General features: G+C 40.7%; 7 protein-coding genes and 1 long non-coding RNA gene across 14 annotated transcripts; 4 read left to right on the forward strand and 4 right to left on the reverse strand.

Moving 5' to 3' along the window:
- Nucleotides 1–53,290: 53,290 nt before the first annotated feature.
- snx19b (sorting nexin 19b) lies at nt 53,291–82,974 on the reverse strand. 5 transcript variants are annotated; one of them, XM_041046298.1, is made up of 14 exons: nt 82,927–82,974; nt 81,830–82,126; nt 81,495–81,689; nt 80,033–81,259; nt 79,644–79,842; nt 79,276–79,376; nt 79,049–79,168; nt 78,688–78,809; nt 78,052–78,145; nt 77,786–77,945; nt 73,523–73,652; nt 57,822–58,006; nt 57,494–57,581; nt 53,291–56,255 (listed from the first exon to the last, which is right to left on the reverse strand). In XM_041046298.1, the coding sequence occupies exons 2-14, from the start codon at nt 82,031–82,033 to the stop codon at nt 56,132–56,134; spliced, it is 2,949 nt and encodes a 982-aa protein (XP_040902232.1). In that variant the 5' UTR covers nt 82,034–82,126; nt 82,927–82,974; the 3' UTR covers nt 53,291–56,131. The 5 variants fall into 5 exon arrangements, 4 of the variants coding, with proteins under 4 accessions (XP_040902232.1, XP_040902235.1, XP_040902231.1 ...); XM_041046301.1 differs by lacking the exon at nt 81,830–82,126; XM_041046297.1 differs by lacking the exon at nt 82,927–82,974 and having other exon boundaries at nt 81,830–82,148.
- Nucleotides 82,975–84,756: 1,782 nt separating this feature from the next.
- il4i1 (interleukin 4 induced 1) lies at nt 84,757–90,119 on the forward strand. Of its 2 annotated transcripts, none has more exons than XM_041045857.1 (8): nt 84,757–84,769; nt 85,534–85,639; nt 86,027–86,241; nt 86,992–87,104; nt 87,416–87,617; nt 87,739–87,807; nt 87,903–88,039; nt 88,123–90,119. In XM_041045857.1, the coding sequence occupies exons 2-8, from the start codon at nt 85,609–85,611 to the stop codon at nt 88,889–88,891; spliced, it is 1,536 nt and encodes a 511-aa protein (XP_040901791.1). In that variant the 5' UTR covers nt 84,757–84,769; nt 85,534–85,608; the 3' UTR covers nt 88,892–90,119. The 2 variants fall into 2 exon arrangements, with proteins under 2 accessions (XP_040901791.1, XP_040901792.1); XM_041045858.1 differs by lacking the exon at nt 84,757–84,769 and adding an exon at nt 85,253–85,270.
- Nucleotides 90,120–90,179: 60 nt separating this feature from the next.
- Nucleotides 90,180–93,051, reverse strand: timm8b (translocase of inner mitochondrial membrane 8 homolog B (yeast)). Its single transcript, XM_041045863.1, has 2 exons — nt 92,789–93,051; nt 90,180–90,587 (listed from the first exon to the last, which is right to left on the reverse strand). Exons 1-2 carry the CDS (start codon nt 92,888–92,890, stop codon nt 90,420–90,422), a joined length of 270 nt encoding a protein of 89 aa, XP_040901797.1. The 5' UTR covers nt 92,891–93,051; the 3' UTR covers nt 90,180–90,419.
- A 610-nt stretch (nt 93,052–93,661) lies between these two features.
- Nucleotides 93,662–98,976, forward strand: LOC121186934 (succinate dehydrogenase [ubiquinone] cytochrome b small subunit B, mitochondrial-like). Its single transcript, XM_041045862.1, has 4 exons — nt 93,662–93,749; nt 94,613–94,723; nt 95,844–95,994; nt 97,218–98,976. The coding sequence occupies exons 1-4, from the start codon at nt 93,692–93,694 to the stop codon at nt 97,381–97,383; spliced, it is 486 nt and encodes a 161-aa protein (XP_040901796.1). The 5' UTR covers nt 93,662–93,691; the 3' UTR covers nt 97,384–98,976.
- Nucleotides 98,967–104,497, reverse strand: LOC121186933 (interleukin-18-like). 2 transcript variants are annotated; one of them, XM_041045859.1, is made up of 7 exons: nt 104,402–104,494; nt 104,202–104,265; nt 101,782–101,857; nt 101,583–101,600; nt 101,294–101,434; nt 100,044–100,183; nt 98,967–99,426 (listed from the first exon to the last, which is right to left on the reverse strand). In XM_041045859.1, the coding sequence occupies exons 3-7, from the start codon at nt 101,846–101,848 to the stop codon at nt 99,208–99,210; spliced, it is 585 nt and encodes a 194-aa protein (XP_040901793.1). In that variant the 5' UTR covers nt 101,849–101,857; nt 104,202–104,265; nt 104,402–104,494; the 3' UTR covers nt 98,967–99,207. The 2 variants fall into 2 exon arrangements, with proteins under 2 accessions (XP_040901793.1, XP_040901795.1); XM_041045861.1 differs by lacking the exon at nt 101,294–101,434 and having other exon boundaries at nt 104,402–104,497.
- A 7,901-nt stretch (nt 104,498–112,398) lies between these two features.
- Nucleotides 112,399–116,820, forward strand: LOC121187381 (beta,beta-carotene 9',10'-oxygenase-like). Its single transcript, XM_041046596.1, is given in 11 exon segments — nt 112,399–112,509; nt 112,631–112,853; nt 113,036–113,149; nt 113,382–113,484; nt 113,590–113,718; nt 113,974–114,152; nt 114,260–114,412; nt 114,587–114,721; nt 115,491–115,673; nt 115,964–116,074; nt 116,444–116,820. Coding segments are annotated over 10 exon segments (1,425 nt in total). The 5' UTR covers nt 112,399–112,509; nt 112,631–112,652; the 3' UTR covers nt 116,561–116,820.
- Nucleotides 116,821–121,476: 4,656 nt separating this feature from the next.
- On the forward strand, nt 121,477–192,247 carry sorl1 (sortilin-related receptor, L(DLR class) A repeats containing). The gene is made up of 48 exons (XM_041047367.1): nt 121,477–121,797; nt 141,180–141,296; nt 143,113–143,247; nt 144,035–144,196; nt 144,891–144,958; nt 149,894–150,074; nt 164,910–165,011; nt 165,761–165,930; nt 167,366–167,558; nt 168,142–168,259; nt 171,277–171,350; nt 172,460–172,548; nt 173,181–173,359; nt 173,874–174,060; nt 175,031–175,159; nt 175,526–175,611; nt 176,109–176,281; nt 176,526–176,657; nt 176,894–176,985; nt 177,575–177,821; nt 177,948–178,086; nt 178,207–178,380; nt 178,488–178,601; nt 178,706–178,828; nt 179,062–179,181; nt 179,369–179,494; nt 180,476–180,586; nt 180,834–180,965; nt 181,597–181,728; nt 181,823–181,957; nt 182,046–182,198; nt 182,401–182,574; nt 183,062–183,190; nt 183,504–183,630; nt 183,889–184,058; nt 184,645–184,757; nt 185,241–185,345; nt 185,454–185,520; nt 186,248–186,330; nt 186,424–186,514; nt 186,638–186,828; nt 188,043–188,162; nt 188,398–188,562; nt 189,400–189,574; nt 189,937–190,043; nt 190,362–190,554; nt 190,668–190,880; nt 191,670–192,247. The coding sequence occupies exons 1-48, from the start codon at nt 121,477–121,479 to the stop codon at nt 191,735–191,737; spliced, it is 6,705 nt and encodes a 2,234-aa protein (XP_040903301.1). The 3' UTR covers nt 191,738–192,247.
- LOC121187872 lies at nt 157,198–162,147 on the reverse strand. The gene is made up of 3 exons (XR_005894634.1): nt 162,091–162,147; nt 161,113–161,164; nt 157,198–157,299 (listed from the first exon to the last, which is right to left on the reverse strand). It is a non-coding gene; the product is annotated as an uncharacterized LOC121187872 (long non-coding RNA).
- Nucleotides 192,248–260,669: the final 68,422 nt, after the last annotated feature.

A 260,669-nucleotide genomic window follows, 5' to 3' on the forward strand; every position in this document is an offset into this window, starting at 1 on the left:
TGACAGGCCCCACTTCAGCGTGATAGCAAGGTCCCATGTACAGCACCTTATAGACTTTCATGCTAAAAGCCTGTGGAAATAAATGGGGGACATGTTATCAGCTTGTTTGCTGAGGCTGGATGTTCATTTTTTTTTTCTTAACACAATCCTACATGTTTCAGATACGATTACTCAGTGAATGATGTAGCTCTAAATTATACTGATTACGTTATTCATATGAAGAGACATACGTTATTACGATGTGCAGTTGCAGCCAAGAGTGATTCGTATACTTGAGATGAGCAGCTGCTGCACATAACTAATGCAAACTTCTATTCAGTGTGTTCTGCAATGTTTCTTCTAATCTAAATTACATATAAGCATTGCACAATCTTGGCCAATACATGTGGTACTAGATGAGGCTTTTACAGTTGACTCATCATCAGTTTCACACTGAACCTGATTCTCTCCAGTGATTCCCCCAAAAACTTTGGAAGTTCAATATTATAAATTGTAAACATTAATGAAGAATATGACCTGAGCCACGCAACCTCCTCTCCACTATGAAGACCTGGGAAGAGGACAGAGTACACAAACATACAAGAGGTAAAACCAAGCACATCATTCACACCTTCTTGGAGAAAGAACCAAACACGCACAATGAGAAAGAGACAAGGAGGAGGCTGGGACTCCTGGAGGCCGAAGATCCAGATCCAAACATCTGGAATGAGGCACCGACAGCCAGGAGAGGGAGAGAGGTCCCAGGACGGCCTATGTTCCAGCACAGAAAGCCTGAGTGAAAAGAGACGGCAGGGAGGAGGAGAGGGGGAGGGGGACGGGGGAGAGAGAGGGAGAGAGCGAGGCACACAAAATTCAAGAGAGGTAATTTAGGATAAGAGTTAACCCATGTCCAAAGTTCACAGTCCATCTGACAGTCAAAGTCATTAACGTGTTTTGGAAATACATTTCTCCTTTGTAATGTTTGTGGTGCAATCCAAGAACATTATTCACTAATGAAGATGTAATTCAGGCCTGGCAGGGATTTCACGGCTCCTCTGGGGGTCTCATCACTGAGTTATGGGAGATAACGATCATCCTTGTACTGTAAGCTGTCCTGCACAAACATTACTGAAACACATTTAGAAATGCTCATTGTGGATATTACTTCATGCTTAAATTGAGGAGTATCCATAGAAATCTATCTCCTAACATCAGCCTAAAGCAACCCTGTCTCTAGAAATTCTATTTATATACTAATATGCAAATGCAAAAACATTTTGAAGGAAACATGATAAATACAAAGTACAGCTAAGGCTGATGGGAGTGTCATTAGTTCTGCAGGTATCTGGTCATAAACCAAATTAGTGAAGAAATTAAAATTTGGACATGATGAAGGTGCTAGATGAAAAGTTAAAGACTCACCAAAGTTCTAACAACTCATTCTGAGGGGGGCAGGGACATCTGTGCTAAGATTTTGGTCAGTCCATCTCTTAGATGTTGAGATATTTCAATGGAAAAGTGAAAACCTTGACCTGCTAGTGGGACTAGAGCAGGGGTGTCAAACCTGTTCCACAAAGGGCCGGTGTGGCTGCAGGTTTTTGTTCCAACCAATGAAGAGCACACAGTTTGACCAATCAACTGTCTGAAGACTGAGATCAGTTGATTAAATGAGTCAAGTCTGGTGTGCTGCTGTTGCTTGGTTGGAACAAAAACCTGCAGCCACACCGGCCCTTTGTGGAACAGGTTTGACACCCCTGGACTAGAGGAAAGGTCCAGGGATCACCAGAGACACTGAGGTACCTCATCTCAAAACAACAAATGTCTGCATAAAAAAATGTACCAATGCATGTTGTTCACCCACCTTGGAAAACGACCTCCTCCCTGTGATTTGCTTACAATACAGACAAGCTGCCAGTGAACATAATGCAGCAGTAATAACATTTCCCTTAAAACACATTTGGAACAAAGTAGTATATAAATGCAATTTTTAAGAGTACTGATCACAGCTGAACACACTGAATTTTAGAGGCACTTGCATGTAAATTCACAGACATGTAAAAATTAAAATCAGAGGGAGTGAATTCAGACACAAAAATTAAAATGCTTACTGAGGATTTATGACTGAATCAAAAATGTACAGACAGATAATATGAGAGAGGTGTGGAGGATAGTAACAGAAAGAACTGTTTCTGATACATTTGTAGGTGAGGGCAAGGCTGAGTTGCATCACACACACACACACACACACACACACACCTCACACTGTCGGTCCATACACAAACAGAATTACATCTATTCATATGCAAACATGTCACCTGGAAATTACATTAATATTAAAATAGACTGCTTTTCCCAATTACCCTTTGGTAGCAGCATTATAGTTGGGTGGATCACGTTCTGGGCCAGTGTGTTTTTTTGAATTAATAAAGCACTACATTGATAAACAACAGCAAGTCGTACACATCTATTAGACCAGAGACCAGTGTTTGCATCCACATCCCATCTGTAGTAATAGGTTTATTCATCAAAGGCACTTTGGTAACGGTTAGGGAAAGATAAATAAACTTATTGTGTCTGAAGTCACTAAGAACATTTTCTGCATTGAACTGAACCATGATTTTTTCCCCTGATCTTAACCAGGAGCTGTGAGAGACTAAACATAACATGATTATGTTAAAAGAAAACGTAATCCAGTCACAATCACAGTTCCTACAAAATGTATTTGTTGTTGCAAAATAGGTTGTAGATGAATGTAATTTGTGGGAGACAGCATTGCCTTATGTGGTATAAATTCACTCCACCTTCAGTCTGCAGTCTAAACGTAAAAGTATTATTAAATAACAAAGAGACTGGAGCTTGGTGAGTTCATAGTTCTGACCACATTGTTGAAATGAGCTGCAAACTCTGATACACGGAGCATTTTGCTTTTTTTGGTAAAGGTTATGCGCAGATTACCTTCGCCAAAGAAGTTAATGTGTTACAGGTGATGCTTGGCTTTCAAATTCACATCCAGCCTCCAGTCGTGTCCTGTCAGCCAGACGTTTCTGGGAAACATGTTCAACTACATATTGTGTATGAACATTAATGTGAAGATGTAACTTTTTGAAGGCTGTTTTGGATGGAGAAGCACTGAGGCTATGCCAGAAGACAGAACACTGAATATGGAAATAAAAAAATACTGTTGTGTCAACTAGAATTTGACTGATATGAGTTTTTGAAAACACATGCAAATAGTTTTAAACTGAAGCTTCCAATGGCAAACAGTTTGCTCTGATATGAACTATAGCCTATTGACATTTAACCAAGTCCAAATTATGAACCAATATTACATACAGAGGTGAGTTGTTAGCCTAAAGTAGCATAAATACTGAAAATGGGGAAACATCTAGATAGGTTCTGTCCAAAGAGAAAAGACACATCTAACAATAACTAACAAGCTTATTAATTCACATATTGTATCACATTAGTTTAATCTCTACACATACAGAAATGTAAAAATCAATTTGTCATATTAAGGAAAGTTAGATAATGTAACTACTCTTCTGCAAACAACAGCTGGGAACCGTGTGCTGCTTTCCACTGTCTTGTTTTCACAGTGAGGTTTTGCAGGTTTGGCATCATCATGGCTTCACAGAGACCTAGAATAAAATCAACCACACATGGAAATCCCAGCTATAGAAGGACACACTTCAGAGACGTACTGAGTACTAGATAACAATGAGACAGTTCAGCCCTTTAAAGTCTCGCAGAGGACTGAGTGTCTTTAATTTTTGTTGGTGTTGTGCACTGAAGAGACTGTATATGAGACAAACCTGATACCACACACTATGATCTTTGGGTATAAATGTGATGAAAACAAAATTTGCTTCTCATTTTTATTTACAACCTAACCTTCACTTTCCCTTTGTTCTTCTATTCCCCTGTTTATTTTTTTCTATTTGACACCACAGTTAGATTTGGTTTCTAACACTTTCATCATCTGCCTCTCAGCTATGAGACTGCTATCTCTAACGACGATCAAATTTCCCGTGGTTTTTCTATAGAAAAATGGAAGGACAGTGTCTGGAAACAGCAAGTTCACTGTTCATCCTTCTGACATAAGTGGAAAAAAAGTGTGCCATAAATGTCAGTGTTATGAAATACTGTGCTCACAAGCATAATACAAACATGTCTCAAATTTTTCCCCTTGCCAAAATTACAAAATTGAGAATGAGAATAGCACAAAGTGTTTCAAATGGCTGTCAACCAAAATACCTCACAGACCAATGACTGATTCTCTTCAAAACTAGATGATGCCTGCAAATTAAACAACCTTTGTCATGTGACAATAGGTGATCTGGACCTTAAACTATCCAGAATCAAAAACCTGGAGAGTATATTAGTTCAGTTGGGAGCAAGGATTTGGAGGTCAGTTGCACATTTATACCAGGTGAACAGTTGAGCTGGTTTAGCTGTGAAAATAATCCACTGCACCACACAGGACAAAAGCCAGACCTGATCCATTATTTGTTTTGTGTGAAGTAAAGCCACAGAAATGCCTGTGTAAATGCCATGCTAAACATCTGGTGCAGCCGGCTTTTATGATATCATCGAGCAGTCATCCACATAAGCGTACCTCAGTAAGGAAACACAACTCCATTCAAAGATGCAGACAGCTAAATGAAGCCTTGCTCAGCCGTGGTTCGGACCGATGGTCGATCTGCTCTGAAAATAAAACAAAATATTTGAGAAAAAGAAACTCTGACCTGATAATGGTGTTAGATCAAAGAGAGATGAAAGAGATCATAAATGTGATTTCGATTCATCCTGTGGGGAAGATGAATGTCTCTGCCAAATTTCACTCAAACACAAAATGTCAGCTTCATGGTAATCATTATTATACATCATCGTAATGCCATTGCAAACATCAGTGCTAATCCTTGTAATATATATGTATTTCATTACTTGATTTTGTCATTTTGCAGCTTTTGTAGTCACCATCCTAATTAACTTTGGGAGGATAATAATGCAACACTGGCATAAAAGGTGTTAATATTCGACACTTGAAATACTGCGTACATTTACAGGACCATACCTGGTATATACCAAGGGAAAATAATACTCTAACTTTCCGGCACGAACTGTCATCCATGCTAGCATGGCTTGAGTGTGCTTCTCATATGCACCATTGTCCCACAATGCAATGCACAAAGAAAAATAGGCTGATTAGTTCCACTCCAAAGGCTTATTTACCAAGATCAGCTGTGTTAAGAGCACCTATTTTTTCCCCCTAACAACAGGTCATTCCTAACCAGTCAATGGAAATCCATTACAGTTTATAGACCAGCAGTCCCATCAAAGACACAAAAAACACTGACACATATCACCAATCATTATTGACTCTAGATCTTTGCAGTGGAAAATGACCAATCCATTTAGATTTTCAGACTGGAACCTCACTTTAGCAACAGTAGGGGCTGAGTTGGACATCCATCAGATGGCCTTCATTGACAGCTTCCAGCCCCTAATCCATCAGCTACATTGACTGTAATGTGGAAATACCTCCATGAAGGCCACTTGGGAGTAGTTCATCAGACCTCTCTTTGGCTGTTGTGACATGAGCAATGATTCAAGCCCAGCTAGAGGAGGTCCTGGAAACACTGCTTTAACACAATTATACTAAAGGCTGTCTAAAAGCTTTGTGTGGTTACATAAAGACTTTTAATCTATTGTCTGAAATAGTCCCTTTTCTGGACAGTAAGTGGGGTTTCAGTGAAGAAAGGATGTTTGCTACGTCAAGCTGTGGCTAATTACAGTATATTTCAACCTGCTCATGCTAACTTTGCACTTGCAACTGTTGTTGCAGAGACTTATGTAAAACCAATGTACAGTACTGTGCAACAGTTTGCAGCAACAAGGTGTTTCCAAATGTGCTGACTAGCTCTTCTGCTGAAGCACAATGAAATGGGCAAAGGACTGGAAATGCAGCAGTCAGCCAAGGAAACTGCGTGCAGCCAACAAAACACACTTTAAGCCAACTTCCCATCAAAATTGGAAGATGTCCAACAGCACCATCAGCTCAGAACCGGCAGAAAAAACCTGTATGCCAATTTACAATCTGGAAATGTGGTCATAAATATGGTGAGACATGGTCTTTATGGAAGAATTTCAGCCAAACACCATTCCACCACAGTGGAGAGTCCAAGAGAGGAAAAAAAATGGCAGCAGTTCTGGATTTATGAGTCAAATTTTTAAATATTTGACTTGAACAGAAGTTAGCTTGTTTGCCAAAGTGCTGGGGAGTGCTACAAGGATGTGTGTCTGCAGGTAAAAGCGAACCACAGCGGATGTTCCCTGCAAGTTTGGGGTGGTATTTCTGCAAGTGGAGTTGGGGATTCCCTGTCAAGAAGAGCAAGGAATTTTGCAACAGATGGTCTGGCCCCCAACAAAGCCCTGATCGAATTTGTAATTTGTGACACTGGGCTGTATAAGTAAAACAGACCTGACTCTTAGCTTTCAAAATAAACATGATTTTTATATGAATGTTTTTAAACACCAGTCTCTGAGTCCGTTAGCACAGAAGGCAGCCGCCTGGAACGAACAGTACAACGACCTGCATGGGGACCATAATGTGTCTTTATTTGCGCATGTCTGCTCCGCCCACGACGCTCCTGCAGAGAGAGGCCTGCTCAGAGTGGGTTGTCACCCCAAACACTGGAACTGGACAAACAACATTAATTTTACATTTAAAACTGGCATTTTACACTGAAACAGAGTCATTCTATTTCTGTCCCTTTGGAGACAAAAGGTTGAAATACATGTAAAGTATCACAAACTACACCTCCCACCGACCCCTGACACAGAAACCCCACCTATACCACAGGTTCCTCTAGCTTGTTCAGCCTCAGAAATCCACAACCCTGGTACCAGAGGAAGCATCTGTAAGACTAGAGAGGAAAACGATCCAGATTCAAGTGGGTATAAGCAGAAGTAAAAGGCAGAGCAGAACAATGAGGGGCAGATCATGAGACAAGTGTGCCAAGGTTAAGACCAACTCCCTGATACCACAGCACTCCAAAAAACAGTGCATCAGGTTAGTGTCTGCGGCAAGGCCCAATCCCCGACCACAGGACATCAACAAAACAGGAAGACAACCTAACCCCACCACTACACCTGATACAAAACCACAGATTGAAAAGACTGAGTCCCTAATATGCATCAACACAACCAAAAGGAAGCCGCTGAAATGATCTCATTTATAATACCAAAACCTAACATGAGAAAATCCCTGTAACCAAACAGACATCTTAAACCACAACGCACACTGGAGAAACACATTTCAACAAAAACAAAGACAGAAGGACTAGAAATTTGACCCCTGTCCCACCCCCCAGATTACGTTAAAAAAAGTAGACTGAACAATTCTGAAAACATACTACAGCACTAAATGCCTACACACTAGTTAACAAATCCCAAATTGTCACACAATGTAGCAACAACACAAAATGAACTGGGCCAAACTACCACAAAGATTAAATATCACCTTACCAAACGGATTATTTTGGTCCCAGACAAGCCCCTAATTTGTCACAACACAGCTTCAAGGCTGGACAAAGGAGGGAACATATAAACAAAATACAATAAAAGCAAACACGGTAAAAGCCGAGGGAGAGACCAGGTGAGCTGAATCTCTGATGATCGGGCTCCGCCCATGAGGTTCCTGCAGAGAGAGGCTGGCTCAGAGAGGGTTGTCACACCAGGCTGAAATTAAACACAATTTTCTTTTAAGAACACAATAGAAAATGTCAGGAAAACAGAACAGTCTCCAATATAACACACAATCAGTTACAATCACAATCACAATATCTTTGAGTAATGCATACTCCCACTGAGCTGCTGAAAGCTATGGGTGGTAAAGGGCAAGTTTGGCCTTTGTCGAATTGTTGCCATGTACATCCAAATATTAGCACAACACAAAAACCAAAGTTTATTTAAGACAAAGAAAAAGTCAGCTTAATCTCTAACAGCTGCCCTCTAGTAGCAGTTGAAAGATAGAAACCAGGGTTGTGAGGATGCTGTGAGGAGCTGAGATTAAGAGGTGTGGGCGTGACAGGGGTGTTCGACTGCCTCACAGTTTCCAGCTCCATTTATCATTCTCAGATTCCATGTGTACAATGTGTTAGCGTCAGGGAGGAGAGGGAGAAGAGAGGAGGCCTGGCCCAGACAGCCTCTGATGGATTACTTGCATACTTCACAAGATTTCTAATTAAATCTACTCCAAAAGAAAAAAGTACAGGTGTCTCACTGTCTTCTACCTTCCTTACCCCTACATGTTGTAGTCTGGATCAGTGACAGGTCTGGAAAACGGTGGAGACTGCTCTGACAACAAATTCACTGCAGGTCGCAAAGCCAGAGAAATATGTTGCTATTATGAAACTATCTTCTGGCAAAGTTCAGCCTCTGGAAAAAAAACTTGCATTCCATCTTCCATGAACACAAGTATTTGAATTCACTGTATAATTTCACTCTCTTGGTCAGGGTCAGTTTCTTCACAACATGTTGCAGCCCCAGTTTTATTTTTGCATAGACCTTGTTTTGTGTTCTCTAACATTAAAAACATTAAATTAAAAACACTGATCTCCACACACAGTGGCCATTTTCTTGCTCGGTTTTTGGATGACGTTTCTAACTTTCTGTCCCGATCATATCCGAAGTGGCAGCAGGCAGTGACTTTTGCATGCAAGAATGTTTGACCAAACTATTTATCTGCACGTGTAATCATGTAATCTTTTTAATCTTTTAAGCAGTGTACAAAGAAATAGGGGCATGAGAAAAGCTCAACAATAAGGACTGATTGGTTGACTTTGGCCAGGGAATGAAGTTGTACTATTTCTTAACCAGTGATAAGCCTGTTTTATTCCCTGCTCTACGACTGGCCCTCTGTGTAATTAGATTTTTTCCGTGAAATCAAATCACATATCAGCATACATTTAATTATACAGCCCATCACTGGAAAACAATAAATTAATGCTGAAGTGCTTGTACGTTTTGCCGGCTAATTTTGAATAAGTCCAAATAATCTAAATCATATTTAAAGATACTCAAACTGCAAATGCACAGGATGTCTGAATCACTAACGGGCTTCAAATCTGCCACATCATTGAAAGGGCATGCTTGAAACGAACCACTTTGTTTAAAGTCTAAAGGTAAAAGTGTACCTGTTTTGAACACCCACAGGAGGAGCAGGAAGCCTGTCATCACAGGGGGACGAGATGCGTTTGTGTAAACGTGGATGATGGACAGTCTGTCCATGAAAGCATTCCTGGTGCTGAAGTCTTGTCGAAAAGTGACACAAGTTGCTGTGTGAAGAATGAAAAAAAGAACGAGAGAGAAGTTCAAACTCTGTATACTTTCTCACCTCGTTATTGTCAGTTTTAAGTTACAAAACTTGTCAGACGCCGTCCCCTGAGCCCGATGTCAGAAAGGTGTGGGGGAATTGTGTTTAAGAAGCTGCTGGATGATCTGACAAGCACGTTACTGAATTTTCCCACAGGGATTAATAAAGTAACTCTTAATCTTAATCTTAATGCCATTCGAAGAGCCACATCAAGGCCATCCTCCCCACCTTCATGGATAATGTCCAGTTTGCCTACAAACAGTTTTCTAGTTTGCATGTTTTTATTTTCTGAAAATGCACCTGTGCCTGGTCATGCCTGCCAGCTCGGTCCCTCGCAGTGGCCTTGGCAGCCTCACAGCAGATCTGTTTTCTGGCACGTTCACTGACCCCATGTCACTCTGTGTCACTGAGTAATGTCGCTGACCTTGCTCACATGACTGCCTGTTTGGTCTAAGTTACACTCAGGGTGGGAAATACAGGAAACAGCAAATCATATGGTATCATAATCATAAAGATGGTCAGACTGAAGGTTTGAGGACTTTTGACTAAAAACCTTTGCATTGGAATCGTTTTAACCAGGGACCACGTGATTAAGAAATGATCTGCTGCACTACTGATCTGAAGGGAACAACCATGATGCTAAATATTAGCCAATGTTACATCCATGTTGTGAATGTCATTTTTACCTGAAATGAAACTAATGTTTTATAATTCCTATCTAATAAATCTTTATCCTTGACCTTTTCAGGAGGTCAATTTTCTTGCAATTTGTGTTAGTCTGAAGCGGAAAATTCACAATTTAACTAAAAACTACAGTGCGCAGCTGTTTTAGGAAATTATTTAGCCTTTTTAAAAAAATCATAACTCATATGTCCACAAAACTGCTTTTTTTCCCAAATATTTGTGACTGCACACACACTTTGGTCTTTACTTGTGCCTTAGTAAATTCTCAAATTATTACAACAATATTGTTGAGTGTTACTACTTTGGCAAACACATTTTCATCAGTTTGTTTCGACAATATGTAAGACTTATTTGCTCTTATTGTCAGATGCAGCCCCCTCAACTCTAGTTTCAGAAAAGTGAGTTCTGTTAGAAGAGTGGAGAAGTCTTAAAGAAAAAAAGAAAGAAAGAAAAGTAAAATGAAAAAAATGTTTTCTACGTTCTAATCTTGTGTATAACAATATGTGACAAGAGAATCATTTTTGAGTATTTTTATACATCATATGTATTTGGGATAACCAGCTAGACCCACATGTGACAGTGTGAAAGATATTTCCTCAGGAGTTGGTGGAGTTTAAAAACAGAGAGTGAATATTTCACTTAGATTCATCAGGTGTCCAGAGACCTGAATTGATATTGCTCTGTGACTGATGGATGTATAAAAAGCAACTGTTTGCTAAAAGTTCACCATATCAACTCAAATCAGTTGATGAAATGTCAGTGTCTTGTTCACAATATGTTTTCTCTGCCCTCAACTGTCCAAAGGAATTATTGTTAAAAAAATATTGCCACTGAAGATAATCCAGAGCTGTCTGTAGTATAACTGAACTGTCTGATATCAATGTTCTGGCCTGACTGTAGCAGGTTAGATCCATGAAAAGCAATTTAAGCTGCATAATACCTTGTTCTTGTCAGAGGTTCCTTTCAGTCCTGAAGAAATGCCTGTTATTCTCCACAGATGTAATTTAACTAGACTCTGACTCCAGGGACGGAGCTGTCACCTGATCCACCTGGAGCTACCTTTTACAGAGTGAGTGAGAAATGACCATTCACGCTGCGTTAAATTAAGCAAGTCTTATTTATTATTATTGCTCCTTATAAATCTCTTACAAATAGTGTCTGAGGGTAACTTCCTTGAAATGCAGTCCAGACTAGAAGGAGCTCTTTGTGTCTGGACTTTATCCAAGCAGGCATAATGTGTGTGTGGAATGCCTCTACATACAATATTGATGCATGGTTGTCCTACAAGCTCGCGTGCCCATGTATGCATGAATGACAGCACCTGGTAGAAATTACCTGTCGCAGAGCTGAGCATTGAAGTACAATTAGAGCAGGGCTCACGCTTGGTCTGGCCTGCTGGGCTAGTAAACAGCAGGGGGGAGCTTCGCAGTTGCCTTTTACAACTAACACCTGCCCCTTATGGGCCTGAGGTAGGCTGCTCTACAACCACACCATAAACCTGAAGAATGAGAGCTCACTTGTGGCACTGCTGCTGTGACTTATTCCTGCATTCTTTATACATCTTGTCAGAGTGGTTCTGACAGTCTACCTTGGGAGATAGTGTAATATCATAGTCAGCCATTGTATGTGCTCCTATGTGCTGGGGTGTGTTTAATTTGGATCGTGCGTTGGGGGTAATGAGTTAACCAAATCTGTTCGTTTGTGTGTTTTACCTATATAATCTGTGGTGTTATATGTTTATGCCTCACTCCTGAGTCCACAATGGGACATTTTGATCACATAAAAAATGATTTTTGAAAGAACATTAACTATATTTGGGAGAAATTATTTTCATGTAAAGAAAATGTAATTTAAGTAAAGGGGGGAAGGTCATTTTGGATTTGCATGTTTGCAAGTGTCAGTGCAAGCTGATAACTTATTCAATCAGTTTCACTTATCTGCACGTCTCTGTGTCACTGCTGTGTGCTCATAAACTACCTGCTCACAGTGTTTGTAGAAAGTTTCTGACTGGCTGTTTTGTTTTCATTACGATTGCCAGTAAAATCATCAGTTTCTAGGGAACTAGGGAAACACTGGGAGAAAGCAGGAACAAGCAGCCACTCTTAAGTATTTAATAGTTTAGGTTACCCACCTAGTTTTATGAACTTCAGTCTGCACCATATGGGCTTGCACCTTGTAGGTACCATATAGGGTTGTTCCATCTGATAAGTAGTCGAAGAATGAAATGCACTTAAAGAGAATTTGATGCCTATGCATTATTTGCAAACATGCTCCTTATTTTTGATTGTTAATCGCACAGGGGGCAGGATTTTCTAGTGCAGCCAAATCCATTGAATTTTTTTTATGGGTCAACAGCGGCTCAAATGACTTTGTGTGGTGTGAAGGGACTTACTTGGAATTTCAGCCAGCTCTTCAGCAGGACCACTGTCATGAACTCCCATTTCTAACAGCTGCAAGCAGATGTTTTCACCTAAAAAGCTCTGATAAACATTACGGCGTAAGATTGGAAGAGACCAATCTAGAGCTAAAATAGAAACAAATGTGACTCCAAGTTCCAGTGAAACATTGCCCAATGTTAATGTTATTCTTTAAACATGGCGGTTTAACCCTAGTCACTCATGACACGTGTTGAACCCATTCAGTTGAGCACAGTTATGCTGTTAGGCCAAAGGACAGAGTAATGGTATTACAGGCAGCAATGAAAAGGAACTAGTATCATATAGTAGCCTTAAAAACTACTTTGGTGCTGATTTAAGAAAAACGTGTAACATACCTAGCTCTGTTTACATCATCCCTACAGAGCTTGTTTCTTTAAATGCATTGGCCAACCTGTTGAGAGTGAAGGGGATGACAGTCAGTTACAGCCACTTACAGAAGACAGATAATTCTTTGTCAAAGAGGAAAAGATAAATTGCAGGTACTTGGCAGCAACAAACGCAATGTACAAAAGGGCTTTGGAAAAAGCAAGTCTATTTATTACCTGTGTAGGAGGGTACCTTCAAAATCACAACACAATACTTCACTTTGTCACTTTGAAAACCTGCAACTATCCTCTCCTGAAATGATAGGTGAGGGTGAGGAATGATATCCTGGAGGTACATGTGGGAGATGTGCTGTGGGTATGGCAGGTGTACTCTTTCTGCACCCTCTTCTATTACGTATTTTGTGGTGGTGAAATTGATGTGAGGTCAGTGCACTGAAGAGCAAAACTGTGGAAAACACAGACGTCACCAGAGCTTGGCGATCAGGGCGTGTCGACACCCTCCTCAAAGCCAAGAGATGAGCTGGGCACTGTGAATCTTCACTGTCCTGATCTGAAAAAATCATTTAGCAGATTCCAAGTGATGTCTCACTGACCTTTCCCTTCGAGAGTCGCCAAAGTGCTCCGAAGCGTTTATCAAGATGTCCTCATCAGACTGGAATGCATTAGTTGTGAAACAGTACTACCAACTATACTAACTTCTGTGTGTGTGTGATTGTCGTTGTGTTACTATCCCTATAAAGATTCTCATGTGGTGACCAGACTTTGTTTAAGTGGGGTTCACACAGCGTGCAAGTTGCCAGTGTGCACATCTATTCTTTAACATTTCCTGCTCTGCAAGCAAGAGACACTTCCAGTCCAAACAATGTGATAGAAATTAAAGGAATAAAAACTACACATGCCTAAACTGGACGAAATCCATTGGCTTTCCATCTACAGAAAACATATGACTGAAAGCACATGAATGCACATCACATCCTGTACTGTACACAGTGTTCAAAGCATAATTCCCGTTAGGAAAATACATCTGCTTTTTGACTTATGTGATATTTCATCATTTGCAATTAATTATTTCACTGTAGTAAATCTTGTAGTTGGTGTCATGTGTGAGACGTTAAGGAGTTAAGAGCTTGTAGATGCTACCCTCATGCTTTCACTTCACAACAGCTGAGATAGTAACAGAAGTACAGTTATATTTACAGACATTTAACATTATAGAGCAGATAGGTGCTTTTGAATTTCACCCTTTTTTTCTTGATTAATTTTTCTATAAAATGTTTGTTGCACTTAGTGTGACACACTGTAGAGAGCGTGTGCCTGTGACGGCTGTTTGGAGACAGTCTGGCTGATGCTTTGCTTTGCTTGTGTCAGCTGACAGTAGTTCCAAACTAAGCAACTAAACTAACGTTAATTGGTGATTGTGCCAGTGGACCAAGTTATTAACTCTTTGGACTTAGACTTTGTGTGTCCATCAGGGTTTGTACTGTCATTAGAAAGAAAGTTTTTGAGTAAATAAAATCCAAAATGTTTTAGGACAGTCATAGAAAACATGGAATTATTGGAATTTAAAATCCATAAGTCCATATTTTAAATAACATCTACTGTATATACAATATATATCTTAAATTACAACTTGAGAAACATCTATTCTGTGCTAGTGTCACAGGCTGCACTTTGACAAATGTATGCCATGGTTGTTAGAGGACCAAAACCTGGGACACACTAAGTATGGGTTGCATTTCTATGGTGCTCTATGGAGTTTCAGAAGCAGAGTGTCTTCACTGAGCCTGTGCTTTGTTCACTTTCTTAGTGCATGTATGACACAGTTGCATCTATCTCACTCTGCTTCACTCACTTCTTTACAGTTATTTACAGTTTAAATAAATACACAAAGGGAGGTAACAACATGTACTTCATATAACTTTCATATATATCTGTCTGTGTGTGTGTGTGTAGTTGTGTTCCAACAAAAGAACATGTGGGTGAATTGTGGGCTGGGGCTGGTGGTTCTGTATAGCTGGGGTTATTTTCCATAAACCTCAGAGGACAGCCACGCCAGCTCTGCTGTTATGTCCCATCAAATACAATGACATCACTGTTTTGTCCGTTTTTTTTTTAATGCGTGTGTGCGTAGTCGAGAACGAGCTCCATGGTGCTGTGCGTTGCACAGTCAGCTGTTGGCCTACCACGACTCCATGACTGATGGGTAGCAGAGCCACTGGCACAGACTCCCACAGCTGCACTAGATGATTCTGCAAGCCAGGCACTCGACATTCCTCTGTAAGTGGGAGAAATTTAGTAAGATTGTTGTATACAACACTATAGCGTACACTGCATGTACACATACCCATTTGCATGCATGTATCTAGAATTCAAACATAAACATTAAAAAGGTTTACGTATGCACATTACCCATATGTAAACCTATACACTGTACCCACGTGTGATATCAGGTTACTCTAAATAACACGCCTGTTTCTAATTTACACAGGACATATCTGGCATCAGTTTAGCTTTATAGCTGTATTCTAAAAGATTCATTGAAGCACATAACAACCCATAAACATATATTAGAGAGTAAATATATGCCTCAGAGTAAACTGGGCTATTTACTCACTTATACTGTGAGCTAGTGGGATGATTCCCATTCCAAAAAAGTCCCTAATATAATCTCCTGCCAGCACAATGAGTCAGTGGAACCGCTATTGCATAACTGAGGCTTTGAAAGTCAACCACATACTGTATGATGTGGCATGTGTAAATCAGATTATGATTTCATATCCACCAAGTAGATCTTTGAAAGTGTGTTTTTCTTTTTTTTTTTTTGCTGGTTTGCAGTGGCATGCGGCCCAGACTTTTAGTTATTCACACAACTTGATGTAACTACATGTCAAAATAAATTAGTTTCTGTTAATTGATCTCGTGCCTGTGCTGGAAAACACTGGGCCTCACTGGTGCTGTTATTTTCTGCTTATTTATGATACTATAAATCCGGCATCTTTGTTATTACATTTACACATCGCCATATCAGACATATTACATATCAGCATCATACCACTATTAATAAGATCAAGATCCATGGTCAGTCAAGTCCATGAACATGTTCCTTTTCTTAATAGTGTGTGTTACGTGTGCTTTTGAACAGCACACATAAAGACCAAAGTGCTCAGCTAAATCACATATGTGATTAGGACATGTACATGAGTGTAGCAGTTTAAATCCAGAGCTTTAACCAACTGCTGAGTCTTTCCTTGATTGGAAGCTTTGTTTCAGAGGGTTTGAGTTCATTTTTATATAACCGGCTTTATTAACTGGCTCTCTCTTTGAGATATAGGGTTTCCTCAGTCTACAGCAGTTGCAGATTGCACTGAGCATGAAATATGGCCATAAGCAACAACAGTCAGGTTCCAACCACAAGCACTACAGTTTTTGTCATAATTGAAAAATAAATTTACAAACTGTAATGTGACAAGTTGAAAGTGCAAATGTACCTCGAGTTGACTTAAAAGCAAAGCAGTTTCCCTTCACACACACTGAAAACAGAGCCTCTGGTCTTTGATCAGCCTAAAAGGGGCACGTCACTTAGCAGTTCACTGACCTCCACTGGCTACCTGTGGAGGCCTGAATCAAATTCAAGTCACTACTGTAATGCCTACAGAGTGGCATCTGGGTCTGCACCCATCTACTTCAACTCAGTTATACAAACTTATGCTCCATCTTGGCCACTGTGTTTCTCCAAGAAACACTGGAGAAACACTGCCATGCCTGCACACAAGGCAATCACAGTCTACACTGTTCTCATTTGTGGTTCCCTGATCGTGGAACAGCCTACCAAATACTAATAATCAGAACAGGTGCATCCATCGCTATCTTCAACAATCTCTTGAACATTCATCTCTTCCGAGAGCACCTCCTCTCCTTACACCTAACAACACCCTAACATGCCTAACTTGCACTTACTGTGCAGTTTCAGTGCACTTCTGTACCTGATCTCCATGGATTTTGTCTCATTGAATAGATTTAGCACTTAGTTCTTACTTCAAGGTCTCCTACTATACACACGCTGTGGTGTTGTCCCTCACTTGTAAGTTGCTTTGGATAAAAGCATCTGCTAAATGATGTAAATGTTGTAGATGATGCACAATAGCTCTTGCAGTTTGCGTGCTTCAGTGGAGCAAAAAAAAAAAAACCACTGACAACCACAGAAACGTGTGGAGAGCAAAACCCCAAAGACTCTCAAAGTCTGTTAATCACAAACTACAAAATGCACTTTCACATGAGTTCAGTTTTCTTAAACTACCACGGAGAGAGAAATAATCTGCATCAGGACGCTGCAGCTGTTCCACACATCACTGTGCTGAAACCTCAGGAAATGTCAGCTTCTTCTCACCACACTGCTCCGTTTAAGCTGTTTACAGCACTACGAGTTGTGAAGAAGGATGTGTTGACATGTAGCAAATACTGAGCAACTGAAGTGGACAAATACAGAGGGAATGAAGTGCATGAATGTGAGTCTGAGAAGGTGTCCTGGCATGTACAGTATGTGTGTGACAGTGCTTAACTTAGTACTGAGAAAGTTGAACTGTTGACTCTGTTAGTGTATCCTACTTAGCGTGTGCCAAAATATCTCATTTTTTTAAAACTTCCTGACAGCCTTGAATCATTCTTCCTCATTGTGAGACCTTTCTGGTGCTCAGGCCTAATACATCAAGAACAAAGTAATGTCTTTGCATTGAAGAATCCACAGTCAGAGCCATATCTAACTGTGCCCCAGGATGACAGTAATTAATGACTGATGTTTTGGCACAAAGGCAAGCTCTTTGACTTATGAGCCTTTTTTTTTTTTTTCTCAGTAAGATTCCTGAAGTATGGGACACACCAAACGGAAGAACATTTTTTGAATATGACACATGGCTGTGTTTTTGTACTTTAAGAACATCAACAGACCTTGAGCAGACAATCCCATCCCAGCAACAACCGTGTCTCTGAAAAATTATGTTTATACGCTACTAATCTGGAACAGCAAATACATTTGAAAGAAACATGATTCAGCCCGGTTTGTGTTTTTGCATTTTAATTAACACATTGCAAAGCTGCCAAATAGTCTGAACTGAAAACAAATGTAATTAGTTCTCTTTACAATATCTGCTCATGGCAACAGCAATATTTACGTTTTGATGGTTATGTTTAGGCAGCTCATGAACTCTAGTCTAGTTTCATGTTCATGAGATGACGTTTTGTGTGGAATGTGCAAACAGTAGATGACAAAGTCTCTCTATGGACAGAAGATCTCAGTACCATGGTGAACCACCATGGGGGTACAGATGACTGCAGTCCTGGCAGAGAACAAGGCTCTGTCTGCTGACAGATCCTGTCTGGTGGCTGAGGGGATGGAAGGGTTTGGGGGTCGCGGGGGAATTCAATACGTGCAATACTTCAACCGTTCACACATGTGCATGCACTCACCTGCCCACTTACTCACAGCTTCCAAGGAAAAACAATCCGGAGTCTGATCATACTAAAGGAAAATATTTTTTCTGTGGTTTGAAGGTTTTTGCTCATCTTTTTTTCCCCCATTACCTCAGAGCAGCAGACTGCCACCTTGAGACAGTGAAATAGGCAATTTCATGTTACATTATCTCCCAATGTTCACAGCTTGAATCTACAATGTCCCCTCTTTCCATGTAAGCTTTCAAAGTCTGTCACAGTTCCTTTAAACCACAGAAGGAAAAACAACAGCAGAAATGATGCAGAGCCTGATGAAGTTTCCTCAGCTGACCTCAGCATCCACTATAGTTATACTATTCCTGAGAAGGAAACTGTGAGCTGCTCACCCAGCTTTGACCCCCCCTGTAACAAAGGCCTACTTTTGTCTTGAACATCTGAATGCTGTAGCATGGATGGATCTAAAGACAAAAATTGGAGGGATACACCAATGAACTCTCACAGCTTGAAAACAGAACTGTAGCAAAGTGCCGCTTTAATCCATGACTACATGAATGGAGTGACATCCACTCTCTAGGGAAACTCACTCACCACCAAGGGAACCTGACTGCACTTATTACCATGTATGGATTAATTCTTCCACTATGTATAAATTATGTAAAGTTATCTTTAACTAAAAAAAAACAAACAAAAAAACAAAACAAAGAAAAACTACATACCATGACACATAGTCTTGTTATTGTATGTTCCTCAGTGCTAATAATCAACCCTCCTCATGTTCCACTGGTCAGTAAAGTTGTGTTCATGATGCAAGGTAGTGTCAGAGTGCACAGTGATGCTCGTGTTAGTGATATAATCTATACAGGGTTACCTGAGTGCACGTAGCAAACTGAATATACTAAAAAGCTACATAACACACTGGGCCCCCTGTAGTTTGCCTCCAGGGCGAACCACCCTGTGGATGATGAGGCAACATGGGCCTCAACATGTTTAGTCTGCTGCCTGGTCTGCACTGAGAGATCATACTGTGTCATTCCTGTGTTTTAAAACTGTCTGACATATTTGATTATTTAAAACTATCTTGTGTACATGCTCGCATCCATTGAGGATAAAATGACAAACATTTACTACTGATAAACAAGACAACAACTTTCTGTAAAGACATATTAAAACAGGGCAAATTAAATAGTGTGTAAAACATGCCTGTCTGAATGGTTCACAAAAGTTTTAATGTTATATTAAACACATGTTCTGTGGCACCAGGAGCAGACCATAAGAGCTCAAGAAGGAAAGCAAAAGTAAAAACACAACCATCTTTTAAAATCCTAGCAGAATAGAGCACTGTAGCCCTAAACTCAAAGAATATAGGTTTGGGATGTACTGCAGCAAAATTAGCGTTTTAGTCTTCTGGTTCTTCCTTTTATTATGGAGTGATGTGCACATAGTGTTCAAAACCTGTGAAGCACAGATGCTCAGCAGTGATAGTGAAAGAAGAAAAGGTCAAAATCACAGAGACAAAATATAAAACTATGTTTTAATCTCATTGTGTAATATTTTTGTTATGTCTGAACAGATAAGTTTTACGCTGCTTCCAAGATGACGATGGGGTTTTATTAATGATGATAACAAAGGAAATTAGCTCTGGCTGACTCACCATGGCAAATGGCTTAGACGACAAAATCGCACATCCCTGGCGTAAGAACCAAACAAAGATGCTGGGGGAATCAGACCTGCTGGATTGAAGAGGAGACCATTGGCGGGGCTGTCAGATTAGTCATTCAAGCCAGAGGCAGCATAGTTGTGTATATGAGATGCCTTTATTTTACTAGGAGACCTGTTTTGTCCTCATATGTAAAAAGATATATACAAAGAAGTTTTTAAAAACATTTATGTTGGTTTCAGATAACATTCTGCATATTTGTGCAAAACCCAGGAACATTCTTGAATTATTACCAGAGTCCAACACTGAACAGAGACTGAGTGAAATCAGAGAAACACTCATAAACAGGAGAAATTAATCTACCATTACTGACACTGTGTATCTCTGGCATCAGCCACTGCAGAGAAAAACAATGTGAAATGTTTGCAGATAATCTGAGCATTATTCTGTTAGTTTACCTTGGTATTTTTCCCCAGTAACCTGCATGCAAAGGTTAAAAGAAGTTAAAAGGTATTTTACCTTACAGATTTAGTGGATGTGAGTGAACATTCAAAGATAACCACAGGTGTTGGGTACCTGTTGACATGCACTGATGTGTTGTCTAAATATGAGAACAGATAGCCAAACACAGAGCCACACATCAATACATCAAAACCTATTGTTTCTCAAAACATTTGCAATTACAGCTAAAGATGCCTCACAGCTCTGAAGCTGCCCAGCAATAACCCTAACTGATAACTGATGACTGCGCAACTGGTCACTGAATTAGCATACTCAATGTTATGTGAATTAATACTCACTTTTATTCTTTGCTCACCAGTTGGCCTCATCAGGTGTGTTGGTTTGTTCTGTCCCAGCAGATGTGGACAGATGGTCTCTCTGTCTGTCGACCAGCTTCAGCAGTGTGGTAGCTTCTTTCATCTTAGATGTGTGAGGCTGGTCACTTTGTACAGCAGAATCACTAATCTGAACAGTTTCTTTGGTCCGAGCAGAGGTTTCTTAGCACAGGCTTCTGTGCTAAAAAAGTTTTTTCTTATTTCTTCTTCTGACCACGGCTGTGGGTAGGAATTCTGGAAAGTTTCATGAGATTAATCTGTAGAGAACACAACAAATACAATTAGAAAACACACTACACTTCTTTTCAGACCCCCCCTTTTTTTTTTTTTTTACACAGAATTTATGTAGACAAGGTCTTAAGCTAAAAAAATGAACAAAGGTGAGGTTTCAGAGGTGTAGATGTAAACAGTGGTTCTGAGAGCTTTTTAGTTTTATTCTTTGTGTACACTCGACCCTATCAAGCCCATTTAAAGTTTGCAACATGTAAGCAGCTACTTGTGGTTTGGCTAAACTTTCTTTGTCCTCTTCTAACTCCTCATTGCTGTGGACACATGAAAATGGTCGAAAAATTAAACTGGGGAGGAGGTGAGACCAAAATGAAATTAAAGCTTCTATTCTTGGTTTGATGTGGATTATTTCTGGATGCAGTTTTAACATCTGGAGTGAATTAACACCGATTCTATTTTAAACAATTCCAGTGTCGCACTGAGACACTGTGAGGCAGTTACACAATGGAAGAACAGTATTTGGCTACACACTCACCCTCAAATAGTCTGTTTGTATTTGTAATAGGCGTAATGTTGAAAATATATTACAGTATGTGGACGGCAAACATGAAATGAGCTCATGTTCTCTCTTTGAAAAGTGGAAAACAAATCATAAGTTTTGGGTTTTTTTTTTTTTCTCAAGCTGACTTCACCCACCTGGTATGTTGTTGTTTTGTAATAAGATTCATAACTTTAGAGCCCACCTTGACTCAACAGGCGACTGAAATCCTCTCGTCACCTGATACCCTATGAAACATTGTGTAAATGTTTTTTCAGTGATGTTAATTTGAAGGATAACATGTCCCCAGAGGACACGATATAACACTAATACGGCTATATCATCTGAGACATATTAGTTAGATTGACAGAAAGGACAAAAACACTTTAGAACACAATGTACTGTACATTCTGCATGTAATGTAATGTTATACTGGCTATTACTCATTCAACCAACTGGTCATCAAAACTCAGTATTACCTAAATCCCTCATAGTCCTCAATATTGTATTACATTTACATCCATCATCTGTTTCATTATTCAGGAATGAGACAGACGCAGCTGAATCTAAATCTCGAAGTAGGGGGATACAGAATCCGCAGGTGGATTAAACAAAAATCATACAACTTTTAGTGCCTGTCGGAGGTAATAATTATCTTCTTTTGATAGAAATATCATCATTGTCCCCAGGTTATTTATTTATATCTGCTACTGCCATAATACAGTTGGTAAACTAAACCAAACTGCAGCGGTGAATCTCTCCACAAAATACATCACCCCAAGTATGCTGTGGGTGGTTGAATTAAGAGTTAGCTGATGCATGTTTGTGCAGCAGCTGCTGGAATATCAGTGGGGCTGATGAAGTTTGTGCAAACAATTAAGTTACAGGCAAATTAAAGTATGTGGTTTCATCTGTTTTGAAAATACTTTTGTCTTAAAGTGCAATAAAGATACATGAGGATATTTGCATAGCATCAGTTCCTATTTAGCCAATGAAAAGCACATGAAACAAACCTTATGCTGTTTAAATTGATTAAATCCTGTTGTCTCATAAAATGTAAATAATAAAATGTTTCCTCAGGCTGTGCCAGCTCTGTCACACGCCATGGAGCAGGTTCTGAACAGAGAGAAAAACAAGTGAACACAATTCCATAAAATGACTGAGGGTGTTTCTGCCTCCACATATACAAGTAGTGTATTTTTATTTATTTCACATTATCACTTATTACCTCTTCTCACTGTGAATCCTGACAGTATTCTGATCTGCTCCTATATTTAATTGCGGATCAGTTCAGTTCTTATGTTAAAAGGTGGAGTCAGGTGTAGGATTGATTTAGAGATAAGTGCAGGAAACAGATCTTAACAAGACTTAACATGTGTGAAGTTATTTTAGAAATATTCTTAGTGGCGTGATTTGTTTGCAGCATGTAGGGTGGATCATTTTTGTGGCCTTACTTATTGTATGGATATGATTCTGTGAGTATAAGCCACAGGTATTTATAAACATGACTGAAAGAAGCAAAACAGAAAACTCACTGTAGTAATCCTTTACATATGACAGAAGAAACATTTTGACTGGGGCAGAACAGTATTTACTGTTAGATCCTGACCAATCCTTTCACCGTGCCTGGAGATTTCAATAATTAATGAATTCATGCTGCTGCCATCCATGTTTAAAGAGCGGCCCCTCTCTCAAATCAAAGACTGTAAAATGAACATGTATTATTTCTGCTGTTGTGTGATGATTGTCGTGCAAGAGAAGAGCAATCAGGGAGCAATGCATCCCCTCACGTGATCTCACGTGATCTCATGAGGAAAAAGCAAATATCTGCAGGGAATGGGAGTTCAAGTTCAGGCTTGAGCTCAAAGATCCAGGGAACTCTGGCTTGGACTGGTTCTACAATACAGAGGTTGATTAGTCAAGTACATAGACAGGCCTTCGTTCAGAGCCATCTGGGCTTTAAGTTCCTCGTCCCTTTTCACTCCAGTAACTGATTACTAGGTTGGCCAAGTCAAAGCAGTCTGACTTCCTTCTACAGTCTCAGCTCCTCAGAGATGGATAGTCTATTACACAACCCCAATCCACTCACCCACACCTCTCCATTAAACACCAGTTAGCATAAGAACATGCCATGCCAGGCTGGCAATTCAATTAAAACGAGGCCTAACCTTCCTGCACACACATGCAGTGCTCCTGCCACTCATTAATCCAGACGGGCTCAGTGATGGTGCGCTGCTCCTCTCTGCTTCACGCTGGCTTCCTGCCGTGTCCATTACTGTGGGCAAAACCACCTGTCACACATCACTACGTTCGGTTCATTTATGAAATCTGTACACCTGGCAGCTGGACAGGAAGGGTGGTCTCCACTCCCACATTTCAGTAGAACACAACTGTTCCACTGACCAGGAAGGAAAAGGAGCATGCATTTGCTAAATGGAAGAAAGCAATTACAGAAGAACAAACCTCAAGCCCTGTGAGGTTCCTTCACTTGATCACTGACGCTAATATTAACACCACTTTTCCCAGACTTCCCAGTTTTGTCACCCCCCTGCTGTGTGTCACAGGTACTCAGGATTTTAAAAAATTATATTTTATTTCTCATTCTTCTTCTAAAATGCACAACTGTTACTCCATTGTTCCTCATAGTCTTTTTTTTCTTCCACCAGACCTACATTTGAGTACCATTTGGAACCAGTCAGTATTTTATTGGTACCTGAGTCATGCAACAAAACTGCAGTGTAAATCATGGGCTGTATTATAAAGTGATAAAGCTTAAACAAATGGAGCGTTGCATTAGTTCTCTGTTATCAGATAGTTGTTAAAATTTGGTTTTATAGCTAAAAGTTTGGTTTTCTTCACAGTGAGTGGCTGTAGACTCTTAATGTCTCACCCTTGATGCTGCCTCAGACTGCTGCAGCTCTTGTGGAGGCTGAATTTCCACCTGTCATTATGTTGGGATCCAAGCTAAGAATTTGCTTTCAGGACAACAGTTATAAATGCTCGTAAGCCATTTATAGATGGAAATAATCCATCATGTCTGCGGCTGTAAATGTTTGTTAATAAATGGATTTGGGTCCAGATGCTCTGTGACTCTTTTCCACTGGGTGAGCTGTCAAACTGTCAAATTGATGAATTAAAGAGCTAACTAAAGCAAGTTAGCCAAAGGAAAACATACACCAGCTGAGGGGATTTTTAAAACTTGGCAAACCAGAGGCTGCTTTAATTATTATCCAATTAATTATTACTGATTTATAAAGCAGACCATTAGAGCACCTGTCTGTCCTAACACCTTCTAATGTCTGCTATATTAAGGGGTTTAAAAGTTGCATTTAATAGCTTTATTAGTATGAAAGGATGAATGGAGCAAGTTCCTGTCAGTGTTTGCGGTAGCTGGACCGTTTAAACTACAAATGATGGAGTTATTACAATGATGATTCACAGAGCTCTGAACTGCGAACATGTCAAGCTCACTTGAAACAAACATGCACAGCAATGTGCAGAGCGCTTAATAATCAGTCACATGATGTCATGTAGAGAGAGAGAGAGGTGTCTAAATTAAGTCAGCTGTCTAAATACGAGTGAATGGCGTGGTCCACATCTCATCCACATGGCGTGGAGTAAGAAACATGAACCTTTTACACCACCCTCTATTAAAAACACATCACAAATCAGACACATGCATACGAGAGCACATAAACCGCGCACACAGTTTTCAGCGCGCATGTGCTTCAGCAGACCTTCTTCAAAAGCCTCCAGACACAAAGGGACTCCTGATGGCCAAAATATTCTGAACCACAGTGTGAAGTTTACATTACAATCAGCTCGGCTAAATTCAAACTCACACACCCTGATCAAATAAACAACAAACCTTTCACGGCCAATCACAACAAACTCAAACAACACATATGCTCGCTGGGAATTAAATGGTTTGTCAGAAGGATAATTTAAAAACATTCAGCTTGGACTGAACATACTTCTAATTTTTATATCAAAGAATAGATATTTACGGTATATTTAACCTTCAACAAGTTTCAAACGTCCATAGTTGCCAAAACCAAACACACAACAAAGCGCTGATTGTTCCAGGGAATGTAGCGTAACTAACAGTATAACAGTTGCTTCCCTTCACTCCAGCTCTTGTAAGAATTTCTTTTCACATGGCCCTGAGTCTCCAGGGACCACAGGAATCGAGCAGGTTGTTACTGGACATTGTCCACGCCTTTCTCCCCGTACAGCTGTAAAAACCTGCAGCCGCCTCACATCTGGCAGTGTCAGCTAGCTGCCGCTGCTGCGACGTCACCCAGTCTGAGGTCACTGCTGTCACCCCAAAAAGAGTCACCCACCACTCAACTGTCAATCCCAGCCCAGGTGCATGTGTGTGTGTGAGAAATAGAGAGTCTGTGTGCATGATGGTGGGTATGTGTGTACTCAGTTTGTATAGTGGTTATGTAATTATACATATAAATTTCTAAATCATGAACTCCAGCTGATGCTCATTAAAATGCAAAGATTAATATAAATCAACTGCTGCATCAGGATGTTTACTTAAACCTGCATTAATCAATATTTTGAATCTAATGCAGAAGTTTTTGCTTTGTAGAGCTGAAAAACCGCAGCTGAACTGCAGCTCTAATTTTTCTTTTACCACATTAAGGCATTTATATGAATGTCTCAAAGTTGTTTCTGTCATCAGCCCCATTCTAGAAATTACGTTCATACATTACTAAACTGTTTCCAATTATGTTGTGGTGGCAAGGTTATCACTGGGTTATGTTCAGATCAGAGGCAATGCATTTTTTTTTTTGTTGTTAATGAATGAAAGCTGCAAATGAGTTGGCAGGAGGTGTTTGGGGAAAGATGGTGGCCTTGCCTAACCTTAACCCAGTGCTGCGAGTGACTAAACATAACTATAAATAAGTTTAATAATGCCGTAGTTATTACAAGTGGATACATTTTACTGATACGTTCAGTGTCGACATATTTGTAACTTGCCAAATACGGAAATTAACAACACATCTTCATTCTGTTAATGGAAAACATAATCTGTTTGCAATTACTTGTCCTTCAAAACATACATGTATTTGCTGCTGCGGATTAGTTGCATGTAAATGGAATTTCTCGGAGACTGGATCGCTGTCATTGTGCATGAATGGAGCCGTATCTCTCACTTTTGGTTTTCTAATATGTGTTAATTTCGATAAAACCAGAAAAAAAAAACAGATTGAGATTTAGTCTAGTAACTTATTGTCAAATTAAGCCTTGTATCGAATGTAAATTAAATTAAAGCTGCTGTTACAAACCTGGCTCATGATTTGTAACAAGCAAGAGAGTCCACACGCTAACAAAAGGTGAAAAGAGATGTTTATTAAACTAAACATAACAACTCATAACTCAACAAGTATTAGAAGGTATTAGGTATGAGTTATGTAAAGCATGTGGATGTTAAAAGGAAAGAAAAAAAACCCAAACTGACCTAAAGTGAAGGCCATGTGGACGACATCCTGGCTGCTCAGCATTAAAGACAGACAGAGACTCCTTGGGCAGCAGCCCTTCTACAACCTCAGGTCACTCCCTCCTCAGGTGCAACCAAACGCTTGACAGACCTTTTAACACTGACTAACACAGACTAAGAAAAATAAAAAATGAATGAATCCTGAGTGATTAACTCTCAGGTAGAAAAAGTGAAAAAAATCACCCATGTACAGGACTATTCCTTTTTTATTGTTGCACTCACTAAAACACTGTACTTATATTTAGACTGTACATCTAATAGATTATTGGCTCTCCATAGCCATTACATCTTTAACCGGAACCCTTTATGAAGGAAAAAACACAGTGATGTATTGACATAACACCATGACGTATGACTTCCAGGCTTTGATTATCATATAGACAAATTATAAAAGAGCATAATATTTACTGTGTTTACATATGAGACTAATTACTTCAATCTGTGCGGCTAATTTACTTAAAAGAATGAACTGAAGTCACCTTCCACTTTTGCACGCCTGACTTTGCGCGTGTGCGTGCCACGTGCGTACCATGTGTATGACTGTGGTGGGTGATGTGTGTGTGTGTGTGTGTGTGTCGGACTGAGAGTGAAGCAAGTGAGGGACAGGGAGAACGAAGGAAATCTCCCCCCAAGGCCAGACCCACAACATTAGCTAGTAACCACACCGCATGCTGGCCAACACTAATAGCTGAAACGCCTCGGTGAGTTTAATGCTCAGTTACACACCATCATCCAGCCACCACACCCAAAGCCAAAGCCAAAGCAGCCCAAAATCCCCTTTCTCTACCCCTCTCTCTCTCTCTCTCTCTCTCTCTGTGCATCTTTCTCTCACTCTCGCTCTGCACATCACAGGTAACACTACACTAACAAGACACACATGGATCGAGCATGTTTGTTTTTCGCTGCGTTGCAGCATCATCCTCATTCACCCCGACAGGCCTCTGGCTCTCCAAATATAGATGCAATACTTACACAACATTTGCACGTTTTTCTTTGGTGGAGTCAGTGACGTCATAATGTTGTTTCCAGTATGTCGAGTGCAGAACCTGAGCAAAAGCAGACATTCTGCATTAGCATCTGTGCTAGCTCACACTCCCGGTGGGTGGACACACACTGTTCTCGGACGTCCACATGGATGGATACAAACTAAGAAGTACAGGAAATTTGTTGTTACTTTAGATAACATTTCAAATATCCTGTATTGTCCTGTAAAAGTGAAGAGATGGCACATTAAGCTACATCTTAGATGTAATCAGTGTGATCAGTGTGGCGTAGAGTAAGCCAGAGCCATAGCTTCAGGCTCATTGTTACAGCCTATATTGAATCATAAGAAACACATAGACTTTAAATGTACACATGTGGTTACATAATGCTTATGTTCGTCTGCACAGCAGGAGTATTCTGGAAATAGCTTGCCTTATGGGGCCAAACGCTGCCGGCCCTGGAAATTTCGCTGTCACAGTGAAAAATTTCTCAGCACTTTGTCCGATGTATTGACCAGAATCGATGGTGACAATCAAGTCAAACAGAAGAGGAATGTTAATCTCATGAGAGAAATACTACAATGACCAATCAGATAATCGGATTAATAGGGGGCCAGGAAAGTGCTGCCCCACATTAGCCCCTCGGTCTGAGCATGAACAAACGCACAACTGTTTGGAGACGTTATCATCAAAATCATATGCTTCCTCTCTTCCTCCTCTGGCTTGTTGTCATGTGGCTTGAGCCAAAGCAAATCATTAAACGAAGCCTGAGTACGGGCCAAAGCAAGGATCTTTCAAGCAACCTTAATTACCCTTATATTATAATTAATACATATTACAATTATCTCTATGAATCATTTTTAATCACACAAATGGGCAATTAGATTGTGCACTTGAGCGATGTCATGCATGTGTTGAAACTGGGCTGTAGCTCGATTTAAGCGCTAACGTCTTCCAAATGTGCTGTGACACACTGAGAGATGACATCATGAATGCATAAACCATTTTGTGTTGGAGCTCGCTGCAGTGGAAAGTCCCTCTGTTTCTGGTGAGATGTGACAGCAGTGATCACAACACTGCACAACACTCGCTTCTGACCTTAGCTACCTCCAGAGAGGCTGACCAATCACTCCGGCATGTTCCCACCAGCCTCTGGATCTGCGTGTGTTTTTGTGTGCGCTTGTGTTTTTTCACTGATATGTGTGTGTGTGTGTGTGTGTGTGTGTGTTCCCACCAAGCAGTCCCGAAGTCTGCAACAGGTGCAGCTGATTAACTAATTCCCCTCTCTCTCTTAGAGGAATTTTGCAAGGGGAAAAATCCACTCCGCTCTGCTCCGCTCCCAGGGGCAACATTTGCTTTTCATCCATTTGGCCCCTGTCCAGACAGAATACAGAGATCTCAGCTGCTCTTTGGATAGATGCTCCTCATCCATCAGCCTCCACAGCTCCAGGCTCAAAGCTGGAGTCTGTAATTGGTTTAAGTGCGGTTGTAAGTCCCAGGATATCAAAGCTTTTCAATAAACCTGAGCATTGCAATATATCCCAAATGTTTTAATGAAGCTTTACTAACAATGCAAATTCTCAATTTGCTAAGGTTTGAATTATATGAATTATATAGCTGACATTTTGTTTTCATTGGATCAATCATAAGCAATATTAGATAGTATTTTACACTTTGCACTAAAACACAGGATGCAAGAATACATACACTAAAACCAACAAAAGTGATTCTACTCTTATAATGATAATAAAAGTATTATTTATGCTATCTTAACTCATGAGCCACTTACTAGATTTTTGTCTGAGCTTTCAATCACATCTCACAGTCTCCTGTAGTTGGCAGCTGGTTTGGTCCTTTTCTGCAGTAAAGACATCAGGAGTCACTTCCAACACACAGCAAACATGTTACATATTGACTGATTTTGCAGGTCCTGACTTATAATATGCAACAAAACTGAGCACAATCCTGGTCAGTATCACTAAAATACTACTAATAATAAAGTAATAACAAATTCTGTCCATTTAATACAATTTTGTTTGTTTTTAGCCAAAGACCAGGAAGAAAGAAGCCAATTCATTGAAAACAGAAAATGTTTGACTAATTAAACTATAATGAAAGGGCCATATTAAAGAATCAAAGTCAGTGCATTCTTTTTTAGTGAGCTTTTTTATTTTTAACTTTTTTTAAAAAATATTGTTTTAAATATTTTTGTATTTCTGCCTGTTTTGATGACAGATTCAGTCCAGCAGGTCGTGGCTGATACCAGTCTAACACAAATCTGTGGAGAGATGTTTTGCTGTTCTTCACAGATGATTCTCCTCAGCTGCTCTTTGCTTCAGGATGTTGTTGCTCTACGTTCAGTTTTAAAATACTCCAAAGTTGTTCCTTTGGATTCAAAACAGGGACAAACTTGGCCAGATTATAGTTTTCAGTTTTTTACTCCTCAAAAAAAATTTGCAAGGTGTTTGCAGTGTGTTTGGGATCATTGTCACGTTGGAAAGTTCCTCTCATGCGGAGCTTCTTGAGACTGGGAGTCATTTTTTCATTAAGTATTGGGGTAAACAAACTGGCATTCATAGGGACGTCTAATAAATGTCACTCCACCTCCATGTTTCAGGGGTGGCACTAAGCAGTCACTGTGGTGGTCCTGGCTAGGTCCACACCAAAAGGGGGTTATGGATACCAAACCCTTTTTTTGAGCAGCTTATGTGCTCTCACACCTTTCAGTCTTAAAAATGTTTTAATATCAGAAAACAGTGAAGACAAAATACAGCAGTGGACTCACAGAAATCATAAAATAAAGCCACTTAAATCTTAAATAGACATTAGAGAACCATAAACCCACTGAGTCACCCTGGAATGTACAGTGTAAACTTTTTTGAGGACGCTTTCCAAAAACTTTCAGTAACTCCAACGTGGGATTTTCTAGATTTTGTCCAACTCATCACAATGTTGTCTACCTTAAAAGTATTAACATCAATTTCAAACCTGTACTGCTTCTATAGTAACAAAATACAATAGCATGATTGAGGGTTAATGGATGACAACATTACCTTGCTATGCAATTGCAAACACAGTGATCCATACCAATGAAAGAGCAGTGTAGGCACATATTATTACTCTCTATGAGACTCCTTAAAGAATAACAAAAGGTAAGATGATATAGAGGGAAATGAATGACTCTGCTGATAAGTCTGAGCCCTCTAATGACCTGACCTGTAGGGTGCCACATACAAATGGCTGTTAAATTAACCCTCAGCCCAGTTATTCCCCCAGCCCTGTTCTCTTTCTTCCTCCACCTTTTTCTTCTTCTTCTCCTGCCATAATAAGGCCTCTCACTGTTCCCTCCACCCACTGCTTCCTCCTCCTACTTCTGTCTCGCTTGCTCTAGTACAATAGTGGTGAGATTATTACCTGAAACCAGCTGCGGCTCAAGAACACCCCCTCTGTGAATGGTACTATAAACATGTTCTTTAGATCAAATCCTTGGCCACAGAGCGATAATGTCATTTCTCCATGGTGATTAGCTGTAGCGGGGGGAACGAGGAATAGATGCGTAATATGGCTGTAAGCTGATCAGATACTCTAACTTTCCCACAGAAAACTGTCCACTGAGGTTTTGCTGGTACATTTACCAAAAAACGACATGTGAGATCTGCATGTGTTTGGTCCAATCAGTATCAGCTGTTACTAGGTGCCACACAAAGGGCAGCATATCGTCAGTATATCATTGTCAGCTGAATTATGATACCTTGACATGCTTCGTATAAACAAATGATGTGATAGCTGAGACAAATGGTAGGCTTACAGCTGCATTGCTGGTTTTTACTTCAGAACAAGCTGACAGACAGAGCCCTGACGTGTGCTGCATTCATGTCATCTGGAGAAATTCTGAGTGGGGGGAAAAAAATTCTCATCAGCATCTTACACGTAATTCCAGGTCAGAGATATCAGGAAATCCTGACAGTAATTATATCTCTCGGTCATCCAGAAGAACTAGTGTAGTAGTTTTTCTCACTCAGTAACGGTCAATTAAAAAATATGTTGGTAGCTGATGTCTGACAAGAGCAGTAAATCCTACGCTACACACCTCTGTCAAAGCACTTCCTCAAAAATGTATTCCTTGAGGTGAGGTGGACTGAGAGTACTGTCGAGTCTTGTCATGAGATTTAGCCCTGAGCACTTGTGTAGTCTCTCCAGAGTTCCCACCTCTCAGCAGAACTGGAGAAACCACACAGATGAATAATGAAATGTCTTCAAGCCTTAGAAAGCAAGTGCACATGCTCATGTTTTGTGACTACGAGACATCAAGTGATGTGGACGACTGAAAACCTAAAACCTGGTATAGTTACAACTAGTGTTTCTCACCATGAAGTCTATTTTCCTCATAGTTTCTGCCTCTTCTATTTGCAAAGAGAACATTGTTTCTTACTCTTGTTAGCTTAAGGCTTCTAGTTGCCAGCGCTGTGATGTTGGAAGTAATTTTTCATCAGCATCTGTTATGTGACAATAAAGAAGCCAGCATTGTGTGACTGAGCCTTGTAACTTGTTCAGCCTGTGCACTGTTGCCTGCTAGAGGCTTTAACTGAAGCAAAAAGGAGTGAAAATGTTGTCATTTGTGAAAACAGGAGTATGCACTGCATTCCACAAACCATTACTGTCTCAACTTTGTGCTCGAGTGACAGATTGAGTGGCTTTGCTCCCTGGGACATGTTACAACAGAATATCTGCAAATATCTCTGTCCAGTTTAGGAGAGGTTGTTTTCCATCACTATAAAAAAATCTATCTGGGCAGAATGGCAGAGTCACAAACACCCTCTTGCTTTTCATATTTAGAACTCACCTTCCTATCAATCACAGGTGTGATTCTGATTCTTCTGGTTGCATGAAGTACCAGGTTTCAGGTCAAAGAGGCCATCAATCCAGAGGCAGGCCTGGACGTTTCTCTCTCTGATCGAACATCCTCCTGTTTAAAAAGTTTTTACATCTGAGTTGGAAAAGTTGGTATGTCAATAAAAGCAACATGCAATGCAGAGTAATGGAAAAAGACTTATAAATAAATACATACCTAAAGCATCGGACTTAAACATCCACTGAAGTTTTTGAACATACATGGCATGCCAATATATATCATATATGTGATTCCAGCAAACGTGCATACATGACATAGATTAAATCTTTTTAAATGCAAATATAATTCTGTAGTTATTGTGGATGGAAAAGCACATTATTAAAGGTAGCACATTCAAATTTGTGCTACCTTTGGATGGAACCCTGAAGGTGCAAGAGACGGTGGACAAAAAGCACAGTCAAAAATGTATTCTAAAGCTTAACTAATGTCAATATGAGGCCTCTGCAGTCTAATTTAGTCATCAAATTTACTCTTTTCAGCACATATCACAGGGAAGGAATGCAGATGACATTTATTTAATTCACAGTTTTAGAAAATGTTACTGTAAATTCAGTGAAACAGCTGTTTAGGTGTATTTGTTTCCCAACCAGTAAAAAAATAATGTAGATGTTACCAAGTTACATCAGCTAAATCTAGTATTTATTGTTAATAAAGTCAAGGTTTGCTGTGCAAAAATGGGAAAATTAATAACATTAATAATGACTGTAGGTATCACTAAGGCCAATGCAGCTGTAACTGGTAGTTACACCTGTCATTTTTCCAGTTATGACCAGTCTGATTTGTTTTCTATTGTTTGGGAAACATTAGCAACTATTTAACCTGTTTCAAGTGGTCAATGCTTTATAGTACCACCTTGAGCGGTTCTGGGTCCATGTTTAATTTCTGTCTTGTTCCCAGAGATGAACTAGTTCTGACGGCAGAGACAGATTCTTGTTTTTATATTTAGACTTTGTTCATTCTCATCTTATCTGCAGGAAACCGTGGAAAACACTAATGTTTCGTTTCAGGGCGGTTTCTCTTCATGTCCCCTTCCTGTGGTAGAGTGATGACCAGTCTTAAGAGAATGTTATTAAGCCATAAATTATCTGTCCAGTGCAAAAGCCAGTGGACAGGCTAAATGTTGACCGCTAATCTTGTCAGTGCTGGCCTTGTGGGTCATTACTCTGATGTCTCAGAGTGACTCAGCAGTGATTTATTGAAAGTTAATGGTCATAAATGTTGTTCATGTCGTCGTGACCTCTGTGTGTGTTGCTCCAATGTTGCCTTCAGGTCCTACAGCTGATGGTATGCAGAAAAGAATGCAACAGTTTTACAATGGCCATTTGGGAATGAGCAAGGCCCTAAAACTAATTGTAGAGGTCAGAGAATAGGAAGAGAATACTTGAGAGTAGAGTGATCGCTGATATGGATTTTTACATTTTGAATTATCTCTAAATCTTTAGCTTTCCTTTTCAATTTTTTTTTTAATGGGACATATTCATTGTGTTCACTGCTTTTCACTCTTATCCATATAATACTACTACTAATCTTACTCATGCATAAATCTCTTCATTGACAACCGAAGAAAAAAAAAAAATCAGTGTGTCTTTTCGTGGACATAATAAATAACACTGCAGATAGACACCAATGACCCTGCTGGGTGTGGCAGAGGAGATGAGGAAACACTCAGTGGTGCATTAAACATCTGATGGAGCTCCATTATTCACACACAGAGGCTATAAACCTCTGTGACACTGCAATATATCAGCTTGTCATTGGTTCAAAGCCGACAAGTGTTTATCGTTGACTTCTGCTGGTTGGTTCATGGTTAATGATCTCATTATTTTCTGTTTGTTGTAAACAAGAAATGTACATCACATCACATACTCTGAGAAAGACCGATGACCCACCTGAACAGCACACTGAAGGTTCGCCTCAGACAAACTGCTGGTTGGACACAGTTACACCCACTTTTTTCATTCTTCATCAGTTTCCATCACTTCTCATGTGAAGATGGTGCTGAATTCTGTTTGGAACAAGCATAAACACTTCTGCCTTTAGACGTCAGACAACATGTCACGTGACCAACTCGCTGACTGGGATTGTGTGAAGCGTACTAAGGCCCCGACTCACACTCCAAAAAGTTTACAGGAAAAGTTCCACACTTCATCTTAAAGGTCATATTGTTTCCTGCAGGATCATCACAATAGCAACTGTGTCCTACTCTCCCAGAGGCTCAGATGAGATTTTATTTCATCATCTCTTGTTTAGATAGAAGCAGATGGGGCCAGTTTCAAGGAGAACAAAACCCCTCTTGCATTCTGCATAAATCATATCTGCAGATATTACTCTGATGATTGGATAGAGATCTTATAAAACTCTCATTCTCTTCCCTCTCTTAAATATCTTGCAATTATCATAGGTGGAGGGATGAAAACAGCTGCTTCCATTTGTGCCGTGGCCCCAACTGTGGACACACAGATAGATGGATGGATGGGTGGTCTGGTCTCTCTCCAGAGGCTGTCCTTGATTATCTAATCTACATGATTCAAATTAGGACCCCAGCATGTGCCCCCCCTTGAATGTTTAGATGTCAGAAACCAGCTGACGCCTGAGGGATGGTTAGTGTAGCCAGGCCAAGATGAGAGCACTTCTGGTAACAGAGAGACAAAGAGAGAAAGGGGGAAAAGAAAGAGAGATATTCGACTTAAGTGCAACAGAGCAGGCAGAAGAACAGGCAGGCTATCAAACCATCAGAGCACGGATCACTGCAGAGTTTTTCTACTTTTTCTGATCATCTTACTCAACTCAGGGACTGCTGATAGGGGTGTCCATCAATCAGACAACTCTAATTATCAATCAAAATTAGGAGGGTTATAATTGAATTAGCAGTGAGCCCAAAAAAAGACATTGGCTACAAAAGTAAACATAGAGAAGGAATGTCAGTGAAGGATTACAGCTAAGATCATTTCCAGTCTGCAAATCCTAAGCAGCTTAATAAGCATCAGTGCGTATTCTTACTATTGCACAGCCTGATCAGCTCAAAATCCCTTTTTATGTCTTCGTATCAATGACAGCTGTAGCTGGAGGCATGATGTTTTCATTGTGTTGTCTGTCTGTAAATATGTCCTGTTCTCTGTAATCTCAGGAACTCTGTGAGGGAATTTCTTCAAATTTGGCACAAAGCTTTATTTGGACTCAAGGATGAACTAAGGTAACTCACCTCAAGTCCAGCCTAACTGGTTGGTTGCCAGACAGTTCAAGGTACTGCCAAGTTTGATGCTGGGTAAATGCCCTCCTACGCAAGAAAACTTTAAAAAAGAAAGAAAGGAAAACATCAAAAATATAGCTAGTCTGTTTATAAATCCAATTAAACATTTACAGACAAACAGTTTTACAGATGCAGACCCTGTGATGCAGTGATTTACATCTGTAGAAAATGGGATTTGACTGAGGGTCTGAAGTTGTGAACATGCCAGTCAGTTCACTTGGTCCATTAGAGCCAAAATGGTCTCTAGCTGACACCTTTACCGGCTACTAAAATGTCAGTTATGAATTATATCAACAAGATATGAACAGAGAGAGATGGTGAAATGTACAGTGCAAATAAAAAGGTTGGTTCACCAACTCAGAAATGTCAATGCTGCAGTTCAACCCATGCAAACAAACTTTAAGCCAGCTATAGGGAAAGATGATCATGACACAAGTTGACCATAATGCAGTTCAAATGACCAGTTGCCTCTATGTTTGGAGGAAGTGCAATGAAGCACTGTGTTACAAGTTCCCAGTCCCTATAGTCAAAACTGTGAGGCACCGGCATGGAACATATGGACACATGAAGGTGTGAAGTGAGAGTGCAAATAATTTTGTTTTCATTAATCATGTTATCCATCAATAGTTTATTAGTCTATGAAAAGTAAGTACATAAGAGGAAATGACCATCACAGGATCCCAGCGTCAGTGCTGATGTTTTCAAATTTTTGTCTGTTCCACTATGTGAGACAGAGCTTACAGAGGAAACAGATGATGGACTCCATGGTCTTGGAGTTATACAGATGCTTGTGTCTTCTGAGATTATAAGAGTTTCTTTGATTTCTGACAGTGGTTTACTGATGAGAGCTGTGGAAAAAAAAGAGAGACAGGTATGTGCAAATACAAACAGCATAGTTACTCCTTGCCATTTTTGATGCAACCCTGCCTAAGGCTGGACTCATTATGTAAATTGTAATATTCTGTAATATCAGTCCACACTGCATTGTTGAATCATTTCCCTTCAAACTCTGCTTTTACCCTTTGACACTGAAAGTTTCATATTAATATCCACATATTCTCCTCTCTCTCTCTCTCTCTCTCTCTCTCCTCTCTCTCTCTCTCTCTCTCTCTCTCTCTCTCTCTCTCTCTCTCTCTCTCCTCTCTCTCTCTCTCTCTCTCTCTCTCTCTCTCCTCTCTCTCTCTCTCTCTCTCTCTCTCTCTCCTCTCTCTCTCTCTCTCTCTCTCTCTCTCTCTCTCTCTCTCTCTCTCTCTCTCTCTCTCTCTCTCTCTCTCTCTCTCTCTCTCTCTCTCTCTCTCTCTCTCTCTCTCTCTCTAATAGAGGAGAGAGGGGGCCGGTTCCCCCAGACCCAGTGTTCCTGCCAGCTCTTCCCAGATTGCCATTCCTCACTGCCTTTACTTAGCCTCTCAAAATCAGATTTATTGGCCAAGTTTGTACATACAAACAAGGAATTTGACTGGAATTTGGTTTTTCTTGCTCTCATGCGGTACAACAACAAAAACAACAACAACACACAACCGACGGAACAACAATTTTTTTTTTTTTTCCCAGTTACTAATGGTGCAATGGGACAGTCTGAATGTGGGTAGTGCAATTTTTTTTTTTTCAGAAGATAAGTATATAACTATTTACATATATATATAAATATATATTCAGACTATTGAGAAAATAGTGCAGGTTATAGTGCAAACATAAAAAGAGACGGTGAAATGAGGTAGTGGAAAATGTTGTGTAAACAAAAGATGCTGAAGGAGGTAGTGGGGAAAAAACAGTCACATATTCATCAGAGCCACAGCCTGGGGAAAGAAACTGTCCTTGTATCGGCTGGTTTTGGCAAGCATCGTTCTGAAGCGCCTGGCGGAGGGGAGGAGTTTAAACATTTTTTTGACCAGGATGTGAGGGGTCTGCAGAGATGTTTTTAGCACGGTTCCTAACTCTGACCTGGTATAGGTCTTGTATGGAGGGCAGATTGGTGCCGATAATCCTCTCTGCAGCCCGGATTGTCCGTTGCAGTCCAGTCTTATCCTGTTTGGTGGCTGATCCAAACCAGACGGTGATGGAAGTGCAGAGGACAGACTGGATGATGGCGCTGTAAAAAATGATTAGCAGCTCCTTAGGCAGGTTAAACTTCCTGAGCTGACGTAGGAAGTATAACCTCTGCTGAGCCTTCTTTCTTACACAGTCAATGTGGAGGGTCCACTTCAGGTCCTGGGAGATGGTGGTACCCAGAAACCTGAAGGATTCCACGGTGGACACTGTATTGTTCATGATGGTGAGGGGGTTTCTCCTGAAGTCCACTGTCATCTCCACTGTTTTGAGCAGGTTCAGCTCCAGGTGGTTCTGACCACACCACAGGACCAGCTGTTCCACCTCCTGTCTGTAAGCAGACTCGTCGCCGTCCTGGATCAGTCCAATGACAGTGGTGTTGTCTGCAAACTTCAGAACTTTCACAGATGGGTCATTTGAGGTGCAGTCATTAGTGTAGAGGGAGAAGAACAGTGGGGAGAGGACACACCCCTGGGGGGCACCAGTGCTGATGGACCGGGTCTTGGATGTGATTCTCCCAAGCCTCACCTGCTGCTGCCTCTCCGTCAGGAAGCTGGTGATCCACTGACAGGTGGAGGCAGGCACTGTGAGCTGGGAGAGCTTCTGATGGAGGAGTTCAGGGATGATGGTGTTGAACGCTGAACTGAAGTCCACGAACAGGATCCTTGCATATGTCTCTGGGGAGTCGAGGTGGTGCAGGATGTGTTGCAGTCCCATGTTGACTGCATCATCCGCCGACCTGTTTGCCCGGTAGGCAAACTGCAGGGGGTCCAGCAGGGGGCCAGCTATGTCCCTCAGGTGGTTCAACACCAGTCTCTCAAATGTTTTCATGACCACAGACATCAGGCTGGGATGATGGTGGAGCGTTTGAGGCAGGAGGGCACTTCACACAGCTCCAGGGATTTGTTGAAGATCCGGGTGAAGATGGGCGTCAGCTGCTCAGCACAGACTCTCAGGCAGGAGGGGGACACTCCATCAGGTCCTGGAGCCTTCCTGGTCTTTTGTCTCTGAAGGAGCCGACACACATCCTCTTCACGGATCGTCAGGGCAGGTGGGGGAGGCTGGGGCAGTGGGGGAGGTGTTGCAGGTGGGTTCTTTGTGGGTTCTTTCTTTCTGAGGTGTGAGTCCTTATCAAACCTGCAGTAGAAGGTGTTAAGTTCCTCAGACAGTCTGGGATCTTCCGCGGGGTGGGGGGATGCGATTTAGACCTCTCCAAACTGATGCAGAGTCATTTGTTGAGAGGCTGTTTTTTAGCCTCTCACTGTAGCTTCTCTTTGCCACTCTGATCTCCTTGGTCAGTTTGTTCCTGGTCTGTTTAAACAGGGCCTGGTCCCCACTCCTGTAGGCCTCCTCCTTGGCCTGGCACAGCTTCCTCAGATTGGGAGTAAACCATGGCTTGTTGTTGTTATATGTGCAGAAGGTCTTGGTCTGCACACACATGTCCTCACAAAAACTGATATACGATGTCACAGTGTCAGTAAGTTCATTGATGTTAGTGGCTGCGGCTTCAAAAAGACTCCAGTCAGTGCAGTCAAAGCGGGCCTGTAACTCCAGCTTTGACTCCTCTGTCCATTTCTTCACAGCCCTAACCACAGGCTTAGAAGATTTTAGTTTCTGCTTGTAGGTTGGGATGAGATGAAGCAGACAGTGGGATCTTCTATTACACAGCAAAATTTTCTCCAGCTGGACCCAAGGATTGCTGAGTCCAACCCCCCCCCCCCCCCCAGAACACACACACAACTAGGCGACACCAGATCCTCCCCTGCAGAACATGAGAAGGAAGACTCAGACTGTGATGTTGCATCTGATTTGATATGGAAGAATCAGTTACTCTTTCTGTATGTTCTCACTGACTCTGATTCAGATCATTGTTTTTTCAGACTCGTCCTCTGGTTTAGGGATCTCCACTCTTCCACTTGAGACTCCCCTTCAGGCTCCCGTGCTCTGGATGGACAACTCATATGCACAATAACGCACAACACTGTTTCTGGGTCTAAGTGTGTCCGGGAATCACCTTGACACATTACAGTTCGAGGTCTTCGTTTCTTCTGTTGTTCCCATTGTCCTTGGATGGAGTCAATTTCCCATTCCCATTTTAAGTCTTCTGTGTCTCTGTGTCCTTCCACTCTGGACCTGTCCAACATGCCTGAGGTTGATACTGATCTAAACGAGGTTTTCAGTAAGTGGGTGGCAGCCACACCTCATCATTGACCCTATGACTTTACCGTGGATCTTCTCCTTAGGATCTCCTTCACAGGACCAACTGCATCCACCAACTGGAGCAGAAAAGCTGTCTGTGGAGGAGTACGTTCTGTAAACCCTGTCTTTGGTTTCGCTTGGAAATCAGTCTCTTCTGCAAGAGGCAGCTTCTTCTTTGTTGGTAAGAAGAATGGCAGACTTTGACCATGCGTTAACTTCAGAGGGCTGAACCAGATCCTCTCAATGTCCTCTGCTTTTGAACTGCGAGGGGGATGAATGGAGGACAACTTTCCACACCTGAAGTGGACATTGAGTGTACTGGTTATTCCTTTTGTCCTCTCCACTGCTCGTGTTGTCTTTCAGGCTCTTGTTAATAATGTGTCTTTGTTAATGATGTGCTAAGAGACGTAGCAAACTGATTTGTCTTTGTTTACCTTCATTTTCATTTTCTCCAAGTTTTCCTAGGAACACATCCTCCATGTCTGACAGGTACTCAAGTGTCTGTTGGAGAATCAGATGTATCTTAAGGCAAAGAAGTGTTAGCTTCATGGCTCTATTACTTCCTTCCTGGGTTACACTGTGTCAGAGGGGTGTCTTCGGATGGATCCTTCTAAGGAGACCCTTCTCTCTCCTCTGCTTTCTAGTGAACTCCTGAAGCTGAGTAAATCTTCTAGGAACTGAAATGTTGATTCACAGCCTTTCCAGTTTTCTATCACCCAAACCCATCACCCCATCAACACTCAGTATGCCTACAGACTTCTTATGTGTGTGTGTGTGTATAGGGCACAAATTATAATTGCATGGGTTTTGTTTTTTTAATGGATTTTTCTTGGATTATGCTCTTCACCATTCAACTAATGACTGTCTTTAACATGAAGAGGAGGGGGAAGAAAGAGAAGAAAATCGTTTTTAGCAATAAAGGGTAAGCTAATGTCACAATCCTTTTTTTTTTTGAATGACCATCATAATTGAAAGAGAATGTTGGTTAATATTATACTTCTTTGTAATGTTTCTTGATTTACATCTATAACTTAGATCCATATCTCCTGTAATCTCAGCCTTAAAAGTGGCATCTGTATTTATTTATTTATTCTACATGTTTTTTTTGTTTGTTTTTATTGTCGCTGCTGTTATGAAACGGGATCCGTCTGCTGCAGAGGTCAAAGTCAGAAGTGCAGCTGCAGATCATCTCAAACGTGCCCTCGGGACAGCGGGGGAGGCGGTTACAGGCAGTAAAAGTACAACTTGCTGTGGTCTTTGGCAGCAGGCACACTCATACTTCTGTCTGACTCTTCCTTTCAGCTGTTTTCACATAATTTTCTTGTTTTTCTTGTTGTGCTTTGCATCTTTACATGTGTATCACAAGCTTAAAATGTAAGATATCTTAAATAAATAATTGATTTGATAGCATTTCGCTTTTAATGGTTGAAAAGTTATTGTAGTCCATGAATTTTAGACATTGTTATGGAAGAGTACCACTTTTACATAGAAGCTGTTCTATGTATTGGAAGTGACTTGTGCTTACCACATTTTAAATGTTACCTTCATGGTCAGTCCTGTCAGTGATTATCAAAATGGGATCTGGGGACATGAGGAATCTTTGAGTTGTCTCCAGGGGGTTCACATAAAAATGAATGTCAGTTTGTCCTTACATTTATTTTAATACGAATCATCCCAACATGGAAAACCTATATCCCATATTTCTCCATGCAGACAGTTCTCCAATTAAAAAAGGAATCAACAACAATAATCTTGTTTTTCAGTCCCTTCAACTTTACTCTTGTAGCAGATACAACTCTGAATTTAAATTTGCCCTTGTTGAAAATTGCGGCACCAGCTTCTATAGAATAAAAACAGATAAACCAAATCAGTCTAATAATCAGCAGTTGTAAACTCTTCACTGAGTAATAAAGAGGTCTGATTTAAATATGAATAAAACAGAACTTTGAATGACAAATTTAGCAAAGTGATAGTGAAATGAAGAGCGTGGATTAGAATTACCATAGAATAACAGAATATAGGGGAACAGTCAGCTTTTGCAGGACTTAAAATGAATAATTCAGAGCACTATCTGACATCAGCTCTTATCACAGACTGCAGAAGTAAAGTTTTGCCTACTTTTGCAGCGTCGTCTCACAGCTGAATCCCTTGAGTTTAACTTGCCACACTCCCAGCCAGGAGACGCTCCCCGGGATGCAGCGGTTACCAAGCAACGAAGGTCAAATAGCAGGCTGATAAGTTGACCTCACTTCGGGGTGGATGGAGCAGAGTCTTAAGGCTGTTCAGCTGTCGGCTGTGGCAAAAAGAGCAAAAAGAAAGTTGGCAAGCAAGGACAAAAAAACGGGGAGAGAGAACAAAGGCAGTCTGGTCTTTTTATCAACTAGCAGATTTGGGAGTCTATCACCGGCAGAGAAACGGCCTATTGAGTCCAAACTATGATGTGATACTCATCCCTTTGTGTCAGGGAATAGAGAGAAATTGATTTTGAATTTTCTATACTTCAAGGACATTAATTTAAGTGACATTTTACACATAAATATCACACATTTCAACTTATCGCTGTGGTCAATCAGCAATGATTACTGTATGTAAGAGCGTCTTACATAGAATATGAAGCAAATGGTTTGACAATAATCATAGTGCAGCACATCAAGGAATCATTCACCTGTCAAGGTGATGTTCAGTATACTGCTGACACTGCAGGGTATTAGCAATAATCCAATAAAATACACTGTACAGCCTAGTTGGCATAACATGTAGTTTTTAACTTTGAGATGAGCAGAGTACAAAACAAAGTGGCCGTTACCCTGTAGAAGTTTCAATTACTGTTAACACTGCAATAGGTGTAAGACTAAAGAGCTATTGTCTGGAGATCTGGAAAGTAAAAATCTGTTCTTGAGCGTAAGTAGTGTGTCAGGAGACACACCTATTTTTAAAATTTGAAGGTTAGGCCTGGTGATGGTGCCAGGGAAGAAGTCATCAGGTCACCAAATGTTACCAAAATCCTTTTTTTTTTTTTTTTTTTTTTTAAATATATTTACTACTTGGCAGAGTGACAGTGCAAAGGAAATATCAATTTACATAACCTAAGTTAGCCTCCGGGTACTCCAGTTTCCTCCCACAGTCCCAAATACATTAAAATAACTGTATTTCACCTTGAACATATCTATCTATATAAGGAATAAACTATTTCAACTATTTGATGTTTCAATGTGTGTGCATTTAATGAGCATTACACTTAAAGTATCACTTGTTACTCCAAACCACTCCCCACTGTCCCCATGAGCTCCATCATTAATATGAAAATGGATTAGAACAGCTTTGAGTAAACTTATGTAACATTCAAATCTTTAAATCTGCAGAAGACAATACAAATTCCAAATGACATATTTAACTAAGACAACGTTTTGGCAGTATGTGGGCCACAAGAATGACTTTCCATTAGTCTAACTTTTCATCTTTGTAAAACTTAAAGAAAAAAAAAAACCTTTGCATTTGTAAAGGTTTTTGTTTTTTCTGCTACCAGTCATATATGAATTGAACCTCAGACCTCCACAGAGGCAGAGGGCTGTTAATTATCCACTCAGCCTGCCTCATTGGACTGTATGTAAACATACATACCTACAGTTCTCCTGGTTCAGACTGTAGTCCGAGAGGCACACACGGTTCAAGCCTTTGATCATTCACCAGGATGTAAAACTGTACAGTCAGCTGCCAGCCAAAACAGTCTGAGAAGTCCACGGGTTGTCCTATAAACAAAGCAACACAGAAAACCAGATCCCTGTAAGACCAGGACAGACCAGTTCTTCTCCAGTGACTGACGGCAGAGGAGCTGAGGTCAATTCTGCTTCAGTCTAACAGATATCAGATGAATTCAATGATAAATTACATGTCTGAAGCTTAACATCTCTGTGCGTTACTGTCAAATGATGTGAATCCTTGGTATTGTGTATGTGAACCAATGGGCCTCTAGTGAAGGAACATACTGTATCCTCACACACATTAACTCATCTCCATCTTTGCCTCTGTCTGATGTTTTGGCTGTAGTCTTTTCTGGACATTAAAGTTTCTTTGTTTTTTTCTCCTTTCCGCATCTTTATTGGGTCTCTATGGCGCTGCTGTGTTACCTAAAAAGTTCCTGTTAGTTTCAGTCAAAACCAAGAAAGAGTATTTGAATCAAGCTTCATCAAACTGCTGGCTAAATAGATTTCATCCACTAAACACTTTCTGATAAAAGAAAATTAAAAAAAGATAAGTCACAAAATGACAAGGTTGTATGAACAAGACAGCAGCTTTGCAGAAAGGGTGTCTGTGGTCTGAGTCAGTCAGAAAGTATCCAGAAACAAAAAGACTTGACAATCAAAAAGAAGCTTGTACCACAGCCCGGCAGTACATCCTATGATTTTGTAGCCCTCAGGGGTTGTGTTGTACTGGACACAGTGATATACAATTAAAAGAAGTAATCATAGCTAGAATCAATTAACCTCAGTTCAAATCAGGGTTGAACAATAATCGCTCAGAACACAAAATATGGCCGAGTCCTTATTATTGATCAATCAGCAATAATTGAAGAATTAACAGTCAATCATGAGCAAATATCAAAGCCACAAATCAATCATTAAAATGATCAGATGTTTAACATGTGATACAAATATAACTACAATGCTTAAGATGTAGAATTTGATGGTTGTATCCACTGAAAGAGAAACATGTTAATATTCATCCAGTCTCACCACAGTCAGCATACACACCCAAAACACAGGTTAATGGTTTCACACACACTCTCTCACATCATTAGCACAGTCTTTGTTAGTTACATAAAAACACATCCATAGTTTGTTCAGTTTAGAATTTTGTTTGTTACATTTTGATACTGAACCGTATTTTAAGTGAGGCACTCAGATTTTGTTTAATTTATTCTATCACAGTCAGAGTAGATAAGTTTTATTAATGACTTCAGATTTTTCTTTGAGTTACCATGTTTGCTGCATCAGTCCTCCTTCCTGGTTTGGCCAAAAGAGGTGGCTGAAGGTGGAGCCCACTTAAATACAAAGGCCCAGGAAGTGGACCAGACCATAAGCTGCATCAGCATGGGGGGGGGGTCTGCTTCTTTGTAGTGAGTTCTAGTTACTGTCTATGTTGCTTCACCCTTCTTGTCTTCAATGGTCTGATCAGCCAGTATATATGTCTCACACTTTTTGTTGGGTCAGAAACGAAATTACCAATTTTTTATTATTATTTAATTTTTTAGTTTTTTAATGAAGTTCTGTTTGCTTGGCCTCTTTTAAGAGCCCCAAACAGTTAATAGTTACTTATTTTCATTCAGTTGTGTTCTTGGCATGTTTCTTTTCAAATAAACCTGTGCCTACTTGTCCTTTGACAGCTCAGTCTCTATAAAGAAGAATAAAGAAGAATTAATCTTTTCTGATCAAATTAAAATAATAATTAATAATTTAAAAAAAGGTCACTTGATTAAATAAGTGAGTAATCTGTGAGGATCTGTGAGGAAGAATGAGATGAACTGACCAAATCCAGGAGAGCAAAGCTCGTAGAGATTTAACCAAGAAGGCCGGAAGCTGTAACTGCTGCCAAAGGGGTTTCTACAAAGTGCTGAATGACGGGTGTTGTAAAATACTGTCTTTGGGGTTTGAACCTCTGTCTGGTGTGCACATTTAAACACTTCATCCAAGTGCCATTTCATTCATTTATGAAGAGGAAGGTTAACAAAGAATGCAAGGAAGGAACACATAACTAAAATACTGCCATACATGTCACAACCAGCTAAAATAAACAAAAAGGAAACAATGTGCTTACATCTTTATGCATCCACCAAAGGTCTAAAGGGAGTGACGCTCTGTCACATTATCTATTTAAATAAAGAAATTAATACACAACAAATTGTGTATAAATAAACTCAAACATAAGCATAGGCAAACAAAAAACAGCAGACAATATGGAGTAACTTACTGGTGTGGCAGCATGGCTGAGAACAAAAGGGAATCTGGGGAGAACACATGGCCTCTTATCACCTCCTTAGCTCCTCCCCTGCACAGGTGAGCATTTCCACCCACTTCCTGTCTCACTCTCTGGATTTGAGGTTCTTTAACAGGTGTGAACACCTTTGGAGATTAGATCATTTACAAAACTTTCTACTAACACACTTTCACTTATATTGGGCCAGTGCACTCGTAATGGTTTATTCATTTATCAGTTAGATATTACACTTTTTGATTTTTAATAAATGCACAAAAAAAATGTAAAAACACATTTTCACTTTTTCATTATGGGTTATTGATGGTTTATCGGTGAATTGTATCCATTTAAAATTACATTAGAGTGCTTTTAGTAAGTGGAGGGGTGTGAATACTTTCTGAAGCCACTGTACACCTACCAGCGCCTCTAAAGTTCACCAATTAACACCTTGCATCTTGTGTCTAGCGCCTTGCATGTGAACAACAACTCAGCACAGTGAGTGTGCTGGACAGAACCAGTCTAAATATTTCACTGAAATCAAACAACCCGATCAGAGCTTTGACCACAGGGGGCTCAAAGAATGACTATCAACTCTCACTGTGGTTATTATGCCACTGTCAAACAGTGCATTGTACAATGTATTTCTACTCAACAGCTGGAGAAGAGAGCAGCATTTTGAATGTGTTTGTGCATCTCTGAAACAACTGAATAAACGGCTGTTCTAATGTTCTGTTAGTAGAGTTGATACTGGTTTGTATTTTTGGCAGATGCACAGTAACAGGTGGTTACTGTTTCCCCACCTTTTTAATTCACCATGACTTCACTGTCTGTTTCAAAGCCCTGATGACTGAATCCAGAGGGAGCAGCCCTGTTATATTCACCTTTTAAAGAAGTTTGGTGTGGTTTGACAAATGGAGGCTGATTTCCTCAGTTTCCCCACACAGCTCCAAATACAGCACGAGCCAGTTATACAGGCGGGGGGGGGGGGGGATTAAGATGAGGATTGAGGTTACAGATGCAGCTGTGGATGTTGTTTTGACTGCTCAGCGGTTTGGCTGCATTGCGACAGCGAGGCAGGGAGCTGGTAACCAGAAAACAACTGGCAGGACTGGGAGTTAACCTCCCTCTTGCTGTTGTTGCTCTTCTCTCCTCTCTCTCTCTCTCTCTGTCTCTCTGTCTCTCTCCTCCATATTCGTCAATATGACCCGAGGTCATGATTTATTTACTGCCACACCACAGCTTCATTATGTGACTCATCACATTTAGACTGATGCAGCAAAACATGCAAACTTGATACTAACAGCAAACTCACTCATCGTAAATATTCCCACTGTTCAGCCCCACCACTCTGAGCAAAAATCAAGTACATCCCTGGACAGACCGTTCTCACTGTTACTATGACGTATGTTATAATGAAGATACATGCGAACAGTCAGCACCCTCAGTGCTCTCTGCTACAGCTTCGCTTCCAGAGCAGTAACAGGTGCATCACTGTTAGTTTACCATGCAGCGCCTCCCTATGGTCTCTTGAAACATCGACACTGTGCCAACAGTTTGGTTATGTTGCCATCTAGAGGTGAAGGATTCACACATTTCACACATTCCCAGAAACATGGTAAATCACTGGGGGATACAGTGGGTTTGGTGCTGTTTGTGGGACCACGTGTAAAGTCAGAGATAGAAATTGAATTAATCGTGTTCTGAGGTTGCAGCTCCTAAATTTTGGAACAGTCCCCCATCACAATGAAGATCTGTGGACATGTTTAAAAAAGAAAAGGTAGTTCAAGACCCCCCTGTCTTTATCATTTATTTTCATCTGTCTTTTATTTATTATTTCTGTACTGTCTGAAATAATTGAAAAATGTCAACAACACAGAAACCCACCAAAGGTAACAACCATAACCCACCTATAGGATAAGAACAAAACTTATTCTGATTTGAACAGTCTTTGTATTTGAAAGTTGCCTTATCCCACCTATGAGCCACTAGGGGGCAGTGTGGTGCAGCACAGTCATACTGACAATAGATTCTTGATTTCATTGTCATAACATTCATAAGAGTCTCTTTTAAAATACAGCATCTGCATGTTGTTAAAACAGGTGAGATGACTGTCCTCAGATGGAGGTGGAAAAGGTGACATTTCAAGACACATATCAGGACATGACATCACTCTTAAATGTCCTTAAAAGACGAGGCTTTTTTTAAAAAAAATGTAAAAAAAATCTACGTCTCACCTTGGTAGTAAAAAGCAGTAAAACACCCGTAACTTCAGAGCAAAAAGCACACAGAGTTCTTGCTTTTATGCTCATTTTGGTAAAACCAGTAATCTGTGTGTGTGTGAGCAGGCATTTTGATGAATTTGCGTAAACTTTTTTTTTTTTTCTTTGGACAGATTGATTCTGAAAAGCTGACCACACTCTGCTGAGTTGGTTTTTTCTGGCTGCTCACAGTGTCCTGAGATGATTTGTGATGATTTTTGTGATGATTTTGATGGTTCAAAGGAACCATTCCAGATGTCTAGTGGCATTTTAACATGATTTTTTTTTTTTTAATTATTATTTAAAAACAGCTAATCAGGCTTCCAAAAATAGACAAAACTATTAAAGGCCAGTAAAAATACCTTCGTGGGTTCCAGCTCAGATTTTGTCCTTTAAAGGGCAGTCAGCTCAAACATGTATGTACTCAGAGCTGCAGACCTGTGTGTGTGTGTCTGCATTTTATTATGTAAGAAAGAAGAGAAAACAAGAGTTAGACAGAGAATGGAAGGTGCAGTGTTCCTCCAGAAAACAAGCAGAGACTGGGCTGTGACGAGAGGCGATTGCATAACCTGTCGAGGACAAAGAACATGTGGTTTGCATGTAAATCTGCCCGTGCTGCAGGCTGACGCTGATGTGAAGCAACACTTTTTAATTCATTTACTGCCCCCCCAAAAAAACATGGCTGCATGCTGTCAGTCAGGAGGACGTGTGGGTGCTGCAGCAGCCGCCACGCTAACGATACAGCTGCCTAGCTCTGTGTTTTGAAGTGGGAAGACAGCTGTCTGTACATTTACCCTGGGAATTAGTGCAATTAAATAATCTGACAACTGACAAAACAATCTCACCTCAGACTGCATTTAGTGACCTTTCAGGGGCTTTTGGTCACATCACATGATCTTCATTAGCAGGAGAAGCAAATCTGGATGTATTTTCAAGGACAATAAGTTGAAGTGCTGGCATTGCTGTAAATGTCTGGTCAAAACAACAAAAAAACAAATCAACATTAAAGCATAACTCTGAGACACTGTCACGTTACAACCATGCATCTCCATATTTGGTGATTTTAATATTTTCAGACAAATTAAAATGATTAAATGTTCTTTGCGGGTATAAATGAGAAAATCCTTTTAAACCAAAAACTGAAAAGAAAAAAAAAGTCTCCAAAGTACATAGTCACAAAAGCTTAAAATGTGGCTGTTTTTAGAGCCGAAAGCATGAATCAGTTGGTCAGTCCACAGGAACTTTATATTTCCCTTTTTCCAAAAGTCCTTTTTCAGTCATAAATCATAATCATTCTCTGGTTCCAGCTTCTTACATATGGGGAACTGCTGGTTTTCTCTGTTTTATATATTTGAAAATTGAACATTTTGGTTTTTTGGTCTGACAAAACAGGACGTGCTGCAAATTTTTACGGACCGAGGAATTGATACATAAATAGTTACAGCACTAGCTGTTTTTCTTATAGCTGTTTTTGCCGTGTACTCTTCACATTTCGGGTCATGCTTTAAAATCAGAATTTGATATCGGGGTACCCTGTGATGTTTCAGACCCATTGTACGTAGGTCCTGTGATGCATTGATCCAAGATTGATCTGCGTGTGGCGGTAACGTACCAAGAAAGGCAGCAAAGTGACAACAAAAACCAACTGCGCCTGACTTCTGACAAATACTGAACTAAAAGTCAAACAGAAAACCTGTCCTCCATCATGAGAGTCTGGGTGTCAAGAACCAAACTGTAATGAAGCTGCTATCTATAATCTCGATGTTGACAGGGGCCCAATAGAATTTCTCCTATCCTGGGGCCTCCAACAAGTTATTTATATAGAGACATATTTTCATCTTTATCCTCAATCCTAAAGAGACTGTGCACACAGGGTCCTTTTTTTTTTTTTTTTTGCTTTATCAATTTAAAGCAAATCAAAGAAAGGCCTTCAAATCTACAGTTCTACAACTTAACAAATTCTGGCTGCTGATGAAGATCACCTGAAATCATAGAAAGCTCCAGAGCAGCCACTAAATGGAGCTGGAGGTGGAGGTTTATTAGGAAAAATCTTTAAAACTTTTACTGCCTCATGTAATTTCACTTCAATATTATTGATTTCAGCAAATTTGCCACATACATACAAGTCTTCAGTACTCGTCCCTCTTTAATACTCTTCTCTGGATGATGTGTTAAAGGAAGTCGTTGGTAATAAAGATGCTAAACTGTGCTCAGTTGTCACCATAGCAACTTGAGACCTCTCCAGACTATGCCAGCAGCAGCAGTAGGTAAAGCTCACCGCCTCCTCCTCCTCCTCCCTGGGTGCAGTTGTTACAGTGACACTGTGAGTGTGTCTGGTCATGTGGCTGGATGGCGGTAGTCCTGGCTACTACACAAACACTGGCCCGGCCCCTGAAACACAAAGCATGCTCAGCGGAGGGCCTCTTTGTGTGCCAGGGCCACTGTCAGTATGGACCACGCAAAGGCAGTGCAAAGCAGCTTCTCCAGCCGTCCAGAAATAATACAAATCTGTCCTCGTCCTCTTGCTCTGTCCATGTGAATATCTTTGTACATGAAGGAGGAGACCGTCCTGAAGTCATTCATCAATGTCAACCATGATGACACGAGGCGCCTCCTGAACCACAATCACATTCTGGGAAGCTCACAATGAAATTTTATTTTCACTGGACGTTGCATTTATTCATTTAACTAAACAAAGCTGTTTTGGCGGGGGGCGGGCGGGGTCACAGCATTTCTTCATTTAAAGGCACTGAAGGATCCCAGAGGACACCGACTACTGAATGGTGGCCTGCCAAACCGCCAAAGCAGCATTTGGGTTTAGAGTTCAGAGTTGTCCCTGACAATAAAAACACAGGGAGAAACACAGCATATTTGATTTGCTAAATTTATTTAAATATCAAGTGTTTAAAACTACTAGCATGTGCCCTAATCATGGATATCCCTAACCCTCTGTGGGTCACACCCCTTCACTGATCAGTGAGACACAGCTCTCTGAATAGCTTTCCAGGAACTGAGGCCAAGGCTTTTACTGGCACTTCCACTCTTTTTGGCACTCTAGTCTTGAAACTATGAGGCCTCGCTAATAATCACTAATATATAATTTCTCATAGGATCTGTAACGGATCCCATGAGAGACAATAAATTCTGACGCTCCAATGAGGTTATTTCTGTCCGTGACATTTCACAGCTCAATGGTGTGGTGTACCCACACAGGACTGGCTGGGACTTCTGGATGAGTACTGAATAAGGAGTAGGAAGTGTATTTAAGGTCTTGACGAGTCTGAAACGTGAAAAACAAGAGCGACTTCAGTCTAGAGCTGAAAACAATCTGATTAGTCAATCAATAGAAATTGGACTAAGAGTAATAATATGTGTAACAGTTGAGTAATCACATTAAGGTATTTATTAATGAAATTTACATTTTCTTATTATTTTCTATTATTGTAAAACCAAAAATCCTTGGGTTTTGGATTGTTGGTCGGATAAAATAAGACATTTGATAATGTTACAATGGAACATGCAACATGCAGCTTAGTTTCATCCCCAGCTCTGTGAAAATATGGGGGAAAAAATGGATATATATATCAGTCTAGACTGTCTTCATCAGCAGATGGAGTTCGCTCAGTTGTCATGGAACTGCAGGTCCATTATGCAATACAGTGAAACGCTCAAAGAACAAGCAAGTGGACATTGAGTGGACAGTGTTTTGTCAACTGTTGTCTCCAAGGTCTGGAACGAAGTTGTAAGTTTTAAGTAGTGAGACATCCCTGAAGTGCTCAAAATTGTGGAAAGAATCAAGTGACAGAAAAGCAAACTGAAGAAGTCTGTGGGAAACGATCAAAAGGTCCAGAACAAGCAAGAATACTGTAAGTGAACACACCTCACACAGATTAGTATTAGCACAAGAAAGTTTAGTAAAAAAAAAAAAAAAAAAAAAAATCTACCATGGTGAAAGTGAAACAACTTGGCCAAGGACTAAGGCCCCAGGGTGGGAGACTTCAGCAGTCAGAGAGGACTGAAGTATTATATTTAACTGAGAAAAATCTGATTTATTCAATGTGCGTACTCAATAAAAAAATACTATCAACATACATCACATTTATTCATCCATATCCCTCAGCGCTTGATGAATCCACGGAGTTGCGTACAGGTTTATCTGTAAATCCTGTTTATGAGCATTTCTCAGCAATGCAAAGTTACCCTCCGACACCAACGCCCCCTGCCCCCCCTCCCCATCCCTCCTTTGTTGTAAGAGAAGTGGAGCTGAACAGAAACAGTTCCAAGAAATGGGTCTGATCTTTATTATGGGGTATTTAAAGATTTTCATCCACACACTTCTTGTTGTTGTTGGACATGAATCACGAGTCTTGCAGGCTACAGCAAATTAGTGGAGAGCTGACTGAGCAGAGCGAACGTAAAATGTCTACTCAAAGGGGTAAAAACAGATAACACTGACTCCATAAATGACCTTGAAGAGGCAGAGTACATTTCTGGTGAGCGTCCAGGCAGTTAGAAAAAGGTCTGGGATAAATTTAAAGTTAAATCTCGTAAAAAGAAATAAATAAAATAAATAAGAATAACCAGCCACCAGCCTCTTGTAAAATGTATAAACCACCTCAGGCCAAGAAAATAATGAGCGTGAACAACTGCTGAAGATTTAATAAATCATGTTTGGAAACTTTATTGAGTTTGCAAATATGTGCAGGAACCACCAGAAAGACTGCGACACAGTCTGTGAGAGACAATGGAGACAATGGAGACACAGCTTCACAGCGTTAACATGCACAACACAACCACGTGTTCAAAAGTCACAGTGCACACAAAACACCAGACACAGGATCTGACAGAAAATAAGACAGAAGTGTTAAAGACAGAGGAGACAGGGGAACTGAATTATACTTAACACTGGACCTGTACAATATCACATATTACTGTAAAAGACATCAGCATAATCTTTTGTGTCTATGTTGTAATTGTCTGTGTAATGTTGCTGTTCCACGTAACATTTGGTGTAAACAGGTAAAGCTTCCAGAACAAACAGAGCTGTGCATTTTTTCCATGACATGTTGGAACATCAATCATCAACACCTGATTAAAGCAGATAAGTTCAGCAGCATAAAGCTGCCACACGACGAATATGTTTTTTTGTTTTTTGTTATAACGGGAAAAATTCCTGGCTTTAACATGATCCTTTTAATGTTTTAACAAGATATTTTTCACACTGTTATGACATTACATCGTGCCTGTTACTACATATCGAATGATTCTCTGTTTAAACAGGAAACGTCTCGTAATAAAAACATATCACTACATACGACGTACTGCCCCTCTCTGAGGCAAAACAGACTCCACAGGGTTCTGTTCCAGAAGAAAGAAAACCTCATTCAAAATCCCACTGACGCTGGTTACTACTACTAATGACTGAGCATCCAGCCATGGAACAAAATCACTCAACAGTATGTTGTGAGCTTCACTTCATAAGTTTAGATAAGGAAATTTAAAATGAGAGGAAAAGGAAAAAAGTTGTATATTATTGGTGGCAGCAATATACAGGTGTATATAATCAAGTGAATATGTGCAGATTTAGCATAACAACATAAGAGGAATTCCTTCATCAGAATAAAATACAATCCTCCATTACACCATTAGAACTGTAACAGCTTCAACATTCAGCACAATCTGACACAATAAAATGAAAAGCGTCAGCGGTTTCACTACAGAGAACTGGAACTGGGTGCTAGTCAGGGTCTGTGGTTACACCGACTACACCACTGCTTCATCAGGTCACCTCGTAAGGCAAAATCCAGGGAAAAGCACTTTCTCACCTCACTCCTCCTTTCGTGGTTGGAATTCACAATAAGTCATCAGCATTTCATTCATTAGCATTTCAAGCAAATAAATAGGTTAATAAATAGACTGAATCACAAGTTAACACATTGGAAAGAAAAAAGGGATTTAAAAGAAGGATGAGACCACTAAACCATGGTGAAAGTGCAAAAACACTGGAATGATAGTAACATGAAAAATCTGACTTTTTTTTTTCTTTCACTCACAAGATGGAATGAAACAGAACCACACATGATTTATCTTAAATGAGAAAATACTGCGTATCTTTATCTCAATATAATCCTTTTGGAGATGACTCTATACTCCTAAAAATAAAACACAGAAGTATGCAACTTCACTAAATGGAATAGTCAGAACATTTTGGACCATTAAAGTGCAGCCAGAGACTGATTTACTCTACACAACATCATCACTCCGGCCAGCTTCAAGTGAAAAGCAGCTAGCCAGTATTTTAAGACAGTGTGGTGACGTAAGGGTCACACATGTCTGAGATAGAGATATGAATAATGATCTGAGTTGTAAAATACTTTGGATGAATTTTTCAGTAAACTACAACAGTTTCTGTGTCTTTATCCAGCTGGGAAAGAAGTTCTGATTGTTGTGTTACCACCGTCCAATAAGGCAGTAAGATATTAAGGCAAATTTCAAAAGTACAGAAACCTTCACCTATACGTTTAAAGTGACAGCAGACTGTGTGGTTACACCACTAAACCTCTCTTCAGATGGTTTCTAAGGCGACTGAAGTAAAACTGAAGACAGTTCTGGGGACAAAGGACTGAATTTATACACTGGCTCAACACAGTGTCATAGAATATGAAATCTAGTTATTGGTGACTGTAATGACAGGAAGGAAGGAAAATCTTATAAATACTGGGAAAAGTTGAGGCAGGTGATTCAATCTGTGACAATCAGGTGAGGAGGAAGATCTCACTGCGTCACTGCTGATCAGGCAACAGGCCGACGTGGGCTTTGTGGACACACCTGAAGACTAAGTGAAACCTGACTGGACAAACCACACACCCAGACTGTTTCCACCAACTGGAATGAAAAAAAAATCAGTGACTCTAAATCCCTATAGAGTGTTTTGAGATTTAAGTTGGGGGAAAAAGCAAATCCTGCTTTTCCAGTTTAGAGCAACAGGTGTGAGGACTTCTACCCAGAGACTGTGGGAAGGGATGAGGACAGTGTGTGAAACCCATCTGAAGAGAGTTTAGCCAAAGCTGGGGGGTTTAGCAGGCAGGAAGAGGCTGAATGTGGACAGCGGATGACGGTTTGCCACATGTTTAGAACTGCGCTGCACGTCAGACACATGAGCTCAAACACAAACCAGGTGCTCTCACATAATTAAAGCTGCTTCAAATGTAGTGTGTGTTTAAGTGTGTGTATACAGGACACCATGATCACGAACCTCATATATCAATACATCAGCACATAATTACTGACTGACCTCAGGAGTTTAAAGTGGGGACAGAGAACATTCAGTCTCATCCAGACACGTTCACTTCCACTCTCACTGAGGAACATTAGTAGAACAGGAGCAGCCTCGCTCTCACTCTGCTTCTCTGCAAATTCAGTGATGAGTGATGATGTTAGGATGAATAAAATCAGTGCTGGATTTGCGGGTCTTCCTGTTGGCTTGTCTCCTCACCCCAGCAACTTCTCTGGGTTTTTACACAGGGTCTGCAGCAGGCTCCTCTGGAAGTCGTCCTCAGGTAATTCAGGAAGCAGGAACTCCAGCAAAAGGTCAAATATACAGTAAACCAGGTGTCTAAGAAAACAGGACCAGCAGAGTTTCTTTAGTGACTTAATTTGAATGAGACCTGGTGAGGATATGCTATGATAACGTAGCTCATGTGAGGCCCCTTTGGGTTTTGTAATGAAAAACCAGCTTATTTTCATTTGTGTCAATGTCTTTCTATACGGAGGACGTTTAAGTTATTTCAGGCTGTAGCTGACTACACATATGTTGCTTTTTACAGAATGAAACTACTGAAAACCTTGACTTGATGCTTTCATCATCAGGAGCCGTTCGCATTATAACATCAGTGTTTACAGAGTGGAGATTTAAGCGTCACACTAAATTAAAACAAATGATCAACAGTTAGCAAATGAGGACGCAGAGCTGGCCTCTTCCAGAGAGGGCGGTGAGCTCAGAGTCCAAACTAAGACTCAGACAAACAAACCCAGGGTGAAAAACTGGCCTAAATAAAGCTTGGTCACATCGTGTTTGATCTGATCATCCCTGAGATTTCAGTACAACTAACCTCATGTGCAACAACAAGCCCACAGGGGGACAAATTCACACCACAGGATACAATTTAGAAAGGCACACACTGTACCTGTCTACATGGATTAAATGTGTAAGAGTTCACAGTCCATGGCAGAGCTCAAATTAAGTCATGAGGTTCAAACACAGTTGAACTGTGTCCGTTGGACTACGACAGACGTCATTATCAAACGGAACGAGTCTGAAACCAGTGAGACCTTCAGTAGAGCTGTCTGCCCGGACAAATTCAGTAAGTGGTGAAGGGCTCCTCCACCCTCGGTTAGAGTCAGTCAGGTTTTTTTTTTTCCTACATCTGTAAACCTTTTTCGACTTCTTAAACTGTTGTTTAGTCAACAGCCTGTTGTTTAGAGGAGAAATTAGTCCACACTGGACGATTCCAGGTGAGTGTGTTTCTGTCTGTGTGTGTGCAAGTGAGCTCATACTCTCCCCGGCCACTTGATTAGATACACCTGCTTGTTAACACGAGCCAGCGCCTCCATCAGCAAACAAAGCGGTTGCATCTGAGTATACAAAGCACGCAGGCAGATTTAAGAGGATCATCATCATCATCATCATCTCTCGGTGCTGGGAACCAGTGACACCACTGTTTCTGTCACGTAACGCTGATTCTAGAAATGTATCATGTCTGTTTTGACTAAGTTATGAATTTGAGAAGAAAAGTGTAACTTGAGAGCCTAGCAATTTTTCTTCCCGTTCTGTATGGTATATAGTATGTTCACCTGTTAATGTAGGGGTCTTGAAGTGAGTCCAGTGCAGTCTGCCAGCTGAGTTTGTACTTATCTGAGCCCAGCATTTCTGAGACCAGATCTGGAAAAACACAAAGATACGGAGAATCATGTACCATTGTGCACCTGTCTGTTTGTTGTGTGTGTAACTGTAAGATGAGACACTCATTTACCTTTGACCAACTTACCAATTTATAGCAGGGCCCGACTGATGCTGGAAATTTAAGGCTAATACTGGTTTATTCTGATGTTGTAAAACAGCTTATACAGATTTTTTTTTTTTTTTTCATAAACACATAAAGATTACTATGTGTATAGGTACCCGGTAGGATTCTCATCAGACAGTGCAAGGCCTCTTGCTTGGTGGTGTCCTTCTGCTGCTGGCTGCGCTCAAGTCGAGGGGACGTAGGCAGAGCTCCACCTGGCCATACGGCCTCCTGGATGACCTGCAGGTACACCACCCAGTACCTTTTGCACGTCAGGTTGGCTACACTCACATCCAGCCATCTGAATTTTACAAACACATAACAGTTGTTAACAGTTAGCACCACAGTTTAGTTTAGGGTAGAATACTATGGTCTCCTAATATTCAAGTTTTGAGATACCTGTGATTTCTACCACCACCCGAGTATGTAGTGTTCTTTAGATGTGGGTGGACTGAAACACCCTCCACATAAAAGTATAGCTGGTTAACCTACGGACTTTAAGGTCTCACAAATCAGTCAGTAAGTTCATTGAGTTGTGACCTTTTCATCATGCCTGACCTGACAAGTACTGACTGATCTTGTCCTCAGACCAGCCAATCCTTTTAAATGTAACCCACGCCTCACTGCATTCCCACAAGGATTTGAAACCCAAGGTGCAGCAGAGGAGACCAGCCTAGCACAGTCTCACATTGGAGGTGATCTCAAACTGGGCTCATTTCCCTGAAGTATTCCACATAACTGTTGGATTTAAGGTCTTGTGATGAGTAAATTCAATAGACTACGTGTAGCTGGGAGACTCTGACCCTCTGGTTCTGACCTGACCTTTTTTCCCACCAAGATTTACCCTCTGAGGGTTGGAAACACAGCCATTTGCCACGAGGAGGTTATTTAAAGCACAAAGTAAAAGCTAAAAACAACATCAGGGCAGCTCAAGCCTTCAAGCATTGCACAGGTCAATTCTGTTAAGATGTCGGTGATACCTGCAAGTCTCAATGACGACAAAGCAACTAATTATATGCAAAATCATGGTGTTCAAGACCATTCACAGCCTCAAGGTCTGTTCAGATCCTGTAAGAGTTTTCCAGGACTTGCAGACACCCTAAAATGTTTAACACCATGCAGATGCTGTTACGCAATAATGTTCAAAACCTCAGAGCTGAGTTAAATAGAACCAGGGACCTCCCTCAGGGCTTAATGTTCTGCTTAATGTTTGTTCACTTCATGTGGGCCCTAATGAAGTTATTTCATTAGCTTGTTATGGCCAGTTACCACTCTGCTGAACTGCACTCAGAGAAGCTATGGATGGACAAGCTGTGCCAGCCACCATTTTTTCCACTAGTTTTCCACTAGTTTGCATATTTTCATCCCATGGTATTTTATAATAGTGCAAGAGAAGCCAAATTCTTAACACTGATGGTATTTTTGATTCTTCACGCTGTACAACTGCAGAGGAAGAACATGCGTAATCAATAATAAACCATCCACTGGTCGGTCCCTCATAACGCCAAAGTTTTAGTCAAAATTAGTTCAGCTGTTTTTCAAAAAAAAAAAAAATGCTATAGCTTCTGAATAGTGAAATAGGATTTGCTGTTTCTTCTTTGTCTTATGTAACAGCAAACAAAATACGACTTTTGAACTACCAGTCAGACAAAACAAATAAAGGCCTATATCTAAAAGAGGAATTTTGTACAGAACATAAAGTTGTCATTTACAAGCACATACACTTTTGCAGCTCATTTATGATAAATGAGCTGATTCATTTTAACTTTAACTAAACTTATTCTACCAACTCATGAGGTGAACGTTAACTACCAAAATCAGCTCGAAATGAGAAGCCCCCTTTAGTCTATTTCTGTCTGAAATCAAGAGATGTTTTGTATTGAAAATGACTGATGATGCACTAAAAGTAATACTGAAAATCAGGATATAAGACTTATTGAAGAGTCAGTGCACAATGTTCTACTGGGTATTTCAGAATAACAGACGCACAACCAAATCTTTACAGCCTGAGTCTGAAAAACCACAACACTGTTAGCACTTATAGCTACCTACTAAATTCACAATATTTCCATTCCACAGTGTCTTCCGCTGTGATAAAGAAAAATAACAAACACCACAAAAGTGACAGCAGGACTGCCCTGTCCAGCTACTACTGCTTAACAAAGAAGGACAACCATCAGCAAATAAAAATACTGTAGCAGTGTTTCCCAGACACAAAACAGAACTTCTCCATCTAGCTTTACACTTCAGATTGAACTGACATGCTCACACTGTCTGGTCTGGGATCTGATGTAACTGAAGGCACCCAGCAGACAGACTGTTCAAAATGCTCATGGTTTCATGGTTTTCAGGTTTTTATATGTGCACCGACGTCACCCTACTGGCAGCATCTACTGTAAGTGAGCCTCATATCAGCAACATCATGCCAATGTGGGCAGTGTCATTAAAGGAGAACACGTGCTTTATATCAGTTTCTCTGTGGCTTGGCAAAGTTGTACAGCACCATTCAGGACACACCAATAACCTGCATCTCAAATAACACCACAGTAAATGACAGGATGCCTGATAGCTGCTGGGGAAATCTGTGATATCATGTTAAGTTAATATTCACACCATGAACACAATTTGGGCACATTTCTAAGTCAGTGTTGTGTTGAACGTCTTTCACCTGAATCAAAACCTTAGCTCTGACTCAACCAGTTGACTTTTGTGAGGTTTAACCCTCAACTCAACCTTAACCTCGACCAGTTATCTCTGCAACACCTAACCTTAACTAACCTTAGCCTAAATTAAACCCTACCTCCAACCATGGAGGGAGGCGCTCCGGGACATACACTGGGAAACATTATTCAAAGGGGAAACAGATTTCAACATAAGATCAGTTCCACTTTGGCTCCAGTTCCTGGCTGGCAGCATATCAGGATTTGTTAAAGCTCTGACACCAACAAATCTCTTATCAAATCTTTTTCAGCTGTTGCTAATTAAAATTAATTCATAACAGACAAAATGACACTTGGCTGTTGTCTGTGCTCAGCCAAAGATCATTTGTCAGTGAAATGAAACATCACTCTGTAATGCCACTCTATGACCGCAAGTGAACCGTGCTGTTTTTGTGGTTCAACAAAAACATTGGAGTGGAAACCCTAAAGAAATGATCTAACTTATCACATAATGACAATTTCAGGATCAACTCCTGGTTAACATTTATGTTCATCCCATCCAGATTTTAAGCATTCAAAAAGTCTTTTTGCTAAATGAGTGAAATAACCGGGAAGTATCTAAGTGTCAGCCATGATAAGAACTGGTTGAACTATCTAAACCCTGAGGAAGAGGAGCTTCAGTCCCTCCTTTCTTATCTCCTTTAGCACAAGTTACACTGGATCACTCTTTGCAAAAGAAAAGGAGATAATGCTGTCCTACAATTCCTTACAGCAGTGACATTTAAAGCCAGTCCACATCAATAACATCCGTATTCTCTTAGCACTGCAGTTGCTTATGAACTCTCCTTCACATCCTTCCTTGACCTTGTGACATTTTCCATGGAGTACAACAAAAAGTGGCTGGTTAAGGACATGTTTTTGACTTTTCAAGCGCAGTCATAGGACTGCATCTGCACCTCCAGTATTTCAAGCAAGTAGCTTATGGAAAAAAAAAAAGAAAGACAGTTAGTGAAAGTGAGCAGGCTGAAGCTGTTATGTCAGTGTGAATGTCAAGTCGGCTTCTGCAGTCAACTCAAAACTGATTACAGATCTCTGAGATTTAGTTTTATTTGGACTGGATTTCAGGTTCATTAAAATGCTATAGAGCACTGAACCTAATGTGTATTCACTCGAAACAAAATGTCAGACCGCCCTGTCCAGTGCAAACACACAACAGTTTACCACTGCTTATTCAGAAATCTGCACAACTCTTTCCTCATTCCACTTTAACATTTGGCACCAAAATTCTGCATTAATGTGACCACAGAGTCAGATTGGTACACACATCACAACCCGTAACATGACAGACTGACAGAACTTGTTGTTGGACAATAGACTCCCTGCCTGTTTTATCTCACAGTAATGACCAGCATCAGTTTTTACTGGAGCCCATGACATTTATTCAGGCATGCTTCCCCTCACACTGTGCACACTGGAGGTTCAGGGAGAAACTCTTCAGGATCTGAAATAGGACAGACTGACGCACAGAGACAGGATGTGGAGTCAAAAACAGCAAATAAACACATTTTTGATGGCTGTGGTAGTAAGTAAGTATATCACCACTCAAATAGACTAGTCTGTCTGTTACACGACCTCCATATATTTTAGCTGCAGGCAGGTTCTCTTGAGTACAGTACACCCCTGCCCATAAAAACGTCAGACCTCTTTTCATTGCTCAACATGTGGAAACATGAGAGAATAAACGGGATGAACACATAGAACTCTGTGAATTCACTCTGTGCCACTGGTGTTGGTGAGAAAAAAAAAACTTAAAGGAAACACAATTTGTTTTGACAATTTGAAAAATCCCAAAATACTGCATAAAGGTTTTTCCGTTGGCTGTGAGGACAAGCTGGTGTATCGATAAAAGCTAAATGCAACAATGAAAACAGACTTACTGAATAAGCCATGATTTACATAAAGCGAGTGAGAAAAAGAATTTTCGACATCTAATCTAAACTGTTCTTTTGATAACTTTATGAGCTTATGACTATGAACAGGTGGGGAAAAAAGGTTTTGTCAAGATAACCTTTTTAAGGTTGGGAAAAAGTTTTATTTTGTTTTTTTCCAAGATTTTTCTGTGTTTGTTGTTGTAATACTCATTTCAGCCACAAGAGGCTAAAGTGCAGCACTACCCCAGTCTAAAAAAGGACTAATAGCATTCATGTTTTCTTCCTTGTGTTAGCAAGTTATGTAACTTTACTGTCATGTTTTTGTTTTGCTAGAAATGCATTTCAATTCAATTTTACTGTTAAAATGTTGCATGTTTCGTGAAAAAGAAGTTCGTTAGCAAGAAAAGTTGTGCAGCTTCATGTGGCTTAGATTCATATTCCGGGGAGTTAGGTGAGATATATGTTTACCATGCTCCTCATCGTTTTAGAGCCACGGCATTGACAGCATTTTGACTGCATCTTATGCTTTGCCAGATTACAAGATGTGGCTAGTAATACATGATATCCAGTGGAAAAAATTGCTTGACCCTCGTCGGTTCTAACAGCACTTGTATGTGCCAAAAAAACACTAGATATTTGGCACTGTAAATGATACAGATATAGAGGGGAAAATATCAGACACACGCAGCCCTGAGAGGATTAAAATCTCTAAACAGCACACACATTATTAAAAATAATCCATTCTGCTTTCCAGAATTAAATCCTGTCCAAATGGAAGTGTCAAAGCTGAAGGATTGCTCCCAAAAGGCCCGTTCAAGCAGATTCGCACTCAAGTTTGAGTGCGAATCCTAACGTGACTGAGCACCAGCACAACGATTAACTGATGATTAATCGTGGTGGTGGTGGGCCTTGATACATATATCTAACATCAACGATACGGATCTAAAAATTATAGCACATTCCAGTTATAGTACATTGTTGCTTTTACGAGAAGCTCTGTTGAGCTAGAAGTCAGTGCCAGGCGTTCACCAAAAGCAGCTGTGTTCAGACTGAGAAGCAGAGATAAAATTAGAGGTCGGTCAATACGATGAAGTGCTAATTGTCCAACGTTCACAGCCAACCCTGACTCAGAACAGTCGTGGTCATAGACAGAAGGAGAGACTTCTAAGATTAACACTATACCTGTTTACTGCACATACACCAATGCACTACATATGGATATATTAGCAAGATGGTGTTTACTAAATCAAATTGTCGTGATTAAGCAACATGTTACCCATAAGTAAAGTTTATTTGGGCATTCCACTTAAATCTCAGGTCACTGGTTGTGTTGCAGAATAAGCGTCTGTCATTTCTGCTTGTGCTCGTGGACCAAGCACATTCCTCTTTTTCTCCCTGGCCCTTTCCGCTGAGGGGCAGACTCAGTGAGAAAAAGGTGAAGTCAGGTACGCCCATGCACCAATCAGAGTTTAGCAACATCGTAATCAAAATGCGCTGACGGTTGTGTGTTTGTTTGCTTATGCTGCCAGGCCACCGTCAATTAAAGTCTTCATGAAGCAGATTAGCTGCAGGTGTTAAAACCTTTAATGAATAACATGTGATGGCATTTTTTCTTTAACTTTAACTGTTACGGTATGGAGAAATAGTTCAGTTTGGAAAGTTTTCAGGGGTTTTAATATTTCTAATATTTCTTTAATATTTTCCTCTAAACCGATGAGAATTTGAAGGTTCATTATAGGACAGCGAAACATTTAAAATATTACACAATGCATTGTACAAAAGCGTGAGTGAGCTGGTGAGCGTAACTTCAGCCAAACAGCCGCAGAGAAAGGAGACAGCTCACAAACAGCCTCACAAGGCATGATGAGATCACTACACCTCAACTTCAGGGGGAAGAAGGCAAACACAATGACAGAGGTGTCATCATCATCATGTAACAGCCTACACTGTACAGCCCGTCTCCACACACACACCAGTGGAAGCAGAAAGATACCAACCAGACTTCCAGTCTGTGTGGTTCACAGATGTGAGTGATGAGGACAGTTATTTTTGCCTCAGTGTGTGATGTGTCTGATCCCAGTGAGGCGTACACCTCAGTGTAGCCCACAGGCTCAGGGCTCGTCCTATCACCACCTCCATTCGGGCCACGGTGCTGCTTTACAGCCGCCTGCCCTGCTGTCTAAGGTCAGCTCTGTTGTTTGGTGTACGTACGTGCCCGGCCTAGTTTTACTGGGACCCCTCGCGGTGTCTCGTTCCCCGTGGCTGGTCAACAAGCAGACATGTGACGTTATAACCCTGAGCTGCAATTTACTCACGTGTGGCCCACAGAGATCGACATTAACGCCGTCTTGGTTTCTATTCATATCACGCTAATACCCAAAGTGACACACTTAACACACAAGACAATCACTGAGATAGGTTAGTGTATGCAAACACCAACACACACACACACACACAGAGCAGAATGCTTTAAACCAACTGAAACTGACAAATGCCAGGTAATTCTATATGAGAGATTGTGGTCTGGTTGAGTCTTAGACTGTACAACATTATTGCAACCATGAAAGCCAACAGCCCTGTCAAAGAGATGTTCTTCAGGCATGAGGAGAGCCAACCAATGTTCTGCTCTCTGCCTGTGGGCTTAATGTGGCTTAAAACAAACAAAGCAGGTAGTGTAACTGTATTATTAAAGTCACACTGGTACAAACGTGCGGCTCGCATTAGGAGAAGTATACCAAATATGTGTATGTCACTGTCAACCTGCTAATTTTTACAAACTTCTTGTAGATGTTGGCTGATTTAGCAGAGCTGTACACAAGCAGGAGATGATTGTAGCTGACTCAAGATTGCCTGGGTGAAAAACTCGCTGCTCACACGAAGGAACACAGGGGCCTCGCCAGCTATTCTCTCTGCTACTGATTACTCCAACTCCTCTGCTGGGCTTGCCAGGAAAGAGACGTTTACAGTGCAGGTGACATACTATAGTCCTAAGAGGAAAATCCCCTCAAGCATTGCACTTGAGTTTCCAAAGGTACACAGGCAGCAGGGGTGGAGAGTAGGCAGTGCCAGCCCAATATGAGCTCAAAGGAAGATTCCTGAGAGTTAGAGACAGAACACGGCTCCACATATTACATCGGCCTGGCTCTTTATTCATACCAGTAAATATAAATTGGACTGAAACTATAAGAACGCAATATGCAAACTGACTCAGGCTGAATGGCAACCAGTGAAATGACTGACCAAGTTTAGTGGAAATATTATTGTTCAACAAAAATCTTTTCACATTTTAAAGTCAAACTGAAATTTGAATTTTTGCCACTTTTCGGGTGAGGAAATATAAATTACAATGATACTTCGGATAATGTGTATATTTTTCCATTTTTCAAAAGCAGATAAAACTGTTTAGGGGCTTACTTGGGGAAACAACACCAAAGCTTGAACGTCAGTACATGACGTGCTGAGGGTTAGCATAGGTTGCTAAAGCGGGCACCCTTCATTCAGTGGACCTCAGTTAGCACCTTGTGTCCCTTGAATCCTCTGGAAAACACACTGTGTACTTTTTGCCTCAATAAATATACTCATTACGAGCGGTAAGACAAAGGCCAGTTACTTTCACAAGGGCTCAAGGGTTTGAATGAACTGATTAACTGCATAAATATTGAGCTCAGCTCTAACAGTCAACCTTACACAATCAACGACGATCAAGATAAAGGGGAGGTGCTTTGAATACTTGGCAGGAAAACAATAATCTGTGATGCAAGACAATTCAACTAAATGTAAAACATCAGCTGAGCTGGCCTAAAACTATGTACACATTGGACTCCACTAGGATTTATTTTAGTTACCATTTATGGTAAACACAGACGAGTATAACCACGCCACGTTTGAGCTAAAATAAGCCTACGGGCCAGTTTTCGACAGACGCAGTGTCATTGCACAAGTATGTCTCTAGAGACAGAAGACGAACCACGAACTGTGGAGCCACATCCAGGCTCAGGTGAGTGATGAAAACAGACACCAGAAATGTGAAGAGGCCAAAGGGTCACTACATGACTTCATCCTGCTACTGTCCTTATTTAAGACGCCGTGTTTATCACTTATCGAGTTCACTCTGCAAACATCTCAACAGCGATTTCAGCACGCCACACTTGTCCTCCATCTAACTTTATCAAGTGTGTGGACAATAATGACGCATATTATCTTTCATGTCCTGCCGAGGGAGGATTTTGATGTCACTACAACTCACACTAACACTAAATAAGGATAAATGGACACAGAGGCTGGAAGCTTTACCGATGGCCCACTGGGGCTGAGGGGATAAGTGTGTTTCATAACCTTCACAAGAAGTGACCTTGGTATTTGACCTATAATGTCCCCTTGAGACGATTACATAGGCCTGTAGGAATATGAAAGTAGCTGCTGACTTCTATTAGCCTGTAATAGAAGACAGTATTTATAGTTCAGAAACGTCTGCAGATGTAAAAAAGGAATAATGCCCTGAGCAAACATGATAGAGACATGGCAGGAGGAAAACTTCCAACTGAAACACAGGGCAAGATATAAGCTACTCAGACAGCCTGATCCCACTTTGAGGGGTGCGTCTGAATTTGTCTCATCTTAGGAACAGCCTGTCCAGGGATGTCACACCTCCCCCACTCTATGGAGGCTGATAGATAGCTTGCACCATTATGTAACAAGCATCTTTTCCATCCAACACTCCCTCCTCTTCTTCGCACCAATGCCACATCTGTCATGTACGGCTCTGCCGTCTGACCACCAGCGCACTCAGCCTCAGAGTGAATTCCTGCTGACAAAAGAAGCTTGGAGCTTCCAAGCTGGGTCCTCTGTTTGCACCTCATGTCTGGCCCCAGGACTCATATGTCAAGGCGCAGCACCAGACCAGAAGAAACAGCACAAGACTCTGATATCACCTCCTCTCTGTGAAAACAACCAGATGTGTCAAATCCTCCTGAACTGAGGAGGGATCTCTGTTTTGGGTCCAATCATTTAGAGCAGTTCGATCCTAAGAGGTCCCTGGATTCCTCACATCACTGTCACAGAGAATCATTAGGCCTTCACACAGTAACGAGGCATGAGGTCTTCTGTTATGTTAAGACAAAATGAAAAATGAATGGTGACACTCGTAAAGTCAGGCAGAGACACCAAACAAAATAAATACTATGTCCACAAGAACACATTTTAGAACAACAGCTTCTAAACTCACAACAACTAAAGATAATCTTATCTTCAAAGCCAGACACATATTGCTAATCTCATTTACTGCTAATACTTATTCATATCTGTGGAGTAATTTTAGACCAAAGAGTCTCTCTCTCTGGAGGACATGGTGGCCAGCCTACAGCAGAATACCAGGCAAATGACCCATTTGACATGGGTAAACATCACTACATATGGATCTGCTCAGCAGCTGACACCAGCATGGAGCGAGCTGAAGCCCTAAGCTGTGCCTGAACTGTACTGCTGGTCCTCAAAGAGGTATAACGGGCTAGGATGGCCTGCCAATGACAGGAAACCCGAAACATTAAATCTGAAAATAACTGCTGTTTTCTTCTTGACACATTTGGTGATAGAAGATCAAAGTGCATCTATGTAATGACCTTCTCCAATTACAAAGTTTCAACAACTGAAAAACTACAGGTATCTAATTATATAATAGTGCATCTTTAATTTCTCTGACAATTTCTTACACCTGCATTAAATGGATCTTTGACCAACAAGCTGTTAAACACTGAGGAAGATCCTGTCTCCCCTGTTCTTCCTTTCTTCCCGTTCTTCCAGAATCAGGCAACTCAGATACCAGTAAGACCAGCTCCTGTATCATTTTCCCCTGGTATTTGTGGTTTCATGGTCAAGTTGAAGACGTCGAACCATCATTAATTCCAAATGCAGAAGTAAAGAGCTATATGTGTTCAAGGGAGCGGAAACTGGCCTCCCTCTCCCTGCCGCCGCCGCCGCCACCACCGCGCCCTCAACGAGACAGTGTTTACATTGAATTGCTGAAGCCGTGGCAACGGCTTGTTGTCTGAAAGCACCTTAAACAGAATGTTTTTTTCATCCGCAAATTCCTACATGACTACATCTTTTCATACGAGCTGTGTCTGATGACATGTTCTTCACAATTTCATCTACATGAACATGTGAAAAGCACTGAATTGGGGAATGACTGTAATAACCAGATTACCATTCAGAAATGTGGATCTTGGATGCAGCATGCCTCAGTGCCACCAGCCCATTCTTGAGAAAATGTGCCAATGCAAAGGCAAGCTGCCAGCTCGTAAAACTGCAAAACAAATTACGAAATAGTATGCAAGTGCACTCAAGGTGAATAAAACACTTAGAAAAGCCAGAGTTATATATTTTGTTAATGTTAGAGTTGTGACCACATCTTCAGGGTTCCCTCCAAACACCACAATGCGGTCACAGGCGAAACAGCACAGCAGTGAGACAGAAACCACTTTCCCCCGAAAGCCAAACAACTTGTTGTTCACCACCAGTGAAACCAAAGCAGGCCACTGGATGTCAGATGGAGATGCCTGGGTATTAATTAACAGTGTAGCAGAAGCAGAGACAGCGAGAGCAAAAGAAAATGATTGAGAGAGTGAGAGCGTTCTCTACGACAACTGTTGACAAGCTTTAAAGCCTCCATACTCCCCCTTTATCCTCACCTCCATCATCAAGCTGTGAACTGAATTGTTTATGGGAGCGTTAATATGCCATTTTAGGGAGTAAAAATAAAGGATCATGTCACTGTGTGACAGGTGCAGCTGAAGACTGGCAGAGCAGACGTGCCACATAGAGTCTGGTGAAATAAAACAAACCAGTAAGGAAGCCCTGCAGACCAACAAGCAGCCCACGGGCAGAACAGGAAAGGACTGCTAAGCATCACCACGGTCGTACAGGTGCACTGACAAATAGCACCCGTGCAGACATGATGTGTACCCTGGACACGCAGGGGGGAATACATCACACTTACAACATGTTAATGACCATGTGGCACAACAGCCTGCCAAGAAAATATGAACAACTTAATTACAATCATTATATTGTATCATCACTGCCACTGACCCAGTTTCGACATCGCATGGCTGCAGCCAGCGTTGTCCAGAGCATGTAAACAAGTGCAGAGTGCATATTTCATTGTGTTCAAGGGCAGGATCACCTCAACACTCCCATGCATGTGTTTATGAAGTAGACACACACACACATTTAAAGGCTGACATATGCATCAGCACACTTTCAATTCTATTAATGGATGTTTCCCTCAAGACGATCACCAACTGTTCACTCGCCATTTTATTTGGCAAATGCAGGAAGTATTATGTTTACGGACACATTTAACGCAACAGAACATTGTGTATCCCTACAAATGCCTGTGATGTTGACACAAAGTGGCTGCACTCTACTACATCTACAGTACATCTAGACACTGACAACAATCTGGCTCCAGCTGGATTTTCCGTCCAGACTGCTGTCTAAGAGAAAGAGACTATATTCATCTTAAACTGTCCCACTTTCCAGTCCATAAAAATCAGACATCTCCCAAACCAGAGCCTCGCCTTGGACCCCATTTATAGGAGCAGAGAGCCGGCATTTCCAGCCAGATCTGTCACACACTCACAGGCGCAGATTTGGCGACCCGGAGAGACGGGTCCTGGTTTCATCGCTCAGACAGAAACACACACTTTCTCTATCCACTTGCAATTCCAAATTAAATTCTGACATATGTGTATGCACTACAGCTGTGGGCTGGTGTGGATAAGGTTTCTGCTGCCTTCAGCTTCTATTTGCCTCCCACTAACAGCTGTCAGATTGTATAAAAACCTTCACAGCACTTGACATATCTTGTCAGTCCCACTTAAAAAAATGCTCCCTGTGAGATTTTTAGGTAAGTCTGTGGATGAGTTTATTAATGAGTAAAACTGATAGAAACTGTGACCACTGTGGCATCTTACAGCGGCTTTATATTTCTCCAGTGTATTTAATATGTGTTGAAAACTATGGGAGGTACAGATGTCAGTAACCAGTGGTAATAATATACAATCAGCCCTTTCCTCCACTGAGTTCATTATCAAGCCTGCAGTATACCATGACCACTTAATAAAAAAAAAATAAATAAGGTGGCTGAGCTTTGGGTTAGTTCTAAGTTTTAACTCATGTTAGTTTAACCAGTGAGTTAGCTGGAATCACCACCAGCTGAACACTTGGGAAACAACTGGCTATTCATGCATACAGCAGACACATACTTTATGTAGGAGCTGTAAAAAAAAAACCAATGAGCTACAACTGGCAAAAAGCTGTATAAATCACAGTTAATTTAAGTTTAGTCTGCTTTACTTTTTGTGATTTCATTCAATTTCAATATTAAGAGACTACGAGTCTAAAGCCGCGCCAAGTATCAGAAAAAGTTTAAACTTGGTGGCACAATTCATCTAATAGGTGCCAAGATTTCAATCTGAAACCCCCAAAAATTCCACCTGCTGGTGGCGCTAGATGAAAAGACAGGGAATCACCAAAGTCACTGGGATTCGTCCTAAAGCCATGCTGCTAGCTTGATTTAAGCCTTAGCCAAGAACGGACACTAAAATTGCTCCATCTTTGTCTTTTGTATCTCTTAATGAGATGGAGTGCATCCAGAAATACTCAGGCATGGTTCTGGTAACCATCAGTAAATACTGGCTAAAGCCCAAAGGTTGTGGCCTGGACGCTTTAAAACACCCTGACATATGCTAACAATTGGAACTATCATTCACATAATTCTTTAATCACTTTTTCCTTTTAGCAGAGTGGCTTTTATATAAGACTTTTATGTAATTTAATTTTTTTTAATGTAAGCTATTGCTGCATTATTTTTGCATTTTACTTTTATGCAACACTTTAATCCAGGCTTGGATTTTTTTTTTTTTTATTGTACATTTCACTTATTGATGTTTTTATCATCTTTATACCAGTTTGCTTTGGTTTCCAGCTCTGTTTAATAACTATAAATGAACAGCACTATTTTAGTAACACAACATGTGGTGTTTCCATCAACAGCAGTTCACAGCATCTTGTCTCCTCTGCACAGAGAAACCAGTTGATGAGAGGAGATACCTGCCACACTGAGAGCTGTCACTGCAATGTTGACAGACTGCTGCCTGATATAGCTGAGGCTAAACAAAAGTACAAGGCCTTTCATTCTTGGCCAGTGGAACTTCTTAAAATAGAGGACCCAGTATCAATGTGAAGCAATGATATTCTCATACTAACACCCCAGGGAACGTGAGGTCACAGCACTAACACCACAAACACTAGAACCTGAGAACATTGTCTGCATGTTCAGTTTACTGGCACCGGGAGCTATACCTAACTGTGACAAATGTTTGCGGAGTTGATGTCAGGCATTCTCTTGAGGACCAAAGAGTGCAGGCATGCATGTACGCTCGTATATTTTACAACACATGCAGTAGTGAAAAGCCCTCATACTATTCAAAAAGCGAGAGCAAGTTATTCCAATCGGATAAAGAGTATATTCCTTTACTGTTTATGTTTCTGTTAAGTGGTTAATAAGTGCACTGCATGGCAAGTGATGCCCCTGATTTTATAAGACACGGACCACTGCAAGGACTCAGCCTCCATCTAAAATATCAACTCTCCTGACTAACGACTGCACATAAGCCAGAGTCCCCCACTCTGGCTCATAAACAGCTCTCTCTGTGGAATCTCCACTAGGAAACACGTGTCTTCATGTCCTGACCTGGCTGAGTATACAGACTCAGCGGCCCTCTTCTATGTTTCCATCACTTTATTTGGGACAGAGAGAGCTTGTAAAAGCTCTTTGAGAAGACAGAGTCACTCGGAGGCAATCCTCGTTTCAGGGAGATAAAAACGATTTGCATTGTTATGGCAGCATCAGTCAGGTCAGTTTCAAAATGTTACCAGTATCTGCTTATAACCTGGAACTAAGAATAGGGACAGCGGATGAAAACGAACACCTCGCCCTGTACTTCATCAACAACTCTCGTAAAAATACAAAATGAGCAAGGCACTAAAATCTCTGCTGGAGCTGATCTGCACCCAAAAATATAAGGCGACTTGCACTGAGAAGCTCCTGTGTGCCAACAGTGGAGAACTGTGGTCGCATTGAGAAATTCCCAGAGTGAGTATGTCAGCTGTGTGAACGGAACCTCCCCCGTGGATTAATTAAAGGTGTCAAACATGTACTGCATAGTATCTAAGTAAGGTTTTGTCTCTGTCATGTTATATTAAAAAAAACATCATAGTAATGAAGGATAACACTAAGTTGGAGGTTCAGCATCTCAGTGTCTTGGTCACAGGTGAGGGTAAGATGGACCGGGAGGCTGATGAATGAATTGGTGCATCATCAGCAGTAATGAGGGCATTGTACTGGACTGTCAGGGTGACGCTGTTCCAACCCTCAGCTGAGTGCATCACTGGGAGTACCTTTGAGGAGACTGTCCTGAAATGTGAATCAGTATCCCCATTTTAAAATGGACGTCACATCTTGCCTCTTCATGATGACGGGCTTTCCACCTCACCTTTGATCATGGCTGTTTGTAACAGACATGAACTCTTTTACTGGCGCGTGGCCAGGCAATATGCTGTATGAACTAGTTAGTTTCAACTATACTGGCACTGTTTGGAGCTAAAAGTAGAACCACTGCTCCTTCACATTGCAAGGACTGAGTGAATGTAAGGTGGTTTGGGCATTTGATTAGGATATCTCCTGAATGCCTTTATGTGGAGGCCTTCAGGATGCATCAGACAGGGAGAAAACCCCAGATCAGACCCAGTCACACCTGCAGGATTATACATCCCATACAGGAAGGTACAGGTAGGTGGCAAATGGAGGAAAGAAAACAACTTTAAGACAATTATATAAGAGTTTCTTTCACAGTCTACTAACAGTTCATTTATCATGTTTGCCACCAACCAGCTACTGAGCAGCTGACCTTACAGCTGAGCGCAGCATTGTTGAAATGCAAATTCTTCTGGGGGAAACAGTATCGTCTCATGTAAAAGGCAACTTAGTGGACTGAAATGCAGTCGGACTGAGGGTTAGCAATCTAAAATTAGCAATACACGCTAACATGCTATCACTGGAATATAACATGCTTACATTTAGAACATGTTGATTTATCTGAATACATTTTCTTTTAAGCACGTGTTGGATTTCTCTCTTTTTAGGCAATAAATGTAGTATGTCACCTGTTAATAATGGTCCCAAACAGCAGTCTGATGGTCCTCTGAATGTTTTCAGTGCACAGCCAGCTCCACTGCTCCTTCATCAGCAGACACAGGATGTTCAGAGCCACCTCAGCCAGAGCTGTCTCAGATACTGCGCCCACAACATGCAAGACACACACAGACAAAAAAAAAACCTTACAACCTTATATTCTCAACATATATTAATTATTGTGTTACAAAGATAGATGGATTTCTTATGTGTGCATCTGAACACGCAGGTCCAGTAGTCACATCTGGACCTCACATCACACTTCATACATTTATTAACACTGCCCTCATGTGGTTAGATCTAGGTGCTGCTCGTTCTGCTGGGTGCAATTTTCTTTTTTTTTATTCTACCACTCAATGATCCACCATGTTCTTCTACATCTACATTTACTACATTTTTTTAAATGTCAGTCTTTTTGATAGGACAATCATTTCAATGCTATCTGCAGGATAGATTTAAGTATATATGTATATAAGAGTGAAAAGTCTGATTAGAAAACAGAAGACATCGTGATGGCAACAAAAATCAACAGGCCACCAAACATCGCCTGAGAATCAAACACACACCTCTCTGTAGACTTGAATGAAGGCTGTCAAAGGTTTTCAGTTTTATCCTTCACACACATTTGAGACTTTTTTTCCACAGTGAAAACTGGAATTGGAATTCATAACACCTGACTGAGTGCTGTGCTCGGCACCTTACACACTTCAAACCTTTCAAAGCCACCTCTCAAGTCTAGAAAGGGAAAGTGCCTGATACAGAAAAGATTGACTTTTAGAAAAAAAACACTTGAGCATGGTGCTGATAACCACATCAGCGCATTCACATACATTTGAGAGACTGAATAACTTTCTGCAGTAACTGAATTTATCAAATGTCATATACACAGGAAACACCGTTTTCTTAATCCATGTAAAGGTTCAAGGGAACTTGGTCAACACAGATGCTCGAGAAACCTGATTTATTGACAAACCTGATTTATTTGACCTGTTTAAGAATGAATGTGTTAGTGGGTTGGGGAGAAATCACAGATCAGCAGAAAACACAGGTAACTGGTTATTGCTGTGAACCTGGTTACCTGTGTTTACAATCAGGTTTGATAAGTTCTGCTCACATTGCTTGAGTTCTCCCATCCTGTTTTATTTTGTGTATGATAACTCACCTAGATAATTCTGTAACCTAAATGTTAGCAATTTGCAAGTTTTACAACCTGTCATCCTTTTTCCAGATTTGCGAGTGAACTTCCTTTAGATGACAGTCTGAGCATTACCAGCAATAGCGACGTAACTGCAGGGGACACCGATAAATCTGCTGCCATCTGCGATGCAGCTGAACATACATATTTTCATACCACTGAATTTATAGCACTGAAATGTTTTACTTTGGAAATCATCTATGTGGATTCATGTGGTTTGAGTTCCCAGAAGGAATTTTTTTTTTTTTTTTCCAAAAACATGATTTTCTTTTCAGACTGACAAATTAAGATAGAAATTTCCAAGGGTTTCCAGCCCTTTATGTGACTGACAGAACTTGAACCAAGTTCAAGTTTCAATTTTCCGTTTTGAATTTTGGGGTCTGAATTTTACCAGTCCGTGTGAGCGATGAGTTTTCAACTTGACTTGAAATTTTAGATCCCAAAATAAACAACTGAATTTGTAGAATTTATAGAGAAAGAGTGTACACATAAAAACTATAGGGATACTGTATTTTTTTTTTAAACTGAACAACTTCAAATTACCTTCTGCAAAGAGGGGAGTTCAAACCACATAAATCTGGAAAGACAAAGAAAAACATTTAAATGCTGTAAATTCAGTGTCAGTAATTCAGTAGGGACTGGGTTCCTTACAATTCTGTGTACTGTACATGCACTGTTTGAAACATCTAGTGATAAAACAAGGCGTTCAGATGTCTACAGGTCTGCTGTAAAAGCAGCACATTAGTCCCCTGTGAACTGTTAGTCTGGTAACTTTGTTTGTGGAACATTTCAGGGTCTTTTCACGTTTCATTCACCCTGACTGCTTGAAAGAAAAAAAAAAGTGACAGTGACCAGATGCCTAAACAAGGAAGAAATGCAATTTGGATTCAATTAAACAGGGAATGTCTTATTCCAATGTCAACCAAATGCAAAGATCGTTACCATACGATTTAAATGAGATCATCCATTTTTCCTACGGTCATTCCCTGAGATGGTGCATGACGCAACACGGTGGATGAGACCATCCAGAGGAATCACAGACAGCTACACACTGCACATTTGTGCCCTAAAATGTGCATGAAGCAGGGTTTTGGTACTGCCTTTGAGTGTGGTTGTTCGGAGCAGGACTGAACCCTTAAAGGAGACCTACAACTATTTTACACATCAGAGTGTGTTTATGGTTCTTAGGGAGTATTACTACATATCTACTGCATGTTACTACAGGTTCCAAGTTCTACAAGTTTAACAACGAAAGAAATCTGGAGGAGTGGACAAGAGTGAGCTAACCAGACCTCAATAGCCAACTGCCTCATCTCTGCTTTAGGATAGCAGCTCAACATTAGCATAAAACACCCAAATTATCAAGTTGCATTTTGGGTAACGTGTGTGACAGGTTTTGATGAGAAAGAACAATACATATAAAATAAAATAAAAACAATATCTCTGATTCTCCTGCATCCATCATAACACCTTTTTTAAAGTGTCACTACAGAAGTCCGACAACATCGCAGGAGCGTAATGCTAATTTACTGAAGTACTCTTTTAATGCTACCTGTAATTTCCCCATTGTGGGACTATTAAAGGTTTATCCTATCCTATCCTATCCTATCCTATCCTATCCTATCCTACCTGATAAGGGAAACCCTTTAGGGATGTGCTGGAAGCCAGAATAAGAACTTCCATCCACCAACCTGTGGAGTTACACAAAGCACTCATGTCTACGTTTCATGTCTTGTACAGGGGACGGGCATTTAGTGCACGTCTGCTGACCACGCATTTAATCCACATTCAACCCTTCATACAAGACTACTCTTACAGATTAATCTCTTGTTGTCAGAATTAATAGTCTACAGCTCAGGCACTGTAGTTCCATACACCTCACTGCCAAACCACAAAACTACAAAGACATACATTACACAGTGACAAAGTGACAAAGTTTGAAAGTTTCACTTTCAATTTTCTCTTTGCTTGCTTACACTTTAATATTGTGCTGCTGTCTCTGCTTACGAGGAGTCAAGTTATATAACACTTCAACGTCAACATAATTACAGACAATAAAGTGGCCACTCCTGACAGAGATGGCTGTTCACCAAAGCCGATGCAGTGTCCAAACTGCGTTCAGACGCACGTTGACGTATTCATCATTACCGCCAACCCAGTTTTAACCCATGTCATTGAAACTGGTGTTAATGGAAGCCTTTTGGTTTGGGAAGAAAAAAATAACAGGGCTGTCAAACCCAGTAAATTCCTGTTCCTTTTGTTTCTCCAGCTACAGCGGCGTGCCGAAGGCTGCCAAAATGTGAACCTGGTCTTATGAATCTGACGAGCGACTGGAATATGGAAGAAGCTGGTTTCGATCACAGGGTCCGGCTGTAATTATGGTGGTATACTGAATGGAAAGTGGTAGCGTGAAGCAGAAGGGAAAGTAGGACGACGCAACAGGCAGTGAGTCAGTGAGCTGGTCAGACACAGAGGAAAACGAAAGCAGACGAGCCAGGGTGACTCAGACAAGCAGGCATTAAGATTGCACAGATGATGATGGAAGACAATTTGGTGGCCTTATCTTTTTAAGGTTCATGTCCAAGATCGGATTTTAACTAAATCAAAATATCTGATTAAATCAATTTAAAACCATCAATCTAACTGTAGCACTCTCTTTGTAGTATAAGCTTAAACTGCTAATGCCAGCACTAGTGTTATGATTCTTCCAGCAGTCTAGACAGAAACCATTACACATAGGTCTTGTGAAGCCATCAAGAGCTCAGAAATCTCAGAGCTGGTCCTCATCCACTGGATGCAGCAGACTACGAGCAGTAACTTGGCTGCACACGATGCTGTGTTGGCAGTTAGTCGTAACTACGGGTGATGTTTGGGGTTTATTTTTCTGTTTGTGTGTTTTGAGGTCGGTCCACTGACTTCTTTAAATTTACCTACAGCAGCTTTGAGATATTTATCAACTAACAGCCTGACTGAACTTGACATCAGACAGAGTGAATATGAGAGTATATCACACGATGCCTTCCTGTTGCCCCGGTCTTACCACATTCCTGACTCTGCTTTCCTCTCAAGCTGTCATCCAGACCGCCTCTGAAATCCCCGACTACTGGACTGTCCTCCCCCTGTGGCTCGGCTCTGGTGGCCAATTTTTCTTGTTCAGTGATAAAGGCTTGCAAATCTTCCAAGGACATCCTGTTAAACACCTTTGAGAGCACAGAGGAGAAGGAAGTTCAGAAAAAGACAGACTTTATTTTCCCAAAGAGGCCACGGTAGAACAGCAAAACAACCGAGTAAAATGATGTAACTTACTGTGTTGGTTTGCTCCCAACTGAACAAAACCGGTGGTCTTATGTCTGAGCCATTCATAGAGGGAATGTTTTTACTAGAGAACTTCAGACGGGACCTAGCAGTGTACAAATAAATTTATTTATCTCACACACACACAAATGATAAAATGAATATTTCCCATAATCCTAGTTGTTTTCTGCTAGAGAAGATGTTGCTTCTTTTCACTTGTCGGCCTGTTACACAGACTAATATTTTTCATAGAATTTTCATCATTTTACCCCTTTTCTGACTTTTTTCAAAGGTTCCCAGTTTGTGTGATTTTAAAATTTTACTTGATGACATTACAAGCACTTCAAGTGTTGCTGCTCCCCTACATGTCAGAGTGCAGCATCAGGCAGGGCTCTTATGGCTGTTCCTAAATCCCAGCTCAAGGTCAAAGGTGACCAGGCTTTTCTAGTTAGGACTGCCTTCCTAAAGCCTTTAATTAATGTTATACCTACGTTTAATATTTTTAGCTCTAGTCTTGTCAAGAACTTTGTACCTTTGTTTTGAAAGGTGCTGTATAGATAACATTTATTAGTGTTAATATGAAGATAGCAAGACAAAGTAAGAAAAGAGTAAGACATCTGTATTAAGGCTGGCTCTCTGGAGTCATACTTGCTCTTCTTGTCCACGCTTATTTTCCCATCCACCTCTCCCTCATTATCCTCTGTCGGGCTCTGGGGCTCTGAACGAGGAAAGGCTGTCTTCAGGGTGTCCACAATGGCATTCACCACAATCTACGCACAAAACCACACACACGTACTGCATTTCAAATCCCACTATGATCCCAGTACAGGCTGAGACATACTTCTTTCAAATAAACATAATTGCCCAACCATCAAAAAATTGTTTTCATCATTGTTACATTTTGTTTACATCACAGTATGATTATAGTAATTACTATGCATATGCAATGTGTTTATTATGAAGTCAAGTATTATTCAGTTGTACCACGATGAAATATTCTGGATCAAACCTTGTCTATGCGTGACACAATGAAGGGTTTCTTCACAAAGGCAATCCTGGCGTCTGTGTTGAGAGCAAGAAACTCCTGCATCTCTTCACTATTGGCTATTTCAGGGATGGCACAGAGTTGCTGAAAAAGAGGACAGAATTTTGAGATCAAAAACAATATTAAATGTTTGTGAGTGTACATGTAAATATAAACACTAAATTAATGCAATAATATATTAATCCACCAACCTTCAGAAAGGTTTCTAGCAGTCCTTTCCGGGCCTCTATCTTATCACTGTCCATGTTTCCAAACGGCATGTCTGGAAATATTTTCTTTGGACCTTTCACACCTGAAACACAGCAGGATTATGATAAAATCCTGGATGCTGGCTCAAGCACCAAAAGTAAATCAAACTGCATCTTCTAAGCAATGTCCAAGGATTAAACTGCAAATCCAGGTGTGTCTGCAGACACTGCATGGATTTCTCCAAACCAGACTAACCATAACTAGGCCACAGTGCACACTGGTGGCTCCCAACACCAAAAGAAGATTTCAAATTTTAATCTCATGCATAAAATTCACAAAAATGAGCTGATCCAGAGTCCACGCCTCCTACCTTTGATGAGTTTCCTTAGCTCTGTTTTTTCCTCCAGGCGTGTTTGCAGGTTGAGGAACTCGCTGTATCGTCTGTTGACCATGTGATAGGCTACGGGCTGAATGCGAGACGGATTCTCGCAACTCGTCTGTACGTCTTCAGAGTCCTCAGAGCCTGGCTGGACGCTCCCTGAGTTCTCACAACCCATCGCTGTCTCATACTGAAAACCAACACAACCAATTGTAAGATGGTAACGGATTGCTATCTTTGAGCGAGGGCACACCACAGAACAACTGGACTGCAAAGATAATAATGCTGAACTGTTGCACCTGGAAAAGATCATACATGAACAAAATGAATAAAAAAACAGAGGAAAGGTGAAAACCACACAGACTGTGTCATCTCCTTACTTTGATGGTGTACAGTGTGTAGGGATGTGAGCCGGTGCCTCTGTGCTCCTTAGCTGTGATGGTGCCAGTGATGCGGAGGTTCTGGATCATGACGGGTCCATCGGGGCTGCTGAGGGGCTCAAAACTGAAGGATGGCATAGGGGAGGAACCCTGCACTGGACTGACTACAGTCATTTCATTGGGGTTCCCCAATCCAGTCTGCTCTACACCCAGAAGAAGTTCTCTGGTTAGGTTTACTGAAGGGGAACTGCCCTCCCTCTCCAGGTCCTGGGGGCTGCTGACACTGTGAGTCCCCTCTGCTGTCCTGACTGATGAGGGGCCGAAGCCAACAGGATGTTCTGAATTCACCAGGATGTCTGGACAGGAGCCATCCACTGGACAGGGACACACATCCTCCAAGTCCACGCCATTGTTGTTTTCCGCAGATGTGGCACATTCTTTCCGTCTGTCATACAGGCCCTCCTCTTGGCCAATCATGACCAGGGAATCAGTGGAACTCTGTTTATAGTCAGCCAGAGGAGAATCCAGGTCAGAGTCATTTTCCTGGTAAAACGGGTTTGATTTGCTTCCTCTCATGTAATGATCTAGAAATGGTCGAGTAGTTTCTTCTTCCTCTGTGTTGTTCTGTGGACAGTCCACCTCCTCACAGTCAAACACGTCATAGGCAGGAACCTCAGGCATCTCCGTCTCATGGACAGTGTCAGTCTCTGCTCTCGCTGGAGGAACTTCACTATTCTTTTGAGGCACCTGTGTCGTCTCCTGTGGCGGAGCGAACTCGGACTCAGCAGGTGGCGGTGGCAGTGGCGGGGATGAAGTCAGTGGCTCTGTCGTGATTGGTTCCTGAGGTTTGCTGGACTTCCCGAATATTTCAATTATAAGCATGTTTAACCAGTCAGGGTCGGACAGTTTTGCAATAAGAGGGAGAAGGACGTTGCAGGTGATGAGCTCTCCAACAACAAACCGTCCTGTGCGGGTCTCCAAATGCGGCGATGGCACCAAAACATGCAACAACAAATCTACAACTGCTCTGGTGTAGTTGAGTTCCACTGTTTCACTGGTCATGGCGAGATGAGGTGTGGTAACACTGGAATATGCCTTCCAGAGCTGCTCGCTCTCACTGCTCCACTTTGCCCTCATGGGCGTCTGCTGCTTGGCCACCAGCTCCTTGGCTCTGATGTAGTCCTGCAGGTGGCAGCCAAACAGATTGAGGATCCTCTGGGTCAGCTCCTGCAGGCATTAGAAAAGTTACAAATGTCCCATTGAAGTCTAATTGTTTTCAAAACCTTAAGGTGAATTTAGTTCTTCTACAAGCAACCTCTTTCTTCCTTGTTTCTTGACATTAAATAAATGACATGCCATGACATTAAAGAAATGTCATGGCAGAAGGAAGACCGCTAAGGATATGCAAACACAATGCAGCACTGCAAAAGCTCTGAACAATGATGTATTTAAATCATAGTACCTTCCTGTCAACCTGTCTGGCACGCCTTTTCAGCTCCATAGCCATATAGATCATGGCCTCTTGAACCTCTGTTTCAAAAACACTCTCAGAGGACACAGTGGAGTACCAGGAGGTGACAAAGTCCCTGATTATTTTCCTCACTGTATTGTGGATCTCCTGGTCCAAGCGATGATCATCCTCCACAGAGGGTGGAACCTGAAACGACAAAATAAGTGTGTATGAAGTGATACTGGGACTAGGTATGGGATCCTGCTAAGACTAGTAAAACCAATAAAGCATCTTTGAAAAGTGAAACTAATACCAGAGCTGGAAACCACAGTAAACTTTACACTTACCTGCTCTAGTGTAATAAACCTCTCCAGGTGAATCACACTGTCCGACTCTAGAACAGCCTGCGAGCCTAGCCAGCCACCCAGCACCACCAGCAGGCTGGTGAACACGCAGAGCAGCCAGATGTTGACAAGCAGGTGGAACAGCACAAGCCATGCCACCAACACACCAAACCCCAATAAGCTCCTCTGTCCCAACACCTCAGCCATGGCACCGTAGGGGTTACTGTGTGGCTTAACACCCACAGGAAGAGGTGTGGAGATCACACACACCAGAGCATCATCGCACCTTGAAAAGCAAAACTAATGGAGAATATGAATTAGGTATAGCTCTCAAAACAGACTATACAAAGCGAACATATTTAAGCTAGCTGCTAACGTTAGTTTGAGCGATGTCTGGGCTTTAAACGAATGTTTACTCGCTTGAATATTTACTTTAATATCATCATTTTTTTCTGTTCTAATAATCTGAACCTGCTCGGTAACGTGTGCGACTAACGTTAGCCCCGATTTTCAAACTAGTGTGCTCTGGTGAGAAAACGCGTCACCAAACCCCGCTGAGAAATTTGACAATTTACTGGTCATTTGTTGCATGACTCGCATAGGCCCGACAAACATGTTTATATATCATACTGATCATCACTACATGCAACAGCTGAGCATTTGGCATACAGGTTATTCAAAGTCAAGCGACATAATATCTACTTGACGATATAACACTTCCTCCGTCTCCACCCTGCACGATTTATTCGCAGTGGAAGGAGACTAGATATAAAGGGCGGCGGGATGCAAGAGGAAATATTAGTCATAACTGCTTCTTGGTGTATTACATATATTCCGATATGAAGACAAGACACTGTGGATTTGTCAGAGATCTGCAATAATGTCCTGTGTGTTGTAAGCATTTGCTAAAACGCATACAAACCTTAAATTGCACATTTTTTGGCTAAAGGTTCGTAGCGTTAAGTACGAACCCAAAGACGTAAGTATCATTAGCTAGCTACAGCTTCAGTCTACACGCCGCACAGTCTAACATGCAGAGTGGTGTCATTCGTAAGTAATTCTCACCAAGCTATTTAAATAAAAGAGAAATAATAATTAACCTGCAAGAGCTGTCATGGCACTCAGTGGGAGGTCTTGTGAGCGTCTTGATGACCACTCTTTCGTCTGGTTTGTTTACTTCCTGTATCATGACGTATGTTCAAATGAAAAAGCCTCCTCGTGGCTAATGGCAAATGCTTTTGAAGCGTAAGAATGACGATGTCAGGAGAAGAAAAAAGCAGGGCCTCAAATTATAACCTCACACCACCTTAAATATATACAGATAAAACACGGATTGTTTTGTTAGCGGTCAACAACTACAGCTACCATGAGGCTTTGTCAGCTGCTAAGACTCATGGGATATGTATGCTTCATGATGATAACGTAACGCGTCAATGGTCCTGTTTCGTTTTTCAGAAATTAATATGCAGTTACACAACAACAATATGCAGATTGATCTCTGTCATTCTTAAGAAAAAAAATATTATGAGGCGTGGCCCTGCTCATGATTTTATTTCACAGAGACTTGCCCCTTCATAAATATGGTTATCCGGTGATTAAAAAAAAAATGTAGTTGTAGTTGTAGTTGGTAATAAAGTAAGAGAGGTTTCTTTTAGAATTCTGTTGTGCATATGTGAAGCCTCATGTGTTGAGGAGGTTTACACTTACATTACTAAATCTTACTTATACACTTACACAAGACTGAACTAGTGACCTGTAGGGAAAGGACAATTTTCTTTGCTTTGAAAGGAATGGGATGGAAAAATATTTTATTTTCTTTGAATCAATGATGGGAAACTTTCATTCTCCATTGACCTTCTGTCAAGGACTTTCAGAACATGGCCCCACAGGTAAAAACAAGAATCTCATTAATACCACCTGTCCGTGAACTCAAGATGAGTTGAAATGGGAATGGTACAAAAACAGCTCAGAACAACTAATCTTTGTATCAGTGTATGTTGGATGCTAAATAAGTCCTGGTTGCTTCTTTGCCTAATGATGACAGTGATGTTAACAGTGATGATCAGTTCAGTCCCTAACCAACCCATTGCTAGCAGCAGATTTACACAGATTTACAGATTATTTGGCAAGTTGCCTACAATGAGACAGTCAGAGCTTTTTCACTGAAAACTGCTGCCTTTTTTGTCTTCTTTTTGTTTTGTTTCTCCTTTCCCACCCCACCCAAATCTTTTTCCATACTTACATTCAGCAGACCCAACAACTGACTATAGCTCAGACCCCTGTCTGATTTCACAGTGTACTGTGAGAGCTGTAGCTTACACATTATACATTAACATGGGTGATTTAACCCCTAGAGCTTTTAATTAGTTCAGTGACCTTAGTGTTTTCCCATATACTGACAAAAATGTTAAATAAAACCTGCCCCTTGACCTCCAACAATGCTGTGTTCAGCTTTGCACCGTCTGTGTAGAGTATATAATTTTGTAACCTGTGATAAAGAATCTCACCTGAGTTACAGCAGGTCAGGTGAATGTGTCTCATTTCGAGGTGTTCTGCTGAACCAGCAGCCAGACTGTTCAAGTCCAAAGCAAGCTTTGACACAAGACAGCAGAGCACTTCACGCTCCTTAAGGTTTGTGACAGCTATTTTTCTTTTTTTTTCTTTTTCTATTTTCAGCTTTTTTTCTTTATCTCTTCCTTTGTTTTTGTCAGTCGAATAAAAACATTTCCTCAATACTTTCTTTTATTACCAGTATCACTTTCACAAAAGTAATTATACAGCCTACAGCTTTTAATATGAAAAACTACAATATGGCTACTAATGTAATGTGTGGAAAATGAAACTTCACTCTCTTTTGTGTTCCCACTTTTGCTTTCATTTACTGCAGCATATAAAAACCGTCTATGTTGGGCACAGAAGGAGAGAGGACACAGAAGGAGAGAGGTGAGTGGGACTGCTGGATTTTGGCAATACAGACAATATAAACATTTAAAAAACTAAAGAATATTTATGATAGAAAAAAAAAATACTGTAGTGGAATGTACTGTGTTTTTGTGAAGTATATTTAATGTAATGAAATGCAGCTTTAAGTTTGAATTAGACATTTTTTTGGTACCACTGAATGAGAACTTTCAGGTCAGATATTGAAATGAATGAAGATGGAGGAAATGAGGTATGCAGATGACTAGTATAACCTCACTAATCTGATTTGTTCAGTGTGGTTGACTCTCGAGCCGGTGTGGGAAAATATTTCTAGAAGACGTGAGGAGCCACACAGTCCCTCATTAAAATTACGTCGTGTGCAATTTCACACATACCACGCTTCCAGGTTTTCCAGGTTGCTTTCGTACGGAGAGATGAGTTTAGCTTTATCAAGGACTTGGTCATTTCTACTCAGTTATGCATAGGCTTATGATGAATTACGAGACAGTACCTTTGATAAAGGTGAGTGGATTGTAGCCTGAGAGATGTTCCAGTCTGAATTAACATTATTCCATTTCGCATTTTAGATAATTCACTTATGCATGTGTATCATTTAACTTCTCCTTTTAACCAAATTTAATGTGTATTCCTCGTGTTTATAGAGGAAGACAATATATTTCTATACCAAGCACAATTCGTTCAGTGGAATGTTACACTTCTGGTTATTCAGGATAACATCAGCGGGAGACTCTACAATAAACTTATAACATTCTTGTCTCTGGTAGGTTTCATTTTCATCTCATAGTGTCAGTATCAGTAGCAGAGGGAAGAAGTCTAGACCGTGGAGTTCCATTCTCAAGATGTTCCCTCACATGGCGCTCTGTAAATTCTGTGAGTATTTTATTTCTAAGACACAATATGTTCATTTAACAGTTAAAAGTCTAATGCAGCTATTGTGATTTATTAGGTATAAAATTTGTCTTTCAAGTATATGTGAATAAAATCTCCTTTGAGGAAGGGATGACTAATTTGTGAATTACTGTGAAAATTCTGCATGACGTTTCATGCTATTTGTCATAACTTCTCCTTAGAGATGCGCTTTGGTTGTGTTTGTGAGTAAATAAAGGAAACTGGGTGTAGGTGGTAGCTCAGCGGGAACTTGGGGGTTTTCAGTTTTAGCTGTTACTGTCTGAACTTTAAAATTTTGAAAATATCCCTCCTGTTCCCTCATGATACTTTGAATTTGTCCCTTTAACTTCTCTTTTCTGCCTCCGTCAGTTCCTCTGGTTCTCGTGGGAGTTGTGGTGTTTGCTGTGAGCGGGATCATTGGAGACCCACTGTATGAGTGCCTCCAAGACACAGACTACAGCGAGCTCCTGGACATCGTGGATAAAGGTCTTCCTGCCACCAAGACACCTCGTCATGTAGCAATCATCGGTGGGGGCATCGCTGGATTGACGGCTGCAAAGTTTTTAGAAGATGCTGGGCATAAGGTAACAATCATTTATAGTGAGGAAATGTTGCCTGTTCTGTGACAGTAATCAAACATTTTCTGAGTAAATACTGATGACTCTCGGGTCACCCTCTGATCTATCAGAAGACACACAGACAGGTAACATCTCTGACACTGCATCGCAGCTGACAAAGAGTGATGTGTGTATGTTTTTTTTTTTAATGTGTGAAAGTAAAAAAAGCCATCAATGATATTTTCAACTGGGCGCTATCTTCTTGTTTGGTCTCATCCTCAGTATTTTAGAACATCTTTTAGGTAAACATTACTATAGAACTGACTGCTGTTCACAGACTATAGCGAAACATTTCCCACCACTGTTCTGAGAAAACTCAAACAGCTGGTCTGTGTGAGCAACCTTGCATGTAAACAGTGAGAGACTAGGAAACAAGCATTCCTCCTCTATTATTCATACTGCTTTACAGCCTACTGACTGTGTCACTGAATATCACAACAACCAGACTATCATGAACTATGAACATTGAATGGTCTTACAGGAAAGAGGTGAGAGCGCTTTGGCCAAGGTGCACTGAGAACAACCTTCCTCTTAATGTGCACTGAACCAAAGAAGTGTTAAATGACTTTAGGATAACTGGGACCATGTATACTCCAGTCCCTGCTGATGATGTTTCTGTTGAGGTCATAAATAGTCTTAAATTCCTTGAAATGCACATGCTGTACGTATTGAGGTGTATTTAACGTGATGATGGTGTGTGTCCCCGTGGACAACAAGGTGACCATAATAGAAGCGAGTAACCGTATTGGAGGACGTGTGGAGACCTTCAGGAACAGAAGAGAAGGCTGGTACGCTGAAGTGGGTGCCATGAGGATCCCCAGCTTTCATAAGTGAGTTCATATTATAGCTGGGCCATAATATGATGGGTGGTCTCACTGTGTTAAAGGGTCTTTGTCAGATCAGTATTTAGAGGAGATTAAGCCAAGTGATCCCAATGGGTTTGTATTCAGTTTCTTCTGCTATCATATTTAAGTAAAGTTTTGAAATACTGTACTTTTTAGGCCACTAGAATTATTTGAGAGCTATAGTTACTGGTATTTTGTATTTTCTGATAGTCCTCTACCAAGACCTAACCTAAAAAGAAGAATGTCAAATCTCTCCTATATACATGATACACTCATATACGATCTGTATTCCGCAGGATTCTGCTTTCCTTTGCCTCTAAATTACAAATTGCTCTAAACCCCTTCATCCAAGATGACATAAACACCTACTATTTGGTGAATGGAGTGCTACAGAAAACCTATGCTGTGGAAAACAACCCTGGTGTGCTCAACTACAGCCTGAATGAAAGAGAGAGGGGGAAATCAGCTGCTCAGCTCTTCAGTCAGGCACTGTGGAAGGTTTGTGCATACTCCTCACAATACATTTAACTGTTTCATTATTATTTTTCCTACACATTAATATAGTTTTATTGAAAAAGGACAGAGATATCTTTTTGTAAGTATTGTAATCTGTGCACAGGTGAGAGATGACCTGAAGACGATGGGCTGCAGTGCCATGTTGAATAAATATGATTCCTACACAGTGAAGGTAGCCGTTCGTTTATTTTGGAATTGCTTTAACAGATGTCACACAGGCCATACGTTTCAGTACATGAATGACATTTTACGTTTGACTGCTGACAGGAATATCTGGTGAAGGAGGGCAACCTGAGCCGTGGCGCTTTGAGGATGATCGGGGACATCCTGAACGAAAACAGCCTCTTCTACACGTCACTGATAGAGATGCTGTACATACAGTCAGACATCAACGACAACACGGCGTAAGAAATAATTCAATGTATTAATTATATTTTTAATGGTGTAGTGTGATGGAGAGGTTTTCACGGGTGTGTTTTCTTTTCAGGTACTTTGAAGTGAAAGATGGATTTGACCACCTCCCCAGAGCTTTCTACCAGGTGTTAAACGCCACCATCCTTCTCAACTCCAAGGTCAAACAGATCAACCAAACAGGTGGCAGCAACGTAACTGTAACATACCAGGACTGGCATAACTCAGGCGCCCTAACCAACCTAACAGTGGACTATGCCCTGGTTACGGCCACAGCCAAGGCGACCCTCTTCATTAACTTCCAGCCGCCTCTCTCCGGGGACAAGATGGAGGCCCTGCGTTCAGTCCATTACGCCAGCTCCACCAAGGTTGTTCTCAGCTTCAAGCAACGCTTCTGGGAGAAAGAGGGCATCAGAGGAGGGAAGAGCATCACAGACCGGCCCTCTCGCTTCATCTACTACCCCAGCCACAGCTTCCCTGGCACAGACGCAGGGGCCCTCCTGGCATCTTACACCTGCTCTGACGATTCCACCCTCTTCCAAGGGATGAGCGAGGAGGAGCTGATGGCTGTGGTCCTGGAGGACTTGGTCAAGATCCACGGAGAGGTAATAAGGGATCTGTGGACGGGGGGGCTGGTGAAGAAGTGGGGCTTGGATCCTTACAGTCTGGGAGCCTTCGCCCTGTTCACACCCTACCAGCAGGGACACTATGCCAGAGAATTGTTCCAGAGCGAGGGACGGGTGCACTTTGCAGGTGAACACACAGCCACACCTCATGGGTGGATTGAAACTGCCATGAAGTCTGCGCTCAGGGCAGCTAAAAATATTAACAGCCTTACTGTGTAGTTCTGTTTGTAGCATTTTTTTTTCCTTATTTGTTCCAACATGTTCATTCTTATAGGATTTGTCTCATTCTTGGGTCTATGTGGTCTATCATTGTCGACCCACTCTGATGTGTATGTTTGTATTTTTTCATATTTATTGATCTAGGTACATATCTATTAATCAGCAGTACAAGGCTTGTTGATTTATTGGCGGCCCCCAACTGACATTTTGATCAGAGTCCACACAGATTAGCATAAATGCTAAGTTAATTATTACCCCGATGATTGTGAATTCAGGGTTTTACTGTGTATACGTGATGTCTTAGAGGATATTCCACGATTATCTGCCAGAATAAAACTTAAAATAAGAAGAGAATTAAAGCTGCAAGTTAACTGTTAATTATCTTCAGCACTGATTAATCTGCTGATTATTTTTTCACTTAAACAATTAATCAATTGTTTGGGCTGAAAAATATCAGAAAATAGAGATAAATTAAAACCCAAACCCAAAAAACATCCTACCAAGGTATCCTACAGGATAATGTCAGGGAGGCTGTTACCAGCTCAGGCTCAGTAGAAGCTGAGTGACGCAGCAGGACAATGACCCCAAACATCAAAGTGTATCTACTACAGAATGATTTCAGACAAAGAAAGTCCACCTTTTCATGTGGCCCAGTCAGAAGAGCCCAGACCTGAACTGGTCTCTTCTGTGATGGAGAAATTCCTCCTGAATGTTGTGCAGGTCTGATCTGCAGCTACTGGAACAGCATGTTGAGGTTTTTACTGCCAAAGGTTTGACCAGTTATTAAATCCCACCTTCCTTTTCCACCAGCAGTGCCAATGTAGAAAGGTTGTGTTCAATAAAGACATGAAAGATCTGAGTTTTTGTGTGCTATTAGCAAAAGCACATTGTGTTTGTCTGTACTTGTGACTCACACGAAGATCACATCGCATTTTATCATCAATCAATGCAGAAAGCTAGGTCATTCAAACAGTTCACAGACTTTTCCTTGGCCCTGAGTTTGGCTACCAACTGCACAATTTGTAATATTTACTGATGTGAGTTTTCAATCTATATCCTTTAAAGTTTTGTGAATAAATATATGAAAACAACCTGTTATTAGCCAATGCTGTTGTTAATATTCTTGTGGTTGTCTTTTACTAAAATTCTTATCGCTTCACTTTTACTTCTTCTCATAGTTACACAAAGTTTTCTACTTGTATGACACAAAAACTGATAAATCCAAGGTCCTCCACAGTGATGAGTGAGCCCAGGGAAAACTGAAGGATCACAGACAGGATGGCAAACATGAGTGTACTGTGTCAATTTAATACTCTCACATTGCATGACTTATTTCAATTAAAACAGGTACCACTTGCTGCCATTTGCAGCTACAACCAAGCAGAGTTTCTCATTTTGAAGTCATTTTGGGCACCTCGAGCACCACCAGTCCAAAGCAGGAGCCCATGTCCTCCTCACATGATCTTCCATCCATACGTTACAAATACTTATGTCATTATACAGTCCTGTTGGCATCTACAGTCCATTGTTAATGAGCACCCTTCTGCACCATCTGTGTGAAGCGGTTGGTTATGGTCAGGGTGGTGTCAATGAATCGCTCGACACAGCTCACCAGGCATGTCTCCGTCCGGTAGTCCAGCTTCGAGCCTGGACTGTCTACGCACTTGTCCCAGCAGATGTCAGTGAAGTTGTGCACCTGGAATCAGAATAAAAAGCTGGTTAACAGAAAACTTATATCACTCTGGGATTAATAAATCACAGCAATGAACCTCTGAACAGATAAGGATAGATTTTGGTCATATTTATTACCAGTGAACACTGACTGGGCCTAAAGCCTGCCCGAGGATTGATTTCAGAGACCAATAACAACACTGACATTTAAGAGTTTTTAAAAATAAAATTCACTTATAACAATATTCCTTTAAGATAAAAATGTTAAAAAGCACACATTTTCAGTAGGACGGCCTTAAATCTGGTCATTTATGAACTGTAACAGTGATACTGACTGGAGTTGCTTCTCATTTGTCTTAAATGTCTCCTCATTTTGTGTCTTATCCCTGTATCTTACTCCTTGCCACTGCAGACGTGAGGAGTAGGTGGAATGAGAGAGGAATTGAGGAGATACATTTTCAGTGAAGTGAGGCGTTCGTCCCTGTGAGCCATCATTTGAAGCGACGTCAGTTTCTGAAGATGACGGCACAGCTGGATCAGCTGAGAGTGTTTCTGAGGAGTTTATATTTGCACAGATAATGTGATGGACTGTCCAAATAATAATTAGGGTGCACAGAGACTACTGTCAATACAGTGGTGATTTTCTCCAACTAGACAGCAGCGAATGTGAAATATCTTTTCATGTTTCCCCTTAAACAGACAGGGTGTCAAACATCTGAACATTCATCAAAAACTTTATGTATTAATTGTATTTGTATTTATTGATATCCTCTTTGTAAACCAATTATCTAATAATGTGCATTATGATGAGAATGTGTTTCACTTTGTATAAATAATTTATATTCGTACATAGTTTGAATAAAATGGAAATTACTACACATCAAAATATACTTTCTACCTGATGCACAGAGATTTTCAGCCTCATTTAAACCCACGTTCAATTAAAATGTGTTTACAGCTGAAAGACAACAGACTCCTCCTCTCTGTGAATATCATATTTATTATCAATGACACAGGTTAAAATGGGGAAAAAATAACCCACAACAGAAACAAAAATCTAACATGGCAATGCTGTTTTTATTGGTGCTTTCACACCAAGCCTGTTTGGTGCTCAAATCAAATGACCTCTGTTGTGTATGTCCCTTTGGTTCAGTTTTTCTTTTTTTTTCAGCTTGTGTGAAAGCTTCCTGGCAGACTGGTTAGTTTTCAGTATGAAAAAAAAGCAGACCAACCATAGGACCATGACAGAAGATATTACATTTTGTGTTGTGGTTATCTCCCACAGAATTTTCCCCTTTTAAAAAAACAAAAGATTTTTCCACAGAAACTTCCCCTTTTATGATTATAATACATGACACCTCTTTTTTGTCCAGTTTCTATCTGCTGTCATTGTGGCCTTTGAGGTTGAGAGATGCAGTCTCAGCTAATAAAGCTTATAATCAGTTATTCCTCCACTGTGACACTGAAGAAGATTTAAAAAAAAAAAAAATCACATAAGTGTAACGTAACCTGCTGTGAATCTCCAGGATTTGATTTCCACACATGAATCCATAAACAGCAGTTGATTATCACCAAATCTGTCCAATCAGTGAGCTTCCATCAGGCCGCAGTTTGAACCAGACCACAACTAAAAGGAAACAATGCAACATTTTTCCCTTGGTGTTGACCAAATGAGCTGAAATGCAAGTGTGTACTTCAGCTCATTTGAAATGATATATCCTATACTGTTATATGTTGGTCATTAATGCTACTCTGCTGTTCAGGTGTTGAGCTAATGCCATGCTGCTGTAGGTCAGCAGTGGCCTTCCTGTTGTGAAGCACCTGATAGTACCACAATTTAATGTCTGTTCAGATCATCCGACAAATTCACAGCAGAGGGGTTTATTATGGTTCTAATACGAGTCGTTCCCTGACACACTGCCATGCCAAACTCCACTGAAAAAAATGACAGTTTGATAAGGTCTTAGTATGTAAATGAGATAACACAGGAGATGTCAACTGTTCAAGTGTAGTCAATTAGTTAGCTTATAACAAAATAAAGTGAAAATGTTATATCATGTTCTTGTCAATAGTCAATAGACAAAAGAACCTCGAACTGTTTGGATTAAGTCCCACAACAGGAGACTGGTTGGTAACAGGTCTAACACAACACCAGAATGTGGCCTCTCGGTCACGGACATGGACGCTAAAGGACCGGATATTAGTTAGTGTGGTTAGCATACAAACCTGGGCCTGGAACTGCGCCTTCTGCTGCTCTATAGCGATCATACGCTGAAGCTCCGTCGCCTCTGCTTTCTCCGACGCACTGAAATTATCAAAACTGTCCATTGTGTTATGAAGTAGTTACAGAACGGCTCTGTAGTCCGGTAACAACGTGGAGGGATGAGGTGACCTTCGGTTTCACCGCATGTGAGCGCTGTACGCTGGGAAACACTGCTGTTACACAAATCCTATGGTGCTCCACACAGAGCTACAGCGCCGGTCTTCTTCTTCTTCTGCTGCTAATATTCTTCTTCTATTTGTTTATTGGCGGATCGTAAACTAACTTTGCAGGTGCGTATCGCCACCTACTGTGTTGGAGTGTGTAGAGTCATGGCATCAGACCTTCTGCATGCTGATTTGTCCATATGTTTTTTGTTTTTTTACAGTCTGTGGTCTATGCCCTGGATCAAGGAAGCTTCCTGGTTCATCTCGAACGAGTGTGTTTAAGGTGACCCAAGATGTTTAACATGAGGTGACTCAAAAGATTCACAAGCTTACCTTTTCTCCCCTAAATCACTATAGTCTGGTCCCATCCAAAGCTGTTTATAATATAATAACACCTTCTTTTTTTGTTTATCATTTTGGTCCCCCTGGTGTGTTCAAATTATAGGTTCAAATACACAAATTTTACATGCAAAATAATTTTATTTTATAATAATATAATAATTATAATAATTTAATTTTTCTTACGAGCAATTTATTGGTTTTGTATGCTTCATTCAAATTTTAATCAAAAACCAAACAATGATGAACAATATTTTTTTAAGGTGCAAATAAATGATGTGCACCTGTTCAATAAAGTTTTCAAAAGAATCTTTAAAAAAAAAATGACAACTGCATCCGGGTAACTGTGGTGACCTTGGTTGGATGATCATCATGGCGGCTATCGTCAGGTTGAGTTCTGTGTGTCGCAGAGGAGTTAAACGTGAGTACTTCTGTCTGCTTTTAGTGTTGTGAGAGTTTTTGAATATATGTGCTTCCTATAGGTTGATAGCAGTACGTGTTGACAGGAGGGACGTATTAGCTGTGTACGGACAAACCACGTCAGGCACAGTCTGCTTTCAAGTTCACGACTTTAGTTAAGCTCTCCTTCCGTGTATTTATTAGTGGGTCCCATCGCTGGTTAAACCTTAGTTAGTGGGTAGTAAAGTTATCTTCTCAGATGTTTGGTAGTAATGCCCTCTGAGGGGGGAATTGAAACTTGCTGCCGTCATGACATCAGACTGTCCGGCAGTGACGTTATTGCTCGCACGTTAGACGTTGAACTGTACGTCAGTCACTGTTCGGACGTTTGTGAATTACAAACTAACTGTATTTATAGACAAATGCGTGTTTGACTGTCGGGACGGTTTCAAAAATACATTTTTAAGAAGTAAAAACCATTGTAATCCAGCCCAAATGAAAATACTTTACAAGCTGCATTTACTCCAGTAACAAAGACTTAATAGTTATGACCCTGTGGGACCTGAGTCCTATTTAATGTTGACAGATATTATTGGACAGTTGATCTTTGTATGTTCAACTGTGAGGAATAAATATGGGGAGAAATGACAAACACGTTAGTGTTGTTTATACTATGTTAATAAATATGTTGGTCACAGAATAGAGAAGAGTATTGTTGTTATTGTAATTGTTTTACCTCTCTGTTGTGTAGAGACATGCTAAAATGACACACCTGTACTTTATGAGACTGTACAGTGTCATTTCCAGTTAAGTCAGATTAAGTAGTGCTTGAATTTTACAATTTGTGCTTCTTTGGAGACGTGACTTTTGGTCTTTTCTCTTCAGCTCTGTTGTTCCAAAGCACGTTGTTGTCCAGGCCGCTGGTGGTACCTCACAAATACCAGGAGCAGCCCTACCTGCTGACAGCAAGGATTCATGCATCACCGGCTCTGTATGGTCAGTGTTCACAAGTGGAAGTGTGGGGTAGTACATAAAGTATATTTAGGGAGTATACAGAACAACAGGAAACAAAACAAAACAATTAGTCAATTAATCGATCAACAGAATATTCATCTGCAACTTTTTTTTTTTTGGTCGAATAACAGATTGAGTCACTTTTCTTGCAAAAATACCTCGTAGGATTGTTTTGGTGCTTTTCTTGATTAGTTTTTGCTTTGATGTGAAATAATTTGGTTTAGCTGCTTTTCTGTGTCAGTACCTGTCAGGTACCTCTCAGTTTGCGCGGAGTACAGTTTTTCTGGTTTGATGCGACAGCCCTTGTGGTCTGCGACTGGTCTGTCATAGCCCAGATTTAGCACCCCAAATGTTGACAGGTTCATGTAACATCTGCTCAGTGGTAGCAGGTTTCACCCACTGTGACCTACTACTCGGGTTAGTGGGTCATTTACATGGTGACAGAAGAGTGGAGGCCAGATGTATCGGCCAAATACCAAACCCTGGCTTAATGTAGTCCTATTTACTGATTCTCTTGTTTTGCCAAATGGAAAAAAAATTAAAGAGGTCATTAAAAAAGAATTTATATTTATATCTGCAAGTGCAGAATGAGATCAATGTTACACAGAAGAAAAACTGTGAAGTTTTGAGTACTGTCTGTAAAGATTAAAGAAGCATTTTATGAAAAACATTTATTTGTTCCCGTTTTGGACTTTCGATGATTTCAATACCACTTATATAACTGTCCATCAAATATGAGGCTTCAGTCAATGGCCCAGTCACAAAATGGCTTAAACAAACAGGGTATAACATATTAGTAAATGAGCTTTAGCAGTGCTTAGTGGATTTTGTTACCTTCAGTTTGCAAAGAGCCAGACTGATTCATTCCACAGAATTAATCTGAAAGTTCTGGTTCAACCGCAAAGTTATCTTCTTGTCTAACTCAGCAAGACAAAATATGTCAAACGATTCCTTTACAACTCTTCAGTATCATCTAGCCAGGTAAAGGGAAGCCTGTCTGACTCAGTTTAAATATCCAGCTTGTTTGTTTGGGGGGGATACAGCCTTTTACCGTGTACATAGTGAAGTCTGCTGAAAGTCTGCTGTTTCTCTCACTCTACAGCAGCCTCTGGCTCCAAAGCCGCCTCCCTGCACTGGACAGCAGAGCGAGTGCTGAGCATCGCGTTGCTGGCCATGGGACCTGTAGCCTATTTCAGCCCTGGTCCCGTCATGGACTATTCCTTGGCTGCTGCCCTGACACTGCATGGCCACTGGTAAGATGAGCAAACACTAACCTGAACCCTGGTTCCATTAGTTCTGAAGACAGTAGTTTTATATGTACACACACACTTATGGAGGTTTGATGTTCACACCCACGTTCCAGTTGTGATACAGTTTCCCTCTAATGATGCGCTTCTCGTCTTCTTTTATTAACAAACCCTCTATTTCTAACCCACAGGTTTCAGGTTACATAGTATAACTGTATAACATCCAGTTTACTTCCTTTGGCCAGACCAGACTAATTCCTCTTCGCGCTTATAAAGCACTGAAACACTCAGTTGAACAGTACCACAAACCACAGCCTCCAAAATGACCCGGAAATCTGAGTGACACTCAGACTTCACTTATCCTGGGAAAACGCTGACATGGGCCTCAGGGACTTCATTTGACTTGACCTCACCTCTGTGGTCTTAACGCCATCAGACTGTGATTTAACAGATCAAGAGCATGTGGGGTATGAATCAAAGTTCTTTGACCCCCCCCCCCCCCCCCAGGATACAGAGATGTAGCGTGTTCGCTGACCCTTACCAGACACAAGGCAAACTTTGTGCCATGGGTTTTCAGTGGGGGGGGTCAGGGGTTTTAGCTGCCTCTCTGTAGCTGTCAGCAGCTGTTAATTCAGCCCTGGTTAGTTTCGGCTTTGTTTGCAGTCTTGAGAAGGTGGCTTTAGCTTAGTGTCACTGCAATGTGCTCTTCCATCAGTTAGATTGCAAACTAAACAGCATGGCAGGTCGGTCCAAACCAGGCCAGATGTGACTAGTGATAAGTCTTCTTAATCAATGTCTTTCGGGTAAGGTGGGTATCTCCAAGGGTCAAGCGCTGTCCTCTTTGACCAAAACCAGTCAGGCAAATGCTCCAGTGTCATTTGCCATCACGGGCTGAAGCATGTAAAGGCTGAAAAGCTTCCTCTTTTTCAGCCGGTACGGGGGATAAACTCAGTCTGTGCCTAATAGGATTTTATAGCAATAAGGAATGTTGGAGCTAAATGCCAACCTGATGAACGAGGCTTCAATAAGACCTGAAGCTTTTTGAATTAAGGTGGTAAAGGTGGCAACATGAGTGGTATGACTGATTTAAACTTAGGCTATTTAGGTATGATAAAGCTGTACTCACCATAGTTCCTGCTGCAATCTCAGAACACAGTGCCATTAATTAAGAAAAAAGGCAAGTCAGGCTGCTCACCTTCTCTGTGTTTGCATGTCTTTTTGTCTTGCAGGGGTCTCGGGCAGGTGTTAACAGACTACGTTCACGGGGACACAAAGATCAAGGCTGCAAACGCAGGTCTCTTCCTCCTGTCCACTGTCACCTTCGCTGGTCTTTGCTACTTCAACTACAATGACGTTGGTATCTGCAAAGCCATTGCCCTGCTCTGGAGCAAATGAATATGACTGGACTGGGAAGCTCGGGAGGACCTAGACACTGGGACGGGAGCAATCTTGTCCTGGCTGATTGTAAAAAATTCAAGGTGTTCTATGTAAATTCTTATAAATATATCATGTTGACAATTTTGACAGTGATTCACGTGTGCAATTGCAATTAATGTGGATTGGTTCAGGCTCGGTCTTTATGTTAAGCTCTTGCCCGTTATACATACTGTAATGATGAGCGACTGGCATCCATTGGTTGTGGGAGATTAGCTTCAGTTTATGTTCAGTGTGGACTGAATTGAAGCTGGACTTCCCTTTATATTCTGAAGCTAAGCAACAGCATGTCCAGTTATTAAATGTATCACTACCAATTCTCCAATTCAGAGATATCCAGTATCCTCATTTGTACTTGTTGTATTTACTGGGGATTTTGACAGCTAGTTTTTTTTTTTTCTCATGTTCAGGTTCTTTTTGTGGCTGATTTCTTAAATGTGTTTTGTTTCAGTCATGACGTGTACATACTACCTTTTGCTCTCCTGACAGGGGAGCACTACAGATTCAAGCAGCGTTCGTATGAGAGTTTGACATCAACCTCCACACTAACGATTCGCAAGGTTCACTAGACATTTCTTCTGCTTCCTCATCAAGGTGCTCAGCTTGCGTGTCCTCCTGTGTCTTTGACTGACGGGAGCAAAATGCTGTTTGCTACTTGAAGTCAGAGACCGCATTGTAAAACCTCCACCCTCAGTTAAGCATGCAGTCGTATGGTTTGTGCATAGAGGAGCAAGGGGCTGAGAGAATAGCAGACTGAATTGTATTAGCCTGTTTAATCCTGAAGATCTGCTCTGCTGCTCTATTGAAGGTTCATTAAAGGTAAGGGAGGCCAGATCTGAAGTGCATCCAGCAACTCTCAGCTTACCTGTGCGTCTCCAGCAGAATGGCTAATAAAGTCTGTGTGCAAACACTTGTCAGCTAACGCTGCATCATCCCCAGCAGGGTCTGAACTGAACAGCTGCAAAATGCCGTCCTCTGCCAATAAAATATCACTCAAGACCGTAACAGTAGTATGAATGCCTCTGTAACGTTTTGTGTTGCACTTCATGTATGAATTACAAACTCTGTTCACTGTGTAGAATGAAAAAAAAAGTCACATTTTGAAAATATATATATAAAAAAAAAAACAGGTACATTTATTTTGTCAATTTGAAATGTTTTGTCAGTTTACAACCAAAAAAAGCTTCAGCCAGTATGATAGTAAGAGCCAATATGGCAGGCAAGTCCAAACTTGATGTTGCCATGTAATCTTGGAACATTTGATCAAAGCATATAATTGGTGGTCCTTGCATGCAGCTAATTAGCAACAGCAGTTATATTGGTGCTGCTGGAATGTGCAGGTTTACAGGTTTGACTTTATCACTGTAAAATCTGGATTCAGTCCGTTGTCACCACGCTCATGCATTAAACATCTACCGTTGGTGTGTTTGCTTACTGCATCACTTGTCAGTTTGTAATATCTGTTCAGTTCATGTAATTTCACATATGCACAAAATTTGATGTGGCAAGAAAAGTGCACTGCCTCGGCAGAATAAAGCTGTCTTTATGTTTTCATATTTTCAGCTGTTGGTTCATTTAAATATTTGTCAGAATTTAGTCATATGACTACACAGACAGACAGGCATACATCTTGTTTCTGTATAAGCCAGTGGTAAAGGCTTCACTGTAAAACTGCACATAGCAAGAAAAAAGCTTTATGCACAAGCAGCAGCAGCAAGTTGTCCATACAATTTATCCTTAATCAAAACGTGGTGTTTTCTATACGACTGGCTCTTTGGTAATCATTCATTTCATCAAGGTAAGCTCAGCAGTCTCATCCACTTCATCGCTGGTTTTGTGACGCAAGACCAGTTTGTTCAGGGTGGGATTGTCCTCATCAGGTTCAAATCCCAGGAATTTAGACGGGTACACAGAGGACTCGAACATAAACTTGTTATGTGCTGGGAGCTTCTTCAGGTAGAACAAGGCCTTGTGAGAAGTTTCTGGGATTGTGTGTGGAAGTTCCTGCAGAAAAGCACATGTGGCAAACCTGATTTAATTGTCTGCTCCGTCTCACTGCTGCACATTGGGTAAGCTGCAGTCGAAGGAATGGAGAGCCTAAGCAGTACAGCATGAACCTTAACATAAATGGCTATCACAGTGTTCAAGTGATTTATCTGCGTGTGCAAACCCTCAGATAATCTCTAATGAACGTAGGTTCAGTCATGAACACAACATCCATGTCATACTTACAACATCACTGGTAAATGTGTGTTATGAAGCATCTGGCTGCATATACCATTAGATAATGACTGAAAACTTAAAACTTAACAACAGTTGTGTTTAGTTTGTGCAGCATTCCTCTGATAAAGCTGTGTCATCATTATGTCACTGTGTCATACATCCTACACTGACTGCAGGATCAACCCTACGCTGGCCAGTGCTTGAAAGGTATTGAACAAACGATACCAGATCACGGACGAGGAAGAGGTCCTAAACTCTCACCAGTTTTTAAAGCGTAACACGTTTCCGTCTGAATATTCTTATTTCAGATAAACTAGGTCGTGTGTGTGGCTGCTGTGACAAGGCAGACACATCACATCAAACTCTGTAAATAACTGTAAATCATGTGTTATTCTCACCATTTCTACAGCACTGATTTCATTATTCCCACTGCAGCATGCCACCATCCTCTTGTCATCTTTAACGATGGACAGTATGACTGCCCTGTGCTGTGTCTCTTGGCAAGAGTCTTTGTATATATTGATGTTGAATCTGCAGTCTGGAAAAAAAAAATTGAAGGATTATAGCAACACAGAATGTGACAATGATTTAAATGTAAGAAATATATATAAGAACACAAAATAAAGAGACAAAATACACATTGTGTGCAAAAATGCTTCGTAAAGTTTAGCAGCTAGTTGTTAGTTTGATTTGTCTGACTCAGTGAACCAGTTGTTGTGCCTGTGAAAAAGTTCTATCATGTCAACACAGAGTCCACCTAACTCCAAGGAGCTCTGATGGACTTTTCACCTTTTTCATCTCTACTGAGACTAAGGGCTGAGCAGTTTGACGGCACAACCTCTGTGGACGGCCCACTGAGTGACACAGGGCTGAAACGCAGTGGCACACCTCGCAGGTGAGGCCGCAAACATGTTCGGGACTCAGCGACAGCGAGTCCTTTTACTTCCAGAAATTCCAGGGCTGAATGCTTGCTGATTATAAACATCCTCAATAGTTTATAGAAACACTCTTCCGTGGTGGTTTGGAGTTATCTTTAAAATGCTAAATACCAGTGAATTAAAGATGAACTGTGCAGTGATATGCACAGAAGTATGATCTCAGTGAAGAGCTTTCATGGTTGTTTTGCTCTGTATTAGCAAAAACTCAAATGAAACTACTTGTTAAGTGCATGTACAAAAAAAATCTCACTGGAACACATTCACATCTCCTGCAATAAACAGGTTTCAGTGTGTGCTCAGACCCAAGGCAGAACACTGACAGGAATGACGTGGAGCTTGCGGAGAGATTAACATGAGGAATTATTTTTTGTCTGATAAACATCACACAAGTGATGATTGGAAACTGTTCAATATTACCCCTGAGATTTGCATTTATCAGTTTGGCTAATTTAAGGCGGCTTCCATTCTCTTCTAGAACACAAGCCTCACTGTATGCAAGAGGTATTTTTTGCGTAGTCTGAGGTAGCACAGTTTGTGCTAACTGCTGTTTCTCACTAGAATTCCATGCATCATGTCAGCTGCTGAGAATCTCAGTACAGAGGCTCAGGACAGTGTCGCGCAGTGTTTTCTGCCACACGGCTGAGCACACATCTTCAGCTGTTTATGTCTATAAATGCTAAATTAAAGTGCAATATTTTGCTGCATATTACCAGACTGATGCTGCTCCTTCGCATTTAAGAGCTGTGCTTGAAATTTTCGTTCATCGTTCAGAAGCAGGAATTTGTCGTCGTGGCTTAGGAGCTTATAATTCTGGTATTGATCTGTGATCATGTAAGTGTCTACATCCACTTCTACATTTTTGAGAGACAAAACAAAAATCAGTCAAATCAAGGGGGATCAGGGGGGAAAGCATTAAACTGAGGCAATAAATCTGCATATATCTACACATATACTGCCTCGGACTGTATACTATAAAATAACATATAAGAATTGCCTTACCTGTTATGGCCACTTTAACTAGGGAGCAGTAAACAACAGATTAGATTTTGGGGCTTATATAGAAGAATTCAAAAAACAATAGAGATTATGTTAAAATTCTAATAAATATAACACCATGTAAAATATATTATACCATATACAATAACAGTAACATCTACTTCACTTACTGAGAAAGAATAAAGTATGAAATCACTTTTACCATCAAAGTAGAAGGCATTGCTACATATATCACAAAATGTAACAGGGGTGAAGTTGCTGGTAGCCATCAGGTCGACCTGGTTAAAAAAAAACAGTAGAGACAGACTGTCAGACTCTACTGGGGCACTGAGCAGCACTTAAGTGGGCTAAGATCTGGGCCTGCTCAGCTGTTTCAAACAGTGTATGGATAAGATGCTTAATGTTTAACCTGTATACACATCCCTTATTCAGGTTTTTTTTTTTCCTTTGTCAGTCACCACTTTGTACAGTCCCAGTAAATGTTACACACCCAAGTTAGTGACACATGACGCAGGCCAGCTGGATAAAAAGACACAAAACCTACACAAATCAGGAAAATGGGACAAACTAGAAGAGAGGCAATTCAAAGAGAAACCCACCGTCCATGGATGTTTAAGGCCACAAAATAAAACTTTATATTATAAAATAACTTATTATTATAACATAATACATGCATTTTACAGTGTAATATGCCCATAGTACTACATCATATTTTCCATTTAATTCAACTTAATTTTTTTTTCTAAACACTGTTTTCATTTTCCATCAGATGCCTGCCAGATAAATAAGTGATGCTGCGTTCACAATCAACTTTGCCCCTCACAACAGACAAAACTACATAAGCTTGCTACACCGTGACTCGTGGTAAAATGTCATTTCATCACAATAAGGAGCGTCTGTATTTCAATTCGACATTTACCAAAATATTTTATCCACATCTGTCTTTGATCCACGATTACCTAAGACAATCATTTTTCGATGACACTGAAGCTAGCTTCCAATTTACAGCTTTTGATTCGGCTTAATGGGAAAGTTCGGGGAAACTTCACTTACAGAGCTGAGCAACCGCTCCTCTCTTTTTTGTAACTCTTACTGCTGTGAGAGTGTGTTAAGACAGTTTAGGCAAGGCCTTAATCCGGCCTTCACCAAACTTTCATTCCATTTATGAAAATGCAAAAACCACTATATCTGCACTGATCAAATCTGGGCTTGACTGTCCCAAAGCTAAAGACTCATTAAAACACACAGTTCAGATCTGTGAAAATATATATTCCATTTGTGAAAATGCAGAAAAGGGAGATTTGTTTTTGTTTTTTTTTGTTTTTTTAATTTGATCACATTGGGCCAGTTCTAAATCAACGTAAAAAAAAAATAAAAAAAAAACTTTGCAGCTTAAGACAAATGACCAAATCAAAGAGAGTGCACTTAACCTGATTCACTAATGATGCAATGTTTTTTGGGACTTGTCCCAGAAAAAGCAGTCAAGACTGAGTATCTAGATTTGAGTGTATTTACTATGTGGTGGAAACTGGATGAATGTCATTAACAACAAACACACAAACGTGTCTGGAGATTCCCCTGAACAACAGTGAAACTCCTGCTTTCCACAACTCAAGAGAACAAAGAAGTGAAATATGATTGGCTCTGACTTCAACATCCATACAACCATTGGGCAAGAAGCCATGAGCTGTTCACACACTAACAGAACAGCCAGTTACACTTAACGTGACATCTTTATATTCTACAGCTACATGAATCCCAACAGACTCGTAAACAATAAAGGATAAAACTAATAATTCATGCTAGTTCACTTTCACAAATCCATTCTTTTCAATTCACTGTCTCTGGTGAGGAGGAGCCCCACTTTACTTTTGAAGAATGGAGGGACCCAGTCATCTTAGATGATGACACCCAGCTGAACAGGAAGTAAAATACCTGTCAGACAGGGTGTCTGCTAAAGTCTGCACCTTCAAACATCCTAAATGTGATGCTGTCAGGTCAACGGCAGCTTCAACTTCATTCCATGAGCAGACTTTTTTCTTTCCTATTTCTCAAGCATCACAGTAATTTATACATTTGTAAATGTTAAGAGCATTTTAAAGTATATTTGAAATAAAATTAAAAAACAAAAATACCCCGCCTAAACAATAACAACAGGCTGCAGTAAATATCCTGATATCAGTATTTACACCAACATGTCTTTACTTTCTGCTTCTCCAAACGTTATGCTCTGGAACCATCTTATAGTCAACGGTCATTACTACATTATTACAAAGCTCATACCGGTGGGGTCGGACCACACCCATTTTTATCTCAACTACACACCTGTACACACCTGTGAAGTTTCCTGACTGCGCCGATAAAATCAGTCCACAGACACGCAGACAGATATAAACACCTGCCGGAGTTCTCCAAACCGTTTCTGTGGTACAGCAGGTGTACCACACGTTCACACACACACACACACACACACACACACACACACACACACACACACACACACACACAAACACACAAAGACTCACAAAATGAAAACAATGCCAGCCACGCCGGTGCCCTGGGTGAATGAATGAGCAGTCACTTCTGCAGTGACAGAAAGTTGAACAGAAGAATTTAACATACCTTTAAAGATGCGATGGAAACTGATCAGTCTCTGTCTTTATTGACACGGCACGTTCACACTGCCCTTTACACAAAATAAAATTAACACAATTAATACAAAAACTTCCTGCCAAAGCCTTCAAGTTATATATTTAGTTTCCCTCCCTGTGTTTGTGGAAACGCGGACGTTTAACGCCGCTTTGCATGCATGTTTTCCTCACCTGCTCCCGGACCTGCCTCGGTGTTGCTCTCACAGCTCGCGCCCTGGATAACTGTGAAACTGCCTCGAGCAGAACTTGCAGGTTGGAGGTGGGAGATGGGCTCGCGCTTCCTGAGCTGACATTTAACGGAAGTGAAAATAACAGAGTCAAGAAGGACTTTTGTAAACGACAGTCAGCCTATTCCTGTTTTTATTTTTCTCTAAGATGTAAAAATGTCAATTTTCTTTGGCTTGAGCCTGATATACCCATTTTACTCCCACCTCTTAGATTAGTTTTTTCTTTTTATTCTTTTTACAAAATAAAAACTTGTTTAAAAAAAAACAAACAACAACAACAACAACAAAAAACTTCTATAAGATCTTGTAGTTGGAAATGTGTTTTTGATGATGCTGTGTTCTGCATTTTTGGTTGCTGGTGTTGCATCCAGCAAAGCCTATGTCTTATAATTTAAGAAGTGAGTGACTAATGACAAACTATCATTTATAATTCATCATTTTTTATTTCAGTTTGATTTTGAAGTCATTTTCCTCCTTTTCTTCTTATATTAATTTTCTCTGTTGGCTCTGACACTGTACCTCTGCCACCAGAGGGCTGAAATGATCTAAGGGGAACAGTTAACTAACACCATCCAACCTGGGTGTGTGTGTAATGACTGAAGTCCTAGTTAAACCAGTTTGGCTCTTTGTGTCACCCTTTTTTTTTTTTTTTTTTACATGTTGAGTGGGTAGTCACCCTGAGTGATACAGTAGAAAAGAAAAGAAAGACAGTGAAAGAGACACAGTGTATAAAATGTTAAATGTTTACATTCCTTGTAGACTGTTGACTTAACAGTTTCATTATTTAGCAGCTAAAAAGTCCGATATTTCTCTCAGCAAACCAAAAACAGCACTAAAAAGAGAGTGAACATTGGATTTACATTTGACAGGTGGCCAGACACCTGAGTCCAAATGACTGCTAATGCTGCTCCATGTCTGCAACATCATCTTTCATCAATTACAGCCTGTCGTTGCAAACCCACAAGTGGCCAGAATAATCAGTTATTGTAGGTTTAAAGATGAAGAAGTGTTCAGACTGTTTGCTCTGCTTTCCAAGCATAAGGAACTGTTGTAGACATCATCAACTGTCTGTCTCCTAAAATGGCTGTTGTGATGAATGTTGGGTATGTTGTGGTTTTCTCATACCAGACTCACAACAAACTGTGAACTCCAAATTGATGCAATACTAATATGTACAGAGTATCTGGACATATTTATATGAGCTCATTGCCTCATCTCATGGCTGGTAAAGCTCGTCATTAAATAGATCAAGCTAAGAACATCTGTGTACTGCAAGCTGGATATTTTTAAAGCAGAAGATCAAAAGACAGATGACGGGGAATCTGTCTTGCAGTCCGCTGGTGGATGGCGGTGCACTGGGTGTAGCAGGATACATATCTGTGCAAGAAAATTGTTAAAGAGTTCAAATTTGCTGTTACAGGTCTAATTTTCAGTCACAGTAAAAGCATACATTGTCTTCACATGGCAATATGAGTACTGGATGGGAATTAAACCCCTACTGTTAACATAAAAGACGAGGACCTTGCACCAATGACAGAAACATTACTTTCGAGTGAAGACTTTCTTATCATGAAACATCATAATCTCTAAAGGGTTGTCAGACAGTGGTTGAACTCTGTCTGGCCTAAGTCAGAAAAGATAAAAAAAAACATAAACGTGTGTGTGGTGACATGGTACTGGGTTGTACTTTACAGGTTTATGTTGTACATAAGAACACCCTGTACGTGCCCCAGTCTTCAGGAGGCTGCATCAAGCTACAAACCAGCTAAATGCATCTTTGTTTTTCACAAATGGCAGCTTGTGTGTTTTGTGTTTTGTGTTTTCTTTTTCTTCTCACCAAGTCGTGCGTCATGAGGCGGCAGGTTATCAGCAATGTGTGGTGCTCAGTAAATTGGTGTTGTACCTTTTGGTAGTGGATAGTGGACACTGTTAGAGTGTTTGTTTATATTAATGATTTGCTGCTGGGGCACAAATTGGAGTCGCATCAACCTGTTGTCTGGGCAAGGGTGTGTGATGCTGAAAGGCCTGATGACCCCAGCTTACACCACAGATGTGTGTCCCAGTGCACCGTGGGGTTTAACACACACACACACCCAGTTTACTGTATGTATGACTATAAGAGATACTGAACCAGCCACTGAACTGAACTGAACCAGAGGCACAAACATGGCAGAAATATAAGCTTTTTCTTGCCTTTCTTTTTTTTGGCATAAAAAAAGAGAAGATAGGGCCTGTAGTTGTACCTTTTGCATGGACAACGCTCTGGAGCCACAGCCACAAGTATCCACAAGCTTTGCTCACCTGGATTTCAACGGTTTATTCTGTTCTTTTTCACAGAGCCTCTCAAGCTCCATCAGACAGGAACTGCCGTCTTCAGAGCAGTTCAACTTTTTGGGTTGTTGAGTGTGGATTGATAGGCAAAAAGGCCAATTTTATTCATTTAAAATTAAATTACTACACAATAAAGAGTGGAAAAGGTGAAGAGGTGTAAAGTCTTTCTGAAGCCACTGTATATATTGTAAAAGTTTTAGGCACTTGTATTATTTAGCAATTAAATTCATACAAAGTCCATGCAAGAATACAGTCAACAGATAAAATCCTTCTGTTCTAGAGAGATGCTGATTCAACTTAACTGTCATATTAACAGCTGTGCTGCTGTCGAATTGCATTGCGTACATGGACAGGTGTTTCTATTATTTTGTCTATCCCATTTATATCAGTGAGGACAGGCTAAATAACAGAAGCCAGGTTCAGCAGCAACACATACCACTTCCTCTCAAATGACCACACAGCTGAACCAACACCTCTATAAAACAATTTCAATAAAAGCTGAACATTAACAAACCTTCACACCACAATCAAATCCATGAGGGTAGGCTAAACAACACAGAGTTCAACACAAGCTGAACATTAAAACCTTCTTGAAGCAGGATTTAATTCTGTAACCCATTGAAACATTAAGGCACTTCAGCTGTGTACAGAGGTCTGTAACACTGTTTCCTAAGGGTAATGGTAGTCACACACAGTGGCGCAACACCTATTAGCCAACACTGAATTCAAAAGTCTGAATGTTTTTAGGAATAAACTGTTACATTAATAAAGCTATGAATGATACATGAACGAACTCCTCTGTAAAACCTTCAGAATATAGACAGGAACAAAACTGGAAAGTCAAGTGCTACTGAAGAGATTTCTGGCTTTGATTATGTGGAAATGTGGAAGTTTGATGGGGGGATAACATTGTGCAGGAGAGACAGAGCTTTATAACCGTACCTGTGATGACATGGTGCAGACAGAGATGGTAGTACAGCATGTTGTGTTTGAATGCTAACGAGATCTAAAGACACAAACAGACAAAGTGTAGTTAACTGTTAAGAACAAATCCCCAATACCTCTCATCAGTTCAGCCTTTTTCTCTGCGTGGTGCTGCACTTTTGACTTTCAAGTTAGACCTGTGCAGTTCTTACCCCACCTAGTCTGCATCAGTGAAGGTGGGACACAGCTTTCAATACCCCCCTGGGCCTCTTTCAACACCTCTTACTCGTGCTCCCACTGTGTGTCAGGCCTTAGTGAATGATGTCCTTTTGACATGCTCAAAAAGGTTTGTATTTGTCTACTCAGACGACATCCTGGTTTAAACACCAGGCTTCAGCTCTACCATGTTGTAGACTCAGCTGCACAGTTAGTCTGGTTCCAGGTTCTGGAATCTCTTTTCCCATCTGCTCACCTCTCTCAGACTCTCTGGACTCGCTCTGTCTGGCTTCCCTCTGCCCACTCCCCTGCCTTGCTCTGCTCTGCTCCCCCAGTATTTATTATATCATTCACAAGATGATGAGAAAGTCATTACACATGCCTATTACTTGCTAAGAAATGACTACACCACATAACTCAGACTGAAATCACAAATTGTCATTTAAACATTTCCATTTGTGTGTAAACCAAAAATAAAATAAATAAAAATGTGACTTTGGTGGGTGTATCTTTGACCTTTGGAGAGAGCCAGGTGAACTGTGTCCCCCTCCTTCCAGCCTTTCTGTTAAGCTAGCCTCAACAAGTCTTGATCCCAGGTCTGTACGTCATGCTTGGTATCCATCCTCTCATTCACTGATCATTCTTAAAATTCTCTTTGAAAGTCATTTTAAAGAAACTTGTGCTGCAGTGACCCTGTGGGTGAACAAGTTGTGGATACTGCATACCCTCTGTGACAGTATGGATCCTGGTTTATTATTAACCATGAATGAGCTGCCTGTTGGTGTTGGTGCTGTGGTTTCTTTTCACTGGATATTTTCATCAGCTGTCATTCTTCAGCTCCAATCAACGGACACAAGCTACTCTTTGTTCTCCATCACCACAGATGGGGTGTTTTGGGTCATGATGTTCTAAATCTATCAAAGAAGAGAGCAAAATAGCTTAGATTTGTAAACAGCAGTTATACAATGAAGCTGCTGCAATGCCGTGGATAATTTTGAAACACAGCTTCCTTATTTCTACTCTCAATATGCAGATATGACCAAATCACTAAGAAGTCAATGTACTAGACATAGATCTGCTTTAATACTAGTGAATCAAGGCAGAGGAGCCGATACCTCTGTCTCACATCCACATTTCCTCATTCTCATCATGCAAGCTGAAACAAATGCATTTCCAACATGATAGGAGTGAATTTCCAGTAGTCTCACACCACAGCTTTGACACTGGAAATTCTGTTAATGCCGTAAGTATGCTTCTGTAATTGTGTTCAGTCTGTACTTCATGTTTTGATTGCTGCAGGGCATGAGTGGTTTTTGTGGGAATTTCCTTGATGAGTCACCGAATAGCTGCTCATACAGGATAAAACGAATAAAGTGTTTATATTCAAATTACCAGATCTGAAACTATAGGCCCACTCACAAAGGCCTGGCTGCAGACCTTTTACTGTTTTCTGTCCTCATCGCACATAATGGAAAATGGGCTGAAACTGAGATTTTACCTAAACCGCATTTGTATATTCAACTGCTTCTGACAATTGTGAAACATGGCACAGGCAGGGGACTCAAATGCTGGACTCAGTCGCCACAGGGATAGGAGGCAAAAAACTGGTCTTCAATACAAGCGAAATTCAGTACACAGGAAAACAGTCCACAATCAGCCAAAGGTATCAAAAAAACGTGAGGCTAAATCAGAAACCAACACAAGGAAAAAAGACTGGGTCAAAACACACAAGGAGCAACAGTAGGAATAAAATCTGAAACATTTGACTCTAGGGACAAAGACGATCTGGCACAGAACAAAGGGGAGGACAAGATGGGAACACAATTAGACACAGGTGCAACACATTAGGGGCGGGACAGGTAATCACAAAGGCGGGAAACAAAGGATGGCAGGAAGTGAAAAGGGTTGGCGATTTCAAAGTAAAACAGGAAACTAAGTTGGTACAAGGAAAACAGACCAACAGGACCTGACTCAAGAGCTGGATGTGACAAGAATACATAAAGCTTAATAATCCTCTACCTGTCATTACTTAATTGATGGGGAATAGTGAAGCAAAGCAATGCTATGTATCAATGCAGGAAATCTTCATCAGTTAGGAAACTTGAGATTAAATAAAAATAACAAATGTCACATTAAAGGGATAGTTTGACATTTAGGGGAAAACGCTTACTTGCTTAACTGTGGATCGAATGTGCATCAAGACATCGCCTGTGTGTAGGACTTTACAAGGAAAACAGCAGGCATGGGTCATCATGCATCTGAAGCTGCCAGCTCCACCACCTTCACAGGCGTACCACTGATTATTATGGTTTCATGTAAGAGCAAGTCAAACATTACACATTTCTAAACGTTCTCCATTAGCAAAACAACTAATTCAGAGGACTGTGTGGTCTTTATATTGAGAGCTTTCTAGTCCTCAGTGAATCCCAGGAATGACCGTTACTGTTATACAGCAGTACCACATACTGAACTGCTTTGCTTTAAGACTAAAGTTTGTCCTTGTAAATGGATGGCACTCTTAGTACTGGAGTGGTCTCGGAGTATAAAGTTCACATATGTGTTATCAGCTGCTTTGAAAAGCTTGTACATGCAGGTTTTCCTTCAGGAGATTGCTCTGCCAAGGTGGTCCAAATCCTGCTTCATCTCCTCATCAGTTTAGGTAGAAGCTTATCTGGTTGAATGATATTGGGTCTTGCTGTGTTAAACAGTGCCTCTGCTGTTTTTTTCCCCTTAAGGTTAATGTTATATTTCATTAAAGTGTATTAATTTTTAATAATATTAGTGAAGGTGGTCTTTGTTTCAGACCAGGTTGACTTCCACTATAAAACACTGCAGGAAACTTTGATTTTTTTGAGCTATACCATTATGGAAGTAACAACTTAACACAATCAAGCTCAACTAAATAAAAAATCATGGGCAAAATGTAAGAGACCTTCCTTTACATCATCTCCTTGGGTCTGATTTTACACAAGCAGGGCTGGTGGAATATTTTCAGTAGTTTTAAAGTGATATACTCTCCTCTTTGTTTATGTAGTAGAGTTGAGCTGAGGGGGGGTATAAGAGAAGAAAGCCTGCCCCCAGACCCCTGCCCTTTGTTTCACCCATACTATACGTAATGTTTAACAATGTTCATAGGTGTTGATATAGATAACACAAAGGGAGAGCTGATAAAGCACTATGAGTAAAAAGCACACATGTGCTTCCAGCCTGGAAGACGTTCTGTCCTAAGTGAAGACGCACAAAGAGAATTTGCTGAACCTGACCTGGTCTGTAATACATTTTTGTGGATTGGAGTTATCTACTTGTCGAGATGACCATATTGAATATATAATTTAGAAATAATGAAATATTTCAGACTTTTGATCTATTTCAGAATATTTCTATTGAAAACACATGAAACAAATAGCATTTAATTCATCATAGACTTGGCCTGCATAGCAAGCAATACCCCTATTAGATCCCCACTCCATGGTTGAGTAATAACTACCTTGTGTATACGGGCAATTTAGATTCTGCAAGATTCCACCCAAGTTGCACGTCTGTGACCTTTGTGAAGAAACACAAAGAACAGTGGGACCGACCCTCCATCCCTCGTCCTCAGTTAACTGCTCACTTTCCAGTGATCCCATTGAAACCATAAAATGCTTAGTTCACCTCTTTGTAGGTGATATAGACACACTGATGTGTTGTACTGCGTGACAAGCTGATATGAAGCCAAAAGGAGATAAAGTCAAAAGGAGAACATTTTTCAAAATTATTTAATTGTTTCAGAAATATAGTATGAAAACAGGCTGATGGTGTTCCTCTTCTACCCCCCACCCCCAGCTATTCATCCAAGTTCATCTGCTTTTCCCTGTCACTGAGCATTTGCATGCATCTTTCAGATGAAAAAATAAAGTAATGACTAAGTGAAAGAAAGGGGTACTTGCAAAAAAATTATGAATGTTGCCAAAGGGATTCTGCTACTTGTCAGTAAGATCAAGTGATTATCTCTGAACAACTTGCATTATCCTGTGTTCACAAAGTACTTCTGTGTTATAAAAGCTTACGCAAGGATGAAGTCACTGTCTGTTTGCCTTCTTATCTGACCGTTTCCAGGGGGTGTAACAGCCAGGAGGGCAATATAAAGCAAAGTGCCAGGCTCGGAACAGCAGCAGCAGCAGCAGCAGCACCACAGGAGCAGTGTGCAGGCCTTTGACACCACAGCCATGGATACCATCACAAATCACCAGAACAACTCCCCAGGTAACTATCTGATTCTACCATGCACATTTTAATTTCATATCAGTAGTTTCTTAATTGATGACAATGTCCTTTGTGAACAATGTGACTATGGATTACACTTCTGTAAAATGACTCTGACTTTTTTTTTTTTCCTGTAGCACTCCGAAAATCCAAGTCTAGGAAGAACATCAACCACTTCACAGATATGCATGGTCTGCCTTGCATTGAGAAGATTGTGAGCTCAGTGGAGGATACCCCCGAGCCCATCGACACCAACATCATCGGCAGAATCCCACAGTGGATCAATGGGAGCTTCTTGAGAAATGGGCCTGGGAAGTTTGAGATCGGAAACCAGAAGTGAGTGCAAAGCTCTTGGGTTGTATAAATAAAACTATCTCAACTTGCGTTGATACATGTACACTACAGCCACTACATCACAAAGCTGATTCCTGTCTCCTGTTCCCCCCACTCTTGTCAGGTTTAACCACTGGTTTGATGGTATGGCTCTCCTGCACCAATTCAAAATCTCTAACGGTCAGGTGACTTACAAAAGCCGCTTCCTGTCCAGTGACAGTTACCAAGCCAACAAGGAGCACAACCGCATCACAGTGTCTGAGTTTGGGACTGTGACCATGCCGGACCCCTGTAAAAACTTCTTCCAGCGCTTCCTGTCAAGATTCGAATTACCAAGTGAGCCTCTTGTCCCAACGCATGGAGCCAAATCTTTTATTGCAGTTATATAAGATATATTCAGAAGTTTACTGTGTACTTCTGCACAGCCACAGGCACGTGAAACACAGAATGTGACTGAACACTGAGTTATTGTTATGGCTGTGCTGTGCTATTAACTTTGGCAACTTCCTCCTTCTCCTCCTCTCTAGAGCCCACAGATAATGCCAATGTGAGCTTTGTGACCTACAAAGGTGATTATTATGTCAGCACGGAAACCAACGTCATGCACAAGGTGGATCCTGAGACACTAGAGACAACCAAAAAGGTAATGTGATGTTGAACGTGGTCGAACAGTACAACATTGTAGTCAGTAATTCTGCAGGATCATACCTGTGGACAGCAGTTTGTTTTACTGACCTGCTGCTTTGCACATGATAGATCAGGGCAGTCATAAACCAGTGCAATATTACTGAGAATTATATATATACATAAAACAGAAAATAAAGTGTTAACAAAGCCTGAATCTATCTTAGCGCTCATGTACTTGTTGCTGTTAGGTGGACTGGAGCAAATTCATTGCTGTGAATGGAGCCACCGCACACCCTCACACTGAGCCTGATGGAACAACCTACAACATGGGGAATTCCTACACCACCAAAGGTAGTTTAGAAACATCAACTCAGTTTGTGTAGTATAGTAAACAGCAATACGGTTCCCGGGCTCTGATGACCTTTAGCAAGAAACTAATCATATCTGTACCGACAGGAGCCTACTACAACATCATCCGAGTGCCTCCAACCAAGAAAACAGAAGAGGAAACTCTTGAGGGAGCCACAGTGCTGTGCTCTATTCCTTCAGTGGACAAGACTAAACCCTCCTACTACCACAGCTTTGGTGAGTAAAAGCTCTGGAACTCAAATCAAAGCCCTCATTGCTTTCTACTACTCGACTGCTTTGGATCTAAAATGAACACAATGATTTTCATATAGTGTGGTATATTTTATTTTTGGGACATAGAGCACTGCTATGAAATCAGGACATAGTATTTTAATTCCCGACACCTCGGCTCTCAGCTGAGTTCAGTTAGTTCTGAATCATCCAGATAGGATTTTGAATAGAAACTAATATAATCTTCTCTATCCATCGTAGCAATGTCGGAGAACTACGTGGTGTTCATTGAGCAGCCCATCAAGATGGACCTGTTAAAGATTGTGACAGGAAAGCTGAGAGGGAAAAGCATCAGTGACGGCTTTTCCTGGGACCCAAAACTCAACACTATCTTCCACCTGATTCACAAGCAGACGGGGAAGGTAAGGCCTGGACCTTGAGTCCTCTAATATACAGTCTATTCACTGGGTTTGTAATGGGTATAAAACAAATAAGCGTTGCTTTCATTTCTCTGTTCAATCCTGCGTTTCAGGTAAGCTCCGTCAAGTATCTCGCCAAGCCGCTGTCAACCTTCCACCAGATCAACGCATATGAAGAAGACGGATTCTTGATCATCGATATGTGTGCTTCAGATGATGGACAGGCAATCACCAACTACAACGTCCAGAACCTGCGCAAGTCTGGAGAAGCTCTTGATGAGGTTAGCAGGTTAAGTAAATCAACTAGTCAGGTAGTAGTCACTACCTGACAAGTTGCACCTTTTATGCTTCCATGACTTTTCCAGACATGGGTATAAGTGAAGTGGAGAGCTTAAGCTGCTTTGAATTCAGCTGGACATTGGTTGGTTTGCTTAAAAGATGCATTTCCTCGTCAGGTGTATAACACTTTGTGCAGAGTGTTCCCACGGCGTTTCGTGCTGCCTCTCAATGTGGAACGTGATACACCCTATGACCAGAACTTGAACCGGCCCAACACAACAGCCACTTCTGTAAGAATTGCCAAGAACAAGGTAAGAAGCCAACATAATATACAATACATGTATCAACACACAGGAAAGTATGAGTCATTTTGTGTTAACCCTGTCTTTGACAGGTGTGCAGTGAAAAGGAAAACGATGCCAGCACGTACTGAGGGGTGGTTAAAGAACATTAGGTTACTTCAGATTTTGTTTGATTAAATGCTTCCACTTACAGGAAGGATGTGCAGTCATGACCCAGTGGCCTTGTAAAGACATGTTACTGTACTTATGGTGCATTTTTTTTCTACATTACCACATATTCAAACTGTTTTTGAATATGTTTCATATTTGTCAGCATTTTAAGATTTTTATAGTTCATAATTTTATAGTATAGTTTATTTCATATTCTGTTAATGATTATGAAATGCTATAGTTACACTGCAAACACATATTTCACAGTATTTCACACTGAATTTTCTCTTTTTTTCTGATTTTCATGAAAATGAAACCCAGTTTAGCTACTATTTACAGTCAAACACATCTGTATTTATCTTTCCATAATAGCAGGTAATGGATTACTATAATAGAAGATTTGATGATAGTAACTGAGTCAGCCATTCCCGTGCTATATTTTGTTTGCCGTCCTGCTCATGACAGACTCACAGGAAACAATGCAATGCATCCTACTTCTTCAAATTAAAAGCTTTACCGTGTACAACAAATGTTTTACACCAAATCTACTGGGCCTAACATCTTCAAAAATACAACAATACAATTTTCCCAAGGTCTCATTGGTTATGTTGCTTTTTTCGCTGTACAGGTGTTCTGTACCCATGAGGACCTCCATGGAGAAGATCTACAGCAATATGGTGGTCTGGAGTTCCCTCAGATCAACTATGCCAAGTACAACACCCACCCCTACCGCTACTTCTATGGCTGCGGCTTCAGACACCTTGTAGGAGACACACTGATCAAGATGGACCTTCATGGGAAACACATGAAGGCGAGTCCCCACAGATGTTTCCAGCTGTTACACAATAACAGGGCTATATAGTAAAGTTTGAGTTATGTTGTCGTATGGCAGCAAATAAAATAAAATAGATAGGGAAATAAATTCTAATTTCCAATCAATGATCATTACAAGTCAAACAACGACCAGTACAACAAACTTGCGTGTAATTCGTAGTCAGTGATATTATGAATAAAATATCTTAAAATCTGAGTAATGTAAAAGGAAAGTAAAATATGATGAGATTCAAACTCTAAGACTCATGAGCCACTATTTTCTCACAGGTGTGGGAACAACCTGGTCTTTATCCCTCTGAGCCGGTCTTCGTACCCTCCCCCAATGCCACAGAGGAAGACGATGGTGTCGTCTTGTCTGTTGTCATTACTCCAAATAAGGTCAGTCAGGTTTAGTCAAAGAGTTTGGACAGAGGAACTGTTTCTCTGTACTTCAGACACACACAGGAAATCCATGGTCACAATGCCTCTTTCTGCTTTAAAGATACACTTCACTTTTTTGTTAGAGGGTCTAAGTCCCAAAATTTCTTCCCAGCACACTGATGACTCAGTACACCATACAATTACTGTTGATTTTCAAAACATCAGCAGTGATGTGGGAGGAAATTGTGGGATTTGGGGTAACTAAACTAAAACCAAGGAGTGTATCACGTTGGTGCTTTAATGTATAAAGAGAATAACATTTTGACTGAAATGCACACTGCTGATTTCTGTAAATTACAAGTAATTCTTTGTCTTTATGTTTTCAAGGACAAGAGTACATTCCTACTGGTTTTAGATGCCAAGACGTTCGAGGAGCTGGGGCGGGCTGTGGTCCCTGTTAACATCCCCTATGGGTTCCACGGGACATTCAATGCCACAGCTTAGACACGTGAGGAAGAAATAAATGAAGACAGCTCTGATCTCACATAAATGGAGAGAAGTCATGGCAGATGTCATACATTGTAAATATCGTCTTTGATGTTTTGTCTCTTTCATACATGAAAAGTTAGAGGTCTCTACATGGGTATGAATGTATAGTTTGCTTGGATTGTTATATACAGCTATTATATTAAGTTATCTAAGTAAGCTGTTTTTTCTTTACTTTAAACCATTTTTTGAATATTTCCATTCAAGTACATTTACAGTTTAAGATAAGTGGTGTGGCTGAAATAGGGGGGATCTGCAAAAATAAAGAAAATTGCTGTGTTTTTCATACGCATTGCTGCTATTCTGTACAAGCAACTGTGACTGCAATAAAAATGCACTGCACAACAGAAAAGTCCAGCTCAAAGTCGCCAAAGACGCTTTTTATGACATCCTATTTTAATAAAAGAACCATACACCGATGAGTAAACACACACTCTGGATCAGGGTTCTCACGCTGGAGTAAGCTGTTAACTGAATGAATGAATAATAACTTATATTTCCTAATATGACTTAAACATTATTAATATCCTCTGAATAGAATTTCCCACTTTAAAATCCTGTCTCCTCCTTTCCATGTTTACTAAAGGTGAAGATTATGTAACACAAACGCAGGTGAAAATTAACCCCTGTAAAATGTTGTAGGAAAACATGGTAGACACTGATATCATATTAAAATATTTACAATATAAATGCTAACTCCTCAGTGTTATGAGATGACATGTTCTTTTCTTAATGTTCACTTGTTAGGCTGTGGCAACTAGGAATGTGGCACACTAGCACCCTCTGCTGGCCTTCCATTGAACCTGAATACATAGCACTAAATGCATAAGTGGCCATGTGAATAGAAACATGGAAATGCAACAAAGCTTTCTGCAGAGTAATGTTTTCTTTGGTCATGGATCTCCATGTGTACAGCGTCTGTTCTTTCACAGGATGAGGGCATTCTCCTCAATCCCCCTTTAAATTAGTTACCAACAATGACGACATATAAAAATCTTTTTTTCTTGTTAGGCACTTTAATGCTATTATTTACTGGTGAACACAGAAGAGTATTCTCTAAATAAGTGACATTTAGTCAGTTATGTTTAGACAATATCACAAAATGTAAGTCTAATATGAAGAATCAATAGTGAGATTGTGATCATTTGTGTTTTGAGGAAAAATATATAAATTCCTATTCAAAAAGACTTTTTTACCCAAACTCATAAATCAATACAGTCAAAACAGTAAACATATACTGGTTTCTTTTATAGCTACAGTAACACTACATTGTATGATGCATGGAACTTTGCAAATGAGAAATTTGTCAGTTGATATGACTAACATATGACCTGCAGAGGGCTCATGTACAGTACGTTACTTCACCCTGTAGGTAACAGTGCATATTTAACCCTGCAGTTTATCAGAAATTTGAGCCAATGTTTGTTTCAGGTGGTTTTTCTTCTCTATTAGGTAGGACTCCAGGCTCCGGGCCTCTGACAAAATGCGCTCCAGCTCTTTCATCCGTGAGGTATCTGCCGCAGCTCTCTCACTGAAACAAACCATGAACACGGACAGTGAAGCTGTGTAACAATGAAAATTCAACAGGTAAAAACCAAGAAAGTGCTTTATCAATTAAAATGGTGTATCAAAAGTAGCACTCACAGAAGCTGCTTAGAAGAATAAGTGCTCACACCTTGTCGTGACAAAGCTGAAGATTAATGTTAGCCAGCTGATGAGTGGTTTCAGTGACAAGCACGAGGAAATTAATCATGTAGAAGGAAATTTTCAGAGGCTCGGTCATGTGCAGAACTGAATATTCATGTGCTAACAGCTTACTCACCCGCAAACATTTTGCATACATTGTTAGCATAATCTAACTACTAACTAAATCTAAAGTGCAGGTGAGTCTTAGGAGACTGTGGTTAGGTCAGGGAGATCAGCAAAGTTATTGGAACTTAATTCCTCAGACCTTGGATGTAGTCGCCACATCTTCCTCTCCTCAGCACGAAGGCAAGATGTGCTGAAACTTTCAGCTACTGCATAGAATTTAAAATTGAAAGATTTCGTTGGAGTTACTGTGTGTCTTTCTTCTCCTGTTCTTGATGACTAGATACAAACCAGCAGCTCATTAGAATATTTATGCATTTTCCCTCAGTTCTTCAATGATTCAGTGTCACCATTTTTTCAGATGAAAAGCTCAGAAAAAGCTCTTAATTTCTTTTAGAATATTTTTTAAATGTATCAGCATCATGGACGTATGTGTCAAATATGACTTACCTTAACACTTCAGCAAATTTTGAAAGCAGCATGCTGATCTCTCTGCTTGCACCTGTTAGCAGAAAGCAAACCACACAGAGAAATGCTGCAAATTTCACTTCTCCACTATTTCTATTCATGTGGACTGACAAGAACCTCGGTGTGAATCAGGCCAAATCTTGACTGTGTCATTCTGAATACTTCAGTCAGAGCAACAAACATAATCCAGCAAGAATTTGTAGTCTCACTATTCATTTCACAGAATGTGTTTACAAGACCACTTAAGTTTAAGACACTAGCCACATATCCTCTGTCTGTTTCACACCTCTCACAAGCAACTTAGTCACTGGGTCACTTCATTCATTCTGTTTAGCTGTAGAAGCAGTTAGGGAAAAAAACGTCCATGAATACAGGCTGACAGAACGATACTTCTCTGTAGGCTGAAATGTAATTTTCTAATACAGCTATAATTTGTGTAACTGTCAGTATGACAGTGCACATACCTGCAGCTGTAGCCTCAAACAAATCTGCTGACTCCAAAATGGATGGTTTCGAGGGAGGTGTTTTCTTTTTTGGCGGCGATTTGTCTTGATTTTCAGGTGTACGTTCCATCTATTGCAACAGGGAAAAGACTGGCTGCACTAAAACATTAGTTATGCATTTAAAAAAATATATCTCAAGTCAAAAATGCTGTACCCTTTCCAGGATGAACACTGCTTTAACCATTAGTAGGACTATTTCAGCAGAAAATTTGCTTTTGGACCCCATTTTGCATCTATTTTTATCGAAGAGAAAACTATTTTCTGAGCTGTCGCTGCCTTAAGAGCACCTCATTTACTGTAACATTTGGATATATGTGGACATAAAATTTGGATTAAAGAACCTAAAAAATATTTTTCTTGTGATTGCTTTAATAAACGTCTCCACAGGGAATGGGGGTCTACAGCAGCTATCCTTACCTCTTGGGATGTTGTCTGTGTTGGGCCTCTGTTGTTGTTTGCTGCCCTCTTGTTTACCACTGGTACAACCAGTTTTCCAGCCAGTGGGGTTGCTTCGGTGATGTAATGTTACTGCAAATATGATATCAAATTAAACTTGAATTAATTTCTATATCAAGAACAGCGGTTAATTTCTTATCGCAGAGGGCCACCCTATAGTTTACACAAAAATAGACCCATATATCATATTTTGATTTAATATCTGTAAAAACTGGCTACCTAAGTAATCTTCATTGACGGTAGAAGTCTTTTGTTTTTGTGTTACACCTTAGTTCTAAAGCTACTGGTGTTTTATTACGAAATGGACTCATATAATATCATTAAACCAACTTTACCCCATTCAACTAGTCAGTTCAGTATAACAGTATTTATCCCACGAGTGTCACTGGGCTAACTAGCAACTAACATAAAGCTAACACAAACTAAGACAAGTAAATGTTAAGTTAGCAGGTAAGCTAACCGCCAAATCAGCCGTTACATATTAAGTAACGGGTAATTAGCTAACGTTAGGATTTTTAAACCAAAGCCAATGTTAGTTAACATCTACTTACGTCTAAGAGTTAAATATGTCATATATTCATGTGGATAACAAACGAGAAATGTCTGTTAATTCATTGCTAGTATGGGTACAATCAGTACAGTTCAGAGGTGATTATCGATTTCGGAGGAAAGCCAAAATAACGCTCGTGCACTCGCGTGTGATGCTGCATTCGGGGCTTCTCGTAAATTCAGGCGTTCTACAAGAGGGAAAAGGCTGTTTATACTTTTACTACTTTTTACTAAAAAAAACATATTAACAGTAAAAAACAAAAACAGCAGCTCAAATTTGAAGACAGTGATTTTTTTGTTAGTGCAATATTTAAGGAAAATCATAAGAGCAACTCAGAGAGCAAAAACCATGGGCACTGGTCTACAGCGATATGGAAAAACAGTGGTGTGATCAGATGAGTCATCCTTCACCATATTCTACAAATAGGTGAGTGCATGTGTGGCATACACCAAGTAATAAATGCTTGACCCCCACAGTGAGAGGATACTATGGGGGGAATTTTATTGTGAATCATATGCTACTACACCATCATCATCAAAACATCAAATGAGGGAATATCTTTTTTGGTCAAAAACAGACCTTTTTTCCCCCACCATAAATAACAGACACGGGTTTCAGGCTCTATTTTTCAGGTGCACAACTTAATATTTGGACATTATTATTATTACATTACATTGTTGTTGTTAGTGAAATGTTTAATCTTGCTCCTAATTATGAGTAAGCTACATGAATTTAATACGTCAGTCTTGAGTTTGTTAATTTCTCTTTTTTTTTTTTACATGATAATGAGAACAGGGATTTATTATTATTATTATTTTGCCTGTTTTTCTTTAATTTTATGTTATTATGTTCATGCTATTTTTATGACTGTCATTGTGTGCTTCTCTTGTACTTTTGTCTCTTACTAAAAAGCTTGCTAAGTGTCTTCTTTGTGTGTAGTGCAGAGCCAACACATGAACGATTTGTAGGGGGGGGAAGGACAGCCCTTACACACATTCCCATGGCTAGTGAACGCAGCGTCAGGGACATCGCCGCCTGTAGAAGGAGCTCTTCAGTCTTACCTAATCTACAGCCAAACGTACACAAACATGGCGATAACACAAGCAGCCAGGATGCAGTACTCTCTTCGATGTTCGTTGTATTTATTAGTCCTCGGGCTTGCCGGGATACATTCGTCGACCCTTCGTCTTCACCCGGACCGGCGCTACATGCTGCCCCAAAACACAGGATTTTTTACGATAGAGGCAAACGAGGGCTTTCTAGACGGAGATGGAGGAGGCGCCGCGGCTCCAGCGCTGCTTCTAGGCGACCGTAGTAGCTCCGAAGGCGAGTCGCACTCCGGTAGCTACCCGCAGCATCGAAGCCGCCGGAGCACGGGCGAATCGGCTATGCCAAAGGTGTACGGGCAGGTAATGTAGTGCATCCCGGAGATACAGTTCACTTCAGTCGGAACGTTGTGCATCACCTCAGTCTGGCCTTAGCGGGCAAGGATGTCTTGAAGAAAATTACGCAAGCTCCCCCACTGTTGTTTTCCAAGTCACACCGTTTGTTGCACCTTATAGTGAGGTGGCTCTGCCTGTGTTCACTGGTGTCCGGAGAGCAGAGGACGCAAAGCGCCTCTTTGACCTGAGACGCAACATATACCCAGCGAACAGAGCAAACATTTAGTGAGTCAGTCTGTTCACCTGGTGTTTTCAGCGTCGCCACATAACGTTACACTTCACTAAACGTGCATTCTTCGTTTCCCCTTTTAGTCGGTTAATGGCAACCTGTCTGGTAGTTCCTGAGGTGGATACAGAAAGAAAGAGTTAGCGATCAAAAACGTACATTAAATGTGTGCCGAAGTTAGCAGGAAATCTTTGGGATCCTGTAAACGCTTTTGGTTTTTTGTGCTTCCAGGTGTGGATGTCCACCAATGCACGGGAAAATGAAACTGTATGGTTTTGCAATAGGCTGGTTGTACTCGATAGAAGAGCGGTGCTCATGCTGGGTGAGAAACAAATGGTGTGAAGCTGCTGTTTTCCTCTGTCAGCTGTCTCAAGAGGATGTCGTGCTGAAACGAAACTGCAAAGTTTGTGCTGTGATACCAGTTTAGAGCATGGACCTCCAAGTATCTGTAACCCACTGAATTATACTAAAAATGCATTGTCACAAAGCTTTAAATGAGGAGCTGTTTTACTTCATCATCATCATCAAAGAACATCAACATTAACATTGTGGAGGTGCATGGTTTTTGTTGGACAGTGACAAAATGACCAGAAGTGAACAGGGGACTGTTATAACTCATGAGTTATGAATAAAATAAGGGCTGAGCAACATAACCAAAACCTCATATCACTGTATAGGCCATTTCATATCAAGATAATGGTAAATATAATAATATGTCACATTTTGTGAATAACAATTACTTATTATATTTAGAATTTTATATTTGACAAAGAAACGATTCTTGCATAGGTGGTAAAATAGAATAGATTAGTGGTGTTTGAGTCTGTTGTGGGGGCTGGTCTATGGTGTGATTTGCAAAGTACGGTTTTGTGGTTCCTCTCAGATTTTTCATACCCAAACCACGTCCATGCAACAGAAGCGGACCCGTCTTTTTGTTACGAGCTCCTCGATTTGTCTTGGCTGGTTGGAGCCCTCCTCCTGTTTGGAATTACCCCGTTCTGTGCCTTCATGCAGATTTCCTGCCCGCATCCGTATCTGTACGGAAGAACATAGAGCATCATCCTGATGATAATCTTTAATGGATTAATCTGATGATTGTTTGTTTCATTAATAACTTGTTTTGCCAGAAAATGGTGAGATAATACCCAGGGCCCAAAGTAGCGGCTTCAAAATAGAAGAGACGGTCTGTCTCAAGCCTAGTCTGAGATAACCCTGATGGCTTCACTGTAACATCTTCAGGGATATTTTCTCAGACTGCCACAGAGCTACAGGAGACATTATACAGCAGTCTTCACAGTAGTACTCCCTGTGATAAGTAAACTGATCTACAAGCGTAAAATTGGTGGAGTACCCCTTTAAACCTGGCCTTCTTCACAGCGGACATTTTGAGTTGTCATAGTAGGACAAGCGCAGGTGTTATTAATAACATTAACGATGGCACTGTTCCATTCAAGTGTCTGAGTAAGGCCTGACAGTGTGACAGTGAGCCAGCATGAACCGTGCCAGGAGCCTGAAACTGAAGCAGCTGAAGGGAATCCAACCACCAGTCATTGTTGTTTACACCTAATGAATAACTGATGTAACATGTTTTTCTGGGAAAAATGGATGTTAAATGACTATTACATTTGTTGACAATTACTTCAAAATTAGGGAGCTGCAAAATGCTTAATAGTAGAAAAATCTGAATAATTAAAAAAATGAAATCTGTGTTAAATATACACATGAAGCTGTTAATTATTAAACCTCAGCTCATTATTAGAGTGGTTTCAGAGAGTATTCAGACCACTTCTCTTTTTGTACACTTTGATTGTGTTGTGGATAAGACTGCCATTTTTGCCCATCAATGTGCACTTAATAACCCATAAGTTAATTATCTCCTTTACAAAAGTATCCCATTAATTCAGCACTTTGTAGAAGCCATTCTGGCAGCAATAACAGCGTCCAGTCTTCTGGGGCAAGTCTCTACAAGCTTTGCTCTTCTGGATTTGGGCAGTTTATCTCATTCTTCTTTACAGATCCACTTAAGCTCCATCAGATTGAATGGGAAGTCTCTGTGAACTGCCATCTTCAGTTCTCTCACCGATGGTCTGTGGAGTTTTAAGTCTGGGCTTTGGCTGAGCCACTTGTGGACAGTCAGAGACTTGTCCCGAAGCCACTCCAGTCTTGTCTTGGCTGCTTGCGTCAGGTCATTGTCATGCTGAAAGGTGAACCGTTGACCCAGTCTGAGGCTGTGTGCTCTCTGGAGCAGGTTTTCTTCAGGGACCTCTCTGTATTAGGCTGCATTCATCCTTCAGTCAGCTGTGACCAGTCTCCCTGTCCCTGCTGCTGAGAAACCCCACCCCCACAGCATGATGCTGCCACCACCATGCTTCACTGTAGGGATGGTGTCAGCCAGGTGTTCACCAGCCATAGAGTTTAGATGGTGCTCAATCTTTGTCTCATCTGATCGGAGAATCTTTTTCCCCATGCTCTCAGAGTCCTTTAAACTCTAACTCTAAGCAGGCTGTCGTATGCTTTTTACTCAAAGTGTTGTCCGTCTGTTCACTCTACCATAAAGGTGTAATTGATGTAGTGCTGCTGAGAAGGTCGTCCTTCCAGCACGTTCTCCATTTCTGCAGAAGACTTCTGGATCTTTGCTAGAATGACTGTTGGGTTACTGGTCACCTCCCTGACCAAGGCCATTCTCACCCAGTTACTCAGTTTGGCTGGATGGCCAACTCCATGAAGAGTCCTGTGGTTCCAGACTTCTTCCATTTCTCAGTTATTGAGGCCACTGTGCTCCTGGGAACGCTCAGAGCTTTAGAAATGGTTTTATACCCCTGCACTGATCTGTGCCTCACCACAGTGTTATCACAGAGGTCTACAGAGAGGTCCTTGGACTTCATGGTCTGTTGTTTGTCCTGACATATAGTGTGAACTGTGGAACCTTGTATACACAGCTTTGTGTCTTTCTAAACTATGTCTGATCAGTTCAGTTTCCCACAGGTGGAATTCCAGACACATCTCAAGGATAGTTTAAGCAAACAGGATGCACCTCCACAATCTGGACTGGCAGAGCACAGGACCTGAATATTAAAAAAACAAAAAAACAAAACAGATTAGTGAGTGTAGATTGATGGGCAAATTTGAATTAAATCTGGAGTACATTAAAATGTGCTAAAAAGGGGTCTGAATACTCTCTGAAGCCACTGTAGGACATGACACTTAACCATACCATATATTGTCATAATAACAGAGCTGTAGCTAACAGGAGCTAACAGGCTACTCTGTGTGGCAGTTGTTGAGCTTGTATGACTATAGAGTTGAACCTAAACCTGTCTGACACTGTCAGTGAGAACTGAGTCATTTTATAACAGCAGAAGTTACTGCATGGTCATTGTATCATGTAGAAGATTGTGTAGTTGCTTGAAAACCTTTGTTTTCCCGCAGATTTCTGGCCTAAAACATAACATGCTTGGTAGCGTTGAATTAACACGGTTTTCAGTTCATTAGCTGTATTTTTGCTGTTTAGAAATAGACAGGTTTCGAGGCTGAGCTTACTGAGCTCGTTGCGGTATAGGAGCATCCTAATGAAAAGTCAAAGAGCTTTAAATCCTCCTATCTGCTGTTCTCTCACCAGCTGCTGTTGTTGTTGTTGTTGTTCAGAGAATGTCACTGCTATTTCTGGTCTCCTGATGTTACAATTACCCTCTTAATCATCATGTTCTTGCACCAGTGTGGAGTGTAAATAAACAGTAAGAAGCCACACAGAGACTATGCACAAGTTTGTACTGCATGTTGTGGTATGTTATGATGCATTGTTTTTGTTCAGTGGATTGACAGGGCTGTGTGCATGAGGAAATATTGTTTGCCACAGAAGGACTCTTGTCAAGGTCTAGACACAGCAAAGGGTCTGAATACTTTTATAGATGAGAGAATTCAGTTTTTGGTTCATAATAGAAAAACAGAGCAGTGAGCTGAAAGATGCTGAAAAGCTCCATAGACCTGAGGGGAGCTGCAGAGACTGGTGATCATTCTTTGTAAGGTACGACACTACCAGCAACCCCCTTCACAATAAAAGTACTGATGTGATATGATCATTGTTGATATAAAATAATAATTACAGCTGCTTTATGGACAGAAAATCCAAATTAAAAGATGACACCTTGGTGGAAAGAGAGGATGAAAGTTCAGTGTCAAACCTTCATTGCAATTTTGACACCTAAGATGAAATACAAAAACAAAACATAGATTTTCAGACTACCACTGTGTGAGCGATTTATGTGTTTGCATTTGAGTCAATGTAAATTCCAGCTGAATGACACCAAATCACTCAGGGTCTGAGCAGTGTCTGCAGCAGCATCAATCTCCCAAAGGCTGCACTCTCACTCTTTAATCCCTGAATCAGGGCTGGAGGCACAACAGCGCACCTGATAGTGTCTGTCTGTGTGCGCGTGCAGCACCTAGTTCCAGTATGGGAACATCCTCATTAGTTTTTGCCTCTGTTGAGTCTCTGTAGCTGCTCTAAAGATGTTTCATTCAGAACATTTTTGGTGTGGATGAACTTCTGTCCCCTTCTCATTCAGCCTTAAAGAGGAACTTAATATTGATCATTTTCTATTGAGTTCCTCCATTTCACACAATAACAAGCCTTGCACTGGAGCCTGGTAAATATTCAGTTTCATCCACACAAATGCACTGACCAGTTTGCCTGTGTCTTCATGTCCTGTAAGTCTTATTTTGTCTCAGTTTGTCAGCACCTAGCTTCTCATCAGTGAAGGCTAATCTAAAAAGAACCTGAATCAGCTGTCACATAGTTCGGAGGACAGTGGCTCAATCAGGCATCCTCCCTGCAGGCAGAAACACAATGGTCGCCAGCAGCACAGGCTAACTTACACATGCAAACTGTGCTCAGTGCCTGGTGAGAGTGCAGCCAGCCTTCATTGCCTGCCAGTCCTGCAGAGATGATGTCATTGTTTGAGACTGGCTATGCCGCCAGTGCTCTCCTGGCCATGTTCCCCCCCACCCCCCACAGCTCCTCCCCCACACCCCTTTGCTATTGAATAATGGAGAGCTGAGGAGAGGGGAGGGTGGAGAGGGGAGTATAGGCTAAATGCCCGAGCGGATTGTTTTTCTGTTCCACTGTAGGAAATGAACTCGGTTATGAATTTGGAGAATATTAATCAGGATTACTACCACACCCAGTGAAACCATTCATCCACTGAGATGGCTTCATAGAGTCAGGTGTAATAATAAGAAAACACGCATCTCTCAAAAACAACAACAACAAACTAAACAAACATTAAATCACGTGCAGCGACAGTGAGTATGATGAATGAAAAACCTGAAAGGGATGGATTGAATGAAATGAAACTATGCAGCAGAATGATATGAAGATGTACAGTACAGCTGAGAATCTGGTAAGAGCGACAGGAATCTGGAACTTTTGGACAGAGCCAAGAGTTTAATTCTGGCATGGAGTTAGCATCAGCACAGGAAATGTGACATAAAAGAACATATGGTTACAGAGACTGACCTTGTCCAGAGGCTGGATGATTTTTGCTGAAGTTGAGTGAAAGTCAGATTTGATGGTAGCCAGTCACTTTGTGCGTCTTAGAGTTGGGTTGGAGATGGATGGCCTCTGGGGCCAGGCTCTGGTTAGCTGTGGCTTGCACACTTTTTTTCCCATGTCTGTTTCCTCAGTCTGTGATCACGGGCTCCATTGGGCATGTGTTCTGTCCCACTACTCCATGATGGTACCCTTTGGTCGCACCTTCTTGTCTCTGAAGGGTTTCAGGGTTATGTGTTGTATCAAACCGTCCTGATAAAAGAGACTCCCTGGAATGCTTGGTGTGTGTTGGAATCTTGCTGATCAAAGGCCCTGATGGATTTGCTGTTATAGAGGGAGGAGGCGGTTGTCCTGGTGGTCCTGGAGGGAGGTTTTGCTCGGTGCTGGCAGCGTGGCATGCAGCGATTTGGTCTTTTGTGCCGCCTGTCTGTTACATCCTACACACTCCTTGGTTAGTACCAGACACTGGTACTCCTCCATGCTACCAGTTGATTATGAAAGTGCCAGAAGGGTGGGAAGCAAGGAGAGGAATGCAGCAGATAATAGTACGGTGGATTCCTTATTTGCTGTAAAGCCTGAACTGCAAAAAAAAAAAAAAAAAAAAAAATCAATCAATCCTCTTGAGACAAATCAGGTGTCATTTTCTTGGGGTTTTTTTCTGTCTCGTTATAAAATTCTTATTTGGAATGATTTTGTTTTGCTGGTTGAAGAAAACCAATTTTTTAAAAGGCTGAATAAGACACAGAGATGCAAAGACTTGAAATAAACTCAAGTATCGGCCCACTCCTTCAACAACCTGAGCTACTTTTCCAGTGATGGGAATCAGAATCACAAAAACTTCACTGATCCATGCAGGGAAATTGCCTTGTTACAGCTGCTGAACACACAGTTAGGAAAGTGGAAGTATAAAAGTAAAAACTACTATAAAGGTTGTGCTGTGAAACACATAACACTACACTCACTGAAGTCACTCAGATTCCTCACTGCTAGCTTATTGTCCGTATCTCATTGTTTCCATCAGTCTCTGTTGTCTAAATCTCGACTTTCATCCTCTGTGTTCTCTGTGTGTCATCCTCCTGGTTTCTGTGGTGATGTACATTGTTGTGGTCACCATAGCAGCCAGCTCCAGCACGATCAGCTGGTCCCTGCTGTAAATACTGTAACACTCGAGCTAGGGCTGGGTGGAAATCATGTCTCTCGGTATACATATCTAAAAAGTGGCCTAAATGTTCAGCTGTAAGTCAAAGCATGCGAGGATGCCACAAGCACTTTTAGTAAAAACAGACTGTGGACAAACTAAAATCCTTCACTGTTTGAAAATGTACAGCTGCCAAACTTCATTTACAGAAATGTAAAATGAAAAATGACATAGAATAAAAAAGCTTATATTAAAAAAACCCTGTTTCTAAAAATGGTCCTTTTTCTAGTCTCCTTTCAACAGACTAGGTTAAAATAGAGTACAATTACAGGTTTTCCTCACCAGGTTAACTAAACACACAGCTGTGCAAATAACAGTAGAAATGTAAACAGAAAAAAAGTGCAGAGGTAGATCTGTGTGGAGTGCGAGAGAGGGGAGATGCAAACACTGGCACAACTTTATGGAAGAAACAGGTCATGTAATGCACCGTCAAACTATAGTGATGTAAACAGTACTGTCTCGTCCTATATCTCATTTGCAATTATACCTTAAAAAAGCTGATACACCACCCAGCCTTATAATGAAACAGTTGGAAACATAAGAAAATGAGCAGGAGCGACTGCAGTCCGGCTGTGTTCACACAAGAGTCAAATAAATAGGTATAATAATGAAACAGCCTGAACGTGTGCCTACACTCACCCAGGGAAGGAGTTTGTAGCTTATGCTGAGATATTGAGTTAACAGCACTGGCTAGAGTTTATTTAACTGCGTTGGTGGTGTCCAAGTTTTACATCCATTGCTAATCCTCTGACGAGATATGTCTGGCTCGGACTCGTCTGTTGTAGATGACTAATGGTACAAGACTGTGTTGTGTCACAATTAGGCCTGCACCATGTTTTTTTATGTACACTTTCCCATGGCAATTAGTACATTTGTTAAAACTAAACAAACTGATGGGCTTTAAAATGGAACTGGTCCCATCCTAAATAATCAATATACTCTGGTGAGGCTTGCATAACTGGTTGAAGATGCTTTTTAACTGTTGTCAGACATCCAGCTTAAACCCTTGCAGCTAGACAGGACCAGGGGCTTTTTATTTTGGATCCAAGCACAAAAATGCAGCCAGTTCCTCAGCTGCATGTAATGGCTTGTTAGTGAAAAGAAAAGCCTGACACAAATACACATGTAAGGGAGCAATGCATGGCATTTAAAGTGATTAAAAATGGTGATGTGTAAGGTGTAACAGGAGATGAAGAGCACGAAAAGCACTGGTCACGCGGTTGAGTGATAGTCCAGGGAAATTAGCTCAAAGTGCAGGTTAGTGACAGACGTCAGGCTTAGTCACAGGAGTCATTTCAGGCCAAATGATGTTGTTTTTTCCTGTGGCATTGTTTAAGGGGGCGTGTTGTTTAAGGTACCGCTTAGGCAGTGAAATGTGATCCATGAAGTCCAGTTGGAGCAACAGATGAGTGTTGTTTGAAGGACTGTCAGATGCCACAACACTGCACAGTGGTTTTAATACTTACAGACAACAGTGTAAAGGTTTTAACTGTGGCATTTTATCTTTTATCTGTTACTTTATAACAGTAAAAATATGCCATTCATGTTACACAGTTATTCTGCAGTGGGGTTGGAACCAGCTGGTGGTGGCTAACTCTCCCTAAAGGTGGTAAACCTTGACATGCAAAACATCTTGACAGTCTTAGCCACTGAGAGCACTTTTTTAAATGGCAATAGTACACTGTAAAACCCAACAAGTTAGTTCAACTCAAACCTTTTGAGGAAACCGATTGCCTTGAACCATTTAAGTTAATTAACTCAAACAATTTAAGCATAATAAAATCTTTGATTTGTGTACAAGTAACTCAAATTCTTGTTGTTAAGGTAAATTGTGTTAATAAATAGTACAGAGTTTTTTGGATTTTATTGACCTTAAAACTATTGAGTATTTTACACTCAGTGCTACCATTTTTTCCAAACAAATTAAAATGAGTTGAAAAGTGTACGTAAATTTAGTATCATTAACCACAACCTTTTACCACTCATGTTTCATTTACTAAGGAATTTGACTGCAGCAGATTATTACCTTATAGCTAAGACAACTCAAAACTTCATTGTTACTACTCAATTCATTTGAGGAAACCGATTGCCTTGAACTATTTAAGTTGGATTAAAACAATGCAGGTACATGCACAAATATATTTGTGAGTGAACGCTGGAAACTTCTCTGTATAAAAAAAAAATGTTATTATGTCAGGGGGAAAAACATGTACATTCTTCACATGTTCAAGGTACAAACACATCAAAAGTTTTGACATGAAGAATAATTGTTAGATCTGACCAACAGCAAAAGCAGTTGCAGTTATATTGCATTTTTCCAGGTCTGTAACAGACACCAACACCCCACAACGACCAGGACATTTGAGCATGTGAGCACTGCACTCACAAGACCTGAAAATGTACAAATCTATGATTGAATATGCATTCCAGAAAATTGAACAAACAATGCTAGCTAAACAAACAACACAAACAATGCTGGCCTAGAGCCTAAGTTAAAATTCTCAGCATGAAATAATTGTCTTACTCTGCAATACCAACTATTTGAATCACTTGGAAAACATCATACAGCACAAGTGAGGCAGTAGAGGCATTGAACATGCAAAACAACTACAACCCTACAAGTAGGTCTGACACTGTAATCTCAAATCAGTGCGGCTACATCACGCTAAACATGGAAAACATAAAAGTTATGTTGAAGACACCATTTCCTGATGGGCAGACACTGTTGGCAACTTTACTCCAGCTCCTTTCTCAGTGCCTGTAACTTTAGTTTGAGCTGCTTTCTGTCATCAAGATTTAAAATGACAACCTGGATAAACTCAAAAAAGCCACTTGACTCTCAAAAATGCAGAGTTTGCCTCTCTTAGAGCAAACTCCACCTCATACGAGAATGCTGGAACAACAAAAGTCTCTGGCCATTGACAAAGATGCTCTGGTAAATCTGTTTTATCAGACAGTAGCACAGTGTCATCTGTGCTGGATGAACTCAGGTCTAGCTCAAGAAGTCTAACGATTTTAATGGTTGCCTTGGTTGGCAGGTCCTCTATGTTAACTAAATTGCACAGGGCATTGTCAAATTCTGAATCTTGAAACTGGAGGCGAAAGTCATAGGTAAGGTTCAGCTTATTTTTCACCTCAAATATGAGAGCATTCACAGTCTCTGGACGAGAGGGCAAAACAAGCCTCTCAGCGTTGACTTCATCAAGGATGACTCTTAGTTTTAGAACATTAGAGGAACCTATAAAATAAACAGGAGCACATACACATTATATAACTTCTCACCTAAAAAAAGGTTGCAGGCTTTATTCTTGTTCTGTCTTATGTACATTAACAATTACATGAAGATGTAGTGTAACCACACAACATGTTCAGCACAGGACTCATCTCAGAAACAACAGCTCAGGATGGCTCCTGGGTTCATACTGCTCTTTTACTCAACCACTGCAATGAAATGTTTAGTTGTGAGAATTAACTTGCCTGCAACTCTGTAAGCAAACAGTGGCATTTGGTCAGTTATCTGACCAACAAGTTTCACTGTATGACTTTCAATTTTGTTTTCTGTTAGCTCATACGACCGCAAATGTTCAATATACCAGGTCTCATAGTCTTTCAGTAGAAAGATGATGTTATTTCTGATAAGTAAAATGTTTCTGATCTCTTTAAACTTGGGCAAGGCAGCATGGAACCCAGTGCAAACAAACATTCCAAAGACAAAGACTGTGCCTTGGATTGTTGCCTGTTTTGTGCCATACACAGTGTTGATTATTTTGTGTGTATCAGCAGGCAACGATTCAACAAGGACAGACTCAACTTTTGAAGTTTGTATTGGTGGCTTGAAAAATCTTGGTGATGATAAATAGAATGCCATCATGTTTTGGTGTCTCTCTGCCAAAGTCTTCAACACATTTTTGTAGTTATGAGGTAGCAATCTAAGCAGTGCGTGGTTCTCACCCATTCCCACCAACTGTTCCACGACTGGCAAAATTTTGAGGAATTGGATGGGGGCGGTCAACTTTATCAGAATGGGAAAATACAGTATTGCCCTATTCAGTTCTTCCAAAGTGAAATATTTCTTTGCAATCAAACCTTTCAAACAATGCGCCAACTCCAGAGGAACCACACCTTCAAACAGGTCATGTAGGATGTCAGGTGGAAATCCTGTGATAGGATGGAAATAAGAGAGGTGGTCAGAGAGAACACAACTGTGTTTTACACCATAATTACCTTCAATGTCATGGGTCTGTATTTCCTGAACAATGCCATCATGCTGACCTTTAGTTCTCATGCCAAAGCTATCAGAGACTGCATCTATTTCTTGCATTTCAAGACTGTTTCTTTGATAGTGGCACCGATTGTTTCAATGTAGACACCCACTTCTTCAAGAGTTTTGAGGTCACGCAGGAGAGGTGCAAACAGTTTTTCATATCCAAACTGTTGTACATCATTTGAATTGCACAAAAGGGCCAACTGAGTGGAGAGTTGAGCGTTACTTCATTGGCAAGTTAGCTAATGTCCAATACACTGCACATACCTTGTGGATTTAAAAAAAAATGTTTAGGTTGCAATTTCGAAGTTATCAACGTAGAGAATTACTGATAATTTCTGACCCTCACCTGAGAGAAGCAGATTTTCCTGATAATAGGAGCCATCACAATAGCTTGCATATTGTCTAGGCCAGTGGTTCTCAACTGGTCTCACTCTGGGACCCACATTTTCCTGTGGTTATTAAATCGCGACCCACTCTCATAGAATTCAAACCAAGCAAATTAATTTTCTAAAAAAAAAAGCCTTTGAAAAATCACTTCTTTTAACATATTCATTTTATTCAGCAGAGTGCAAGACAACATTAATTAAACCACAACAACGAGAAATTTGACTTATATGCATCCATGCATTCAGAACACATTAAGACGAACTTGAGGACCATGCAACAGCATGGACAAACCTGGGTAAATATCAAATTGCACACAATAAAGCCCCACAAAACAAGGGATTTTCACAGCATTCAGGCAACATTAATAAGAAACTTAAGTGGACCATGACAAAAGCATGGTAAGAAAGTGTAGTAAAATTATCAAAAATGCATGCAGATATTACAAAATGAGACATTTAACTATGACTGCATGGACAAAAGATAAATAAAAAATATCAAAAGACACAAGATCATATTTTCGCTTTGCCATCTTGTCTCATTGCAACAACCGTAATCGTGTGATAGTTACCATGGTTACCGAACCGAGGCGGCTGCACGTGTCTGACGCGTGCCTTTCAAAATAAAAGACATGCCCAACAACAGATGCACATTATTTCGCTGATTTTTCACCAGCTGTTCGCGACCCATTCAGAACGGGTCCACGACCCACTTTTGGGTCAGGACCCACCAGTTGAGAACCACTGGCCTAGGCAAATGTGAAGTACTTTCTTGCACTTTCTCAAATACATCTGTTTTTTTAACAGCTGCTGCAAAGATGAGAGAATGGGCACATACATGTAGGTATGCTGTGAAGACTCAATAAGGTACTCTACTGGCTTAACAAATGGAAACTTCACTTCATAATAACTTTTCCTTCACTTAGCTGTTGACAATGGTCCTTCAGATGCAACACATTTATGCAAAACATTACTGTTTGACACTGCCTGGACAATTTCATTTACAAGTGTGTCATTAAGAGGGCTGTTATGTTTTTCTCTGACTACAGATTCTCTGATGACAGGTTCTGACAGGAAAACAATTGATCAGTGTGCTCTATGATTTCTTGTGTTGCCTTTTGTGATACATGTAGAACAGTTTGCATTTTTAAGAAGAAAGCAGCCAGATTGTACTGTAACTGCTCCTGTATTTGCTCTGCTAGACCCTCAGTACTACTACCTGCAACTGAGGTGGTTTCATTTTCATCATCTAGTTCTAATGGATTGTCTTCATCGCCCCCATGAGAAACATTTGAAATATTTTGCACTACAACGGTTACATCATAGTCTGGTGTACTTTGATGTTCTTTGCATTTATGTGCATTATACGTGCTGTACTCATTTATTTTGAACCTACAATCCCTAACTGGGCATGGGACCATTTGTTTTTGTCTTAAATGTCCCCGTAAATGAGCATACATGCAACTCTCCACAAATGGCTGCTTAAAAGTGCACACAGGGCAATGAAATGTCACATTATTAGTCAAATCTTGACTGCATACCGGGGTTTTCTCAGAATGTGTCGTTGAGAGATGTACCTTTAGTGAATTATAAGTACTAAATGTACACATGAAATTGTTGTACAGACAAGGTAAGGGTGAAACTGTGGAATACTGGCCATGGTAAAGTCTGTAATGTCGCAACAACTGTATTTTTAGGGCACTAGAAAACCCACATAGTTTATATTTCCACATGGTGAAATCAAACAGCAAATACAAATGGAAGCTTGTCAAACTATAGCCAGTAAACTTTCACAAATGAAGAAGTGTCCTTTAAACGAATGCCACAGCGTGGCAAACATTACTGAAAGCGCCAAATCACGCTAACTTTTCTTTAAATGGCGTTTACGCTCACTTGCGCGTTCAAATGTGGAACACCTGTTAATTTACCGGAAGTAAATTAACAGGTGTTAGCCGAACACGTGTGGCGCGTTTAGCTCACGTAACAAACTAATACAATTACAAGCTTATACTACAACTTTCATGGAACATGTTACGCTCAGCAGCCAACTTCACAGCGTCTATTATTTAACTGTACCAGTCGTTTTTTTTTTTTTTACCACTACTAGCTAACAAGCGTGGCTAACGTTTGCACGGGTCGGTACAAGTTCGTATGTCTCCGTCTTTATAAGGTAAAATGCCATGGAAAACAATTATTTAAGCACAGTAGTAATAAATAATAATAAAAAGCAAAGTTACCTCACAAGGAAGAAGAACGTTGGCAGCGCAGCGGGTCCTGTGTGCTTCTTCGTACGCAGTACAGACACAGGGCTACATCCAAGTCACGTCCTCTCGCTCTCTCGATGCAGCGCATGAAAACGTCACGGTTACGCGCACGTTCACGTTCACGTGCTGCGCAGAATCACAGGTGTGGGCTTGATGCTGTTAACGGGACTGCCCAAAGACAAAGTGGAGCGAATAAAGTTTCAGACTGCAATTATTAATAAATCTGTTTATTTTGGTGGCGGGGTTTCAATACAGAAACGTAAATAATGACATGAATGATTATTTAATCATTCATGTCATTTAATCATTCATTTAAAATGATTTTCTGTGAATCATTTAGGTGATTTTATGCAGCTATCAAAACGTTATATTTTGAGAAAATTCAAGAATTATTTTAATACATTTTTTTTGGTTTACAAGGGTGCAATGTGATGACTTATTAACTAAAATAAAAACAAAAAATGAATACACTGGCATTGGGTCTTACATTTTTGTAATAAATAAACTTAAATAATATGTATTATTGCAACATAATGGAACTATATCTCCAATACTTAAAAGGCTCAAACATTTCATTGGACTCTGAGTAATTGAACAACTGAGTAATTACTTCAGCTCTTCACTTTTGAGCTGGTAAAATTCATCAAAATAAACGACTACAACTTTTTTCCAAGATTATCCAAGTTATGTTAAATTATTTCTTTTATTGAGATGTAATGTTAGATTTTACAGTGTAGAATGATGACAGGACATGAGGGAGTGAGAGATGCAACAGAGGTCCCTGGTCTAATTTGAATCAGGGACGTTGCAGTTCACGGTTGGCGTCTTAACCTCTAAGCCACGAGGGGACCTTAAAGCTGTTTATTATTTATTATCTGTGTTATTGCTCCATGCACTTTTATTTAATTTCCTCTGCTAGAATATAAACTGCTCTGCAAACGAGGCACTGGTCGGTCGTATGAATATGTCTCTTGAATAAACTGTGTGAACTTATTTTCCCGTTGGCGACAGTACAAAGCTTTCGATAGAGCTGTTGTGACTAACTAGTGTTAGCATGTTCTGGGCAGGTGAACAATTCAGCAGTTGGCTTGGCAACTACATTAGTTCAGTTAGCCTTGGGAGTACTGTCGACATCACCAAGCTCCTAGCACCACCCATTTTAACCTGTTATGTGGCATGCATTAAAACCATTGGGCCACTTGAGCGCTCTGTGAGACAGAATAAATTTTGCATGTGAGTGTGAGAAAGACGGACAGAAACCTTGACAGTAAAGTGGCCCCCCCCCCCCCCCCCCCCCCCCGCCCCCCACATTCCTCCCCCTCTCCCTCCATCCAAGCCCATACTCCCCAAGTGACCAGAAAGCTGTCGCAGCGATTGATGGGAACACCTCTCTGCCACTTAATAGAGCCACCTCTGGACTACCCCCCATGTTTGGAGTGCAGTGTGTGAGGTGAAACAAAAAAGGAGAAGGGAAACAGAAGGGCTCAGGCAATATGCTAAACACTGTGAATACTGAATTCTTATTGGTCTGAAGGTGTGCCAGTAACCTCATCTGTGTTCCCGGGTTAATAACCTTAGATGACATGTGCCTTGTTTCAGCTCTTACTAGGCTACAGCTTGTCCTCCTTGTTGAAAAAGTAAAGCTATGTTGACAGCGTGTCTGTGTTTAAACTGAGTTGCTCAATGAATGAATAAACAGCTCTTTAGAACAGGGAGGTAAGCAGTTCAGATTTACGCAGTGAAGTTAAAACACACCACAAACACATTTATAGAATGTATGTGGTTTAATGTGCAGTATGTATAAAAAGAATTACATTTCTATGAATACCATAATATATTGATATTAAAATAATGTCATAATAACCAGCATATTAAACTTAATTTGAGTTTCTTTGATTTAAAGAAAATCCCCAAATCGTACAACAGAGAAAAAAAAATCTGTTAGATATTTCATTTGTAATTGTCAAAATTTCAGTCCTGTTGGATTTGGCAACATACAGGGTTGCCATGGTTACAGGATAGCTGTGAATGTGGGAGCTATCGGTAATGATTTACTTACCCAGTGTATAGTGGGTTTCAGCTTTAAATTGTCCATAAAGATCCATTGGTCGGAGTTTAACCCTTTACCTCCTCAGGATCTGGCTGCACCGTGTTCTAACTCTGTTCAGGCTCATTCATGGAAACGTTTCGGGAGCGGAGTCTTTGTTCTTCGGCAGTCACATTTTTACTATAGATCAAAGTGGAGCGGGCAAAAGAGCCGGGTGCGAGACATAAAGCTCACAGAGCTGATGGACACACATACACAGAGTGAATGGCAGGGGATGGTCTCTGCCGGCCACAGCGGAGCCACAACGAGACGTTTGCTGCAAAGAAAATGGAAATGCTTGTAAAGCTCTGAGGTCAGGTCTTCAGTGATTTTAAAGCTTGTGTGAGTGAGGTCATGAAAAGGTCAGTTGTGCTTGAAGGAGCTTGTGAGACCATAGTACTGAGCCAAACCACAAAGCCAGTTCACTGCAGGCAGTTTGTAGAGCTAATAACAAATATTGGAAAATAACTGCAAGCTTTTATGGTATACACATATTCCTCACTCAAGACTGAAAACACAGGGGGACTGTGCGTTTGCTGTCCTGGGTTTCAGGCTGTGGAACAGTCTCCCTGTGGGAGTCCGGTCAGCAAACTCTCTTGGGTGTTTGAAGTCACAGCTGAAGGCTTATCTTTTTTTTTTTAAGTGTTACTGTTCTTGAGTTATTATGTACATGTTTTGTGTTTTTTGTGTCTCCTGTTGCGATGTTGCTCTTACTCTATTCTTTTAACCGTTTATTCTTTTGTAAATCGCTTTGTAACAGAGGTTTTGAATGGTGCTGTATAAATGAAATTTACTTTCTTGGTGACTCATAATGGTCTTGACAGCACCATGTTAAGTGGTGCTGCCTCGATTTTAGCCACTACCTGTGAACGGAGCAGTGACCAGCCATGGATGAACCCACCGAATGTTAACTCTCACACTGCAGTTTGCTGCAACCTGGCAAACAGTTCCCATCTCCACAGTCACCATCATAGTCTAGATTCAGCTGTGTTAGTCTGCAGAGCTGCTGGCACCCATTTGGCCAGTGAAGCCTTAAATGCAGAGATTTACTGCTGCAACACCTTGGCCTGACAGACGGGCCTGACTTTAACCGAGGCGGCCCTGAGGGAGGCAGGCTGAGCAAAATGGAGAGGAGGCGGAGCAGAGGGCTGATTGCTAAAGCAAGAAATGTTGTGTATCAGTGAAGCTGGCTTCATGACAGCGACTCATAGTCATTCCCTTGTTGAAAAGGTTAAATTTGTGTCTTGCTGGCGACACACAGTCTAGCCCTGCAATGGTGTTGGCTTTGTTGTTTCCTAGCAACGACATCAGCATCATGCTAAAGGAAAAATCCACCCTTATATATCATCCATCTCTGATACTTGATGTTTTCCTGGAGCTATTTTGTGATAAATTGTTGTAATATTCTCTGTATCCTACCCCTTAATATTTTCCTGCATATCCCAGAATCACTCAACCCCCCTTCCCCCAACCAAAACACAGCATGTGTTGTTTCTGCATTAGTTCATAGATTTTTGAGGCCTCTGTGGGTGGAGATATTAGCGTGTCTGCATTTTTCAAGATGTATCTCTCCTTTTAAGATCATTGTTGAATGTTGCTGCAGAGTGGTAAATCCAAACCCAAATGTTAACAGCGTAACAGGCCTCACACAGCTAGGCCACACCGCCAGCAGCTACTCTTCGCTGCTGAAATGTTTCAGGATGGATGTTTTATTTAACTCTTTGTTTTTTTCCTTACGCTCTCCCAATGCCAACATTTTGGCACTGTCATCCACATGTATTGTCGTCGTCGTAGAAGTTACAAAGCAGAGCTGGGTCGAGGGCTGTGTCTGATCACAGCTGACAGAGGTAGCAGAGATACTTGTTGTTTACTCCACTGTGTGAGCCACTAGGAAAGAGCAGAAAAAGGCTTTGAAGCAAAAAAAAAAAAAAAAAAAAGAGTCCTTTCAGAGGCCTGCCCCTCGCACAATCATCAATAAAAGATAAGGGAAGGGAAGCAGGGTGGAGATGAGATGGCAAGGCAGTGACAATGAAAAAGATGAAATAGCCCATTTCTTTTCATCGATCTATGTGCCCGATGGGAGGTGCACTGAAGAGGGGATAGTGTGTGTTACAGCAAGTTAATGCATTACCCACCCTATACATAGAATAATGTCAAATACATACGCATACACTGTTAGAGCTCGATCACACAGGTGTTTATATGATTAAAGGGAAAGTCTGGCCATGCTGTCAAGAACTGTGTGTGTAGCTCAGTTTTCTCTGTCCATGAGCTCCATTGTTGGCCAGGAACTGTTAAAACATCAGTGATGCACACTGTCACACTGGGTGTCATTTTACTCTGTTACCATGAACACACACACACACACACACAAACTGTAGTTTGTTTTGGATTCAATCCCACATGCACTATCCTGCTGCCACAGATAATCATTAAACGCCAAATGTGTATTCATCCACAGCAGAAAGTAGTTCCCAACAACCGTACTATTTCCCCCTGTTTGACTAACATTTGCTAAAAAGCTGTTCTCAGCAAATCACTTTGCCTTTTTTTAAAGAATGAAGCTATAAATCTGTGATATGGTTTTAAAGATTTGCATCTTCAGTAGAAACACATGGACTTTTGGCTTCCCCATAAATGGAATGGGGAAGTTGGAAAGTACTGAGAAAAAGATTAACACAATGTTGGTTTTGGTGTTTTCATGGAATTTGTTGACAATAAGAAAAATATAGAATAACACCAGGCTCATCTTTTTAGACTGTGAACATAGTAATTACGATTTTTACTGAGCTGGAACATTCAAATACCCTCCTACAGATTCAGTCTCTGGGCTGTGAGGCACCCTTAAAGAGAGCCAGTGCAACTTTTACTTTTACTGTGTGGCTACAAGTGACAATTATGGTATATTGTTAAATACTAAAACATAGTGTAACAGCACAAGTAGAGAAGAGTCATAAAGTCAGCAAACTGACTGCTGTCAGTAACACAGTAATATCTGTCTTAGGTTTGCTGACATTATCCACCATAAGCTGCTGTCATACCAGACCCAGTAAGACTGTAGCAGCTAAAGCACTGTGTGTGTGTTCAGCTGAGCAACTGTGTGTTTTACTGCTTATGAATTTATCTCAATTGTTAAGGGAGGTTGGTCTTACTTTTTTTTCAGATGTTTCATAGTCTGTAATAGACTAACAAGTGACATATAAGCAGAGACGTACCAGCACGTGTCCTCATTTACCAGTTCTACACCTAGAAAACTTTCTTTGCAGTGACACAGTAGTGTTGCATTACTGTCAAGTGAGATTCTCTGCAGTGTTTCCTGGGTCTCCTTACCTTTTCCCTGACATGCATAACCTTGTTCAACCTGTTTTGTCCTGCAGGCCAACCTGAATGACTCCCATAACCAGATGGTGGTCCACTGGGCTGGAGAGAAGAGCAATGTCATTGTAGCCTTGGCCCGAGACAGCGCTGGAGCCACCGGGCCCAGGACCAGCTCTGTAATTACACCTGAACACATCCACACAGAAAGGATATATAGAAGAGTTTGAACTGGCAGGATCAGGGCTCTTATATAGCTACAGCTTCACACAGTGTTCACTCAGTTGCCTCAGTGGATCAGCAGTGCAGCAGAGGGTGCATGTGATCACATTAGTTTAACCTGTTTCTTGTGTTTCTGGTGATTATGATTGTTGAGCCACACTTAAAGCACAGTCACTGAACATAGCATGTCTCTTCTGCTGCATCATCAATGTTAAAAGCTCGTATGAACTTTGGGAATTTAAGGGACAGAAACCGTCTTTAATGGATTTCTTATGAAGGTTTTTCAGGCTCAAACACTAACAAGACCACATCTGATTTTAAATATAACCTAAGTTAAACTTTTAAACTTACAGCCTTGTTGGCATAATGTGTTCTAATTAAACTATAAAGACATAAAAGAAAATTTTGTTTTATTATATCTTATCTCACATAAACACCCTCAACTGTAGATTCAAATGTTTCAGAGTAGTGTTTTTAATGTTGAATGGTCTCCTCAGGGATAGATCGAGGGGATACTTTGGCCTGTTTTGTAAGGGATTATTGGGATTATTTCATTTTGAAACACAGCAGTGGTGTCAGTGTATTTGCTTTCCAGAAGAAATAATGGAAGACGTTCTTCATAAGGGCTGCACAATTCAAGGAGCCTATCTATTGTGCCTGTTGTGATTTTTATGACCACTATTACAGTTTAAATTGTGATTTTTATTTTCTACAGATTAAACTGATCACAAACTTATTTTATTTCTACATCAGCAGACTCAGATCAAATAATCGAATTGTCCAGGAGTTTAAACCAGTCAGTTACAGAAAAGTCAACAGTTCCATAGTTGACCAGTTGGGGTAAAACTGGTAAAGTGCTGGTAAATCACATTTGACATGCTTTTTGACATGATGCTGCTGTTGACAGAGTGCACTGTAGCTGTCGAAGCTAGTATCAGCTCCACAGCCTGACAGAATGAGCTGCTTTATCAGATCAGATCCTGGAAATCGCAATTCAGAGATTTTAAGATAAGAAGCTAAAAAGTGGAGCCCAAGGGCTCTGTGTTGTTATGAGTGAGCAGCTCATAACTTTCTCCGTATGGCTGATTAAACACCTGTATTCGACTGCAGAAATGATTCGTGGGTGTCAACTGCAGTCTCTGATTTGAGCGAGAGTCTGTGTGTAATTTTACACATGGGTGGCAGCAGCGTGGATTCATTAATTAAACATTTTTATTCAACGCAAAAGTTGAAACTCTGAGTCAAAATATCTCTTCTGTCTTGTGAAAAGGATTATTAGAGTGAGTTTTCCGTTTTTGCCTCCTGCCTCAGGTTCCTCAGGATTTGCAGTTTGGCTTGTATTCATGGAATCATGAGTAACACAGCGAAATGGTCCATCCCACATGCTGCAAACAAATCAAACTCGTTAATGAGAATATTTTTAACAAGTTCACACATGTTAAGTCATTGTTTAATCCCATCAGAATGATACACAGGTCCATAGCTCCATCTGAACAGATGTGTTACCTGCAGTTATCTCTAAATCAGTCCCAGACCTGACTCCACCTGCACACACACACCCCTCCAAAACTCCTTCACTCACAGCAGCTTGGATATCTTCATTTATTATTTACATTTTATGATGAGACAACAGGATTTAATGTCACCTTAGATGTTCTTCTAAATAGTAACTAGCAAATCATTGCACTTTCAAATCACAGTGTTGAAATGACCACAAAGCGAACCTGCTGATTTCCTCCTCTCCTCTTCATCTCTGTCTCCGTGTACGTCTAGGTCTATGTGTCCTATGATTACGGGACCACTTTCATGCTTGTCTCAGACAAGTTCAAGCTTTCAGGGGCAAAGTTCAAGGAAGGCAGCAAACAGGTCATCTCCCAGTTCTACCACAGCCCTGCAGACAACCAGAGGGTAAGTCAGAGTCTGGGTCTAGTCACTACTTACAAAGGACCAATATGGTCACATGCTCCTGGATTCAGTTTACTGTTCTTAGGCAAAGATACCACTGAGGGCGAGGTTATGAAAATGAGTCGGAGCAAAGAGGTGTCTTTGTAGACAAGCCCGGAATTATCAGGTCACCTGCATGCACAATGAACATCATTCATCAGGTACAGTCGGTGGAATTGAAGTGGAAAAACAAATGTATCATAGAAAATGAATTGCATGAACCCTGTGAGATCCCTCATTTCCCACTTGGTTCTTGGTAACAGCTCTGTCCAAGACACCGTTGTCAGCTCCAGGAAGTGAGGTTTTGACTTTTTTTTTATCTGTTTGTTGTGAGTCCCCTAACTTTTAGGAAATGTACTAAATTGCTGGAGCTCCCCTTTAAAGATTATTAAGTGCAGAGTTTTACTTTAATGTCACTAATTTTTTTCTGGATAACAGACTACAAAACCCCTCTGGTGGAAATTCTTCTTCTTTATTTCTTGTTCTGCCTTTTCTAGCACATTAAAGCCATCTGAGAAAAGTGGGATTAGCGCAGTAAAATTACATAATCAAACAGCTCATTCAGAGATCATTACACTGAATGTGTAAGGATCCCTGTACATGTCTGTTTCCTTTCCAAGAAGATTTTTCCTAGATTTGTCAAATTAGTTTAGAAATCATATTTCTGTTTCAAATATTTCTTTAAAATACCACCAGGAGACGTCTTATGTTCTGTTTTTGTTCTGAAGTCAGTTTTTTCCTTCTTCTTCAGTACCTTTTTGTAGACTCCACCAACAACTACCTGTGGAACACCTTTGACTTCTGTAAGAGCGTGCAGGGCTTTTCCCTGCCCTTCAAACCAACAGACCTGCTGCTCCACAGTAGAACATCCAACCTGGTCCTGGGATACGATAGCTCTCACCCAAACAAACAGGTAAAGACTGGTGCCTGAAGCACCCCAGGCTGCATGTCTGTATGAAAGGTGCTATACAAATACAGTTGAGTTGGTTTAAAGACTGGTTCTACCTGCAGCTGCACCTTAGTCTTCATGGGGCGTAGTCTAACCCTTGTCTCATGATCAAATATAATGTGTGAAGCCGTGAGAGTGACGTGGACATGTTCAGTATGAATCTTAATCTGTCTGAAGACAGCTTGATATGTTTGAGAGCTGACTTCCATGTTGTAGTCGACATTTTCACATACAAACAACACATACAACTGTAAACATACATAAAATCATGTCTGACAGAATAAGTTCATTCATAGTCATATCCTTACTTCCATCAGTTCAAGATGTGCTGTGCTGCTCTTGAGCTGCTGTTAAATTTTTCATCACTTGTCTGATGAAGTTCTTCATGCACAGTGTACAGTAACCAAGAGGAGGAAATATTGGTCCCTTAGATTTTTGCATGTAAGCTGTTTTTAGTTTCATTGTCTTGAGTTGAAGCACAATGGCGCTAAATGGCTCTCCAGTCTCGTCACATGTGCAAGAGAGAGTGAAGGAACAAGCTTGACCTACATTTTTACATTGCACCCCCCCCACCCCCTTCCTCTACTGTCCCCCTCCTCCTCCTCCTTTTCCTCTGCCTTTCTCTCCTTACACCCTCTCTTCCCTCCTTCCTCTGTAGCTGTGGAAATCAGACGACTTCGGGGAGACATGGGTGTTGATCCAAGAGCACGTGAAGACCTACTTTTGGTAAGAGAACCACTGCTCACATAAGCTTCAGGAGGTAATACTGTGAGAAATTATTGCACAGTAACTACATAAGGTTAAGAGAAGGCAATGAGCTGGTAACTATATGTTTGGAGCACAAGGAGTCTCACTTTTACAGCAAGCACAGCAGATCATCCAAAGGGTCTCAAATATATATAATATATATAGGAAAGTCAGATTTCAGCCAACCCTAAGCTACAGTTCAGAGCACGAACATCTGAAAGTTTTCCAGAAAATCCAAAAAAAGAGCCACAGATTAATGAATAATATTAAATGTCCAAGAAGCAATAATATTCAGAGATGGTTCTGAGTTACACCTCAGTGTCCCCTGAAACAAATCATCAGTCACACAACTAAAATACTATTCAGGGTATAATTCTTTGTGTTTGTTTTTTCACACACAACAGAGTTTAACACAGAATGGTGAGAAAAACAAAAAAGAAATCAGTGAGCAGCAGCTCTGTGGACAGAAATGACTGGTTGGAGCTGGCAGAAAGGCTACACTAACTCAGATAACCACTTTATAACTGTGCTGAGCAGAAAAGCTTCTCAGAATGAACAACACGTCCAGCCTTGAGGTGGATGCACTACAACAGCAGAAACCACGTCAGGTTCCAGTCCTGTCAGCCAAGAACAGAGATCTGAGGCTGCAGTGGACACAGGTTCAATGAAACTGGACAGATGAAGACAAGAAAAACGTAGCCTGGTCTGATGGATCTGGATTTCTGCTGAGGCTGCAGATGGTAGAGTCAGAATCCATGGAGCCAACCTGCCTTGTGTCAACAATCCAGACAGGTGGTGGTGGTGTGATGGTGTGGGGAATGTTTTCTTTCTCTCACTTAATACCAATCAATCATGGTCTGAATGTCTCAGTCTGTCTGAGGGTTGTTGCTGACCATGTTCATCCCCTCATGGCCACAGTTTGCCAGCTACCTCCAGCAGGATAATGCTCCATGTCACAAAGCTAAAGTCGTCTCTAACTGGTTTCATGAACATGAACAGTGAGTTCAGTGGACTCATAAATAAAAAGTTTTTCTTTTACCTTGTAGTTTGAATGTGAAAGTAGAAGTAGAATCTTCTGCTCTTTTATGATATGAATGTTGAGATTTTAGTGATAGTTATGGCCCCTCTTTTTTTAATGTTGCTGTCTCCGGTGTGAACCAGGTGAAAACAATCTGTTTCTACTGTCTGCTCGACTAAATGAAGGCTTTTAATACGTCTCCTCTCCAAGAGTGTCTGAGGAACTTTTTGTTCTCATTGTTGGTGTCTGAATTACTTCCTCAGTTTGTGCACAGCAACTCGCAGATACTTCTTCAAATTGGCTTTATGGCAAGTTGGCCCCTGTTGTTCAGGCAGGATAAATGGTACTTTTAGAAACATTACATAATTCCGTTTGAGTGAAGGATGTGGGAGTGAGTGTTGTAAGGTGAAAAACTAAACATAAAAATAAACTAAGCATATAGCCAAACCCAGGATGTGGGGTTCCTGTGGTGGGAAGGCAGAGAAAGTGGTTAGTCTGCAGCCAAGACCTGTGTGACCTGGAGCACACTGGGTACCAGTAGTTCTCCAGATACACTAACCAGATAGATGCAGAGCAAAGAGATGCAGATTAGGATCCAAATCCAAAGAGGACCCCAGGGGTCATCTAAATGAATTAAAGCATTAATGTGTAAACTGCAAACAGTTAAACTGCCACTTCAAATTGTAACTTAAGTTGTGTTTGAATTATTTTTTTTTTTTTATAAAACAACACGACTGACTTCAATAAAAGCTAGTTTTTCAGCTCTCTGTTGGATCAATTTCTATTTCGACATAAACAGATACAGATAAACATTAACCTCAGTGTAAATCAAAATAGTTTATTCAACAGTTATTCATTAGCCCAGTCTGATCAAAGCTAAAGAACAGCTTTGGAGCAGAAGTAGCACTTCTGTTGAAGCCTTTTGTGCTTCGCTACTGCAAACAGACAAGGAAATCAGTGATTGCATATCTCTTTTCCCTGCCAAACGCTTCAGAAATCTGAGTCTGTTTCTTTAAATTGAAATGAAAGCAGTCGGGTACAAGGCAGCACTTCAGACTTAGGAAAACAAGGGCTGAGGGAAAACAAGGACGCAGCACTGAACAACACCATCAGACCGCTCTGCTGTCTGTTTGTTGATCAGTGAGTAGGTGTTAGGGCTGCAGGTCGTCCTCACCTCTGCTCCTCAGTGAAGTCAAATTATTTTGTGTACGTCCTTCTGTCACTGATAACAAGATAACACACAGACACGCAGTGTACCTGGACACACACACCTACATGCTTCTCTTACATCATGTTCATTGTATTGTAGAATTGAAGGGCACCTGACTAGATGTCAGGGCTACGGCGTCAGTAGACATACCACGTTGGGGCTGTGAGAACCATGATTGGCTGCTTGTGTTCTCTTGTAGTGTTCTCCTTTTCAGTGACAACTCAGTGTTACACTGAGTGGCACTCAGCTGAGCTCAGACCTCCCTCAAGGCCAACGTCAAACATAAACCAGAGCTCTGAGACAAAAAAATTCAAGCTCATAGAAAATGATGCAAATCTGGCTCAGTTCCCTCCCACCCAAAGAGAGCAACTGACGTGTTGACTATGAGGGCTGAAGCTTTTTAGTCAAGATAAAACAAAATGTTGTTAACCTCAGATATGATGCGGTTTGTTTCATTATATATTTTTCTGTCATAGTGTATGAGAAGTCACAAATGTTTGGCCTGAGAACAGGACTGGCAAAAAATGAGAAACTTGCCAAAACAGTGGAGGAAGGGTGTTTAAGACGTGTTTAAAAAGGGGGCAGAGATTAATTCAAAGGAAGGGACAGAGACAGACTGCAAATAGCCCTCCATGCACTCTCGGCCCAGACAGTGTCCATCAGTTGAACAGGGGCCTTTGAAAAGAATGTCACAGAGGCAGAGCCGAGCCGAGACACTGCTCCCTCTGTTCAGCTCTCGAGACTCCGGAGGAAAACACACTGATTTGGAAGGCAGACGATAAGAAGGCAGTGAACCTCCTTCATTCATTCTGACCGATTCTCTGTGCCACAGAGTCTGAACAACCTTGGCCATAAATAGTTTAACCGCACTATTTTTCAAGGTTGACAGATAGACAGATATTTTCAGTTTGATCTGGCTGATAGTCCGTGTTTTGTGCTGACATTTGTCATCTTGAAATTTGGCCACAGCAATGACAAGGGTTCTTTGTCAGTGTGAAAAGCTTGTGAAACAGCTCAGTTAAGGCCAGAAATATTCAGTTATTTTAGGTGGTGCAGCAGCCTCCCAAAGCACAACTCAGTATGTTTATCAGACTGACACCTCTGAAGATGCTGAAAAAAGTTTTCCAAGATGGAGACATCTGAAGGAAAACACACTGGATAGCAACATAGGCTGGCTGTGTACAGTTTTGGAGTTCATGTTACCTTCAAGTCTGAGAACTGTGGGTCGAAAACAGCACCCTGAGAAGGACTACAAGACTCCAAGGACGGCTGTGTCAGTCATTAGGCAGGGTCACTTTGGTATCGAATAGGTGAAAGGAGCAGAAACAGCCTCAGAGGACCCACAGTGGGACTTTTTGGCTCTTAGCAGGTGTTTAGACTGAAAACAGCTTTGCATTAAAAATGCACAAGAGAGTGTGTTGATAGGAGCCTGAGGGAGAAGTAAACAGTAGCTGTGAACAGTAGATTTGTCCAAGGCAGCAAAGAAAATCTGTGAACTTTGCAACAAATTGCACCTCTAACAAACAGCAAGTGAGAGTCAGAGAATCCAAAATGGAGCAAGTGTAGATTTTTCTGCTTCGTGTCACAATCCAGTTTTATTTAACCTTATCTGTTGTGGCATTAACCGCTCCACAGAAGAGGAATGGTTTGCAGCAGAGTTATCCCATGCCGACCCTGACCCGCAGATTCAGGCATATTTAATGGAGCAGTATCAGCTAAAAAATCTACAATCATAATCTGATCCTGTCTTTACTACTCTGTTGTGTTTTGTCCAGTTCAGCCTGCTAGTGGTAAAGTGCTGCTCTCCTTAATGTCAGCCTACAGCCTGAGCTTTCTGTAGCATACATGAGTGAAAATTAGAGTAAATGAGTGTGAAAATCTACATGTTTGCACCAGTGACTGACTCTGTTCTGACCCCTGATTGGCTGAATTATCTAATCTCCAACAGTAACAAGTCTCTTCTCCTTGATGTTTAATCAACATTTAAGTAAATATAAGTATTAGAGGCACCTGCATTATTAAAGGACTTGGATCAGTGTGAAAGAAAAACTTGATCAGGACATGTTTTGTGTGAGACAGGAATCAGTGTTATGAATGTGTGAACTTGTCCCATTATCAACCAGGCTAACTTGGAAAGTCAGAGAGCTATTATGAATAATGCTAGCATGTTCGCAGCAGTGCAGTGACCTGTTTTCATGCGTTCATGCTTGACATCAGTTTGCTTAAAATCAAAGTAGACAACAGAATTTTGTGAGCGTATCATTAGAGCAACAAATTGGGATGATGAGACATATAAAGTGCTCTGAAAATGCTGACTCACAAAGACAGGAGACAGGACAGGAGTCCCCCTTTGATGGCGAGAAGGTGGTTTTAGTGGATGGCATGGATGCAGGAGGGGGTGTTGAAATTTTAATGCAGGTCTACAGGTACTCCATTAAGTAAACACTAAAAATACTGTGCTTGCAAGGAAGTAAATGGATTTGAATATAAATATGCAAGAAAACAAAAACGGTCATGTTTTGGCGTCCATGTTATTTCTAGAAGGACTGCCTAACAAATTGGATCTCTCCATCTTTGTCCTTCCTCCCTCACCTGCCCTTGCTTTCTCAACCCTTCTTCATATCCTTCCAATCCTCCCTCTCTCACCTTTGTCCCTTTGCTCCCACTCTCCTCTTCTCTATCCCAGGGGTGTTGACCCCTATGACCCCCCCACTACTGTGCTGGTCCAGAGACACGAGCCCCAGGGAGTGTCCACTATTCTCAGCAGCACCGACTTCTTCCAGAGTGAACAGAACCGCAGAGTGATCCTGGAGCAGGTGGACAGCTTCCAGCTCCGAGACAAGTACATGTTCGCCACCACCACACGGGTAAGAAAGAAAAGTTAGGAACAAAACAGCTCAAGCAAAAAGTATTATTGTGAGTATTATTAGGATTTCATTTTAATTGAATTTAGAAGGGTGTGTGCCAAAGAGATCATATAAAAATACTTCACCTAATAATGCTGATGACCTTTATCACAGGTTAAAACTGTGCGGAGATGATTGGTTGATTAATTGCTTAGTCAATCTGCAATAAAACCACGACAGCTTTTCAGTTTCATATCAATGTGAATGGAATGCGTTGGGTTTTTAGATCGCTGATCTGACAATGTAGGCAGACATCAGCGTATTTGGTAGGAGGCAAATGGACACTTGTAATTATATTTGTACTACATTATGCTAACCCATTTTGTAATATTAAGATTGAGATTGAATAAAATCATAGCCCCAAATCAAAATGTTGTACAGCAGAAGTCCTAGTCTGTAAGTCTTAAAGGAGCAGCTTAACATTTTGGGAAAGACACTCATCCTCTTTCTGTCTGAGACTGAGATTTGAAGACCAACACCAGTGTGACCGTTTCTGTATTCAGTGAGCATAAAGACTGGAAACAGGGAAATACTGAGCCTGGGCTTCCAAAATTAAAAGCATAGCACAAATGATAGTTATTGTAGTTTAGAGGCAGTTATGTGTTAGAACTGCTTCTTGGAGAACAACAGCCAGGTGCTGTAACTGTGGTCAGCATTATGGAGTCTTGCTGTCACAGTGGATTGTATAGACACCTATACAAAAAACTTGCTCTGACTGTGATTACCTGGCAGCCCTTCCTGTTTCCTGAGACACTGCACAGAGGTGCAGAGATTTAACATAAATGTGATTCTTAAATTGACAACCTGCTGCCAAAATTTGGTCTAAAATGAATATTTCATTTCCTCTTTATTAAGTAAATACATGAAAAAATAGATTAAAACATGAATGTACATAACACTTGTTTGTACATACACATACCAAATTCAGATCCGTCCCCAAACTGAACTGGACCTGTTCAGAGATACCATATTTAAATGTGGATTATTAAAGAGCCTGTTACTCCTGTCAGGTTTGGAAACTAAAAGCTTCCCTGTTGTGTTCCTTGTGAATAGCTGGCACGATTGAAAAACATTCACTCTGATTGTTGGAAGCAACTTGGTCTAGTGTGGCCTTGAAGTTCTGAGTAAAAGCAGAAAAAACTGAGCTGTAAAACTGTGAAGCTTGAAAGTAATGGTTGCAGGAGTGGGAGGAAATTAAAAAGACAAAGCGTGTGTTTTTTTTGTTTTTTTTTTTTCCTTTGTTTAGCCACCCCAGATTTTCCTGGTAGTGTTGGAGCATTCTCTGCAGTTTTCCTGTGGTTAGATCGATATCGTTCCCCACTTGAAAGTCTCTATTTAAACTGTACGAGGCACCAGTAGTCAAGAAATGTAATGCAGCATCTTAAACTAGGCATTTCCTGCTGTTCCTACTGTGCACCTGCATCCATTTTTAAAAGCCTACATGTTATTACAGCAGAGTTGAGCAATGTAGTGAGCAGCCGCTTTCCCTCCTCAGCACGATCTGCTGAGTATAACAGGTGTTAGATCAATATTTGGCTGGCGGTAACGTGAAGCGCTGTATGTTTGTCATTGTTAGTCGCCAATGTTTGTGTAGAAGAAGCCTCATTTAGGCAGCAGACAAACAGACAGCAGAGCAGATGGTGAACATGATTTGGATCTCACCTCCTCCCTTGTTTCACAGGCTGCCTTGGACAGATTTGCTTTCCTCTGCGTCGCGTGTCGGCTTCACCGTGGGTTGACGGCAGCCTTCAGCTGCAGCCTTTTAGAAACAGTTGATTGTAAAGAGAGGTCGGCTGTGAAGGATTTGTCTGATCTCATAATTAACATCAGATGGTTCATTATATTAAGTTAGTGCGTCTTGCTGTATCTCAAATTAGCCAGGAAATCAAAGAATTGCTCGACCTATCGCTGCTCTGATTAACTGACTATTTGCATACTGCTTACACGCTTTCAAGCCACAGATTTCATCTCTACTCATCTGTACTTCAGCTGAAGACAGATATTCCTCCACACTCACAGTGGAATTCTACACAACATATGCAATGATCTGAACGAATACACTTACTGTAGCTGTGTTGCTATCAGGTAGCATTGATCGAGAACGAAACTGATCTGTCTTTACATTAGATGTTGATAAATGTGTTGTCAACTGATGATGCACGATACATATGGTGCAATTTATAGTGTACAGAGCAATGCAGGCAGTGTAATGCACTATTGATATAACAATATAGAACAATACAGAGCAGCCTCTGTAACTCCTGGTGGCTGATGAATGAGTAATGCTCATTCCCAATAACTAATGCGGTCTAATGAGACACAGAGGTTAACCTCAAAGAGCCTCAGATGTGTTGCAAGATGTTGGAAAAAGGGTTTGAACCAGACACAACCACCTTAAAACATAAAACATCCCATTAGCACAGCTCCGCACTGTTTTGCTATAGAAGTTAGACAGGATGGTAAACAACAGTGAGACTTTCTCAGTTAATCACATTGCATCAATATCTTAGTCACGCTGAGACTGAGACTTCTGGAACATTCAGTGCTGAGCAGCGACTTGTCCTGTCAGTGTTTGTGAAACTATAACATCAGTTAACAGAAACCAAACGGGAGGCTGAGGGTTAGTGAGCGAAAGAGATCGGTGATATCAGATATCTCCAGCTTTAACTGTCAGACATTCTAGCAGTGTGTCATTATTACTACAGTACAGATTACCCAGTACATAACTACATAGCAGTCAGCCCCAAAACATGCTCAGATAAATGCAGGGGCTACGCTGTCAGATGTAGCTGCTTCTTTTGTGGTTTTTTTTATCTGACTGTCAGATGCAGGAAGTTGTAAAGTTGTGCATCATCTTAAGCAACAACTTTTTTCACAACAGGATATTGTTGCACAGTAAATGCACATTTTAATTCTTTGTTGGAAGCTGTTTTGAACTGAAATGAGAACTAGTTTTAGGTGCTGGTTTCACAAAATGACGCCACTGTAGTTTTAAGTGACGATAACACTGTACGCACTGTGTGAGACACCCATACAGGCTTTTCCTTTAGCTTTCAGCCTTTTGTATATTTTGTCGTGCATGAAGTTCACAAAATGATACACATCTTTCAACGTATGCCACAGACTGTAACAACCAATGAGAAAGGGAGGAACCAAACCTCAAAATATCTGAGCCAAATCTCCAACAACAGAGACAATTACTGCATCAGCTGGTAAAAGCAGCTCTAAACTGAGACAGATATAAATCCAAAACCATAGAAAACTGTATAAATGGAATTTAAAAATAAGTTGATTTAAAAAAAATTGCACAGCCATTGTGAAATATCTGTTAATGAAGACAGAAGCAGAAGTAGAAGGTTTGCAGACGTCATGAAAACAGCTCAGTTGTCATCATGTGACCTAAATATGGAATTTTGATCATGTGCTAACAGGCGATGAAGACCATAAGATTAGGCTGAAAGCTGCAAAAAAAAAAAAGGCAGTGAGTGGAAAATTAGTTCAGATGATCTGGTCAAACTGTTTCCAAGGTGAAGAATTCATTTTTAGCCTTAATACAGATCATAGTTTGCTCTCATTGGAACAATGTCTCCCCACTACTGAGACCGTCAGAAGCTCTGTGTTAAATTATAGAAAATCCAAAAATGTATGTAGATTAGAGAACGAAACCTTCTCAAATTAGCCCGTGACCTGATACTGAATGATCTGGGGCTTGCTGACATGGAAAAGACAGAGAGGCTCTGAGGATGAGAGGACAAATACTGCCAGCGCTTGACTTGTTTGTTTGGGTTTTTTTTTCTGTGGTCTTTGCTCTGATGTGGTCATTTCTTGAACAGTTCATTAGCGCTGCATGGAACAAAGGAAGTCAGAGGGGAAACACTAACCATTACTGATATCCAGATAAGCTGGGAGACTGTTTAACGTTGACACGGCCGTTCACAGAGGTGGAATCAGAGAAACGAAATATGGTTGTTGATGAGTTTTTGCATATGTGTCTGTCCTCTGAGTGGTCCTGCTCTGCTAAGTCGTTTATTCATCAACACAGAAAAACATAGTGAAGTGAAACTGTCACAGTTCCCTTTTATTCACCATTATTACACCAGTAAGACCCGGAAGGAAGAAATAATTCTCAAGAAAATGAAATCAGTTACTTAATAAGATCTTTATTTTGTAGTCTGGGTGTTTTTCCAGTGTCTTCTAATCTCCTCCCTTTTCCTCTTGTTTCTGTGGACATTTGAGCACTAATGTATGACGTGTCTAAGATGACATGTTTTTAACATGTATTGACACATCTTTGCCTCACTCTGTGCCACCTAGATGGACTCCGCTTTTCCTCATGTTAACTTCTGCTTCTGTATGAATGCCGAATGCATTTAGTTAGACTAGCTAGGTCCAAGTACATGTAGTGAAGTGGAATTTACAGCTGCTGCATTGCACCTTGTGGTCATTTGCAGCTTGTGGGTCAGAGTCAGCTGCTGGCAGACATAGACACAGGCCCCTCTGTGTGTATATTTAGCATTTACTCTGTGCTGTATGTGAGGCGGCGAGTTTGACTGCTCATACTTACATGTCCAGCCTTTGCCACCTGAAACTGGGCAAAAAATATCCCCCAACAAACGGACTGAGAACTACTTTTAAGAAATTATACCAGTTTACTATGTCTTCAGTAGGAATTTATGTTTTTGGGCCTTATTGCGTTAGATGGGGTGGGAAAGTCAGAAGGTATTCAAAGACGGACTAACTGAGTCTGGTTCTAGACCTTGAATTGCCGTGATCGCATGGACAACTGTTCCAGCTAGTTGGAAAAGCAGTTGACCAATTAGAGCTTTGTTGGTGGGGTTAAGAGGAACTATGTCTTTTGGCAACATCGCTAGCAAGGCTACCTAGCTGCATCCATGAGCAATTGTGACAGAGAAATGATGACAAGCGTAATCCCATTCTAATAGGATTAGAATAATGGAATATCACAAGGGCTTTTGGCAGTGCCAAGCTGCTCAAGATAATTGAAGAGCCAGAAATGGAGTTTTATCGAACAGTAGGGATTCTGAGGAATAGAGCACTAATCAGACCCCATCCTGTGGTCCCATCAATGAGGCCTGGGGAAGAGAACTAACATAGTAGATGTAATGGGGATTTTGACAAGGCCCATCCCGTCACTTCTTATCTATTAGTCATATACTGCCTCTCTCTCTCACAGATTCTTTGAGAAGAAGGTCTGGGACAGACAGAGAGAAAAACAGGAAGTGGAGATTGGGAGGAGTGATCAAAGCGCATCTTACTTTCTTGTGGCTTCTGAAGCTCTTGTTTATTTGCAGTTCAGAAAAGTTCAGTTTAGTAAGTAGTATTATTTATTTCACATTGTAAAACAATAGGCTCTACAAACTTTTTCTTCCCTCGGTTTTGCCTCTCAGGCTGCCTACAGGGTGCCATCATATTGGCCTGTACTAGTTGGGACCTTACATGGTCTGAGAGGAAGATCTGCAGACACCACTTATGATGTTCTCATAAAAAGACACTGGAATTGATCTGTAATCAGTGAGTGTAGGTACAACTGCACAGCATAACAAGGTGCTAAAGTTAATATAGCAAACAGTTTCCTGTGTATACACACCTGACAAATATTATTCCCTGTCTTTTTAGCTCTGTTTTGGTCTCCACAGACTCCAGAGGAAAACATCTGGGTCTTTAGCTGCTAGATGCTCCACTATGTCCTCCAGCTAGCTGCTGACTTTGTCTGTCTGCTGTTTAGTGCTGGCCAGGTAGTGTAACCGTGTGTTTATGGGAGCTTTTTAACTAAACGCTGCTGCTGGAAATGATGCCTGCAAGAATGTATGAAGACAATATGCAGCAGTTGTGGGCAGTAAAACCAAAACAATGAGCTGTGCAATGATAACGTAGCTCTGTAGAGCTGAAGGGACCTGCACTGCTGGTGATACTTTTCAGTGGGTTCATCTTAATGTTCGACACCTTTCACATTGTACAGAATAGTAATTTAATTTATTGTTAATATTTTTTTTAAAAAAAGCATTGATTAGAGCAGCTTTAGTACTTTGCCATTATCATGGAATCACTCTAACCAATTTGACCATAATGTGTTATTTGCTGCCTTGATATAACTGTATATGAATAAATACAGGAAATAGCATTCACATAGTTTAGACTTTTATTTTCACTTCTGATCCCAGACCATCCACATTTCTATCTTCTTAGCATAAAGCAATAGGCAAGTCCTTAAAATCCAGCATATCCTTGAGATACAGCCAAAAACTTTAGATCAGAGCCAAAAAAAACCAACTCATGCACAGAGTTATATAGACAGGGTAGAGGAGAAAACCCAGTAAGTGGTAAAAGATGGTGAGGACATTATGGTGAGGACATTATGTCCTGACCATTCTGTTTTAAATACATAACCTTTTACCAGGCGACAAGAGGGAGAAAAGCATCTCAACTACATCGACTCACAACAGGCTGGTCGGGTGTTTTGATCCAGTGCACGTAGGGGACTGTTTTCATCATCTGTTTTGTGTTTTTTATCCCACTTGAAAAGAAAAAAAAAAAAAAGAAAATAGATCAATACTTAACATAGAACCATCTACATAAGCACCTTGGATCCTCTTGAATAGAGAGATTGCGAATGTGAGAGGAGAAGAAAATTTGGCCTTGGGCTGTATTAAAAGACCATTTGAATAACAACAACATTGTCTGAGGTGCATTGGGCCAGTGGGTTATGAATATGTAACAGATCGTTTCTGAAATATAAGCTGTGATAGAGCCGAGCCTCACTGCCAAAACCGTAAAGTACATAAAGGTCCGAAGCAGAAGACACTGTTTCCAAGTTGTTTCGGTGTCAGTGCAGGTACCTTTCCTTATAACAAAATGTCAGCCTTAACAAATGTCACCGTGCTGCTGTTTACTGTGTGGGAGTCGGTCTCTCTCTCTTCCTCTTTCTGTGGCTTTGTGGGTTACAAGGAAATATTAAGGATGCAGCTGTTAGTGTAGAGAGGTTTATGTTAATGCTAGGGGAAAAAAATGCATGTGATTCAGCAGAAACAACAAGTACTGTAGCAAGAGAGAGAATCAGGCTTAATTTATGTTTGAGCAACTGGCACTTTACGACGTTTGCACCAGAGTGTCGGGTTTGACCATGGGAGGGAGACTCTTGCAGGGCCGCTCCGTGACACCGGGGTCCCTGAAAGGACAGAGATTTGGACACATTTGTAAAAGAACAACATACATTTTCTCTGTGGGGACAGTGGTTTGCAAAACCGTGCATTTCTGTGAGAGGACTTACGTGACATGTTCAGTGTGTGTCCAAATTATCTGGTACCCTCCAAGGATCCAGCTGTGGACTTGGTAAAGCTACAACTTGTTATTGAATATTTGTTGTACGTTGATACTAAAATATCAGTGTCAGCAACAGGCTTGGTTAGCCCCTGAAAAAGCCATGCATGCACACAGTTGACACACGCATAGCTCAGGCTGGCTTTTTGGATCAATTTATTTAACAGAAACTCTTAATAAAAACTTGTTAAATAGAGAAAACGTTACTGTTAGGAAGCCTTATATGTTGTACATGAGGTGGTCAATGTGAAATCCATCGCTTGTCCCATCTCTCAGTTTTCCCCTGTTCTCTTCTGGCATGTTTTATGGCTGCAATCCATTGATATCATCTTTCAGGATCTTTACAGTCTGATAAAATTCTCTCCCTTTCACTTGCCCCGGGGTTTTCCAGCAGCCTGGCACACAACAGGCATCCACCATGTTCACACTGAAAAACTGCAGCTGGCAAAAAGACTTGCTGCTAACAGTCATTAGCCCAGCAGTAGCAATCCTCCCCCTATTACCACCAATATGGCATGCATTTTGATTTCAACTGGTGAATGCCAGGATTGTGTGATGTGAACTACCAGAGCTCTGCATTTCTATATGCCACTCAAAGTGATTGTAATTGCGTCTGTTTGCCACCTGTGGTTTTTCTATGTTTGAAGATAGACAGTATCTCAAGAACCACGTCTAAATTCAGGGATTTGAAAGGTTAGAGCAGATCAGTTTGAGAGATCATGAACACGGTGCAGCTCACTTACAGCTGCCACCGGAGTGCAGTCTGTGGTTTCAGTGGAAAAAAATATATCATCAGCATGCCACTTACATGTGAATAAACATAGTAGACATTCTCCTGTCCGACTTTCCCCCTTGACTCTAAATCGACCTGAAAAGCTTGACTGAGTTACTGTATTTAGACTGAAGCAGTATAATGAAACACAGTTCCATTGTACCTACTTATATTTTATATTACTTTATACCAGATGAACCTTTCTAATCACAGTCTTTCTGTCCTTTATCATTCTGTGTACACGGTATATTTCTGCCTGTGCTTCTCTTCCATTTGTCCCTGTCTCCATTCCTTCCATTTGTCTCAGTGTAGCTGCTGCTTTGCTTTCACATCACACCACACAGTCGATGTGGGCACTACACTGGATAAATCAATAGACTGAATGGAAATGGCTGAAATGCTCTGCTGGAGACTGGGGATGCTCAGGCACTCAAGGATGGACACAAAGCTCACACAGACACACGACAGAGTGACTGAAGGGCTCAAACAAGACTTTCTTTCTTAAAAAAATCAGCCTTCCTGTGTTAGGATGGAAGTTGCTGATAATATTTTTATAGCAAAAAAAAAAAATCGAGAGTTAAATTTCAGCACCTTTCCAAAATTGTGTTTTTTTTGTCAGGGTGAATAATTCTCTGAAACAGGATTTACAGCGAGACCATTTGGCAACACACCTGCCCAACATAATAATACAGATTTATACTTTTTATAATGATAATATTGAAATCACTTCTGAAGGTTCATATTCTGCACCGTATCCATCATTTTGGGTTGGGTTCAGGAAAATACCTGGATTTGCCAAACTCCGATGCTGTCAGATGTCTGGCAGAAAGTGTAGCTGAACTGGTACTTGGCTGAGGTCCTGGAGGTTTCCAAACAGACTGATGCTGAAGCTAGAACCAGGAGACTGACTGGAAGCAGGGGCAGCAGCTAGCTTAGCTCTGACCAAAAGTCAACAAATCCAGCCACCACAGCCTCTATAGCTCTCTGATCAAGCAGGTGCTGGAAGGGGGATTTTAGCCTTACACAGAGCCTGGTTAGCCATTTCCCCCTGCTTTCTGTCCTTGTGCTAAGCTAACCTGGCCATCTTCTGGTTCCACCTTAATATTCAACAGACAGGTACGAGGGTGGTGTTGATTCTCTCATCTGACTCTTGGCAAGAAAAAACGAATAGGCATGTTTTTCAAAACTGTCAAACTATCCCCTTAGGCTAATTCTTTTCTAATTATACATTTAATTCCACATCTTTTGCAGTTCATGTCATTTTCAGGTGCTGGCTACAGGCTGCGAACATTAATTACACCACTAAAAACTGTAGTGTTTCTGTCTTTTCTGCCATCCAAAGGGTGATTACACATAAAAACTGAATGTTAAGTGACTTGTAAATGTTTAATGTTAGCTGAATGAAATTCGATTCAGTTAAGGATTCAGAGGGGTTTGGTTTAGATGGACTGATTCAGTTCTGGATAGAGATTTGATAAAATGCCATGAAATCTCAACCCTATCTCTCAGAGGCGCTGACACTGAATGGCTGTGGGATTATTAAAAGATGTCTAGAGCTGACCATTTATATTCCTCTAACTAGTGCATTTATCTGATTTTAACATCCCAGACAAAATCCAGTCTGACTTCTTTGTTCAGAACCAATTTATAGCTTTCTAAAGCTGGCCTCCTGCTCACTCCTCTCCCCAGATCTGTCTCTGTTCAGCCTTTTTCTGCCTCCCTCTCTTTCTCTCTCTCTCTCTCTCTCTCCCTCCCTCATGTTTCTCACTTCTCATCCTTGTTTTTTTTATCCTTCACTGTAAAAACTGTTACTTAGATTCAACTTCAAAAAATGAAAGCAACATTTTCCAACTACTTTTTGCAAGTTTAGTGAACTTCTTGGTATTTTGAGTTGGTAAAAATCAGTATTATGTATTTTACTGTATGCTAAAAAATGAAGTAGAGTTTACAAGAAAAAGCAAAACATTTGAGTTTAACCATTGTGACAAATAGCAGGATATTGACCACATCACACTTAATTAAAATAAGTCACATTTAAAATAAAACATTTAAATTTTTGCTTTAAATTTTAACTTTAATAAATAAAGAAAGAGTTATTCGTTTCCAACGTTTATTACTGTATAACAGCTGCCATATACAAACAACTAGGTTCCTGTAATCAGTTTTAATAAGTTTTTCCTTTATCAACCTTTCAAGCTGGGGAAACTACTCTCAGCATTTTACCCACACCAAGTGAACGAAACACACAAGCATGTACATGCACTCGAGACGCTGGGGCAGGGGGCTTCAATAGTACCCATATCTGTTGTGCGTATCCATTGTGCTTGGTCAAGGAAGCAATCTGGCAACCCTCCGATCTCTGGGCAGTCCAAAGTCCAAAAGCTGCGCTCTTAACTTGCTGCACCACGACCGCCACAAAACATTAATGTTGTAAACATTTTAACATTAAAAATTACAGACACTTCTGACCTCATCTTTAAGTGCAGCACAGAACGCCTTAAAAGTACAATCTACACTGTATACTCTTAAAACATTAAATTAAAACACAGGGACACGTGACCACAGCATTTGACATGAAAGAAGTGACTGCTGTTGCTGGCCTGCGTTAACTCGCTCAACAAATCTGAGGCTGCAGCAGCAGCTCTCTGTTGTTCTTCAGAGGCCAGTAGCTCCTGAACACCCTCTCTACATACCATGCTCATGGACATATCTTTTTCTGCCATCAAATAGATTACTGGACTTTATTTATTACTGCTGTTTAACTTATAGTATCAGTGGGTCAAAATTCTTATTAGTGGTCAACGGTTAATTATTAATATCAATAGTAACCCTCCATCCCTTAATTCCTCTAACACATAACAGATAACAACAAACCTCTGAAACATTTACCTCAGTTCCACCAAGAGCTGAGCTACTCCATGAACTGCTCCTCCCAGTGGATCTGACGGTCTTCTGAAGAAGCAACACAAATGAAAGAAGAGTTCATTTATGAAAATATCAGGATAATTGCTGTCACTGCAATGCAAAAGAAAAAGTTTGTTCTTTTTACTTGAAAAAATGGTTTTAAAATATTTCAATAAAATTCAGACAAATATGTCCACAGATTAAGTTAAGACATATGCAATTCATTTGCAACCAACAATTACTGAGAATATTTAATTTAATCATGAACTATATAGTATGTAATGGTCATATGTTTTTGTGTAGCAGTCACATTTAAACCAATAGTCTCTGAAAAAGTATTTTTAATCAGCCCTTGTTATTTGATGACACTGAGTAAGTGAGAAAGCACTTTTAAAAAAAAGGAAAATATTTAAGACCTTAGTGCACATGTAAAAATATTAATAATCGCATGTTTAAGACTATTTAAGACCTTATTCAAAGCCAATACGCATGTGAAATTAAGAAAATCAAGCTGATCTTCATCTCTACATCTCTACTTTCTGTCAGTGTAAATGTTCTCAGTCAGGCCTACTTTAACATTACTCTGCCTTCTAAAATCCAGGTATTGCTGCCACAGGAAGAATAGCCGGTTAATTAAAACGTTGGACTCGTTAAACGAACAAGAAGACCATATTGTTTGTTTGGTTTTTTGTTTGTTTGTTTTTTTTTTAAAAAGTCCGCAAACTAAGTAGAAACAGTATTTGGCAATATATCTCACACATACCTGTCCTACAGTAACGTTAGCGATAGTTGTTTGAATTTAACGTTAGTATTAGACCTTCCGTGAGGCCTCGTGGCGCCTGCATAATTAGCAAACTTAACGTTACTGGATGACACCGGGCGACGCTTTTGCATTTTATAGTGCAATACACGTTTGCTCATTCAGCTAAAACCGAACTTTCAGCGATGTAAATAGTTACTTACATGTGTTGCGCGTTGTATGTAAACCTCAAAGACTCCACACACATCCGAATAAATGGCACTGATCCCGTACAGGTGACAACGAGTAAACGTCTGGTTCTTCTGCTGCTGCATGTGGGCGGGTCGTGACCTGGTCGTGACCCGGACGTGACGTTTTACTTTGGACATAAACCCTTAAATGGAGTTTTGTACAAACAATTTATTGTGAAGTTCTGTAAAATCAATTTTATGATAGATAATAATAAGTTACAAAAATATTCACACTTTTTACTTATGTATAACTTAAATTCATTCAAAAAGGAAAGGGAATTAATTTATTGGAGGAGATATACTTTTTAAAAATAAATTCCTATAGACAGCACCATTGAAGGACTTTTTACCATTGAAGTGCTCTCTCTCTCTCTGGAGGGTGTTGCTGTTAAAGGCTCAAACAGGGTGGTCCACACTAATTCAGAGTAAAATAATGATGCTGCTCCACTCTCTTTAAGTTTGAACTGAGCCCAGTCGTAGAATAAATTTACAGCCGGGAGAGCTATAAACTGTGAGGACGATGTAAATACAGTGCATTCACAAAGCAGGGTTAAAGGCTTTCCAGATCAATGAGTTTAATTTACCACAGGTGGACTCGAATCAAGGTCTAGAAACATCTCAAAGAAGATGGAGGGAAATGGGAGGCACCTTCCTCCTCTTGCTAAAACTATAGATTAGAAGAAAGGGTAGAGATAAACTAATGTTTAATGTGATGATGTTTAATGAGGAGAAACTGACAGATGGCCCCTCATCATCATTGGATGGGTAGGTAGAATTAAACATAGTTTATACTGTCATGGAAAAATAAGGATAGGACCATTTAGGGGACTAAATTCCACTTTGGCAGTCTGTTGTGAAAGTGGGAGATCACAAAAACAATTTCCAAAAAAGCGTGAGCCTTCATGACCCAGAAATCGTGTAACATGATGTCAGTGAACTGCATGCCCCTCTGAACTAAATTTGTTGTTTGTGGATGATAACCACTCAGGAGGAAAAACAGTCTCAGAGACCATTCATCATCTCTTTCCTTACTATTTTGTAAGGAAACAGTTTTGTGTTTTGGCCTTAGGTCTTGATTTATCCCCCTGTGTTTAGAATGAAGATTTCCAGAACTGAAATGGTTCAAACTTCTCACCAAAAGTTAGTGCTGCAGGTTTTGTGTCTAAAACATTGTGATACATGGGTTTGTTACGCTGCTGTAAGGGTTTACGTTGTGTTTCACATAGCTTTAATGTTCCCAGGTTGAATCAGGCCAGTGACCTGCAATTTTTCATTGTATATAAATGTAAAATGCACGTATCTCACAGTTGTGAGGCACATCACATATATTTTTTAAAAAGCTCAAATACAGCAAATAAATAGTGCAGAGGAGCCTGTGTGGTAAACAACAGGCCAACAATTAAAGGCAAAAATGCCCAAAAATTGCTGAAATAACTCATAATGAGAAAGCTGATCTTGATGCATAAAATTGGGGGATTACACTTTAAAATAAGCCCCAAAATCTGCCAGCTCCATGGGATTACTTCACTTAGAACAAATGACCTTTTTAAATCCCCTCGATACTCTCTTGATATATTAGGTGGGCTGTATCTGTGTGGTCAGTTCTGTGATATTCCTGTCACCTCATGTGTCAGAAGCTCAATAAGGGCCTAAATTACTTGGTTGTCTAGAAACTACAGTGACAAACTAGGATTTAAGAAATTGTAAACTTTTGATATAGAAGTTTGATGTTTGATAGATTGCTCTGTTGCATATGCCTAAGTTCTTAGAACAACACATTATTTATGAACAGCACAGCATCACATCTATATAATGTGTCACTCCACAACAGTCTGTGCATCATGTCATCGTCGCTGTGCATTTGTCTGGTGGGTAGTTCACTTTCAAATGAAAGTCTGAGTCACTTCTCCAAAAATCTGGTGTATCTCCCCAGGAATCAGAAGATAGCTCTGTTTCTCCCTCTCTCACACACTCTGTGTCAGACACACACACACACACACACACACACACACACTCACTCAGACACTCACACAGAAATGAGATATGCTCAAGTCCTCCACTCTGTCTGCTCTGCGTGCTTGTAATTCATGAAAGATCAGAGCTGTGCTCCTTCCAGCTGCCAGTTTCCTAATGTATTTGTTATGACAATGAGACGTGCTGTTGGAGTTTATCTCTCTATGTCGCTCACTCTCTCTCTCTCTCACACACACACACACACACACACACTCATGAACAAGTTTCTGCACCCCACTGGGAGTCTTTTCAAGTCTAGACATTTAATGTTTTCTGACTCAGCTGTTGAACGCTGCACTACTGGGACATTAAGAGAGAAAAACATTATCAGGCCAGTTAAGAAAACAAAAGTCTCTTCTCCTCATCCACAGTTTCAGCTCTCTGTGGACAGTAATGTCCAGCTTTCATATACTGCGTGAGAGCACTTTCCCATTCAAGAGTGGGAGGGTGGTCTCAGACTTTTGGACCCCACTGTGCATGTGGCAGCAGTGTCAGCTATAACAGTCACAAGAGACATGATCAAAATCTAATTTGATACTTGAATAAAAATCCTTTCACATTTGCTTTGAGGGGTTTTTATCACCTGGATTTTTGCTGACTCATAAAATGTTTCTTTGGTGACGGATGAAGCCTGTGTGTGGAGTCAAAGCTGGAGCTGGTGACAAACAAAAATTTACAGCATATTAGTAGATTGGCTCCTGCTAAAATGTTTAACACTTCAACATAAATGATGAGTAGTTGAATGAACTGTGCCGTCTTTGTGTCCTCTGCCTCTCCAGAAACTGCTTGGCAGCCATGAGCCTTCATCTGTTCATCTCTGGGTTTCCTACAACCGCCAGTCAATGAAAGCTGCCCAGTTTATGACCCGCCATCCAATCACAGTAAGTCTTTGCTCTGCATGCTGAGTAATGATTCAGAAATGAAGAATTTATGAAGGCATCAGATGTTGAGCTGGGGATCAAACCTCGGACTGAAATATGTCCATACAGCAGCCAAAGACAAGTAGACAGGTGGAGGGTCTCTCTCAGTCCAACAGTAGGTCAACCAGGTTGATGCAGAAGGCTGCTATGCATGAGCACTTAATACACTAATACACAGCTAACTGAAGGTAAAACAGGGCTGAAGAAAGCTGTGGTGTAGTTGAAAGAAGCAAAAAAATCAAGTTGAGTCAATAATATTTTGCCTTTATGCTCAAAATTTTAGACTTATTTTATTTTTGTAGAGGCAAAAAGGTACAGATTTATAAGTTGTTTGAACTCAGGGTTAACCTGATGGTCAAGATTATTGTCCCCACGCAATCATAAGTTCGTGACCCTGTACAAACTGAGCGAATGTCGGTGTTATTACATCCCCAGCTCTGCTACTCTCATCTCTGTTCCACTTCACTGTGGTTTGCTTGAAAGAAGCAAACTGCATATGAATAATGTGGTTCCCACTTCTAAAAATATATGACACAACTGACATCCTTATTTTGGTGGAAGAACCACCTACACTACCCTACACAGAGTGCTTGTCTTCACACAGTATATATAAAAATCAGTATATGTTGATGTGTTGTCCCCTCACTCTAATCAGACAGTAGGTCAGTGACCTAAATATGTCCTCCTCTCTCCCCCCTTCCTCCCAACAGGAGTACTACATAGCAGATGCATCTGAGGACCAAGTGTTTGTGTGTGTGAACCACCTAAACAACGTCACTCACCTCTACATCTCAGACACGCAGGGCCTGTCCTTTTCTCTGTCGCTGGAGAATGTGCTGTACTACAGTCCTGAGGGCTCTGGCAGCAACACACTCATAAGGTGACACACACACACACACAAACCTGCTAAGCTTGTTGGAGACAAAAGTTGGGAGGCTGTCATTAGTAAAGTAAATTGTGTAACCCACTCTGAACAAAAAGTTTTCATTGTGTCACTGAATCAGCTGCTGTCCTATCCTGTCCTGTCCTGTCCTGTCCTATCTTACCATGCTGTATGTTTTCACGGCTTATTCTGTGGTGGATCCAGCAGGTCTACTACTCTGATGCCTGATACCACCTCGACTGGCTGACCGAGCTCCTTCTGGATGTCTGTGCTCCTAAACTTATTTCAGTACATGTAGTTCACAAAAAGTTGTTCCACAGTCACTGCTATTCTGCACAGGACAGTACTGTCAGTATTGTAAAAATGTTTTACACACTGAAGGTTAAGTGAGGATTTTTTCCTAAAATAATGTCATGAATAGTATTTATTTATCAATCAACTTTATACAGAGCTCACTATACAGAAAAAAAACATCTAATCTAATCAGTGTTTAGTGTAATCATTCTCAGTAGCTTTCATCTGTTGATGAAGGTCAGTGTGTGTGATACAGTTGAAAGCTCCAGAAAAAGCTTGAGTTTGAATTATTTTGTTAAAGTCCTATTTACAAGGTTAAGAATGAAGTTTGAGTAAAGAGCATATGACAGTCTGCACAGAGTCTGGCAAACAGTGTTTAAAGGACTCTGAGCAGCAGTGACAGGGAGACTGGTCAGAATGGTCTGAAGGATGAATGCAGCTAAATACAGAGAGGTCCTCACAGCCTGAGACTGGGACAGCGGTTCACCTTTCAGCACAACAATGATCCAAAGCAAACAGCAAAGACGACACTGAAGTGGCTTCAGAACAAGTCTCCGACTGTCCCTGAGTGGACATCAGTGAGAGACCTGAAGATGGAAGTTCACAGATAATTCCTATCCAATCTGACGGAGCTTGAGAGGCGTAGCAGAATCTGCAGCCTTTCTAGTAAATGAGATGTTCCATTAGCAACCTAAACAACTGACAGGAAGATCTGTTGTTCCCATTCCAAATGCCTGATAACACTGATGGTACAAACACCAGCATGTAATGCTTCCTGATCTAATAAAAGAGAATTTATTGATCTGATGCCAAGGCACTGACTGACCTCTGAGCTCTGTATTCATTATTTTTTGCTCAGTCTTCTCCATAATCACATCAGGAAGATCCTGTGTTGCTTTGGCATAAACAGTATTGGCTCAGGTGTGTGCCTGCCAGTGATGATTGTCTCTGTTTATATGACTCTGTGTCTTCTGTTAATGTAATGAGCTGTAGATGTGTGTACATGTACAGAGAAACCAGCAATTACAAAGATGTATCTATTAACACAGAAAGTATAAAGTGCCTCTTACTTTCTACATTTATCAGACACTGTGTTCCTCCCTGACTCTGTCTTCATGTGTCTCCCTCCGTGTTTCAGGTACTTTGCCAGCGAGCCTTTTGCAGACCTGCACCGCGTGGAGGGCCTGCGAGGCGTCTACATTGCCACGCTCATCAATGGCTCTGTCAGCGAGGACAACATGCGATCCGTCATCACTTTCGACAAGGGAGGGACGTGGGAGCTGCTTCAGCCGCCTGCTGCCGACAGCCTGGGAGGAACAGTGGACTGCCAGGTACACGGACAGACGCATGTCATTAACCGTTCTTCATTTTTAATTTGCAGACATTAGAAATTTCTTTATTAACGCCATCTACTTCTATTATTGTGGGTATGACTGAGTCATCAGATCAACTTGTCTGATTCATCGTGCACAGTATCTTGCACAGTTTGCCACCACAGAAAGTAGGCTACGTCTACACCTCTGCAAACGATGCAGCACTTGCAGATATCTGAGTGTGTCTGTGGGAAACAGGAAGTATGCTTCCATTCCTGCATCTAGACTAGTGCTGAAGTGATCAGTTGATTAATTGATCAGGCTGCAGAAAGTAAATGAATGAGCAGTATTTCTGATAATTGATTAATTGTTCATGTGCCCACACACCAGTCCCGATGGCACGGACTGGTATGAAGGATGGGATGAAACCTCCATCATAGTAGATGCAGACATCTCATCAGTCCGGTATCAGCCCAATACATTGACTAACTGTCATTTTTAACCTTATTTTCTCTGTCTAGTAGTTGATCTAAGTACCAAAGTGTTAGTCTACACAGGAACATACAACTAAAATCATCGGACTCCTCTCTCCTTCCTTCAGCTCAGTAAAGGTTGCTCCCTTCACCTGGCCCAGCGCTGGAGCCAGCTGTTCAACATCCAGCTGAGGAGGATGCCCATTTTATCCAAGGACTCAGCACCCGGACTCATCATGGCCACAGGTGGGGACAACAAGCCTCAACATCACTGATAAGAGAGTACTTCAAGAAGCCTAATTTTGGCACCACATAAATGAATTTCATTGGTTTAGATCAGAAACCTTTTTTTGATGATTGGATTTTTGATCCCTACTGAAGCAGTTTAATCTCATTCTTGCAACTCTGGAAAATGACTAGAAAACACCTTTTATGTTAAAAAAAAAAGTTTCAGTGAATTTGGCAGGAGTCCTTCCGCGTATCTGTAAGCCGAGACAGATAAAGAGACTTTGGATGCCATCTGTTGGAGGACGATCTCACTGACAGAGCTGGTGTTGAGCAATCCTGTGTGATTGGTGTTATTTGCCGACTTCCTCTTGTTCTGATAACACAGATAAGTTCGCCCTGCGCAGGAAATGAGCTGTTCAAAGCTCCACGTCTTCCTCTTTGGTGCGAGCGCAGCCTTTCGGGTTCTCTTGGTGAATGACCGCTTCTTGAAACACAGGAAATGTGGTTGCAGCCTGTGAAGAGGGTGCTAGAAACATCTTGTTTAGCGTGTCAGTGTTTTGAAGTTTGCCGTGCCTCTCGAATACGAAGAACATCAAAATGAAATATGCTAAGAAAAATGAGACAACTGTTTCAAAATGTTCTAGACAGATGAATTCATCAGAGTGAAGTAGAATGAGTTTCTCTGCTCTGCTGCTGAAGCACAGATTCTCCCTGCAGTCGGGCGCCTGCTTTGCCTCTGCACAGCTGGTGGAAAGCATTGATTTGTTGATACTCTACAGTGTCTAGGAGACTGCTTTCCCTGCACCCAGTCAGTCCCTCTAATTAAATTCTTACCAGATAATGGGCATAGAAAGAGAGAGAGAGAGAGAGAGAGAGAGAGAGAGAGAGAGGGAAGGAAGGAGGGAGCACTGGCAATGGCTGGTGCCATTCGCTTCATTATCACTCTCAGACAGATGGGCTAATTACTGCTGCAGCACCCAGCGGGCACTCGACGGGTCAAACACACTCATGAATACAGGCGGGCACATACCTACACAAACTACACAATGATTTTTACATACACATCAGCCTAAACTGCTCATTCCCCTACATGTTTGACTATATATCAGTTTGAGATTTGAGACTATTAATATATATGTACACACACACACACACACACACACACACACACACACACCATCATGCAGCTCTGATAGTTTCAAGGTTTGTATATTGAAGATTAGTAGCAATTCCAGCTATAATAAAATCCTGCTTAGCTGAGATTTTGTTTCTCTTGGGACTAGAATATAAAAAAGAAAAAATGTTAAAGCGAAACAGAAAATGTTAATGCAAAGTTTCTTCTTATTTCATGAGCTTAAAAAATAGGGGAAAGGGGTTTAGTGGAACCCATTCTTCCCTCTGTCTCTGCAAAGCTTCCTGGCTTCTTAGCTGCCACACAAGCCCAGTGAATATTTCCACCCCCATGATTGACAGCTGGCAAAATGTTCTTTTCATCAAAAGCTGCTCCTTTTTTCTTCACACTATCTTTGGTAATTGCTAAACAACTCTGGCTTATCCAGATGTTGCTTTGCAGACTTCAGATGTTAGTTTTGTGATGAAGTCGTTTCTTCTTGTGACTCCTCCGTGTAGATGCTGTTTGTACAAGCAGTGATGGACAGTGTCAGCTAAACCTTTCCTGACTTCACTTTCTGCCCAGCAGATGTGCAGTTTTATCTGAAACTTTTTTGGTCTTTTATAAAAAGATCTGGAAGAGAACTTTCTCTTTATGCCCCTACGCCAGCAACAGATGTGGCCGGAGGCGTTCTGTTTTCAGTGTTTTGTTCTTCGCCTCTGGCTAAATCAACATCACATCCAAACTCTCCCTCTTCAACATCTCTTCTCCACACTCACTTTGGAGATGTTTCTTTTGTTCCTCTTTGTTGTTTGTACATTTAAAACCTCTAACCAAAAGAAACAAGATGAAGAGTGTGCAGCCATGTGAGCGGCTCTGTAAGGTTAAACATCAAGCTACATGCTAACATCAGCTTGTAAACATTCTCACTGTCACAGTTCAAATATTGTTTTGTTTAGCTTGTAGTATTTACCTTGGTCACCATCTTAGTTTAGCACATTAGTAAACAGACATTAGCAACAAACATGAAGTACAGCTGAGGCTGATGGGAATGTCAGTCCCTTTCCATCGAAGATATGTACTCTTATCAAGATGTTATCAAACTAAATGTATTTATAATAACATCATAAATGGCCAGAGATCGCCAGAGAGTGACTTTTTGTCACCAGCAAGGTCAGGTCAGCATTTTAATTTATCCAGCAAAACATCCCAACATCTACTGGATGGATTAGTACAAGATTAGGTGCACATTTGTTTTACTTGGGAATGACAGTGCACTGAACTCAAGCGCTTTGTGTCTGAGAGGGCCACAGCATGTCATACCAAACTAAATTCTTCATTATCCTCCCAAAATACAAAGCTGTAGGCCACATCAACCTGATCACTTATGAAATCACCTACTCAGAAAAGCTGAGAAGGCGCAAGCTTTTATCATGTTGGACTTTGGAGTTCAAGCATATGGCTATATCCTGGAGGCAGCACATACCACTTCAAACCCAATGCGTATCAAACTCACAAAAATACCAGTAGGAAAGACAACTTTGTTCATTTTTGGCTGGCACTAATTACAGCCTCACGGAGTCACTAGCATGTCTGTAGACTCAAGAAACAAGTGGAAAAAAGAAAGATCACTTTACATTTCCGTGTGTTTGCTTTCAGCTTGTTTCTTTGTGAAAAGCCTGAGCAGATCATTCCTGGTGATCTGCCTTATAAAATAACATACTGTCAGGGGAAAGTATTTGTCAGTGCATGCAAAGGCCACATGCATGAAAAGATACAGAATGCCATGGTTTGAGTTCTTGGGTTACAAATTTTTCCGTATGTGAAAGGAACAACAGCGGCCACATCAAGCCTGTAATATTCAGGGGAACCCTCCCCCCTATAACCTCTCTGTGTTAAATGCCTATTTGTCCTCTGATTGCAGGATCTGTGGGCAGGAACTTAGCCAGCAAACCTAATGTGTATGTATCCAGCAGCGCTGGAGCCCGGTGGAGAGAGGTCAGTATAAAATCTGACACAGATGACAAGAAAAACACAGTCTGCTTGTCTGTTAAAAGGTTTTGAAATGTTGCAGTGAATTTTGTTTCACCAACCTGCACGTATAAATAAGAACAACAGATTTATTTATCATTTCTTACATTACTTGAATCAGTTCAGAGAGTCGATCACTGTGTAATCAATTGATTAATTTATTGTAATTATCTGAAACATTGGTAATGTTAGATAGAAAGAATTATTACAATATCCACTGTTCATGAACTGTAACCTGCATTTCATATGTTTTTCTCCACAGTTTTTATTTTACCTTTAAGACATTGGTCTTGAGGGTTTTTAAAGCTGCATGAATTGAATAATTTATCCACCTTGAGGCAGTGGAACAAGCTGTGAACCCAAATTCAAACGCATTATCACCTTATAAAGCTGTTATGGTGCATGTGTTAGCTATCAACTGCCTATTTACACATCCAGCAGAGACAGCGCAACATTAGCATACGTTGGGTAGAATAAAAATGCAGCTTTAAATTGTTTCAAAATCTTTTTGTTCTTTTTGACTGAAGATACTGAATTTGAGATTTCCAAAATGCAGCCTCACGCAAATGTTGTCATTTACCAGCATATAACCAGCACTGTGGTTTGTTTGGAAGATGATCTGTCCAAATTAAAGGTGTAATCATGCAAAAGTTAGACTTTAAAAAAACCCAAAGGAAATTAACACTTTAATTTCCTGGTTTTAAAAAAAGTGAAGCTGGCAGGTGGTGACAATAACATCTTACCAGTTAATCAAACTTTTTTGATTGTAATCCTGCTATTTTGACCCTTTTATCTAACCAGACACACTTTTCTTCTTAAACTGATATCACATTAGTTTACTGTTGTAGACTACAAATTAAGTTAGATCACATTAAATTAAAGGGCTTTAAAATGTCTTAATTTTTGCTCTTCTATATGAATGAAGTCTTGTAACGAGAGCTGAACTCATCGTCTTCTACCTTAGGCCACAAACTTATTAATCAGCCTTTGTATTTACCCCCCAAAATAAGCAGTTTTATGGCCTATTATGCACTGGATCTTCTGATAGTTAACTGTCCATGCTTCCCTTAATCCAGGCTCTGGCAGGCCCTCATTTCTACACATGGGGTGACCATGGTGGTATTCTGGTGGCTATCGCACAAGGAGGCACCACCACACATCTAAAGTAAGTCCAAATAGCTTCTTTAAATGTTCTCCAAGTGAAGGAAATAAATCCGATTTTAGCTGAATCTGTCATTCAGTTGGTTATAGCTAAACAAAACAGTTTATAAATATAAAACCCAGGGAGGGCTCGCTGTTAGTGGATGGTTTCCATTTGAAATCCCCAAACAACTTGAGGAAATCTGGGGAGTGAAGTGCATAAACAGCACCTGCCCCAGTGAATTCGCTCATTAATCAGCAGGAGCAGATTGTTAGAATGTGAAGCAGCTTGTTGTAGAGAAAAAGCAAATAAAGTTTCCTCAGTAAACAGATTTGTAATAAAACACCTCTATGCTAAGAAAAACACTGCATGTTACTCACATTCCTGTGCAGGTGATACAGTATATTCATGTAAAAACCACTGACCTGGTTTTCTTACCCTGGTTACTCAGTAACCTGGTTTTGCTTTGATGCGTACAGTTAAAATTATAACTGGGTTAAATCACCGTAAAGTGCCTGTTCTGTCCCCATGTTACACTGATATTTTTTCATCAGACTGCATGAAAACTGCTGAAAAGTTGTCTAAAAATGCTCAAATCATTGTTTATCTGAAGGATGAGTTAAACGTTGGCCATGTCCCCCCCTCCCACCTGTCAGGTTCAGCACTAACGAAGGTGAGACTTGGACCGACTTTAAGTTCACAGACAGGGAGGTGTATGTTTACCAACTGCTGACGGAGCCGGGCGAGAAGAGCACCATCTTCACCATCTTTGGCTCCTATGCCAACCAGAAGCACAGCTGGCTCATCCTCCAGGTCAACACCTCCGACGTTCTGGGTAGGTCTGAGAGAGAGAGGCAGGTTCACGTGGAGACAGAGAGAGAGAGAGAGAGAGAGAGAGAGAGAGAGAGAGAGAGAGAGAGAGAGAGAGAGAGAGAGAGGAGAACACCTCTTGTGTTAGAGATTCTCTTAGCAAAGGCTGTTTGTAGGTCTATACCTCAGCTCTAGTACCAAACACAAGGTGGACTTTCTGATCTTGAACTAATTTCTTCATCCGAACATTTAATATACCGTTAACATCAGTGTGCTGGTTAACTCACATTGGTATCAAAAAATGTAGTAACACTGTGTGACTAATTTACATTGCATTACATTTACATATAGCTAACAAAGCCTAAAAGCTGCTCTTTGTTTGGGTTAGCTGGTACAAGGTAAGGTAAAAAGAAATATGGAGAATTTCATCACTGGGTTAGAGAAGAACTAACTAGACACACTGACACTTGGACCAAGGATTTTACTGAATGACTTTTAGTTCCATGTCCACATCAAATATCTGTATTTTCTTTTTCCAGGTGTGCCATGTTCAGAGGCTGACTACAAGCGCTGGTCTCCATCAGACGAGCACGGTAACGAGTGTCTGCTGGGCAGAGAGATAACGTTTAAGAGACGAGCTCCACACGCTACCTGTTTCAACGGAGAAGACTTCGACCGGCCCGTCACCATCTCTAACTGCTCCTGCACACGCCAGGACTATGAATGGTTAGGATCCCACACACGCACAAAACATTCATATTCATCACTGAGTCCCCATTTCTCCAGCGTTGGGGACATTTTGTCGCTATCTCCCTGGAGTCTGAGATGGAAACAGTTGTGTGTCTGTACCATCAGTAAAGGAAGCTCAGGATGGATTTTCTAAAGGATCGAGGGGTAATGACTAAAACTTCTGTTCACTGAAGGAGAGGAACGAGGTCACCAGGAGTCGCGGTGCTGCCTTAAAGCAGGAATCGAGGTGTTTTCAGCCAGGATGTGCCGGAGCGTGACGTCCCAAACAAAACGTGTTGTACTGCGTGAAATGGACTGAAAGGGAACACACCTGTGTTTGTGCAACAGAGCTGCCAGTAGGCAGTGTTTGGTGTTGGAAAAAGTTGTTTTCATTTTCCAAAAAAACTTAATGAATGCTGTGATATTAGAATGAACTAAAATCACACTACAAGCAATACCTCATTACAAAAATGTTGAAATCTAAATGCACAACTACCTCACTTTTGTTTAGTATATCTTCAGCATCGTGCTACTTTGCTGTGACAGTTCAGACAGAGCTCAGGTTTCCTTCGATCACCATTTAAATCTTTCTTGAATTGTATGAGAGTCCAGCTAACCAGCTCTTTAAGACATGACGAGGCAGATTCTCTCTCACCTCATTACAGTGACACAGCTAAAATGACTGTAAGAGTTAAAAATGAAAATCTGTATTCATTAGCTTTAGTGTGGGTAGATGGAACTGACCGGCTGATATCTGACTCTTAATTAAATTTCAATACTGGCAAACCAACACGGTGCTCTAAGCCTACTCTGCACATTTTTACTGCTCCTGGAGCTCCCATCACAGATTCTATCACGAGTGTGTTTTAAAAAGCACATCAGGTGCTGCCAATAATCAGAGGGCAGAGGTTAACTGGCTGTTTATTTTCTTCTTGTCCTCCTCCTCCTCCTCCTCTCCTCCTCCCAGCGACTACGGCTTCAAGCTGAGTGAAGACCTGTCTCTGCAGGTGTGTGTGCCTGACCCTGAGTTCTTAGGCGACCTCTATGCTCCTCCAGTCCCGTGTCCAGTTGGTACCACCTACCGCCGCAGCAAAGGGTAAACCACAATTATCCGACATTTACATTTGAAACGTTCAGCCTTGACTCCTCTGATTCTGATAGTTAAAGGATTAATGATGAGCTTAAAACAAATCTCATTTTCAAACTGAGCTCAAATGCACAAGCACAAATATTAATCACCTACCGACTGCTTGTAGTATAATGATTAGGAGCTACAGTCATCAGTGTTTAGTATGCTAATTAGTTTTTATCACTTGAGAATTGCTCAGAATGCAAAGAAGCCTTTGTCCCCATTGGTTTACTGCTGCCAGTGTAAGGCTTTATGTCGCTGCTATTAGATCTGTTTGGTGAGAGCACCACCAAGTGTCCAACTGAGGGTAACGCTTTTTTGTTCCTGCTGCAGCTACAGGAAGGTACCAGGAGACAGCTGTAGTGGAGGAGATGTGGAGTCCAGGTTGGATGGAGAGATGCTGCCTTGTCCTGTCGGAGGTAAACCTGCACTTCATATGGTTCCTATGGAGTCACACACTTACAAGTGCCCTGTGAAGTTTTCTTATAAATGTATTATGTGTGTCATTGAGGCATTTCCTTTCTCATAAAAAATTCACAGTCAGTAAAAAAATGAATGTATGAATGAATGAATGTAATGAATGTATAGAGGTATGTATTAGGTTTAGCATAATCACAGGATTTGGCGGATCTGTCCTTTATTTGCCAAACAGCTGATGCACAATGACTGCAGCTGAATGCATCAGAGGGGGGTGTTGGTTCTGGGACTCATTGTGTTTCTTAGTTGATTAGAGTCTGGATTACCTTACTGATAGGTCGGCCAAGTCATAAAAACATGTCTGAAATTATACAGTGAAATCATTATACTGCTGACACAAACTGTTGTAACATGATATATCTAATATAGTGTGTGTGTGTGGTTCAGATGTGTATTTAAGTGTCTCTTCTCATCAGTCACGTCTCTTGTGTCCTTGCAGAGAGTAACGAGTTCATCCTGTATGCAGTGAGGAACTCCATCCATCGGTACGACCTGGCCACGGGCACAGACCAGGCCCTGCCTCTGGCCGGACTCAGGGAGGCTGTGGCTCTGGACTTTGACTATGACAAGAACTGCCTGTACTGGGCCGACATCTCACTGGACACCATACAGGTTAATGACTAACTCCTGGGAGGCAGCCAGACCAAAACCTCGTTCAAATGAGTTTAGAAAGCTCGGTTATTAGAAACACCTTTGCTAACATGTCATCCTGCCAAGCTGGAAGGGTCTCACTTGTGAACTGAGTAAAAACTGTTACTGCTCAGCATGATGCTCCACAGTCATCTCATTTATTTCCAGTATCGATCACAAGGTCTCACAGGTCGTGTTCTGTTGATTGTCTCCCTGTGTCCTGCAGCGTCTGTGTCTGAATGGCAGTACAGGACAGGAGGTCGTGGTGAGGAAAGACTTGCAGAACGTGGAGGCGCTGACCTTTGACCCTATCAGTCGACTGCTCTACTGGGTTGATGCTGGAGCGCAGAAGATAGAGGTATAGAAGTGTTGTGAATGTGTCTGATCGTAAAAGCGATTGTTAGCATTGTCCTGAGTACTCAGGACGCCAAGAGTCTAGATACAGTGACTGCTGTAGCCACATCTGAGCCCTGTTCTTTAATCATGGCCTGACTAACCCAGGTAACCCATTAGATGATTTTGTCCTGCCATCCAAACATGATGAATCGTACAGATGCACTGAATGAAACAGTTCCTCTGTTGTTGTGTTTGAAGGTTTCTAACCCTGATGGAGATTTGCGCCACACTTTGCTCAACTCTTCTATCCTGGAACATCCCCGTGCTCTGGTTCTGCTTCCTGGAGAGAGGTAAAAACACACACACACACACACACAAGTTGATTATTACTGAGGCTTTTAAATCTTTGTACTTCATCTGTGCGGAAAAAATACAAAATGCTGATTTATTTTTCAACAATCTGATAGTCAGACAAGAAGTAAAACTTGAATTATGCTTGAGTGTTATTCACAGAAAATTGTGGATTGTGGCTTCTCAACTACCTGTCAGATCCCAACCTTTACTGCCTCCAGCTCAACCATAATTCTAACCTCAACCCTCACACATGCTTTTGAGGAAGGAACGACCAGACAACCTATCTGCACTTTAAATAAATGGCTTCAGTCTCTGTACCTAAAAGTCACACACTCACATCCACCATAAGAAGCTGGTTCCAGTTCTGCAAACACAGTTCTGCTTTCATTGAAGATAAAGTTTGTTGGTCAACAGTTACCACACTGGGGTTTTCATTTTCCGGTTTGATCAGCAAATAAATTTTTTTCTGCTTCACTGCACTCACTTCTTTTTCCTCTCCTGTCTGGTCTCTGTTATTAGAAGCAAATACGGCCATTTTTGTCACCTTTCTCTCTTGAATTCATAAGTACTATAAACTTCCCACAGTCTGATGTTCTGGACTGACTGGGGAGACCGAGCGGCTGGCGTTTACCGGAGCTACATGGATGGAACCAACGTGTCCTGCATCGTGTCAGAGGGCGTCCGCTGGCCCAATGGGATCACCGCTGACGACCAGTGGCTGTACTGGACGGAAGCCTACAGCGACCGCATCGAGAGAGCCGACTTCGCCGGGGCCCAGCGGAGAGTTCTCATGGAGGGGCTGCCCCACCCGTACGCCATTGCTGTCTTCAAGGTGAGCCAGTGCATGCCATATATGTACACTAAAAAACCAACTCTTTTGATTTTTAAAGTAAAATGAAACAAACATTTGTTAGTGAATAGCTTTCAGAAGCTTCTCTCTGTTGAATGTTCTCCTCAGAATGATCTATACTGGGACGACTGGTCCAGAATGGGAATCTTTAAAGCTCCAAAAGCTGGTTCCCCAAGCAACGAGCTGATTGTTGGCAGACTAACTGGAGTCATGGACCTCAAGATCTTCTACAAGGGGAAGAATCGAGGTAAGAAAACTTGAAAGCTTAGCTGAAATGACCTGGCAGGAATTCTCCTCAGAGCGTATCAGAACTGATTTAAGCAGTGCTGTATTCATTCCCAAACTGTCTTGAATGCTTCTCCACCAGGCCATAATGCCTGTGCCGACCAGCCCTGCAGCCTGCTCTGTCTGCCTCAGCCCGGCCACCGACACACCTGTGTCTGCCCAGACGGCACTCCAACTGTAACCATGCCCAACGGCGAGCTGCAGTGCCAGTGTCCCGCTGGCTACCAGCTCCAAAACAACACCTGCGTCAAGACCGGTGAGACAAAAAACACGTGCTGCGTACACATAATGGGGCTTTCATCTCAAAGAGGGCGAGCTGATTAATTAGTGGTCGCATATGATCCTTCTTTTCCCCCCAATCAGAACACAGCTGTTTGCCCAACCAGTACCGCTGCTCCAATGGCCGCTGCATCAGCAGCATCTGGAAGTGTGACAGCGACAATGACTGTGGAGACATGAGCGATGAACAGGAGTGTCGTAAGTATTCAGCAGTGTCACTCTTCTCTCAGTGTAGATAAGTCCAAAAGCTGTCTCTGTCCATTTTTTAAATTTGTCTTTGTTCGTGTCCTGAACACTCGTAGCCACTACAACTTGTGACCCGTCCAACCAGTTTCGCTGCGTGGCCTCAGGCTCCTGCATCCCCCTGGCCTTCAAATGTGACCATGAAGACGACTGTGGAGACAACAGTGACGAAGAACACTGTGGTAAGATATGGAGCTGGTTTACTCATTACATATAACTCAGTATATATGCACTGGTGGTGTTGACAGACTGTTAGCATTAGTGTTATATTATGATAATAATGTTATATACTCATTAGATGTAGTAGTTTACCCCTGTATGTCTGTATTTAGGTCACTTGAGAGTTTTGCAAAGGACAACGCTGGAATTGCGTCATTTTTTCAAGCACTAACTTTATTGTCGGTAAATTTCTCAGAGTCTCACCAGTGTGGCCCTGGGGAGTTCACATGTGCGCGAGGTGTTTGTATCCGCGAGGCGTGGAGGTGTGATGGGGACAATGACTGCAGAGACTGGTCAGATGAGGCCAACTGCACAGGTTACTGACTGCATGATACATCTCAAAGGACATTTTGAAATAAAACAACAAGACGTAATTAGTTATGTATTTACTGAGACAGACATCCACTGACTTGTATATTGTTTACAGTGGTAAAGATTCACAGCAGATTTGAGCAGTGCTATCATCTCCAGCCTATTAATCTCTCTCTCTGTTTGTCCCCTAGTGGGCCACCATACATGTGAGGCCAGTAGCTTCCAGTGTCACACAGGTCACTGTATACCACAGCGCTGGATGTGCGACGGAGATGACGACTGTCAGGATGACTCAGATGAAGACCCTCGATACTGTGGTAAGTCAGCAGTTCACACACACACACACTCAACACAGTCATCCTGTCAGTGCTAGTATTAGTTATTTACTTAAAAATGTTAACTGTTGTACTGTAAATCAAAGAAGTCAGTCAGTATACACTGACAGCGTTTAGAGTAACCTAACCAATCAGCCCTGCTGGAAGTACAATCCTGGCAAAAGTGATGAGTTATCTTGTTTACAGTCGTCTTATCAGATATGAATGTATGGTGTTTGCATGACCTTAGACATATTCTGGTGTGAACAGCTGTTTGAGTTTGACTAACAGCATCTCTATGGGGTTAAGGTCTGAGCTCTTGAAAGGTTAGAATTCATTCTGTAGTTGATTTATTTCAGTGTTTAGAGTCATTGTCCTGTTCCACCAACCAGGAGACGCCTCCTGAGCCTCAGCTGGTTACAGCCTGACATTATCCTGTATGATACGTTAATAAACTGGGGAATTCTTCTTTCCCTTGACGATGGTGAGCTGTCCAGGCCCGGTGGCAGAAAATCCCCAAATCCTGGTGCTCCCTCCACCATGCTTCACTGTTAGCATGATGTTTTCATGTTGGTTTGCAGAGCCCTTTTTACACCATACACAGTACTGCATGTTCTTCCCCAACAATTCAGCCTTAATCACATCAACCCTCGAAACATTTCTCCTTGTGGACTGTCAAGCTGCTCTTTGGCAAACTTTAGATGTAGTGATATGTATTTATTTATTTATTGCCGTTTCGTTGTATTGTATTATTCAGAGAGGTGTATCTGTTATTGAACTTAGACCCACTGATATAAATAGGGTGGACAAAATAATAAAAACACCCGTCAGTATAACGCAGTACAATTCAACGGCACCTCAAAATCCATCCTTCAGCATAACTGTAAGGTGGAATCAACATCTCTGTAAAACAGTTTCAGACAGCTGCAGGAAAACAATGCTTCTTTGTTACCAGTTTTTTTAGATTGTGCTGTGTATTTCCAGAGGGAACTCGGTGTAAAGGTTTTCTCTGCTCCAATGACACCTGCCTGCCAGCCACCGTCCACTGCAACGGCATCCAGGAGTGTCCAGATGGCAGTGATGAGCACAACTGTGGTGAGTGATCCCATATTTTGAGCACAGAGGCGCACACTCCTGGGCAGTTTGCATCAAAAAATCGTACGTAGTCAAATCTAAACACATGGTGCACATATATTTACATTCAGTGTGACCTACGCTGTTTGTGTCCGACCGTGAAAACTCTATTTGTAGCTGAATACACAGAATAAATAAGGTAAAATTTCAGGTGCTGTCGGTGGATGATGAGTCATTCTTCGTGTTGGTCTGTTTCCTTCACCCACAGACCCCCTGTGTACTCGCTACATGGAGTTTGTATGTAAGAACCGGGCCCAGTGTCTGTTTCAGTCTCTGGTGTGTGATGGGATCAAACACTGTGAAGACGGATCTGATGAGGACTCAGAGTACGCTGGATGTGGTGAGGAGTGCTCACGTGCCCGTCCTGAATCACTGTACTGTATCTGAGATTTGACTTTCCAGATCTGAACATTTCATTTGAGGCAATTTGATCAATATACTTTTGGGAAAATGTGAGGCCTCAGGCACAGTCTTCCCATGATTCATGGGAATTCCTTGAAATCCAGACTAGACCTGTACCGGTTGAAACTATGAATCCGCCACTGATGATGTTTGCTAGATAAGAGCAGCACTAACACAACAGAGTTAACAAGAAAGGGAGGGGGTGTGTGTGTGTGTGACTTTTCACACACCTGTGCTCCTTCACAGTGACTCATTAAATCAGTCTTGTGTTTTGGCAGAGCGTGATGGTTTGACTCTGTTTATGCAGCAACAGTCTGTAACATCTGTTCTGTGTGTCTCTTGTTTTTTTGCCCTAAAGTTCCCATTTACATTTTAATTTTTGCACCGTTCATACATTTAATATTAATATTGTATTTTTTTTTTGCCAAAATCTGATGCTTTGATGCTCAATTTTCATTAGTGTTGGACACAGCTGTCATCTGTGTCCTGTTATTATGATTATGCTGTTGCAGCACACCAAATTTGTCACCTACGCATAATGAAATCAAGAGTGATCTGTTTTCTGTCAGCCACACCGTCTGAATTTGGCAAAGTGTGTGACGCCTACACCTTCCAGTGTGCCAACGGAGTGTGTGTGAGCCTGGAGTGGAAGTGTGACGGCATGGATGACTGTGGGGATTACTCCGATGAAGCCAATTGTGGTGAGGAGGAAGAGTTTATGCACTAATATTCTGATCTCACCCATTACACCAGTGTTGATTATTATTATGTTGACTTTTCCTCTGTGTGCTGCAGCTGCTCCCACTGAGGTTCCAGGCTGCTCAAGGTATTTCCAGTACGAGTGTAGAAACGGACGCTGTATTCCCACGTGGTGGAAGTGTGACGGGGAGAACGACTGTGGGGACTGGTCTGATGAGGCCCAGTGCACAGGTACACAGTTTGTGTGTAGTAACACACACACACACACTGAGGTTCATGTGTTTATCCTAAACATATACTTGAATCTCCTCTCCCGCAGGTGGTGTTACTCCTCACACTGTGGCCCCTGGTCCCTCTACCTGTGCCCCCAACCGCTTCCACTGTGGCTCTGGAGCTTGTATCATCAATACCTGGGTGTGTGACGGCTACGCTGACTGTCCCGATGGCAGCGACGAGCTCGGATGTCCCACAGGTACCACATCTGTCTGCTGATTGGGTTGAGGGCTGTTTTTGCAAAAGAAGCAGTGGTTCATATTTTTTTGTGAATATTTGCAAGTCATATATTTTGTTTGTTGTTGTTATTCTAATCAAACAGAACTGAAGAAACAAACACAAATAAATGTATTAAAGCAATAATTCCCACACTTCTGTACTTTGTGTTTCTCTAACACCAGTCGATAGCTCTGTGACGCAGGCTCCGGCACCCACCCAGGCCCCTCCCGCACCCGCCCCTGGTCGTTGCAGTCGGGGTCAGTTCCTGTGTCGCCGACCCCCCCGCTGCATCCCCGACTGGCAGCGCTGCGACGGGAAGGTCCACTGCGAGGACAGCTCGGACGAAGCTCACTGCCGTGAGTCTCACCTGTAATACCACCACAACCCCACGGAAACAGGGGAACGAAAAGAAGATGACGCGTTATGGCTAAATGTTTTGAAAATGAATACTTTCAAGGTATCTTACAGGATAATGTCAGGGAGGCTGTCACCAGCTGAGGTTCAGAGGAAGTTGGGTGGTGCAGAAGGACAGTGACTCTAAACATTGAAATAAATCATTGAATACTCCTTAACTCGGCAGAGATGCTGTGGAATGACCTCAGCACACCAGACATCCTAATAATATGGCTGAGCTGAAGCAGCTCTGTCAGGAAGAAAGGTCTAGAATTCCTACAGAAAGCACTGAGTCAACCATTTATTAAATCCAAGGATTCATATTTTCTGTACATGCTTTCATCTGTACAGCATTTCAGATGCAGATAATGGAATAATAACAATATAAAACTCTTCTTTTCCTCTCCACGCCACCTCTGCCTACGTGTTTCACCTACCGTGGCTGTTCAGCCACCCGTGGGCCTCTGTCCTGTGTGAACGGGACTCGCTGCTCTGATGGTGAAGCCTGTGTGCTGGACAACGAGAGGTGCGACGGATTCCTGGACTGCTCCGACCACAGCGACGAGGACAACTGCACCTGTAGGTCGACACTACTTTCACTGTCAGCAAGTTTGTTTGAATTGCACATGAGCTTCTGGACAGGTTGGATGATATAGATGCATCATGATAACATCACACATGAGCCAGTAAAGCTACTTTAGATTAAGAACGATGTAAGTCACGACAGGTTTAATAGCAGTGCGGTGTGGCCACAGACTGGTTGTTAGTGTGCCCTTGAGCTATGTCACATAAAATAAAACTGAGCCGATCAAACCCTCTCTCTCTCTCTCTCTCTCTCTCTCTCTCTCTCTCTCTCTCTCTCTCTCTCTCTCTCTCTCTCTTTCTGTCCCAGTGGACACCCTGGCCTATAAAGTCCAGAACCTCCAGTGGACACCAGACGCTTCGGGTGCCATTACTCTGACCTGGTCTCGTCCCAAGAACCTTCCCCTGGACTCATGCTACTTCCTCATCTACTACAGGTGAATTCCTCTCTGTCTCCAGGCACCTAGACCTGTACACCAGCTGAACATGTCTACAGTCTGTGTTTTACAGATAAATTTGACAGCACTGACCCTTTATTAGAATCAGTCTGCCGTAGTACATCTCTGGACTAAAAGCTTATCCATGCTGCCAAGAATAAATGTCTGGGGAAAACACTGACACCTGAGCGCGGCTCACAGCACAGTGCCATGTGTTGTCCTGACGCCTTGATGTCTCTTGTGTTTTTTCGTCTTCAGACTCGTGGGCATCCAGCAGTGGACCATTATGGACACTCACAGCAACAAGACCAGCTACAAACTGACCGTGCTGAGACCAGACACCACCTATCAAGTAAAGGTGCTCACTCAGTGTCTCAGTAAGCTGCACAAGACCAACGAGGTGATCACAGTCAGGACACCAGAAGGAGGTGAGCGTCACACGACCGGTGACCACAAGAGGCTCATTTACACTTACATTTAAGATTCATTAACCTCAGTGTTTTGACTTAACCTCTTCAAAAACAGAATTTAAGTAACATCTTTATTGCTAAGACTGAATTTTTACAGCTTTTGGATTTATAGAGAAATATGTCCATGTATCTTTAGCCCACCTCATTAATACCAAGATGTTTAGCTTTTTAACTGTATGTTTGCATTTACGAACTGAATTTTAGCAGTATCAGAAAAGGAAATATCAGTATGGTAACGTTTGTCTGTGAATAAAGAGTACGCTGATACAGAGCACACTGTAAAAGTGGTAAACTGAGCAGAAATTCAATGACTATTGATTATTGAACTGGTGATACACTTACAAAGGTACAGATGTAGTAGCTTAGTTTGACACTGCGGGCTGCTCTGTAACACTGCAGAATTTGCTAACTGTTGCCAGAGACAGGGAAAAAGACATATGGAACCATAAAGTGCACCTCTTTGATAGATACCTAATGCATAATGAAAATATGTGTGTGTGTGTGTGTGTACCTGTGTGTGTGTGTACTTGTGTGTGTGCTGCAGTGCCCGACCCTCCCAGGAACCTGCAGCTGTCTTGTGATAACAGTGAGGAGGGGACGGTGGAGGTGTCCTGGAGTCCTCCTGACAAAGGGCACGGCATCATCAGGGAATACATTGTAAGTCCTCCTTCTCTGCATAAACCTGCGTCAGTGTTTAGTCAGAATATTTACTAAAACTACTGAGAGCATCAGCACGACTGACTGACCTGACCAAAGCCGTGTTCCTCAGTATGAAACTCTTTGACTTGTATTAGTTTGGCTTTTCTCTGATTCAGTCTACACTCTCACACTGTTGATGGCAACGGTTTGACGAGAGGATAAGCTCCCTCTGAATGTTAACCCTTCACTAAGCAACATGAGTTATCATGATCTCACTTGTTTGGTAATTACTCCACATATCGCATTAAACTTTCACAGTGATGTAGAGGTAGGTAGTAATGATACACACAGGTGTTCAGTCACACTCTGAAACATCAGGACAAACCTATGGATTTTGAATTATGAATTTTCAGCCTTTACCTTAACAAGCCTTAAACTACTGCATGTTTCTATATATATATATATATATATATATGTGTGTGTGTGTGTGTTCCTTACCAGGTTGAATACAGTGAACGTGGAGGTCTTGATTGGACGTCACAGAGATGCACCACAACCAGTACTGAGGTGAAGGATCTGCAGCCAGACACTCTGTACAGGTTCAGGGTAAGTCACACACACACACTCACATACTCTGCTGTGGTAAAATCACGATCAGATGACATTATCGTGTGCAGTGTGTATGAATGATGTTGCTGACGTGATGTTTCTCAGGTGGCAGCAGTGACCAGTCGAGGTGTGGGGAACTGGACAGAGGTTAAGTCCATCACTCCTAAGAAAGGTAAGGTGCTCTTCCCCTCAGTGTCACACACTCCAGTTTGAAAAGACAGTAGGTGACAACACTGTCACCTACTGGAGTTAAGGAGGTGTTTTAGCTTGTGCAGGTGTGCTGTGCTTGGAGCTATACCAGTGTTTACAACTTCACCTGTGGGACTGTTTGGATTTCCTGTCTTTGTCTGTTCAATGCAGCGGTCCATACACAAAGCATGTCCTTCAGGGGGGGCAGATGTTTGTGTTTTGAGAATTAATGTGTCCCAGTCATCAGAAACAGTCTAACCACACAACTTGAAAACCCCTTGCGGCTTCCATGGGTAAAAGCGGCGACCACATGTTTTCACTCATCTCCAGGCTAAAATTAAAATGTTCAGATGAAACCGCCAAACTAAATGAATTATTACAGCAACATGGCACAGCTGGTTAAAGTAGTTTAAATCCTTCTTCAACCATTTGCAGGAGGCTGTCCATTATAATGCTCAAAATAAAGCTGGTGATGAATAGCTCGGGGAAAAAAAGGTGGAAGAAAACAAAAACTAGCTGATGCTGTTGTGGTGAATTGAACATAATGTACATACACTCCAAAACTCAACATGTCCTCTGGATGTTTCACAACAAAAGATGTCAGCCATCTGTAATAAAAGAACAAAAAAAATAGTAAAGTATATATATCTATATCTATATATGTAAATCAAGAGTTTAATTCCCCTTTGTCCATCTGTTCTCTGCTGCAGCTCTGCCTCCTCCCTCTGTGATCGCCGACAGTATCACCGCTGACTCCATGAGTCTTTCATTCAGCCTAAACTCCCAGTATGATGTAAGAGTCAGTCTTAAGTTTGCTATGAAAGAAGATGGTGTTCTGTCTGTGTCTGCATAAACATGACGGACGGGTCTCCTGTGTTTCTTTAAGGTGAAGCAGTACATCGTGGTTCTGTCTTGGCAGTTTGACAAACACGTCAAGGAGAGCAAGAACTATACAGTCAGAGAGGGGATTCTCAAAGGTACTGTTTGTTGGTGATGTGCCTGTGCTCTCTGATTTACACTGATATGGTCATTTATTCATCTGAAGCCACCTCACATCATCGTTTCAGTCCAGTGATTCAGTGTTCGCTGTTTGTGTCCAGCTACAAACCTGACGGCGGGAACATGGTATGAGGTGGCTGTGTGGGTTCACACCGGTATAGGAGACAGTCCCACCGCCCTGTGCCATCATCAGACCACCGGCACTCAGCCAGAGAGACCCCTCCTCAAAGCCAGGGCTCTCAACCAGACAGCTGTGGACTGCACCTGGACCATCAGTGGACCCCCTGCACAGGTACAACACAATCAGGTTTTTTCTTTTGGTCTTTATTATACACGTCACACAACAAGTACATGCTATAGTTTGTACTTGTTCTTTAGGTTGTATGCTGTGCTGTTACATGTACACTATATTGCCAAACGTATTCACTCATCCATCCAAATCACTGAATTCAGGTGTTCCAATCACTTCCATGGTCACAGGTGTGCATGCAGGTTGCTTCTACAAACATCTGTGAATCGCTCTCAGGAGCTCAGTGATGCCGCCTGTGCAACAAGTCCAGTCGTGAAATTTCCTCGCTACTAAATATTCCAAAGTCAACTGTCAGTGGTATTATAACATAGTGGAAGCGAAACAGCAACTCAGCCACAAAGTGGTAGGCCATGCAAAATGACAGAGCGGGGCCAGCGGATGCTGAGGCGCAGAGGTCACCAACTTTCTGCAGAATCAATCGCTACAGACCTCCAAACTTCATGTGGCCTTCAGATTAGCTCAAAAACAGTGCGTAGAGAGCTTCATGGAACGGGTTTCCATGGCCGAGCAGCTGCATCCAAGCCGTACATCACCAAGTGCAATGCAAAGCGTTGTGCATTGCATCTGTGCATTGTCCTGACCTCAACCCAATAGAACACCTTTGGGATGAATTAGAGCAGAGACTGTGAGCCAGGCCTCCTCATCCAATATCAGTGCCTGACCTCACAAATGCTCTGTTGGAAGAATGGTCAAAAATTCCTATAAACACACTCCTAAACCTTGCAGAAAGCCTTCCCAGAAGAGTTGAAGCTGTTATAGCTGCAAAGGGTGGGCCAACATCATATTAAACCCTATGGATTAAGAATGGGAAGAAGATGATCAACAGAATAGGAAAGTTTCACCTCTTCAGGCCTCTAACAATTATTAAAATGAAACAATCTGAGAAGGAAGAATCTGTTTTGGGTTTAACTTATTTATAATTTATAATTTATAATTTATAGCTCACCTTGTCTATAGGGCTGCAAGTAAATATTGATTTACTTTAAGAAGTCATAAGCCAAAAGAGGTTGGGTTCCTGTGCTTTATTTCACTGTGCTTAAATACTTCCACACACAGGAGAATCCTTAGATTGCTGAAAGTGGTTCACATGTTCCATCTCTGTAATAGAAACCACACACTTTACTGAATCACTTTACTGAGAAGATGTGTTGACTTTGTGTTTTATTTGTGGTGTGTGTGTGTGTGTATGCGTGTAGATGTATGGTGTGTATTATGCCACCTCCTTCCTGGATCTGTACCGGAGTCCTCGTCTGGTCCGCACCACCTCTCTCAGCCTCACAGTCACAGTGGACAGTGATGAACAGTATCTCTTCCTGGTGAGTTCTTATCTTGTTGTCAAGTGCTTTAGAAATGTTGTATCTGTCATTTCTGATCATGAAAAAGTAAGAAAAGCGAGTTGGGATTGGAAGTCACTGAATAAGGTGTCTGAGGCCAGCATTGGTTGGCATCAACTTGATCAACAAGCCGATAATCTGTGCCATGCCATTGTTTCGTTATTCAGTAACCACCACTGGACCAGAGCTATCACGGGTTTTTGTTGTCTGTCTTCAGGTGCGTGCCGTCTCTCCCTACCTGGGTCCTCCCTCTGACTACGCTGTAGTGAAAATGATTCCCAATGAGAGGCTGCCGCCCAGGAACCTCCATCGAGTGCGAGTCGACAAGACGCAGGCCACGCTGAAATGGCAGCCGCCTTACGACGCCCCTAACACGCCTCTGGTACGACGTCGTCTCATGTTACTGTGATGATAAACACATGATGATAAGCATCAGGAATGTGATCAGCAGGGCTTGTCATGATACCTGCTACAGGGAGATTAAGAAAAAAAAAAAAGTTATGAGAATCTACTTGAACCTGGCAAATGTGTTTCATGCTCTCTGTGGTGAATGAAGGTTTAAGAACTGCCCTGCATGTGCTCCAATGTTTGAGTTGACTGGGCACAACACGTCATCAGGGTTGTCAAGTGGGCTCCTACTCTCATCAGTATTTCGCTGTTTTAACCCACAGCGTCTCCAGCAGGTTCAGCAGTGAGTTCTTGCATCCCAGAACCCCCCCCCCCCCCCCCCCCCCCCCCCATCAGCATTCGTCCAGCCTGCTCCTTTGTGAGACCAGCTTTGGCCAGAGCCACTGGCTGCTCCACTCTGCTGCCCCTGATGCTGTCTTGGTCACTGATCTTCAGGTTCCTCAACAGTCACACAGCCGATGTCTTCCTCTTGAAGGCTTCATTCACTGCTCTCCAGACCACCAGACCACAGATTTGGCCTCTAGTTGGTGTTGGCTCTTTCTGATTTGGCTGGAAGCCGTTGGCCCACCTCCTCCTCTATCTGTCCCACGCTGGTGCTTGAACTGATCCTCCTCTGTCTGTGCTCTCCTTCCCAGTCAAATGCAGTTGACTGATCGGAGATTGTTGTTATTGGCGTCGAGGCGTTGATGACTGTTCTCTTGGTTTCCAGGGTTGCTGCCAGGCACTCGGGCTTACTGAGCATACTTAATGATGTGCCAACTGTTCGGATGGTATATAATGTGTTTTTGTGTGTGTGTTCCTGTATCTGTAGACATATGTGATCCACGTGCGGGACGTGATCCGTAAAACTGAGCAAGATTACAAGCTGACCACACAGAACAACACCGTGGAGTATGTGTTGAAAAGCCTGGAGCCCGGAGGACGGTACAGCATCTCTGTCCGCCTGCGCAACATGAGCAAGGAGGCCAGCTTCACTCTCAGCACAGGTTAGCACACACAGTACTCACATGCATAGAAGTCATGGAGCTTCATTTCTTTTGGAAGTTTAACAACGATCATGGAGTTTCAACAATTATTGTTGCAACAATTATTGATTAACTGTTAATGTTCAGTAAATGTTAATTATTTTAGTAATTTATCAAACAAATATGTCAAATATTTGTTGGTTCCAGATTGTCCAATGTAAAAAATAACGATCCATGAATCAATAATATCAATGAAACAAAAACATTGCTCAAATTCTGATTTATGGAAACTGGTTTGTTAAATACCACATGTTCCATGGTACAGTATGTGGTATTTACAAAGGAACATGTTGCTTAGAGAAGCATTTTCCTTTCTGCTGCAGTTCCTCTTCCAGCTCCCGAGGCCCTGAAGATTTTGACGGAGAAAGACCATGTGTTCCTCTTCTGGAAGAGTCTAGCTGTCAGAGAGAAGGGCTTCAATGAGAGCAGGGTGAGACGCCTCTGACCACTATATTCTGTTTCACACAGTGTTTCAGCTTTTTCTTCCAAGCTGCCAAAACCCTTCCTGTGTCCTGTAGCCATCTACTCTGCTATCCAACTTTGCATAGAGGGTGCAGGTAGCTGATCTATAATAATAATAATAATAATAATAGCAATAGTACTGCTGCACTTGATAAAGAGATCAGATCAAATCAAGGCCTTAGACTCATTGTATAATTGTGACAAAATATTATTTTTTCATTTCTTAGTGTTCAGATTTAATTAGGAAGTACAGTATTAGGAATGCTTCTTGGCATGCTGTTCACAGGGGTACGAAGTTCACGTCCATGACAGTGTGACCAACCAGACGTCCTACCTGGGAAACACCACGGAGACCTACTTCCGAATCAACAGCCTGCTGGCAGGACACAACTACACTTTCTCTGTGCAGGCCCGCTGCCTGCTCAGTGGTCAGCTGTGTGGAGAACCTGCTCTGCTGCTCTATAACCAGCTGATGGCAGGTACTGAAGCAAATACATGCAGAAGTTGAAATGTGATACGTAGCAATAAATCACAAGGATTTGAAAAACTGTTTGCACAGTAAACCTGTAAATGTTCCTTCCCTCCTGTCCAGGGGCCAGTGATGCCTCCCGCAGCGAGGGCCACTCAGGGGACATGGCAGCAGTGGTGGTCCCTGTCCTCTTCCTGCTGCTGCTCGGAGTGTGTGGCAGCTTGGTGGCACTCTACCTCCGACACCGCCGACTGCAAAACAATTTTACAGCTTTTGCCAACTCCCACTATAACTCCCGCTTAGGCTCTGCCATCTTCTCCTCTGGGGATGAGCTGGGTAAGAACAGGTTTCCTTCCACCCTCAAGAACATGGAGGTGGTCTTGAAGAGAAAACACTGGTCTGACACTGCAGGGATCAGTAGGGTTCAGGACCCACCTGTGGTGTTGGGTCAGAAAAAAGGAGATTATGAAGATGTGAACCTCTGTGTGCTCCTTTTCATCTGTGTGTTGTGTGGACACAAACTTCTAAGAACTGCTGTTTTCTACAACTAAAGAAAGACAAATGGTTTAGGACTCAAGAAGCTTTACATACAGCAGACCCCCCCCCATTTCAGATTTATGGCACCAATTTCCATGGAGTCGTTGTCATCCTGAATCATAGTTAACAGGATGACTTTGAGTTATGACGTGTCTGTGTAACAGAGGCAGCACACACAGCACGCTCCCTAATTACACATCCAGTAGAGGCAGAGCAACATTAGCACTCATATGTTTTTGTCAAGTCCAAATGTCACTCTCCTTTTTGCTCTGCTTTGGTCTGCTCCGACAACTCTGCTAGCTGCTCCGCAATGTAAACAAGTTAGATGCTAATTTGTTCTGTTTATCAGAGCGTTTCACTAAAAACAACAGCCCACTGCAGCTGAACAAGTAAAACAACAAAACACTCTAAAATAGTCTGCAGAGCTAATCTAAAAGTAGCGTTGTGTAATCATTGTGGCTTTTTTTTTTTCTAAAAATGTTCAGTCTTTCGATCCACGACTAAAATAGAAAAACTATTGATTAGTTCAGCCTTAACTCTCACAGTTTTATAAGCATTCCTCTTTTTTCCTCTCCTCTTCCTCCCCAGGTGATGATGATGAAGATGCTCCCATGATCAGCGGCTTCTCAGACGATGTTCCCATGGTCATCGCGTAGCAAGACATCCCACCATTACCTATTTTTCTCTCTTCCCTTCTTCCCTTCTCTTCTTCTGCCCACCCCCCTACTCCTCTTTACCCCCCCCCATCACTCCCCATCAGTGCCGCAGTTCGCCATCGCAAATCTGTTGGTGGGACCCCCCCCCCCTCCCTCCGGCCCTCCTCCCCCAATTAACAGGAATTATGAAGAAAAATTGAAAAAAGTAACGAGAGAAAGAGATATTTTTCAAATATACAATGCACTTTTTTTTGGATGCGCAATAACTTATTTTTTATAATACTAAATATATATATATGTAAGGGGTCACAAAAGGACTGTGAGGAAGAGGTGGACACTGAAACAAACTGTGAAGGATTTGAGTTTGTGGAGCGTGCCAGGGAAAGAGAGACCCTATTTGTAATGCAAACTCACTATCCATAGGAGCGGTTCATTGCTTAAAGCCAAAATAAGCATCCAGAGACTGAAATATAGAATGCAAAAAAAAAAAAACTACACACATACACACACTGAAAAAAAAAGACAGAAAACAAAAAGTCATTATTTAGATATATGCTGTATACAAAATGTACAAACAGAAAAATATCAGAGCAGTAACTGTTACATATTTTGGTACAGAGTGTACTGCAGCAGGATGTGTAACATTAGTGCCCGGGAGTGAGAGAGTTGGATGAGTAAAGTGTGGATTATGTTTCATCATTTACAGAACCTAAATCGTTGTGTCTTTATCACCAGTTTGGAAACTGTTGATTCTTGTAAACGTACTAAAAAAAAAAAAAAAAAAAAAATGTCTTTGACGCTCAGCTCAACCAAACAGATCAGTGATTGGATTGACCATTGGCACCATGTAGTGTCCCCCATAGATTCACTTTCATTTTCCACCACCAGCACACTGTTGTATGTCTGTACGTAGAGGCAACACATGTCCCATGATATGAGAATATATTCCTGGCTTTGAGGGGGAAAGATTCCCTCACAGCATTGCCAAGATTAGAACTATTTGTAAATATTGGCTTTTAATATGTTTTCTCCGTGTAATGCTGTACCATATCATTCTGTAAATTTTTTTTTTTTTTTTTGTTAAACATTCAGGACCACAAATTATCGTCCCCAGCATTTTGCCATAGCTGTAGTCGTAGAGGAAGTGTGTTTGGGGTTCTCAGGGAACTGTGTTGGAGCGGACACCAGCGCAGCACCACCATCACCACCACCACCACAACCACCACCATGACTTAGGCAGCACTGCCCATCTACTGTTGAATAGGGTAGAGAAACCAGAGGTACTGGATTAGCTGTGGGTGGAACTCGATGACTGGCAGACACAGGCCGTCGTCAGTAGCTGTGATGAAGAGTCAGGTTCAGGTTAACTGGTTTAGAAACAGATTAAAAGGGTTAATTCATGCAAAAATAGAGATTTTTTTTTCCACATACCTTGAGTAGTATCTAGTCACACATGTTGTTTTGGTTCTATTTGCCCCGGGTTTTCAGATATCTGTCGCTGAGATTTCAAGAGCTACATCATTTTCTAGAGACAGTGTCTTGGATAATCCAGACTCACTGTTGAAATCTTTTCAGACTGGTTGCATCAGAAAGTGGTGCAGCGAAACTGGTTTCAGCCCAGTACTGTGGGGTGAAAACAGACATCTCAGAGATATCGCCAAACCTGAACATATTCTAGATACTTGTAGGGGTGTGTGAGAAAACATGTTCTTTTTGTTATTTGATTAGTCCCTTTAAGGACAGTCAGACCAATCATTGGTCAGTACCAGTTGATTGGACAGAGAGAATAACCTGTGAGGATGTTACCTCTCTGTCTCTGTGTGTTCAGAATCTCACTGTTGTACGTCCGTAATTGTATAAGAGAAAAAAAAAACATTTTGGGGAATCACCATCTTTGTTCTCCCCCCTCGCCACCCCCCTCCCCCACCTGACTCTGCACTATAGTCCATTAACTGATATTTGTGTTTTGCCTCTCAGCTTGAGCCATTTGAACTGATGGTGTTCTGCTCTTATTGACCTTGTTTTGTTTGTCGAGGCGTCTTCATGAATGTATTTTATAACTGTACTTTTTAAGGTACTGTCCCAGCTCATTATGCTACTATCACCACCTGTGAAGTCAATGCACACTTTCTGGTTTTGCCCTTGCTACAGCAAATTTGTAAAGCACCCATGTTACTGTGGATGATGCAGGCGTTTGTTGTTACTCTGTAGAATGGATTCTGCAGGCAAATTTCACCTGTTACAACCTTCAAAGCCCAAATTATTAACCCAGAGCAACAGACCTTTTCTTTGTCAGGTAAAGCCCAGAAAACTCCTGCATCATATTTCTTTTGTCTTCTCCTTCTTCCCCATATCACTAAACGGTGTCTGTACTAACATTTCGGGTTTCCTCAAGACTTTAGCTTGATTTCACGCAGCTCTTAACCTTGTTCATCACATACTTTGTTCTGTTTCTTGGCCTTAAAAACAGATTTTTCTGGCATTGATGCTGTTTTTTGCTCTGTGGAGTTTCTGATTTTGTGTTCTGCCACATAATGCCTTATTAGAACACATTTGGTTTCTATGTAAATTACTGTTCGTGTGATAGAACACAAGTGCACATGCATGCATACACAGTCACACACACACACGTACACACACACACACACACTCTTTCTAACCATGCATAAGGCTAAGGAGGCTGAAGAGGAGGTTCCTGTTTGGGCATTTGGTTAATTTTGTCAGATCACTGCTCCTTTCTGCGTGGGCTGCTCTAAGTCGGCCACTTAGTCTGTTTTTAGTCAGGTTTTACTCATGTACAAAGTATAATTATTGGTTATTATGTGACCGTTTTGCTCCCCATTTGTCTTAATGTCAACTCTTGTCAAATAGTTTGCTTCAAAATGTCGTTTGGCACAGAGTTTAATCATGTTGGACTTGGCCATGTTTGAAGATGTTAATGTCCTGCTTGCTTATCTCGGAGGTTGCAAGAAAAATGAGGTGTTTGGAGAAACAGTGTGAGGTGTTTTAAAAACCACTTATACTGAAATAAACTTGCTGAAAAATTATACTCTGTCGGTCTTTCTTGGCTTTGACACCAGCGGAGGATAAAGAGAAGCTTGGATTTCTGATCAACACGGCCCTTAAGACCAGACTTCACCGTGAAAACACGTCTCCACATCCTGAGGTTGTACAGTTCACCGTGTGCACATTCTGGAGTAAAATTTGGAGAGTGACTAGAAAATGAGAGGGTCTAACTCGTGAAAGAATACAAGGTTTTCTCACTAATATTTGCTAAACATCTAAAAAAATGGTTTGACTTGAAGTAGTTATAAGTCACAAATTGGCTTCAGGGCTAAAAGACATTAGCAATAATATCAGGCTAGTGTTAGGCCTCACTGATTACTGATTATTCATCTTTTATAAATTCTCAAAAGTTTTTGACTCCACCAAGCATAAATGTGTATTTCAAGCTCTTCATATATTTGTTTTTGGTAACACTTTTATCTAATTCCATTCATTTGGAGTTGATGGATCATTCATTTTCATTTCATCTCATTTTTGCTTTGTTTTGGTCTTCACCAGCTCTAAAGAAAAATATCCAGCTCTTTAGCTGCTAAACGCTCCACTACCTTCACCAGCTAGTTGTGAACTGTGTCTGTTTGCTCTTTGGTGCTGTGCAGGTGGTGTACGTTGGGTTTTTAGAGCTTTTTCACTGTAAACAGCTGCCTGTTGATGAAACAAGGTTGATTAGAGCAGTGAGACATAATCAAAACAAAAAAGTTGTGGGCAATAAAGGCAAAACATCACATCACATTTCACTGTCAGCTGTGTAATGTGATGAACCCACAGAGAATTATTTCCCGACTCTGCAGTTTCCCTCAGCTCTACAGAGCTTTTTAGCATCTTTGAGCTGTGTAATGTGGCTGGAAACATGACTACCATGGGGCTGAAACCCATGACTCAGTGTCGGCTTGGTTATTTTCTGGCTGTGAAAACCAACTTTCCAGTCGGTTCTCTGTTTTAGAACAAAGACATGTCTGTACAAATGCCTGTCATTGAAAAACCTAGTCCAGTAACACATGGCTTTCCAGCATCTGACAGGCCTATCACTTGTGGTAGCTGAACGTCTTAGTCATCACACAAAGTTCAGGTGGGTTGAGTGTGCACTGGTGAAACACTGACCGAGACTATTTAAGACCTTTATAAGTGAAGTGGTTGGTCTCTCCTTACAGAGTATTAGCCTTATTTTATTGAAGATATTTTTGAAGAGGATATTGTTAATTCATGTGGATGTACTATATCCATATGTTTCTTCTCTTTCTTGGCACCGTCCTTAAAAGGGCTCTTCCTTGCATAGAGCTGATAGACATCACCTCGCTCAATATTTAGTCCCTTGTACTATATAGTGTCAAAAACACCGGGTCCTACACCTCACATAATGCAGCAAATAAGAGGAATGGGCTCCAGTCAGGCTCAAGTCACAAATATGGTGACTTGCAACTTGACTTTGACTTTAACACTGATGAGTCATGACTTCACGTTGCAGATACAGGTCAGGAGCTTCGGTTAGTTTTCACATCAAACATCAGAATGAGATAAAAATGTAATTCAGTGACTTTGACTGTGGCCTGATCGCTGGTATGAGTGTTTCTGAAATTGCTGAGATTCTGAGAACTCAGAATGGAGCCAAAAACAAAACATCCAGTGAAGCAGCAGCTCTGAGGACAGAAACACCTTGTTGAAGAGAGAGGTCAGAGGTCAGACTGGTTGGAGCTGACAGAAAGGCTACGCTAACTCATTAACCACTCTGTACAACTGTGCTGAGAGGAAAAGCTTCTCAGGATGAACAGCACGTCCAACCTTGAGGTGGATGGACTACAACAGCAGAGACCACGTCAGGTTCCAGTCCTGTCAGCCAAGAACAGAGATGACTTTAGTGTACTTTGACTTCCCCAGTCTCCAGACCTGGATCCAGTAGAACAGCTTTGGGATGTGGTAGAACAGGAGACTGGCAGCTTGAATGTGCAGCTGATAAATCTGCAGAGATGATGTGATGAATCAGATCAACATGGAGCAGAATCTCAGAGGAAGGTTTCTTGTGGAATCAATTACACAAAGAACTGAGGCTGTTTTCAGAGTAATGAGAGAAACGAGAATAACAATAGTGTGCGGTGCTACACCCCGCACCGCTAACTACCCAGTGTCAGTACAGTGTTCCTGGTCCCCTCTGATGGGCCTCTCTGATGGGCCCCTCTGATGGCCCTCATGTTGCTCAGAAACAAGGATCCATTTTTGGACAAAATGGACTGAAACTGTGCCAGAACTCAGTGTCAACACAGTTATGTCTCTATGAGAAGCAGCCACTAGGGGGCAGGAGTGGTTCTACATTAGCTCTGTCGTATCAGATGACGTTTAATTAAAGATGCATTTCATTCAGTCTGCTGGATCTGTGTCATTTTACTACTGACTGCAGCTCAGGGTTTATGGTTCAGAGGAGATTATGAGAGCAAGTTTAATATTTTTTACAAAATAATTAACTCAGCACTCGTACGGGATAAATGTGAAATGGACTTTCACAATGATACAGCACAGGCCAATATGACACAGGAGGACTTTGCATTTAAGTGACTGGGCTGCAGAGGGTTATGTTACATCAGCAGATGTTTGATGGAGCAGAGCTGAGACCCTTAGCATTAAAGAGTAGCTGGTGATGTGAGTAATTAAGTGTGGAGTCACATAGCTTGTAAACTGCCATGCATGAATACAGTGTATATACATATGCCTACATAGACAGAGCTGTTTTTCATTTATTAAGTCATGTGTATATAGAGAGTCTTTTACTATGCATTGGTGTCAATAAAGTGAATATTGTTGTTACATTTGTTCATGACTTGTTTACTTTGTAGCTCCATGAGTCTGAGGATGCCAGTGTCGGTCTGTCAACCCATCACTTTGGTGCAGACTGAAGTATCTGAACTGTTCCATGTCCCGTGTAGGAATCTGGCAAACACATCAGAACATTAAGCAGCAAATTTCACTCATAAAACAGTTTAAACACACAAACTTCCACATGATCCACCAAAAGAATGTAGGGATTTGTGATTCTCAAATGGTATTATGAAGGAGAATTATGAAAAATGACTACACATAACTTGCATGGAATTATTTATCCAGTGAGATAATTCAATATTGTACAAGAATGTACAATCATAGATAAATAGTCCTTCTTTCTGCCCAAACACAAGAGGTGAGTTGGAATTATAACTATTATTAATCTTAATCATGATTTTCCTTTAATGGAAACAAGTATCTTTAATAATCTGAATTATTGTTTGCATGGTACAGATCTATTCAGATTAAGTGACTGAGTTGTAAGAGCAAGAAAGCTCAAACAAGTTCAATTTTTGGTGCACACACATTTATTACTGATACTACAGTGACAAATACTAATACCACAGCAAACACAAAGCAAAGACACAAAAGGGGAGCGGGGAATAGAAGAACAAAGAACTTATTTGGCTGATTAGAAATGAAAATTGTGAAAGCATCAGGGTTTAAGCAGGTTGACTGGAGGTTTTTGTGGAATATTTGTGTGCACCTTGGTCCTGGTGAGTCATCTTCTTATGTCAACCCTCACTTGTCTCTCTAGATAGGAGAATTTTGTGTTTTGGTCTGACCACCCAGAAGATGTATCCCAGCCAAGCACAACCATCACAGAGTCCTGGGGTTCAGTCAGTGTCCACAGGCTTACAGTTGAAAGTTGTTACCCCTCGTGGCTGTACATGTTATTCGTATGACAGTCACATGATTTCTAATGTTGTATTTTCACTTGTAGATGTAGCATGTTGAGAATTAGACAGACAGAATGATACCAAACCTGATGAGTTTCAGTATTCAACTGTGAGGCTGAGGATACACTTCATGACTTAATTATATTGGAACAGAAGTGGAACTAAAACAGTCTAATTTTGCACCTTAGTGTTTGCAGTTTGGGGATCTCAGTGATGTGTTGTTGGCCAGGATCCCTGGGGATTCAGATGGGGGTTCTGGTTTCCCTTTACACTTGCCATGAAATTTTGAACAGACATTCGTGATCCCCAGAGGATGAACCCTACCAGCTTGGTAATCGCCAAACTTTTCCTTTCGTACAGACATGGATGTCCCCCTGAACTGTAATAAAATTGGTGAAATTTGGTAAGTTTTCATCAAGTCAAACGCTAGTTTAATACAAAGCAAATTCAAAGCATTTACATTCAGTAATTACAATTTGCATTGCTTACCTACAGCTGTATGAAGGTGCTTGTAATGCAAACTGATCATTTCCTCTGCTGCTTCACACTAAGTGCATTCAACAAACCAACCAGGACTAAAATCTGAACAATCATACTTTTAATATCAGCATTTTATCATCATAAATGCCCCCAGGGACCATGAATGTTGAGAATTTCCTTGTAATCCATCTAATATTTGTTGAAATATGTCAGACTGACCGAGAGACACTGAGATCCCTAAAACATCCAGCTGGAGCACAGCCAGTAGAGTCATCAGGAAACCCAGAATCAGCTTAGGGATTTGTTCTTTATTTGAACTGAAAACAAAGCTCAGTGTATTTTAAAAGACAGCTCACACTGCCTGCATGATCAGTTTATATCACTGCCCTGTTTTTTTGATGCCTTTGATGAAACAGCAAACTTCTAAAAAGATGTTTTCTCTCACTGAAACTGTCCTGAATGTTTTTTACTTCTATTATTACTTATTACTATTTTAATCAGGTTTCTGTGTTTTGGGCTGACAGTGTGTTTGAAGTCAAGGACAATTTTACAACTTTTGTCCATAAAGTTTTATGGTGCGTATGCACGCACACGCACGCACACACACACACTCAGCTTTGTTAGTCTTATCAGGGAGCTGCTTGTTGCTTTCTAATGTAGTCAGGTCAGGTCAATGAGGGGCACGTTATCAGACTATAGCACAAACACACGCACATACACACACATACACACACACACACATGCACAACAAAAACAAACCACTCGTCACACTCTCCACAGGTCAAGAGGTGATCAAGAGCTTTCTGACTGTTTCTAATTGGCCGGGGTCGAAGGTCAATAGACTGGAGGTGGATGGTGCAGGATCAAGAATAGACTGAAGGCTGTGAGAGAGACACAAGAACAACAGAGGAGAGAAGATCAAAGCAGAGAGTCCTCATCCTGCCAAAGCCTAACAGTCCTCAGAGCACTGGTTTACCATGGTGCTCCACTGAAGGACAATTACACTGGTTTGAACAGAGAATGTGCTTTTCTACACTCAGCTGATGTGGAGGTCATATATAGTGGTAGGTTTGAGGTGTGATGAGTCAGGACCTGTGGGTACTACTGCAGCATCCCACTGCCTCCCTGATCTCTCTGCTTTTGGCTTTTGTGTCTCTTTGCAGTCTCTTGTGTACAAACATAAAGTGAAAAAATTATTTGTCATGAGTCATAATAAAAAAAAACACCCTGCCACCTTTGACCCCTTCACTCACCTGACCGATCACTGCTTGTCATGTTGGCTGTTTCAGAAACTTAGACAAACAGAGGTTTCCAGATGTGTTAGACACACCGACAAGCACCGTGTTTTAAGCAGACTGTGGCCTTTTCAGACATTTTGCTTTGGATAGGAGTGTTTCCCATGGGCACACACTAAATTTACCTTGCAGACAGGATCAGATTTTATATGATGGTGCTGCTTTTTGTCATTATCATCCAGTCTGCTGACACCATCAGCTTCTTGCTGCCTCAGTTAAATAGGTTCTCAGTGGACATTTTCCAGACTAATATCTCACTATAAAACTGAGACGGCAAGATTTAAGCTGGTTTAATTAAGGCTATCAAAAGGCTTTAATTAATTACATCAATCAATCTTTTATTCAGTGACATTATTTCACCAACTCTCTGTACAAATACCCCACAGGTCAAAAGTTTTAAAACACCTCCATTTTCATAGCTGTTATTTAAATTCTCAGTGTTTCTGAAATTAAAGCATAGAACAACTGTCCTGGTCTTCATCACGTGAAGCCACCGTCTAATGTCTTATCTTGCTGTAGCTCTGACCAACTGAAGACTGAAAAACTGAAAAACTCCTTCCTGTAGGATGTTGGCTTTGTCTGTGCATCACAGAATGAGTATCAGCTGACATCCAGTGGAATGTCATCAGTCTCTCCTGATGTCTTCAATAATGAGCTCTTTCAAAACTGAACACAACACAAACAGTCAAGCGGTTCATTCTGCACAGGTTTATGTTCCCTCGAAAACAGCAGAGGTCTGCAAATGTTCAAAAACAACCGAATCCACTGTCTCACAGAGCTACTGTAGCTCAAGAGCCCGAAGGTATCTGCTCTGAGTGATTTGTAGCTTTCGGGAGGGGGGTGGGAGGCACGCAATGCACCATGGGTGGGCATTGTACCCCAGTGCCCTCCTTTGTAATGGGCTTTTAGGATTTGTGCCTGGTGGGGTGCCACATGCGCGCTCTCTATTGACCAGCAGCTCACATGGTAAATGAAGGTATAATTTCCATTTTCACGGCACAAACTCATCAGTACAACTAAGTCATGGTATACTCACCACTCTGCTTCTCTCAGTTTCTTCTCTCTCTCTCTTTTTTTTAAACAGAAATAATGTTTTCATACTTGAAATGATTCCAGTCATGACTTCTTTGCTATTCTCCTGATCAGTCTGTTAATCTACTGTCAACAAAACATTTTTCATGTTAAACGTTTGACCACAAAGTAGAGGCTGCAAGGTTTTTTATGTGATAGACAACAGGTAAACATGGAGGAAGCTTTGAGTTTGATACATCACAAGCAATTGCTTGGTGCACCATGTAGTGATACATGCACAAATACTTAACCTGGGCACATTTCAAAGAGTAGAGGAAGAAATAATACCTTTAACGAACATTTGCTTAATCAGAACATATATCTGGTATTTATTTAACAGTCTTTCCCGTTGATGTAACGTGTTGGCTTCTTTTCAGAAAAAGAAACACAAAGTCCAGTAAAATTCAGGAAACTCAGCCAACTCAGGTTGAAGAAAGAAATAAAAGCATAAATAACAATTCAGAACTCTGATTAAACAATAAACCAAATAATAGAAAACAAATGTTCATGTACAGGAGTAGAATGTTTCTTTCCTTTATTTTGCAGCTATCTGCCTAATCTGATGTGATGTGGAGATAATCCGTCCTCTTGACCGGGGCTCATTTGTTGTACTTCCATCTGCCATTTGTCCACTTTACTTTTTTGTTCCTCATAAATCATCAGGTACATAAAAAAGACAACCTGCATAAACAGGGTAACATTTGTTTAATCTCTATTAAATGAAAATACTGACTGAACCAGTCTGCTGTGCTGTAAGATCACTGGATAAAACTCAGGCACTAGAATACCACACAGCGACAGGACCAGCATTTTCCTTCCATTTTCTTGCCATAGGCTCAGCACGTGACTTGAGTTGTACTGCGATTGGTTTTTGTAAATGACATTAATTCAAGCGATCTTCTCACTCTGTAAAGTCATCAAATCGTCCATGTATGTTAAACCAGGAAGCATTGTTGTGTTTTTTTTTCTATCTGCAGTGTCACCACTGCTCCCTTCTGGACTATGTCAGCCTGCTACTGCAGACTGAATAGAGACTAAATCAGTCTAATTATAGACTATTTTGAGTTACATTTGCATTAGCTGGGAATGAGGTAAATTATAAATAAATATAGGGAGGATGAGAGAAGCTGACGTGATTCATCATCATCATTGGCCGACATTTTCATCCTCTCATATTAAGAAGTGTTGCACCAGGATTACCTATAAATCCAGTCAACAAAGTTGTAGCAATTACTTGTGTTCTTTCCCTCAGTTTTCACTTGTAGTTTCACAAAAGCAAAGCTGTTGGTCGGTGTTTCCATATTGTTTCCATACTAGGAAGGTAGTACTGCATATCTGTAAAAATACATCTACACCATGGATTAGGATGTATGTTTTTTTACTCCATTATTCACTCTGTAATGTAAGTGTAGTGGAGGCCACTGGTGATTGGATTGTATGTCTCTGACAGTATCACAGCTGGGGTGGTGCTTTGGGCTGAGCTCAGACTCTCCCTGTCTACTTGAGGAATCATTGCTCTGACCTTGTCAGACACACAGACAGGAGCATGAGGCAGAGAGAGCCTGAAAGAAATTATTATTTCTTCCTCCCTCAAGCCCCCTCAGGAATCCGTGAGTTTGCCTTTTTGCCCTTTCGAAAGATTTAGAAGACTTAAAAGTTTCTAGAGTTTGATGGGTATTGCAGCATGGATGTACCCCCGGAAATGAAAAAAAAAGAAAAAAAAAGAAAAGCAAGTCAAAGCACACTTAAATTTAGATGCGAAATTTTATTTAATCTTTGTTATTTCTTTACCTTTACGCTGAGTGGCTGTTTCTCCAGTTGGAGTTATTACTGATTACTGAGCCAATCAGAGCCTTTAAGCTTTTAATTACCAATCAGAGTCAGTCATGTCAGGACTTCTAATGGATGAACAGCACATAAACACTCACCAAGCCCTTTATTAGGAACACCACTGGTTAGTTCCTCCCTTGTCTTGCTGGTTTTGGTTTTTCATGGGATTTGTTGACAATGAGAAAAACAGAAAATTGCCAGCCTTCTCCTTTAGGAAAGACAGGTTACCATTTATCAGCTCATTTCTGTGTGTGTTGGTTACCATTACATCCCTGTTCCTTTCCAAACCAGAACATCATTAAAACAGCTGGATATGTTGGACTCTTGCTATCAGCAGGCTCCCAGTGGCTGATTGTGGCACTAAAGCATTAAAAAAATCCCCTATGGGTTCAAGACAGACTTTTTGTAAAACTCCTCCAGAGCATAAAAAACATTTTTGTGGTGTCAACTTAATCTAAAGTCCATAGGACGTCCAGTCCTGTGTCCCATTCTCAAAATGCACTTATACCACGAGCCACTCGATGAACTAGATGAGAAAACTGCTGATTCATGATGAAATTGTCATAAAATCTACTGAGCACATTCGGGGCCAATAGGGTGTGAACTCTGTTGAATTTAATGACTTCCTGATGTTTCCTCCAGTGCTGCCCTTAAGACAGTCCTCACACATTTAGGCTCATTTCTGCCTGAGAGGAACAATTGCTTCCTATAGTCTTCCTGTTGATATTTCTCTGTGACATCTGTGTCATAATGTGTTTCTGTTGGCATACAGTGCATGTCTGCATGCCTTGTAAACACAGCTGACAGCCCCATAAGTGAGTGAATGGTGTTTTCATGCACATCTCAGTACAGCAGTCACAGTTTGCTTGCAATTAACATCAGATGGTCTGATCAGGTAAATCCACGTGATGGCTACAAAACTTTATCAATCTTATTTACTGATAGGCCTGTTCCACTGCAGGAACTTAAAGAAATGCAACCCTATGTGTGGACAAGTTTCTCTAACTAAAGTTGAGCATTGTTCCAGAGATGATACTAAGTTCCAGGTACTTTCAGGAGATATGACAACAAAGACAACACTAACAACACACCTTCACAACTATTTTACTACCACACCAGGACAGCCAGTACTTCTAGCAAGCCTTACACTATGTCTACACAGGAGGTGTGGTCTGATTGGCACATTAGCAGAGCAGCAACGCTCAGAGCCCAGCATACAGTGACTGCAGTGACTAGAGTAAAACAGAAGAAAATAGAGCTGTTTTCTGGTTATGTTAAAGCACAGAGTGAGTAAGCAAACCGTTGTTTTGCCTGTGTGAACAGCTGGATTGTTTAAAACTGTTCTGTCTGACATGCGTGAAATGGACAAGTAAAAAAATCATTCACATGTCATTTGTTGTTCAGGTTTTTGGTCATTTAAACCAAAGTACTAGACAAACTGAAATTTGAACTTGATGATGGTGGTAGACAAAAAGTCAGGATTAAACAGTGTCTATCAAATTTCAAGGTGATCCATCAAAAAAAAAAAATATAAAAAAAAATCAAACTTTCAATGTATTTTACTTAAAACCAAAATTGTCTCTCTCATGATGCCAGACTGACCCACTGACTTTGCCATCCTTAGCGCCAAGCTGCAGGCGTGGCTAAAAAGAACAGCAAAGGACCTGTTCAACAAATGAAGATGTCCATGCCTTCATTAGTATTTGGGGAAAGGCGGGAAATCAGAAGGAATTGGGGCCAGAGGTTAAAATCTAAAATGTACTCCAAAAGATGTCTGTGGATCTGGCAGAAATGAGGCTACAAAGGGGTTATGTGTAAGAATTGGCCAATTGTCAAATTCATACTTGAAACAAATAGGGGGCAGCATCTTACCACAAAGTTGGGGTGTCCACCCCCTACTGTAAGAAACAAAGAAATTACTCTCTTTGGTCTCCTCTTCTCCTCTGCCATAGTCAGACTGGCCACTGGACATTACTGGGACAAATCCTGCTGGGCCAGTGGACCATCAAAAAACCTATAAAGTTTTTACCTGTCATTCCAGGTGCACATGAGCTAGCCAGTCACAACCAAGTTCGTTGACATGTTGCACGGATTAGGGAATACACCCACACTTTTTGCATGAATATAAACAAAGATGCACATATGTGTGTATACACACACACCGTGACCCTGTCACTGTCGACCTTTTCCAACAAGTACTTTTCAGTCCACCTCAATTGCAGCAAAGGCAACATAATAATTGTGTCTGGATGGCTATCACTGTCCTGCTGCTGTGGGGCTTTTATTGGATCAACATCCTGGTCTTTCTGGCCAATCGAAGACATTGGAGTCACAGCTCTCCTAGCAACAAGGCTCACTGGCTATGCATTGCCGCTGGCTAACTGAAGAGGAATCATTTAAAAACTATTCTTTTTGTTGACGTTATACTTGGAAGTGATAATATTTTTCTCATCACCAACACTGGTATGAACAAAAACTTCAATTTGTCAAAGTCAACAGAGAAGTAGAGTGTTTAGCAGAGTGTCCTTTCCAACTGATATTTTCTTTTTCTCTGAAAACATAATGTTTCTTTTACAAACATGATCACAAGTGTTGGTGTCATTCCACTTCAAAAAGAAAAAAAAAAACACAATTTTCTCTGAAGTAAGTCGAAACTGACAAAAGTAGAAGGCACTCTTCTCTCACTTCATGTCTCTATTCCATATTTAATACAATAGATGTTGTTCTTGCTTTTGATTTCCAATGTGGCATATTAGTTTAAACAATACAACAAATGAAAATGTCATGAACAAAGGTCTTTGGGCCCTTAACCTTAGTAGCACAGATTTTTGAGACTATCGCTGCTCCCAGGCACTTTTTCTTCACACCTCAAACTGCTCTTGTTCTCTCAGGTTTGATCCGTAACCCTCATCTACAAGTTTCAGGTCCTTCCACAGATGTTCAGTTGGATTAAGATCAAGACTCGTAGCAGACCACTTCAGAGCTGTTTTCTTCTGCTCGTAGGTGTATGATTTGGGTCACTGAGCTGTTGAAGGAGCCATGACCTGCAGCTGAGACAGATGTCTCTGACACTGGACAGCATGTTTCACAGCAGGACACCTTGATGATTTTCTGATTTTATTGTTCCCCGCAGTGATTCAGGGCTCCCCGTGCCGGACACAGCAAATCAGCTCTGCGACTTGTCCGTATGTGTTTTCACTTTCAGAAGGTGGGTCGTCCTGGGTCTTCTTCCATGGAGCCCACTTTCATACGGCAAATGACAGATTGTGCGACCAGACACTGTTGTACCTTGATGTTGGAGGTTTTGAAGTTTTCCTTGGTTCTTATTCCACCATTCAGACTCCTTGTCCTTGTGTCCAATCCAACACCAGTATATCCTCCTTTTGTGTTTCTTTGCTGCATGTAGCAGGGAAAGAGGACAGTGAGCTCCTGTCCGTCCTCTTGTACTCTGATGAGGCACAATTTACAACTCCACGTCCATAGGCAGCAGCTAAATGCCAAGATATGTGTAATATAATGAGTCAGCATCTCACCAAAAATGTTCATGGTAGCGTCACAGTACTGTTAGCTTGTCGCTAAAGTGAGGCAGCAGTGAGGGCCTGCAACTGAATGGATCTCTGTTAATTGTACAACATTGTTTTCCAGAAGACTGTGTGTGCTGTGTTTGAATTAAAATTAATTTGAACAAATTTGGGTTTAAAGCATTTTAGAACTAACGCTTAATTTGGCTTTTTGTTAGTCTGACAGCACGGTCGAGGAGGCTGAACCAGCTGAAGCAAAGCAAATTTAGTATCTGTGACAAACGCACACTGTTCCTGTGCAATAGAACAGTAATTTCCCTTATTTTAAAAGACAGCAGTAAAGAAACATTACTTAACTGAAACAAACTTCTATATCTTCTGCACTCTGTGACACACTGATTTGATTTCAGACTGATTTCTAATCTGTTTCTTCTGTTTCAATTTCTTTTGGAAACTGAACTGATTTTGGAAAATGCATCTTTAATAATATTTCTAACGTGCTCACTGACACAAACATACTCACAGTCACTGTTTCTCCATCTGGATTTCTTTTCTTGGCTGGTAAATAAATGAGGGAGAGCTCACCATCTGTCTCTGCTGTGGCTTCAGCACTTGACCATCACACCACTCTGACACACAGTTATACCCAGACACATACACACACAGCGCTCAGAGGTGGTGCTAGTAAGGTTTGAGGTCTGAAGTGTTCACTGGTTTCTCTGGATGGTCTATTATATCTGCCATCTGTATGTTTTTGACATATAATTACAATCTATTTACCAAAATACAGTTGTAACATAGTTTCCCTTGGCTCTCCAGCATGTCTATTCTTTTAATGAGGGTAAATATTCAGAAAGGGCTCTTGGTAAATGGATGCATCCTTTTCACCCCTTCAACACCCAGCATTCAAGGAGAAAACTGCTTGTACAAATACTGCAAGTTTGCTTCCCCTCAGTTGTTATATGAGGTGTAACCCAGTGGCCACCTGCTCATAATGCTGTGCTTGTTTCTCTCTGGTCTCTCTGTCTCTGTACCTTTCTGCAGGTATCTCTGGCTCCAGAGCTGCATGTTCTCTGTCTGTGGTCCTGGCTCCACCCATCTGCTGCTGCAGTAAACAGCAGCAGGTGGCTCCACCCACCTGCTGCTGTTTACTGTCTACAATTATCCATTTCTAACACATTACTATGTTTAATGTTCCATTCTGCTACAGATAAATTTTGGATTAATATTCTATGCCAACAGCAATGTAAATTCCCAGTTGTCCTATCTTCCTCCTTTTCCTCCTTTCACCCAGCCCGGCCATCAGCAGGAGGGTCCCCCATCTGAGCCAGGTTCTGCTCAAGGTTTCTTCCTGTTAAAAGGGAGTTTTCCTTGCCACTGTCGCCTTAAGTGCTTGCTCTGGGGTCAGGCTCTGGGTCTCTGTAAAGCGCTTTGAGACAATTTTGATTGTGGAAGGAGCTATATGAATACAATTGAATTGAATTGAATTGAATTGAATTGAATTGAACTGAACTGAACTGAATTGAATAATGCCAGGCTACTTCTAGCTGTGCTTCAAGTTTCTTTTTCTTTTTCTTTTTTTTTTTTTTTTTTTTTACAAATGAAAGGTTTTAAAGGTGCCTGTATAAATGCATGTATATGTATATAAAATAACTGACACTGTGACATTTTTAATTATTTCTTGAGGGCATGAAAATAAAGGGAATCTTGACACACCCTGAATAGTCAAATGCTGTATCTACGCAGATTCTTGTCAAAACAGAAAACATGTGCATCCACACCTGTCCTTGAACTCTGCACGCTGAAAATAAAAAGCCTCCAACTCCTGAAACTGTCAACACAAATGCATCCTCATGTCAACACCTTCCTATGTTGTATGCTGTTGTTATCCATAGGAGTGTTACATCAGAAGACTGTATCACTGCTCATTTAGTCGAATGTGCTGCCTTCAGGCACAAGAAGCTGCGAATGACAGAATGCTATCACAGGGAGGTTTTCATCTCAACATACTTATATACAGTCAAACAATACTGTCAGCACCTGTACTGTGAATGTTCATTGCTCATTCACTGAAGTTGGAAAATGCCAGTCTATTCATATTCTTCAAGACTCTACAGTAAATGAAAAAAAAAAAGATTCATGTGTTTTTATCCGATTCTACAAGTGACATCTACTAATTACCTGTTTACTGTCTCCATGGTAAATAAGTAATTAGGCACATAACATTTAAATAAATGAATTAAAAAAAAAAACTATATAAAAATACATAAAAGTAATACAGTCATGTAACTGTTTCATGGTGCTTACAGTGTCTTACATTAAAGATCTTATGCTGCATTAGGTGGCAGCATGCAGTGCTGTCTGCTGCAGTGTATTTTTTTATACTACCACTTGGAGTCACCAAATATAGACTTTTTCAAATTCTGCTCATAGTGGCTTTAATATTTTTGTAACTTCAACACTGGCCACCAAAGTGTACATTATGAGAACTTAAAAACATGAACTTAACACTGACTTTGTATTTCAGGAAAGAAATACGGTCTTAACAATCAGGTTCATTCTACAAAGCAAGCAAACTATCTGCTAATAGTACACCAAAAACAATATCAAGCCACAACAACCTAGAAGAAATTAATCAGAGGGTGTTGATTCAGTTGACTGGTGTCTGTGTCACTTTACAGCTAAATAAACAAGATGCTGTAACAGTCTCTTCAGAGGGTTTTCCACCACAACCCTCAAAATCCCTCCATATCAGAAACAAAGAAGCCAAAGATGCTAACAAACTAAAAGAGAAACTACACAAGGGAGAAATGAGTGTACCTTGCAGCCTAGTTAACGTCAGTGCAACTCTCCTTTGACCCCACAGAGGTGTTGCATTACTGCAGGCTAGAGACAGACTTGTGTGTGTGAAGAGACTCCCCGCAGCTTCAACCAATAACACTCCCCATGATGTTGTCAAAGGGATATAGGGATGGAGCCATTGAGGGAGGAATAAAACCTTCCTTATTGGCAGTAGGTGGTTGGGGGGGGACTACTGTAAGGGAAGATATAGATGTACAGCACAGACTCTCCAGCTGCTTGTTTGGAGGAGCAGAATATGTTTGATATGTGTTTGTGTGTATGATGTCCTCCTTTAAGCTCTGTCAGAATGCAAGGCCTGCCAAGAAAGTCTGGCTGTCAATATGAGCTCATGGTGGTGTCTGACTTAGATTTCTGTGTGTGTGTGTGTGTGTGTGTGTGTGTGTGTGTGTGTGTGTGTGTGTGTGTGTGTGTGTGTGTGTGTGTGTGTGTGTGAGAGAGAGAGAAAGAGAGAGAGAGAGAGAGAGAGAGAGAGAGAGAGAAGACATTCTCATTTCCATCTGCAGTGTGAGAATACACCCCTCCTCATACATTTCCCTATCCTCTCCTCCCCTCCATTCTTGGAACAAGGCCCCCACTGGACATAAAGGGCACATTTGTTCTCAACCTTGTGCCATTGTTCAGCAAGCCTACTGTTAATATCCGTTGCAAATCTGCTTACTTTCAGATTCCATCAATACGGGTGGGGAGGACAAAGAGGGGACTATATGGCCTGTTCAAGGCCCAGAGAAAGCAGAGAAAGGATGCAAACAGAGGTTGTCAGTGTGCTCCTTGACTCTGGGAGGGCACTGACAATGACAGCAGTATGAAGCAGCCTGTTGATTGATCAGTTTGATGTTGTGCTGTGTGGGATGGATGTCGCAGACAGAATTAAACAAACAGAGGCTGAGAGGAAGCAGCGTGATTTAGCAGAGGGATTTAGAAAGGATGAATATGAGCTGAGTGGATGTGGTGGGTCTACATGTTCTTCCTGTAATCTATAAATTATTCCACACACTGTGATGATGATTAAGGCCGATGGAGAGAAAAAAAAAAAAAGAAGCACCTACAGTGGATTTCTTTTCAGCAAATCACCAGCAAATTACAACCTGCAGGTTCTGTGGCAGATCGTAGGTTTTGTTTTAGAGTAATGTCTCCAGGGCAGAGCTGATCTGGGTGCAGACACTGGTGGAGAAACATCACCAGGCCAACTGTGAGGGAATTTAAATCACAGGAGAAAAATACAATAAACATTCTGTGTTACCAGTGTGTACTCAAAGGTCATCAACACTAACTAACCACACCTTAGATTTGGTCTAATTATAGACAAAATAGAATGAATGAATGTATGTGTGCACTTGCAACTCTTTTTCTTGGCTGCATGTGCATTAAAAACACAAAAATAAACACAAAAAGTATCTGCTTGAGCCAGAATGTGTTCTCTTAAATAAGGTGCCTAAAATAGAATGTGTATTTGCTATGATTTTGAACAGATAGTTTGCATTTTATTCATATAGATCTAAATGACTAAAAAACCTCAAATGAATCATTAAAATTTCTGATACTGCTACCAGGATTTTACTGATAATAAGAAAATGATATGATGCGTGACAATTCCATGATGAGTGATGCATTGTGGGTTGTTTGTAGCTTTAATGTTCCTAGGTTAGCAAGTGTTTTCAAGTCTGTTTATAGAGAGTCTTTCAGAGTCAGTCAGCTCTAAAAGTGTTTCATTAACCCTCTTTAACCTGCAGGAGTTCCTGAAGGTTGGTGGAACTGGTTTTGGAAATAAATTTGTGTTGACTGAAAAAAAGTCCTCTCCTGACGTGTTTTCTGCAGAAATGAACCAGGGAGAAAACCTGTAACCAGCCAAGAATTACAGCTGTCACGCAAGATGAACTCAAAAAAAAAAAGAAAAAAGATAACTGTTGGAGAAAATTATTCTTACAGCTTCCAAGAGCTTGACATAAGACAATGTGATTATTAACAAACCAACAAGGTTCACAAATGTGGGTTTTGCATGTTACCATAGCATCATGTTTAACTCTTTTGAGAGAAAAGGCTTCAGAGATGAGGACTCTGTTCCGCTTGGATTAACGGTGTCATTTTACCCTCAAAAAAATATTTCACTCAAAAACAAATTAGTTAGTCATCTTATATTCAGGGGAATACGGTGAAACAAACTGCTTCACACCTGTGTTTATTCACTACCGCCGAGACGCTATGTACCAGTCCTGCAGCTAGATAACAGTCTATGGTACCGTCGGTTGCCACATCACCAGGTCAGGCATCCATATCTATCCATATCTGAGTTTGGCAGAAAACTCACAAACCTGTTATGTTACCTCACATGTACCAGATCTGGACCTCAAAATATATTAAACTTTCGAGTTTGTAGGACTTTTCAAGTATGAGACGTCGTGCCACATTGAGGCCACAAGAGTGCAGGGCACGCTAACAGGATGTGCTGGTATCAGGTAAAAGTAAAGTCATTTATGTTCCATTATTACTGCAAAAACGTGAAGCTATCAGCTACACAAAGCTGAAAAGTTCTGAAATCATGCAGTGTTTTACTTATCTTCTATGATAACTCCGTTGATGCCGCTCACGTAGTATTTTTATGGTAAATCTAAATTTATGAACACATATGTTTGTTGTCTCACGACAGTAGAAAAATTAAAAACTGAATGAAAACAAAGTTTGTCAAAGAAGCATCTTATTTGATTCGATATATTTTAAGATCAAAGATAAGTTCTTAATGGAACGATGGAGGTGAATGAGAGATCAAACGGGTTGGGCCTTGGCACTCAGTGCGGGTCTAAAATTAGCATTTACAGTAAGTCTTGTCAAGAGGAAACTTGTCTGTGGTTCACCTTTTAAGATGTAGAAGGAAGGATACAAGTTCAGCAAGGTTGCTCTTCTAACGCTGCCAAGCTTTGCGTCATCTACACGTAAGAATAGGACACACTTAGCAATACCACCATTAGAGGAAAACAAATACGCAGGGATTAAAGCATTATGAACTAAAAAAACATCTATCAGTGTAAGAGCACCAGCATCAGTGGCCATCACAGATTGGTTATCTGTCTTAAGACTTTGCAGTAGAACAGTTGGATCAAAAATAAGGACGGACAAAAGGTTAGAGAAAAGAGATGTGCTGTTGATGTACTGTACTCGGATCTCAGGTTTGAAAAGAAGCTTGGAGTTTTGTTATATTTCAGACAAATCACAGACACATCTCCCACGGGATCTTTGATCAGCTCAAGATTTCTCCCTGTTTCATTGCACATGTTTCACTAACTGTAACTGAAAAATACAGCACAGAAAAAATGTTAATCCTTGCTTACTACCAATTAATTAGTTTAGCACTACAAACCCATAAACTGAACTCAAACTAACATGACTCAGCTGCTGAGTCACACCAGCTTTCCTGCATACTCAGCACTTCCCGTACATGCTGCCTGTCAAATACCACAGAAGATAATGAATGGGGGGGATCATCAGATTTTTTAATAAAAGAGTGCACAGACTAAAGGGCTGGGGCAAAGATGATAAAAGGGCACCTCTTCTTTATACAGGGTCAGACCTACACTTACTCCTCCTTCACATGCAGGGGTTTAAAAGTGGCAGATGGTGCAGCAGCATCCTAGAGTTGCTTTGGTTGTTTTTTGCATTGGCATAAAGTTTAAACTTTATCAAGGTTCAGTTCACAAAGACTGGTATCCTTCTTCTTCAGTCTTTGAAACAATACGTGCGACCGGGTCGTTCATTTTTGCTCAAAGTTCACACCACAGCAGCACCTGGGGGGCATTTACACACTAAAACCGACAACAAAGGAAATCAAGCTCTCTGGCACTGTGTTTTGTATGTAATGAAAAGGATGCTTGTGGCTAATCCAACTAGCTGTAAAGTAATTCTTGTTTATACATGCTGAAATCATGTCTAATCCAAGTGGATACCCACTGGGTCTTAACAGAACAGGAAATAGTTGTTGGGTGGTTTCTGTATCAATGGAAGTTTTGTGCCACACTTCACTTATGTCAGCAACCCACTGTTACCATTGTTGATGGGAAAAATGAACCAGGCAAACTCAGCTGCCACCTACAGCCAATTAATCAACAAACATATAACTGACCAAATTAAATTAAATCAATAATAATAACAACAAAAAATCATAGCAAGAATAAATCAATCAGGGTTGAGTGATAATCATTCATTATGTGATTATCACATTATCATTATGCAAAATATGATTAAACCATTATCAGCAATCAGTCAACAATCACTGAGGAATTATCAGTCAGTCATGAACAAGTTAAATATATAAAAGCATTCAACCATAAGCAGATTAAAAAAATCAGAGCCCCAAAAATGATGTTCTTTACTATTTAAAGAGAGATGTTAAAAAAAAGAAAATGCTTAAAATGTAATAAAGGAATTTAAAAAAAAAAAAATCCAATCAAAGAAATAATCACGTTGTCACTCAGTTCTTTAATCAACTTGGAATTCAGTCTCAAATCAATCACTATGTCATAAGAAAACACTGAATTAAGTGTCCATCACCAAAATCCAATTATGTTGTTCAAATCATCATCAAGCAAACATAACGTTCATCAGGTAATCAAAAAACAAGTATGTTTATTAGTGGATTAAAAACATTCAACAAATGGGAGTAATAATCAGTGTGGAGGGGTGGTCCATCCCTACAGCAGAGTCCAGAGACTTTATGTTGGCTTTTTCTTTAATCACCAGTCTGTAAGTATGAATATATATGAGGTTTAGGAGTATGTGAGCCAAGCAAAGAGAAAAGACAGTCTGGTGTCTCAGACCAGTCTTGGATGGACACTGCAGTTTACCCACTGCAGTTGAGAGGGAGGGGGGATGGACAGCCACGTCCTGTAGCTTGGAGAGTGACCTGCAGTCTTCCTTTAGCCTAAGGATTGATAAGTAAGTGTCTAAATTGCATTGTCGTTCCCTTTGATAATGACTTTTTAGCAACACCACACTACAGTACCTTCTCAGCCCCAGAGTGAGCTCATATGGGAGCTTGCTGTGAGATTTCCCAATGGACATTTGGAGGCAAGTTTGAACAGAAACAATATAAATCTGGGAGATTTCCATTATCAGGGGCAACAGATAGCACAGTGTTTCAATGTTTCGAATAGCTGAGTGAATTAATTTCTTGGATATCAATTTTAGAATAATTCTCTGCAGGGAAATCACCTTAGCTGAACTATCAGCTGAGCAACCAGGCACCTTATAGCAATACTTTATTAACACCCTGGTATGCCCATACGTTTTGTCCATATTGGACAATTCTGTACCTCACCATTTCCAACATTATAGAGATTAACCTTGCACATTACCTCAAGTGGTTTACCCGCTCAACTTGCCATGGTCACGTCCAGGAGCACTGCAGAACAGACTACACACAACCACACTCATGAGTGATGCTAGCTGTTATCAGAGGTGAAACAGGTTTAAAACGTTTAACCAGAGAGGGCAGCAGAACACTGCTGTTTAGTTTGGTGTGCCAATGCAGGAGGGAATGTGCCTTTAATGTAGTGAGGCAGAAAGTAACGGTGTGCAGGTGGTGGATAGATGTATACATCTAGTATCTCCAACTGTCAAGCAGGAGAGGAGCCTGTATTATATAATGTATAATATTTGCTATTAACTGTTATTATGTTATTAACTGTAACCCTAACCTAAACTAAGTGTTTTAACTGCTATAACCACAGTATGATTTAGCCACTTTTATCTCTATTTTGGTCTCCACCAACTCTTAAGGGATATCTGGCTCTGTGGCAGCTAAATACTCCATCAGTATTGTACAGTAATATATAATATTGCTTCTTGCCACTTTAGTTAAACTGTTTCTTCTGGCAGCAGTGCCAGACATGTCATGTAGTAGGCTCTGTGTTGGATGTCAGGTAACATATTGGTTACCCAAAATGCCAGGATTGGTAAACATGTTGTTTACTGATGTCACCAATTCCATGTTCATTCTGTCTTGATTTCATTTGTAGCTGCCAATGGGCAAAGCTGTCTGAAGCCCGAAATCTGATTACGCTCAGCAGGAACCTTTATTCATTTGTTCTTGCTGAAGTATGCTGTGGATGCTTTGCAGGGTAGTGTGACCTGGCACTTGTGCTTCAGAACAATGGATCCATCCGTGTCAGCTCTCATTGTGTCTTGTTGTCTGTGTAATGAGGGAAGTTCTCCCCAGTGATGAACCCTCATCCATTTAATTTTAGACAGTCTCTGTGCCTGCTGCCCCGCCTTGCTGACAATCTCTTGTGGTTAATGAAAACATAACAGACTGTTTAGCTAGTCTGGGCAAGATCCCCATCATCTCCCAGTCATACCAGCCAAATCTAGTGCTGGCCCAACTGTCCCCTCGATTCCCCGCCTCTCATTTACAATGTTCCCCTGTCAGACCCCTGGCCTTCCACATACCTGAATGTCAGCCAAATATCCTCCTCTGAGCTTCTTCCATCTTCCCCATTGCTCCTCAGCCTCTATTCCCTTGTCTTCCACTTCCACTCTCACCCCTCCTCAGGCTCTCTCATCCCACAAAATTCTACCCCCACCCAAGCTACAATTTGTCCTCAATTTGTGCACTTCAGACCACACATCTCTTGGTGTCCATCTACTTTGGCCCTAAGGCCCCCACCCCCTTCCCTAAATTTGTCAATTTCTGGCTGTGCTTGTCTCCGTCTCTGTTTTAGCCTTCCTTCATCCCCTCACCATCACCCTTTCTCCTCTCTTTGTCATTGCGCCCCCCCCCCCCCCCCCTTTCTGCTTTTCTGTTTGCCGATTCAGTGGCTCAGTCCATTTTACCCGAAGTCTGGGGAGGTTGGCTAGTCCCTCTGAATGCTGCCTGGGAGACATGAAGCCCTGCCAGCTTCCGATGTCATTACTGGAACACAACACGATCAGACAGGCTTGACAAGCTTGTAGAAGACAATTCATGTGTTACATTATTTACATTATTTTGAGTAGCCTACTGTCGGTTATACAGCGTTTGCCCCAGTCAAAAGTTCACATTTGCCAGTCAGTGTCAAATTGATATTTGCATTCCACTAATTATTGTTATCTACTTGGCAATAATGGTGATTTTTCTTAACCCTATGAGCCCTCTGGCAGACACCAGCTAACTGGATTTTCACCATCAGGATCTCTCAGGAACTACATTTACCATGGTTATCCTGGTGGATTTGAATTTCCCTTCCTCTGAGCACTTGACTGCTAATTAGCTTCTCATCAATGTTGGCATAAAAGCTGAGACTGAAAGTTCATTCTTGACCTTGGAAACATCAGATGATAAAACAATTTTACCACAAGGTCCATTTAGTATCTGTTCTGGAGCTTTTGATGCTATTACTTACCTTTTTTTTTTTTTTTTTTTTTTTTTGTTGGTCAATAATTGTCTTCAAGATCAAAAGTGAGCTTTCAAGCTTATCTTTTAAGCCAGCATGAATGAGAGGTCCTTAAAGTGCTTAAGGCCTTAAACTCCTTCTGTTGAGGAAGATTAAGTGATATGATATGACTGAAAGGTCCAGAAACAAATTAAACATTTTTTTCAATGAGTAATTACAACATAGGATGTAAGGCTGGAACATAACACAGTGAGTTACTGATTCATATTAGAGCAGTTAAATCATTTCAAACACTTGTCTGACATAAAAAAAAAGCCAAGGTCCTTTTGCCAGAGCTTTCCAGAGTCGAGTGTGCTCTGAAAGACTGCTCTGAAACTGGATCTCATTTCAGCTGCATCAGCTGAAGGTAAGTAAGTGATCAAACTAATGTTTCTATGGTGGAGAATGAAGTTTCATACTTATATCAAACACGAACAGTTATTCATGGGAGCTGGGTACAAGCTTGAACTGACCTGTGAACGATTCTGTCCTGTGCCATCTCCTACAACATCTATCATGTCAGAATAAGGAAAAACAACATGTGGTGACAACCTTAGTTAAAGCACACTGTTGCCACAATGTAGAATAGAAGTAATGGAACCTTAATATTAAAATTCAAGGAATAAATATTTTGTCCTGTTTTTGGTAACTGCAGGTGAATGTCATGATGCAGTTGGGGGCATAGCTAACATGCTAATGTTTTTATGCTCACTTGTAAACTTTTTATAGATTTTTACAGATGCAAGTGTAAAATCATCTTAGTTCTACATTCATTTTAAGGCTATAAAGCTATTTAGATTTTTATTTTGGGAAAAGTGAAGATATATGAATTTAAACATGGCTATTTAGCCGTAATGTCCAGTTTTCTTTTCCTTGCGTGTGAACTGACACAATTCTGGAGCATGAGGATTGTCCTTGGGTCCATCTATGTTATGTTAGTCTCTCATTTTGCCTGCAAACATTGTATTGTGTCATTCATTAGTATATCCATCCCAATAATATCCATATTGGGCAATTCCACACCTCACAATTTATGTCCAACACCAAGTTTGAGTGCCACCACAGGAAGTGATGTGCCCTCTTTGTAGCAAGGTGAGAAGTAAGGGTGTGGAGGTCACAGTAGTGGTCCACAACCAGTCCCTAACATTAACAATACCATGTGCAGAAATTTCCAATGTTGACGTTCTAGTCAGGTAATTTGAAAGAGTCAGATGAAAACCTTTTTGAACATTTGCCATGTTTTTTAGAAGAAAATGTACATATCATTACCTATTATCTTTTGGCCACAAGGGGGCAGTGCAACAAGCTGCAACCACAACAACAGTAACATTAGCATTGATAAATAAGTTGTGTTTGTGTCACCAGCTAGTTGCTAACTGCGTCTGCTGGTTGGTGCTCAGCAAGTTGTGTATCTTGGGTTTATTCGTACCTTTTTTGCTCAGCTGCCCGCCTCAGCTGGAACCTGGATTGATGAGAGCTGTGAGAGTGAACCAAATAAACGTTGTGGGCCTGAAAAGCAAAATAACAAGCTTCATCATTATTCTTACCAGAGCTGAGGGGAACTGCAGAGCGATAAGTCTCTATGAGTTTGTTATAAGCGACACCTTTTACGGCACACGCTGGCATTTGATCCATATTATTATATAAAACATTAAATTTGTACAGGTTTAAAGATATTTCCCAAACTGTCCAGGAAATGTTCTTAAACATTTACTCACCAAGTGAGTACATCATTATGCCATGGTTTGAATGTAGTAACTGTTTTGTATTGGTTTTTCAAAAGGGTTTGTTGATTTACCATCATGTAGTAATCTCAGACAAAGAGTCAATAATGTAACTATATTGACCTGTGTGCGGGAGAGGAGCAACATGATAAAAAGGGAATGAGAGGGAGAGAGAGAGAGGAGGAGGAGTGCAACATCAAGGGAGAGAGAGCGAGGGTGAGAGAGGTAGACAGTTGGAGGGGTGGGAGGTGAGTGGGGCGGGTCGGTTGGGGGGTGGTGGGGTTAGTGCAGTGGAGTCAAGCTGCTGTCTGGCCTAATGTACCCGCCATGTGATTGGCTGGGACTGCTGGCCTGCATACCTGATACCCGGCTCTGTTCTAATCGTCCTTTTCCTGTAGCTGGGCTCGGACAACGCTCCTTTCTCCTTTTATCTCGTCCTGCTTCACTCCTTTAGCCAACCAGATCAGGTTGCTAAAAGAAAAACGCCGCCTGCCACCAACTCTCTGTTTCATTGCCCCCTTGCAATCCCTCTCTCTCACCCCCCCCCCCCCCCCCCCCCCCCCCCCACACACACACACACACACACACACACTGCTGCTGCTGCAGCTCTCCTTTCCCTCCACTCTTCTGTCTCTGTTGTGGTTGAACCTGTTTCTTCCCCATTCAGTAAAAATCCTCTTGTGCTTCCACACAAGATGGCTTCGAGGGGATAACAAGATAGAGAGAGAAGACCTGCCTGCAATGAGGCCGTCAGTTTAGCAACTTGATATGTTACAAGGCAGATGACTGTTACTGTGAACATAAAACAGATACAGGACAGCAGTTTTCCTGAGGACTGATTGGTGCTGAAAACAAAACAAAACAAAAAAACAAAAACAAAACAAAAAAAAAAAAAACAACAACACAGAGTTGACATCTTTGTATAAAGCTGTCTGTAGCTGATTTTGATCTCAATATTTACTTTCTAAATCTAACCAGTGGAATCTGTGTTTAATACATTATGTCATGGTGGGGAGGGCTATCCTCTCAATGGTACATTCTAACATTTTGTTAAAATGTTTAGCCACTTTAAATTGCACTGATCCGTATTTTCAATCGGCGAAATGGGTGATATAAAATGTGTCCTAGCTAGTGACAAACCCAGATCAACTCTGCAGTTCCTCTCAGCTCCAGAAAGCGTGTCAGCACCATTTAGCTCATTGTTTTGCTCAATGTTTTTGTTACTGTTTAATGGCTTGCAACTTCACCATTTTGGTTCTGTCTCGTTGGTCTCATCAGCCTCATTTCCAGCCATAGCAGACAGTGGTTTCAGCTAAATAAGAGTTAAAAACCCACTGTATTATTATAATAAAGAGCCAGATATTTCCCTAAAGAGATGGTGGACACCAGAACAGAGCTAAAATGAGAGTTAATATTGGACTCGGTTTGTTGGGCGACTGGACTCCATATGAATGGTAATGTTACTCTGCATCTCAGAATGTTTAGTAGAAAACTGTCAGCGTATCAAATTTATAATATAATACTATGTCACATTTGAGAAGAGCCAAAAAGAAAAAAACAAGAATTACTTTAAATATGTGTTGTCCAACAAGTCCTTGTGCCTACATTTAGTGCATTCTCTGTATTTAAATTCAGAGAGAGAGAGAGAGAGAGAGAGAGAAGCAGCAGTTGCATATCCACAGGATGGACTGACAGTGTTGTCAAAGAGACACCACTGAACTCAGCCTCTCCTCACTGAAAGAAATGTTATCTATAAAGAGAGACGGTCGAATAATGTCAACAAGAATCACATGTGGGGTACCACAAGGCTCAATCCTGGGCCCACTGCTTTTCTCAAACTAATGCAAACAACAAACATATAAGCCAACAAACCTCTGCCAAAACCAAGACAACAAGTTGAGGGATACTAAAGCTACTTGGTTACGGTTAGAGTAGTTTGGTCATATTAAAAAGAAACCAGCATTTACTAATGGTAGTAAATGAAATGCAAATACAAACTCCAGCATCAAGGTGAGGCCCAAACACACATCATAAGCTCCCTGAGAGGTTTTGTGGTACCATAACCTAATGCTACTTGTGCTATGACAGACAAAATTCATTATTCACACTGCCACAAGGATGTGGTCCGGAAATTTTAAACATAAGTGTTGGAACAAATAATCAATATTGCTGGTCCTCTGTTAAGGACAGTCTTTGGCATTCTGTCCTATCCTGTCCAATCTTGTGTTGTCCTACATTGTCCTGTTCTGTCTTGCCTCCTCCTGTGTTTAAGCGTTACAGGGGCCAGGTGTTGCTGTGTGTGGATTCTCAGTGTCACTGTGCACAGTGGGAGGACAAAGACAGTATTGAGGAGGCAGGCATGGAGCAGGGAGCAGCACAGGATACTCTTACAGACCGGCCAGTGTTTGTGCCAAACCCTTTCCTTCATACACACAACAGACACTGTGTTCAGTTTCTCCCCACTCCCAGCTTTGTCCTGTCTGACTCTCTTTCTCTCCCTCCCATTCCCTCTACCTCCTCTCCTCCTCCTTTTTTGTTTAGAGCAAGTTGGCTTGCATTGGATTCGGCATCTAGGGTGTAGATGAGAGGCCCAGATAGCAGCAGGTCTAAGAACAGACTTGGGCATTCGAGACCGTTCTCTCAACCTCCAGGACACAGAGAGGTGGAGGGTGGAATGAACTTGAAAGAAACTCAATCAAGTTTTGCTTCAAACTGGGCAACAAGAAAAAGATACCAAACATGGCCAAATATACGGTATTTCTGAGTTAGGATGATGTCTTTTTCTCTCTCTCTTTAACGTCAGCATTGAGGTCATATTTTCATTGCCTTTTTTGGAAAATAGATTTCTGTTTAGACATCCATAAAAAAGATCAGATCTTGTTACATACAACAAAGTATCAGATTTGTGCTGATAGCATAAAGGTGGCGTCAGACAACTGAATACTAAACATGCCAAAGAAAGGAAATGATAATACAAATGAAAAAGCACATCTGAGCAAAAGCCCAAAAGAGCATGAAGAAGCCTTTTGCTGTCATGGTTACGGAGACCTTGGAAACTCTGGCACTTTGCCATTACAAATTTAATTGGTTGCATTAGCCTGATAATCAGGCTAAATGGCCATTCCATTACCACTCCATCATTCGGTCTGACAATGGCTTCTTGTTTGCAGTTTGCTGTATCTCTTCTTCCTTCATCACGAGTCACTAGTGAGAGACATGGCCAAGACTCTCCAGTGTCATTGTCTATCACACCATAGTATGCATAAAGGATGTGTGTGCAGCACATCCCCCTCCCTTGTATAGCATCAAGCCCCCAGAAGCCTGAAACTAGGATTTTGGTCTCTAGACCATCATCAGGGCAAGTATTTGACAAAAGGGAATTCCAGAATTTAAAACGCAGCCCCATAGGCAAAGGAAAAGGCAAAGGAATGACGTGCATGTTGGAAGATTTGGCACCTCACTATTTACATCCAGTACCAATGCAAGGTGCAGTGTGCTCTATATGTAGCAAGGCTGAAGATAAACATGTGGAAGGTTGGCATGGCAGATAGGTGTGTAGAACACCTGACTCTCATGCAGGACACTGGAGTCCCACATTACAGACCTGCAATCAAGATACGTCTAATATTTATGTTCTTATCTACTGAGATGGTTGAGGAAAAAGGAAGGCTCAGCACAGTCAGGTTTAATGATGGGATATAATACTAAAGTAAGGCTTTTGGTCACCAAACTCTCATCAGGGGAAATGTTTGACAAAAATGAGCAATTGTATTTTTCTTATTTACTATGCCTGATGCCCTGAGATCTAAAAGTAAACTGCTGTTGCTGATTAATTATTATAGGTGTATGTTTTACACAGAAAATAAGGATGAAGAAATATCAGGAACCAATCAGGATGAAAAAACAGAAGTGATCAGAGGGAACATCAGGAAAGTTGTTATAAAGCTCAATGCAACCCTTAAAAGATAAGGAGAATCTGCTGCTGCTGCATTAAGTTTATTTACAGCAGAATCCAAGAACTTTTCAGAGATGAATGTCAGTGAGAGAGACGGACGAATATCAGGAAACCAGAACACGATACAACATATAATCAACGACGCCTGCATTGACAATTAAATTTATAATATTTTGAATTTAGATTGATTGGGAACAGGCTAAATTAATTTCATCACATGTGCAGTCTTCTTTTTTTTAAAGACCATAAAACTTAATGACTCTTTTTGCCTCTGTGTTTGTAGTGTCCTGAGTCGCCTGGATATGTTTGACATCACCTGATAACATCACAGAGTTCAGTCCCACCTGCAAACGCTCTGATTGGCCAAACTGTTTCCCGCAGCCTGGGATGAGCTGCTGATGAGGGCGACACCAGACCTCTGATTCACCAGACCGAATTTAAAAAGTGGGCGGGTGATTCAGGGGCCTGGAATGAGGCCACGGTTACATTTCAAATAAAACAATTGTTGTTGGTGAAATGAAACCTCTCTGCACCGGCCACTTGAGCTCTGCTTCACGACCAGCCACTCAACCTGTTCAACAAGTAAGGTTAAAATGATGACAGTTAGGAAGTGTGCATTACACAGTGCAGGACACCTGCACTGACAATGTTGAGCCATGCACACAAACAAATAATGGGCCTGTCTGATAGCAGGCTATGAACCAGTGTAGATATGAGGATTCTGTGCGCGTTTGTGTGTGTGTGTGTCTTCCTCTGTCTGTGTCTGAGGGGTGTGATCTGACTTTTGGATAAAAACAGAGAAAGATGACACTGGTGTGATAATGAGAACCTCACCCTGTGGCTCCCGGAGAAGAAGAAAGAAATTGTCTTAGCCTTCACAAAACTTTTGCTGCCATCAGAAAACAGACAGCGCCGCACATGGTCTGCTCATTCTATATCTGTAAATAAAGCATTTAATTAGCCTGCCAGGCTGTCTGCAACACCTGCAAGTCTAACACATCGCCACCCCTTTTGTCTTTCACTCATTTTTCTTTTTTTTTCTACCTCACTTTGAATCAAGTGAAAACACCTCGGAGACAGAAAAACAATGCTCTGGGTCTGAAGTCTGCAGACGCAGACAAAGCCTGAAATGTTGACAGAAGCGTTTAACTTTTGATGAAGAATGGGCTCATGAACCTGCAGGATGTAATATGATCAGGCTTGTGCACATCATGACACTTTTGCTACCTTTGATTTGTTTGTTTTATTTGTTCACATTTATTGTTGCTTTATTATTATTTTTTTTAATTATTCATAGCCACCAGACACTACTTCATTTATGACACACTATAGAGATCTATCCCTGCTACTGCACGAAGCTAGCTGTGGAATTTAGTTGTTATCCAGGAGTTAAAGCTATTCCTACATATTCTGTATACATGTCATATAATATTCTGTAATTTGTTGTAAACCAAAGCCATATGAAGCAATCAGCCATCAAACCATCATCACCATTTTGTGACTAAGAAAGGAAGACATCCCATAATTTTCCAGCATCTGCTGTAAAAGTGCAGTCTGACACTAGTATAATGTTGCATCTTGAACAGATAACTTGAATGAGAACATTATGTTCCATTTACTTTATTGATGCTGTATGATGAGGAGAGGTGTGACAATGTTTGATCAACATTTCATTAATAGATGATCATGAACATTTGATGCCACACTGATAACAAGACTAACTGACTGTAATAGGGCTTTTCACTGTGTGCACACCCCCACAGAATCAAAGCAACCACCATTTCTTTCAGCCTATATTTGTTTGTGTTAAAGGAAATTGGTGCTATTACAACAATGCCAAATTCGCTAGTAGCAGTTCCTCAATGTCCTTAAGTCCCATGGATGTACAGATAACTATCTGCAGAACACTTTGATGCTGAAGAAAACTCAAGGACGTGATGATTCTCTGACAAGCTCTGGACTTATGAGGAGTGTCTTTTTCCTATTATTTGTAAGCATATGTGTAGATGTTCATTTGGCCTGGACACCAGAGACAATGATATTCTTGGAAAGTGTGAGTCCGAGGACATCATTAGAATGTCACACTGAAACTAAATCCTGTCCGCCTGTGTTCTGTGTCCTTCTCAGAGTTATGACTCTGAGAAGGACTATGAGTTTTAACTCATGCACTGTCTCTGCCTCATGTCTGTCCCTGTGCACCTCTCCCTCATCGCTCCCTCACAGATCCTCTGGTCTATAGAAACACAAGTAGCCTTTTGAGGCTCATGACAAAAACAAAACAGTTGGATGGATGAAAAATGGAGACAGTAACTTAGATTCTTACCACTAGTGGTGGCAACAAAGTGAAGTTAAGCCTGAGGATGATGCCGGCAGTGACGTTGACCTAAATTAGAAGGGTTTATTTATAATCTGCACAGTGGCCATTTTCACAAATTTTAGATTTGTCAGACTCAGCTCTGTGTTGTCAGAGTTGGCTTAACTTTCTTTTTTTCAGTCTATACTGTGCTTTGCCAGGCTCAGTGGGCTTCCTGTATTAGTGTCTGTAAAACCCTAGAAAAATTAAAAACCTTTAAATCATTAAAAAAAACTTGGTCTTCTTGAATTCATGGTATGTATTCAGTGCTCATTTTTATTGTATTTATTTCTGTGCATTTTCTTTTCATTTTCTATAGAGGTTCATAGTTTGTTCTTGTATTTGGAAACAGTAGCTGAGAAAACTCACCACAAGGTTCCTTTAGTAGCTGTTGTGGAGATTTTGATCATATGATACGATCTTTCAACAGGTGGGGTTTGTCTGATTGTAATGGAATTTGTTCTTATTTGGTTTTTTTTTTTTTTTTCTGTTTCAGTATCTTATCTACTGGTTTCAGTATTTCATTTTATTCTCACCTCTATCATTTTTAATGTTACCTTGTGTGTTTTCCATATCTGCACCTTTTTATGTCTGATGTGAAGAGCTGTAAATTAACTTGCTGTTAATTCAATTCAATTCAATTTTATTTTATTTATATAGCTCCTTCCACAATCCAAATTGTCTCAAAGCGCTTTACAGAGACCCAGAGTCTGAACCCAGAGCAAGCACTTAAGAAGAAACTTAAGAAAAAAACTCCCTTTTAACAGGAAGAAACCTTGAGCAGAACCTGGCTCAGATGGGGGACCCTCCTTCTGATGGCCGGGCTGGGTGAAAGGAGGAAAAAGAGGAAGATAGGACAGCTGGGAATGGAGGAGAGGAGGAGAAGGACATGCAGCATAATACAAGCAGGGTTGGCAATGGACAATGTTAGAGGGCCAGCATTTAGATTACAGTTAGTGGATACTGTGTGCTCAGCAGATTACAGTTATGATAGGAGACAGAGCACAGAGGCAAAAAGCTGTCATGATTGGTAATTATTTACATTACAGTCTGCATAGAATATTAATTTAAAAAATTATCTGTAGCAGAGTGGAACATTAAACGTGTGGATGGATAACTGTAGACAAACAACCGCAGGTGGGTGGAGCCAGGACCACAGACAGAGAACATGCAGCTCCGGAGCCAGAGATACCTGCAGAAAAGTACAGAGACAGAGAGACCAGAGACAAGCACAGGACTACGGGAGAGAGAGGACACAGAGTTAATGACATGGAATAAAGGCTAATAAATGTGAGAGTGGGTCTGAGGAGAGAAAGACAGAAGAAGTGCGCAGAGGATCATGGGTAGTCCCCCAGCAGCCTAGACCTATAGCAGCATAACTAAGGGATGGTTCAGTTGCCTGAGCCAGCCCTACTAAGGGCTATATCCTTAACTGTAATAGTGTCTATGGATATAATTGTGAATAACTATAGGTTTAGTCATAATAACTAATTATAACTAACCAATTATAAGCTTTGTCAAAAAAAAAAAAAAAAAAAGGTTTTAAGCTTAATTTTAAAATTAAAGAGGGTGTCTGCCCTTTCACCTGAGCTACCTTTAAATCAGAGAGCACTACATTTTTGTTCTAGTTTATTTTCATAAGCCCATCAGCAAAAACTCTAAAGGCAATAAAAGTGTTAATATAGAGGTGTACTACATTAAGATATTTCCTATTAAAAAAAAAAAAAAAAAGACCAAATTCTGGCAATGATCTACCTTTTTATTAACGTGACTAACTGCACCCACATTCAGTTTTTTCCCCTGGACTAAATCTGTATCAATGGTAGAACATCTGGATCCTAAACATATGTAACACAAGGGGTGTACATATTTCAACACGCAGACAAAATTAGAATTTGTTGGAAGCTCTTTCGTGGCTTTCGAGATGGAAAAGCACTGAACAGAAAACGATGAACAATTATTAATTAAAAGGTCAGAAAACCTTAATTATGTTGATGATATAAATAAATGTGGAGAGCAAGGACTCAACTTTTGTATTAAAAAAAAAAAAAAATCCCTTACAATTAGATTGGCATGCTGACAATAATAGTACAGCAGAAAAAAACGATGCCACAGAAAAGAACAAAAGCAATAGTAGCAATACTAAGGTTTAAGCAGTATTGGCAAACTGCAAAAGTTTCAGCCTCTAATGTGCTTCAATCTCTGAATACACTGAAACAATGCAGTGGAGAATCCCTGTTCATACAGCAGCAGATCACAGAGCATAGTCACTCTGCAAAGCTGCTTTATGAAGTGATAAAATCCAAATCGGTGTAAAGCCTTTATGGGAGGGATGAGCACAGTTTGGCAAAGTGTCAGGACGTCTTGGGTGGCACCTCCATGTGGGAGACGGATCACCTGACGGAAACTTATGTCCCTCCTATAACTAAACAAACAAAAGAAAAGGTAATTGTAAACTTATAGAAATGCATACCCATCCACAAACACAGAGTCAGTAGTGTGAGTTACAGTATCTGGAGAACGGATGCTTCCACTGAAGCTGAGTCGATATTGCTTGCAGCAAATATCACAAAGGATAAAGCCAGATTTGGGTAAAAGTGAATGAGGTGAGATAGACAGGGTGTGGAGTGATTATGTCTGTGTGTGTGTATGTGTGCGTACGCGCACAAACGTGTGTGCGTACGGTGTGGCATATGCATATGTACATCTGCATTATTGTCTGTGGTCATGCACGTGTACTGTGTGTGTGTGTGTGTCTAAGATAATTAACCATCCACAGAAGCGTGTCATTCCTCTATTGTGTGTCAGAGTGGACCGCAGGGGTCCTGAGGAGGAGCGGAAATGCTTATTTAGTCTCACATTAGTCCATGGGGTCCTCTTTTTCCTCGCTTTTCCTTTTGATTAGCCCAGCATCCTCCTCGGATGTTAGGTGGCTCCATTTAGAAATACCTCCCAAATGTTACTTTCCTACCACCTGCCTGGCAAGCTTGGACACACACATGTGTACGCACACACAATCAACCTCAACACTGCTATATCCACCATTCATTAACTCTACCACCAGCAGACTGCAGTCCAGCCGGCTTGATGCTCGGTGGCCTTTTCCAGAGGAATTCTTAGAGTGTTTCTTTTTTTTTGTAGATATTCCACGCCGCTTTGCACCCTCAGATTTCACGCTGCAACATTAACACGAGCTGACACACTGGATTAAAGGCAGACAGCTGGAATGCCCGGCCCCTTTGTGCAGCGTGGACCTCAGCCAAGAGCCTTCGCTCTGAGGCCAAGAGAGACCTGGGAAAGAGAGCACTCCTTGGAAATAAACACAAGACTGGCCAAGAGGGTGGAATGTACCTGACGGAGTAAAACCTTCACTGGCCCGGCCTGGGTTGCTCAGGTCTGGTCAGATGCATCTACAAGAGGCTGCTGAGTTATCCTTGAGGGCAAGAAGAAAAGGAGTCAAGTTAAAACTGTGCAGGAAATAGGACTGTATAGGTCCCTTCCCTCTGATACAATCCATTGGACCATGTCCTGAAATAGCTCCTCCATGGCAGCAGGCGTATTGGACCTTTGTCACCATGCTAAGATTACCAAACACAAGGTTAAACTTATGGAATAGTCACAGTCAAAGACTACTCGGTTCTAGTCAAAACAATGATGACTGTTGGTTTAAAACAGGAAATAAACAGTGGTCTCCCATATCAAACTTGTGTTTTGTAGACTCATTTGCCTCCATCATAATTTGATGCAAATCGGGTTTAGACTGGCATATTCTACTTCTGAGTAGTAAGGCGCTCACTGTTGAGACTGTTCAGTACTACAAGCCCATATGCTACTCCAGAACTGGTATCAGCAGCTCTCGTGCAGACTTGCTGTCCTCAAAACGATGCTTACATGCCGAACTACAGCTTGTACGCCGAAGAGACATACTGGGGGTTTTGGGTACTCGCCAAATTTCTTCATGTAACAGAAAATTTTTTTTTTTTTTTTACTTCAACTGAATTCCCACGTGTCCTGTGAGTGTGCCCTGCATTCATGTGGCCTGAAAAGTCATATTTGATATACGTTAGCAGTCCAGATATATAGCAAGGTTAAATAACTCGTGAACCCTCCGGCACTACTTATAATACCGTACATCCATATTTTGAACATACCCACGAAAGTAGATGATGAAAAAGATTTTGAGAATGAATGACCCTTTCCTGACATTTTACTACTTAAGCACAGCCTTTAATTCAGCCTGAAAATGAGTCTCAGCCAAATGGGTGTTAGCAAGAAATAAGACAGAGAGAGAGAGAGAGGGAGGAAGGGAGAGCCACACCGGATTGTTGAGGGTCTCCATGGTAACGGAGCAGTCTAGTCACACCTCATTATGGCGAGCCAAATGTTTGTATTGGCCAGCCAGTTCCGGAATGTATTCTCCCCATGCTAATAGCCTTCAGATGCCATCGGCTCATTGCACTCAGCAATGTCACCCAACTCACCCAGACACACACACACACACACACACACACACACACACACACACACACACACACACACACACACACACACACACACACACACACACACACACACACACACAGATGGGGAGAACAGAGAACTGGCAGTTTTATGGCTTCAAATATTTCCCCCAGGAGATCTGTCAGAATAGATAACATAATCATTCCTAAAGTACTGCTGGCTGGCACAACTGGCTATATTCTCTCCACTAAGCCCTCCCCTTGTTTATGTGTGTGCGTCTGTGTCGATGTGTCCTCATGCATCCTATAACTATGATTTATGATTATGAACTGATTTTTTTTCTCTTGTGTCCTTTCATTCATAGTTCATAGAACGTACTGTCTGTACATACCTACATTTGCGTACATTCCTTACTTTGCATGCCATTCTTCATACCAAATTAAATATAAAAAATGTTACACAAATTAAATTAAGTACACAGGCAAAACCTTATCTCACCCACATATTTGTACCATTTATAAGCAGTATAATAATGGTTAATACATGGTTTACAACACACTAATGTAGTGTTTATGTACAGATGTTGGTACCCTTAAACCTTGATGAAACACTGTTCTGTCTGAAAAGTGCTGAAATAAAAGCTGTATCGTTATACATGTTTGCCTTTGTTTTCCCTTAGAATTAAACAAAGCAGCTGTGGAAAGACCTAAATTCTTGCTTATTCGTCAAAGATCTTCTAAAGTGACCTGGACAAAATGATTGGTTACCCTTAGAGGTGGTGGAGTGGAGTGTCGTCATATTTCAAGCAGATGGTTGTCTTCAAGTGGTATCACCGATGTCTTCAATCTTATAATCAGTCATTCAGCCTAAAGAAGAGTGGATCAAACTATCAGTTGAGAAGTGTACAAGTCTCATTGCTTCAGAAGTTAGTGCTACAAAATATTAGGTAACGTTCCTAATATCGTTGTCTATGTAATTTTTATTTATTGTGTTATTTAAAACAATATGTGACAGAAAATCAAATGCAAAAAACATGTCTGTTGTATTAAATATGGAACAGAGGAGTGAAGTGAGAGAAGAGTGGATGCCAATTACTTTTGTAGTTTTGACTCATTTCAGAGAAAATTGTGTTTTTGCTTTTCTAAGTGGAATGACTGCAACAGTTGATGGCCACGTCTTTATTTGCCAGCAATTACAACTTAATTAACAGATAAGAAATAATTGACAATACAATGTAACAGTTGTAATTATATAAAATTGGATCACATTTTAAACTAAACAATTCCCGTGGGAATCCACGAGAGTGGTGCGGTGTGCTGTGCTGTCCCATTCATTGTCTGTACTACTACCGTAAAGCAGAAACCAAAATATATTCATGACTTTGTAAATAAAAGAATGATAAAAGAGAGGGTGGGAGAAGAGGAAGAAGAAGAGAGGGAGCGTAGGATGGATAGAAAAGGGTCCGATTCACAGAGGGGAGAAGAATGATAAAAATGGGCTAGTATGGAAAATCACTGTAGGAAGGAAAGAAGGAAGGGAGGGCAGAAGAATACAGAAAGGCTGGATAGATGAGGATGGGGCACAGAGGGGTTAGGAAAGGGAGGAAAAGATAGATAAAAATGAGTAGGAGATCTCAAGAGGAGTTAGGGAGGATAAAGGATGGAGGAATGTCAATAGTAGTGTTTGTGTCATTTAAATAAAATTCAATAAAATATGAACAAAATACATTGGGTCTCTAATTACATCACATTCAGTTATATCATGAACAAACTTCGCAGTTCAACACAGACTGACCAGAGACTGGAAATGACACAGAGCATCAGCTAACAATCAGGAGAGAGCACAATAACAGCTAATACCGACCTCACAGTACAAACTGAGAATGGTAACCTAGGAAACAGCAGAATATCCCATATCATAAGAACCTAAAGTTAAAACAGTAATTGGCTATGGTTTCTTCTGTTAAACATACACATAATTCAGATGCCAATACAGATTTGAAATTCATTCATAAAACCACTCACTTTGTAAAAATGCAACTTTAAGACAGAGTCAGCAACAGTCTAAATGAACAGTAACTACTGACAACAGCACCATGTCATATTAGTATCACATCTTATATCATATGAGGTGACTCAGTTTGACCTTATTCACTATATAATGGAGAAGTTCTGGCTAATTGAATCCTGTTAATGACACCAAATTACTGCCAAAATGTGAGCACTAAATAAAAGACAATACAAAGAATTAAACACTATAAAGTACAAGATTTTCTTCATCCAAGTGACAAAATTAAATGAGAAAAGGGACAAAGAAATCCTTAGACTTCAATCTGTATCTCTTTTTTTTTTAGATACCATTTCTTTTAAAAAACACATACTAGCAAGTGTTCAGACACTTTCTCCGGGGCTTGGATTCAGGTGTTCAACTTCAAGTATGTCAATAACAAGTAGCTCAGAAGGAGCAAATTAATCATTTATTGTTCAACCTGGTGAACTTGACACATCTCACTGTGTTCATCATCACCACTAGATGGAAAATGAAGCAAATATACCCAAACTGGGTGCATAAAAAAAAGGTACGAAACCACCTGAAATTAATAAAGTTTCTCTGATTCTGACACACATACAAAGAAGATTGTGTTTGTTTCTGAATATAACAAAAAAACAAAAACACAGCTGGAAAATTCATTCATAACACGTGACATATGAGCTTCAGGCATCACAAGTGAAGAGCTGGTAAAACTTCTGCTCCAACAACAGAGTTGACAAATGGTCACAGTCTGTATTTAATCAGCACTATGCTCTGTCCAAACTTCAACATGTCTTCCTCACTCTGTTCCTTCAAGCACTGGAACGAGGCCTTAACTGTGTCTTCCCCTCTAGTGTCTTTGACATGGTTTCTAAAACATAGTGAAAGGTTTTTCTACCATCTGTAAACATCTTTTCAGGTTTGCCTTCTGAAATGGCTGTCACTCTAATCACATTTGTTCAGCAATTCTACTCCAAGACAAAGCCTGTTATCTTTTATTATATATCCTTATTCTCTTCAATTCAGCCCATGACAATGTCTCATTTCAAGTATGTCAATAGCACGTAGCTCAGAAGGAGCAAATTAATCATTATTGTTCAACCTGGTAAACGTGGATTGACATGTTGTGTGTACTCACTTCCTAAACACTTCCTAAAAAGTCGAGAAAGCCGTTTCCAACCCGTCTGTGCAAGGTGAGCGGTGCGCACTGAGGCTGTGTGCGCGAGCGTATGCGCGCGGTCATGTGCAGAAAATGGCGTCTGTGGCTCACCTGGTGAAAAAAAAACCCTGCACCATCTGAAACACAGAGATTCACAGGCTGATACACCTGCTCTGTTTCCCTCAGTGTGCTCACACTCTCTCCATACTCACTCAGAAACTCGGTGGAAGTCTGCGTTCCGCGCATACGCGCTCTCCTCTCCTCCAAACCGGCGCGGTAATGGCTGACTCGGTGGACCGCGTGGTGGTCACAGTGGCACCGTGGTTTAGCTGAACTACGAGCTGAAACCAGCTCCAACACACGGCTCAGCGTCCGGTTTTATCAGGTTACACTTTGACTCAAAGTCCCGGGTCTTCACCTGATGAACAACAGTATTTCACAGATTTGAATAAACTCACAACTAGCGTCTCCATATCCACGTCTTTCTAGCGTCGTCCCGCCGTGCACCTGTCGCTTTTAAATCCCACCCTCTAACAACCAGGTGGGTCGTCATCGCTAATTGGCTAATGATTGGCCAGTGATAATTGAGCCAAACCATATCACAGGCCATGTATTACGAAACAAAACATAGAAACTAATAGGAGTGTGCCATACTGCAAAATTTGGTATGATCTGATACCAAGTAAATACAGGACCAGTACTGTTGATACCCATACCAATATCAATACTTTTTTACTTAGAAAAGCAACTTATCTGCTTTTGTGTAGGGCGGAGCAATGCGTCTTAATGACGTGAATTCAATATGCAAACTTGAATCAAAATTGAAATTTTTCATGATCATTGAATGATTTTGTGATTTTTCAATTTTCAATTAGTTGATCATGATTATGATCATAATAAAACAGGACAAAGATTTTAGGCAAATTAAAAATACTTTTCAAGTCGAAATTTATCTTTTACTTTTTCATTTAAGATTTTTGTTCAGTTTTTAACAGAAGAGGGCAAATAAAAAAAAGTGCAAATAACTAAACAAAAGCAACTACTACTGGCTGTCATTCACGACCTTTGGCTAAGGCCCCCTTTTGGTTTAGAGCCACAGATTTATGATTTTTGTTCAGAAACAATGTTTACATTTTTCCCTTTTATTGCACTGTGCTGCAATTGCAATTGCTGACCACTAAATCTGCTACTGTTACTATTTTTTTCTATTTTATATTTGACTTTTGCTGCAGTTAGTATGACTACTGTTATCACTGCTAATCACAGTAATAATTTGACTGTTCCTATGAATGGATCTAATGTGCCTGTACCATATCAGGACACTGGGATCCTCACAGGACTTTGTTTTCTCTTGTTTCTCTTGTTTGTATGCTGATGTTTTGCCTTTGAGAAATTTTCGAGCCGCATGTTTTGATGTATAATTTTTTGGTGTGCGCTCAACAGTGTGGGACGAGTTACGAACCGAAATTGTAGGTAACAATACACTAACAATAGTGTGTGGTGCTACACCCCACACCACTAATAACTATGAAATATTTGAAATGTTATATTATTAATGAAGTTTTTATTTGTTTAATTACTAATACTTTATTTACCAATACTTCACCCTCAGATATGATCCATAGGAGCTACCAGCAGTAGGCATACTCGACCTTTGTGGAAGTCCTGTGTTTTGTTTGACCCATTCGTCCACCCCAAACTCCTCCAGCTGCTTTCTATGCTACGTCATCTGACTTCCTCCTTTGCTCCCATGTATTACTACAGCCAGTAGAGGTTGCCTATTAGTAAAACGTAACTATGGGTTGAAATAAGTTGCTTACATGGACGACCTATGGGCTCTCTCTTCTACAGGAGGACAGTCTCCAAGAAGTAAAATAAATTCCTTTGTGACTCCAGAGGGAGCTGTGTGAAGACTGATAAAGCTTCGAAATGAGCCACAACTTAACCATGCATGAATGTCATAGCTGTGCTCTGGGACTGAAACAAATAGCAGGACATGTCTGGTAATAGGAGTGCAACACTGAAGCCTTATTTAAGTGTCTTTGCTTGTTGTTGTGTCTTCCTGTCTACCTGACAGTCCAATCTAAAGCTGACAATCTAGGACTGCGTCTAACAGTTATTATCATCTGTCAGCTATTTTTATGAAATGCCAGTTTCACAGTTTCTTAGAGTTGAAGGTGAGATCTTGAATTTGCTTGCCTTGTCTGACCAAAAGCACAAAACCCACAGATATTCAATGTATGAGGACATGAAGCCCAAAAAGCAACAAATCATCACCTCTGCAAAGCCATAACAGCTAATGTTTCGTGTTTTTGCTTGATTAATGGCTTAAATGATTAATCAATTGTAAAAAACATTTTTTTTTTTTGGCATTAATGCATTCCTTATTTTTACCTTGTGGTTAACTGTTTGCTGCAGAACCATGAAAAGGGGATTGTGTTTGAGAAAGTAATGACGTGCACTGATGCTTGACTCGATGCTCCTCTGGGACTTCACAGGGATTTAGAAGAAAATTTCCCTGGCAACTCTAAAATCTGGAGGCTCACTAATCTGCACAGTGTAAGGCTACTTCACTTAAGAAAATCGCAGTGAGCCTTCATGCAAAAGAAAGAGGCAGCAGCACGGCTCAGCTCAGCTCAGCGTAGCAGCTGAGTGAAGAAGGGTGGAGGCATACAGAGGGAGAGGTGGGATGAGAGGTGGGGAGCTGAGTGCTTGGTGCTTGTGTCAGGGCTGTTACAACACAAAATCATAACTGAACATTAATTTATCTCCATTGAGCTGTATGATTGATTAAAAGAAGCTGAATGGATCAATTTAACTCTACTATGAAGGAGCTGTGAAACGAGTCTAAGGAGATGCTATGGTTTTGTACAGTAGTTGAATTGTGGCAGAAGCAGAGCTGCCATTTGAGCAGGTCTGCCCATTAGAGCTTATTTTCATAGGCTTGAATGGACACTTTTATGAGAATAAAGGAATATTGCATTAGCTTTGGACTCCACAGTGACAATAACTTGCTGACTGAAGGACTGGAAGTCTTCAACCTGTAGCCAATTGGTCTGAAATACTAAAACAGTCCCTCCTGCTAATGTATCTGTGATTACTGTGGACAGAAATTACAGCAGCCACTGTTGTAAGTGAAGCTTGTACACAAACCAACCGGTCTAGATCTCTGTCAATCAACAGGTCAAATGCCCTGTTCCTCTGAAGCAAAGAAACTCATCAAGCCTTCTTGTTACCCCTCCTTCTGTGTCACTGTGGCAGTTTGGTTTTGTCCCTCTACTTGATGACAGAAGAGGCTGTAAAGAGCTGTCTGATAGTTAGGAGTTGACCCTTGACTCCTATAAACTCAGAAAGGTTAGTGACATGGTACTTTGAGTTAATTGTTTTTTTTTTTTTGGTTTTTTTTTTTGTTTTTACTTTATCAGTTATCGCCTGTGTGATTTATTGGTTGTGAGGCAGTTGGAAGCGAATATATCCTGTCAGATAAAACACTATAAACCTCACAGATACACTGATTAGTTGGTTTACTGTTCTGTAACGAGCTGTCGGATTTGACAGCTTCAGAATTGTGACATGCGTTTGGTATCAACTTTTTCTGAGCCCAGATTCTATGTGTACATGATCCCTCATAAACCTTGAATAAAACTATTCACATGAAATAAAATTTCATTTTCAAATAGTCCTTGTTATTCTGACAAGAAAATATGCAATACATCTATGTTTGATGGCCATAAGAGACTTTGAGAGGCTGATAAATGGAAGTAGTAAAAATATACAGCTTTTGGCCTCGTACACAAAGATTACATTTGCTGCCATCTTTTGGGTCATTATACTATAATTTATGATAAAGTTTAAAATATTTACCAGACACACTGGCAAATGTATGAACACCCAGTGTAATATAAAACAGAACCACATGGTGGTTTCTGGACTATATCCACACTTTTTCATATTCAGCAGACTCAGAGAAATAGTTTGCATTAATTTAGCTTTGTGTTTCTCGCCACCTGCCAAAAGTAAATCCAATATTCTTTCTCGTTTACACTCATGACAGAAATATCTGGCTTTTTACCTCCTAAATGCTCCACTGTGTTCACCAGCCAGTCCACAATTTGTCTGTTTGCTTTTTTGGTGCTAGGCAGGCAGTGTGCAGTGGGTTTAGCAGAGGTTTTTCCTTGAATACAGCTGCTTTTTGGACATTTAGGTTAATGAGAGCTGTGAGACTGAACCAAAACAGTGAAGTTGTGGGCTGTAAAATAAAATTTCATTTTATAAATAAAATTTCATTTTATTTTACATGCAAAAGAATAAGCTGAAAGTGTGCAGCAGTGCAGCTGAAAGAATTGCAACAAGAGCTTTGATTGTTTGAAGATCTCACTGACTGAACAAAAATTATCAACTGCCAATCACATGTAAATAACTGAGGAATTGTGTAGCTGTTGTCCTGCGCAGATACCCAGTCAGGAAAGCTGAACAACCTTCTGAAACTTTTTTTTTTTTACCACCAAATGTTAATGATCAGCACCAACCATTCAGAGCTCTGCACGTAGAAGAATGTGAATATGAAACCGAAATAGATTTATTTATATGGGGCCAAATTATTAGTTATCTCAGGGCACGTTTCATACAGAGCAGGGTATATTCTTGTAGGAAACATCTTTGGAGAGAATGGTGTAAAGTCCAGGTTAGCATCAGTGATTACACCCTGCATATTTATATCTCATTATCATCAGTGCAGATTATGGGCTTCCCATTGGCAACCAGTGTAGTACTGATCAATCTGCAATATTGATGCCTGATATTAGTTTGAACACATTATAGTGTAACTAAAATATACTATATAGGCCTATTTTAATGGAAATATACATGCACTTTTATTGATGCTTCAGTGATAAGGTCGAACAATCTGCGTAGGCTTATGCAGTTTTTGAACTGATAAGATGCACTAAGTGTTTACTCTATAATTTCTCAGTAAAACCTCAGTTTGAAAGTATTAGTGCCTCTATTTTCATGCTAAATATTTACACTAAAATTGAGAAAAAAAATGTTATCAAATAAGTACGTGTGGCCTCATGTACGAGCTGTATTTGTGGGCATGAAAACATCTGAAAATGCCTGCATAAATGTAGTATGAGCGTGGTAGACAAGTGGTTGTTTGGATAAAGTCTCTATGGGTTTCCTCAGTGTCTGTAGTGACTGATAAGTGCCCTGTGATTGTACTTATCTCAGTGTGGGTGGGTTGAAAAGGCACATTTAGTTGTGCAGGCGAGATAAAAAAAAAAAAAAAGAAAAAAGAAAAAAAAAACACTTACTGCAAAGACTGTTTATGTAGTTCCACGCAATTGGATATAAATAGTTTGTAATATAGGGCCTTTTATGGTTTGGTTGTGGTGGAAATACCCTGCTTGTAGCATAGCATCACACATGCTGAACACACACACAGAGCGATTGTATCAGGCAGCGCAGTTCATCCGAGCATTAAATAACCCCAACACCTCTCTGTAAGAAAAACAATCAGTGTCTGCAATAAAGCGCAGGCGGCTGCAGCATGTCAGCTGGCAGCTGGCTTGCAGTTGTCTACTGCAGAGACCAGCTTGTATGTGGGCAGCTACAGTGTCTCTGCTCAAACACTTTTATCAACACAACTCTGGCACCAACTTAGAGGAGAAACTTACAGACTGAAGACTGATAAAACACAGAGGGAAATGAGCCGTACAGCCCAGACTGTGAGATTTCAAATAAGACAATCTCCTTTAAATTTTAAATAAAACACTGAAATCAATACAAGCAAACAGTTTCATTCAGATCTCTTTTTCAAATCAGCTGAGCAACTTCACAATCTTACCATGTGTCATTAAAACTGCAGACGTAGCCCCTGGAGTAGAGATTATTACTCTGTTTCTGCCTAGCAACAGACATGTTAGAACCATGTTAGAATCAGCTCTTTTGACTGGTTTTGTCACCAATTTCTTATGTGATGGGGCTCGGGTAATAAAATAGGAGAAGCAAGTATTACTGGCAGCTGTGATTTCTGAGGATACATCAAAATCAAATAATTATCCACTAGATTTTAAATGAAATTAACAGAAACACTACAGGAGCTCACGACAACAAAAGGTAAATTGCTTTCAGAGGAAAGAAGTAACAGCTTCTCTGATGGCAGATAGATTCTGGATTATAGGCAGACAAAATGTTTTCCTATGAATAATGACAGCGTCACATCAAATAATAAGGTCATTAGTCATGAATTAGCAGAAATTCAATTCTTAAAGAGTGATGATTACAAAAAAGGAATGCAGCCCTTTTAGACAGAGGATAATTAGCCTGATGCCTTAACTCGACACATGAACAACCCTGAGTTTTCAGCCAAAAAACTTGGTTATTCCACATATGATCCTTAATTCTGTTAGTCTGGACATATGTGGATTCATCAGTCTGTAAAAAAAAAAAAAAAAACCTTTTGGAGCCACTTGGTTCAGAGGGCTGGATTTCTAATGGGTGCTGTTCATTCATACCTTCGCGGCCTGTGATTGTGTAGCTGCACAGCGTTTCATCTGAGCGTCTGCATGACAGCCTGAATGCGGCCCTCCCTCAAAGATATAATAGGGTTTTATTTGCCCCTTGAGAACCAGTAAGGAGGCCCAAAATGCAGCTGCAGGACCACAGGAGGGCCAGCCCCCCTCCAGAAGAGGAAGAAGAAGAAGAAAAAAAGAAACTTCCAAAGAGGAGGACAGAGGGAACTGTATGAAACAGAGTGTTTGAGTGTGTGTAATTGTATTTCTACACCTGTGAGGACCAAATGTACCTGCAATGATAAAAACATGAACAAAAGACAGTGAGGACAATTTCTCACTTTTTAAAGACCCGTTTTAAAATTAAAAGGTGGTTTCAGTGCTCTAAACTCTTCAGATGTTTAATTTGTTAGCACCAATAATTCCATAAGTGATGGGACTTAGAACATATATCAGGGACAGTTACATAAATATGGTGACAGGTAATGTATCATCTTTACCATTTTTGCCACATCAGTTTTAATGATTAATCAGTGGTCCCTCAGTGTGTTCAGCTTTGTCCTTTGTTTTGTTGATTTTTCTTTTGCTTTCTCTTTTTAATTTTGTCCTTTCAAAGTTGAATCTACAACACAATAAAAGTGCAAAGAGTGAAGGGGTCTGAACACTGTGTGAATCCACTGTATATTAGCTTGACTATGAACTGACTCACACTATAACATTTATTTATTTTAAATGTTACAGTACAAAGTAACCGCTAACTGCATTGCAGTTAGGGCGACACACACACACACACACAAGTTTAAAGTCATGCTCAACCACCGTGTGAGGTTGGGTGGTGTTTGAGGTGGAGGGCAAAAAGGTGGGGGCGGCTTCAAATCCCATGAGCAGCAGGGCTGGTTTGAGGTGAGGGACCCCCTGATGGCTGATGTGAATGGCGAGTCGCATACCTTGGTGACCGCTGTTTGTGCAGCAGCCCGTAGAAGAAGAAAGAGAAGAGAAAAAGAATCGCAGGAACGGGAGGGACAGGGAGAGGGAGGGAGTGAGGGGGAGAGCAGAAAAAGAAGCATGTTCTTGAACTTGGTTGATAGCATCTGTAATTTCCTCCTCCACTGTTCCTCTATATGTATCAGCTGCTGACTTATAACTGGCTGGACCTGCTTTGCCTCTGATCTGAGCTGTTGTGAACCAGAGTGTGAGAATAAGAGTGATAGATGGAGATTATAAATTCAGTATGTGATATTGCCATAAAGTGTATGAAGATGTTTACTAGCTTTAAATCCTTAAATCATGATGCAACAGGTTCAGGGTCTAATATCAGTGTTGCCACACGGCATCAGAGTCCGGCTTTAAACCTTTACCACGTTAGAACTATTTGATAGAACTGACTGAGGGGCAAGAGACCGTATATATACAGGGCACCTGAAACCTTCAGTGGGCCCCCATCAACAGAGATCAATGTCCAAAGGTGAAACAGAAGACTAATCCAAGAGGGAACACAGACAGGGAACAGGTGAGACAGAGACTCACAACACAAACAGCAGGTGCAAACACAGGTAGGTACGAGGAGACACGGGAACAAGACTTGACTGTACTGTATATTTTTGTATATATATATATATTTTTTTTTTTGTGTGTGTGTGTGTGTGTGTGTGTGTGTATATATATAAATATATGTATATATATGTACATATTTACAAAAATATATATACAGTACCAGTCAAAAGTTTGGACACACCTTCTCATTCAGTGGTTTTTCTTTATTTTTATTACTTTGTACATTGTAGATTCATACTGACGACATCAAAACAATGAAGGAACACATATGGAATTATGTAGATAACAAAAATGTGTTAAATCAACCTGAATATGTTTTATATTTTAGATTCTTCAAAGTACGAAATAGCCACCTTTTGCTTTGATGACAGCTTTGCACACTCTTGGCATTCTCTCAGTGTCATGAGGTAGTCACCTGGAATGGTTGTGTGTGTGTGTGTGTGTGTGTGTGTGTGTGTATATATATATATATATATATATATATATATATATATATATATATATATATATACATATATATATATATACATATATATATATATATATATAGCTTCATTAGCTTTAACGTGGGGAGTTAGTCCTGGTCTTGAGAAAGCCATCAGTCATGCCTTCATCTGTATAGCTTCAACTATAAGCAGCTCCTGTATGGTCATATAGTTTCAGTTCCACCAAATCCGCCCCTCAGACAATGCTGCTCCACTTGGCTAACGTATTGTTCAGCCTGTGGGAACCAGCTTCTTTTACCAAGAAACTGAGGAGGGAGACACACACAGAGGGAGAGGGAGAGAGAGAGAGAGAGAGAGAGAGAGAGAGAGAGAGAGAGAGAGAGCGAGAGAGAGAGAAAGCAAATGCCTGCTCATTCTTCCACTTTCCACAGACATAATAGTCTTCTTAGACTGAGAAAGCAATGAAAGACAGTGGGAGGAAGTTGCACACTCTTCACACTTCAGTGGTCCACACCCCCTCCCCTCCCTCGCCCCCTCCCTCCTCCTCATCCTCCTCTTCTTCCTACCCCTACCTTTTTTCCTTCCCCTCCAGCACACACATTTTTCTTAATGGATTCTTTTGAAATGGGACAAGGGAGAGAGCAAGATCAAAGGAGGCCAGTTGCCACACACAGCATTCCCAGCCCTGGATCTCTATATGTACACACTGTTGCACACACACAAACTTTTCCTTCACTTCCAACTCTACAGTATCTTCTACAGTTACCATGTAGAAGATACTGTACGACCATCACATCCCTCAATTGTGCTACTGTTATGAAAAGTTACTTCCTTTGAATACTGTACCATAGTCTCAGAGCTGGGCTGGACAAATATTTAAGCTGAGAGCACACACGCACGCACGCACGCACACAGGCACGCACGGACGCATGCACGCACACACACAAAACTACAAAACCTTTGACAACACAACCTTTTCATGACTCTACTTCCTCTTAATTTGTGCACTATATTGTATAAACTGTGAAAGACAACAACGTAGTGAAGCTGAACAACCCCCCCCACCACAACCCAAAAGAAGTTCATTGCCCTCTAATGTTCACACTATTTCTTTATCTTTGTCCATAAAGCAAAATTCTTTATGTGCAGGTAATAACAGACTGACATTGATTTAACATGCTGAAAACGCCTGAAAGATGGCTGTTCGCTCTGCTTGTAACACATGAAATATACAGTACAGCTTGTTATTTGCAGGTTATCACTGTTGTGAAAGATGCATTCAGGTGATTTCTGAATTTTTAATTATATCTACAGTAATTTATAAAAACTAACTCAGATTTGCTTGTGACAGTCATTGCTGCTACAAAATTTTGTTAGTTTTTGTCAAACGTTGCTTAAAATGGTCAAAAACACAATGAAAGTACTGTAAAACCTGTTTTAGAGATCTAGGAACACTGTTAAAAAGATTTGCTGTAAGTGAAATGCCCCCTTTTTATCAAAAGCCCAAAGGGACACAATTGGTCTCTATTTCCCCAGTGTTTGAAGTATTGTAAACGCCAAGGCATACTTGGGATTTTCCTCAAGATACCTAAACAAAGAGCAAAGGAGATCAGAGTTTAATTAATGTGGTCTGCCCTTCTTCTTTACTGATTGGGTGCTTACAGTTCAAATTTATTGGCTGTGAAAACCACAGGGAGGAGTTCATTAACAAAGCGACTGGTAGCGTTTATAAACGGCTGGTGGCGTCACACGTGGTTTGATCACCAGGTGGCGATTAGAAGGGCGTTTACAATACTTCAAACACCGGGGAAATTGGAGTAATTGTGACCCTTTGGGCTTTCGATACCCTTTTGATCATAATGGTCACTCCCCATTCCCAGCTGTGCTAAACTTGGTTCTTCCTTGTGGGGAGTGATGAAGTCAGAGCTCAGGTGCCAAACATAAAAACTGCACAAAGTCTACATCCACATAAAAATCCATTCCATTTGAGCTGGCTCACTGATATGTTTTTAGCCCTTTGAACTCCAGAATATAAGCTAATGTGTACTTAAAGTAGTTGGTTAATTTGTAAGGGCTGGATCATGTATTCATTGACAGCTAGTTCATAAGATGTGTTGTCCGACCATGTTGGAAATCAACAGGTGTTTTTCTAAACAACCACACTCAAAGGCTGTATGAAACGCCAGTCATCATAGACGGGGGGAACCCGATATCACTTAAATATGAGGACGACTGCACATAGTCTCAGACAGTTTCTCCTGGAATGCATTCGGAGTGATGCTCTTGGTGGTTCTCATTTAAAGGGACAGAAATTCTTAAATCAAGATTAAAAAAAGAGAGAGCTTGAGAGAGAAATTCAAATGCTGACTCCTTTCGCAACCCTGCATAGCTAGCCAATCACGGCGTAAAGTGGGTATGAAAGTCATATCAGCTGTTTTCGGAAAATTTACAGAACTGGTCAAACACAGCCCCCTCTGATCTGATGTCAGGGAGGTTTCCAAAGCTTTTCAATTCAGCAGTTCTGAAGAAGCATAGTGATCTCCTAAGTATTTCTATTGAGAATCCATTAAACCTGATGATTGGATATGCTGTCTTAGTGAGGAGTGTTTAGATAATAACTACAATCACTGCCTCTCACAAACCTCTTATAATATATTTAAAATGAATTTTGAGTCTGCAGTTGGATGGCCCATTTTTGTCTTAAATTTATTCTGCAGCTAGTTGTGGTGGATGGACGGAAATTTGACAGCATCCCTTAGGAAATCTGAGGAAAACACTTTTGATAAAATGCGACAAGTTGATCAGTTGGGTGTCTGAAGCTTTCATGTTGATTTCTGACTGATAGAAACAACCGTCAGATATTGACTCTTCAGCCTGCTTGAAGTGACATGTGTCCCAATCACTGTCTGCTGAGCCCAGTCAGACCACAGTGAATTGAGGGAAAGTCTGGGCTGGTGAGGTGGTGCTGCCCTTGGTGATGACAGTTTCACTGCACTTCCCTTGCCTTCTCTGAAGGCATTTTTCTTCTTTATCCACTCCTTCCTTTTTGGCTATTTTTTGACTGTTCATTGACCTCTTACCTCCAATACATACTGACTCCATCTTTAACAAGCAGCGATAATATTTACAAAGTTTGAAGACCATCCAGACATAAAATGAATATAAGGTCACAGTGATCATGATCTTTGACCTTTGACCTCCAAAGTCTACTCAGTGCATCCTTGAGTAACAGTCCACATTTTTGCAAAGTTTGAAAGCCATCCCTCAAATGATTCTTATGATATCGCATTACCATGCAAAATATAAGTATGGTCATAGTGACCTTGCCCATTGACCTTTGACCTCCAAACTCCTTTCAGATCTGCCTTAAGTCACAGTCAACATTTGTGCAAAGTTTGACAGAGAGACCTCAAAGTGTTGTTGAGATATCACACATAGAAGAATCCGGGACAGACGGACAGACGGACGGACGGACGGAACGGACGGACGACCTGAAAACATAATGCCTCCGGCTTTGGCTATCGCCAGTGTGGAGGCATAAAAAAAAAAAAGGGCTGTTGGATGACCAGGCCTAAACCTTGGACACATATTTCCTTCCTTCCCATCTGAGGAACCAGGACACTTTATACTTAATGTTGAACAGTGCATTGCACTCTTTCTGCACTTCTAACCCTGCCAGAGCAGCCATCAGATGTGGAGACGAGCTAAATGCGGCCTCACACCTTCTGAGACACCATATGCTATCTTACTGCATACCTCAGTCACTGTGTGGCACCTCTGCTTGTTAGAGTCCTCCCACTGGTTTTCAGGGAAATGAGATGTGGACCACAGATATAGAACATATGCTATATTGGATTTAGAGGCTAATGTGATTTCTGACCTCGATAACAAACGTATCAAGTTCAGTCAGGAAACTCTTATTGGCATTTAAGTGTTCCTCTGTTAGAGGTCAACATACAACACTGACGTTACAGCTTGAACATGTTTAAATTTGGCGGCTATAAATTAATATACGTACTGTAATTATTTCAGTTGCTAATTCTTTATTGTCCTATAGGCAGGAAATGTGAGGCATCAGTGCCTACAGCTGCACAAAATGATGCCAAACGTTATCACAGTATCTGAATCACATCCAAGTGAACACAATTAGCCTCCAGGAAGAATGGGTACATAACTGAATGTTCTATTGTAGCTGCCCCATAAAATACTCTCTTCCTTGTGTAACTGTTTAGGTCAAACTTTTCCTCAAGCAAAACTTCAGTACTTTCTGAGAGTGTTTTGGCTCATTCTTCACGCAGGCTGTTTACCTGCACACTCTGATTCTAAAAGTGTATTTATATTGCAATGCAACAGATTGCTGGCAACCTCCCCAGACACCTATAGTGTAGGTTTTGATTTATATGCTCACAGGCCACCTCACTAGGCACATCTGTACAGTCTAAGGTGATCCATTACAGCAACTCTGCCATGAATTCTACTTTGATGGAGCTTACACCTTTCAGCAGTCAAAAACTGACAATTTACAAGTTTTGTCAAAGTTGAATCAATGTCAGAGCTGTATAAATCTAAACACTATAGGTGTCTGCATTCATTTACTTTAAATGAATGTAGACATGTATCAAAGCTGTTGACCACAGCTGTTAAACAAGGAAGATCATACATTGATTAATGCATTTGAAAAACTGCATGCAACTAGTTATTTGTCCCAGCTGAGCATGAATAATGCAGTGTATTGAAGGACATTTCAATGTGTCCTCAATCCTCTATTTGCCTCCAGCCTACATCTCAACAGTAGAGCTTTTATTAAAAACATGCAAAATGCACATTGTGCTTTGAAATAGATCAGTGGTTCCACAGTCTCAGTGACAGACGGCCATTTTAGTCTGCGGATGATAAATCAACACCAAGCAGAAAGACAAGTAGCTGAGGTTTGACTCAGAACTCTTTATCCATGTTACAGTTAGAGAATACTGAAATCTAAGTGTTCTTTCTTTACTGTCTTCAGTAAACCTCAAGATTGCCTCCCCCACCCATGTGCCACAAAGATCTATTCATATACAAAACAAAAAATAAATTGAAAGTAACATTTTGTGCAAAATGTTAACTAACTCGTGAGCTGTGATAGAAGACTATATCCATAAAATTTAATGTCATGAGTGGAGCATTGACTTATTGCTCCATTTAAGGCACCAAACTGTTCTGTCTTTACAAGAAACCTTTCTTGTCATAAGAACGTATCTCTTTATACTGTTTTAGCACGTATGTCTTTAAGGCAAGTGTTTCTCATAACAAAATTAAAACTAGGCATGTAATTGTAACAAGAAACCTTCATGATGTTAAAACAAGAAGACTGAGAGATTGTAAAGTCTGCTAAAAACCCCCAGTAGTGACAGCTTTAAATATGGTTTCAGTTTTATTTGACGGTTGGGACACATCCATCTATTGCTGTCTCAGTGCTGCTTATCCTGTGCAGGGACACAGGGGGGGCTGGACAGGGTGGATTCAGGATTCAGGAGGTGGAGGTGGAAGAAAATGTCCATTCTGGTTAGAAACTCTCACATCTGTGGTCCAGTATGCAAACACTGAACAGACCAGTACCAAGTCATAGCCAGGGCACTGACAATGAATGATATCAGAAACGCATCTAATGTGCACAAACAAAATGAAAGCTGTCCAAAGTCATAATACATAAAAACACCCTACCACATGTGGATCAGTATTGTTTTATGTTTATGAGTCATCTTTTATGATTGCTGTAGGCTACAGTGTCTAGTCAGGCAGTGGTGACACTTCATTCTTATTAAAACACCATATGGAAGTTTTGTGTTATAACAACATCCCAAATTTTCATGCCATTACAAGAAAAAGATACGTTGGTTTTGTGATGTAACAAGATAAAGTCATGTTGTTATAACAAGGAAAGTTTCTTGTAAAAACAGAATAATTTGGTAACTAGTAATAAGAAAAGACAACATTATCAATGTCTAATTAAAATAAAAATAAGAGTTTGTCATTATAACGAGGAAACAGACAAAAAAAAAGTCACAAGTCACAAGGAGTTTGAAAAAATATGAGTAAAGCTGTAAAGGGTTTTCTTATTTATCAACTTTGATTCAACCCTCCCTCCCCCAGCCCTATCATTTCTCTACAATCCCTAAGTTCCCTCCTTAGGATTTTGCCCTTCCTAAACATTTTTTCTGGTTCACTTCCAGCTATAAGTGGCTAATCAGAACATTTAGCTTTTGTGATTACTTCATGCTAAAGTGTTAGCATGCTTACCGGGCAGAGCTATGAGCCAGCGCCAGAGATAAGAGCTGTGGTACCTGCAGAGAGTGGAGAAGATTTCACTGAGATGACAGTGTAAAGTAGATGTTAACAGTTTCAACATAATAATGTAAGGTTGATCAGATAGTAAAAGACAATGGAACTTGGGTAGGATGTCTGTGTGTGTGTGAGAGAGAGAGAGAGAGAGAGAGAGAAAGATGGCAAATGAAGATGGGATTCTATTTCAAGAGCAGTCATGTCTTTGCAGACGTGACACATACACACACTCTGTCAGACGCATGAAATCACAATGTCACACTTCACGTTAAATAAGTAAAATTCATGCAAGCTGCAACGGCCATTCAAGAATAGAATCCAGGACTCCAGAGCATTGTCTGAGGAAAGGCTGCAGGTTTCTTTTCCAGATGATTTTTCTGAGATTTTGCAGCAGAGACACAGTAAATTGTGTCTCTAAATGTTCTTCAGTTATGAAGCACACATGTCTCATGCTTTCTAATACAGTTACTGACGTACAGTCTGTCAGTCTATCAAAGAGGGTTATCTAATGCAAGAAGAAGACTGATGCTTTGTAACATGCTCCCATAGTCTGACATTTTTTCTATTTGAAATAATAAACTGGTCTCTGACACAGAACTGTGAATTAAATTAAATTAGCTGCCTCGTTGTGAGGTGGACATTGTTCACTCTTCTCTGCATACAGACATATACATACAAGATGTTACTGTGAGGGCAAGAGGCCATTCAAATCATAAGGGTTTATTCCCATGCGAACAGGAATAAGCCACTACAGTTTGGTATGGTAAAGAGCAATCCTCTGGGAAGGAAACATTTTATAACAAACTTTCTTTCAGATTTTAACATTTCTAGAGTCATCCATCCATTAAAACGTTTCGCAGGAGTTATTAGTTTATCATCTCCACATTGACTGATTCCAGGCCTGCACATGTGTCTGAAGATGTTCTGCCCTTCTACCTAAAAAAGAAAAAACACAGTCTTTTTGAAGTCTGTTAAAACTGTATTAAAAGTAATTGGCATCCATTACTCTCTGTTCCATCCACTCTTCTTGAGCAAACTGCACCAGTTCTCTCAGGTGTGATCGGTGCCTGCTCTGTTCAGCAGACCACTTCAGACCCACAACAGACATTTACAAGCATGAAGAATGGTGTTTGTAAATGTGTGCAAATAAGACAATTTCAATGAAAAGATAAATATCTGCTGAAGATGTGCTTTTGAACCTCTACACTGTGAACTTGGATTCTGAGATTCAAAGTACTGATATTGTGTGACAGTGTGTAGGCTAGAGCTTATTGGAAACCTGGTTCTTTTTATTTCTGTATATAAATCAGTTCAGGTTTTTTTTATGATATATACAGTATAATATATTTATTATGCAGTATAGTAAAAGCGTGTTCTCAGAGAAGGGGTTAGAAAAATAACATGGTATTTTTTTTAGAATGATAAAGACATAAACATGAAGAAAATAATCTCTTCAGCATGATACCCCAACCAAACCTCATTTAACCACAGCAAAAGTAACACACAGTAATTGCAGACTACAGACTATATCTATATCTATATCTATATATATAGATATAGATATAGATAGATATATATATATAGAGAGAGAGACATACTGAAGCTACCTGTTGTTTGTACAAATTTCTTTTGTCTCATGGTTTTCTTTTTTAACAAAAGTCAAACCATTCACGTGCGCTTTTGCAAAGCAGATGAACCCTGAGTCAACCCTGTGCCTAAATCTTCTTGCTAATCCAGAGTAAAACTCAATAATCTATCATGAAAGGTGATCATTAAAGGTCTCCTGCTAAGCACAGATGAATCGGGGCTGTGTATTAACAGGGATTGAATGTAAATGCATTTCTAATCCATAATGACGGCTATCAATCACGCTGCCATCTGCTCTTTGTGGTGTGCAGGAGTAAATACAGGAAGTGAAAATGAAGCTCACCTTAATGATGTGAATGATAGGATACAACAGAGCTTTTCTTCAGCTGTGTAGATCTTATGCAACCAGAGCTGAACCTGCGCTTGAAATTAAAATACAGAAAACAAGAATTAGTGTAGAGAAAGAGGTAGAAGCTTCCTGGGGATGCGAGAGCAGCTGTTTCAATTCACATTTTTCCTTTGAACCTCACTTACACCGCCAGAAATCAGTGTCAATTATGCAATAAGCTGAAAAGATACAGTACATCTTACAAAACAATCGCATACATCAAACACATTGTACTTTCATCACTCACAGAAGCTAAAAAAACCTCTGTGTTAGTCTGGAGAGATGATGTAAACAGGCAGGAAGAGCCATCTCAGCTGTCTAGACATACCCTGAGCTACGGTGGGGTAGCTAGAGGAAGCCATTTAGAAGAAACATGGCACCCCAGTATAAAAAGCCTGTACAGGGCATGTGTACTGACAGATTAAACCATCTTTGAAGTCTGCCATACATCAGTTGAAAAGTCCCTTCCCCTGCTCTTTAAGCTAATAAGCTTAAATCTTCCAGCAGCTTTGGCTGCTGGAAGATTTAAAAAAAAAAAAAGAGGAAAGAGAAAAAAAAAAAAACGTTTAATCCCAGCTTTGATGATACATTATGTGCTGCTGGAAAGAACACTCAAAGTTCCCCCTGAAACTCAAAAGTGACATGGACCCCATCAGGCTGTTCTGGATGGAGGACCGAGCAGAAGGAGCGTCCGCATGACAATAGCATTGGCAGCTGGAGGGTTGGGGGTCGGGAAGCTGGGGGGGGGGGGGGGGGGTTTAAGAGGGGGAGCAGTTTTCTGTTCTCCGCAGTCACATAATCACTTATATTTCTACCCAGCCCCAATTCCTCGGATATGGCGGCAAACAACACCCAAACACAAGCATAAACTCAACGTGACCCTGCTTTTTGCATGTGTAGCACTCGGCAGCTCAGCGTGCGGAGATTAAGCTTTGACGAGAAGCAGTGTGGGGGCTGAGGTGGTAGAGAGAGTGGAGGGAAGAGAAGGGGAGAGACGGAGAGCGAGCGATAAAAAAAATGGGAAAGGAAGATGTGAGGAGGGGAAAAAAGAAGGATCACAGAGGGAGGAGAAGAGAGTCCTGAAAGGGTGAGAAAGGAGAGCAGGAGAGGGGAGGGAAGGCGCGGGAGGTGTGTTGGGGGGGCACAGAGTTCAGATTTGACTGTCATTTTCCAGCACAGAGAGAAACCGAAAGAGTGAGAGAAAACAAAGTAGAGCAAAGATCCGCTTTCTGGTTTCTATGACAACAGCAGACTATTATTCTCAACCTTCATTTATTATGAAGGGATCTGACTTCAGCGAGGGTGGAGGAGAAAGAAAGAGAGGAGAGAGGAGACAGGAGAGAGGTCAGGCCTCCTGTTTACCTTTGGGAGCAGAGAGCGATCTGTGAAGTCAAATGAACTGAGGGAAAACCCAGCAAATAGCTGCCCCTGCTCAAATCACATGACAATATCAGGATCCGGCTCAGGCCAGTACTGATATTCCAGATTTCATGCAACAATATTCAGTAGCTTGAAAATATACTTTAGCATCAAGATGCATTTTGTTTCCACATCAGGGAGAGAAACAGCAATTTAAATATCTTAGAGGACTGTTCCAGTGATTCTGCATGTGTGCGTCACATTACCGCCTTTCATGTTAAAACAGTGCATTTGTTTTTCACAGTGGTGGAAAAGAAATCAGCTCCCTCACTGTCACACTCAACCATGTGTAAATAGCTATGCATACAACATGTAACTGTATTACAGACTGTTGTGAAGGTTATTCTATTACAGTCTCTAAAATTAGATTAAATGTTCTCCATGTACAATCTATTAAGTAACTAGAAACCACAGCTATCAAATAAATGTACTGTTCACAACATATATGTTATAAAAGTGACATTTGCCTCTCAGATTATGTGGAGCAGAATTTAATAGAAAGATGGGTGAGGGCTCTCAGTTTAGTCTTGTACTTCCATCACACTGAGGGACGTATAAGAGGCTGATAAACAAAACAAAAACAAACAAACAAACAAAAAAAAAAACAGAATGAGATATCCTGACTTTCTTTTTTTTTTTTTTAAGCTTTTTTATGGGTCATCCTCCAAAACTAATGCAGATTAAAAAAGCAAAGTCCAATCTGAGACAACCCGACGACATTACTATGAGATCATCATGGTTATTTGGTTATTTTCTCAGCCTGAACAAATCTCCTCCAGAGCCACAGAGGACGTTATACAAGTGTCTCCACCGTCTGAGTCTGTGCTCCTCACTACAAGTAAACTAATCTGCATGTGTAAAATCAGCTGAGTGTCCCTTTAAGCTCAGTAATGTGCTCAATGTACTTTAATCAAGTTTTGCACTTACTGGCCAACAGTGTTTTTTCAGCCATGTTTTTTCTCCCTTTATTAATGAAATTATTGTTTTCCATTCATTTCACTATAGATACAAAGAGACTTGAGAACTGGTTCAGATGGGTTATCAATCACACTGAACAAACACCAGACCCACTTTTGTAGTTCACAATGTAACTACGGACTGACTGCACTGTAAGTTTAACATATGATTCCTTATCTCATGCAAGTTTTAAGTAGATTTTCACTTGAAAATAGATGGACACCAACGGCTGCATAAAAGCTGAGAAACACATTACTTCATTATATAAACCTTTAACATACAGTCAAGTATACCATCAAGTATACCATCTTATCAGTATGGATGTGTGAGGACTGTATTCTTGACTGTGGGTACATCTGAAGAGAGACTCTTTGCAGTATGGTTGAGCTGGACAGAACTCTGTCAGATACAGGACTGCTTGGTGTCTTGCTGCTGCTCAGTGTCAACTATCACAGTGACATTTTGTATCTGTTTTGAACAAAAGATGAGAGTGTAATCTGTAATTACATATACTCACTCTGCTGTTTGTTTGGTACAATACACCCAGCTAAAACTAATGCTGTCAAATCCAAGAGCTCTGCAGTAAATCGTCCTTCATTAAGGTCATAATGTTCAGTTTTTCTTGATGTTCAGGTGCTGATTCAAGTCTGTGATCATTTTGGAGGATGTGGTGTGTGTTGCTGTTGAACTGTATTACATTATACAGAGGTGCTTTTGTAATTCAGCCTACCCGCATAGGTATAAATGGGGTGGACAAACTAATAGAAACACCTGACTGCATAACACAATACAGTTCAACAGCAGCACAAATTGTAGCCTCCAGAAAGTTGAACCAACACCTCTGTAAAACACAAACTGAACATTATAACCTTCTCGAAGGAGGGTTTATTGCAGGGCTGTTATATTGGACTGTGTTAGTTTCAGCCAGGTGTACCTATTAAACTGCCAACTGAGTGTATATTACGTTTTTACATCTCAATATCCATGTACATTTAGTAGTGCCAGCAGTTTGTGAAGGTGCTACACAGAACAAGCAGACTGAGGGTGGAACAGTGGGTGGTAAACGGTTAAAAATCCCAAACCATAGCAAGCCTCAGAACACGGGTCAGCACTTGTAAAAAAAAAAAAAAAGATTTTTAAAAGTTATTTATCAAAGTTATTTCTACCTTTAGAAATAACAACACATTACATGATCATAGTTGTGGAGAACCACAAAGTCTCTATTATAAAATATTAAATATAAATCAATAAACAGCGTCCACAGTCCACAGTAAGTGTTTGAGCCTTTGCATACAGGCATACAGTAGCACAGAGAAACTGGTGATGCAGCCAGGGTGGAAATTGTTATGGAACTTGAAGGAGCTATTCCAGTCTGAAATAGATAGTCCTGGTTGTCCTATAGAGATCATGGAAAACATCACTCACTCATTTGTCTGAGAAAAATAAATGTATTCACATGCACATGCACACATACATACTCATAAAGACTAGAGTATATATATTTTCAACTTAATCTACGGTATGATCTGAAAAAGAAAAAGGCTGGAGAGAGAAATGTGGAGAGGGTGGGAGGAGGCAGGATGAGAAATAAGATATGAGGAGGTGGGTGGTATTTGAGTTCAGGTGGAAATATCTCTGTTTTGTTTTCATCTCTCTTCTCCCATCCTGTCTATCTCTCTATCTCCCTCCACTCCTCCCTTCGGCCCAGCTCCTGAGAGCATCTGGGGTCCGATCCAGCCAGTGGTCCAGGTGTCCCTCTCCAGTGCCCCACTCAGAGCAGGAGGGATGGGCCCTTCATGCCATGCGCTACCTCGAGGTCAATGGGTTTGTTCTGGCACGGCCAGCAGCAGCAGCAGTGAATGGGCATCATTACAGTTTCATTACAGTGGGAACTGGCTGAAATGAAAGCTGTATATAACATCCTGTAGAGCTGCTGCAAGTACTTGAAAGCCAGAGGGGAGAGAAGGAGAGACAGAGAGAGGGTGAGACAGAAAGGGGGAGGGAGAGACGGTGAAGTGAAGCTCGTGAGAAGCAAGGACATCTTTTCAGGTATTACATCTGGAGAGGCTGAATAAGGAAAGGGCACTTGGTTTTTCATTTGTGAAGGAATTCACAGGGGTGAGGATGAAGTGAATTACCAAACACAGTAAAAATGGGATAATTGTGAGAGGAACATTTTTCTAATGGTAAAAGAAAAGCAAAACTAAACTAAACTAAACTCAGGTCAGGCTGTGTTTGAAAAAGTAGATTCAATTTTTAAACAAATTAAAAAGCAAATTAAAATAAGATACTTATCTTATCTTATCTTATCTTATCTTCAAAAAGCAAATTAAAATATTAATTGGATTTAAAACATTATTACTATTATATATAAACACTGTTACATTATTATTAAAATTATGTTACCTTGTGATAGATAATAAGGAGCCCTAATTTTGTCATGGTAATGGTTCTAAAACCAGCCTAAAACTGGCTTGATGTGACCGATAACGTTGTTGTAACTGAGCAGAAAGTGCCAGAACTGTCCCCAGGCCAGGATTTATGTCAGTGTTGGCCACTAACTACAGAGCTCAAAGCTCAGTGTGGCTGCCTGAACAGATGTAATGGATCTTATAAAAAGGATAAACATGTATTTAATATTCCTACACTCTGCAGTTCCTCTCTAGATGAATGGAAGCGCGTGCATGTGTGTGGATTTTAATTTCATCTTTTGCTTAAATTAATAAATGAATACATAAAGGTTCATATTGTGCAGTCTGTCAAGAGTGATTTTGCAACAGAACGAGGAACCACTACTAAGCCAGTTAAGCTCATTGTCTGTGGAAGGTTTAATGAAAACAGACACAAGACAGTGATATGGTTGAATCAGCTGGAGGTCCTTTAATAGCTGAGGCCATGACTGACAATACAACAAAACTCTGTGCTGTACTGACATCGTCTTTGTTATAGGAGTTAATAAAGTTTTACTTTCACAGCAACTGTTAATAAAAGTGCTGTACAAACCACTCTGATGAAAAAGAGAAGCAAATCAATACAACTGTCATTTTTGACATTATATTGCAGTTTAACAGTTTAAAGAATTACATACTCAGAGTAAAGCTTATTGCTGCTACTCATACTGTACCCATCATAGCTGAATGAATAAAGCCATTTGAATTAGAATTTTTTTCTAACAAATCAAGGTCTTGTGTAATTTACATTCATTATTGATTTCTGTCAGTTGCAACTTGTATTAAGCTTTTATTAAATTGTTTATTAAGACCTTGGTTTTGACATTGAAGCAGCAAGTTCAGGTGATTTGTTCAAATGAAAATATGTTTTCACTGTTACATATTCATTTTTTTAACCTTAGCCAGAACCTAAAGGAAGCAGTTTAGTTGCCTAGCCTTAGCTGTACTTCACTTACCGTGACCCCAGTACTTCCCTAAAGCCTCAGCTGAGTGCTCTGAGATGCCTAAAAATAATCATGAATTCCTTAATTATGCTTTAGTTGTCATGACTGGTTATTGAAGAGAAAACATATATGGAAAATTATGCTTAATAGGAATGTTACATGTACCTTAATATAACTATAAAAATGGAATCTGGCAACATCATGTTTCCCCCAAAGCATAATTCAGGTAATGCTAAATAGTTAATGTCTAAGAATAAAACTTTTGCAAAACGATCAACAGATTCTTGCATGAAAACTGTAAAATTTTAAGACAGTGAATTTATATAATTTGTGTCTGATAAAGCATCTTTGAATAACCTAAGGATCAAGTCAGTGGTCAATATGTGTTAAAAAGACTTAATTTAGTGAAATGAAAATGATCTCTTACACAAAGATTATATACTACAAACCATAATAATAACCTAGTAATTATAAAGATTATGAATCCTATGTATGATCCTCTAATAACTGAATAATGTGACACTTGGCAGAAACTGTCCATTCTTCAGGAAATGAAATGTTTGAGCTAAATCTTAAGTTTATACAAGAAAAAACAAGTTTGTTTAATGTTTTACTATCCTATAATTTAGTTAAAGCCTCAGGCTCAGGGCACAATTAGAAATCTAAGAATGTTAAATTAAACTTTAGTGAAATTAAGACTTCAGTTCCTGTTGAGAAAACGTTTTTGAGATGAAAATGAAAAGAGAAGAAATGAAAAGAGGTACTGTTTCCTACCATGTCTTTGATATCCATCACAGAATTTCACAGTCAAATTATAAAAAAAATTCTAGTACATGCATGGGAACATATTTTTCTTGAGACTAGCATAATCAAAAGAAATATGAGATATTGGCAAAATGAAGCAAATGATGCAGGATGCTGTGTGAAGTGAACAGGGGGACACAATTTAATATGAATTTTTTTTTTTTAAAAATCCCTCATTTACCAGCACAGGCACAAACACTGTACTGTCCCATTGTGTTTAGCTCCATGACAATTTTGTTCCTCAGTTAATCAAGTTCAGTTCAATTTTCAGATTTCTTTAAACAAAAAATAAGCATACATTTTTTAAAACATATTTTTAAACCTTTTTACATTTTTTGTAACAACTACAGGAAAAATAAATCGTAACAAATAATTCCAGTTAAAAAGGTCTAGTTCAATTTTCAGATTTCTGCCTTTGTTAAAAATAAAAAATATAATTACATTATTTTTTTTTCACATTTTTATACCTTTTACATTTTTTGTAACAGCTACAACAACAATACATCAGTGACAAATGGTACGAGTTCATTCATTTCAGTTCCCTTTTCATATTTTAGCCAATATTGTCTTTTTCACTAAACAACTACAAGGTCCATTCACCTATTATTCATGGATATTTGGAGGTTGTTAGGTTTGCTTCCACCTACAAATAATAAAACTGAATACAATGATCATTCACAATCCAAAAGAATAAGAACAATACAGCAACAACAGAAATTCATCGCCATTGTTGTGTCCTGTGCATGATGCAACCTCCTGCACTGTCTGTGTCTCTCTCAAACCAGCCAGAGCTCTGCTGGTTCTTACTGGATCAGACATTTGTAATTTGTTCTGTGCTAAACATACATTCATGTTCGTCACTGGTTCTTGTACAAAGGCATCTTCTCTCAGGACATTGTCTGAGTATATTAACACACTCCAGAGAAACCCCTTTTTGCGCTGGCCTTTTTGTATTTGTGAAGTATTTTGGCCACTGTCTCACGTGGCTCAAACAGGGTTTCACAGCTCACCAGGCCAAAGCATGTCCTCACCTTCAGTTCTTGTCTGTACAGACCAGTTACTTTGCTTGTGAATCACCTTTCTTCGTTTTGTCTTACTGAAGCACCTTTTCTAAAAGCACTTAATATGATATATAAGCATGCCTGATCGCCTTTGTTCACACAGTCCATCTTGTTGGGCACAATGACAGTAGGCTGCACTGTCGGCTCCATAAAGTGACAACAATATTGTCTTGTCTTTCATGCACAGCCTTGAAAGGTTTCTGTTATTTATTCAAACCCAACTTTAAGTATCACTTTAGTTAACTCAGTGAACACTGTTACCTGTGTGGAATGAATTGCTTTAAGATGAAAAGCAGTGAACACACATTTTTCTAACTGACAAATATGTTGCAGAGGTAAAACAAGAAAGATCAAGAAATGCTGCAAAGCATAAAATCAAATTATATGTGTACATATATGTTTTTACATGAGTAATATTTTTATTTGATATTTCATATTATTACTATGATATATATAATAGATTTTTTTATTAATCCGAATCCTAAGTTTATTAATTGCATTCAGACCCACAGAAGCATTTCCTGAGATGCTTCAAAATCAAATCATGGAAATTTCATCACAGCAAGAATTGTTTTTTAATATTTGGAAAAGGAAAAGGCACACAAATATAATGAAGAGAATTTTAGATGTATTAAAAAGTCTGTGGGACGGTTTTGGACATGTTTAAGTTTAATGCTCATCTCATACTTCATACTGTTTGTTTGTTTTTGTTTTTTTTTCAGTTTTGCATTTTTGTTCATTTAAACATCAGTTACAGAAGTTTTAAACGGAGTTTTAAACGGTTTTAAAAGGAGAAAGAAATATATCCTGTACCATCCTTTTTTTTAAATCACTGTTTTCCCTCCCTAAACACAGCTCTTGTAGTCTGTTAGTTTATGTGATCCAATTCCACGCAAAATGCAACAACATTTTTCATATTTATATTTGTTCAGATTTTGGACCAGAGAGATTCTTCTAAATGTGCTCAGCAGCTACATGGGTAATACTGTAGACCTGAAGCGTCGTATGGAGTTTAATTAATACTGCTTTCTGTGCAGAGCTGATATCCTTCATATCTTTGTCTAAATGCTGCTCTTTATTAAATTACCTTAATTAAGAATTAAAAATATCAATTTCAAACCAAGCAATCATCTTTAAAAAAAACTGTGTAATCTCAAAGACGAGTTGCTAAAATAGAGCCAGAAATCAGATGATGAATAGGATTTAAAGGTGCAAAATAATATAAATCATCTCTGTCGTCATGTCCTCTATCATTTACTGTCAGTCATTTTCCCTGAGCTGCCTGTCTCTGCCTCCCTGCCTCGCTCTGCCTCTCTCTCTCTGTCTCTCTCTGAGCCCTGTCCTCAGATGGCTTTTGGCCTACTTTTGGCTGCAGAGAGCTCCAAAGTGTGAGAGCCAAATTTCAGCATGGATTTACAGGCAGAGCGAGCGAGAGATGGAGGGATAGAGAGAGCAAGAGATTCAGCTTTACGCTGTCGCTGTTCTCTCTCTGCCTTTACATCTTTGTTCCAACACTCATGGTTGACATTTGTGGGTTTTTTTTTAAAGATTTGACCATTTAAAGGCTGCAATGAAACGAACTGAGATGAACACATTACGCATATTTGACAAAAATGGAAAATACTCACAATAGGAACGAAGACATCCTTAAAATGTATGACTGCAACTACTGTCAAAAGTATGCATTATCACTTCCCTTTAAAAACAATGCCATTCCTCAGGCTGTGAATACTGATTCATTTTCACTGTGTTGTTTAAAGAGCTGTAATCTGTACTCCATGTGGTTCCATGGCGACCACACAGAGTCAACTCACAAAATAACTGTTAATGAAGTCGTGTTGAGGTGAGAAGGATGGGAAATCACAGAGCTGACAAACTGTCTGAGTATACAGTCTGTATGATTTGTTCCAGACTGAATTCAAGTTAAAACATACTGAAGTTGACAGGATCTGAACCACAGAATGTTAATTCATGTAGTGCTCCTGATAGTTTACTTGTTTTTTTGTATCTGAGAATGTCCTTTAAATTACTGGCATTGATAATTGGATATTCTGTCTTATTCTAGTTTTTTTTTTAATTCTTTAAATTTTCTTTAAATTCTTCTCTTCTACAAAAGGGAGGCAACAATTTTCTGTGCACTGGCTCACTGATAAACTTACCTGGTAATTAGCAGGAAACAGAAACCAAAATCATTTATGATTGGTTGTGATTCTGAGGCTTTGTGTTGTCATTTTAACACTGAACAAATAATGAAGTGTGTGTTTTCATGCTAAAAGAATGAGCACAAGTATAGGCCCACTGTCCATTCCTCACAGGCTGGCTGCCAAAAATGAAAAATAATTTGATGAAATAACTCAGAACAACACATAGCACAGTCAGCATTTACAGCTTATAATTTAATTTGAATTTAATGTTCCACATGTTGACAGAAATAATAATCATTGAATCAATTGATTTTGCCCCTTTTAAAACAGATGGAATTTTATTTTTTATTTACTTAAATTTCTCTTTTACAAATTCAAAGACATTGACTGGATGCCATGCTGTACTATTTTTCCAAATATAATAAGACCAATACAGAAAAAAATATAACAGTCTCACTGAGCCTACTAATAACCAGTAACACTGTTATGCATTCTTGAAGATCTCATCTAACCAAGTGAAGGGTATAAGTGTGGGATCCATTTATCTATAGTGTGCTTTTCCTTTTTCAATGATCTACCCTAATGTAGATGTATCAGCATGGTTTTTATAATGACCAGCTCTGATATTTAAAGAAGCCTTGAGATTGAGAATGAGAAAATCTTTCAGTTGATCAAAAACAGTCAAAAAACATCAGGTTGTGGTGTAGTGGGACTTTACTCTTTAATGATCAATTTCCAAAACATGCACAAATCCATATTCTTCAAAATGTCTTATTTGGTGGTAGCCCTCAGTGTTCAAAATGCAGTGCAGGACATGTTGTGTTTTGAAGAAAGGGTATGACTGTCTTGAATTCTCACAGTTAAGCAATCTCAATTCTCCAATCTCTCTGTTTGCTGAAGTTACTAACCATCTAACCATCTTGCTGCATCAGCTCTATACATGCCCATATTCCTGTTGTTATCACACTACTGAACGTAAAACCAAAAGCAGCCTGTAACAGGTCCAGGCAGGAACTCTTGGGGATTTTAGAGTAATTCTTGGAAATGTGATGAATCGTGAATGTAGAGGGGGCATGTTGGGGTTAAATGGACACCGCAAAAAGACATTTCATCCCCAAACAACTCCAGGAATGAATGCAGTATATCAATTTGTCATGTGTTTCTGGTTTGCTGGTTCATACTTTTTCTTATGTGGGGCTGCAGATATTTTTGTTTTTATTAACACTCAGAATTATTACTGATATATGACGAATATATAATTCACTCTCCTGCACAGTTAGTGTCAATTCAGCTCACCTGCAGAGCCTCCCCCACACTAAAGTCTGCAGAGGGTCCCTCCTGCTGGACTGTTGACAGCACTGTCAGCACGAACACTCAGTCATACTGGACAGCAGTGGAGGAGGTTGTACCAACATCTGGTCCAAAAGTAGCCT

This window comes from Toxotes jaculatrix, chromosome 9, assembly GCF_017976425.1.
Source record: "Toxotes jaculatrix isolate fToxJac2 chromosome 9, fToxJac2.pri, whole genome shotgun sequence".
NCBI classification, from domain to species: Eukaryota; Metazoa; Chordata; class Actinopteri; family Toxotidae; genus Toxotes; species Toxotes jaculatrix.

Coding starts and splice junctions, on each gene's coding strand:
- timm8b (XM_041045863.1), bottom strand. CDS start 92,890: ATGGACAGTTTTGATAATTTCAGTGCGTCGGAGAAAGCAGAGGCGACG. Junction 90,588..92,788: donor AGGCGCAGTTCCAGGCCCAG/GTTTGTATGCTA, acceptor TTCTGATTCCAG/GTGCACAACTTCACTGACAT.
- il4i1 (XM_041045857.1), top strand. CDS start 85,609: ATGTTCCCTCACATGGCGCTCTGTAAATTCT. Junction 86,242..86,991: donor TAGAAGATGCTGGGCATAAG/GTAACAATCATT, acceptor GTGGACAACAAG/GTGACCATAATAGAAGCGAG. Junction 87,105..87,415: donor AGGATCCCCAGCTTTCATAA/GTGAGTTCATAT, acceptor TGTATTCCGCAG/GATTCTGCTTTCCTTTGCCT.
- snx19b (XM_041046298.1), bottom strand. CDS start 82,033: ATGGCTGAGGTGTTGGGACAGAGGAGCTTATTGGGGTTTGGTGTGTTG. Junction 78,146..78,687: donor AGCGTGGACAAGAAGAGCAA/GTATGACTCCAG, acceptor GTACACTGCTAG/GTCCCGTCTGAAGTTCTCTA. Junction 77,946..78,051: donor GTTGGGAGCAAACCAACACA/GTAAGTTACATC, acceptor GTGCTCTCAAAG/GTGTTTAACAGGATGTCCTT.
- sorl1 (XM_041047367.1), top strand. CDS start 121,477: ATGGCGATAACACAAGCAGCCAGGATGCAGTACTCTCTTCGATGTTCG. Junction 183,191..183,503: donor CGACGAGGACAACTGCACCT/GTAGGTCGACAC, acceptor TTTCTGTCCCAG/TGGACACCCTGGCCTATAAA. Junction 189,575..189,936: donor CAGCTTCACTCTCAGCACAG/GTTAGCACACAC, acceptor TTTCTGCTGCAG/TTCCTCTTCCAGCTCCCGAG.
- LOC121186933 (XM_041045859.1), bottom strand. CDS start 101,848: ATGGCTACCAGCAACTTCACCCCTGTTACATTTTGTGATATATGTAGC. Junction 100,184..101,293: donor GAAGGAGCAGCATCAGTCTG/GTAATATGCAGC, acceptor TTTTTTTTCCAG/ACTGCAGATTCAACATCAAT. Junction 99,427..100,043: donor AAATCAGTGCTGTAGAAATG/GTGAGAATAACA, acceptor GCTTTTCTGCAG/GAACTTCCACACACAATCCC.
- LOC121186934 (XM_041045862.1), top strand. CDS start 93,692: ATGATCATCATGGCGGCTATCGTCAGGTTGAGTTCTGTGTGTCGCAGA. Junction 93,750..94,612: donor GTGTCGCAGAGGAGTTAAAC/GTGAGTACTTCT, acceptor TTTTCTCTTCAG/CTCTGTTGTTCCAAAGCACG. Junction 94,724..95,843: donor TGCATCACCGGCTCTGTATG/GTCAGTGTTCAC, acceptor CTCACTCTACAG/CAGCCTCTGGCTCCAAAGCC.